General features: G+C 38.5%; 13 protein-coding genes, 4 long non-coding RNA genes and 1 other non-coding gene across 39 annotated transcripts; 10 read left to right on the forward strand and 8 right to left on the reverse strand.

Moving 5' to 3' along the window:
- Positions 1-3,921: 3,921 nt before the first annotated feature.
- LOC131772918 (protein dbl-1) lies at positions 3,922-6,976 on the forward strand. Its single transcript, XM_059088884.2, has 2 exons — positions 3,922-4,467; positions 4,615-6,976. The coding sequence occupies exons 1-2, from the start codon at positions 4,200-4,202 to the stop codon at positions 5,421-5,423; spliced, it is 1,077 nt and encodes a 358-aa protein (XP_058944867.2). The 5' UTR covers positions 3,922-4,199; the 3' UTR covers positions 5,424-6,976.
- A 161-nt stretch (positions 6,977-7,137) lies between these two features.
- On the reverse strand, positions 7,138-26,148 carry LOC131772931 (uncharacterized). The gene is made up of 19 exons (XM_059088900.2): positions 25,455-26,148; positions 22,403-22,941; positions 21,565-21,921; positions 20,897-21,341; positions 19,762-20,057; positions 18,469-19,188; positions 17,761-18,039; positions 17,506-17,587; positions 16,830-17,264; positions 16,139-16,379; positions 15,762-15,903; positions 15,147-15,266; positions 14,728-14,820; positions 13,767-13,949; positions 12,951-13,629; positions 12,379-12,581; positions 11,866-12,067; positions 11,158-11,312; positions 7,138-10,939 (listed from the first exon to the last, which is right to left on the reverse strand). The coding sequence occupies exons 1-19, from the start codon at positions 25,987-25,989 to the stop codon at positions 7,979-7,981; spliced, it is 8,667 nt and encodes a 2,888-aa protein (XP_058944883.2). The 5' UTR covers positions 25,990-26,148; the 3' UTR covers positions 7,138-7,978.
- Positions 26,149-26,399: 251 nt separating this feature from the next.
- On the forward strand, positions 26,400-30,191 carry LOC131772894 (uncharacterized). Its single transcript, XR_010717170.1, has 3 exons — positions 26,400-28,755; positions 29,369-29,455; positions 29,961-30,191. It is a non-coding gene; the product is annotated as an uncharacterized lncRNA (long non-coding RNA).
- Positions 30,192-30,260: 69 nt separating this feature from the next.
- LOC131772893 (uncharacterized) lies at positions 30,261-50,771 on the reverse strand. Its single transcript, XM_066165006.1, has 19 exons — positions 49,890-50,771; positions 45,883-46,418; positions 45,055-45,411; positions 44,388-44,832; positions 43,264-43,559; positions 41,985-42,701; positions 41,038-41,316; positions 40,752-40,833; positions 40,077-40,511; positions 39,260-39,500; positions 38,895-39,036; positions 38,276-38,395; positions 37,856-37,948; positions 36,892-37,074; positions 36,072-36,750; positions 35,500-35,702; positions 34,984-35,185; positions 34,266-34,420; positions 30,261-34,052 (listed from the first exon to the last, which is right to left on the reverse strand). The coding sequence occupies exons 1-19, from the start codon at positions 50,437-50,439 to the stop codon at positions 31,092-31,094; spliced, it is 8,676 nt and encodes a 2,891-aa protein (XP_066021103.1). The 5' UTR covers positions 50,440-50,771; the 3' UTR covers positions 30,261-31,091.
- A 110-nt stretch (positions 50,772-50,881) lies between these two features.
- On the forward strand, positions 50,882-53,726 carry LOC136280199 (uncharacterized). Its single transcript, XR_010717171.1, has 4 exons — positions 50,882-51,003; positions 51,955-52,075; positions 52,723-52,767; positions 53,175-53,726. It is a non-coding gene; the product is annotated as an uncharacterized lncRNA (long non-coding RNA).
- Positions 53,727-54,708: 982 nt separating this feature from the next.
- Positions 54,709-78,990, reverse strand: LOC131772932 (uncharacterized). Of its 6 annotated transcripts, none has more exons than XM_066165009.1 (23): positions 78,881-78,990; positions 74,286-74,831; positions 73,190-73,341; positions 70,886-71,746; positions 70,024-70,394; positions 69,305-69,652; positions 68,741-69,173; positions 67,258-67,553; positions 66,096-66,800; positions 65,205-65,486; positions 64,960-65,026; positions 64,719-64,808; positions 64,206-64,631; positions 63,803-64,043; positions 63,429-63,570; positions 62,542-62,661; positions 61,934-62,014; positions 61,273-61,455; positions 60,065-60,731; positions 59,445-59,647; positions 58,709-58,910; positions 58,338-58,492; positions 54,709-58,068 (listed from the first exon to the last, which is right to left on the reverse strand). In XM_066165009.1, exons 2-23 carry the CDS (start codon positions 74,765-74,767, stop codon positions 55,102-55,104), a joined length of 9,474 nt encoding a protein of 3,157 aa, XP_066021106.1. In that variant the 5' UTR covers positions 74,768-74,831; positions 78,881-78,990; the 3' UTR covers positions 54,709-55,101. The 6 variants fall into 6 exon arrangements, with proteins under 6 accessions (XP_066021106.1, XP_066021105.1, XP_066021109.1 ...); XM_066165008.1 differs by lacking the exon at positions 78,881-78,990 and adding an exon at positions 75,170-75,370; XM_066165012.1 differs by lacking the exons at positions 74,286-74,831; positions 78,881-78,990 and adding an exon at positions 74,194-74,271.
- On the reverse strand, positions 68,526-68,597 carry Trnac-gca (transfer RNA cysteine (anticodon GCA)). The gene has a single exon. It is a non-coding gene; the product is annotated as a tRNA-Cys (tRNA).
- LOC131772952 (nuclear pore complex protein Nup214) lies at positions 75,460-98,066 on the forward strand. Its single transcript, XM_066165013.1, has 33 exons — positions 75,460-75,642; positions 76,265-76,391; positions 76,843-76,914; positions 77,412-77,560; positions 77,666-77,714; positions 79,491-79,640; positions 79,736-79,806; positions 80,744-80,804; positions 81,186-81,283; positions 82,017-82,114; positions 82,938-83,004; positions 83,446-83,746; positions 83,990-85,083; positions 85,609-85,827; positions 86,235-86,297; positions 86,595-86,753; positions 87,343-87,413; positions 87,721-87,769; positions 88,259-88,338; positions 89,125-89,178; positions 89,483-89,555; positions 89,652-89,746; positions 90,167-90,243; positions 90,871-90,954; positions 91,487-92,031; positions 92,159-93,049; positions 93,481-94,642; positions 95,105-95,214; positions 95,460-95,503; positions 95,772-95,928; positions 96,418-96,632; positions 97,177-97,212; positions 97,892-98,066. Exons 1-33 carry the CDS (start codon positions 75,595-75,597, stop codon positions 97,929-97,931), a joined length of 6,609 nt encoding a protein of 2,202 aa, XP_066021110.1. The 5' UTR covers positions 75,460-75,594; the 3' UTR covers positions 97,932-98,066.
- Positions 98,067-100,015: 1,949 nt separating this feature from the next.
- On the reverse strand, positions 100,016-107,519 carry LOC131772921 (uncharacterized). 6 transcript variants are annotated; one of them, XM_066165902.1, is made up of 6 exons: positions 107,357-107,519; positions 106,716-106,787; positions 104,998-105,166; positions 103,805-103,873; positions 103,272-103,378; positions 100,016-102,458 (listed from the first exon to the last, which is right to left on the reverse strand). In XM_066165902.1, exons 5-6 carry the CDS (start codon positions 103,370-103,372, stop codon positions 100,349-100,351), a joined length of 2,211 nt encoding a protein of 736 aa, XP_066021999.1. In that variant the 5' UTR covers positions 103,373-103,378; positions 103,805-103,873; positions 104,998-105,166; positions 106,716-106,787; positions 107,357-107,519; the 3' UTR covers positions 100,016-100,348. The 6 variants fall into 6 exon arrangements, with proteins under 6 accessions (XP_066021999.1, XP_058944872.2, XP_066021998.1 ...); XM_059088889.2 differs by lacking the exon at positions 104,998-105,166; XM_066165901.1 differs by lacking the exon at positions 103,805-103,873.
- A 3,612-nt stretch (positions 107,520-111,131) lies between these two features.
- LOC131772948 (uncharacterized) lies at positions 111,132-121,049 on the forward strand. 5 transcript variants are annotated; one of them, XM_059088916.2, is made up of 4 exons: positions 116,273-116,383; positions 116,940-117,136; positions 117,702-117,808; positions 118,853-121,049. In XM_059088916.2, the coding sequence occupies exons 3-4, from the start codon at positions 117,705-117,707 to the stop codon at positions 119,865-119,867; spliced, it is 1,119 nt and encodes a 372-aa protein (XP_058944899.1). In that variant the 5' UTR covers positions 116,273-116,383; positions 116,940-117,136; positions 117,702-117,704; the 3' UTR covers positions 119,868-121,049. The 5 variants fall into 5 exon arrangements, with proteins under 5 accessions (XP_058944898.1, XP_058944896.1, XP_058944900.1 ...); XM_059088915.2 differs by lacking the exons at positions 116,273-116,383; positions 116,940-117,136 and adding an exon at positions 111,132-111,358; XM_059088913.2 differs by lacking the exons at positions 116,273-116,383; positions 116,940-117,136 and adding an exon at positions 113,243-113,392.
- A 1,289-nt stretch (positions 121,050-122,338) lies between these two features.
- Positions 122,339-125,527, forward strand: LOC131772915 (bone morphogenetic protein 6-like). Its single transcript, XM_059088879.2, has 2 exons — positions 122,339-122,860; positions 122,986-125,527. Exons 1-2 carry the CDS (start codon positions 122,608-122,610, stop codon positions 123,834-123,836), a joined length of 1,104 nt encoding a protein of 367 aa, XP_058944862.1. The 5' UTR covers positions 122,339-122,607; the 3' UTR covers positions 123,837-125,527.
- A 457-nt stretch (positions 125,528-125,984) lies between these two features.
- LOC131772913 (LIM domain transcription factor LMO4) lies at positions 125,985-157,700 on the forward strand. 5 transcript variants are annotated; one of them, XM_059088874.2, is made up of 5 exons: positions 125,985-126,225; positions 138,897-139,006; positions 153,802-154,000; positions 154,847-155,075; positions 157,017-157,700. In XM_059088874.2, the coding sequence occupies exons 2-5, from the start codon at positions 138,988-138,990 to the stop codon at positions 157,023-157,025; spliced, it is 456 nt and encodes a 151-aa protein (XP_058944857.1). In that variant the 5' UTR covers positions 125,985-126,225; positions 138,897-138,987; the 3' UTR covers positions 157,026-157,700. The 5 variants fall into 5 exon arrangements, with proteins under 5 accessions (XP_058944857.1, XP_066020796.1, XP_058944859.1 ...); XM_066164699.1 differs by lacking the exon at positions 125,985-126,225 and adding an exon at positions 131,570-131,588; XM_059088876.2 differs by lacking the exon at positions 125,985-126,225 and adding an exon at positions 138,657-138,810.
- Positions 157,701-165,705: 8,005 nt separating this feature from the next.
- LOC131772892 (uncharacterized) lies at positions 165,706-170,890 on the forward strand. Of its 4 annotated transcripts, none has more exons than XR_010717310.1 (4): positions 165,706-166,246; positions 166,558-167,520; positions 168,368-168,423; positions 168,772-170,890. It is a non-coding gene; the product is annotated as an uncharacterized lncRNA (long non-coding RNA). The 4 variants fall into 4 exon arrangements; XR_010717309.1 differs by having other exon boundaries at positions 166,558-166,674; positions 166,946-167,520; positions 168,368-170,890; XR_010717311.1 differs by having other exon boundaries at positions 166,558-166,674; positions 167,454-167,520; positions 168,368-170,890.
- Positions 170,891-171,250: 360 nt separating this feature from the next.
- LOC131772947 (uncharacterized) lies at positions 171,251-176,694 on the reverse strand. The gene is made up of 5 exons (XR_010717307.1): positions 176,479-176,694; positions 173,295-173,363; positions 172,258-172,317; positions 171,744-171,789; positions 171,251-171,630 (listed from the first exon to the last, which is right to left on the reverse strand). It is a non-coding gene; the product is annotated as an uncharacterized lncRNA (long non-coding RNA).
- An 846-nt stretch (positions 176,695-177,540) lies between these two features.
- LOC131772919 (uncharacterized) lies at positions 177,541-187,360 on the reverse strand. Its single transcript, XM_059088885.2, has 11 exons — positions 186,159-187,360; positions 183,246-185,309; positions 182,388-182,461; positions 182,210-182,284; positions 181,699-181,800; positions 180,992-181,090; positions 180,211-180,309; positions 179,443-179,541; positions 179,262-179,342; positions 179,088-179,165; positions 177,541-178,254 (listed from the first exon to the last, which is right to left on the reverse strand). Exons 1-11 carry the CDS (start codon positions 186,508-186,510, stop codon positions 178,174-178,176), a joined length of 3,204 nt encoding a protein of 1,067 aa, XP_058944868.2. The 5' UTR covers positions 186,511-187,360; the 3' UTR covers positions 177,541-178,173.
- A 117-nt stretch (positions 187,361-187,477) lies between these two features.
- Positions 187,478-192,952, forward strand: LOC131772916 (WD repeat-containing protein 38-like). The gene is made up of 10 exons (XM_059088880.2): positions 187,478-187,918; positions 188,368-188,488; positions 189,097-189,213; positions 189,481-189,578; positions 190,048-190,128; positions 190,289-190,414; positions 190,762-190,854; positions 191,091-191,147; positions 191,674-191,721; positions 192,038-192,952. Exons 1-10 carry the CDS (start codon positions 187,736-187,738, stop codon positions 192,134-192,136), a joined length of 1,023 nt encoding a protein of 340 aa, XP_058944863.1. The 5' UTR covers positions 187,478-187,735; the 3' UTR covers positions 192,137-192,952.
- Positions 192,953-207,061: 14,109 nt separating this feature from the next.
- LOC131772917 (uncharacterized) lies at positions 207,062-216,804 on the forward strand. The gene is given in 11 exon segments (XM_059088882.2): positions 207,062-207,790; positions 209,924-210,161; positions 211,650-211,782; positions 212,310-212,393; positions 213,057-213,129; positions 213,132-213,154; positions 213,514-213,601; positions 214,135-214,307; positions 214,527-214,635; positions 215,414-215,602; positions 215,824-216,804. Coding segments are annotated over 11 exon segments (1,464 nt in total). The 5' UTR covers positions 207,062-207,531; the 3' UTR covers positions 215,919-216,804.
- A 4,337-nt stretch (positions 216,805-221,141) lies between these two features.
- LOC131772946 (substance-P receptor-like) lies at positions 221,142-223,844 on the reverse strand. The gene is given in 6 exon segments (XM_059088912.2): positions 221,142-222,089; positions 222,091-222,207; positions 222,209-222,432; positions 222,435-222,518; positions 222,521-222,715; positions 223,784-223,844. Coding segments are annotated over 6 exon segments (990 nt in total). The 5' UTR covers positions 223,827-223,844; the 3' UTR covers positions 221,142-221,762.
- Between the last annotated feature and the right edge of the window lie 1,943 nt (positions 223,845-225,787).

The raw sequence follows: 225,787 nt of genomic DNA on the forward strand, positions 1-225,787 counted from the left end.
GGTACAGGAGTATCTGCCTCTTGACACAAACTCAACCAAAAGAAAAAATTTTTCATTTTAGTTAAGCTTAAGTGCAGCACTGTTGGATTTAAATAAGAAAGAAGATTATCAACGGCTCTCTGCTTTCTTGTCGTGTTTATAATTCCTGAACGATAGAATAGCCTTTAGACAAATGTATTTTGTTTCTTTGGGTAAAAAAGATTCAACTTTAATAGAATCACGCGTTTTCAACGACAAGAGGGGTCAAAACGAGACAATAGACCTCCAGCTGAAGAATTTGTCACCTTTGTTTAACCAAAATATGGGTTGTATTCCGTGAAACAAGGGCTGTATTAGGGATAACGATGTATTTTATTAAAAATAACGCCAAACATTCAAATAAAAACTTACGTGTGACAGGCATTTCATTTCACGAGGTAACAAACATTCTAAAACAGTAGATTTAATGCCCCCGGCGCGAAATATATCATAAGGTATGGTCTAAGCTTAATTTCAGGGCAACAGTAGTTGCAGTGAGTTGTGTGAATAAACAGAATTCCAACCTTCAAACCTTGAGGATTTGGATGCGAGGTAAACAGATGATTGGATTGATAAAATTCATTACTACGCAGAGGAGAGGGCACTCATTTAATTTGATAGTACATAAGATCACAAGCTGATTTGAGCATCATAATTTTGATAATTTGCGTTTTTTTCCATACCATCCTTGTTTGCTTAAGTGACTTGCGTTACTTTACATATCATCCTTGTTTGCATAAGGGACTTTCACTCTTTAACAGTACCTTAAACCTAAAAAATCGGAAGGCTTTAAGTAATTAAATGAATACAAGAGAATGATAACGTTTAGTGCTTTACAATTTTACGTTGCCTAAGAGTTTAGAGAAAGTAATTTCTTTGAAGTCCATTTTACGACGAAAAATCATTACCACTTATCTCAAGGCGAGCGAGACAAATTTCTTTCTCGTTAAAACCTTGGAAAATTGCACGTCAAAGGAATCTTGACTTATTACAATTAGTTCCTGAAACCAAAGCATTGAATCAGGAGTCATATTTTGACTGTCAATCGGTCTGTCGGGCGGAAAATACCAACAAACTATCATAAAAGTAAGTGCCCTTCGTTGGCCTCATTGTGATTCTCATGGTTGTGAATTAACAAAATAAAAAGAAAAGGACAGACATCTGAAACAATAACGCTACGCCTCTTCAGCTACCTTTTTCTAAAGGCGTTCGGCTATAAGAAAATAAACATCCCAAACATTGAAAACTCTGAAAGAAATACGAGACTTACTGCAAAGGCTGACGAGATTTCGAGACCGCACAAATATTCGCGAGACCCACAATCTCTCAAAGTTACGACCGGCTATTGCTGTGCCTTTCTTTCTTTGGAAATAATCCTGGGCTTAACGAATCTCTTGAATTTTACGTAAGTATTACAGGTCTGATGCAAAATACAGTTTATTCAAAGTTAATTTCCGGCGTTACTAAACATTTAAAAGCTCCGAGATCACCTTAGCTCACGATTAGCCAGAGATGTTTCATTGCTTGGTGCGATTTAGGGAGTATTAATTTAATATTATAGCTCACTATATTCTTGCTTGATCATCTCTGCTGCTCTCTTCTTGGGTTTCAGGCCATATCACTCCAAGATAAAGAGGAAGTTAGTCAGGGTTGATACTCTTCCCCCGGCTAATCGAACATGAAATTTTAGCAGGATAGAATAATAACTAAGAATACAATCTGCATAAGACTGGAGATTCTGCTCATGGCGTATTTCTAAGGCGGGTATTACTGTCTCAGAATTCCTACAAGTTCGATCATGACGTTGCAAGCAAACGTTTGACTATATTTGTTGCTGCAAATGAAAAATCGTGAAAAGAGCCCCATGTGAAACCATAAAGCGAACAACTGAGATGAAGGAACGAACTGGAAAGAATAAATGAGGAGGGAAAGAAACGAGTCAAGGGAAAAACTGTCGACCAAACGAACTGGAACGAATACACGAAGTAGGGAAAGAACCAACCAAGGAACAAACTGAAAACAAACCGATCGAAAGCTGTGATGAACCAAGGAACTGACTGACAACAAATCATCGAATGAACAACTAAAAATATAGATCCCTGCAGAAGTTGCAGAACAAATGCCATGAGAAAGTTAATCCAACCCCTTCTTCCTGATACTAATTGATATTACAACCAATGTGATCTCGATTAAATGAAAAAAATGATAAATTGAGCCGCAGATGATCTACAGCTGAAGAAGAAAACTAATGAACGAGCTAACTAATCAAGAACAGATTGATCTTCCTTGAAGCTTTCCAGCTGATTTCATTTCAATAAACGCCACACCAATTTTCGCACTTTGCATACTTATTATGGTTGAGTAGTCTGCAATCGGCTTAGTTACAGCCGTTAATTGATGTTTATTTTCTCCAGACATTGTGGAGTCAACTTTGATCTTTGCGGAAATTTTTAATCAACTGTACATTTTTGCAGGTTGTATATTCCCAAGGCTTCCTCTTTAATCGCAGTTTACTCTTTAAAATTGTCGACAATGTGTGACCTTAACCAGGGTAATCGCGTTACCCGCGTCCCCCCCTCTTCCCTACCCCTCTCAGCACCTGGCACAGGCACACCCAGAGTTTCAACTGGTTACTAGCGATCTGTCGGGAAAGTTCAACGAAATTCCGGGAGAGGGGGAGGAAGGAATAGGCCAGTATCCCGTCCGGAAGGCGAGGGAATTGATACTACCAGCCGCCTCAAGTTACAAAAACTGAGATAATCTAGGGCAGCCCTCGCGCCGGCCATTTTTCTTGATTTATTGCTTGCCGAAAATACAATCAATCGGATTAGATTTACACATAACTCATAAACATAAAAATATACACATAAAAATAACAACAGAAACGCGACAGCACTATGAAGAAATTAATTTGCCATGGTTAAGAGCATGTGTAACATTTGCGTAATGGAACTGTGCCACCCTTTTAAAAGCCCTTTTTCCGTGCCGTACGCAAAGCAGTTCTCTTCGTATCAGAATTAAACCCAATCGCGACTCGGTCATCGTGTTTTCCTTGCGTGCAGAGAATCAAATACATTCTCTTTGAGTTCTATTTGGCTTTATTTGATATTTTTCTTTGTTCTGATGACCACCGTTCCACTCTTTACGAAATCAACTGAAATGCATTACAAATTTGCTAGCATTTCTTCTTATCGTTTTCTTGTGATACGGGCTGCCTACAACCTCTAACATCTTATCATTACAAAATAATCAATGTGATAGATCTGTCTGATAGATCCAAAACTCGCATTCGAACTGTAGCCCTATCCAGATTGTTTTCAGTTCCAATCGGAGCTTATTTTCTGCGATTTCCGCTAGCAAGGTGTGGTTGCCGAAAACAGTTAGATGACAAAAATAAACACAATTTATTAGGAGGTCACAGATATTAACGGATTCCATCAAAGCATCCCAATTGTTCGGTGTTTCCTTTGACAAAGTTCCAATTTACAATAGTAAATAGAGTATCTCTTTATATTCTCCAAGTAAGGATTACACTTGTAACGCGAAACAATATCTATAGATCCAAATATTTGTATTTGTTTTTGTAAATGAGAACGATCCAAACAAAACCAACCCTTCTAGTTTCAATATTGCGTTTTTTTAAGTTAAAATGATTATTAAGTTTTGCATTTATTTCCCTTTATTATAATGACTCGCTTCCAACCAAGCACTCCCTGTTAGGAAAGTCAGGATAAGAAGATGAATTACAACACAAAATACGTGATGATTCGTTTATCTCACTATTCAGGAAGACTTGGAGGTTATCAGTTGCCGAAGGAATGAGATCCTCGCGACGATTTTCCCAAGATATTAACAAATATAGATCTTAGATTATCAGCGGTGGCCTTTGAATCTTTACAGCTTAGTTGAAAGGGAACAGCGTTCAATTTTCAACGCTCTTGGTCTTCACTCGAACTTTCGAGACTTCGCTCTCTCTGGTCATCGCGAATTAATGATGCTCTAAAGCCACACGCATGATTGACTTTTATTTAATTTAATAACTTTGACATGATAAGAAGTGAATTGCAATCTCATTTGATATTTTAAGCACCTTTAAAGGGCGCCGTGATTGTTTAACTTGGTGCCAGTAGTCGAGCATTTCGTTTCATGCTTCAGACCAGCACACAAATTTTCCAGTGAACATGTTCAAAGCGTGGTCTTCAGTTCTTGCCGCGTTATCTCTGGCGATGTTGGCTTTATCTGAAAGCTTAACGCTCCAAGCAGAGAAGGAATTCGCCTCTGGCTTCCTTCAAATGCTGGACATGGATCATGCTCCTAATATCTCGAGCGATCGCCATGACATTCCGCGCTACATCTTAAATCTGTACAAGGGCAAGCTTACATGGAAGCGATCTAGCGTCGGCAGAAGAATTCCAGATGGCTCTACCACACGGATTCTGTTCCCGCAAGGTAACGATGCCGGATGTATTAAGGCATTACAGCAGTAATTCGATTGTACATAAATCCATGCGAGGTGCCAACATGTCTCTTTCGTGATGAATATGTGCTAAGCAGGTTCTAATTTGTTTGTTTGCTTTCACGATCGATTTCAAACAGATCTTAATGAGGACACCGACAGCTCAATTCTCCAGTTCAACTTGTCTTCGGTTGACCTCGGCTCCGGTAAAATTCTACGAAAAGCTGAACTGCACGTCCAAGTTTTTTGTGGAGAGGGTGTGAATGTGAAAGTTAGCATCGTTTACAGCGATGGGTCACAAAATATTGCAGACGGCGATAAGGAGACAATATCAACTCGGGATTGTCACAAGACGATCAAAAGCAGATGGCTTGTGTTCAACCTGACTCAAGTTATACTTTCAAAGGTCAAAAGGCGCAGAGGAACTGTAACTCTGGCCATTTCAACTAATCCTGCATTCAAAATTACCACAAAAGGAAAACGAAAGCCTTTCCTTGTTGTTTTCAACGAGCCACTCGAAATTCCAAACCAAGGAGTACTCGGCGCTCCCCCAATGAAGAGGCGACAATTCGTGACAGGTAACGCGACAGAGAACAGCTATGGCAAACTTTCCCGAACGAAGCGTTCGGAGGATAAGATGTGTCGAAAACGAAGACTCGCAGTTCGATTCCGCGACTTAAAGTGGAGTGGATGGATTATTGCACCTACGCGATTTGGATTTCATTACTGTGAGGGTTCATGTCCTGGTACTCTCAGCCTGGACTCAAATCCGACAAATCACGCAATTCTGCAAAACATTATCCATCATCGGCTGGGCAAAAAAATACCGGCCGCCACTTGCGTAGCCACTGAGCTTCGCTCGATGAGTCTTCTCTATTACGACCATGACGATACAATTGTGCTGAGAGATGTTCCGGGTATGGTCGCGTCGGATTGTGGTTGTCGATAACTCTAAATCCTAGAGCATCAATTCAAGTTGAAGCTAGGAACAGGTTGACGAACCTTGCAGGAGTTCTATTCGCATAATCCGGTGTTAAGTGCTATGTTAATTGCGTGATAACAGTGTTTAAGAGTCCGTCTCTCATCATTTCTTTAGGTCAATAGTCCAGTTCAGATCACGAAACATGTCGATGTTATGAATGTATTTTCTCTTTTAATCTCGAAAGAGTAAAACGGTCGAAGTTTCGATGAAATCTGGTCAGGTATGTAAATTTTTTTAGTCAGAACCTCAACGCAATGACCCTAACGCTTTTTCAGACAATAAAGAAGTTCTGTCAAATTCAAACCGAACATGGCTCCTTTTGCGCTAATCTACATAATCGTCTAAGCTTTTATCCATTTGAAAGGAGCTGCGTTAAATTAGGTTATTCAAAGTAGTTTTGAGACGCAAGGAACCATATTCAAGTAACAGGAATTCTTGAAATTATAATTACGTACGACAGGGGCGTAGTAACCATATCCGCTCGTACATAGACAAGCATGGTTCAGGTGGATACGATTGTGGCCGATTCGAGTGACAAACTTTGAATAATCAATAGGCTAGCTCTATCAAAATGCATAAAGTGCATAAAAGTGCTTCTGGACGCAAACAAAGGGCGGCAAGACATGATAATAATCAGTCCATGATAGCACAAAAAAAAAATTTAACTATGGATTTGGGTTTTTTTTAATGGTCTTTAGTCTTTTACGTTTCAACCTGAAGGTATTGTAGGACTGTCTAGGATAAAGATAAATATGGAAGAGGACGATTATTTAAAAACTTTAAGAGATAATGAAGACTTTAAGAGATAAGACAAAAGAAATCCAAATAGTTGGGAATAGATATTGAGCAAAACGACGGAAAGAACACCAACCGACCATGTTGAATTGTGTAAGTAAATCAATCTTTTATAAAACTGACAGGATACGTTTAATTATTTTACGTATCGACAATTGAGGGAAATAGCAAGAACACACTTCCCTTTTCGGTCCTAGAGAGGAAAAATAAAAAGTTTATAGTTTGGCAATAGTCACGATTTCATGTGGAATAACCTGATAAGATATTTGTGTTGATTAATTATCGTCAGCGGCAATTAGTATTGGAATAATCATTTAAATCATCCGACTAGAATAATTCAATAACTGCAATTAAAGAAAAAACAAAGGAATAAAGAGGATGCCGCATGACTTTTGAATTTTGCTTACTGAAGCGTCAGTCGAGTAAACTTTCCAGTTACTAGCAGAAGATATCAACTTTTTTTAATAATCGCCATATACTCAGGTGTCTGCATCTGAGAACTTGTTGCAGTAGTGGATTGGAATTTAGCATCTCTCTTTCAATTTGATTTTTCACATCAATTCCAGTTTGTCTCATTCGGAGGTGTATTCATGCAGTTGGAAAGTTAAATAACGATCATTTCGAAAGAATTAGTGGTTTAAGACTTTGATACTTAAATAAAAAGAAAATTGGTATTTCAAAATGCTCATAATGACAACGCAGCAGTTCAAAGTTGTTTGATAACTTTAAGCACATCCTGCCGACTTAAGGGTTTTCTCCCAAATCCAGCCTCTGTTTATGTGGCTTTGGATAATTAAATTAAAGGAGCAATTGTTCCACTCCCTCTTAATCATTTAGATGGAATAATTTTCGTCCTTCACGTGTAAATAAGGAGATCCGTTAACAATTAAACTGTATTTTATTCTTCATTATCAAGACGACGAAACTATGCCATAAATTAATACATTTCAGCTGGTCTAAATAATTACAGTTGTTGATTCCTTTTTTATAAGGCTTGTTCCTTGTGGAGGAATAGGTACATTTGGAAACATATCGCATAAATTGCTTGAGGCTCATTAAAATATTTTACGCAAATAGTATGTACAGTCCGATCAAAATTTAGCTTACAGTGATAAAACATTGGAGTGACTTCAATTTACAATCAAATTTTTCGAGAAATAAGCAGCTTGGGAAATTGAACACCATATGTAGAACTGGTTTAAGGTCAGCTGATGTACCTCCGCTGTCTTTTTTGTTGTTTTCTCAGTACACTTTTATGTTTGATCGTTTTTTCCATCATTCTGTGCAACTCACAGGCTTTCATTTTTTGATTTCAAGTCTTTTGCAAGTTATTCAGAGTCAACATTGATTCAATTGTTTACAATAGTTTCCCTTTAAACCATGCAGTAATAGGAAAATGACAAAGCTAAACGATAATTAAAAACTTATAATACCAAATAAAACTATGATCCGACTTAAAAAGAAAATAAAACAGCCAATTTTAAAAAAATCGAAAATACATACTGATCGTAAAAACGTCAAGATTGCAAATCTGTAGCTGATTGTTCACTGCATTGTTTGAATTCTCATTATCTACTCAGGCCATTCAACAATGTTCCTTTTTCGCACAAGGATTTTGAAATATACCGCTAAAACTGCATCATCTTAACTTTCTAACAACTTAACAACTTTTAGACCACCCAAAAGTTTTCATTCAAAGTGAAGTATTGTTACTCCGCCCACAACCTTCAGATAACCATACACAGTTTTACGGTCTTCTTTTCTAAGTGGGTGGCAAGATTTTGCAAACGGCGAATTCGAACAATATCAGGTTTGCCTGCATTAAAAACGCGATAAAGGTGAAAGGCGACTTGGTGCTTCAAAGCGAATTGAAGTTCCGGAACGGACAGCTCAAAAGAGTCCTTTTGATCTGAGGAAGTGGTCTTCACTTCAACGAACGTTACCACAGTGCGTTTGTCACTCTCTTTAACACCTGAGATATGTTGTCGAATTTCAATGTCGTACGGCGTGGTTGTGTTCTCGTTTTCGTTCATCCAGACAATTTCACACGCACCAGGAGGGAAGCTTCGTGCTTGCTCCTGGAGAAACTCAAACACACACTGTTCTCCCCAACGACCAATGTCTTCTTTGTTAGGGTTATCCACCAGCGGGATCCGCTCCAAGATCCTTTGATCACCATTAAATTGAAGATCTTCGAAGTCAACTTCAGAAGGACTTCCATCAAACCGGACATAGGAGCGGCTGGGAGACGTTAGCCTCGCTTCATCGCCAGGAATGGTTACGAAAATGGGCACCTGGGGTGGAGGGGGTTCCACAAGCTTTGCATTTTGCTGACGGTTTTCATTGTCATTGGGACACAAATCGCTTGCTGTTTCACGAGAACTTATCTGCTCGTTGTTCACCAAAGTATCTTCAACGATTACCTCAGGTGGTTGCTCTGCATCGTTTTCAGTGCGCTGTTGTCTAAGGACGACCGCACCAGGATTATCTTGCACCGGTTTCCTATCCTCTCCCCTCAGGGGCTTTTCCGACATACCTTCTGGCGCTCTTGTGGTATTAATATCACGTTGTGTAGGTCTCTGAACCAAATAATCTTGATTCTCTTCTCTAAGGGGCTTATCTGTAGTTTCAGGAGGCTCCGGCAAGGGCCAAGTCTTTAGGATGGGTTCGCCACCGGGATCCCCTTCACGTTTAAAAGCCTTGTCATATTGAGCAGACGATTTTGGTGGCCAAGAATGAAGACCATCGTCGCCTGACCTGGACGGAGTAGTGGTTTCCTTATGAAAAGGAACTGCTTCATTCACTGCCTCTTCACCTTCATCCATTACAATTTCGGGTACCTCAGGAGGTAGAACGATCCACCGTTCTTCGTCTTGCGGTAATGGCTCCAAGTCCTGCTTATCCTCCAAGTAGCTGTCAAGATCATTCCCACTGTAATTTTTCACAGCAACCAAAAAGTTGTTGAGGTCTGAAGCACCCTGCTTTTTCCCTCCAAACAACAGCTTTATTATCTCGGCATTTAGGACTTCTAAATTATCCTGATGCTCTTGTGCGACATAAAGACAGTACATGTCTCCTGCTTCTTCTATGCCAGATTTCTCTTCCAGGTGAACATGAACGTCAGGGTGTGTGGACAATGAATAAACGGTTGCCAAACTTGGTACGGTGGCAAATTTCATCTGCGACAGTTTCTGCGCAAATCCTTGATTGCTCAATTCCTGGTATTCCGATTGATACCTAGAGTATAGGAAACGTTGCACACATGGAATGAGTTGATGGAAATGCTTCTGCACGGGAACGCACTGGTATTTCACTGAACCGCCAGGGGTAAACTCTTTCTTAATGCATTTACTCAACGTTGTTACCTCACAGGTCTTCAAGAACAAGGAAACATAGTGCTTCCTTAATTCATGCTCGTTTGGAGGCCCATGTTTGGGTGATCCACGCTTCTGAGGTTGAAAAAAATCCCTGAAGTCAAGAAAGTGGACACTTTTTTCCTTCTGGAAAATTTTCAAGAGACTTCTATCGTCGACTATAAGTGGCTTGTCAGTAAGTGCAACCCATTTATCTGCTGTGGGGAAAATGCATTTTTGGTCGTCTTGTAAGTGTTGTTTCAAAAAATTAGCCATAGCTTCGTCGATCTGTTGATCAAATCGCAGGCTGTCATTATGGTGGCGTCCGACACATTTATTTCCCAAAGTTGCAAAGATTTTCAACATATCGCTCAAGGAAGTCGGAGAGGGAAAACGAGAAACTTCAGCAACAGTTGAAGCCATTTCGATGTACTCACCCCCATTAGGTGTCGCGTCGACACGGATAAGATCGACAAAAAAGGTTGCGAGACTTTCTTGAGCACCTTGGCGTCCATAGAACATTTCCAATAAGGGCCTTGTGGTCTTCTTGTCTTGTTCTTTAAGAAGCTTCGAAGAGACATCTGTTGGATCTGTCCAGCAAACGTCTTTATTCAGATAAAAAAATCCAGCTGATTGACGTGTCGACTGCGGCTGACTTGGGGGGCGATGTGGAACAAATATCATCTCATTCTTTAAAAATGCCTCACATATTTTCCTCCTTTCTACCTCACTGTGATTCGTTTTCTCAAGAAGAAAGGAGTACACTCTGCTCATGTGCGCAACTGAAGTCGTAAATTCCTTTCGTTGATTTCCATCCATCCGTTGGCAGCCGCCACCTGACCACTTCTTCATCTCATTCATCAGCCAATCCACGTCTACATTTTCTCGAATTCGAAGAATTTCTTTGAAAGCCAAACTCTTTAAATCTGCGGCGACGTACTTTACACGGTTCTCAAGAAGCTGATAAACAATTTCACTCTGCACGAAGAGGTCTCTTGGAAGATGGAAGTCTTTCCCTCCAGTGGTAGAGGCCATCCACGGTTGGGTGATAAGATTCAGGTAGAAGGAAGATCGAGTTTCCTTGAGATTATGGCCGTTTGTATCTTCAACACGAACGGATTCTTCAGCATATTGTGCGTACTCGTCATCCCAACGTTCATCTATACACTGAGCCAAGAACTTTGACTCCTCGGGACTGATTTGTTGCTTTGTATCAGTGGTGTCAATCTTTTGAAGAAATTCTTCAAACTGCTCGCAGGCCCAGTCATTAATAATGTAAAAGCCATCAGGAGTTGTCTGCCAAATTTTTTCGTAGGACGCCCAAGGTGACTTAGCCTGAAGAAAACAAAAAAGGAGATATTTGGTTGAACGTCCTAACCATGCATAAACCTTTCATACTTTCTATTTATTTTTCTGACGGCATACTTCCAAGATGCACCTCCTGGGTTGAAACTGAGAGACTTAAGTGCTATGTTACTGTTATAAAATAAAAACAATTCGGTAAAAAAAAATTATAACCAGGTGGGTACTGAGATAAAGATTTAGGAGCGTACCATGGTGTCTCGATGTATCTTTACTTGTTTCTTTTTAATGGCCAAAAAGTGTTTGACACCGAGCTTGGTAAGAAATTCTTTCCAATCCGTTGAACGAGCTTTCAATCCTGCATACCGGTCCAAGTATGATTCGTCAATAAGAGTCCACGAAATACCTAAATGGAGAAGAAAAAATACACATTTAATTAATTTCTACCTTCCTTTTCAAGGGAACTGCAAATCAAGTGCAATGTACCACAGCAACACAGCAAACGGTTGAAACTCAAAAGTAACATTTGATCGTGAAGTCTGATTGTCTGGGTTAAAGGGGCTCTGAGCGGGACTGCTATTCATAGGAGTGGCTGACGTTTCGCTACTCCTAGCGGAAGTCATCATCACTCTGACGACTCTGGAAAGCTGCCCCATTACTTTAAACACTTAGACTCCTTTCAACAGCTGTCAACAGCTACCAGTACCACACCAAAGACTTAGTAACGAAATATACGCAACAAACCAACAAAAAGAACGACTTAACTCTTCTGATGGATCGGAATTGAACAACTTACGCTACTTGAGTCAGCCGATAACATCACACCAAATCAGTCACTCCCGCCGAAAATAGACTTTTCACGACTACTTTCACAGCAGCAAAATGGTGAAATTCATCCCAGATTTACACCTGCAAGAGCACGACTGTGGGACAACACAGGTAAATAAAAGGCCACTTACTGGGCAACCGGCCAGCGAGGTCAATTATGCTTCCATATTTGGGCGTGAAATGGATCGACGTTGTTGTTGGGTTCGAAACACCCTTGTCCGTTAAAATCTGTACGCAGGACTTTAATTCATCCATATCACACACAGAAGGGTCTTTCAAACGCTCTTCCAAGATGTACACTAAGTAACTTCTCAACACTTCATTAGATCTGGACTGTAAATCAGAAAAAGTACATCCGTGTTGGAATCATATTACACTGACAGCCCACATCAAGATTGCACTAAAGTTTCCTTGTTGTCTCTTGAAAAATTATCTGCGACACGATATCAGATATCGAGATGAACACAAGTTTTCAAAATTCTGAAGCCTCTACGATATCTACGAGTGATGAATTTCTATTCAAGAAACCAATTCTTTACATGCATTAGAAAACTAGAGCCAATAAAACAGCGTGAGACTGCCGTTAACCTCTAACTCTCGCCTGAACATTTATCATTGCCAAAAGTACAGTGCGAATTTAATACCTTCCACTTGTCTGACTTGAAAGTTGGGATTATGTGACTGTTAACGAGCTCCTTGGGGCTCCAAACTTTGACTCCTAAACTTCTCAACAGTTGTTCAACTTGAGAACGACCGATATCATCCAGCGAAGAGAACAAAGACGGGTGAACCGTGAAAAGGTCTTTCTCGAGCACCGAGAATGTCGTCTGCTCCTGAGATTTGGATCCTGGAGTTACATATCAGAAAAAATTTTACGACCAGAACGAAATCCTACATTACTTTCTGAAATTGAGAAAAAGCTTTATCAAATGCCAATTACTCCAGTTTACTGATCTGATAATGCAAATCAAGCCGCTTTCCAGGGCATGGATTTACTTTTGGTGTACTACTCATTCGAGTATTGGCATTCGGTCTCCCTAGTACATTGAATCTCCCAAGATAACTCGACAAGAGCCGTAATCTGCAGGGTTTTTGTGCCACCTTCTTCCAAAATAAAAAGCTAAATCATTTAAGACAAAAAGTGAAGAGTTTAGCAAATTTAAGGATTATACTTTCAATACCGTTTTTATGTGATGAAATCTGTATATGGACCTACCTTTCTTGGCCTTTGGAATAGCTTCCTCGGATATTTTCTGCAAAGACAGCGGTAGGAAAACGGACTCTTCCTTCAGGTTTACGAATGTGCCATCTGTTAACGGAATCACCCTGAGAGAACGAATTCGATCAAGCATTTCTTGACTACTATTTCGCTCTTGCTCGAGACATCTATACATGCACTGCAACCATCGAGCTACCCAAGCTATCCTCACAACATCCAGTTTGCAGTCCTTACTATGGGATGTGGGTTCATCTGATTCATTTGAAGCCTTTTTCACCTCCGCTCTGCCAATGTCCATCAAGTGCCTGCTGGACAAAGTCTCGATTCCGAGACGGGATCTAAGGGTGGGATTTAGGGCTGGAACGATTTCTGGGTGAAGGTAGCTCAACCCTAAGTGCTCCTTCAAAAGGGAAGGAGTTATAAGCTCCTGTATGACGCTGTCTTCGGAAAAAATAGCCTCAGTGGGGAGAACCCAGTTGTAGCTCTTTCCATTATCAGCTTCGGTCGGTTCCTCAGTTTTGTTTCTGGACACGATAACAGGTATACAACACTTGCTTTGAAGAAGTTTTAAAATATGGCGTGCAACAGGCGAGAAGAAGTCGAGGATTTCCTCTTCAAGCGGTACAAATTGGAGATACGAAACCACCGAGGAGAGGCCGGAAAAGGATGGGTGAACCTATAGAGAAAGAAATATTTCAATTACTTTGAAGTTTGAGTCCTAAAATTTTAAAATCTTAAGATTTGGTTCCTTAATTTGGAGGGTTTGAAGCTAGAAACAAAATGACTGATTGGAACAACTACACGTCTTCCTACCATGAACACCGAAAGAGCGTCAATAAACAGTTGTGGAATCTCTTCCCTTAGCCACTGGTTCCAGGATTTGTCACTGTCGACATCCTCTCTCGAGGAAGGAACCTCAAAGTCACCTTGAATGATGAATCGAAAACCATAACTTCTCAGGGGAAGATACGCAAACACATTCTGTGGCGGCAGGTTCTGTAGAAGATATAAAGTAAAATACATTCTAAGCCTGCCTTCCCCTGATAAAAGTAAAAGCTGCCTAAGGTATACACTCAAACCAAGTAACCCATCGCGCCCGAGCTTATACTGGTTCCCGTGACATGAGAAGTCTAAGGGTATCGTTACTATACCTGAATGAGATGCAGGTTCATCGCAAGGTTACCTCCAACGCGCTAACCGTTAGGTAACCGTGTCGCCGATAAAAGTAAATATTCACATAGTTACAGAGTATACTAGAGTGCCATTCGTTGTTTTCATTTTACTCTTAGAAGATCACGAAATTTGCCCAGGTTTACATGTTCTTGGGCATATTTTATATTCCTTTGTTGCAAGGGATATAGAGAGAACAGATGAGCCAGATCCATTGTGCTACTTTAAGCGCCCAAATTTGCCAGATTCTATTGCCCTTGTCTTTGTCCCTATGAAGACAAGACACTTCCCTCCCCCACCCCTCAGTCAATGTTGCATATGTTGCTTACGTGTTTTACAACTACAATTTTATAATTTTTCAAACATTTCAAGCAACATTAAATTGGGGAAGATAAGCTCTTCGAGAGGAAAATATTTTCGTAATTTTTGCAGTTGTATAATGTAGATTAATTTCAACAGGTTTTGTAAGAGATATACATTTCTTCTCATGTGATTTTATTCCAGGGGATTCCAGAAAACCCGTTTCGCTTGGCTCTCACTCCTTATCATTTTTAGGAAACATTAAAACAGGCCAAGAACTGAAGTGTGATATGGTAAATTTTACCTGATGCCTAATCCGTAGACTTGAAGTACTGCCTAAGCCATCAAACAAAGGGAAAGCTAGCGCCAGCTCAGTCATCTCTACATCCTCTTTCATCTGTATTGAATTTAAGTGACAAAAGCAATTAAAATAAGAAGTCCGGCTTTGGCAATATGCTTTTCACAAAACCCGATTAAAATCTTAAACGATCAAATCAGTGTAGAATGAGAGATGACGGCAATAAAACTAAACAAACTAAAAATTCGTACAAATGCCTTATAAATAAATATGAAGACGGTGTGATGCACAAGTACTTGCAATCGTCCCTGGCAACACTTACATATCAATGATTTTAATGATAACAAACTTTGATTGCCGGCCTTATCAGCAGTAAAACGACAATACATTTGTACTTTTAAGATAATCGTAAGCTTTCATCTTACATTTGAAGCATCAAGCTGTTTCTTGATAACAAGCCACCGATCTGTGCCTCTGGTGTGCTTGATTTCCATGATATTATCTCCCAGGTCCTTCCTTATCATTTCACTGCGACTGTTATGTACCTGGAGAAAAGTTGAAAGGTTAGGCGATTTTCGGCAATTTCAGCCAAGTAGTAAAAGCAGCAAATGTAGAGGGCATAAAGTTTTGATCTTGGCAACTTCGTGATCAGATTGAGAAATATGGAAATGGCTCAGATTTTAATCCGTTCAGAGAGCCAAAAATAAACTGACTGGTTCGAACAGGAAAACTGTTGCATTAAAAGGAAGAAGAATTAGCAGAGGTGAGTTTTACCTTTTACAATTTAGAATGTTATCTGACAATTGTGTGGTTCGATGTTTGATGGTGTTCATGGCACTTGCTGCTGCTATGAATAAGAATACCACCAACAACAACGATAAGGAGCAGAAGGACAACTGAAATTCACCAAAATTAATATTGCATCGTTGAGAGTCAATACTAATTACGAGTTTTTGTCTGGAGTCTTAATTGCCTATGTTTGTATAGAAACCTGCTGAAGAATGAGTACTTTAATTTGCTGACACAGAGTTGAAACCCACCTTGTCTTGAATAAAGATTCCTCGCAAACGATGCAAGAATAGCAAGAGTGAGGGACGAATATCGTGAAACCTGGGCACCAGAGAGGACTTCTCGTTCTGTCGATGTTCATCATTTAATGGCAGGACTATGCGAGTCGGCCAGCTACAGGGGAAAAAGGAGGAATAAGAAAGCATTTTGAATAAACAATGTAACAAGCAAACAAAATAATGAGTTTGCAAAGCGTTCGAGTGGCACCAAGACTTAAGTTGAAGGTCTTGTTTAAATCTCTCCTGAAACAATTCATTTTGAAAACATGCTCAGTTTAGACACTTGTTTTTGTGGGTGACAATTCACCAAGGATTCTCCTGTCGGAAGGAGTATAAAAGTCTCAACTCACCAGCTAAATTCATCCCCGGAGCTGCTTACTCCACCGCCATTATCTCCTTCCTCATCATCATTAGATTCGTCTCCCAAATTATCCATGGTTTTTTCCTCCGAACAACTGCCTCCAATCCACTCAGGAAGAATGTAACCAATCGGCCCGCTTTTAGCGTCAAATCGAATATGATATCCATTGGAATGGACTTCGGGGCAATCAGTAACCCGAAAGACTGACTTGAAACCAATGCCTTTTTGTCCTTAAATTGCGCGGAACAATGAACATCTATAGTAAATTTCTATCATTCCTTTTTGTAGATCATAATGCTGACCCAACAGAAAGGTGTTCTAAAAGTATATCGTGTGTAAGCACTGTGACTGTGCGTTACACATTTACACGTGAACGCTTTCCTTTAGGAAAACCTTGCGTTTAAATAGGCATAAATCCGTAACTAAATCTGTAGTTTTTTTTTGATTTTGTGACTTTGAAACATCAAGCTATTTTTTACGCAAAATCAAAAGAAAGGTTTGCAGGTGGAAACATTCCTCTAGGAAAACTTTAGCGTAGATAGGCGTTGATCCTTAATTTAATTAATCTGCAGTCATATCCCTGTAACTTTTTGTGTGCGCAAACTGGATGAGAATTAATTTTCATTGCTGAATTGGGTGAAATTAATTTTATAATGCAAGACTCATATGTACCCACTTACCAATGTAGCCATAACGATGTTTCCCTTTGGTACTTCTTCCGACATCACACAACGCACGGATATTCTTCTCCTCAAATCCAATCTCGTTGTTCAGTATCACGATCCTGTCCCGCTCGAGGACGAACAAAAGGGACGGAAATCCTGGGTCAGAGCACACCTCTGGGTAGGAATTATCGTCTGCATTCTGAACGAGCTCCAACACAAAGTGGGTGTCCCTAGAGTAGAGCTCACTGGACAGACGTGCTAAGCCACGACCTTCTCTTTCGTGCTGTCGCTGGACAAGTTTGGACTCCTCTTCTCCGAGCTCAATACCGTTTCCAAAGTCATCTCGGCGAATTTGATCGATTACTGCTTTGCACTCATCTTCTTGCTGAGTGGGAGGAGGACAAGGAGTGGGAGGTACTTCTGGAAATTCATCCTGAGTGCTCGATGTAACTGTTAAGATTGGAAAAAAAAGGCGACAAAATTTAGGATTATGGATCAAGGTCACATCATCATGATGTGAAGGGTTTGGCTACTGGGCCGGAAAGAGGAATAGAAGGTCCGAAAATAAAAGTACTCGGCAGAAATTATAGATTAAGTAGACAATGAGCGAGGAATAAAGAACGCAAAAGATAAAAGGAAAACTAGGAGGTATAAAGGAAGCAAAGAAGGAATAAAGGCCTACAAAAAATACCTTCGTCTCCAGCCTTCTCAGCAAAGTTTTCCTGATCTTGAGAAACTGCTATATCGCCCTCTGGTTCACTTTCTGTGGAAGTCTGAAAAAAAAATTAGCTGTTACCATAGTCATTACACCAGGAAAGGCCATTCTAAGATCATACAACATAAAAAAGATTATATAAGAGGTACCAAAAGGGGGCAATTCCAACAGCTATGTTTCACAATCTTCATACGCTTCAAAAAAGATCAAAGGAAATTTCAGTCTACACACCTCTGTCTGCAACGTTGACGAAATATGAGCCGCAACAGGCTTGACAACACCAATCGGTCTCTTTTGTTCGTCATCACTGTAACTACCGAAGACCAAGCCTTCGTCTTCCTCTCTTTTGCACGCAACTCTGCTGAGAAAGTCATCTCTCCACTCACCTATCCCCAGGACAAATCCCAGGAGGTGAAGACGGTCACGTTGAGACTGGGTAAAGCAGCTTCTAAGCAGCAAGGATGCTACCTCGGTTGAGCCAACTAACTTTTTGAGAGGCTCAAAGAAAACCTAGACAACAGAGACTGGTGGTTAGAATGAACTATGGGAAAAAAACGGTTATCGGTTTAGAGCGCCGGTTATCTTCGCACTTCAAAATGTTTTTTTTAATGGCAAAAACATCGTATCTTTCGCATAACAGTGATTATAATTAATGCTTGTTTCAAGCCTCCTGTACGCTGATGCTCCTCTTAGCGGTAGCCTAAAATCAAAAGGAAGCCCCATGCTTGACGCTTTCCGTCTACCTTACATTACTGAGTTGACAAAAGCATTCCTAACCAAGTCTGTTACGGCACTAAAGCAGCCATGTTTTGAAGCTAATAAGGGCAACATTTACGATGATCCGGAAGACTGGGAGAGGAAGAGCAGGACGCGCTCTTGACACTAGTCTGAGTTCATACAAAAGGTTAGCGGACGATCTACGTAAGTACTAATACACACCTTTGCTCCAACTGCCCGTGCTAATCTGAGTGGCATACGGGTCAAACATTTAAGAACAAAAGTAGATCGATGATCGCAGTCACTTCTGTCGTCAACTCCCATTGATGCTAATGACGATTGTACATGATTCGCTAAAAGAGCCACTGGGGTGTTAGAAACACCGCCATTCATCATTACCATGGAAACCAAATGCCCAGTCGCTCCTATCACATCTCGGTGACGCGTGCATTTTCTAAACATGTCCGGCGATGTGTCCATAGTGACTCGCAGAAGAACATCAGGAGATGTTTCCATGACAACCAGAGGGTTTCGACTTTTGGAAGATGTCTTTCTGGTACTCAAAAGAATCCCTTCATTTTCCAAAAATGACTTTAAGTCGCCAAGTTTAGAGACCTCTCCACCGAAAACCTCATCCCAGTGAGTCCAGAGGGAAACATCTTCGAGGAGGGGAGTGCTTTTTATAGCTTCTAAAGCTTCTTCTTTACTCTTAAAACCCAGAACACCACCGCTACGCGTGCTTAGGCTGGTGCCATCCGTATCTCCCACTCCAGAGCTGCGACGCAAAAGAGCAGCTTCGTAAACAATCGAAGGAATGTTCGCCCCTACAAAGTTCTTCTTTCGCTCTACAGCTTTTTTCACCAAATTCGCAGCGGATCCAAATCCGAGATCCGTCACTTTACTGACATTGTAGTAATCACACAAGTACTGTTCTATGGACTCCTAAACAAAAGGCAAAAGAAGTGAGCTTACTCAACAGGATAGCCTTACTTTCAAACTTGATAAAAAATCAACGTCCATCAAATTAAACCTTTTACCCCTTAGAATGACAAGCTGCTAATGTCGCCAAAAAATATCACTTCTTGATCTAATATTAAAGTCATGAGAAAAAAAAAACGATACTACTACGAACTATAGGTTAGTACAACTTGTCAGTATCATACAGTACATGTAAAAATCGTTTCAAAACAGTGCGGAGAATGTGCATACTGATGTTGGATTGTAAAGGGTAAATGTGACCAAAAGTCTCCGTAAACGTAACGTACATTGTGGAATTTTGATCTTAATATGTGGTTATGTGTTAAGTGAACGAATTAAGATCCCTTAAGCTGCTGGTTGGTACCGATGTAAGTTTACTTACAGCGAATAAAGTAAGCCCAAGATTTTTCCATACGATTTTCTGAGATCTGTTACCACAAGACACGAATTACAGTATTCCTCCGCTTTGAGGTTGCTTTTGTTCGTGTTATTTCATATTTAAACGCTAGAATTAATAAAATTGTAATTTTTACTTACCGGAGATGGTTCAGTTCCGCACTGAGATATAAAATCTAGCACACTATCAAGTGAAACTCGAAGTCCAAGCCCGGTTCCTCTTTTGCCAGACGAAGCAATTCCACCAACCTCAGCTATGGCTTCACGCAGCGCTTTGTGTTTCATCAAGAACTTCAGGAAGGAACCATAACCGAACGCTTCAAAACCATCAAATCCTGAATATCTGTTCATGACATTTTCCTCAATTCTGGCTAGCGTCGCTAGGTCAGTGTGCTCCGCCTTATTCAGCCACTCATTTACTTCTTTGACAATAATTCCTATCACACACATATAAAACGATGAAAAATTATTAAAATGAACTATCTATGAACTATCTATGAATACCATTAAAATAAGCGATTAGAACTTATACCGTTATTGTTCTTGTATAAATGGCGGGATGAATGCACCAGTTTTCGAGAACAGCATGTTCACCGATGACAAAAGCTATGAAATAAGCATTCACGCGTGTGTTTGCATTCAGAACGCGACAACTGGTTACAAAAGGGCGCCTTAGCTGATTCTACCGAATTACGATACACAGTGAATAAATTTATTTTGAACAAATTCCAAACCCTTGTGACGGATTTTTTTCTACGAAGTAAGAAATAGTTATTTTGATATAAGAATTCCGTTGGAATTTAAATATTCCAATTACGAAGTGGCATTAGTAACAGCATATCGGGAAGGTCGGTTCGAACGGTGATTGAAACGAACAAGTTTGCTTGTCGTTGGTAACCGTATAGTAGTTTAGTGCTATCACATCGTAGTTTATTCTTCAAAACGATAAACCGCCAGCTAGGAAAACAATAGGAAAACAATAGGAAAACAAAAAGACTACTTCAAACATACTAACGAGGCAGATGTATCAAGTTTATGCGCGCACGTGCGATTTTTTTATGCACACGATTTGTTTAAATTCGCAATTGCATGCGATTTTTGGCGCGTTTTATTCGCGTTATTTTGTTAACGTATACGCGAGTGGTACAGTAGTTTCCTCAATAGCGCGATAAGTTCCTTATACAGCGAGGAAGTACAGCACGCTCTTAGCTCGAAATCCAGCTTGGTGGTTTCAGAATGTTTTCCCCAAAATAAACTAAAACAAAAAATATCAAACCTTCGCTTGGTGGATCTGGCCCTGTTTCTGTCTCCGTGTGACTTGCCAGGCTGGCAGCTGCCTCGAGCTCTGTCTTCACTCTCTCATTAACCAGGTTTTCCAAGGCGTCTCCCAACAGACGCTTACAACTCATATAGAGTGCGAGCTGAAATAATTGCCTCCCGAGCGAATCCTCAATAACTGTGGTTAGGAACTGAGTGATCCTTTTTTCACGACTGCCATCAAACATCTCCAAGCAGCAATTGAACACCGCCTTCAGGGCGTCTGATGGGGATGTGTCGAGAAATTTCTTGACACAGCTCCTTGAGTCGCCATGATCTTGTCCAAGAAGATCTTTCTTGATTTTTTGCAAGCGTCTCTGGATTTCTTCGTCCATGTCAGCTGACACCTGTTCTCTGGTATCTTTCCACTTCTCGCTCTCGCAACGTTTGGCTTTTTTAATCACCTAACAAATTTGTTAAAACAAATAAACAGCCCATATTGATTAATCAAAATGAGGTCGCTGAAGGATATCAAGGGGGCTCGTTCACTGATGCTTTAATTCCCTTTGGGCCAACCCAGAGACGTATAATAATGATTTTGAAAGGTCAAATAACGCGCGCGCTTTGTTAGACTTGATCTTGAGCTTAAAATAAAGGAACGTAAAGCAAAATATTGAGTAACATCACCGAGATAGCCAGTCCAATGCTCTGTATCCGGACGCCAAGTTCAAAAGGAGTGCCACACTGATACTCTTCAGAGAGGTACTCCATGAATTTCTCTAAATCAACTTTCTTGCGCCACAGATCTTCCTCGTCCATGTAGTTCTCCAAGTGCTTCAAAATCTGAATAGTTGTTACGTGAGGTACCTGGGGAAGACCTTGAGGAGCCTTAAACATGTCATACACCACAGGCTGTTTCAAAAGAGGACCCAAATTGAGCTCCTCGAAGTCTGATTTTAAAAACAAATCAGAAAGGCTTTGGTTCAATTCGTACAAAGTGGAGATGCTGTTTGACATGACGTACGCATGGACGAATAAGTTGACCTTCGGGATTCACACAGATAAAATAGATCAGATAAATTCAATATGACTTTTTTGCTTCTACTAATCTATCTTTGTCGTGTCAATTAAACATTGTGTTAGAGGAAGGAACCAATAGGACGTGAGGTAACTGAACTAAAAGCAGCATTTTTACCATGATTAGTTTTTGGTTTTGTGGTCAAATAAATGCCTTTCCCTGATTTGAATCATGAGTGGATATAATGCAAGAATGTTATAGCCAAAATATTTTAGGTGGTCATAGTTTTCTCAATATGCCTCTTCTTGAAAATGTTGTGTCAACAGATTGCAATATAGAACAACAGAACCATACCAAGGTCAGGGACTTCAAAACTCTGAAAAATGGACAAGAACTGGTACTGAACATGCAATTAAGCAAACATTCTTTTAATCATGTCCTGCATAAAAAAACTGAAAAAGGATGGGATCTTCCAAACGTGACTACTTTACATAAAATTTAACTCACTTTAGCCTGCTTTTCAATTAGCTCCTTCAGGGCAGGAATATCTCTCTCTGTTCTGAAACCAAAAGCAGAAAGACTTGTTTTTCCAAATTCTTTGCACAGGGCAGCTTTTACCTTCTCCAGACCAACAAAGCGATCTTTTTCTGACAAGGAAGTGATGATCTCTTCTGCTGCCTTGTTAACTTCACGAAAAGTAGCATTTCTCACAGATTTTCCCTTGCTTGTTATGCTATTCATTTCATTATGGGCATGGCTGATTGACCTCTCAAAAGGACCTGGAGTGCCAACTTCTCGAATCCTTGTTTCATTGTACTTAGGAAGTAGAAAAAGATGCTCTCTTCCTGCTGGACTCGGCATGTTCACCTCTGGTAGTGGCCTTTCATGGCCAGCATGAGGAGAAGGGAGGCCTCCGATAGTAAACTGCATTTCTTCTTCAGCTTGTTGTTGCCTTATTTCAGCAAATGGCAATGATTGGGCCTGTGGACTTCCAGTAGAGAGTTTTGTGTTTTGTGATGGGGTCCTATGTCGTTGGGCTCTTGAAGCTACAGACACAAAAATTATGGAGTTTTGTGGTGAGTAGAAGGAAACAGTGCATTTAACAGTAGCAGTTACCATAGCTATCTCTGCACCAGTACACAACTATATAATTGTCATCAATCAATTTAGGTGGGTCAACAACACTTGCAGATCTTATTTCAGAATGGCCTCCGATTGTATTATTACCGGCCAGTTCAGTTCGTCAAGTATTAAAATGCAGCAGACTGGTAATGGAGGGTGGTGGGTTCAACAACAACCAGGTCCTTGAAATACAAGTACATGTACCTGGTACAGTCAGATCATTCTGACTATGTACTGGGAGCATTGCTTCATCTCAAATCATCATATTAAATTACTGTGCCATTAAGCTCCTGGCCTTTACAGCTAAATCATGGGTAAGGACTAAAAGTATTTTCTGTTTTCAGTGTTGGTGACTTTTCACTTGTGTTCTTCCAGTGAACCGAAAAAAAAATCAACGTCTAAATAAGTAATTTCTATTGATTTCTTTTCAAAAACTCTTTTTTGAAAAATATGAGGTGCCAAACTAGAATTACGGCGTTTCTGTGAGTGTGGCTGACATGTCCATGTTAGCAGTATTAAGTCTAATAAACTGACGAACCCATATCATCTTTTGTAAAGAATTGGCAGAAAAACCTTGTAAAATATGGTGAGGATTTGTGAAGAAAAGAAAAGGCAGTTGGGCTTGTAAGAATTTTACTTTCTTAAACACCACCATATATTGAAGTAGTTGACAGACATTCTGTCAACTACTTCAATATATGGTACTTCATATATTGAACGGAGAGATTGTTGGCAATCGCTCCACAAATTCTGCGATAAACACGAAATAAACTCGATTTTGTAATGTTAAATCGATCGGCCACTGATCGCAGGCATCAGGGTTCCCAAGTATCCGTATCGTAATCATTACTTGCTTCTGTAAGTCGAAGGTAGGTCTCCCGCCATTCCTTTGTCCATGAGGCAGACCTAGGCAAGTAGCTAACAAGCATTCCAAACAGCTGACTGTAGTTCTTGACATCCAAAAATGACTTAAAAAATCTGAAACACTGTAGAGTGGTTTAATATGTTCAAAATAATTCTCAATGCGGACATGGCTCTGCCTCTCACTTCTCGAAAGAAAGAATAGAAATTCTTCGTCTTCACAACTTCTCGCTTCTTGTAGTATTGATTCATGGGAGAGTTCCTCTCTTAACGAAACAACAGCTGATTTATCCGCGACAGCCATCTTGTTTTCCTTTTTAAATCTAGCGCACGATTCCGCTGACGCGCTCTACAATTTCGCACCTGCTGTCATGATAACTGATCTGATGAACTAACTCATGGGAAACACATGCATCATACACCAAAAAGCCCCCGTGTGTAGCAGAAGAGGCCGATTACTCGCAATTCTCGTAGTTTTGAATTTCCTTTTTGTTTTTCAGTACACGCATATGCTTGTATTTTTTTTACACGGATGCAATAGAAATTAATTAGAAAAGCATTTCTTGAAATGGGAAGTCGTCGTGTGTTTTGAGCGAAAAAGATCGTTAAAGGATCAGAACAACACCGGCCAGATTACGGTCACGTGGTCAGCAAAGACTTGTAGAAACCGATCATATTTTACTCTTACCATCAAAACAGTCACGTTTGCATAAAAAAAAACAACAACAACAAAACGAAAAGACCGAAATTGGCGTAACTGCCGAAACATCCGGAAAAAACCATGAAACGAAAGAAATAATGCTGTAAATTAACATTTTTTTAATATCATGGGTACATGTTTCCGTGGGAATTTCCATGTGAACAGCTTGCTCCATCACTCACAAACTCTGCGTGATTCTCGCTGCTACTCGTTATGTTAAGCGCATGGACGATTCGAAGACCCATTGGATTTGGTCCCTAAGTTGATCATAGCACTAAGTTGAAAAATTCGAAGTCCATTTCAATTTGCTGAATGTCGTAACAGCCGTGTAAAGACAATAAACATCGCAACCATCGATGCAATCACAATGGCGCCAGGACTTCGGACTTCTTCGGAAGGATAGATCTCGAGTTCGGAGCCGACAAACTACAACTAATTTCGAAGAGTCCACGCTAATTTGCATATCTCAATGTGCCCGTAACAACTCGTTTCTACGCTATCGCGTATCCATCAGTTAAAAATTATTCGCTTAAAAAAGGAAAAAGAATATTGCGCAATATCATTAGATTTTATGCAAATGTTTATTTCTCTTTCACTGTTGACCATAGATACATGTACTAGGTACAATGCGGGAAGATCGGTACAGGTTGCTGCGTGACTAGCCAAAAATGTCCCCATAATGACAACTTGGGCTACAAGGCAAGAACCAAAATATTCCCTACATATCAAAGCAACGAAATTGACCCAGCCACATGTATCAGCAGTACCTAACACACTCACCTATTTTCTTCTTTTTGCAACCCCCTGTTTCCTTTTATATCATGCACATTTAAAATAAAAGCTTTAAACAGAATAGGGAAATACTGATTCACATACCTTTGTTTTCAACACTTGAAGTTGGCTGTGATTGAGGTGAGACAGTCACGGGTGTAGCACTTTTTACCAGTGATGGATCTGTCATATCCCGTTTGCTTTCATCCTTAGTACCTGGTGAGACGGTAGCTGTACTTGCAACATTTAGAAGATCTTCAGCCGAAGAGAGTCTTTCTCTGCGTCGTGATTTTTCTAATTTAGCTTCATTGGAATCTGACCTTTCCTGCTGACAGTCAGCGCCTGAACCGGACGATTTAAGCTTGCATGGATTCGATTCTTTCCATTTCATTAGAATGCTGCTTCCGTTTTTTTGGAGTTCAACAATATCTAACTCCGCCATAAAAATGCTGAACTTTTTTCTTTTCAACAACGCACTATAGTGTTCCTCAAAAGTTCTCCCAAACTTTTGCTCATACTTACACTTGAATTTAGAAATATTCAAACAATAACCGTCACAAGAACGTAAAATTTCAACAACCTCTTTCTTGAGTTGATCCAGTGTTCCTGGCTTCTCGGTCGATTTCGAGCCACTCGCCATAGCTGCTAACAATACCGCGACAAAAGATGCTAAACAATGGCAAAGCTTGTCAATTGCATAATAGAAACGTGCAAAAACTGATCATTCGTTCTAATCGTTCCCCCAAACTTTTCGTGTCAAGAACTGGCAGGTTCGACGTCGGTATGTTCTAGCAAAACCTCGCCGTCAACTGTGGTAAGACCTTGCGTGACAATGCAAAAATTACCGTTACGTCAAAACCACAACAGGTTGGTTTAAATGCTCACCCTATTAAAAACACAGAAATTTATGGCATCATCTTTCCAAGAAACCGGTTCATGCCCTTCGAAAGGTTTCTGAGAATCATGATTTCGATCAGGCGTTACTTCTTGATTATTGTTCTCCATTTCCTCGTTCCTACTCTTTTGCAACCAATAGCCAGTGCAAGTCACGTAAGCAAAATGGCGGACAACACTCGGTAAACTGTTCCTACAACCTCAAGTGATACACTGAAATAGCTTAGTTCCTGTACATAAACAAATAATAAGAAACTGAGTGCCGTCATAATGGCGGATAGCGAAGACGAAGAAGTTCCCCCGCAGAGAGATGTGAAGGTATTATGTACTTTTAGCTTCATCACATGGACACATGACATGGACGAATTTCAGATTGGTTCAAATAGCGTACGATGAGACACCTTTTATGAAACTTTCGACAACTCCTGGAAAGTCCAAGATAGTTCGTGTTAAATTCTTATCAACATGGAGTTTAAGAGGACACAATTTCCACAGTTAAGGTTTAGAACTCCAAAAGAACTTGGTGCTGGCAAACTGTTGCAAAGAAATAGTTTGACCTGCAATTCAACTGGCTTCACTTCTTTAAACACCATTTATTTTTTTGTTATTTTAATGAAATGGTCTTTTAAAAGGTGGTTGGGCAATCAGTTTTTTTGTTGCTACATACGTGTTTGCGGTATGGCACCAGTCAACATGTGTATTCGGGAAGCTGTATCAAATAGCTCTCCAAATGTAATGTACAATTATGTTTAACTTTGTATCGGTAACAGAAACTGTAGACTTCCTGCATACAATGTACTAGCCGTAAATTGTATTGAGTTTTATGATAAAGTTCAGATATAACGCGTGCTGTCGTTGATTGTATGAGCGTGCTCTGTCAGAGTACAAAACATGGATAGAAAGGGTAAGTTTAATTTCTAAAGAAACTGTGGTGCTGCATTGGTGGGAGAACATAATGAGGTAATTTGGTATTCTCATTTGAGTTGGTAACATAAATTTGCCACCATTAAGAGTTTCAAAGCTGACATTTCGAGTGTTATCCCTACATTAGAGTCCTTCACTATAGCTCTGACAAAGGGCTAATGTTTGAAACATCAGCTTTGAAACTCTTAACAGTGGCCAATTTATGAAACCAACTCAAATGTTAATACCAAATTACCTTACAAAACATGGAACTGAGCTAAAGCTGTCATGCAATCTGCCAATTTGTACTATGTCCCACCACTATCCAGACTTCTCTGTAGCTTTTTTTTGTTAATTGAAAGTGAAATTTCAGAATAAGTGAGCAAACAAAGGTTGGTAAACATACCAAGTGCTGTAATTGACATTATTATAATGAGAGAAGAGACAAAAATCCTCAAAGAGAAAGCAAACAATCTGAGTTTTTAAGCTTACGGACATTAATAAAAATCAAGCACCACTAAAACTTGTATAGTATATATGGTTTTTGTCATAAAAAAAAAGAACAAAACATGAATGATGAAAATGTAACCAAATTGGCATAACTGTTAAAACTCATACAAATCATGATGGTGTCAGAGTGACTGTCATCATGGCTAGCTCATCATGGGGATCTCTGGTCATTGTGGTGAAGCAAGCCTCAGAAATTAAATCAGCAGCCCTTCGAGTGAGCAACTAAGAGCTTGCTCTGATATCCTTGTTGAGGTCACATCCGTTACAGAAGTGGAGTTTTATGGCACTGTCATCCCAAGCAATGTTCATGTTGCTTAGAATTCAGCAGTTGTTTAGTCATAAAACTCAGATCTTAAGCAGTTTGTTTCCTATTTGTAATGTGAAAAATCTTGTGTGTTTTTATAAGCCACAATTTGGCCCTATTGCATTCAAAATTTCACTTCCAGATCCTGTATTAAGACTGATAAAAAAAAATTCAGGCAAAAGTGTTATGTTCAACCTGCGAACTGTTTAAGTTTGTGAACTACTTCAGATAATTTGTGACCTTTGATGGTTTGACATTGTCAACAACTTTAGTCTTGTTCAACCAATCAGATTATCTGAGCCATTCTAGCAAGGATTCTGATTGGCTTAATGTAGCATATTTTATGAGAGTATCGAGCATGCTAATGATACTGTTGTTATAAACTAGAAGTGATGCATGGGGAATTTAACAGATTCTCTATTGTTAAACAAATGGAGAAGCCTTGACAGTGCTCTGTTTTGTTGTAAAGCAACTTAGTAAGTGGCTAGAGCACAAAAGAACTGAGGAGAAACACTGTTGACTATGTCTTGCGTTTCTCCCTACACTTCTTTTGTGCTCTAGCTGCTTCGTGGATGCTTTACAACAGGACAGAGCACAGTCAAGGCTTCTGTAGTTGTTAAATATTTTTTAACATTTGTGTTGAAATATTTTTAATAGTTTTTCAACAGGATTTTAGCTTCAAACAAATGAGGAAAATGAGAATGTTTGATTCACCAATAAATTTACCCACTGCTCGCTCAAGCTTGCTGGCTGTTTCCACCAAGTATGGGTTGACATTCATCGGCTGCCCCACAGGTATTTTGAAACCATTTTTGTTAATTTGTTGTTGATTTTTGTTTTGTTTTGGTTTTGGTGTTGAGAAAATGTAGTGGACAAGTTAAAAAAAAAAATGTGCACAATAACAGTACTTATACAAAAACCAAGGACAATTAACTGAATGAGAGCACATTTCAAATGAGTGTCCTTAAAACCAAACTTTAGTAATCAATAAAGTCAATGAGATGAAAAGAAAATATCATAACAAGTCAATGAAAATTTACAGCAAAAGTAAGTAGACTGCTCAAAGCAAGTTTTGAATCTGATTGTTTCAGAGGGTAGCACAAGTTTTCTCATGCAGGTGTAAATCTGGCATAAATTAAGCCTGAAAATCATCAGATTACAGCTGGATGTGTTTCCTTAAACTGAATTTTCTTTTCTGATTGCCTCTGGTGATAAGAATGATGTATGTACAAAATTTGATCAAAGTGTACATATTTACGTTTGTGTGGACCAAGGACAATATTAAATCACAAAAATTGCATCAATCGCATATACATGTAATTTCTTCATGGGATATTTAATGAATTACTTAATTGTGCTGCATATCATTGTTTTAAATTTTTAAATCAAGATTATTATTTAATGTCAGGAATTAATTGCCATGAATAAAAGTGAAAAAAAACTGAAACCATTGAAAGAATTAATGAATCTGATGAAGGAAGCATGCAGAATGTTGGTAAGTTGAAGCAGCTCCGTAGCATAACTATTCATCTCTTTACCATTTGTAGAATACTGATACCAGTTCTTTCCCTTAGAACACCTCCCTCCCCATCACATGTGCCACTCTAGGCCTGTTTATCATGACACCAGCATGGGTCACTCTGCTGTTCTTTCAGAACCCTGTTTGCTTTTAAGGGGGCTGAATTCTTTGATTGTTCCATGCCACAATATTTGTCCAGTTCTTTACCAAAAATTTTTCAAACAAATACCTTTATAGGCCAGTATAATCAGAGTTAGCTACTTATATCATTGCAAAATAAAGGTGGCTCTGAACTTATTTGTACTTTACAGAATATTAAAAACATGAATCTTTAAATGCAAATAATGATAAGCTAATAAAAAAGCAGGGATACATGCATATCAAACTTGCTATTGGTAATTTGTCACAAAACCAGTGGCACATGTGAATTACCTGAATGCAAGTAATCAACCACAACCGGTAATCTGATTGTATCTTTCAGTGGCCAATTGCCCTTCAGCCCTCAAAGAAATTAGTCATCCTGTACAATTTGTGGGTCTCAGCAGTGATGATGTGACTCTGCCTGTCTGCTATGTGGATGGAGATCAAACTGTCATATATTTTTACAATATTCCAACACTTGGAAGCTCTGTATGTTGTACTTTTGTAGACCTGTTTATCATGACACCAGCATCTGTTTCTGTGGGTTTGCATAATAAAATTAAAGAAGCAATTGTTCCTCTCTCTCTTAATCATTTAAATGGAATGACGTTCGCCCCTTATGTGTAAATAAGGAGATCCATTAACAGTTAGACTGCATTTTATTCTTCCTTATAAGGACGATGAAACTATGCTATAAATTAATGCATCAAGGCTGGTCTAAAAAATTAGGGTTGTTGATTCCTTTTTTATAAGGCTTGTCCCTTGTGGAAGAATGGGTGCATTTGGAAATGTATAGCATAAATTGTTTGAGGGTCATTAAAATATTAAATGCAAATAAAATGTACAGTCCGATCAAAATTTAGATTACAGTGGTACAACATTGGAGTGACTTCAATTTACAGTAAATTTTTTTGAGAAATAAACAACTTGGGAAATTGAACACCATATGTAGAACTGGTTTAAGGTCAGCTGATGTACCTCCGCTGTCTTTTTTCTTGTTTTCTCAGTACATTTTTCTGTTTGATGGTTTTTCCATTATTCTGTGCTACTCCTAGGCTTTCTTTTTTTGATCTCAAGTATTGTGCAAGCTATTCAGAGTCAACACCAATTCAATTGTTTCCAATAATTCCCCTTTAAACCATGCAGTACGAGGAAAATGACAAAATTAAACGATAGTTAAAAACTTAAAATACCAAATGAAACTATGATCCGACTTAAAGAGAAAATAAAATTTTAAAAAATCGAAAATAAATATTATTCGTAAAAACGTCAAGATTGCAAATCTGTAGCTGATTGTTCACTACATTGTTAAAATTCTCATTATCTTATCAGACCATTTCCCTTTTTCTTACAAGGATTTTGAAATATACCGCTAAAACTGCATCAACTTAACTTTCTAACAACCTAATAACTTTTAGATCACCCAAAAGTTTTCATTCATAGTGAAGTATTGTTACTCCGCCCATAATCTTCAGATAACCATACACAGTTTTACGGTCTTCTTCTCTAAATGGGTGGCAAGATTTTGCAAACGGCGAATTCGAACAATATCAGGTTTGCCTGCATTAAAAACACGATAAAGGTGAAAGGCGACTTGGTGCTTCAAAGCGAATTGAAGTTCCGGAACGGACAGCTCGAAAGCGTCCTTTTGATCTGAGGAAGTGGTCTTCACTTCAACGAACGTTACCACAGTGCGTTTGTCACTCTCCTTAACACCTGAGATATGTTGTCGAATCTCAATGTCGTACGGCGCAGTTGTGTTCCCGTTTTCGTTTATCCAGACAATTTCAACCAAGCCAGGAGAGTGGCCTCGTGCTTGCTCTTGGAGAAACTCGAACACACACTGTTCTCCCCAACGACCAATGTCTTCTTTGTTTGGGTTATCCAACAGCGGGATCCGCTCCAAGATCCTCTGATTATCATTAAATTGTAGATCTTCAAATTCAACTTCAGAAGGACCTCCATCAAACCAGAGATTGGAGCGGCTGGGAGACGTTTGCCTCGCTACATCGCCAGGAATGGTTACGAAAGTCATCTCCCCAGGTAGGGGCACTTGGGGTGGAGGGGGCTCCACGATCTTTGCATTGTGCTGACGGTTCTCAATTTCATTGGGACACAAATCACTTGCTGTTTCGCGAGAACTTATCTGCTGGTTGTTCACCAAAGCATCTTCAACGATTACCTCAGGTGGTTGCTGTGCATCGTTTTCAGTGCGCTGTTGCCTAGGGACGACTGCACCAGGATTATCCTGCGCCGGTTTCCTACCCTCTCCCTTCAGGGGATTTTCCGACATGGCCTCTGGCGCTCTTGTGGTATTAATATCACGTTGTGTAGGTCTCTGAACCAAATAGTCCTGATTCTCTTCTCTAAAGGGCTTCTCTACAGTTTCAGGAGGCTCCGGCAAGGGCCAAATCTTTAGAATGGGTTCACCACCGGGATCCCCTTCACGTTTACAAGCCTTGTCATATTGAGCAGACGATTTTGGTGGCCAGGAATGAAGACCATCGTCGCCTGACCTGGAAGGGGTGGCGGTTTCCTTATGAAAAGGAACTGCTTCATTCATAGCCTCTTCACCATCATCCATTACAATTTCGGGTACCTCAGGAGGTGGAACGATCCACCGTTCTTCGTCTTCCGGTAATGGCTCCAATTCCTGCTTATCCTCCAAGTAGCTGTCAAGATCATTCCCACTGTAATTTTTCACAGCAACCAAAAAGTTGTTGAGGTCTGAAGCACCCGGTTTTTTCCCTCCAAACAACAGCTTAATCATCTCGGCATTTAAGACTTCTAAATTATCCTGATACTCTTGTACGACATATAAACAGAACATGCCCCCAGCCTCTTGTATGCCGGACTTTTCTTCAAGGGGAACGTGAACGTCAGGGTGTGTGGACAATGAATACACAGTTTCCAAACTTGGTACGGAGGCAAATTGCATCTGCGGCAGTTTCTGTGCAAATCCTTGAGAGCTCAGTTCGTTGTACACCAATTGATACCTGGAGTATAGGAAACGTTGCACACATGGGATGAGTTGGTGGAAGTGCTTCTGCAAGGGAACACACTGGTATTGCACTGCGCCGCGTGGAGTAAACTCTTTCTTGACGCATTTACTCAATGTTGCTACTCCACAGCTATTCAAGAACGAGGAAACATAGTGCTTCATTAATTCATGGTCTTCTTGAGGCTTGTTTTTAGATGAGCGACGCTTTTGAGGTTGATAGAAATCTCCAAAGTCAAGAAAGTGGACACTTTTTTCCTTCTGGAAAATCTTCAAGAGACTTTTATCATCGGCTATTAGTGGCTTCTCAGAAAGTGCAACCCATTTATCCGTTGTAGGGAAAATGCGTATTTGGTCGTCTTGTAAGGACTGTTTCAAAAAGGCAGCCATATTTGCGTCGATCTGTTGATCAAGTCGCATGCTGTTTTTGTGGTCGCGTCCGACGCATTTACTTCCAAAGGTGGCAAAGATTTGCAACATATCGCTCAAAGATGAAGGAGAAGGAAAACGAGAAACTTCGGCAACAGTCGATGCCATTTCGATGTACTCACTCACATTAGGTGTCGCGTCGACACCGATATGGTCAACAAAAAAGGCTGAAAGACTTTCCTGGGTACTTCGGCTTCCATAGAACATTTCCAATAAGGGCCTTGTGGTCATCTTGTCTTGTTCTTCAAGAAGCTTCCGAGAGACTTCTGTCGGATCTGTCCAGCAAACGTCTTTCTTCAGGTAAAAAAATCCAGCCGATTGGAGACTTGGAGAACGATGTGGAACAAATATCATCTCATTCTTTAGAAACGCCTCGTGTATTTTCATTCTTTCTACCCCACTCTGATTCATTTTCTCAAGAAGAAAGAAATACACTCTGCTCATGTGCGCAACAGAAGTCGTAAATTCCTTTCGTTGATTTCCATCCATCCTTTCACAGCCGCCACCTGACCACTTCTTCATCTCATTTATCAGCCCATCCACGCCTACGTTTTCTCGAATTCGAAGGGTTTCTATGAAAGACGAGCTCTTTAAATCTGCTGCGACGTAGTTAACGTGATTCTCAAGTAGCTGATAAACAAGTTCACTCCGCACAAAGAGGTCTCTTGGAAGATGGAAGTCCTTCCCTCCAGCGGTAGAGGCCATCCACGGTTTGGAAACGAGATTCAGGTAGAAGGAAGATCGAGTTTCCTTGAGGCTATGCCCGTTTGTATCTTCGACAAGGACGAATTCTTCAGCATACTGTGCGTACTCGTCACCCCAACGTTCATCTATGCACTGAGCCAAGAACTTTGACTCCTCAGGACTGATTCGTTGCTTAGCGTCAGTGCTGTCAATCTTTCGAAGAAATTCTTCAAACTGCTCGCAGGCCCAGTCATTAATAATGTAAAAGCCATCAGGAGTTGTCTGCCAAATGTCTTCGTAGGACGCCCAAGGTGTTTTAGCCTAAAGAAATAGAAAAAGGAGATATTTAGTTGAACGTTCTAGCCATGCATAGATTTCTCATACTGTCTATTTACTTTTCTGAATGCATACTTCCAAAATGCACCTCTTAAGATGAAACTGAGAGACCTAGGTAATATGTTATGACATAAAAACAATCTGGTATAAACAAATATATAACCAGGTGGGTGCTGAAATAAAGATTTAAGAGCATACCATAGTGTCTCGATGTATCCTTACTGGTTTCCTTTTAATGGACAAAAAGTGTTTGACACCGAGCTTGGTAAGAAATTCTTTCCAATCCGTAGAACGAGCTTTCAATCCCGTATAACAGTCCAAGTACGATTCGTCAATAAGAGTCCATGAAATACCTTAACGGAGAAGAGAAAATATACATTTAATTTCTACCTTCCTATCCGAGGGAACTGCAAATATCAAAAACAATGTACAACAGAAACACAACAAACGGTTGGAAGTCAGGAGTAACATTTGATCGTGAAGTCTGATTGTCTGGTTTAAAGGAGATATGAGCGGGACTGCTATCCGTAGGAGTGACTGACGTTTCGATACTCTAAGCGGAAGTCATCATTACATTGACGACTCTGGAAAGCTGGTCCACTACTTAAACACTTAGACTCCTCTTACCAGCTATCAACAGTTACCAGTACCACACTAAAGGCTTAGTACTAAAGGCTTAACAAAATTTACACAACGAACCAAAAAACAAAACAACATAACTCTTCCGATGGATGGGAATTGACCCGGACTTACGCTACTTGAGTCAGCCGATAACATCACAGAAAAACAGTCAATCTTGCCGAAAATAGTCCGTCTCACGACCATTTTCACAGCAGCAAAATGGTGAAATTTATGCCAGATTTACACCTGCAAGAGCTCAACTTAGGGCAACACAGGTAAATATAAGGCGACTTACTGGGCAACCGGCCAGCAAGGTCAATTGTGCTTCCATATTTGGGCGTGAAATGGATCGACGTTGTTGCTGGGTTCAAAACACCCTTGTTCGTTAAAATCTGTACGCAGGACTTTAATTCATCCATATCACACACAGAAGGATCTTTCAAGCGCTCTTCCAGAATGTACACAAGGTAGCTTCTCAACACCTCATTAGACTTGGACTGTAAATCACAAAAAGTACATCCGTGTTGGAATAATATTACACTACCAGCTATCCCCAAGATTCATCTAAAGTTTCCTAGTTGTCTCTTTAAAAATTATCTGGGACACGATATCAGATATCGAGATGAACATAAGTTTCAAAATTCTAAAACCTCTACGAAATGATATCTACGAGCGATGAATTTCTATTTAAGAAACCAATTCTTTACATGCATGAGAAAACTAAAGCCAATAAAGAAGCGTGAGACCGCCTTGGCCTCTAACTCTCGCCTAAACATTCATCATTGCCAAAAGTACAATGCGAATTTAATACCTTCCACTTGTCTGACTTGAAAGTTGGGATTATGTGACTGTTGACGAGCTCCTTTGGGCTCCAAACTTTGACTCCTAAACTTCTCAACAGTTGCTCAACTTGAGAACGACCGATATCATCCAGCGAAGAGAACAAAGACGGGTGTACTGTGGAGAGGTCTTTCTCGAGCACCGAGAATGTCGTCTGCTCCTGAGATTTGGATCCTGGAGTTAGATATCAGAAAAATTTCATGACCAGAACGAAATCCTATATTATTTTCTGAAAATGAGAAAAAGCTTTATCAAATGCCAATTACTCCAGTATACTGATCTGATAATTTAAATCAAGCCGCTCTCCGGAGCATAGATTTACTTTTGGTGTACTACTCATTTGAGTATTGATATTTGGACTCCTTAATACGTTGAATCCCTCAAGATAACTCGACAAGAGCTATAATATGGAGGGTTTTTGTGACATCCTCTTCCAAAAGAAAAAAGGCTAAATCATTAACGACAAAAAGTGAAGAGTTTAGCAATTTAAGGATTATACTTTCAATACCGTTTTTATGTGATGAAATCTGTATATGGACCTACCTTTCTTAACCTTTGGAATAGCTCCCTCGGATATTTTCTGCAAAGACAACGGTAGGAAAACAGAGTCTTCCTTAAGGTTTACGAATGTGCCATCTGTTAACGGAATCACCTTGAGAGAACGAATTCGATCAAGCATTTCTTGACTGCTATTTCGCTCCTGCTCGAGACATCTATACATGCACTGCAACCAACGAGCTACCCAACCTATCTTCACAACATCCAGTTTGTAGTCCTTACTATGGGATGCGGCTTCATCTGATTCATTTGAAGCCTTTTTCACCTCCGCTCTGCCAATGTCCATCAAGTGCCTGCTGGACAAAGTCTCGATTCCAAGACGGGATCTAAGGGTGGGATTTAGCGCTGGAACAATTTCTGGGTGAAGGTAGCTCAACCCTAAGTGCTCCTTCAAAAGGGCAGGGGTTATGAGCTTCTGTATGATGCTGTCTTCGGAAAAAATAGCCTCAGTGGGGAGAACCCAATTGTAGTTCTTTCTATCATCAACTTCGGTCGGTTCCTCAGTTTCGTTGCTGGACACGATTACAGGTATACAACACTTGCTTTGAAGAAGTTTTAAAATATGGCGAGCAACAGGCGAAAAAAAGTCGAGGATTTCCTCTTCAAGCGGTACAAATTGGAAATATGAAACCACCGAGGAAAGGCCGGAAAAGGATGGATGAACCTTTTGAGAAAGAAACAAATATCTCAATTACTTTGAAGTTTAAGTCCCAAAATTTCAAAATCTCAAGATTTGGATCCTTAATTTAGAGGGTTTGAAGCTGGAAACAAAATGACTGATTGGAAAAACTACACGTCTTCCTACCATAAACACAGAAAGTGCGTCAATAAACAGTTGTGGAATCTCTTCCCTTAGCCACTGGTTCCAGGATTTGTCACTGTCGACATCCTCTCTAGACGAAGGAACCTCAAAGTCGCCTTGAATGATGAATCGAAAACCATAACTTCTCAGGGGAAGATACGCAAACACATTCTGTGGCGGCAGGTTCTGTAGATGATATACAGTAAAATACATTCTAAGCCCGCCTTCCCCTGATAAAAGTAAAAGTAGCCTAACGTATACACTCAAACCAAGTAACCCATCACGCTGGAGCTTATACTGGTTCTCGTGACATGAAACGCCTAGGGGTATCGTTACTATACTTGAATGAGGTAAGTGTTCATCGCAAGGTCACCTCCAGCGCGCTAACCGCTAGGTAACCGTGTCGCCCATAAAAGTCAATATTCATATAATTACAAAGTATGACCAAAACACTTGCTAGAGTGCCATTCGTTGTTTTCATTTTGCTCTAAGAAGATCATGAAATATGCCTAGGTTTACATGTACCTAGCTCTTGCGTCCCCTTTGTTGCAAGGGACATAGAGAGAACAGATGAGCTCCAGATCTCTTGTGCTACTTTAAGCGCGCAAATTTGCCAGATTCTATTGCCCTTGTCCTTGCCCCTATGACGACTAGACATTTCCCTTCCCCACAGCTCAGTCAATGTTGCATATTTTGCTTACGTGTTTTATAATTACAGTTTTATCATTTTTGAAATATTTCAAGCAACACCAATTTGGGGGAAGATAAGCTCTTCGAGAGGAAAATATTTTCGTATTTTTTCCAGGTGTATAATGTAGATTCATTTCAACAGAGACATACATTTCTTCACAAGTAATTTTATTTCAGGGGGTTCCAGAAAACCCTTTTCGCTTGGCTCTCACTCCATATCATTTTCAGGAAACACTAAAACAAGCCAAGAACTGAAGTGTAACATGGTGAACTTTACCTGATGCCTAATCCGTTGACTTGAAGTACTGCCTGAGTCATCAAACAAAGGGAAAGCTAGCGCCAGCTCAGTCATCTCTACATCCTCTTTCATCTGAATTGAATTAAAGTGACAAAAGCAATTAAAATAAGAAGTTCGGCTTTGGTAATATGCTTTTCACGAAACCCATTAAAATCTTAGATGATCGTACTCAGTGTAGAATGAGAGATTACGGCAATAAAACTAAAAAAAAGGAAAATTTCGTACAAATACCGAATAAATAAGTATGAAGACAGTGTGATGCACAAGTACTTGCAATCGTCCCTGGTACCACTTACATATCAATGATTTTAAAGATAACAAACTTTGATTGCCGGCCTTATCAGCAGCAAAACGACAATACATTTTTACTTTTAAGGTAATCGTAAGCTGTCTTCTTACATTTGAGGCATCGAGCTGTTTTTTGATAACAAGCCACCGATCAGTGCCTTTGGTGTGCTTGATTTCCATGATATTATTTCCCAGGTCCTTCCTTATCATTTCACTGTGACTATTATGTACCTGGAGAAAAATTGAAAGGTTAGGCGATTTTCGGCAATTTCAGCCAAGTAGTAAAAGCAACAAATGTAGAGGGCATAAAGTTTTGATCTTGCCAACTTCGAGATCAGATTTAGAAATATGGAAATGGCTCAAATTTCAATCCGTTCAGAGAACCAAAAATAAACTGACTGGTTCGACTAAGAAAACCGTTGTATTGAAAGGAAGAGGAATTAGCAGAGGTGAATTTTACCTTTTACAATTTAGAATGTTATTTGACAATTGCGTGGTTCGATATCTGATGATGTTCATGGCACTTGCTGCTGCTATGAATAAGAATACCACCGACAACAACGATAAGGAGCAAAAGGATAACTGAAATTCACCAATATTAATATTGCATGCGTTGAGAATTAATACTAATTACGAGTTCTTTCTGGAGTCTTAATTGCCTGTGTTTGTATAGAAACCTGCTAAGAGAAGAATGAGTATTTTAATTTGTTGACACAGAGTTCAAACCCACCTTGTCGTGAATAAAGATTCCTCGCAAACGATGCAAGAATAGCAAGAGTGAGGGACGGATATCGTGAAACCTGGGCGCCAGAGAGGACTTCTCGTTCTGTCGATGTTCATCATTTAATGGTAGAACTATGCGAGTCGGCCAGCTACGGGGAAAAAGAGGGAAAAGAAAGCATTTTTAATAAACAATGTAACAAGAAAACAAAATAACGAGTTCGCAGAGCGCTCAAGTGTCACCAAGGCTTTAGTTGAAGGTCTGGTTTAAATCTTTCTTTAAAACATGCTAAGTTTAGACACCTGTTTCACAGTGTGCGTGACAATTCACCAAGGATTCTCCTGTCCTCCTCTCCTATAAAAGTCTAAACTTACAAGCTAAATTCATCCCCGGAACTGCTTGCTCCACTGCCATTATCTCCTTTCTCATCATCAACAGATTCGTCTCCCAAATCCTCCATGGTTCGTTCCTCCGAACAATTGCCTCCAACCCACTCAGGAAGAATGTAACCAATTGGCCCGCTTTTAGCGTCAAATCGAATGTGATATCCATTGGAATGGACTTCGGGGCAATCAGTAACCCGGAAGACTGACTTAAAACCAATACCTTTTTGTCCTAAAATTGCGCAGAACAATGAATATCTATAATAAATTTCTATCACTCCATTTTGTAGGTCATAATACTGACTAAACAGAAAGGTGTTCTAAAAGTGGATCGTGTGTAAGTACTGAGACTCTGCGTTACACATTTCCACGTGAACCCATTCCTTTAGGAAACCTTGCGTTTAAATAGGCATAAATCTTTTACTAAATCTGTAGATAACCCCCTGTAGCTATTTGTGACTTTGAAACATCAAACTATTTTGTACGCAAAATCAAAAGAAAGGTTTTCATGTGGAAACAATTACTCAGGAAAACCTTAGCGTAGATAAGCGTTGATCCTTAATTTAATTGATCTGCAGTCATATCCTTGCAACTCTTTGTGACCTTGAAACATCAAATTTTTTTGTAGACAAGGGAAAACACCCATAACCTAAGCAATCGAAGAACCAAACTTACGAACCTCTTAAGACGGAAACTACGGATGCTGTGATCACACTGGAAGTGTGCGCAAACTAGGTGAGAATTAGTTTCCATTGCCGACATGGGCGAAATTAATCTTATAATGCTAGACTCACATGTACCCACTTACCAATGTAGCCATAGCGATGTTTCCCTTTGGTACTTCTTCCGACATCACACAACGCACGGATATTCTTCTCCTCAAATCCAATCTCGTTGTTCAGTATCACGATCCTGTCCCGCTCGAGGACGAACAAAAGGGACGGAAATCCTGGGTCAGAGCACACCTCGGGGTAGGAATTATCGTCTGCATTCTGAACGAGCTCCAACACAAAGTGGGTGTCCCTAGAGTAGAGCTCACTGGACAGACGCGCTAAGCCACGACCTTCTCTTTCGCGCTGTCGCTGGACAAGTTTGGACTCCTCTTCTCCGAGCTCAATACCGATTCCAAAGTCATCTCGGCGAATTTGGTCGATTACTGCTTTGCACTCATCTTCTTGCTGTCTGGGAGGAGCACAAGGAGTGGGAGGTACTTCTGGAAATTCATCCTGAGTGCTCGATGTAACTGTTAAGATTGTAAAAAAAATGCGACAAAATTTAGGCTTATGGATCAAGGCACATTATCATGATGCGAAGGGTTTGGCTACTGGGCCAGAAAGAGGAACAGAAGGTCCGAAAATTAAAGTACTCGGCAGAAATTATAGATTAAGTAGACAATGAGTGAGGAATGAAGAACGCAAAAGATAGAAGGGAAACCGGAAGGTATAAAGGAAGCAAAGAAGGAATAAGGGCCTGCAAAAAATACCTTCGTCTCCAGCCTTCTCAGCAAAGTTTTGTTGATCTTTAGAAACTGCTACATCGCTCTCTGATTCACTTTCCGTGGAAGTCTAGAAAAAAATAGCTGTTACCATAGTCATTACACCAGGAAAAGCCACTCTCAGATGATACAACGCAAAAAAAATTATATTAGAGGTACCAAAAGGGGGCAATTCCAACAACTATGTTTAACAATCTTCATACAATTCCAACAACTATGTTTAACAATCTTCATACGCTTCTAAAAAGATCAAGGGAAATTTCAGTCTACACACCTCTGTCTGCAGCGTTGACGAAATATGAGCCGCAACTGGCTTGACAACAGCAATCGGTCTCTTTTGTTCGTCATCACTGTAACCACCGGAGACCAAGCCTTCGTCCTCCTCTCTTTTGCACGCAACTCTGCTGAGAAAGTCATCTCTCCACTCACCTATCCCCAAGGCAAAGCCCAGGAGGTGAAGACGGCCGCGTTGAGACTGGGTAAAGCAGCTTCTAAGCAGCAAGGATGCTGCCTCGGTTGAGCCAACTAACTTTTTGAGAGGCTCAAAGAAAACCTAAACAACAGAGACAGGTGGTTAGAATGAACTATGGAAAAAAAACGCCAAATTTTCAGTCTAACAACGAAGAAATATTGCGAATCAAAGTGCTTTGGTAACCCATTCACAGACTACATGAGAGGCTTCGTGACAAGCCTTGGTGTAGCCCCATATTTCTGTATTGAAATCGCACATAAGTCACAGTTCTTGTGTTCGTTCTGACGAAAGGCTAACGTTCGCAACGTCAGCTTCATAAACTCTCTATGCTGGCCAATTTGTATTATCAACTCAGTTGCTAAGAACGAAAAAGCCTTTAGAGCGCTGGTTATCTTTGCACTTAAAAATGTGTTTTTTAATGGCAAAAACATCGTATCTTACACATAACAGTGATTATAATTAATGCTTGTTTCAAGCCTCCTGTACGCTGAAGCTCCTCTTAGCAGTAGCCTAAAACCAAAAGGGAGCCCTATGCTTGACGCTCTCAGTCTACCTAATATTACTGAGTTAACAAAAGCATTCCTAGCCAAGTTTGTTAAGGCTCTAAAGCAGCCATTTTTTGAAGAAAATAAAGGCAACATTAACGATGATCAGGAAGACTGGGAGTGGAAGAGCAGGACGCGCTCTTGACACTAGTCTGAGTTCATACAAAAGGTTAGCCGACGACTTACGTAAGTACTAATACACACCTTTGCTCCAACTGCCTGTGCTAATCTGAGTGGCATACGGGTCAAACATTTAAGAACAAAAGTAGATCGATGATCGCTATCACCTCTGTCGTCAACTCCCATTGATGCTAATGACGATTGTACATGATTGGCTAAAAGAGCCACTGGGGTGTTAGAAACACCACCATTTATCACTACCATGGAAACCAAATGCCCAGTCGCTCCTATCACATCTCGGTGACGCGTGCATTCTCTAAACATGTCCGGCGATGTGTCCATAGTGACTCGCAGAAGAACACCGGGAGATGTTTCCATGACAACCAGAGGGTTTTGAATTTGGGAAGATGTCTTTTTAGTACTCAAAAGAATCCCTTCATTTTCCAAAAATGACTTTAGGTTGCCAAGTTTAGAGACCTCTCCACCGAAAACCTCATCCCAGTGAGTCCAGAGGGAAACATCTTCGAGGAGGGGAGTGCTTTTTATAGCTTCTAAAGCTTCTTCTTTACTCTTAAAACCCAGAACGCCACCGCTACGCGTGCTTAGGCTGGTGCCATCCGTATCTCCCACTCCAGAGCTGTGACGAAAAAGAGCAGCTTCGTAAACAATCGAAGGAATGTTCACCCCCACTAAGTTCTTTCGCTCTGCAGCTTTTTTCACCAAATTCGCAGCGGAGCCAAATCCGAGATCCGTCACTTTACTGACATTGTAGTAATCACACAAGTACTGTTCTATGGACTCCTAAACAAAAGGCAAAAGAAGTGAGCTTGCTCAACAGGATAGGCTTACGTTCAAACTTGATAAAAATCACCGTCCATTAAACTAAACCTTTTACCCCTTAGAATGACAAGCTGCTAATGTCGCCAAAAAATATCACTTCTTGATCTAATATTAAAGTCATGAGAAAAAAAAACGATACTACTACGAACTATAGGTCAGTACAACTTGTCAGTATCATACAGTACATGTAAAAATCGTTTCAAAACAGTGCGGAGAATGTGCATACTGATGTTGGATTGTAAAGGGTAAATGTGACCAAAAGTCTCCGTAAACGTAACGTACATTGTGGAATTTTGATCTTAATATGTGGTTATGTGTTAAGTGAACGAATTAAGATCCCTTAAGCTGCTGGTTGGTACCGATGTAAGTTTACTTACAGCGAATAAAGTAAGCCCAAGATTTTTCCATACAATTTTCTAAGATCTGTTACCACAAGACACGAATTACAGAGGTTGAGGTTGCTTTTGTTCGTGTTATTTCATATTTAAACGCTAGAATTAATAAAATTGTAATTTTTACTTACCGGAGATGGTTCAGTTCCGCACTGAGATATAAAATCTAGCACACTATCAAGTGACACTCGAAGTCCAAGCCCGGTTCCTCTTTTGCCAGATGAAGCAATTCCACCAACCTCAGCTATGGCTTCACGCAGCGCTTTGTGTTTCATCAAGAACTTCAGGAAGGAACCATAACCGAACGCTTCAAAACCATCAAATTCTGAATATCTGTTCATGACATTTTCCTCAATTCTGGCTAGCGTCGCTAGGTCAGTGTGCTCCGCCTTATTCAGCCACTCATTTACTTCTTTGACAATAATTCCTAGCACACACATATAAAACGATGAAAAATTATTAAAATGAACTATCTATGAACTATCTATGAATACCATTAAAATAAGCGATTAGAACTTATACCGTTATTGTTCTTGTATAAATGGCGGGATGAATGCACCAGTTTTCGAGAACAGCATGTTCACCGATGACAAAAGCTATGAAATAAGCATTCACGCGTGTGTTTGCATTCAGAACGCGACAACTGGTTACAAAAGGGCGCCTTAGCTGATTCTACCGAATTACGATACACAGTGAATAAATTTATTTTGAACAAATTCCAAACCCTTGTGACGGATTTTTTTCTACGAAGTAAGAAATAGTTATTTTGATATAAGAATTCCGTTGGAATTTAAATATTCCAATTACGAAGTCGCATTAGTAACAGCATATCGGGAAGGTCGGTTCGAACGGTGATTGAAACGAACAAGTTTGCTTGTCGTTGGTAACCGTATAGTAGTTTAGTGCTATCACATTGTAGTTTATTCTTTAAAACGATAAACCGCCAGCTAGGAAAACAATAGGAAAACAAAAAGACTACTTCATACATACTAACGAGGCAGATGTATCAAGCTTATGCGCGCAAGTGCGATTTTTTGACGCACACGATTTGTTTAAATTCGCAATTGCATGCGATTTTTGGCGCGTTTTATTCCCGTTTTTTTGTTAACGTATACGCGAGTGGTACTGTAGTTTCCTCAATAGCGCGATAAGTTCCTTATACAGCGAGAAAGTACAGCACGCTCTTAGCTCGAAATCCAGCCTGGTGGTTTCAGAATGTTTTCCCCAAAATAAACCAAAACAAAAAATATCAAACCTTCGCTTGGTGGATCTGGCCCTGTTTCTGTCTCCGTGTGACTTGCCAGGCTGGCGGCTGCCTCGAGCTCTGTCTTCACTCTCTCATCAACCAGGTTTTCCAAGGTGTCTCCCAACAGACGCTTACAACTCATATAGAGTGCAAGCTGAAATAATCGCCTCCCGAGCGAATCCTCAATAACTGTGGTTAGGAACTGAGTGATCTTTTTTGCACGACTGCCATCAAACATCTCCAAGCAGCAATTGAACACCGCCTGCAGGGCGTCTGATGGGGATGTGTCGAGAAATTTCTTGACACAGCTCCTTGAATCGCCATGATCTTGTCCAAGAAGATCTTTCTTGATTTTGCGCAAGCGTCTCTGGATTTCTTCGTCCATGTCGGCTGACACCTGTTCTCTGATATCTTTCCACTTCTCGCTCTCGCAACGTTTGGCTTTTTTAATCACCTAACAAATTAATTAAAACAAATAAACAGCCCATATTAATTAATCAAAATGAGGTCGCTGAGGGATATAAAGGGGCTTGTTCACTAATGATGTACTTCCCTTTGGGCCAACCCAGAGACTTATAATAATGTTTTTGAAAGGTCAAATAACGCGCGCGCTTTGTTAGACTTGATCTTAAGCTTAAAATAAAGGAATGTAAAGAAAAAGATTGAGTAACATTACCGAGATAGCCAGTCCAATGCTCTGTATCCTGACGCCAAGGTCAAAAGGAGTGCCGCACTGATACTCTTCAGAGAGGTACTCCATGAATTTCTCTAAATCAACTTTCTTGCGCCACAGATCTTCCTTGTCCATGTAGTTCTCCAAGTGCTTCAAAATCTGAATAGTTGTCACGTGAGGTACCTGGGGAAGACCTTGAGGAGCTTTAAACATGTCATACACCACAGGCTGTTTCAATAGAGGACCCAAATTGAGCTCCTCGAAGTCTGATTTTGAACCCAAATCAGCAAGGCTTTGGTTCAACTCGTACAAAGTGGAGATGCTGTTTGACATGACGTACGCATGGACGAATAAGTTGACCTTTGGGATTAACACAGATAAAATAGATCAGATAATTTGAATGTGACTTTTTTGTTTCTCCTAATCTATTATTGTCATGTCAATAAAACATTGTGTTAGAGGAAGGAACTACTAGGTAACTGAAATGAAAGCGACACTTTCACCATGGTTAGTTTTTGGTTTTGTGGTCAAATAGATGCATTTCCCTGATCTCATTTGTGACTGGTTTTAATGCAAGAATATCATAGCTAAAATATTTTAGGTAGTTATAGTCTTCTCAACATGCTGGTTATGTAAAATATTATGTTGACAGATATAGAGCGACAGAACCATACCAAGGTCAAGGACTTCAAAACTTTGCAAAATGGATAAGAACCAATAGTATACATGCAATTAGGCACAAATTGTTAATCATGGCCTGTACACAAAAAAACCCTGAAAACAAGAATAAGAACTTCCAAAAATGACTACTTTACACAAAATTTAACTCACTTTAGCCTGCATTTCAATTAGCTCCTTAAGGGCAGGAATATCTCTCTCTTTTCTGAAACCCAATGCAGTAAGACTTGTTTTTCCAAACTCTTTGCACAGCTCAGCTTTTACCTCCTCCAGACCAACAAAGCAACCTTTTTCTGACAAGGAAGTGATGATCTCTTCTGCTACCTTGTTAACCTCACGAAAATCATTTCTCACAGATTTCCCCTTGCTTGTTATGCTATTCAATTTATCATGGGCATAGCCGATTGACCTCTCAAAAGGACCCGGAGTACCAACTTCTCGAATCCTTGTTTCATTGTATTCAGGGGGTGAAAAAAGAAGCTCTCTTCCTGCTGGATTGGGCATGTTCACCTCTTGCAGTAGCCTTCCATAGCCAGCATGAGGAGAAGGGAGGCCTACACCAGCAAGCTGTATTGCTTCTTCAGCTTGTTGTTGCATTATTTCAGCAAGTGGCAATGGTGTGGCCTGCGGACTTCCAGTAGAGTGTTTTATCTTTTGTGATGGGGTCCTATGTAATTGGGCACTTGAAGCTACAGACACAAGTGTGGTAAGTAGAAGAAAACATTATATCCAACAGTAACATTTACCATAGCCATTTCTACCCAAGTACAGAACTGCATAATTGTCATCAATGTTGTTGGCCCATATGAATAGGCCAACAACACTTGCAGATCTTTTTTCAAATGGCTTCCAATCCTATTATTGCCAGCTAGTTCAGTTCATCAATTATGTTACCCTTTAACTCCTAAGAGTGACTAGCATCTAATATCTCCGTACAATATCACCCCTGAATCACACATTAATGCCATGAGAATAAAGGAAATGATCACCAACTAAAGAAACCCTTGATTTTTAGACAAATTCTCCTTGTCAGCACCTTAGTAAATATAAAGAGAACAGTATGGAGAATATGAATTCTGATGTTCAGGTGTAAAGGGCTAAAATGCAGCAGACTGTTAAATGGAAGGTGGTGGGTTCAACAATAACCTGGCAGGTTCTTGAAATACAAGCACATGTACCTGGTACAGTCAGATCATTCTGACTATGTTCTGGGAGTATTGCTTCATCTTAAGTAATCACATGATATTAATGTGCCATCAAGCTCCTAGCCTTAACAGCTAAAATTATGGATAAAGATTAAAGCTATTTTCTGTTGTAAGTGTGATTGTCTTCTCACTTGTGTTCTTCCAGTAAACCAACCAAAATACAGAAACTTCTCAAGAATGCACTAAAGTAATTTCTATTGATTTCTTTTCAAAAACTTTTTTTCAAAAATATAAGGTGCCAAACTTGAAGTGCAGCATTTCTGTAAGTGTGGGTGATATGTCCACATTTCCAGTATTAAGTCTAATAAACTGAGGAACCCATATCATCTTTTGTAAAGAATTGGCTGATAATTTTAGCAATCAGGATTTTAGATATTTTTAGGATTTCAAGATATTACAATTGTATTTACATGAGATTTCAGTATTTGTTAAGAGCCTCAGCTATTTATTAAATTTCTCATTAATTTGATTAGATAACTACTGTATTTACCCGTGTATAATACGTGCCCATGTATAATACACACCCCAATTTTGACCAAATTTTTCATAAAAAAAAGTTTTCAAAGCAAAAAAAAAAGGTTAATTCTTCCTGTACAACTGACGTTTCACAGTGGTAAGTTTCTTTACTATTTCGAATTTCTTATTGCTTGTGATTACAGTAATACAGTATGATCGTAATGTTTATCTCGTCAGCTGTTTCTTAAATACTCTACTAAATTTATTTAAGGATCAAATTTGAAAATGTCTCATTGGTAGATTATTTAACTCAAGCCAATAAAGACCAATTACTACAAGGCTTTCTTTAATTTCTTTGTTGTGTTTGTGGATTGAAATTGAAAATGTTTCATCAGTAGATTATTTAACTCAAGCTAATAAAGACCAATTACTACTAGGCTTTTGTTACTTTAGAAACTGTGTATAATATGTGTCGCGATTTTGATGGTTATTTTTAAAGAAAAAAGTGTGTCTTATACACGGGTAAATATGGTAAACACATGACCCCATGAGCATTTAGCTTTTATCATTCATCACGTATAAATAAAGTTGATGTATGTATGTACATATGTATAAACTCTGTAAAAATATGGTGAGGATTTGTGAAAAAAAGAGAAGGCAGTAGGGCTTGCAGGAATTTTACTTTCTTGAACACCATCAGACATTCTGTCTATTGTAAAAGGAAAACTGTTTTTTCAATCAGAGCACAGGTTGCCACAATTATAATAATATGTTCCCTGCTAGATTTCATTAAATGTTACAACTGAGGAGCTAAATCATTATGGGGTTACCACAATAACTCTTATCAAAATCACCATTTGGCTCATAAAATAGTCAAAAGAAGAAAAATTATTTGCTTGGAAAAAAAAAAGAGTATTGAGGGTAGCAAATGGTTTTTGCATGACATGTGATGGCCCCAAAATTTGCAGGGCAACATGTGATTGAACCCAAATTGTCTGTATTACGTGGGACCAGACATCACAAGGTGAAGCATGATTTGCCATTTGAAAAGCGAGTGATGCATGATTTACGAGACTTACTAATTAGATTTCCATGATAAGCGAACACTCTTTGACCTAGAAGGATGCTGCCTGGTTGCAGTAGTGTGTAAGATTGTATCCAGAGAGACAAGAAAGTACCTGAATCCATCAAATGAAAGATCTGAAAGAATGTCTGCCCCAACAACCCAAATGGGCTGAAACAGTAAAAGACGTTAAAAGTTTGGTGTCATTTTATGCCACTTAAGAAGATGGTAATGTAAGCAATTAGCCAGTACACAAGGAAAAATTTTGTGTACTTGTTTGTAGTACACAACATTTTTCCAAGGTTGTCATAAAGACCTAAACAAATTCAAAAGCCACATTATATCCTTTACTGACATATAGACAGTACCATACAGAAGGGGATTGGGCAAAGCTTTGACATCAATATTGCCCAGGTATCAAAGGAAAGTAAAGGTGGCATAGACATCTACTCAATTTGTACATGAGACTCTTGGAGCCACGAGTGGTCGCAAATTGAAAGATAGCCAAATTAGCAAGGTTCATTCCAGTTCTTGCAAGATAACTAATGAGCCATATATTAGATCAAACTATGAAAAAATTGTCAAAACTACGACTACTCACTTCTTAAACAACAAACTATGATGACTGTGATGCCCAGACGAACACCTCAGATGTTGAATTGAAAAAATAAAAAATTTTCATGAAAAGAACTTCAAAGGTGAGGCAAACAACCAGCTATTGCATGGATGAAGAGGATACTCAACGAAGCCACTTGAATAGTAAATACGTAAGCTTAACTCTTGTGTTAAATATCCTGATTCTTTAATTTGTTTTTACTGTGTTTGATACTTGTAAAGTACGACTGATATTGCGATACAAAGCCCAAGTAAATGCTCTTGGAGCATCTAGTTTCAACAAGTAAGTCATCTTTATTTGTCTAACAAAAAGCAATATGACAAGTGAAACACAATTCATTCCAGGATAAAAAACATTGGATGCAATATAATTTTTAATAATACATCCGATAGGTTGAAATCTTACAGTATTAGCTTAGCATATTTACTCCTTTTTTTACGTGACACATGATTGGTTAAAGAAAATTCCCCATGATGGGTGGTTTAATAGAAAAATTCATTGTGCAATATCATAATAGATTTTATGCAAAATTAATTTTTATCTCTCTTTCACTGTTGACCATAAATACATGTACTTGGTACGTTAAAGGAAGATCGATCGGTACAGGTTGCTGCTTGACTACCCAACAAAGGTCCCCATAATAACCATTTGGGCTTTAAGGTAAGAACCAAAATATTCGCTTCATATCGAAGTAACAAAATTGACCCAGCCACTTGTATTAGCAGTACCTAATACACTCGCCAATTTTTCTTCCCTTTACAAACCCCTCTTTCTTAAACTAAAATCTTCAAATTGAATAGGGAAATACTGATTTACATACCTTTGTTCTTGACACTTGAAGTTGGCAGTGATAGAGGTGAGACAGTCACCGATGTAACAGATTTTACCAGCGACGGATCTGTCATATCCCGTTTGCTTTCATCCTTAGTACCTGGTGGGATGACAGCTGTATTTGCAACATTTGGAAGACCTCCAGCCGAAGAGAGTCTTTCTCTAAACGGTGATTTTTCTAATTTATCTAGTGCATCATTGGAATCTGAACTTTCTTGCTGAGAGCCAGCACCCGAAATGGACGATTTAAGCTTGCATGGATTTGGTTCTTTCAATTTCATGAGAATGATGCTTTGGTTTTCGTTAGATTTTTGTAGTTCAACAATATCTAACTCTGCCATGAAACTGCTGAACTTTTTTCCTTTCAAAAGTGCATTATAATCTTTCTCAAAAGTTCTCCTAAATCTTTGCTTGTACTCACTCTTGAATTTTGAAATATCCAAACAATGGCCATCATAAGAACGTAAAATTTCAACAACCTCGTTCTTCAGTTGATCCAGTTTTTTTAACTTATCGGTCGATTTCGAACCACTCGCCATAGCTGGTAACAATGCCGCGACAAGATATGCTAAACAATGGCAAAACTCGACAATTGCACAGTCAAAACGAGCAAAGATTGATTATTTGGTCAAGCGGTTCCCCAAAACTTTCCGCGTCAATGACTGGTAAGTTCGACGTCGATAATTCTGCCAAAACCTCGACGTAGACTAAGTAAGATCTTGCATAACGTTGCAAAACCTACCGGTGAATAAAAACCGCAACACATTTTTCTCAAAATGAAAGAAAGGTGTCACTTCCTTTTCCACCTTATTCACCCAATTAAAACGCAGAAATGATTGACAATACCTTTCCAAGAAACCTCTAGGCTGTACAGCCCAGTATAGGTTTCCGAGAAATACGAATTCTATCAGGCGTTCCTTCTTGACCATTGTTTTCCATTTCCTCGTTCCAAGTCTCTTATAACCGCAACAACTGTTTCCGGAAGAGACCAAAATGGCGGATTAACTGTAGTGGTACCATGGAATAGTTTAATTCCTGAACATAGGCAACTAAGGAGAAACTGAGCGCCATCATAGACGGATTGTGAAGAGAGAGATGTGAAGGTATTTACTTTTGGTTTCTCGGCATGTGCAAATTTTATATTTGCTCGAGTAGCGTACGGCCAAGGACTTTTTGTTAGACTTAAATCAACGACAGCTCTTTGACAGTGAAATATAGTTCAACTTAAACTCTCTTCGACATTGAACTTGAAGGGGAAAAAACTTCCATAGATATGTTTTAGAACTCCGAAGGAACCTAATGCGTGCGACTTTTCAAAATTATCGATTTTGTTGGTAAGAATGATGTATTTAACACGTTTGATACAAAATTAGCACATGAATTCTTGACAGGACCAAGGTTAGAATAAAATCACAACAATTGCATCGATTTTTTTTGGGCGACATACAACTAATTACTAATGAAAAATTTAAAAAATCGACAAAACTACTGAAATGAAAGAAAGGCAAGATGTCCTTTTTCCAGAATTATGAGTGATAATTGCTGCTTCATTAAACAAATTATATTTCATTTAATTCTTCATTCATGATGTTATGAGCCTCATGATATACCTCACTCCTACTCAAAAGGGGATCTGTTGTATTGTGCCATTTTTTACATCACACTGTACGATCTTTTTCTTCTTTTCCCCTTTGCTGTCATTATTATTAGAGAAAAAAAAACTTACTTCAGAAAATCACAGAAATTACTCCAAATTAATCCTAGCCTTAATTAATCATTGGCCATAATTTTATTGAGTTTAACACTTTGTGCTGTAAAACGTAAAACAAATGTCACTTCTTAAAGGCTAAAAAACAAATAACAGCAACGTATAAATATGGTTAATTTTCAAATTTCAAGTAGGAAATGTAGACTAACAAATATTTCTATTGCTGTCAAACAAGCACCAAGACCTTATCATTTCTTTCTTCATTCAATTGTATAAAATTCAATCTTTACAAGAATATTGCTTACACCAATTAGATTCATTAAGGTAAGCTGCTGGCTCTGATCAGATTTTTTCAGGTGTGTTAACACCAATTGGACTGCACATTACATGTAGATTCACAAGAGCATGATGCTTGCACCAATCAGATTCATAGGAGTATTTTGTTTCCACAGGAAAAATATTTAAAGGTATGTTACTCACACCAATTAGATTCCTTAGGTTATATTACAGATATTTGCACCTGAATCAGATTTAATAGCAAAGGGTTTCAGTTGCTCCCACCAGTTAGACTGTTGCAGTTAGGTCTGATGCATTTGTAACAAGTTCTAAAGAATTGCTGCCATGGCTGGAAGGCAGCCATATTTGTGCATTTTGTCAAGATGATAACCTGCAGTGGATGACAGCATTACCAAAGTGTCGGTGGTACTGCATGTTTGTCATGCACAGCAAATATTGGTTTATTTTGTCTTGTAGTTGCTCATTTGGCTAAAGTTGAGAAGATTTTTAATTTGTGCTTACTTTTTGCTTTGGATGCTTTTTACGTTACTTCCTTTCAGAAGCCATGGTTTACTTCGTGTGTTTAAAGAGTATTTATGTTACTGATCACCTTTGATTAGACTTTGCCTCATTTTGTGATTTTAGTGACCTTGAACTTTTTCTCATCACATGATAATTCTTTGCAAGCATCTTGCTTTTTATTGCTTATGTTCAATGCAAAGCAGGCAAAGTCTAGATGGGCAACAATTAGTCAAGGACCACTCACTGCTATGCCCAAAGTCAAAGCCTTTGAAATACAATCCTTTCCTCGTCATTCAAGACCTTTTTACTTTTTCAGAGAAAGCTGGGACTGCATAGTACCTCAGGTTAGGAATTAAAGGAGGTAAATTAATGTTTTTTGCTTTGCTCTCAGCCGTAAAATTACTTATGAATAAAGGGGTAAGTTTCTAAAGAAACTGTGGTGCTGCTTTGGTGGGAGAGTATTGCAGGTAATTTAGTGTTAACAACTGAGTTGAAAACGTAAATTAGCCACTGTAAAGGGTAAAAAAGCTGATGTTTTGAGAGTTAGCCCTTCGTCAGAGTGATTGCAATTGCTCTGATGAAGGGCTAACACTCAAAACGTCAGCTTTTTTACCCTTTATGGTAGCTAATTTACATTTTCAACTCAGTTGTTAACACGAAACTACCTAGTAAAATTACTTAGCCTAATATTTTTAAGACAAAGAACTGTTGCATTAAATGTCAGTAAGCAAGGCACGCATTCCGTTCTCTTTGCTTTTGTTTATCCAGAGAGGAGAGATGATGGACCAAGGAAAGTTTATAGTCAAGATAAATAAGACAGGTTTTTTGCTTTCCATTAAAGAAAATATTGTAATATAAAATCCAATAAATATAACTCTTACATGCAAAGCCTGTCTGTGTTGAGAATCCTAAATTGGATGTACTTGAAGTAAGATGAGCCAAGTAATGATTTGAATGGTTCGAAGAATCATTCCCACAAGATCAAAGATTGTGGTGACAATCTCTCTTTAGTTCTTCTAATTTAATGGTTGAAGCTCACTGATGGCAACTTGCCATGACTGTTTTCATTAGAGTACAAATGTCAGCAGCATAACTGCCAAAACTTAACCACACTTGCAACCCATTGAGGTTATAGGTTCTTTGAAAAACTACAGGAATGGATATTTTCTACCAGATATCACCAGCAAAGTTTAATGATGGTTTAGTAATCAGCAGATCATACATTTCAAGATTATGGAAAGCTATTTTTACTGTTTGTTGAAGTTTACTGAAATGATCACATCTATGTAAATCATTTACCTTACCAAGAAAAGCAAACCCAATTAAGAGTGTTTGAATTTCAAGTTCCCAGTCTCATTTGACCATTTCATTTACAAATGAAATCAGACAGAAAAGGACCATATATTAATAATCCAATGTCCTTACCGAGACTAGGGAAGTGTTTCTTTTTTTTTTCTTTTTTTCTTTTTGCCCTAGAAAAGCAATTTTTACCCAATGTTCAAGTCTTCTACCTTGTTCTCTCCTTTGGGTTATCTCCAGTGACTCTTAAATGTAGAATAATCTTCATCCAATTGAGAGTAAATGGACCAAAACTGTCTTATAATTCCATCATTTTAAAAGGAAAAAATTGAAAAAGAAGCCCTTGACTGTGCAAGGCTCTCTGGGCCAAGAAACTTGCAGAGAAACTTACCAAAAAGTTGGCGCGTGGTAAACGGAACAAAAGAAAACAATCTGCAGCCGTTTAACTGACAAATGTGATCGTCATTTGTCACTCACCAGTTCCATCTTTTTCCTTCGTTGACTGGGAGCCTTGAATGGCCTATGTTGGCCTTAGCAAATTTTATGAAGTAACAGCTATGAAAATTCATTTTATTACCTGAACCTATTGTCTCTCCTTGTTGATATGCTGATATTTGTTCTATGGTTTGCTCAGAAAATTTGTTACAATGTTGAAATTGTGGTTATAGATCACCAAAAATAGAGCATTTCGAAAACTTTCCTCCGATGCTCACCATGAAATCATAATTGAGCACGAAAAAGATGAATAAGCAGTTCTCATCAAAGGGGGCACTTTCACAGGACAACTGTGTTACATTTTTCTCGATGATGAAGACACCTATGCTACATCAACAACACAATGAAGGTGTTTACTAAGTCTTGAACCTTACAAGGTAAATTTTGGAAAAACTTATTCAATCTCCGAAGCATTGAAAAAGAAATCATGCTTAAAACTAACTCAACGTTACAACCAAGAATAATGCACATCTGACACAGGGAGTAAAACATTGAACAAGGTCAACCGTAAAGGTAAGCTGGTCAAAGCGATTTATAACTTTCCAACGTTTGAATATGAAGCATTATTTACATGTTGGTGCTGTTCTACCTTATTCTTGTTTTTAGTACAATACTCGGTAGCATTTGCCTCCAAGAAGCCTATCTTTTTTTGTTGGGTCTTTTCTAACAAACAGAACCACGCTTAACTTGTTTTTCTTAGGGTTGTCATAGATCAAAATGTTTGAAAATACGTCGAAGAAAATCTATCATTGCTCTTAAGACGTTCTTAAAGAAGCATCTAATTTCTGTGCTATCGATCCAAAAGACTTTTCGAACTAGTTTTATAACTACAAAAATCAACTGAACTTTAAGTTATCACTTGCTTAACTGTTAATATAAACGCGATTATAAAATTTAAAATTCAGATAACCAGACAAAGTTTTACAGCCTTACTTTCTAAGTGCTCAGCAAGGTTTTGAAGACGACGAATTCGCACGTTTTTAGGTTTGCCTGCGTTAAAAACACGATAAAGATGAAATGCGTCCTGGTGAGAACGCGCAAATTGAAGTTGCTGAACCGACAGTTCAAAGATATCCTTTTGGTCAGAGGACGTTGTCTTCACTTCAACATATGTTAATACTGGGCGGCGATCGTCGCCTCCTCTGACACCATTACGTCGAATCTCGATGTCGTAAGGTGCAGTTGTGTTTCCTTTTTCGTTAATCCAGACAATTTCCACTGAACCAGAAAGGTCACATCGCGCTTGCTCCTGAAGAAACTCAAAAACATATTCTTCCCCCCATCGGCCTATTTCTTCTCTATTAGGGTTCTCCATCAACGGAGGTACGTGCATGGTTCTCATTTTGTCATTGATGGGAAGATCTTCGTCGTCGAAGTCATATGGACCTTTATCAAACCAGAAACGCGCGCCTCTGGAAGAAGCGTGTCTGGTTAGATCTTCTGGGATGGTGACTGCAGACTTTTCTCCAGGTGAGGGCATTTGATGCGGAGAGGGGTGGATATGGATATGGCTCTTCTTGCCTCTGGGACAAAAATCGTCTCCTGCCTCAGTAATATTAAGCTGTGATTCATTTACCTCAGTACCCTCAACCATTGTCTCAGCTGGCCGGTGGTTATCGTTTGGAGTTTGGTGTTGGATTGGATTGACTTCAGCAGGATGTTCGTGCTCTGTCTTCGTTTCATCTCTCTCCCGTGGCTTTCTTGACACTTGTGAGCTCTTAATATGCGGTTGCCCAGGTGTTTTCTGAACCAAGTTAAATCGACCTGCGACTTTCGGAAGTTTATCTACAGATTCAGGGGGCGCTGGCACAGGCCAAATCTTGAACTTGGGGTCACTTCTGGTTTCTCCTCTACGTTTACACGACTTACCATAATGACGAGAAGATTTTGGTGGCCAGGAACGAAGACTACCGTCACCTGACCTAGATTGGGCTTGGGTTTTGTCAAGGGAAGGAACATCTTCATTTGTAGCACTTCTTTCGTTTTCATCCTTTTCGGGTTCCTTTGGGGGTGGAACACTCCATCGCTCTTCTCGTTCCGGTAGTGGTTCCAACCCTTGCACGTCTTCCAAAAACCCTTCGAAATTATCCCCGCTGTGAGTTTTCACTGCAACTAGAAAGTTTGTTAATTCTGAGGAGCCCTCCTTTTTTCCTCCTAACAACAGTTTAGCCATCTCAGCATTTAAAACATCTGCACGCTCTTGATGTTCTTGCACAACGAAAAAACAGGACGTGATTCCTAATTCCTGTATGCCCGATCTTACTTTAAGGGGCGTGGCTACGTTGGAATGCGTGGTTAACGAGTACAAAGTTTCCAGGCTCTGAACAGAAGCGAACTGCATGTGTAGCAGTTTCTCTGCGAAGCCTTCGTTTTTCAGTTTATCATATACAGATGGGTATTTTGAGTATAGGAAACGTTGCACGTATGGAATGTTTTGGTGAAAGAACTTCTGCACAGGAGTGCACTGGTACTTCACTGAACCAATGGGAACCAACTCTTTCTTTATGCACCCACTTAACGCTTTTACTTCACAGATCATCAAGAATAAAGAAACAAAGTGCTCCATCGTGTCTCTATCGAATTGAGGTTCAAATGCACTACTAGTCGAGCCACGTTTTTGCGGTTGAAAGAAGTCTCCGAGGTCCAGGAAGTAGACAGATTTTTCCTTATGAAAAATCTTCACCATAGCTTTATCGTCAGCTATCAGCGGTTGATCCGAAAGTGCCACCCATTTGTCAGATGTAGGAAAGATGCATTTCCGTTCACCTTGCAGATATTTTTTCACAAAAGCGGCCATATTTTCATCGATTTTCTCTTCAACTTGTGTGCTGTTTTTGAGGCTTAGCGAAACACACTTGCGTCCCAAAGTTGCAAAGATTTTTAACATATCGCTCAAAGACGAAGGAGTTGGAAAACCAGCAGCGTCAGCAACAGTCGTCGCCATTTCGATGTACTCGTCCACATTGGGGGTAAGGTCCACGTCCATTTGATCCACAAAAAAACCTTCAAGACTCTGATTGGGGCCACTACATGCATAGAAACACCCTAGTAGGCGTCTTGTGGGAACCTTGCCGTGCTTCTTAAACAGTTTCAGGGATATATCTGTCGGGTCACTCCAGCACACTTCTTTCTTCAAAAGAAATAATCCTGATACTTTGCTTTCTGGCCGGCTTGGGAGAAACTCTAAGTGGCGATCGCGATGAGGAACGAATATCAGCGCGTTCTGCAGAAAAGCCTCAGTTATTTTCTTCCTTTCTTCATCACTTTGCGACATTTTCTCAGAGAGGAAAGAGTAAACTCTGCTCATATGTGCAATAGAAGTTTTGAAGTCTTTTTGTCGATTTCTATCCATCTTTTTGTCGCAACCATCTGACCACCTCCTCAACTCATTGATCATTCCATCTACGCCTATCGATTTTCTGATGCATAAGGCGCTAACAAACGAGGGGCTCTTTAAATCTGCGCTAACGTAATTCACGTGATCCCCGAGTAGGTGATATACAGCGTCAGCCTTCACGAAGAGGTCGCTTGGAAGATACAGGTTCGTCCCTTCAACAGTACAGGGCATCCACGGTTTCGAGACAAGATTGAGGTAAAATGAAGATTTAGCCTCTCCGAGAACATGGCCATTTACATCTTTAACTTGTACATAGCCCTCAGCAAACTGTGCGTACGTGTGATCCCAACGTGCATCAATACACTGAGCTAAGAACTTTGACTCATTGCAGACGACTTGTTGTTTAGTGTCGGAGGAGTTAATCTTACTGAGAAATTCCTCAAATTCTTCACACGCCCAGTCGTCAATGATGAAAAGATCATCTGGGGTTATCTGCCATATTCGCTCATACGACTCCCACGGAGAGCAAGCCTAAAAACAAAAACAGAATTTAACCTTTCTACCCTTTTTAAGGTATTTAAACTGTGGTACAACAGCCTTTTCTTTATTGGACCAGCAAGCCGTTATCATGATAAGATTGGGATCAGATTGGTCATCAGATCTGCGGCCCCGATTTCAAAATTTGACATGGTGTCAAATACAAACAACAACACCAACAAATCGGCCGGTAGATGGAGCTAAAATTAGGAAACGTCCATCATTCATTTCCAAGTGATCTGATCTCAATTGTCTTGGCTCACCATGTTTTTTCGATGAAGCTTTACTTGTTTCTTTTCAATAGCAAGAAACTGTTTTAAGCCAAGGTCGTCTAAAAAAGTTTTCCAATCCATGGTGCGAACCCTCAATGAAGTATAATAGTCCAAGTAAGATTCGTCAATAATTGTCCACGAAATACCTAACCAAAAGAAGAGGAAATTACATGAAGTGAATTAGTAAATAATATCTGACTTTCTGCTGTGTGACTTTCATTAAGCTACTTAATTTATTCAAATTAGGCATACCCCATTAATGTTTATACAAGGGAATGAGGACGACATACAACACACATAAAAAAAAAGAGCGACTCGAAGCAAATATAAATGAACTATCAAAATGACTACAGGTGACTTACTGGGAAACTGCCGAGCGAGGTCAATTGGGCCCCCGTATTTGGGGGTAAAATGAATCGGCGTTGATTTTGGGTTCAGAGTACCCTTGTTCGTTAAAATCTGTACACAGGATCTCAATTCATCCATATCACACACGGAAGGGTCGTTCAGGCGCTCTTCCAAAACGTACACTAGGTAGCTTCTCAACACTTCATCAGACTTGCACTGTAAAGCACAAGAGAAATATCCGTGTTAGTAGTAATTCTTGACCCCAACTGCCTGAGAACTGTTCCCATAAACCTAACCAATCAGTTCCAGAAAGGAGAAGTGTTTGTTAGGGCTATGATGCGTGAAGCGCAAAAACGAAGGGTGAAGCCGCGAGAGGTTTTGAATAGTTTCTCAACTCTAAGCTACGATGTTCGTTTTTTCGGTTCAACCGTTTTTTTTAGTGAAAAACCTAAAAATTCAGCAGCTAAGCAGAACAGTTTGAAAAGGTGATTACAAAGACACACAATCGATGACGCGACACGAACGCACAAAAAAAATATAGGGATATCGCAACTTTACGAAGTAAAATAAAGACCAGCACGGAAGCCTTTGTGTCCAACGGTGTGCTTCATATCACCGCCATCGTATATGAAGAGGCACGCATGTCATAACACGCGTACAAGATGGCACGCTATCGTAGAACTAAACTTAAAACTACAGGCTCCCCTTGAATTTAAAAATAAGGAGAGAGTTAATCTACAACTATTGTACCTTCCACTGCTTTGATTTGAACACTGGGATAATGTGATTGTTAATGACTTCTTTTGGAGTCCACATTTTTACTCCTAGACGCTTTAAAAGCTGCTCGACTTGAGAACGACCAATATCATCAAGTGCAGATAACAGTGATGGATGCACTGTAGGTAGGTCTTTCTCCAGCACGGAGAAAATTGTTTTCTCCTGATGCATGGAACCTAGAATTACACATGTCCCAAAGTATATGCATTAACGGCAAGAAAGTCTAAATTATTTCCCAGCAATGAGTTATAGTACTGTTGTCAACGCCATCTCTATTCCTTGCGTGTCACATGTTTGTCAGGTTCATTTTGGGTCTTGTTAGCATGATACAACCATGTAGAAGTTTGCATGACCAGTTTCGGTCAAGTTGGGTTTTGAACGTCTGCTTTGGCATTGTGCCCTGGATATCTGGAGCACAGATCACGACCTCTGTATGGATTATAGCTAAACTACCACTTTGATTTAACACTAGATACCTAATAGCTTGAGATAGCTTGACATATTTATCAGAAAGCTCCACGTGACAGATGAATGATACTATGCATACAAAATACAGACCTCTTCCTTCACAACGAAAGGGATGTAGAACCCACCTTCGTTCTTCTTTGGCACAGCTCCCTCGGATGTTTTTTTCCTCGACAGCGGAAGGAAAATGGAATCCTCCTTCACGTTCACGAAAGATCCATCCGTTAGCGGAATCACGTTAAGAGAACCAATCAAATCTAGCATTTCTTGTCTGCTATTTCTTTCCTGCTCGAGACATCGGTACATGCACTGCAACCATCGAGCTACCCAGGCTATTCTCCCAACATCCGGTTTACGGTCATTGCCATGCGGTGCAACTGCTGAAGCTTTCTTTACTTCCGCTTTCCCAATCTCAATCAAGTGCTTTATAGACAAAGTCTCGATTCCAAGACGAGATCTCAAGGTCGGGTTTAGTACTGGAACCATTTCCGGATGAAGGTAATTCAATCCTAGGTGCTCCTCCAGAAGAATAGAGGGTATAAGCTCTTGTATGACGCTGTCTTCGCAGACAATGGCCTGACAAGGGAGAACCAAATCGCAGCTTTTTCCATTGTCACCTCCGTACGGCTGCTCAGTTTCATTGCTGGACTTCTTAACTGGGATACAAGGTTTCCCTTGAAGGAGTGTTAAGATATGGCGAGCAACAGGTGTAAAAAAGTCGAGAATTTCCTCCTCAAGAGGTACAAATTTAAAATACGACACCAATGAAGAAAGGCCACAAAAAGACGAGTGGTCCTTCAAAGAAAAGAAATAAACATCTTTTACTTTAGACGTTAATGATAATTGTACATCTTCGTGTAGAACATGGCAAATTGGAAGGTACTCTCTGAAAATAAATCCTCATAGCTAATAGCTGCAAAGCTCTAATATTTGAATTAGCACAAATTGCAGTTTCTCGGCTGAAAACACTTTGAATATTTGTCTTTACTCTACACGCTTAGTTACAAATTTACGTCTTTTCCAGTACAACGAACAAATGCAGCTAAGAAGACGACAGGCCATGGTTCATTAAGCGTGGATCACTGCCACGCATATGTATGTAAGATGAATGAAGATCTTCCGTGCTCGTAAATTGAATTTTGGTCGAGCTTAAATATGTAAGATCCATGGTTCTAAGCCGTTCAAATTTTGATTCGTCCCGAATGATGACGTGTTCCAGTTTCATTATGCACTTCTCTATGAATTGCATTTTCAAGTTACGCTAATGACAATCCCACACAATCAGAGTAAAGCAGAAGGAGAAAGATTTATTAAAAACTAAATAATTTGTGCCCACCATAAATACTGACATAGCGTCGATAAAAAGTTGTGGAATTTCCTCTCTCAGCCACTGATTCCAGGATTTGTCACTGTGCACATCTTCTCTAGACGAAGGAACCTCAAAGTCACCTTGAATGATGAATCGAAAACCATAACTTCTGAGTGGGAGATACGCAAAGACATTCTGTGGCGGCAATGCCTGTACGGAGTAAAATGTTCAATACGTAAGCTGGTCCAAGAAAAATGACACTACTGTACGAATCACTGATTGATTTATTGCATAAATAATAGGTCGATGAATAGAGATACAGATAGCTAGATACAAAGATATATTGATAGATCGATGATAGGTAGATGATAGATAGATTGATAGACAGACAGACAGACAGACAGACAGACAGATAGATAGATAGATAGATAGATAGATAGATAGATAGATAGACTCCAAGATTTTAATAGAGTCAAAAGGGAACGAATTCTTTAAGCTATTTGTGCTAGTCCGCTTCAGATTAGTGCCTCGTCTTGAAACAATAAAGTACTGTCTAGTGCATATATTAAGCAGATGTGTTTAAATACTCTGGTTCACAACTCTTCCCCCCCTTCTGTACTCATTTCTACTCTTAGAGAAGTGTAGAGAGCTCTCTTAAAGACTTAAGATGTTAAGGCGATAACTTTACCTGATGTCTTGATGTGCTGCCTGATTCACCAATCAATTGAAAAGCCAGTGCCAGCTCAGTAATCTCTACGTCTGCTTTCATCTTGAAATTGCAACGACAAACAAAAACAAAGGTAAGGCGATTTGCGTTGGTAATCACCTGTTACAGGAAACTATGGAAATTCATTGAAAAACAATCACTATTTTCTCTGAGGCAACAGCTACGCTGCAGAAGCAAAGAAATCGATAATTATAGCAACGGTAAAAACAAAGGAAAATAATATAAGCCATTGATTACACTCCACACGAAACAATTGAATCATTGATGGTGGGTGAATTTCCTGGTATCACTATTCGGAGGAAGAGAAGGAAAATAACCCAAACAACCTGGCTACTAACAAAGACAATGCTCCATCATTTTCCCCCTCCCCTCTTCGAATAAATGTGAATGATACCTCTGACCCGTTCTTGCTCGCAAAGACAAGTAGCAAGGTATGCTAAATCCATAAAGGGGGTAAGTTTCTAAAAAAACTGTTGTGCTGTGCCGGTAGAAGAGTGTAACTCGTTAATTTACGTTATTAACTCAGTCGATAATACCAAATTACTCTATGCTAAATGCATGTTTCTTACTCTAGCAGCCTCAAGCTTTTTCTTGACTACAAGCCAGCGCTCCGTGCCTGTGTTGTGGAGAACCTCCATGACATTATCTCCTAGGTCTCTTCTTAGCATTTTGACAAAACTCTTGTTTACCTAAAGAAATACGATTGGCAAGCTTACGTAAGCTTCTGGAACATCATATCTTTTCTCAAAAGTAATATAGAAGGGAAATTCAGGTGCTTAATCGTCCAGAAATGGTTTTTGGTCCAAGGAACGAAGTGATCGGATTGAAGAATAGTTGAGGGAACGGCTAAAGTATTAAACTCGTTTGTAGTGTCAAGGTTGTCGCATTAAGGGGAACGTCGCACGGCCGAAACTTTCAGGGCCGGTTATTTAAACAAGGTCTAACCCAAATCACGAGTTTACGCAATCAGTGGACCTCAGAATTTCGTTGATATAATTAACTAAATGTCCTTCCAATGGTAGCTTACCGCCCTCTTGAGACTTTTCACAAAAATCAATGTTCAAATAAAAGATGTAGCTAAATTGACGATTGGTTAGGACGTGGTTTTGTGGCTAAATTTTGTTTAAATAACCAGCCCTCATGTTTTCAAAATTTTCCCATAAAAAACAACTAGGATACACCGAGGAAAGCAATCGAGTGTGTCCTCAATAAAGTATCTTCTCAAAGGAAAATAAAGTGAAGTTGAGTTGACTGTATGAGCAACGACGTCCCTCGCATGTGACACTTTAACCAATCAGGAATGACCAGAGGAGGCGAATACCCTTAGCAGAAACATTTCCTCGGGCGTTCTTGCACTGGTCACAGCTTTTCCCTTGTATTCAGAGATCGGCCGTCGCCTCACCATGTCACTTTTGTCCGAGTATTTCAATTCTCTACTTCGGACTGTATGACTCACCTCGTCATATATAAAGATTCCCTTCAAACGATGTAAGAACAGCAATAAAGATGGGTGGACATCGTGAAATCCGGCAGCGAGTGAAGACCTCTCGTTCCCTTTATGTTCATCTTTTAATGGAAGAATGATACAGGTTGGCCAGCTACCAAAAAGAAAAGAATCACGCGCATGACGCTTAAGTAACAATCAATTATACATAATATTGATAAACGTGAACAGCAGAGGAAATAGAGAGAGAAAACAAGCCACGACCGATAAACAAGCTTCAACGCATCAATTTATGGTGTGGTGCTACCTACTAGCTTTTTTGGCAAAATAAGCTCATAATTTCATATAATTCACGAACAAATTCATCTCCCAGCACATGACTTCACCTGTTCATGCTTTCGCCAATGTTGCTCTCTTCACCATCTTTATCCATCTTTTCCATGACTTTCGTTCCTTCTTTGATATGCTCACCATTTGGTTTCACTGAAAAATTGTCTCCAATCCACTCAGGGAGAATATAACCAATAGGACCACTTTTGGCGTCAAAGCGAATATGATATCCATTGGAATGAACTTCTGGGCTATCACTAACTCGGAATACAGACTTGAACCCGATGCCTTTTTGTCCTGAAACAAAGCCATATCGAGAACATATTCGACTACTGGTGCAACGAGAGAAAAGCGCAAAGCAGGCGACCATTGGATATAGGTTCTATTAGGGCTTCTTGCCCAAATAGGAAAGTCAGAAAGATATTTACCATGCAACAAATACGTAAATACTGCACTAACCGATGTATCTATAGCGATGCGCCCCTTTGGTGCTTCTGCCAACATCACACAACGCGCGTATATTCTTCTCGACAAATCCAACTTCGTTGTTTAATATCACGATCCTGTCCCGCTCGAGGATGAATACAAGGGACGGGAATCCTGGGCCACGGCACACTTCAGGATAGGAATTATCGTCTGCATTCTGAACGAGCTCCAACACAAAGTGGGTGTCCCTGGTGTAAAGATCGGAGGACAGACGGTGTAGGCCACGACCCTCTCTCTCGCGATGTCGCTGAACAAGTTTGGCTTCCTCTTTTCCAAGCTCCAGACCGATTCCAAAATCCTCACGGCGAATTTGTTCAATTATTGCTCTGCATCCCTTGTTAGGTGTGCACGGTCCTGATGGTAATGCTGACAATCCATTCTTAGTGTCTGAAGTTGCTGCTGGAATTATGGAAAAAAGACCATAATCACGATCAGGGATCACGCTTTCATGACAAACTTAAAACCAAAAAATTAAAAGTAACTCACAAATAAATTCGATAATGATGAGATAACAGTCCGATGGCCACTTCCAAAGTAATTGTATGACTAGAAGGCGTGGTAAACATACTTTATAGACTGTAGATCAAAGGGGGAAAGTACATTGAAAATATAGGAGATGAAAACAAAGGAAGTGACAGGAGAACGGGAGGGGCAGCAAGCTGGGAGTAGATTTAGGAAGGAAGGAGGAAGGAAATATAACCAAATAAAAGTAGACAGCTATAAATACCTTCATCCCCATCCTTTTCATCCAAAGTGCATGCTCGTGGGAAGATTGTTTTAAGTTTAGCAGTGGTCTAAGAAAATCAAGTTGGAAAGAACGGTGATTTCGATTGTCTTTACTACGAAACAGTTCCTTTGTATACCATGATACGCTTTTACGACAAAATGAAACGCACATAATGCACTTAAGGCTACAATTTTGATTACTTTCTATAAATATCTAAACGTAAAACAGAGTGGTACTGTACACACTTCTGCTTGTTGCGACACCGATGAGACAGAAGATGCCACGGGTGTAACAGCGGTGATCAATCTCTTGCTTTCGTCATTGTAGTGCTCACTAAAGAGGAAAACCTCGCTGTCCCCTTTGTCATGAGAAACTCTCTTCTGGAAGTCCTCTGTCCACTGACTTATGCCAAAGGCAAATCCCAGCTGGTGAAGACGGTTACGTTGCGACTGAGTTGAACAGCTTGAAAGCAGCTGCGACGCCGCTCTTGTTGAGCCAACCAACTTTTTGAAAGGCTCAAGAAAAACCTGAGAAATGCAAGTGCAAACATGAAATGCGATTATGGTATCAATCAATTGCCAACGTAATACGCGTAATTGCTTAGAACGAGCTTATCCCGATTCACAAAGGAGTTTTAAATAGCGTTAGGAGCTGCAGCTTTACTTGAAGTATAAAAATATGTCTCCACATCCTTGCCGGAGGCGTGTTACTTAATAGTTCCGGTAACTGTAGGGCCCAAAACCATATTTCAAAAATCTAAATCTAGGAAATAGCAATGACGGTCTTGTCTAATACTTTAATTCATAGACTATTCCTGTCTTGGTCTCGAATTGAAACACGGCAAACAAAAAAAGGATAAACTTAACGAACGAGCAACAAAAGAACATATATAAATTTTCGGGACAGATAACTACCGAGACTTTCAAGAATGGGTTTCTGGACCGTTAAAGCTATTGTTTCGCTCCGTTTCCCAACCACTAAGACCCCTCTCCTCTGTAAAAGAAAGGCTTGCAAAATCTGATTTTGTTACCGACTCGAATAACTTTGATATGCCCAGGAAAAGAAGGGAAGGAGGGGCAGGGCAGAAAGGGGAGAAGGTGTCAGTGTTTCAGGCCTTTGGCCAGTGAGCTACAAACCTTTGTCCCAATTGCCCGAGCCAATCTGAGAGGCATACGATTCAGACATTCAAGAACAAATGTTGGACGTTGATCACAGTCCCCCTCATCGTCAGCACCCATCGATGCCAAAGAAGAATGCACGTAATTTGCTAAAAGGGTGACAGGAGTGTTAGCCACACCACCATTTACTATCACTATGGAAACCAAATGACCAGCTGCTCCAATCACATCCCCACGAAATACACATTTCCTGAATGTTTCTGTGGACGTGTGGGTAGTTACTCTAAGGAGTACACCAGGAGTAGTTTCCATGACGACTAAGGAATTGTGGCCCTTTGACAATGACTCTTTTGCACTCCACAAAATTCCTTCATTTTCCAAAAATGACTTCAAGTCGCCAAGTTTAGACACTTCGCCGCCAAATACATCATCCCAGTGAGTCCAGAGGGAAACATCCTCGAGGAGCGGAGTGCTTTGTATGGCATCTAAAGCTTCCTGTTTGCTCTTATAGCCTAGAGCACAGCCACTACGAGTACTAAAGCTGGTGGTATCTTCGTCTAAAGCGCCAGCGCCGTGAAACAGGAGAGCGACTTCGTAAACTGTCGTTAAAGTTTTCACTCTTGGCTTTGCAGCTTTTTTCAGTAAGCACGAACAAGAACCAAGTCCGAGATCCGTCACTTTGTTAACATCGTAGTACCCGCACAATTCACGTTCAATAGACTCCTACAAATAAAAAGTAACAACACCTTTTAATTGGATTATCCGCAATGAAACAGTATTGGCCCACATGAAGAGTTACGTCTTGTAGCGATTCCCGTGAGTTTTTGCTTTGGTATCGGATCCTGAGCATGTTAAGTTTACATTGTGATTTTTGCAAACTGGTAATCGGCTTCATCCTCGGCCATCTAGCCATCCGTGGTCCTTGCTCGTCTTTTTGTCACGTTTGTAAATTCTATCGTACTGAACTAGCATTCTCTCGTTTCCTTTACTTAGAAGGTAAATTTATCCGTTGGAAAAGAATGGCTGAACATACCAGGACTACCTAAGTGTTCCTACTTTTCCTGAGTTAAATACTCTGGAAAAGAATTGTGACTGTGGTGCACCCACACTGAAAGCAGACGTTTTACGCGTAGCACCTCATTCATGTACCTTATTAGTATCATTAGGAAGCAAAACTTACGGTAGAGGTTTGATTCCCACACTGAGATATAAAATCCAAGACACTATTGAGCGTCACTTGACAACCAATCCTTGCTCCTTCTCTTCCAGACTGGGCCATCCCGCCAACCTCTTCTGTGGCTTCCATTAGTTCCTTGTGTTTTGTTAAAAACTTTAGAAAAGAGCCATAACCAAATTCTTCAAAACCAGTAAATCCCGGGAATTTGTTCACGACATTCGCTTCAATTCTTGCCAGCGTCGGTAGGTCAGCACGTTCGGCACACTTAATCCACTCCTGCACTTCACAAACAACGGCGCCTATTTCACAGATACGTCCAAACGAAAACGAGCAAAAATCAAAAGAAATCATCACTTCGCGCATAATGCTGCTTGATACATGTCTTAATTCAGGACCTCTACATTCCGCAAAAAGCAAGGTAGAACAATTCCAGCGACAGAACTTTTGCAGCCCTTCCTTTGAATATATATATATATATTTTAAGCGAAGGAAGTCTCCCGTGGTTAGATAACCACAAAGGACGCAAGAACATGGAAACGGTTAAGATTTGAAGCGATCGACATGGATTGTAAGCTATGAATCTAAAATGCAAAATAGCCAACATTTTCCACATATGACGAAATGTTATACCGTAAACATTTTAGAGACATTATTTTCCAGTGAAATGGCGCCAAACAAACCCTTAAATCATTTCTTAAATACAGTAAATGTTTTGAACCCGGGGGTAACATGTAATAGTGTAGTTTGATCGTCCGGGTGAGTGTAGCCCTGAGAAGGACTGTTGTCGGTAGTGGTGACTGACGTTTCGACAACCTGAGCGGAAGTCATCATCAGAGTCAAGTGAAAGGTTGTTGTCAGTCGAATGTACTTAGTCCGGTTTGTGTACACTGATTGGTCGGTTTGGATCCGTTAGTGAAGACTTCACTAACGGATCCAAACCGACCAATCACGACTGACCTACGCCACTTGAGTCTTACAGCCAATAACATCACGGCAAAAGTGATCAATCAGTGTACACAAACCGAAGGTTGTCGAAAGGTCAGTCACCACTACCGACAACAGTCCTTCTCAGGACTACACTCACCTGGACGATCAAACTACACCATTACACATTTCTTAAATATCATTATAATTATATTATGAAACAGCATAACGATCCCAATAATAATGCAACGATATTAATATTAAATAATAATAATAACAATAATAATAATAATTAAGAAAGATGTTTTTTCGTCTTGTCACGGGCGTGGGACCAAGAAAAAATTCTGAGTCCCCATAAGGAATCGAACCTCAGACCTTCGGATTTGCGCTCCGATGCTCTACCACTGAGCCACAAAGACTCTTCGGTCGGCGAGGTCTATTACGATCTATTAATTCTTCACCGAGCTCAAAACTCTCCATTTATACTATTTCTATCAATAATAATTAATAGCGAAACAAAATACACAAAAAAAGCAACTGAAATAGAGAAAAAAATTTTAACCTTCACTAGGTGGGACAGGCCTTATCCTTGTTTCCTCGTGATTTGCTTTACGGTTGGCAACTTCCGTGTTGATCTTAATGTTAACCAGTGCTTCCACAGCTTCTCCCAATAAAGGTTTACAACTCACATAAAGTGCCAGCTGAAACAATCGCCTCCCAAGTGTATCCTTGGTAAGCATGGTCAGAAAGGTCTTTACCTTTCCCTGGCGATTTTTGTCAAACATTTCTAAACAACACTCGAATACCGCCTTTAATACGTCTGTCGCAGATTTGTCAAGAAATTTCATAACACAGCTCCTTAAATCACCAAGTTCTCGCCCGAGAAGGTCTCTCTTGATTTTACGCAAGTTTCTCTGAATTTCTTCGTCCATCTCGATCGACATTTCTTCTCTAATTCTTCTCTCGGTCTTGGATAGTTTCGCCTTTTTCATCACCTAACGAATTAAACAAAGAAAAAATCAACCATACGTAAAGATGAGAACCAACGTTTCAGTCACTCACTCACTACAGTATACTACATTCATGTGTTCACAGTTTTGAAAAGTGCTGTTTGAAATAACATTACCGCAATAGCCAGTCCAAGACTTTGTATTCTGACTCCCAGCTCGTAAGGAGTGTAACAATGATACTGCTCACAAAGATACTCCAGGAATTTCTCTAAATATAGCGTTCCTTTCATCTTTGACATGTACTTGTTCAAGTGCTTGATAATTTGAACTGTCGTCACTTGAGGTATAGCGGTAAGACTCTGGGGCGCTTTAAACATGTTATACACCACGGGTTGTTTTATTAGAGGGCCTAGTCGGAGCTCTTCGAAGTCTGATTTGGAACCCAAGTCGGCAAGGCTTTGGTTTAATTCGTACAAGGTTGCTATACTGTTGAATGTGACGTAAGCATGGACGAATAAGTTAACCTGTAGAACGCACGAAAACCATGGAATAGATGAATAATAATAATAACAAGGATGATGATTTATTGGTAACGTTTCTACAGAGTTGCTCTACATTTATCTATTAACTGTTATAATAAAAACAAAAGAGGAGAGGAAAAAATGAATTAAAAAATACAGTCAAACCTATATAAAGCGGCCACAAGGCTAATACACAAGGCTCAAAATAATATTGCGGTTTGCACTGGTCAAGTTGACCGGTCAAACTTATTTTTCTCGGACACAACTCATTTTTCACACGTCTCGACCCATACTTCCCTCACTTTTTTTTTCACTGCTCCGCAATTATCGCACTTCGTTCTACAAACTTGGTAATCAGATTTACATGAACTCACTTTTGCCTGCATTTCGATCAAGTTCTTCAGAGCGGGGATATCCTTGTCTGTTCTGAACCCCATTTCGATAAGACTTAATTTTCCAAAATCTTTACAGAGCCTGGCTTTTACTTCTTCGAGGCCAACAAAGCGACCTTCCTCCGACAAAGAAGAGATGATCTCTTCCGCGGCCTTGTTAATTTCATGTGAAGAAGCATTCCTTACAGCTGATTTTGCGCCGCCCGTTATGGTATTCATCACGTGATGGGCATTACAGATTGAATTCTCAAAAGGACCCGGCGTACCAGCTTCTCGAATTCGCGCTTTTTCAGAAGGAAGCAGTCTTGGTTTAACCTCTACATCTGTTGAAATTTTCACTTCAACTTCTTTGCCTGAGGAAAAAATAAGCAAAATATCTTTTGCACCAGCTAAAAGCACTTGCCAGTGTTCTTAATCAAATGGTGTTACTAGCTTGTAAAAAATGGTTACTGTTGAAGATCTCTTCATTGAATGTTCTAGTTCGATGACAAAAATGTCAGCCAATTGGAACACGATATTTCAGAGGGTGACTAAAAAATACAAGGGTAATTAAGTGTTACCAACTGAGTTGAAAACGTAAGTTGGCCACCGTAAAGAGTTTTAAGGCTGACGTTTCGAGCGCTAGCCCTTCGTCAGAGCGATAGACTTCACCTTTACCTCACCTTTGCCACAACTTTACTTCACCTCTACCACACCTTTACTAAGTGCATTTCCCACGCTTGAAGCGAGTTTCATGCATTTACTTTGAGTAGTAATGGCAGTTATGATTAATTTGTTTACGTTTCACGAATACAATTGAAACGCAGTTTAAAATGATTTCACTTTTAAATCTTAACATGCTCACCTGAAGAAGGAAGAGGGACAGTTATTATATTAGTGATACCGGCAGCCACACCGAATTTCTCTCCTTCTCGTTGGCTAGCCTCCGGGTTTATTCCAACAGGGACAGATAGTGGGTCTACCTTTCCGTCTGTGCTGGCTGCGGTATTTAGTAGCGGCAATGATGGTGATTTGTCGCTGAAATCCAAAGGAGATGGGACAAGTAGGACACGTGCAATATCTGGACTTGAGACAGTTGCCGAGGTTTTTCCCCCAGTGAGTGATGTATACGACTTTGACGGAACTTTGGAATCAAACACTTCCAGTTGATGACCAGCTTCATAAACGCAAGGACCAAGCTCACTTGAGGTTTTTAAACTCATTCTCATCATGAACTGGCTTGCATTTGGTTCTTTCAGCCTCATCATAAACTTGGTACGACCTTTCGGAGCCAGTATTAATTGCTCAAGGTCAATGATATCTAACCCTGCCAAAAGATCGCAAAGGACTTTTTTTCCTTTTGTCCATGGATAGCAGTCAAGGAATCTCTTCCCAAACCGATTGTAGTATGTTCCCTTGAGTCTGTCGAAATACAAGCAATTTCCCTCACAAGAACGTAAAATTTCGATAATATCTCGCTTCAGATTTGTTAACGTTTCTGAGTCCTCGTCAGCATTGAGACAAATGCCTTGGATTCGTGGACACTTTTGATCCAACGGAGTGTGAAAACTTTTATTTTCCTTTAAACTGGGAACGACTGGTATCGCTTGAGGAGGACCTCCAGTAGGGAGCATATGTTTGCTTTTCACTTCCAGATCCACTCGCTCGGTGTTGGAGGGTTCAGACTCTGCAGGAGCTGTATTGGCGGTTGTTGTTGGACCAGACCCTTGATGAAAGAATACAACTACAGTAAATCACACGATTATTACATAAAATATTGGGTGATGATTGCAGAAACTGTTGTGGGTAAGCATGATACAATATTTCTGAGTGAGGTTCTTTTGGACTTTTTTTTTTCAAAAAAGCCGTCTGTTTCAGCCAATCAGCATTCAGTAATTTTGCCCTCTATTTAATAGTTAAAGGATATTACACAATGGCGAGAAGATATATGACTTTTATGTTCAAGTTGAAAGAACAATAGTAATTATAGTAATTCTGACCATTATGCTAGAAATTGATGATTTTACATGGTGGATTTATGTTCAAATTCCAAGAGCAATATCCCACTCATTCCATCACCTCACTCATGAGATATTCTTCATGCCACAAGAGCTAACATGTATTTTCCTTTTATTTTAAGGACAATGATAGAGATGAATTATCTAGCTTTAACACAAGTACCGGGTTTGAATAGGAACAAAATACCCTGCCAATGCCCAAATTGTAAAAAAGGTTAACATACATGTATAACACCATCAGTTAGGCCAAAATATGTGTGAACTGTTTTTGTAACTTTTCCATGGTTGAAAAAATTTGATTTACTGACTCTGACTTGAATCATCAGATACCATTCACTTTCAGCCTCTTTTCGCTTTGAACCTTTGAATGTTGTTTAGCACACATATAAAAAAAAATAACCTTTCCAATCTATTTCTCTTGTTTAGTTGCAACTTTCAAGAAATTATTTGAAAATCTTGAGATCATACAGCATTTTCTTTTTGGTGTTTCTGCTCTCTTGTTGTTCAGAAAATCCATTTACATCTTTGTTACTTACACAAAAAATTTTCTAGCCATTATTCCAAACAAGAAGCAAACCAAGTTCATTCAATAAAGTTTGAAAAAGTAGGAATGGTGACATTCCTACTCAATATGACCACTTATGTTACATATGAAAAATATGCAACTCCGTCTCTGGATGTTGTGGTCGTTTTGATCATAGGAGTGTTTTAGTTCCCAATAAGACACTCTCTCCCACTTAGTAAATGTTAATATACAGATCCATTTAAAAAAATCTTTTACATTGCCAGCAATATTTCCCATGTTAGTAAGTACCTGTAGTACTTCAAAAATTTTGATTCATAGTACTGAAAATATCCAAAAAAATTTCGAAAGTTAATCAGGGCTGGAGACTGACATTGGTGTTTCAGAAACTACTGTCAGCTAATTGCTTTAATTTTAGGTTTTGCTGACAGCATGCTATGCAGAGTGAGGGAGTGTCTTTGCAATATTTCAATACCTATAATATGGCTTCCTTTTCTCATTATTTTCAAATGACCACACCTTCTGCTACTCTCAGAAACCTTAGTTACCTATCATAATCAATACTGTCAGAAATTCTAAGAAATGTACCCTGTTTCCTCATAATATAAATTCCATATCTTTCACATACCTTCAGGTATATTGAGTGTATGACTAGGACCTCGCATCAAAGATGTTGACAAAACCAAAGGAGAAGCCTGGAAGGTAGTTTCAAGGGCTGGAGATTGAACTCTTGAATCTGAAACATTTTGATCCAAAGGAGCTAGTGGGACAGTAGGTACTCTGGCGATAATAAGAGAGGCTGGTCTTAGTGATTTGGTTGGTTCTTTGGAATCAAATTCATCTTGCCGATACCCAAAATTAGAGGAGGAATCTAGCTCTTCTGCTGTGTTCAAATTTGTTCTCTGCATGAATAGGTTTGCATGTGGTTCTTTCAGCTTTAATAGATATTTCTTCTCACCTTTTTCACCTGTACGTTCTAATATGATGATATCTAATTCTGATAGGAATTGCACCGGACCATTTCCTTTGAACAGTACTCTGAAGGCACGACAAAATTTTCTCCTAAATGTTTGCCGATACTTATCAGGAAGTTCTGAGAGATACAAGCAATTTCCCTCACAAGACTTTAGCAAATTTACAATATCTTTCTTGAACATGGTCAACTTCTCAAGGAAATAACTAGAATCAATTCCAATGTTTTGGGACAACAGCCCTTTTCTATTCTCTACACTCTCAGGATCTTTTTTCTCCAATGAACTGGGTTTTTCTTCATTTTCAAAACCCATGTTCAGCATAAACTGGCTTGCATGTTGTTCTCTCAGCTTCATCAAATAGTTCTTAGCATCTTTTTCACCTGTATCTTCTACTTCAATGATGTCTAACTCTCCTAAGAATTTTGAGAGACATTTTCCTCTCAACAGCACTTTGTGGGTGGTAAAAAACCCTTTTTGAAATGTTTTCCCATACTCTTCTTGAAGCTGGGAGAGATACAAGCAGTTCCTCTCACAGGACCTCAACATATCCACAATGTCTTTCTTCAATCTTATTAACTTTTCAGAGAGATCAATGGCATCAAGGCTGGTGTTTTGGCTCTGGGACCTTGGTGCCACAGTCTCTCTTCTTTTCACAAACCTTGGTCTCCTGGTCTCTCGTGTCTCCACGTCAGTAGCACAACTATGCTCAGATCCAGCTACATTAAAACTCATATGCTGACTTTCACAAACCTTGGTCTCCTGGTCTCTCGTGTCTCCACGTCAGTAGCACAACTATGCTCAGATCCAGCCACATTAAAACTCATATGCTGACTTGCTTGTGGTTCTTTAAGTCTCATGAGAGGTCTTGAACCATTTTGGTCAAATTCAATGATATCTAACTCAGCCATGAGAATGCAGAATTCCTTTCTTCCACCTGACAGCCTATAACATTCATTGAATTTTTTTCCAAACCGCTTGTTGTACCTGCTTTTAAACTGGGAGAGTTCACATGAACTTAATATTTCAATGACCTCTCTCTTCAGTCTTGTTATGTGTTCAGTTTTAAGATGAGTAAATTTGGTAAATTTGGCATCAAGGTCTTGATTTCCATACTCATCATCACCAGGCACAGCTTGCAACTCAGACATGTACAACAGCTTGTCATAACCAACAAGCAAAGGAGGGCCTCCACTTGCCTCTGCCTTTTTCTTTTGTTCTTCAAATTCCATCATTGTATTTAGTCAGTCATCCTTGTTTTTACTCCTGCGGTAGGTACTGGTATTCCCAGACTGAAAGCTTAAGGAAGAAAATGAAAGAATTTCTTGAAATAATTTTACTACCAATGATCGAATTTTCAAAGCAGTACATTAAACATGTATTAACAGTGTATTACACTATAGTTCTGTCTAAAAACTATACAACCTTAAATCTTTCATCTTAAATTTAATTAAATGAGTTCATTCCCAGTTCTACACTACCTCTGTGTTCATAACTTACAACATGCTCTTCAGCTACATGTACATGCACGAGTTTTATCTCTCAATAAATAGTCATAGGAAATAACTATAAATATCCACTGCCTCGGCGAGGCGCCACGCAAAAATCAAGAAATCAGTGCAAAATTAATGGTGTACCTGATTCTAAAGAGAATTGAAAATAACACGTTTCTAAATCAAATGAAAGTCACTTGAATGAGAGTAGTATTTCTTTGTCCTCGGTGTCGTCCACCAAAAGAAAAAAAGGTAACATTACGTTTCCGAGATTCTCACGTGCGATTCACGAGAAAGAGGGCTTTCTATTGTTTCTTCGTTTTAGGGGAATATCATTAACCAATGATAACGATGATAACGATATTGGATTATTGATATCTCCTAGATCCTAGTCTTTTTCAACCGCAACCAGCCAAAGCCTGGAGCGACATCATTAAAACAAAATGGCTGCCTATGGCAGTTATCTGCGGAAGTAAAAATCTGCGGACGCAAGTGTTGAACTTTTGATAATTTAGGAAAGAAAAGTAAAACTCAGAAAAAAAAATAAGTATAAGCTGAGAACTCCCAAAATGGCAGATAGTGAAGATGAAGAAGCGCCTCCAGAGAGGGATGTTAAGGTATCTGTTTTACGACCGTACAACCTCCATGTGCAAAATTTAGCTGTAGTTTGAAAGTAAAACATAGGTGGCATTGAAAACTCTCTTTTACTTCTTGAAAGTGCAAGCAACCTAAATTTAACTCCTAAAGTTTAAACTGACACAATACCTAAAATTAACAGTGCTACAAAATGTGAGCTGAAAAAATGTACTGTAAAAGCCAGGCTGACAAATTAAGCTCTACATGAATCTTAATTAATAGTGATTTACTCCTAACTTTTACTTTTTTATTCTAAACATTAAATCGTATGTCGAAGCGCAATAGTAATAATATAAACACCAATCGTAATTTAGCTGTCTCTCACTTTTAGTGAAGTACAGGTTCATCTTTTCAGTCGTTATAAAAATGATCTGTTTAGCTGTAATTCTCGGTGAACCATGGGGAGATTTTGTGAGTGGTTGTAGCCAGTGAACTCTTGCTGCTTGAGTATTCCGTGTCAACCTGTTTTTTGGGATGGAACTGAGATTCATGGCAATTAGACTCTCCGAACGATATGATTTATTAGTGTGTGACAGTTGAGGCTTCTATGAACATGCTATCAACTTTATTTAACACGTGTGCCTAAATTCTTGTCTTAAATAGGATTTTAGCTTCAAACAAATGAGGAAAATAAGAATGTTTGAGTCACCAACAACTTTACCCACTGTTCGCTCAAGCTCACTGGCTGTTTCCACCAAGTATGGGTTGACATTTGTTGGCTGCCCTACAGGTATTTTAAAACTATTGTGCATCTTAGTGGATGAACATCTTTAAATTATGTGTTGTTTCTTTCTTGGAATGTGTACTTATTGAGTTTTAAACAAAATGAGCCTAGCAACTCCTTATCACCCACGAGTGACCAAGACAGAATTTCTCCTCACAATAGGGAGGGTGGAGGAGTTTTGACTTGTTGCCTGAAGATCTAAATATTACTTTTTTTCTTTCGGAACTCAATTTTCTCTCCTCTTTGCTTTTGGTTATAAGAGTAATGTATTTATCGAGATCGAGACAAAAAGTGCACCTTTACTTGTTTGTGTACCAAGGAGAGAATTCAATTAAAACAATTGTATCAACTTTATTTTTTAATTTCTTTCTGATTACTATTGTGCTCTACATTATTTCAATTTTAAACTCAAGATTATATATCATACGGGACATTGCATCAATATTTATTGTAACAGGAACAAGAGTGATAAAAACTGAAACCATTGAAAGAATTAATGAATCTGATGAAGGAAGCATGCAGAATGTTGGTAAGTTGTTGAAAGAACCCTTAGAACCACCACCACCCCCCCCCCCCACCCACCCTCTCAAAAAAAACAAACAAAACTGCATATGTGTTACCCTTAGCCTGTTTAAGATGAAACTCAAGGGGTCACTATGTAGTATTTTGGGGAAACCTACTTCCTTCAGTGGTGGCTTAATTCTTTGGTGCATCAGTACCTCAATAGTTGTCCAGTTCTTTTCTCAAAAATGAGTACATTCAGAGCTAAGTTACAGCCATATATCATTGCAAAATTGATGCAGCTTTGAATCAACAGGGATACTTTGAATGATCTTTTAAATTAAACTTGAATCTTGAAACTTAATATACAGAGGGCTATAAGCTGATGAGAAAAAAAAAAAAACAGGAAGTTACCAAACTTGCACATTAGGGGAATTTTTGACATGCTTGAGTGTTGTTATGATGTCATCCTGCAGGGATCCATTTGTCTAACAATGATAGGGTATTTTTTATTGTATCTTTCAGTGGCAACTTGCCCTTCAACCTTCAAAGAAATTGGTCATTCTGTACAGTTTGTGGGTCTTAGCAGTAATGATTTGACTCTGTCTGTCTGCTATGTGAATGGAAATCAAACTCTCTTGAATCTCTATGATGTTCCAACCCTTGGAAGTTCTGTATGTTGTAATTGTTTGTTTTGTTTTGTTTTACAATTATGATTTGTTTCATTCTACACTTCTCAATGTATCTGGCTCCCTTTGATAAACTTTTCGTCATTTCAGAACACATCAAATGCCAAGTTTGGTGACACAATTCTTACAAGTGATGCAGGTACACATTGTTTAGAACTAAGTTTCAAGTCTGCAAATAACAAGCTATCATCTTACAAATATTTGCCAACTTTTTGGTTGTAATGGTCAAATGTTTAAGGTGTCCAATACAATGTATTACAATAAAGGGTTTAACTTAGAGCATGGATCACTTTGCTTTTTGAATGAACAATACGATTACAGGTACAATTCCTGTAAAGCTCCGAGTGAAAACATGCTTTGTTGAACAATGCCATCTTCTTTCGAAAGCTTGCAAAATTACAACTTGTTGGTGTGAATTGGATTCTCAAATTTTGAGAGCCAACCAAGCAGCCTATTACAAGAAGTATATTATCCTGTGCTACTTCTTTCATATCTCAACTTATATGAAAAACTAGTATTGGTACAGGACGTACTGTAATTTTGAAAAAAATACATTCATTGCTTATGAGAGGTTAACAATTTTTTTTCATCTAAGCAGATTTGCTTCTTTTCTGGTAAAACTATTTAGTAGCACAGCAAAAGACCTGATGCTTATTATTTACAGGCTTGAAGTTAACGAAGTTATTTTAAAAATTATGATTACTTCAAAAATAATCTTCTGACAATCTACGTCTAATTGAGCATGATACAGATTATATTAAACATACCTACAATACCGCTCGCCTATATGTTAAATGTGCAGACGAATTTAATACGCCTAGACGCAGGATAGTCAGACGCGCATTTATACGACTTTTTTGCGGGCACGGTCGAAAAAATTCGCGACTCATGTGCCGTTGTTATTTGGTGCTGTAAGTTTCCTTTATAGTACATTGTTGTGTAAAACAAAGAACTTCTTGGTTTGAAAAATGCGACTAGTCGACAATGGGAAATTTACATAATGAAAAAAGCTATTATGTTACACTCACGCATGTCGCATTGCTTCGGGAATTTATCGACTAACGAGCAGTAGCAGTAGATTTGCTTGATTTGAGTTGTTGATGAATCAAGAGGGAAGGAAAATGTCTCTTACAGAAGACATCGAAACACTCGTACCATTAAGCGAGTAACGAAGCGAATACTCACTAATATGCTTCCCAATTTATTCATTGCAATCAGCGCCCCCTAGAATGTTTACGCATTGGGAATGTAAACAATTTGGTGTTCGCATTGCGCGTGCTTATTTCTTCGAAACTTCAAACTTACCTCGATCACTTTCGATGAGGAACAGAAGGTGAACATCGATCGATGATCTGACAAATTATGAAACAAGAAGCAAATTCGGTTTCGCATAAAAAATTTGCATACGAGTCCGAACAAGGCTTAGTCGTGACCAAACTGTAACACAACACCATTATCATAAGCACTTCTTAGTTTTTGTTTAAAAGGCGAGATGAATGAATCAGTTTTCGAGAACAGCATGTTCACCGATGATAAAAGCTATAAAATAAGCATTCATTCAGAACGCGACAACTAGTTACAAACGAGTGCTTTAGCTGATTCTACCGAAATACGATACACTGAGAATAAACAAATTGTATTAATTTATTGCATATTCTTTTTGTGAACAGAATAAATTTTTACATAACGTTATACATCATCATTAAAGTATATGTTGGTATGAATGATGTGCTTCATCGCTTAGTTTCTAAGTTATCACATGTACTCATTTTGCACGTGATTTGCTGGGATGTTTTTGTCACGTTATTTACAATGTAACATGATACTATATATATCAAGGGAGACCAGTTAATAACTTGCATGTTGTTAGTTGCAAAATAAAGTAATGTTTATTTGATAATTATTTCTTAAACAGGAGTAAGTGTTGCAAACCTTCTCTGGAACCCTGGTTTTCCTGGTATCTTTGCCATTTGTTTTAGTTCTGGAGCTGTGTCAATAATGGAGCTTACTGAAACTGAAATCAAAACACTGGCTTCTCTTCCAGGAAGTGTAAATGCCAATGCAAGTAGGTGTTATTAAGTCACTTAATTGCATTTTTTTTCTTTTATATGAATTAAAGTCAATTATGGACAAGAAATGATTTGAGAATATTTTTACTAGTTTGTTGGAGTCCAAAAGGAAAACAGCTTGTTGTTGGACACAGAGATGGCAGTTTAACACAGTATTCACAGGTACAATTCAAACTAACTTTAAATCTTCATGTTAGTGCTTGGGGCAACTATAACTTGTATTTCAAATTTAGAACAAGATATGGGCACTTTCAGGTAGTAATCAGAAAGAGTTTGCAGGTCAAGAAACAGGGCATATTTCATATTTCTTAACCAAAAATTTGGCTGGACCAATGATTGTTTTATGACATAGCATTTTTGAATTAACAACAATACGAACTTGTAGTAAAATGCAAAAGGTGGTCATGATTTTTAAATGGCATAATACCAGTAGTTTGTACTGGTCATTTTTTTTTTTGCAAACTTGGCCTTGTTTCTTATAAAACTGAAACCTGGATGGTATAAATACACAATAAAGCACAAGGAAATTCTTAGTGAAAAAGGTATTTTAGTGAGGGGGGGAGGGGGGGGGTGGAATCATCATATTAGTTATTGTTATAAAAGGTCATGCTGGCAATAAACACAACCAAAACATGTATTTCATTTCTTGTCCATAAAGGTGGGTGGAGGAGCTAGGGGGGTATTTTTTAAGTTTTGACCAGTAGGAACTGGATGCATGCTTTTTCACCAGGGACAATGATTTTGGGGTGGTACAACTTAGAGTATTTTTGGTATACTATGCTTGGGAAACTACATGTTTTTTAGCACTTTTGCTGATCTTCTCCTCAGATCTGTACCATTTTTAGCATTGATTGTGACATCCCTCACATCCTTTTTGTGATGTCCCTCACAACCTTTTGAATTTAAAATTCTAACCTTTAATTAAAAAATTGATTTATTCATGTTATTTGGTAAAGAGTAAAGTATGGTTTGTTTTCAAACCCTTGGGTGAAATTAAAATAATAGGTGAGAAGTGATATTACTCTTGAATATTGATTTCTAAGTTCACTGGGTTCAGTTTTGTAACATGTTCTTTATTATCTAAAATGATTCTCTTTAGGCTTTGGAAGTTAAAAAGGAAATAGAATGCCCTGAAATTTTTATTGACGATCCTCACTCAGGTATTGAAAATTGTAATCAGTGGCAATGTCTCCCTTCCTCCAAATAAGAATTGAAATGCAATAGCACATGTATATTGACACAACTTCAACTTTTTCTACCCTATTTTGATGTAAATTACCTTTGCTTCACAAATAATCTTTGCGAGCTGTTCATTGATTCAACTATTTCAATCCACTTTCTTTTGCTAAATAGTTAAATTGTGTACAGTACATACAGGTATAAACCAACATCCATTTATTGCAATACTTACACTGTAGTCTTGTAAATTAGTGAAGTCACTTATATACTGTATTTCTTGACTGACTGATTGATTGATTTATCATTTGATTCATTCTTCCAATATTTAACTTTGTTAACAAATTACTTCATGTGATATTTAGTGACGGATGTGCTGTGGATTACTGCAACATTGTTTGCTGTTGTTTACTCCAGCTTTGAGGAAGGGGATGCTCCACAGTTTCTGCTTATTTCCACTCCTGTAAGTTTAAATGTTATTTAGTATATGTTTTGGATCAAACATTTTCTTGGTTTAACTTTTCGAAAGCAGTTAGTACAGATCAGTTTGATTCTTATTTACTAATCTTGTATTTGTTATAATCATAATCTGAAACACAGGAAAATACAAATCAGGGTAATTTGAAAATTTTCACACCAAGAAAAATTCCAACCTTGACATATTCAAGGACAAACCATGTACCTTTGTATGTAGCTTGAAAATTTTGAGGGGTTTTTTATTTTAGCAAATTTTGTGTACAGTTATGAATCAAAAAAAAATATTGGTAAAGAAAAGGCCACATTTACTTACTATTTAGGACAAAATGAAAGTCTCTACATGCAAAGCAGTGTCAATTCATGTTCTTTTTATTTTGAGTGACATGGAATACCCATCAGGCTACAAATTTGTTGACTGCACACATGCACAGCTCCTGCTTATTAACTTGACTAGCTAAAATTTTTTAAAATAGGTGCTTTTCCTCTTTCTTTATGTTCTGTTACAAGAAACCACAAAAATAATTTCCCATCAGAAAACTTAACTCTTCTTGAACGGCAAAATTTGTTTCCCCTGACGTGGAAAACATGGCCTTTAGGCAAAATAAACTGAGCAAAATATTTGTGCTTTGCAGTCTAAAGATGGTTTGAGCAAAAAAGATATTTAGTACTATTGAACAGTGACAGAAGTTGAGCTCTATTTTTCCTCTTTTTGCTCTTAGAGAGATGAACCAAAGAAAATAATAAACTTTGATGATATCTACTATGTGATGAGCGAGGAACGGCAACCCATGTTTTACTTAAAACTCATCACTGAATGGTAAGAATAGTCTAAGAGAATTTTAGCAGAGCTCAGCATAGCCCCATAATGATACAAAATTGTAGTAACCCATCAAGCCAAAAAAATTTGGACTTGACACTGTATGGGCGTCCATACAAGGTGCTACTTTTAACATGTGTGGTCAACTGTACTGCGGGCACGCCAACGCCACAGCTTTGTCCAGTAGTCCAGTGGTCATTGCACTGGGCTCCGAGTCAGATGACCCAGGTTCTAGTCCTGGCTGGGGCAAGGCGTTGTGCCCCTGAGACATGTGGGAAAAAAAATGGGAACTCCACTTTTAGGCTTGGCTAAATCTATATATTATGAATTTCTGACTAATTTAAATGGACCATACAAAATTCATCTAGTGGCAATTAAAGAACTATTCAACTAAACACTATGTTGTTTTCTTAGTAATATTTATTGGGTTTTAATCACAAAATTGGACATTTCAAAGCAAAATCTTGACAAATTGCCATTAATACACCTTGTCAAAAATATTGGAGGACAGGTGCTATAAAGGTACCCATAGAAACATACTGTAGAAGGGCCCCTGGGCACACCACATAACATTGACAATTATCCTGTTACATGACTTTCTTTTCATAATGCTTAAATTGCATTTATAGCTGTAGCTTGTCATTGGTATTGAATAGTCCATTTAGTTACCCTTATGGTAGTGAGAGATTAATTTTAGTATAGTAACCTCGTTAGCAACACAGAGAGCACCATAGAAACCAAACCACTGCCTAAGCAACAAATACTGTCAGTTGTTTCACTTCAATAAAGTAACACTCTAACTGTGTAGATACTTCTGTTTTAGGAATATTTTGATTTCAGCATGTTCCAATGGGTTTGAAGCTGCTGTACTTGGGAAGTATGGAGGAGAGGTATGATGTTGTTTTATTGAATTCCTTGATGCATAACTTTCGTTTTGCATGTTGAATTTTCAAAATGGACTTGCATAGCTCAAAAATATGAATTGACGCAGTAGCTCCCTTGAAATTTATTTGTTTATGACATTTTTAATTAATTTCCATTGCTTGAGCCCGCTCTAAGATTTATGTGCTGCTACTGTAAAAATAAAGATATTCTTTTGGCCTTCCATTTTTCAGGTATATTTGTAAATATCAAAAATTAGTAAATAATGATATTCTCTGGTTAAAGAAGAGATAAAATGTGGAATTGATACTCTTGAAAATGACAATTCTGAAGGGCCATTGCATCACACAGTGATTTAGCATAGTCGTATGTTGTCCCTCAAAGAATATTTTTTAAGTATTGTGAGACTGCACTATTGATACTTCCTTGCTTTCCTTGTATTTGAACAGGCTTCTACTCCTTGGGAAAAGTGGAATGCTGAAGAAAATGGTCGTGCAGAAATGCCTTTGACTAACAACAATGATGAAACATTTCCTATGGGATTGGCATTTGACTTTAGATCAACCAAGCCCATTTTAGAAGGAGAAAAAAAGCTTCCCCCGGCCCCAATGATGATGCTTCTATCAACAGATGGTGTCCTGTGCCCATATTACATTGTTAATCAAACCCCTAATGTAGATCAAGGTATAATTAGAGTTCCAGAACCTTTACCACTTGGAGGACAAAGAAAGGCAATAGCATCAAAAGCAGGTGATGAATTGTACTTCGGAATTCCTTCCTATAAAGCATTTTAAAAATGTGTAGATTTTGCAACCCAAACCTTTCTTTTTTTTTCTGTGAATGTACTTTCAACTCAGTAATCTTTTGAACATTGTAAATAAGCAGGAGACTTCATTTCCAATGTTATTTCTACAAATTCCAACATTAATGACTGATTCAAATCAAGGGCCTTTGTCATTTACCACTCCAGGGATATTATTCTTTTCTCATCAGGTTCTGTTCCTAAAGGGAATGTTTTGCCAACCTTTGGTACTGCTAGAGACCTCCCTACTGGTGTTTTCTCACAGACCACAACATCTGGCTATTTCTCTCCAGGTGGTACCTCTTCATTTGCAAGCTCCAAGCAAACCACTCCTTTGGCATCTGGAACTCCCTTGTCAGACAAATCAGGGAACCTTCCAAGTGGTACCTTTTCATTTGCAGGCCCCAAAGAAAGCACTCCTTTGACATCTGGAAGTTCCTTGTCAAGCAAATCAGGAAACTTTCCAAGTGGTACCTTTTCATTTGTAGGCCCTAAAGAAACCACTTCTTTCACATCTGGAACTCCCTTGTCAGGCAAATCAGGGAACCTTCCAAGTGGTACCTTTCCATTTGCAAGCCCCAAAGAAAGCACTCCTTTGACATCTGGAAGTTCCTTGTCAAGCAAATCAGGAAACTTTCCAAGTGGTACCTTTTCATTTGCTGGCCCTAAAGAAACCACTTCTTTGACATCTGGAACTTCCTTGTCAGGCAAATCAGGGAACCTTCCAACTGGTACCTCTTCATTTGCAAGCTCCAAGCAAATCACTCCTTTGGCACCTGGAACACCCTTGTCAGGCAAATCAGTCGACCCTCCAAGTGGTACCTTTCCATTTGCAGGCCCTGAAGAAACCACTCCTTTGACATCTAGAACTCCCTTGTCAAGCAAATCAGGGAACCTTCCAACTGATACCTTTTCATTTGCAAGCCCTAAAGAAACCACTCCTTTGATATCTGGAACTTCAGGGAATCTTCAGTCTGGTACCTTTTCATTACCAGGCTCAATGCTAACTGTTCCTTCGACAGCTGGAACTTCTTCCTCAGGTACATCTGGGAACCCTACAGCCAGTGTATTTTCATTTTCAAGTGATAAGCAGTCAGGGCCAATACCCTTTAAACCTACTGCACAAGTGCAAGCCACAGAATCAGGGAAGCCCTCAAGAAGTAGGCCTCCTCTTGTGAAACCCACTCCTATCACTCAATTGCAGCCAGATAGTCAAGTAAAGACATCTTTTCAACCAGCACCAACTACTGCTGCAACCTCCATAAAGGCACCCTCTCAACCTCAGGTATTACACAATTTAACTTTACAATAGACGATGGGCATCAATAAAACTCATTAACTTACAGCCTTGTGCTATTTACGAGGCCCCTTAGCGCAGTGTTATGTCAATTTCAATTGAGTAAAAACTACTTAATCATTGAAAAATGAGTTCCTTAATTTTTTTTCATACCTTGCTTGATTCAGAAATGCAACCACAATATTTTCAGAGGTTGCTTTGCTTGGGAGATCACCAAATTTTTTTTTTAGGCCAATGGCACAAAGAGCTGAAATGAATGGTGCTCCTTACAGGATTTAGCCTTGCTATGCTGCTTTTAAAAACGATGATCAGAATTTGCGATAACTCAATATTTGTTCAAATTATTTTTTAGGAAACCAAAAAGAATTGTATTATAAATCTGTCAAGAGATTGGGCCACATCGAACTTTCAATACTGCGTATGTACACTGTTGATTCCTTTGATAAAGGAAGTCACACTGAAATATATAATTAAGGTTTAGAACAAAAGACAATCTGCTCTGTTCCCTCTCAGGTTGCAGGACTAAGCTTGCCATCAACACCGAAGCTAACATCTGCTAAACAACCAGCTGGGCATGTAACAAAGGAAGATCAGCCCAGTCCTTTTACTTCAAGACAAGTGCAGAGGATCGAGGGAAGCTTAAGTTTTACTGCAAATTCTCCTTCACAGAGCTTAAAATTACTTGGGCAATCAAATGCCAGAGAAAGTGCAAAACAGGAACGCACCAAAAAGGTAATTTATTTTTCTCAATTTTATTGTTTGGAAGAGATCTCTGTTTGTGTTAGAATCCCAACTCTGGCCAGTTCCAGATTTTCATATGGATTGTCTGAGTTACAGATATCTCATCTGTCAGCTAGGTCCTCCATATACAGCAAATGTGTTGGAGTCCTACACTTTTTGTCACAAAGGAACTTCATACTGCTATTATAAGCGCTGTTATGAGAATTTTGATTGGAGACTCACACGTCACACGTTAGTTGGTGGCTTTTGTAAGTCCGAAATGATTGAACGAATTGTTTTCAATTTGTTATAAACATTTTGCAAACAAGTTCCAATTGACTGGTCGGTTCTACGTAATACTATATGCAAAGTGTGATTCAATTTACCTCTAATTTGATGTAATCCTTACTTTTTCTTAGGTTGCTCCAGTTGCAAAAGAAAAAACAATGGAAGCATCTGTGTCAGAGACTATCCATGAAACAGTAATGTCTTGATTACTATGGCAGGAAACTTCAATTATCTTTGTAATTTAACCGCTATCGTTGAGAGAATATCGTGGGTATTTAGCTCTCGGATATGCCCCGAGACCGCAATGGAAGGAAAGCAAAAATGTTTTTACCTCCAAATATAATTAAATTAGTTTTTTTCCCGTTGTTGTATTTATCGACTGACTGTCTTTAAAAATACCCTGACTTTCCTTTAGGATAATTTTATAACTCTTACGTGACATGATAATACTTTCCTCTCATTTAATTTCTGTAATGATTAACATTTTATAGATTAGCCTCTTTAACGAAGAAATGGCAAAATTGGGAAGTAGTGTAAAGAGCATGCAAAGGAAGTGTCGTCTTACTGACGATGATAAGGAGCTGGCTTCATTCAGGAGGGCAACCGATGAAGTTGGTCGAAATCTCAAAGACATCAAATTGGCCACAAAGGTTTGTACTTTAGTTAACCCCATGATTCTGTAGAGTGATCAGCAGCTAAATTTTCTGTCTTTTTTTTATAATCTGTTGAGCAGACCTGAAGACAAACAGGTAGATACGGGTCAAACCACTTCTTTGTGTTAGTTCTTTTTTTTTTTGTAATTTGTTGTTGTTGTTTTTTTTAATTTCTTCTCAATTGCAGTACCCAAGTAAATCTGTGTCATCATCCTCATAGTAAAACAACCTGTATATTCGGAAAGGTTGTGGATAATATGGTAGTTAACTCTAGTATTGCTTGAATTGTTAACATTCGTGTTACGATGCTGTCACTTGTGATATAATCTACGTAGATAACGATGTTTCGACTGCATATTGCTTCTGTAATAGGCAGTGTGTTTGACTTCAACTATGTTTGCGTCAACTTGAAGCCAGGCTTGCTGCGCGAAATACGCCCGTTATGCTTTAGCCGAAAACTAACCAATCACAGGGGAGGATCAGGCCTCAAGGTTTACTCGTAGCCAATAAACTTTTTAGCCAGATTAAGACAGCAAAAATCGTGCCGTCGAAACCAGGCTCAGTCCTACCATTATTAACACTACAGGATCAACAAAATAACATTGACGAGGAGAAAAGAAAACTATTTGAAGCATTTGAAATGCTTGAAGATATCAGGTGCGTGCGTATCAGATGCAATTTTTGTTGGAGTTCATTAGATTTCAAAGCTAAAAAGTTCCCGTTCCCTTTTTGTTGCTGTTTTTCGGTGAGGGTGTCTGTTTGTTTATTATTTTTTTGCTTTTTTTCTAATTTCCTACTTTCTTTAATTGTATGATGTGGTTTCTTTTCTTAAAGAAATTAGATGACTAGAAGATCTAGTGATGTAATGATCGTTGTAAACATCAGCTTCGTTTTGTGGAGGCAGTTGATAACAGAATGTATCATCACAATTATAACTGCAACACGCACGTTTTTTATACATTAGGATTAGACAGGATAAGAAGAGCGATGCAAGGTATATTCAATTGCTTAAGGTATGAGTAGAACTGATCATTATATCGTACTTGTATGAGTAAATTCAAACGGAAAACATATTACATGATTGATTATGTATATTCGCTTTCACGCACTTGTTCTGAACGCAGCTTTTGACTTAAAAAAGCTCCCTCTAACAGGGCAATACTCTCTTTTACCGTCGTTCGAGGAGGAAGAATAGATATGCTCGTCAGTTAACCCGACCGAGAGATGGAATACTGAGATTTCAACCACCTTCCTTATGAACTTTTTTGGCGGCATGTCATTCAAACATTTGTAGTCTCGTATAGATGATAAACACAGTGGCCTTGATTTTGCTTGAAAACATCTTTATGTGTTTGTCCTTGGACATACGTCATATAATTATCTGTTCCTCGAAGCTTATCTGACGTTGTCGGAACAAGGGATGTCCGTTGACAAATACACCGTGTGAAAGAATATTTGTGCGCCATTAAGGGAATGTTATTTATTTTATTTTTGTTCGATAGTCAAGAGCTCTGGATCCTTTGAATACGAAGAAGATGAAAGAAATCAGAAAGCTTCATCTCTATCTTGATAAAACACTCAGGTGCGAGTTAATTCATGTTTTTTTTTTAATCAACACTTAAGTGTATTCTTTATTAGTGAATGTACTGCGACTATGCCACGGCCAAAGCGTAGTTACACACGTATTGAGGACAGTCAAACCTGTATTAAGCGGGACTGTGTTAAAAGGTCAACCTGGTTCAACGGCCTTTTTGTGTTCTTTTGCTACTGTATCGAATGGTCCTTTGAAGCGGAACCACTCAATTAAAACTAAGAGTAATCTTTCCCATAAAATTTAATCCACTTTCATCTCCCGAAATCAAGGTTAGTAGTATTTTTGAGCGAGTTTTAGTACATTAAGTGGTAAATTAGGACATAACATGAAGCTTTTTATCGTTTTTTTAAATACCCATTTCTGTGGAACCTGTATTAAGCGGTCACCCCGTGGGTGACCGCCTGATAGAGGTTTGACTATAGATGGCTTCTCGATTAAGTGTCGTAAAACTAAAACCAAAGTAATCATAATTCCAAATCAGAGATGGGTAAGGAAATTATCTCAGTGAGTCATGAGGACCCAAAGGGCGGGAAAACGCGAAAGAGCAAATGGTAATTGCTTTTACTTTTGTATCTGATTGGTCGAGAGGGGTGGCGCGAGTTTGCTAAACAAACCACAGAGCCAAGTAAAGAAGGATCGATGCAATCTCGGAATTTCTCTCGATAATCATTTGAAAATTGTCGTATTTCTCCATCCACTCCGTTCACGTATGTACTGATCAAGTATTGAGTTAGTACAAATACATGTATTTTATTTAACCTACTGTTTTCTTAGAGACGTTATCATGGTTCTTGACGAACAGTGGAACAAAGAGAATGAACAGAAAAGGTAAGCACGAGGAAGACAGCAGTGCATTACGGCTTAGTTGAAGTATCTTAGGCTCTTTAATTTTTGCCTAGTCTCCCTATTTAGTCCTTTTATCGCAACTTCTTAACAAGACAGCTCCCCTTTGCAGCAGAAGGCGGCGGACTGGAAAAGTTTTTTCATGGTCCATACCTCTTGCGTTGTTTATCGCGTCACCCCAACCCCCCCTCCCCCTTTCCAAACAATCCCATGAGCGATTGCGCGGCGACATTTGTTCTCAGGCTATCACTCTTTTCCAAAATGAGCTATTGTTTCGCTTCAATTGAAGGTCTATCCAACGTCCTGCGCTAGCCGAAGTTTACCAGACACTGAGGATGCACCAAAAGATAGCACAAGATCAGGTGAGTCTCAAAGATATTCATTCTCATTCATGTGGTATCTCGACGGTTCGTATCTGAACATAAAACCTTATTTCACTGTTTGATTCGATTTGTCAGGGGGTCAAGTTGGACAAAATTGTACAAGGAATGAAAAATCGCAACCTGGTGTCAACCTCTTGGCAAAGAAATCCGATGACTACAACACCTTTAAGGTATTAGATTAATTGTATTTTACAAATCGACTACAATTGTACATCAATGTCAGTATTCACAATCCACTCCTCAAATAGTTGTGTGTCGCAGACGAGTCTAAGCGAGTTTGAATTTGGCATTCGAAACAAAAAGCAAATCGTTTCATAATTGAAATCCGTGATGTACCTTTTGCTCAAAAAGATAAAGTACAACGCCCAGTTTCAGCTTGCTTACACAAGTCTTGACCTGTGAGCACGTGAGAGTTTGTACAGTTTGGTAAAATATTTTACAATTCAACTTCATCACTGCCTTTCTCTTTTAGCTGAAATTGATATCCACTGAAAATTACAATTAATTATTCCCCTTCCCTCGTTTTCTTCTGTTATTATTTTATTTATTATGCTCTATTGTTTAAATTTGAATTTTATTTTCCATTTCAGAGATGACGTTTCCTCTTTAAGTGACCCCTTTTCTGTTTCGAAACTGGGATTAAAATCACCTACAAAACCCGTCTCAGGTACATTTAAACCTATTCATATACAATGGTTTTGGTAGTGGAACACCTCAGCCATTTTAAACTCTGGTTACCCATTAATCATGCACTGTACCAATTGTTTACTACACTTTTGTTCTTTTTGTGAAGAGTTTGGCTTCCATTTTTCCTCGTACTCAATCAAGGTGTATTTATATCAAACATTTTCAAAATTGAAGAAGGATCAAAATGCCGTTTCTAGGGGACAACTACCAATGTAGCCCTATTTTATCAACTCAACTCGCCCTCCCATAGTGATTCATACTGAGTGAGCGATTATGGGGTACATTTCGATTGCGTGTCGGGGAACTGAAACCAGAGTAGGCACAGCCAATCAGAGCAGGCACAGCCAATCAGAGCAAAGGAAAATATCACATGGAGGTAATAAGAAACAGGCAAAGTGCCTGAAGTGCGGGAAAACGCGGATGACCAAATCGTGTTTGGTTTTAGTTGAATCTGATTGGTCGAGAATTGGTGCAAGTTTTTGGGATCAATCATAGAGCAAGTTAAAGCAAAACCAATGCAATCCAGGATCACTTTGTCACTCATTTGAACATTACTCTCTATTTTGGTGAAAATATTATTTTGGATATTTCTATGGTTATTTTACAGCTCCAATATCCCCTGAAAAACGAGCCAAGCTTAGAAACATGTTTCAGAAACGGAGAACTACCCCAGTGAGAAAAAGCATGCCTGGTAAGTCTTGTTATCGTTATCATTATTGTTATTACACACTGCAAACTTTGGTCAGCTTCAATGGTTCTAACGCCAACGGGGCTAGTCCAGTTTGGCCCGTTGTATTTGCCATTTTGTTTCGCCATACCAGACTCCCTTTTTCCTTAGCTGCTCGGAGCATCCATTGGCTTTATTTGTGAACAATATCTGATGGTAGCGGATGTTGCGATTTGATGTTCCTTTGTGGACGAGGCTAAAAAGATGGTTACGTTGCTGAAAAAAAAATCACACGAAAGTACAAGTGTGCAGTCAGACTTTGTTCCTGAAAAGGAACGTGGAGTTAATATTCCCTGTTCTTTTCTCCATTGATTTGAATTTTGTAATCTACAGGGGAAACTCTACAGTACATTAGTTTTACCTGACATTGTCTGAAATAAAAATATTTCCAAGTAATTATGACTAATTATGATTCTGCATACGGTTCCACTTTAGCAGTGCCAGGGTTCTTAACCTTTTCAAAATACTCTTTACTAACTCTTAATTTTTTTTCCAGTTCCTCTTACGGTTAACAAGACACCCTTAGTGAAGCCGGCTAAGCCTGAAGAGTCATTCTTTTCTTCGACTCCTGCTCTAGAGCGAGGAGAAATGGCAGAACGATCCAAAGGTAGCTTTGAGCCCCTTGATGAGGCTGAAAGGCAAAGTGAAGAAAGCCTTTCCGAGGAAGAGTCCCAGGATGACGACACCAGTGAGGAACAAGAGCTTAATCCGTGTAGCGAAGTCCAAGAAACCCGTTCACGTGCGCCTGATTCGCAACCTGTACAATCTACAGTTAAAGACACTTCAAAGAGCGGTTTCAGTTTGGGGAATTCACAAGGAACGGCTGAATTAAAGGAGCCAGCGACTCAAACAGCGAGAGGATCAGCTGATATCAACAATTTGCAACAAGTCAGGGACAGTCCGAAGGCTGTTGCAGGTGGAGCATTTTCTGCAGTTGATAAGTCCAGTGATGAAGGCATTAAGACGTCAGAATCACAGGCACCTCAAGCTGAATCAGTCCAACCAGCAACTGGTTTTAAACTTCCTCCAATGAAGGAAGAGGTAAAGTATTTTTTTTTTGTTTTCACTACCTTTTTGTTTTTTTTCTCACCATTATATCTTCCTCGCTATTGTTCCCAATCTCTTCCGACACATCATCTTCGCTTTCTTTCTGTCGTTTCGTTTATAGTCCTCGCCTGCACCAGTGGTTCAGCCGAAAGGTGACTTTAAGCCCAATGTTAAGGTTATAAGCACAGAAACACCTCCGCACGTTGCTGCAGCTATGGCTGCAATGAGTAGAGCCAGTGCAACCCAAGGAACAGTTCAGTCAAGTAGCAACCTTGATCCTTCAGCGAGCATCGAACCAGTAACTCTGGTGACTTACAAACCACAGTCCCAAGGAAGTGCACCAACTAAGGACTATGATGCAGGCAACACTGCTGCGAAAGCAATTGCCGACGCAGCATTGATGGCCGCTACAGCAGAGGCCCAGAAGTCTTCCACAAAGCCTCAGTATAGCACAGAATTTGTCTTCAAATCCCCTGACAGTAGCAAGCCTGGCCCTCCAGTTGTCACTTTTAAGCCACCTGCCTCTCCGCCAAAAATAAATGAGAGTGGTACCAAGTTTTCTGCTGCTCCCAATGTCACTGTGAATCCAAATAGTGTAGTTAAACCTACATTTGCACCGCCATTGCCGACATCGTCCACGACGTCCAGAACTAGTGGGCTGCGGCAGCCTTTGTCAGGAACTCAGGCTATAGGCGGGTTCAGCTTTGCTCCACCGGCTGGAAGTTTATTCAACTTGGGAACTTCGTCTGGGACTGCCGTTCCTGCATTCAGTGCATTTAGTTTCAGTAGTAAAGCGAAAGACACAGCAGATTCCAAAGCTTCTAGTCTTACCGCTGCGGCAAGCGTTGAGTCACCTAAACCAGCAACTACTTCCTCGACACCAGCCGTGGGTATCACTCCTAGCGCAGGAGTGAGTAGGAATTTATTTGCAGCAGGAAATGCAGGTGAGCAAGCAATACCAACGAGAGGCGAACAAGAATTGAAGCAAGAAACTAGAAAGGATGAAGCGAAGGTGAGTCTTTTAAACTGGGTATTTTGTGATGGCTAATAAAAAATGGAAACGTCGTAGACTTTGAGGCTTGTGATGAAGATATTAAAGACATCGACTTTATTTCAGGTCGCTAAACACAAAATTGCAAGGCCTTCTTAAGTACTAACGTGATAGCGACTCACACAAATACATTTCCACAGTGTCGAGTTGTTAGTTAAAGACTGTAAACGATGAAGAAACGTAGACGACTTCATGGAATGGACTGGGTAAATTTGAAGTCCGTTCCCCCGACACGTTAAGTTGACCTTTTATTCTAAAGGAGGGTTTAGAATTTGCCAATTTTCACCTCAATTAGTGTGAAGTTCCAAATTAGCATCTGGAATTTACTGCTAGTTAGTACAAAAAAAAAAACTATGAAAAGGAAACTAGTGTTTTTTTCCTGTTTTCGACAGACCACCACAGCTTCATCTGTCTTCACTTCCAGAGAATTCGTAACTACGGGCACAGCAGCAGGGTCCTCGAATTCCGCTACAGCCACATTTGGTGGAGGGTTTTCTTCATCTGGCAATGTAAGTGGTCTATTTGGTTCTGCTGGTACAGGCAGTGGTTCCACAAGCATCATGAGCAACTTGTTGCGAACGTCTGCCATAGGAGGTATTTCAGCATCTGGTGATGCAGCACCTACGGTCAGCTCACTTCCCGAGGAGGTCCCTCTGCCTTTTAAAGGGACTCCATCTGAGAACAAAGATACCAGTGCTGCAGCCATAACTACAACATCCACCAGTGCATTTGCAAGTCCATTTGCTCAGGCCCTTTCAGGAAGTATGAAGTCGAGTTCGCCGTCTTTCACAAGTATAGGGAGTACATCACTACTCACTGGAAGTGCTTTTGGAGCTTCAACTATGACCGCTACGGCTGCCACGTCTGCTACGCCTGCATCCGGAGGTGAATTTGGCTTTTCTCTTGGTGGCGCTAAAAGTGCCATAACAGCTGCGCCTTCTGTCACCTCAGCAGGGAGTAGTGCATTTAGTTTCACAGCTGGTTCTGCATCATCTGCCTTTTCTGTGACAAGTAGTACGAGTCCTTTCTTCCCCAGTATCACTTCAGCTTCCAAAAGCACCTCTTCACCATTAGTAAGTTCTTCATTAACCACTTTTACAACACCGAAGTCAACAGACGTGGTTGCAAGTTCATCTCCAGGTTCTTCAACCTCAATTGCTACTACAAGTGGTCTGTTTGGAAAAATCACAAGCACCACAAGTGCTTTCGGTGCAGTTCTATCGACAGGCAGTAACATTTCTGGCTCTCAAGGCGCTACTTCAACTAGCACTGCCTCTGGAAACGTCTTCGGAGGATTCACATCAACTTCCTTCTCTCCCACTCCAGTGTTTGGAGCTTCAAGAGGCCTCACCTTCGCAAGCACTCCTCCAGCTTTCGGCGTCCCTGTCAGCAGCCAAGGTTCCACATTTGGTTCCACACCAGGATTTGGATCGCAAAGCTCAGCGACCGGCACAGGGTCGGGGACAGGATTTGGGGTATCTTCCACTGGGCAGTCACCTTTTGCTTCTACCACAAGTAGTGGGTTTGGCACTGCCTCCAAGCCAAATGAAAATAGTAAGTAAAAACCTTTATGTAAACTGTTGGGTGGTAATTTTCCATAGCCACATGACTTGTCTCTGGGTTGTTTATGAGAAGGCTTTACGAAAAGCAGGTTTCTCCGCTTTTCTTCCCTTCACATTGACCAACTCTCAGAATTCCAAAGAGACTTGCCACGTTTGAATTCTATTTTCATATTATATTTATAAGAAGAAAACTTTTGGAGTGCAGTCCCGTTGTGATAACTTGCAGCCTTCCTGCCGGAACCTTTAGGCAAAAAGTGTCTACCATATGTTCATTCACATTTTCAAGCAAATCCTCTCCTGTAAACATTGAAAACGAACTCCGTTAGAGCTAATTTGTTTCGCTGTCTGATACTATAACCTTCTGAGAATTAATTCATGGTAATTATAAGAAGCTGTCTGTCATGGTACCTTGGATACTAGTAACTTACTATAGACTGCCTTTTTTCTCCTTAAGCTCTAGGATTTGGATTTGGTGGCTTTGGTTTAGGTGGACAAGCAAGCCCACAGACTAGCAAGACGAACCCTTTTGGCGTCACGCAAGGATTACAGGCTCCACGTCTACACGTAAACTATGACTTTTTATTTTTGTGGCTGACATTCCTGACTGTTGAGTAATGCTTACTTTGTTTCAGAGCGTGGAATTGATAACGTAATGGCTGATTCCTTGTTGAATCATTTTAATGGGGACAAGGTTTGCAGAGATGTTTAGAAAATTGTTAACGCTCACTGCGCATGGTGTCGATTGTAGTTCCATAGCAATAGAAGTATGGCTACTTATGTCTGAGAAGTTTTCTCGTTTTTAACTGTAGAGTCTTCATTGTTTGGTGGGAAGTCAGGAGCTGATATTTTTAAGGTTGGTAATGTTAAAAAATATTTTTCTTACAATGCGACCTTGTGAAGTGTCTTTTACATTCCATCATGCTGCATCCTCGGCCATATTTAGTTCCTAATCAATCTTTGTCGTTTGTCTATGGATATCGAACAGGTGCCATTAAAATCGTTACGGAAATGTAGGCTTCCGCATGCACACCGTTTTTCTATTCTCTCTCTCTCTCTCTTTCTTTCATGGAGGTGGAAGGGGGTTAATTTTTATATGATTATTTATTCATTTTTAACGTCAGGCGAGTGATACATCAAAGCCAACGTTCGGCAGTGGTCCATTTTCTTCATCTGTGTTTGGTTCCCAGTCCACTGGTGGTTTTTCAGGAGGGCTCCTTCAGTGCTCCAGGTACTGGAGTAGGTGCCGGTGGTTTGGCTTTGGTGCTGCATCGCCATCAGGTAAAAGTCTCTCTTTACTAAAACGCTTCTTACGAACCGTCGCCGCGCATACCTTCCCAAAGTTCACGCAGCGCCGAGATTTAGTATTTTTGACTAGCAGGACGAATTCTGGTGGGAAAGAGAAAAACGCTCGTGCTGTATTTAACAGGCAAATAAAAGTAGGTCTTAGAATTAACGGTTTAAAGAGTTCTAAATTTGTCGTTAATTTTACAGCCAGTAAGCGCGTTTGTCTACCCTCAATCACGAATTAGAAAACAACCCATTTATTCTCTCTTGTGCTCCTTGATGAGACGGTGACGAACTTTCAAGAGAAAAACATAGCAGCAAACACAAGAAAATGAAAATGCTATAAAATGCTAACAGTTATCTGTAGTCACTGTATGATGAGTTTTCATGCATGGAAAGAAAATGTCAATTGCAGCTTTTGTTAAGGGAAATGTAAATTGATTTGAAGGTTTTCATAATGGCTTCTCAAACTTCTTATTTCAGCTTCCTCAGGGTCGGTACACCCCAACCCCTTTGGCTCACCTGCTGCCAGTGGGTCTGTGTTTGGTGGTGCTCCTGCGTTTGGGGTGTGCTCCTGCGTTAGGAGGTGCTCCTGCGTTAGGAGGTGCTCCTGCGTTTGGTGGTACTCCTGCGTTAGGAGGTACTTCCGCGTTTGGTGGATCCCCTCAAGGAGGTGTGGGGGCTAGTCCTACGGGAGGGTAAGACTTGTTTGTGTATTGAATGTTTATATGTTGTTTGAATTGAATTAGTTTTTACTGGTTGTTTAAGCCAGAAATACTATACGCGAGAGAGAGAGCTTTCGAACACTATTGTAAGTTAATGATCAGGATTTCGACTACCTTTCAAATAGGCGATGTCGGTGGCGTGTTCATATTTGTTTTTTATTATTTCTTTAGGTTTTGGTAGTCAGGCGTTGTGCTTTATTAGTTCCGTTGTTGCATTCAGCTGATTGGATCTGTTTGAACTGTAGACTTGTTTAATATACAGCGAATCAGCATCGGCTGCTCAGTAGTAAAAAACGAGAACAGAAATCACCGAAGTGTTGCCACTATTTGTTTTGACCCACTCCTCTCCCGCCCCTTCACCGATAACGAACTGAAATAGAAAAAACGCTAAGAAAATTGACTTGCACAAGGTAGACTGAATGAAAGGAATAAATTGTCCTTATTTCGGAAAGGTAACTTGTAATAGCTGCGATTTGAAAAGGAGTCACTCTTCTCTTTTACTTTGTATATTCACAAGGATCTTTGGAAGTGTCAATTCTGGTGGATTTGGACAGTAAGTTATTACTGACTTTTCCTCAATGTAACGTTGCCGTTATGGTCAGTAATGGTGGTCGAAAATGAAAATTGATTTTCACTCCTTTCCCAATGTAGTCCTATAATGATTAGAGTACACTGTTCAGTGTGTCATCATGGTGATCCCGTAAAACCCCTCATTGTGTCGTTGAAGTTCTAGTCTAGTCTTGAGAAATGAGTATTTCTGTCCCTCTGAAGCAGCGTTTTCTTCGACATCCATCCAAAAGTCTTTTTTTTTGGCAGTGACAAATTAAAACTCCGTTAAATTACTCAAAAGGACCTGAACTCGCACAGGTCCTAGAAAACTGGAAAGTCCTGGAATATTATTTTGGCCTTTTTCCATGACTGGAAAGTCCTGGAAAAAGACCACAGGTCCTGGAAAGGTCCTGGAAATCTGCTTAACTCAAGCAAGAACGTTTTCAGAACCTACGTTGTAAGAAATGTATGTAGACCGTAAGGAGAATTTATTTTGAAATGTTTGAAAATATGAAATGGGAATGAAAGGAACGAAGTGAAATTTGGAGTCTTGGGAAAATCAGAGTCCTGGAAGAGTCCTGGAAAAGTTCTTGAAATTTGTTTTCTGAAAAAGGGTACGAACCTGAAGGATGCGTGGCCACGTTTTTAATTTCTCATGTTAGACGTTGTTTTCCACCCTATAGATCTCAAGGCAGCCCACCTTTGGGGCTTTGGCCGGGCTAGTCTAACGTTCCTTCATTTGGAGCTGTGGCTGGTATGCCTGCCACTCAAGGGTTTGGTGGTATGCAACAGCCGCAACAAACATCTCCTGCTTTTGGCTCGTTCGGTGGCGCTCACAGTAAGTAGAACAAATTCGCTTTGTTTTATCGAAAATTGTGAAAAAAAAAAGTTTCTTGTTGTGTTTCTTTTTTTCCGGTGTGTGGTTTGCAAGTTTTAAAGTTTTCCCTTAAACTATTTGAAGTCATGTCCAAGCTTGTTTGAAACTTTGAAGAGTTACACCCTTTTTTTTCGCAAAGTCGCACCTGAATTTGTTGTCGTATATTATGTTCTTATCGCTTAATGACTCGAACTCCCGATAACCTCCCTGTTTCTTCTTGTCAAGAGATGAATGAACATAGGTCTTAGTGAGGGATCACCAGGTGTTCCATTATCTAAAATAGCAGTTATTCAAGCATCCTTATATTAAGCTTTTTTACCTAACTATTCACACTGCTAAGTAAGTTCATAGATCAAAACTCACGGGATGCTCCTATATCTGTGACAATTGTAGTTTGTTTCCTGACCGTAGGTCCCGGCGGTGCGTCGTTCTCACAGTGGAGGTGACGCTTAGCTGTCCTTTAATGACAGTTTCCAGGGGATAGTTAAAACAATTCTAGTATTTGCAGCGTCGTTGCACAGCTGCTCAACATAAGGCAGGGTCTATTAAAAAAGTTGTTGGTTATGATGAACGACTACAATTTGTGGTACAAGCAGTGGCATTGTATCTCGTTTTACCAGAGGTGAAGCTGAGAGCACCTTTGCCCCAACCCTAAGAAAGCCAACCTAAACGGCGAGGCCACGCAATATTCGGTATTATCAAGATAGTATCAACTGATATTCTCTTGGTATAATACCGTTTTGACTCTTGAAACTTTATAAACGGGCACAAATCATTCGGAAGATAATTTTTTTCAAAAATGGAAACCACCAAACCCACCGATGAAGTGGATTCTAATGTGGTCTTATGCGCACACAGGGGTATGGTGGCCCCTAACCACATTGCGCTTCCCGCTTTCCCCACGCAAAAGAAGGGAGAAAGGAAAAGAAAAAACTTGAGAGGGTTCTTTTTATAACCGCGGTCCCCATTTGCATTATAATTATTCGAGTGGGTGGTGAGATTGCTGGGCGGTATAAATTCAAAGGGGAAAACTCAACGAATTAGTGTGTTGCGCTGGTGACGTTTTGTTAATAAGGTTCCCACTCCTTCCTCTGTAAGCCCAAGAGTCGTCGGACGTTAATAATTCCCGGGGGGCTTTCTGAAAGTGGTTTCGGCGGTATAACACAATTATATATCTGGAGCAACTTGAATCAGACGTATATTAAAAAACACTCTAATAGACGCTCTGTTGCAAGTTTGTCTTCGGCTTCATCACTAGGATAAGGTTTTTGCAGCGCGTTATGGATGCGTTGTGGGGAGCTTGCTTGAAGCCGCGCAGACCATAATAGCTAGACCTAAAACTCGGGAGCATGCTTCCTCGGACTGGTTTTGCACTCGCTGAAAGGGATATTAAAATCCGGCGTAGCCTATCCAGTACTGGGTTTTTTTTACCCCTTACTTTGGGGAAAAAAAAAAAAAAACAAAATGGGGATTTGGGGGGGGGGGGGGGGGGGCCTTCCTCGATGATCAATTTGTTTTGCTTTAAAACATAAATATTCATTTATATTGATATTATCACATTACTGATTGACTACGCCTGGAGAACTATTCAAATGATTCGGGGCCGTGTCAAATACAACAACGTTACTTCCAAAAAGATGTACCTGCGGATCAACTCTGTTTCACTACCAAGATCTCAATATCAATTCTCTTAATGTCTGTCATATAATAGTTAACTATAGCTCAAAGAATTTGGTATTCAGTAATCAGACCACTCCTTATTGATATTTTTCTTCCCTCTCATGATCATCGTGTCACCTTTTCACTCGACACTGTACAATATTTGCAATACCAAGTTGATATTGCAAATATTGACTACCAAAGGTCCACTCTTGGGAGTGAAGGCGTTAAAATTTACCTTTTTCCGAGAAGGAACGATACGCAAAGAGTATACGATAATGTATTATTTCTTTATTTAATAATAGAATTTAGAGGCTAGTCGAACCTCTTTCCATATCCGTACAATGTGTTGGCTTATACTCGTCGATAGTACGTCAATTACTTATATTTGACATAGAATATTTCATTGAGAATCTTCGGCCACTAAAAATTTCTAGAAATTCCGGCTGCGATTCTAACAACAATTAAAAACCTCGCCGGGCTAGCTTATAGTTAACCATTGACGAGGAAGCTCTATTTTATTGACCAGAAGAGCGTTTTTATGGAACAGTTTGTAAGGTCTTTCTTGAGTGGTTAACATTCTGGCATTATTCCATCCTTGAATTCATTTTGTAAGTGTTAATTGTTTAAGCCTGTTCTGCAGTTCAGGCATGCAAGACTGGTAAGCCAGTCCTGTGCCAAATACGTAGCTCTGGTTTTCATTTCTTGTCCGAGCGGCATGCAGCTGATCCACTATTTGTTCTCGCTTCCACACTTTCTTCTTTTCTTCTAAAGTAAGCTCGGTGTCTACCTCCTTTGCTGTTGTTGACGTTTTAGTTGGTGTTGGTGTTGTCGTTGTTAGCGGTAAGTTCACTGCATTGCCTTTCACAGATTTTTGTAACGCCCTTTGAAGTACCTCCGCCGAGGTCAGCTGAGGGACTGCGTTGCTATTTTTCTGATTATCTTTCGATAAAATAGTTATTTTGGTGGTGTCCTGCGTTTGGCTAGAAGCCCGTGGTTGTATTGAGTAGGGTACAGGCGTAGGCATCGGCGAGGTCTCAATTTTATGAATTTCATCGGTTTTCCCTGTTGAAAGTCCCCCATTTCCAATCAACATTGCATTAGATGATTGCCTTGTAACAATAGAGGAGGCTCTATCGATACTCTTTCGCGAATCCTGTGTTTTCTGGTAGTAAGGCACGTCGACATTTTTGACGATAGTCAATTTTCCAATCGATCTGACCTCAGATGGTTTGGTTGTGAAAGGAGGATGGCCATTAGGGATATTGTGGACTGTTGCCTCTACTGTTATCGCTTTGTTCGGCCGTGGCTTTTGATTAAAACCGGACAATGTTTTGACGTTATTGTTAATATCAGTTCCAAAAGATACATTCGTTTCATCTGCGTTATTACTTTCTGTTTTTGAAGTTTGGTCATGGTGAGTAACTGGCTGTTCACTGGTAATCGTAGCCTCCAATTTTTTAACTTGGTTTTTAGCAGATAATTCTCTTTTTATGCTACTTCCCATTAGAATCTTGGTTTCCTCCGTTTCTTTTGTGTTTGGGGTGTCATCATCCATAACTGTTGTTACTCTTCTGGCAACACCTGGGCACGGTGAGGAAACCGCAGTATCAACGATATCAATCATAGTGCAGAAGTCGTTTTGTTCTTCATGCGATTGCTCTTCATTAGGCACGTCTTGCGCTGCACCGATCATTTGGGCTTCGTTTCCTGCAGACAAGCTAACGTGTGAATCTGAATCATTTGGTTCGTTGCGAATCTCCACTATGCACACCTGATCTTCGCGATTAACTTTGTTTTTTTCTCGATTTGCTAAAACGATCTCTTCGATGGAAACCGATTGGTAGTCTGGCTCTGGAATCCATGTATACGATTTCGTTCGAGGTTTGATAATTGCCTCTGCATTTTTAACTGCCTTCTCTTTAGCTGTCATGGATGGTGCAGATCCTGATCTGCTGATTTTTATGCTTTTCTCAGCAGTCATAGATTTGACAGACATTCTCTTCCGTGTATCAGCGTCTGTGCTTTGATCCTTCTCAGGTTCTTGGGGGCTCTTCCCTTTCTTGTTTTCGCCACCGCGTTTTACAGAAAGAACTAGTTCGGTTGATGGAGGCATCTCCTCTGTGGATAGAATGGCTAGCTCGCGCTGTGTGTATCCTTTGAGGGATTTACTTCTTACAAATCGCCTTCCTTCTTCACCTCTTTTTAGTTTCAAGGAGCGAGTAGTCATGTTTTGTTTTCTTGGCTCCGAAACTTCCCAGTTAAATGACTGGCTTCGGTTTTTTCTCACATCGCTTGGTTGGCGTAACAATGTTTCCCATGTGTATTCAGACCTTTGGACCAGACAAGGACTGTTACTTGAGGGAGGTGCGGCCTTACTATTTTCATCAGAAGGTGACTTTTGTCCAGTGGATGCTTGCTTCTCGACAACCGTCGGCCGAGATCCGTTTTGTTTATTTGCAGAGTTAGCCTTCGGAGATGTAACGCTTTGCACGGATCGAAGAACTGCGTCTGAAGTCCCTGGAATCTCGCTAACAGAAGTGTTTGGTATAAGCACAGTGGAAGCTTTACGACGAATTTTGGTAGAACCTCTTTTAGTGTCCATACAGAGTCCGTCTTCTGTTCTCTCAGAAACCACGCTTGGATTGACGTGAGTTACCCAATCTTTACCATCAGTGAAGCGTTCAGGATCCCCCGCTTGGTTCATCTGAACCCTGTAACGATGCGGCCAAAAACGAAAAAGATTATGTAAGACTACTGTATGATATACAATCCCATAGTCAAGCACTAAATGAACCTGTTTTATGAAAAGCCAAGAAAGAATATTTTCTTAGCATTAATACTGACAGTGGAGGATATGCCTTTTTTTTTAAAAAGACAGTCATCTATTAAATACGAACAAAGTAAGCTTCGAGAAAAATTTGACGCTAACTATTGGTGATCCGCGCGTAAATAAGCTAACGTGGGTGTCTGTAGCCACAGAAAGCCATGGAGATTTGCCAGCGGCAATCTGTTTATCTATAAATTTTGACTTGATGAATTCCTTTTTGGCCGAGGGGCTTTTAGAATTAAACTAGGTTCAGCAGTAAGAATAACTTTCTCCATCACTAAAGAAAATGTATTTTTTTCACTATTTGTGACTTCCCGTGAAATTCTCTGTTTCATGCACACAAAAACAAACCATCAGCTCTCATCAAAGCTCGACTTTGGTCTGATGATCACAAGCGTGACTTGCAGGGCTGATTATTAAATGTTGTTTTAATCTAAAATGTACCATTGACGGCTGACTGCACGAATTGAATTGGTTATTCAGTTTTCCTCATATACTTAGCTCAGCGAAACTGGCGATAAAACATTACATATAGGAAAAGAAAAATTTCTGGTGCCTCATGAACGAGATTGGTACACATAAGACTCAAAGTTAATAATAAATTTACGAAAGTACTGAAGTCAACAACACCTAATTTCAAAAGTTAGCAATTTTGTGAACGACACTAGCAGCTGTAAAATTGAGTATACTTCCTCACCTTTTCTTGCGACGACATATTTTGTACATGACAACTGCCACATAAGCGACGAGAAGAAGGCCTCCTCCACAGCCAGCCAAAATAATCCACCAGAGCTCCATTTATCTCTATACGAAAGGATATATGTAAAAGAAACATTATAAAGTTATTGAGATAAGAAATAACAAAAGATCTAAAAATTACAAAGTAAATTGTGAGTTCCAAACTTTTTACGTTATATTTAGGGTATACGCAGGGTATACGCAGCAGAAGTTTGGAAGGACAACACTTTTCACTTGAACTGCCTTATGATTTGCATACTGATCGCCTTTATGGCCATCTGCCTTATAGTCAACTCGGTGCATTAACTTCCGCTGCGGGCCCTTTTAAGATAAAAACTATCACAAAAACATTCCTTACACCAAAGAAACAGGTAAACAAAAAAATTTTTCCATATGAATCGCCATATTGAGACGAGTAATTTTCTTTCATTTCATGTATACTTCGAACAACTCTGACAAATCTTTAACCAAGAGAAAATAATATCCCATTACTTTCTTTCGCTTTTTCTCGTCTTCACACTTTGAAAGTTGCCTTTCGTTGCGTGGGTCATCATCTCGATACTGTTTAAGATAAGGAAATGGTAATATTGAAATTAAGAAGGCAAAATCGGCTACTATCACGGGCTTGCACTAATTCGTGAGAAGTAAGTAGTGGTGATATTTTTTTCAACGTAGGTAAACTTACGAATTCGCACTTGAAATGGTAAATAGTGTGTGGATCATGGACAGTGTTCACAGCTAAAACGTTTATAATTTCTAATCTCACACCTTAATAAAACAGGTAAACGTTATGAATAATAGGATCCACGATTCAGTCGCGAAGTAATTTGCAGTAAAAATTTCTGATAATTTGCTGTGAAATTTTGGCGTGTTACAGTTTCACCTCGATGATGGAACCGGAGAAGAAGAATCGATTTAATGGTGCAATAAATTTGAGCGTGGTATCTTTTGATAAGACAGGTGTCTATTACTGACAAGTTCTTCTTTAATTTATGCTTAAGAAGGAGAGAACTAATTTAAACAAAAAACACGAGTCTTTCGTCAAGTTATGAACTAAGTATTCTAAATTAAAAATCTTGTGTCGGCATATATGTTCAAAATGTCAAAACGCAATATCTAGATCGTTCCCTACAGAAAGCTTTCCATTAAGTTAATAAAAAATTCGGAACTGCTTTCAGTTTTAGAGTAATATTTGCATTGCTCGGTTCATTTGCCAGTCTGGTTGCAGGGTATAAATAACTCGCTTATACAGCTAAATCGTGTTAAAACAAGTCTGTCAGTGGGTTTGCTAGAGAAACCTTCGCCAAATTTATGTTTTTCAAAGAGTGAGAAATAAAAAAAAATATTTTGTGCACATGAACTGAAAGTTCTGACTTGTGACATAATTAAGTGTTTCAAGAAAAATTCTACTTAGGCCTGTAGTGCCATGAAATATTAATAAGCCACAAACAGGCTGTAAATAAATGTTATTCTTTTGCAGAAGTTAAGATTTCGTTACAGCAGCGCAAGCTATATTTCGATTCTTTTTCTAGCAGTTTTATGTTTAATGTTCGAGATTCTTCTGTAATAAATATGATAAATGCAGACTTGACAAATCAACCAGGTCCTCGATTCATTTACAATGTACGCTTTTAGATCATGATTAAACCGACAATAGTGCTAAATTTTGCTAGGTTTCGACTCACTTTTGTCAACGACGTTGTCTGTGTGCCCAAACCTCCTCTAATAACTTCACGTTCGCCAATCCGGAATTTCTGATTTCTGTTTTTTCCCAAAGGCACTGACCGAAGCATTCGCACAGACTTCAAGGTGGAGAGTGACTTAATGCAATCAGCTTTTACAGGCCCCTTTATCCTAGCAGCGGTATTCAAAATATCTTAGCAACAAAGAATCGTGTCTCCTATTGTTCCAAAAAAGAGCGCTTTCTAGAAACAAAAGCTACAAGCTCAAACAAATCTCATCATTTGCTTTGTTTTTCCAAAAATTACCATATAACTAATTGTGGGGATGTTGTCATAGAAAAAAAAGAAAGGGAAAAGCCAAAAATAATTTATTGCTATATGTAGTCCCAACGCCACCGCACACGTTTCTGTCGGAAATTTGCCGCCGATCCATTCTGAGAGAATGAACAGAGTAAAATGATGATTAAAAATCGGCTTTTATGTTTAAATTCAGGGCGGCTTCAAGGAGCCTTTAAATCAAAGTTAAATGTTTTATGTATTACTAAGTCATTTCTATTTTCATTCCTCTCTTCTTTGACTTTCAGCGTAATTTTAAATTGGTGTGCCTAATCTGTGTCCTTCACTCCTGCTGTCCACACAAAATGTGTTTGGTTTCCCTTTGTAAGTTCAAAACAACACAGTCATCTTTTTTAGCCAAATTGATACTTTCCTACTCAGAAGTCAAAACTGAATGAGCTGAAGATTTTAGGAGGCTATAAATTCACAAGATATATTCTAAAGCGATGATGGCGGATGGAGATTGTTAGTGTGATACTGTTTTTGGGGTCACGGAAGAGGGCAAGGGTTACTAGAAGTTATGGAATAAATCATAGGGACTGCTTCAAATCAACTTGATAAATAAACTATGATGCTTGGATAGAATAAAAATCCTTCTTTCTATAGAGAAGACTGGAACCCTTTAATGCAGACAGATTGTTTCGGACTATAAATCTCTTTTCTACTGTTTCTTTGAATCCCTTCTCACTGTAATCGCTGTATTTTTTTCTGCATTTTATTTATTTTTTACCAATTATTTTCCAGACGAGCAATTAATTAACCTACAGCTTGTTTGTTAATTATGATTATCAAATACCTGGTGTTTTCTGTGGAGGATTGTGGACATCAAATGGACGAATGGGAAAATTGGGGAACACGAATCTTATCAGATGATAGTTAATGAAATGTTATTATTTATCACACGGATGAAAAAATTTATCATAATACGAGGAATTTTTATTATCTCATTAATCACGTTCGTGCAAAAGTGGAATATGACTGAACTTGGAATTGTCTAGCAATTTCTTTTTGGCGTTACTAAGGACGTTCATCTATAAATGAAAGTAAACAAAATTTGACTCGAACCTCTATCATTGTCTCGGGAGAACTTTAAAATTTTATACAACAATTTACTTTACGGTCATGGATGGAACATCGTGCTTTTCATAATTTTATGATATCATCAAACAGCTGAACTAGCACAAAGATGTTTACTTCATGCACTATACCTGAATCCTAAATAGAATTGGCGAGATTCCATCAATTACGATCAAAATGTGGCCCTCCATGACGTTTTGTGGTCCAAAACGGATGCAACTAAAATGTTGCTGGTTACAGAGAAATCAAAGAGATAGCCTCCAGTGATTTCCATCTGACGTCATCAAACTTTAGTTGTAGTTACCCACCTTAATCGCTTCCTGTTTCTTTCGAGTAGTTTAAAAATTACTGGATTGTTACTTAGCCCAGCTGGCTTCTTCCTGCAAAATGAACAGTATTTTCTAGAGCTTTCTATTTGGTTTAAATTTTGCAACTTGTCAGTGTCAATTTAACCAGGCTGGAAAAGAAAAAAAATTGTGTTTTTGTTTCGTACGCTGAAGCTACAGATCATATCCCTTAAATATAATGTACTTGTATCTTAATTGCGAAATGGAGCAAGATGGAAACTGAGTAACGTGATCCTTTGTAGTGGTTCACGGTTTGTTTTTGTTTACCTTACTAATAAATTGCTTAGAGATGAAAAAAGCGCTCATTATGTAACAGCTGCACGACTGCCTTTCCGTAGAGTCATACCTAAGTTTATTCAAAGCTGTAGACTAGTCAATTTTGGCAAGCAGTGATCGGGGACGAGTTCATAATTTTCAACCTTAAGTTTCCTAAATCTCGCTCGCCATTTAATTAAGCACAAAGTCCTTGAACACAGATAGTGAGACTTCGATGCAATGAGGCGTTGAATTCGTTTTCCGCGGTTTCGAAAGACGGCACCAAGAGATGAACACAATATATCTACAGAAGACGAATCATGATGTTTAGAAGCACCCAAGAATACCTCGTTTGTGAGTTTCACCGGTGATCGTAGGCAAAATTTATCCTGCTATCTTCTGCACAGGTTCTGGAGGGTTGTGGCTGCCAAAAGTGACCATCTCTCTTCAAGAAAAGCAGGTTTGTTGCCTTCAAATAGTTCTCACGCTATTCAACTTCGCTTGGCTGAATCTAATTAGTGTCTTTGGGGCAAATGCTGTTTTGGTGGCAGACTGGCCAATAATTTTAAAGCTCCCCTGCCAAGATCAAGTGCTCTTGTCAAGTTGAAACCAAGTCATCCGTTAAATGTAAACAATAAAGAATGTCATATTTTAATTCACTCGTTCTTTATAGCTCCTTCGAAGGAAACAGACATGAAAATCAATTTTTTCATGGTACTTTCGTTTCATTTATCCGAGTCAAGAATAACTCATAATTTATGCGCAGGTCCTAATCCAAAATATGAACTCAGCGCTATAATGTTCATATTCAGTTCCATCAAAATGAACAGGTGATCTCTAAATGGGTCCAACAAATATAGATACTTTAAAGTGTTAATCGGAAAAGCTGTTAGAAATAAAACTGGGAATGCTTTTTTTTAACAATTTTCCACGCATAAGCGTAACGTTCGACATGCTCTTGCTGTCAATCACAATCTGAGAAATATCGCAGAAAGTGCGTCCCTCTATAAGTTTCTAAAACTATTTTAACGCCTCCCCCTTGATACAAGGTGGTGATCGTTTAACCCTTTACACTCTAGCATCAGTATGCATATTCTCCCAACTCTTCTCTAGATATTTCCTAAGGTGCTGAAAAGGAGATTTTTTTGACAATCTAAGAGCTTCTTTGGTTGGTGATAATTTTCATTTTTCTTGTGACGTTTATGTGTGATTCGTGGTTGATATTGTAAGAAGAAATTAGACAATGTTAGGAGTCAAAAGGTTAAGAATCTTGTGTGCATTCGCTAAACATTACACAGGAGAAGAATGTACCGAAGCAATGGAGCGTTTGTGACGTAAGCGTCGTTACACAGCCTTCTTAAACCTGTGACGCACCTGGCGATTTATTAGCCGATCGCGGCGATTTTGATCGTCCCGATCGGCGTACAAAGTTGCAAATATCTGGTATTTCAGATATCGGCGATTTTATACGCCGATCGCGGTGATCAGGGAAAATTGCAATCGCCGCACCGGGCAAACCTGGCGATTTTCGCCGTTCGCCGCGATCGCGCGATCGGCGTTTAAAATCGCCAGGTGTATCGCTGGCTTTAGGTTTTATGGCGGCGCGTGGCGCCTTGAGGAAGTAGCTCCTCCCTAATTCACTATTACTACTCTGTATCATCTCATATGGGATGGTGTTATAGAACAAATTTCTAAGCCTTGCTCGACATGTTGATATAATCAATTACATTGGCTAAAGATAACTACAGGAATGGTATCTCATGTCCATTGTGTAAAAGCCCTTGCTTCTAATGCGAATAACTCGAAAAAGTAATTTTTTTCTTTAAGAGATACATCAGTTACAAACTTAAAAACTTACCCAGATATAACGTTTCGCAAATTTGATTATAAATGAGACGAAATGCATGCAAACATAAGATGTCTGAGATGGGAGAGCATTGTTAAGAGATACAACGCAACATCCTGAGGACAAAACGTTGATTTGGAAGTCTAAAAAGGGGAATGAAAAAATTAAAAAAGGCATTGGTATACCAGGAGATGATCACTGATTTTTCTCCCATTGACGCCTTTTGATATAATACATTGTCAGAATAACTATAACACTGATGAAGCAAAATTTTTTAACACTACCAGGGATTACTACATAGTCCAAAAAGACTGTGGGAAGGTCGTGGAGTGCTCGTGAACCCCTCCTTCTTTGGCATGAAAAATCAACGAACTGTTAACTATGAATCCTTCTGATACACTGTACGATTCCCATAAATCTTTTTGTAGGCGTTCCACTTCCCCCTCCCTCCCTCCACTTCCCTTTCTTTTCTGACGAAAAAACGGATTTACACCAAATTTGCGCAGTGCAAATGCGAGCAAATCTGGTCCAAAGCTGTGGCAAATGTGGTGCAAATGGGGTAAATGCCACATTTGCACCAGGATTTGCCACCCCCGTGCAAATCTAAAGCAAATGTGGCATTTACCTCATTTGCATCACATTTGCTACGGCTTTGGACCAGATTTGCTGACATTTACACTGCGCAAATATGGTGCAAATCCACTTTTTCGTCCAGTGCGCGCGCGCGCGCGAGCCCGCGCATGCATGCATGCATGATCTTTAACCCCTTACATCCTAACATCATGATCAGTATACACATTCTCCATATAGTTCTCAACATATTTTCTAAGGTGCTGATCAGAATTTGTCAAACTATCACGAAGAGCTTCTTTAGCTGGTGCTCAATTCCTTGATTTTCGTGACTTTCAATGTGAGATTCGGGGGGGGAGATATTGTAAGGAAATTTTAAATGCTAATCTCTCGTAGGGGTCAAAGTACTAAAAAATCCTTCCTCTCAAATTGAGTTGAAGCAGTGCATGGCTTTCGTTTCACTTCGCAGTAAGCTGTAAAACTGAGCCAAATATTTTCCAGTAAATTTAATTGGGATTTTGCAATCAGAGAGCTTACTCAGTTACGCTACGAATTTCGTCGTAGTTTCGTCATGAGAATCTTTAATGAGGGAATTATTCCCGGAAAGTCCTTGACAAGTATATAGCTTTAGTGTTCATTTGTATGCTAAGAAAAAATTTCACTGGGACGAAATAAAGATTTTGCTATCTAAAATAGAATTTTCCAACCGTAATTTGTTAGTTGGCCATCGTAAATTCTAGTAAACTTTGAGCATTACATTTTCACGCGTGTACCTGAAGGTTTATCAGTGATCCTTTTGAATTGAATGCAAAGTGCAATAATATATACACAAGTGAGTTGCCTATGACTTGAAAGGAAGACATCGTGCTTACATTGTCATTTCTGTTTTTTGAATTTCTCAAGAAAGTTAAAAACTCTTAATTTATTTAGACACACGAAGCATTTACCATTGCTGATCTTTGCAGTTTGTAAATAAGATCCCTCTCTCATGATGAATCTTGGACATGGGTCAGAGTTATCCGTAATTCGTTTGGCAGTTTCCAACCGCCGGAAATAGAACTGGCGGAGGTTATAATCCCCGCGGGGGACTCAGAAATTTTTCTTTATTCCTCGCTGAAGACATTAGTGGAACATTTGTCTTGTCGTTCTTTGTTACTCTCCGATAACAATCGCAGGCCATTTTATCAGATCAGATATTTGCATTCCTTTACATACCTTTGTAATGTACTGTAAGTTTTTAAATGCTGTTTAATTTTGAAAACGTGGCAATGGATAAATTCGAAAGATTATTTAACTCTACAGGTTCAGCGAATATCTTTTTTGGCTGGTTTGTTTTTACGGAATAACGAAAATGGTACATTTAAACTTTCGCTATGGCTTTGTTCATTTCTAAATTTTCTTTAAGGATTTTAGGTTTTCTTAGCAAAATGAATAATAGAGCTCCGCCTACGGTTATTGGCGTCATGTTTGTTTGGCTATCGTTCACACAAAGTGAGATCGAATGCTTGTATTAGCTCTTGAGAACTGCAGTACTTTATTCATAAAAATCAGCGCGGATATAAGTATTTTGGACTACACCTTCTTTAGCTCTGCAGCTACGGGTGATCTTTGCGCAAATCATGGGCAGAGGGTCCGATATAGCCTTAACAAATTGTGGACAAATATTGTGCTCTGGGAATAGCTGAGCTGATATGATTTGCTCATTTTTTCCACTGTGAGGGCTCGACGGAGCGATAGCACACAAGAAGTTTACGTAAGCCGTAACAGTTCCTCCCTCGGCGTATTTTAAAGAAGACATACTTAGCTGATTCCAGCAGAGTGGGTTAACAAATTGGACTCGTTTCAACTCTTCTGTATAACATCTTGGATTCGTTTGAACCAAGTATTGTCACGTCTGCGCGCTGCGACTACAATTACTTCGAGAGTATTTAAGGTAAGTCTTTTCAACGCAGTCGACATTTATATTAACAGAGGAATAGCGTCTTTCTTTATTAGCTCTAAGGCTTTAACTTAGTAAGCTCTACACTGAAACTATTTACCATAATCTTATTGTGCTTGTCAGAGCTAATTGCATTACCCATGCAGGACCGGATTATAAACGTCTTTGTCACCTAGTAAAAAACACATTGCTGCAAACAAAAACCTTTTAGAAGTCATTTTATTCGAGAAGGCACAAAATGTCACGACAAAATGACCTCTTTGTACTAACTGACCGATTACAATTTCATGTTTATAGAATTCAGCTGTCGTATCTCGGTCATTAGAGTTCTGGTTTGGGTTCTCAGCGGTAACTTAAGTTTAATATTCTTGAAGCATCGAAATTAGGTAATTTTCTATCAACTCACTATATGTTGCTAAACTTCAATAAACCTGCTAAATTAGCTGAAGTAAGAGTAGAAATTGGTCCAGTTGAATTAGAATAACAAATTTATAACGTTACGTTCCTTCGATCAAGTTTGATATTGTCTTGCTGCATCTTCTCTTGTGTCACATTCTGATGATTTTTACAATGTCCTAAGAATTATGGTCCTAAACAAATAACGTCAGCAGCGATTTGTGTTTTCCGTATTAGCAGGTTGCTGTTTAAGTTCTACGTATTTGCCTTTCCATGCAAATGGGTATTAAAGCGCTCAATGAGTGAAACAAAAACGGATTGTCTCAAATGAAGTTTTCTGTTTGTTTTTGATGACCGTGGTATTCACTATCCCGAATGTTCACAGGATGAGTGAAGGGACCAAAGCGGCGTTTGAAAGTTTAATAAATCGGTTTTGCATCGTTTTCGGTTGATCTGGCCCGACTAGAGAACGAGCAAAGGTGTTCTACCAGATGAGTCCCCATAAAATCGAAAACAAATATTAAAACACATATAGAAAATTCACTGAAAAGCAGTTTATTACTTTTTTAAATATATTGCTTTTATTCCTGTTTTGATCACGCACTGATGACGCCAGTAACGTTTTTGCAGTGAATATCACATTGTCATATTCTCACAAAAAAAATTAAAAAATTAGGATCATGCTAAAAATCGTCAAGAATTTTTCAGTCAAATTGAATTGTTCACAAGCTTCGGAGAAGTAAAAAAGAAAAGAATGAAGGAAAGGTTCTCAGTGCGGAAAATAAAGACCAACAAACTAATTTGGTTCAACTTTGTTAAGAATCCGGATCTTACTATTTCCGTGAGAAAATACGGGTTTCCTGCATGGCGTGAAAAACTGGAGAAGTCATCCGCGGCCGACGGAAAGACGGATAGAGTTAATCAAATCCTGTTACGTGGTGATAAACGATTTTATTTTAGGCTTTCAAGCTTGCGACTTAGCTATATTTATTTGCTAGGATTTGTACATATTTTTTCTTTTTCTCTTTTTTCAGTCATCAATGTGTTACTTGTGCTTTAAAAACTAGCTTTCCCTGATGGATGTTAACGTCACTTCATCGTGTATATGTTTGACGTTTACTTCAAAATTTCTTTTGATAATCCGTGCAGTTAAAGAACTACCGGCACATTCGTCAATATCTTCGATAGTTGCAGCTCATCTTGTGTGCCACTTAAAAGTATCAACTTATTTCTTTAAGTTTGATCATCAATGATCACATTTTTCTCGTTTACCCTCTTCGCGGCTGATTTTTGGCTGCTTACAAAATTAATCTGCACTTTGCACTTTTGCGCAAAGCAATTCAGCCTTCACTTGTGCCCAGTCTTCCCTCGTGTTCGTTTCTCGGAAGTTTGATCGGTCAACTGAATCAGTAAATCTTACGACAGCGGGTGATTTGTTTGACGTCACACGGCACCAATGATGCTTTGCTATCATGACACATCAGCATCACCGTCAATATTCATTACTTTGAAACCATGCGGTGATGATAAAAAAAAACACCCAAATGTGATGTTCAGAAACTTAACATGTGTCTCGCAAACTGAGCTCTGCTGAAAAATCTCTAAGCAAAGGGGCAGGAATTTTCACAGAAGGTATGATTTTTCAGCATTATCTAGAACGTCACAACGAATATCGATTGTAAAGATATCTTGTGTCGTTGTTATCGGACATCTTCATCACCATCTTCAGTTATGAGGCAAATCATTTTGTGCTGTATTGCTGTAAGAGTGGTTGGCAGGTTTTAATTTTTTGTTCATTTCGCTCTACGTTTTGAAACAAGCAAGAATTTTGTGCCAGCAATGTTAAACTTGCCCACTTTCTTCCCACGCTCGCATGTTTCAAAATTCAATGTGACAAAGTACAATATTCCGTTTAATTTACATCATAATGGTATTGATTAAGAATTCACGCGACGAAACCTATTCATAAAATATTCGGTATATTTTGCAACAAGAATGTTACTAGAGCATTCTGTGTTTGTTTGTTTGATCAATTGCCTGAAATAAGGATAAATATATTGATAAATGCGTAAGTAGCATGCTCAACGGCGAGATTTTGCGCCAACCACACGGTAAACAACAATTAATAGTAATAATCTTTTACTTCTAAAAAAAAATATAAGCTTAACAAAACAACACTAAATTAACCCCATTTGGGCCAGTTTTGTCTTACAGAAGCAGCACCGATATGCGGGAAATAATTTCTATATTGTCTTTCATCTGCATTTCCTAATTAAAGGAAGGAAAAAGCAGTGAAGGGTCACGCGATTATAAACGCCCGGGTTGAATTGGTAGACATTTCTTTTATGTATTAAACGATTTTTTTTTTCAAACGACAGTAGAGCACAATTTTCCAAATTAAACCATCATTATTTTTAAAACAAGTATCAGGATCTCTTTACCAGCAGACTTTTGGATTCAAATTTTTTGCTAGAATCCAACTTCTCGAAGCCCAATTCAAAACTGTTTTTGTAACAAGGACTATTTCAAACAGAGAAGTACCTCGTTCTATAGTAGTAGTACGGAATTTTCAAATGAAGAATCACATCTAATTACTCTTAATTACCTCGCGCTACGTCACAACAGCAGAAATTACTGCCCAAGTGGCTCTCAAAGGTATCATTTGAAGAACTTGTGTGAGGAACACGTTAACTCTGCGGTTATTGTCTGATCATTGGATCTGAGCAATCTCTTTAGGTCACCGCTCGAGTTAAGTACAAGGGCAGACTTTAAATTATACAAAAAGACTGCTGCATGAGAGTGGAGTTCTACGCAGTTTGTATCAGTTATTTCACTAACTAAAGGCAATAAATATACCATTGCTGGGGCTTTTTTACACCATTGTACACCATCAGTGCAAGTTTATCGACCTGCCAAATGGCGATTTATGAACAATGACGTTATAATTATCTGGACTTTCCATAAATTTGTTTAACAACATGAACTGATGCCTTTGACAGAAAAATTTATCACGAAACATATAATGAAAATATCGATATTGACTTTTTCCTCATCTTCCTGTGAAATATCGGTACTTTGCAAGATAGTTACAACTCAAAAAAGTGCGTTGAGAGCGTTCTGAAGGTTAAAAAACCTAAGAATATTTCTTCGCGGGCGAAAGCAATCCTTCTACTCTCCCGAAATCATACTCAAGGTGAGGTTTAAAAAAAATGTCCGAAGCAATGACAACTTTATGGCGAGCTCTCTAACTAGAAGAAGATTACTACATAAAACTGAACCGTCTCAAAGAAGTCGCATTCCAAGGGAATGACACACGTTTCTCGGAAAAATAGAATTGACAGTTTCTCTTTTTTCGAGAAACGTGTGTCATCCATTTGGAATGCGACTTCTTTGAGACGGTTCAGTTTCACGCAGTAATCTTGCTCTAATTAGAGAGCTCGCCATAAAGTTGTCATTACTTCGGACATTTCTTTTTTCTCACCTTGAGCACGATTTTAGGAGAGCAGAAGGACTGCTTTCGCCCGCGACGAAATTTTCTTAGATTTTTTCTCTTCCGGCTTTGTCGGATAGTTTTTAATATTTTCTGGAAGGTTCATCTCTTGTTGAAATACTACTATCTGACGGTCTCACTGAGACCGTAGAACAGTAAAAATTTTAGATTTCTTCACATCATATTGCGCTTAACACAAAACCCACAAAAACCACTGATTTGCTTACTTTGGTTAATTAATTAATAACAAAAGTTAATTTTTGAGCTCTTGTTAAGATCTTCAATATATTATGTGGGCTGATATCTTTATATTCATCAATGCTCTTATATTTGCGACCACCACATACTCTAACACATCGAAGGAGTGGGTGAATAGTGGCTGAAAACAGGTGGGCCTTTCTTAACTCTTGTCAAGTCAAGAGAACTATTATCAGTTTTATTGGTTCAACGTAAGGTCTCATGGTATAACTTCAGGTATAAGGAAAGAAAACAGATATGTTGGTGTCTTTTTGTAAACTATTTTCGTTGTAATCGATGTCGGTCACGTTTCTAGAGTTTCAAAATGCCGCAAAAATTTGAAATAGGTAATTGTTGTCTATTCACGCACGATTAGAGCTTATAAACAACCCGATGAAGCTTGTGCTGGTGAGAGTGAGTGAGGGTAACTGAAGAGCCAGCGGAAGAATTAGCGGGTGACTCACATCTCTAGCAGACATCTATGCAAGATTTTCTCTTCTCAACGACCAAGCTAACAATAAATACATCGACTTTCCTTAACAATCTACCGTTAGCATTTTCATTAGGACAAAGAAAGTTTAATTATCATTTGAGGGATATTTTAAAACAAAAAGGAACGGTGGAAAAAACGTGTGATCGTGACAAAGAGAAACCTCTTCAGACGATACAATAAGCAATCGGCACGTACAAGAGTCGAGGGATCGATAAAGAACTTAATTTTAGCAAGCACTTGAGAAAGAATGCGACGCATGCCTGACTCTATGCTTGCACGCAGGAAGAAAACATTGCTATTCTTTGTATTACATTAATGAGTGGGCCACTGAGCGATGAATCAAGGAAAGTAAAACAGCGTGCTTCAGTTTAACTCTTCAGACAAATCTTAAACGCCAGATGAAGTAAGTAGCGAGAAAGGCGAGCAAAGCATTCTCTTGAATAGGTATAAATCTACACGACATTTCAACTACACGTTTTGCGTGAAGGATGCAACATTTAGGGAAGTTCGCGAAGGAAGAAAGCATTGACAAACCTTAGCTGTAAAACGGGCACGTATCAGAAATCCTAAATTTTAACGTCAAAGTCAAACTCCTGAGAACTGCACAATCTCTCTGAATTGTTCTGCGTCTATCATTTAAAAGCTATGACTGGACATAAATATTTCAGCATACGAAAGAAATGATAATCTTTGAGGTGAAATGGCAGCGACAGATTAATTGATAATAGCAATCTCAAGAATAGAGGCTTGTCTTTCGAACGTGTTCTTCAATAGAATGAATTTCGAGCCGACTCATGAACGATAAAGATAATTTGAGGGAAATAATTTGTTTACTCGTTCTCGTGTTACCTTAAATAACTTGGATTTTCTATATTTATCGTTGTACTGGCATACGTATGTTTAGCGTGTATTAATAGCAAAGAACAGCTTCAAATTCCAATACTCTCATTTCATGTTAGGTGTTCGAAGAAGAAGTCCTGTAAAAATTTCGTTCACCGCCATAACTTTGAGTCCCTTGCACCGTTCAACAAGTTCTACTTCATTCACGTGGAAATATGCTAATTTTTACACCGATATGGTCGCTTTAAAGCACAGAAGAACTCGATCTTCATATTTGGTTGGAAGAGGGTCCTAAAATAACTTGCATTGTGTTCTGGTAGTCTAGTTATGTTCGGTTTTCAAATATTAATCCAATAATTTCATTTACGTTTTGTACCATCGTCAGAATTGCATAAGGTTTTAATGGATAGAGACTCCCGCACAGGAATGTTTGTAAAATTCTATCCCGTTGCTTCTAATTCCCAAAATAACAAACACATACATCTGGTCAGCTCTCTGCCTCTCTGCATAGGTTGCAAAGCAAAGCAAGTCTCTGACCTTGCATGACTTTCAAAGCAATCTTCATTCTCCTTGACAAGTAATAAAGTTTGTATCCTACGTTTGAAATTTCGTAATAATATGTAATCGAACAAGACAAGTGCTGCGCAGAAAAATCATTATTCATAAAACCTTCTGCTTTTTTTAGCGAAGTCGCGGCACAGAAGAGAGTCTTGTTCTTCAGCATACATTTGAGAGCACTAGCTTGCTTATAATTTCGAGCATCCCAAGTTTGCAATTTTACCTATTCTTGTAAATGCATAAGGAGAGATAAGATTTTTTTAATCCTACCACGCATTTGATGTCGACTCCAAATATGCTTGAAATAATTTCTTTTCTTTCAGAAAATGGTAGAAGCCGAACCTTGGGTGATAGGACTCGTGGCAGGATTGGCAGCGTTGATTTTGGTCCTGATTTGTATTCTCGGCATCTTTTGCGTTTTATGGGCCAGGTAATTATAGTATCAGATAATATCATTGTCGTCTCACTCATTGTTATTATTATTGTTGGCTTTTCGTTATCGTTATCACTTTCGTATTCGTTATGTTATCACTGTTTCTGCCGTTCTCGTTGTCATTATCATTTTCAACTCACACTCACTGTCATTGTCGTTGTTCTTGTTATCAGTAAATGTTACCATCATCATACTCTCCATTTCGGAAATACCTCAATTTTTTTAAGGATAAGTGGTTGTTGCTATGGTTCTCGTGATTAATTCAGTGATTGGTGGATTTGGCTGATTGGACTTAGTATGATTGGCTACTTCAGCAGTCCGATTACAGGTGTCCGATTACAGCCAACTGTACGATTACACTGTCCAATTACAGCTCTGCAGAATGATTAGTGAAAAATAAGGCAGCTAATGCACCAATCACTTTTCAGGAAATTGTAACAGTTATGATTAAGCCTGTAACTACTTATAAAGCTAGGGAATCGATTCGAAGTTACTATCATGAAGACTGTGCAATTTCGCTTGGGTTAATTCAGTATCAGAAAATTGTAAGAATAACAAGTAAAGAGAGAGTTGGTGATGATTTGTTTATCCACGAGAGCTCAGTCTAACTTTGATTAACGATTTGAGATTCCTTCAAAATCCTCTTCATCATTCACCGTCGTTGTTCCCTTCGGTTCATCTTTGGTGTTCGTCTACCCAACGAAACTATTATTCCAAGGTTCCATTTATTTTGAAATTTCGTTGACTATCACAAAAATTGTGACCAGGCCTCTTCAATATCACAAACATTGATAAGCATGACCATCACAGCAAACAGAAAAAGGAAAACTGAACTTCTCATCATCTGATTTCTGTGAACGCTACATTGAAATTTAGATATCATTACACTTTTTCAACAATACTGATTTAAAGATTTTTTGGAAAGTAAAAAAACTATGATACCTTATTTCCCCCATGTTCCTTTTATAAGCAAAGTGACCGCTCTGAATTATCTCGATGATCATCATTAATCGGGAATTTATTGTTTTCTGGCACAATTAGGAAAGACAGACAACGGAGACGTGATGAGCGTGAAGAGCAACGCCGGCAACGCTTAGCAGCTCTCGCCAGTAGAAATAGTGACTTCATGGGAATTGAGTCTAATTCTGCGTCTATGGCGTCCTCGAACAACAACGCCAACTGGGTTCTTAAAGAAAAACCGCACGACTTATTAAGCTCGCCGCCTACTTTAACTAGAGCAGCTGGGAATGAGCCTTTCATAGTCGGAAAATCAATGGTGAAATATTCTAACGAACTTGACAGATCAAACAGCCTTCGACCAGGAACGCCACAAAGATATGTCAGCCATAATGAAGCTGAGCAGAGAATGGTGCGGTTAGGGATGATTCCGCCAAGACGTGACGAATTCAACGGACATTTCCCAGCAGGTTATTACACCGAACCTGGAAGAGGCAAGTCACAGAAAGGAAAGGCGAAATCTCTAGATATGGATGGGAGCAGAAGATACAGTGCGGACCCGCCACAAGGGGTGGCAATGCCCAGATCCGTCGGCTACGTGAACGGAAACATCCCCCCTGGTTATCTCACCGTGCCTGGAAAGGCCAAGTCTCCTGGTAAAGCTAAAGGTGGAAAGAGGGGGTCAAGAGATCTTGAAAACCAGCGTTTTAGGCATAATAGTGAGGTGCTAGTACCTGTGAGTGAAGAGGTCCAGTTGTGGTCTATGGAACAGAGCCAACCCCCATTTACACTTCCTGAGGAAGATTACAACACAGCGGGAGCCACATGGTATCTTTCTCCATCAAATGATACGCAGGGAATATCCAGTGCAAGGTCAGAAAGTTCCCTGTATCGGCCTTCGCAACCCCAAAACTATCCAAGGCACGGTCCACAAACGTATAACACTCAGAACGTAAATGGGACGGCTGTGTCAGGGTCACTACCACCAGAAGGTCCGCCGCCCACTTCGCCAGGGCTGATGGAGCAATATTATGACGGTCAAGACACTACAAGACTCAAACGAGTAAAGCGTGTCGGTGTACCGACTCTGCCAAATTAGAAAGTCCCCCACAATGTCTTAAACATTTATTTGACATCACCTTTAAAAATTGCACTAGGAAATGATCGCTTCTCAGCTCAGCTTGACAATGCAGTGGTTATCGTTTGTGGTGGTGGCTGTATGGAACATGGAATACAATGTACAATGTTGGTTTCTGACAGCTCAGTCCCTTATGTTGAGGACTATATGTTTGTTCATGATGTTATACTGGTAACCTCTGGAAGTAAAAGCAAGGGACTGGAAGATGGATTTTAAACTTTAATCATTCAAATACGCACTTAGTCGGCTATCTTCCTTCATCTCCTTCCAAAATTTTGCATAATTTTGGCTTGTGTTGATTTATGATCATGAAAGCACTGTTCTTTACCTGGTGCATCAGAGAATAGAACAAAAGCAATTGTATACCACATGGTTATAAAGTATTCGTCAGGTCTAAAAATCGCATTTGAGGATGAAGCCATCCTTAATTAAAGTAAGACACATAAGGCTACGCATTTTGTGGCAATTGCAGTGGTAGAATGAGTAAAAATTCCAGCCAACGCACGTTAATCTTTAGTAAAAACCAGAGGAGGATTGAACATGTTAAGATTTTATTATAAAAGCGTTCCTCTCTAAATAAAGATATTTAGTGAATGCTCTCCCACGTGGCGATTTGCAAGAGGAATAATTGTTTAATCTCATCAAGCTTATTTTAAAGCGTATGGCTGCGTTCTTTGAAAACAAAATAGGAAGAGAAGTATCAAAACAATTTATCGACGTAATTAAAGTTGTTTATATGTAAAATATTTTAGAAGTAAAACAGAAAAAAATGTTTCTATTTCTAAAGAACATAAAGAACCTTTAATGGCAGTTTTTTTTGCAGTTATTATATAATGAAAATGTACCTTTTTACCTCGAACAGGCCTTCGTGGATAGATCATCTTTCACTAAATGCACTGATCGGTGTGCGTGCGGCAAGTTCGAAGACAGAGTACATGAATTTTGGAACAAATTTCTCACTTATGTGACCTGTAATGATATTGTCAAATAGGCCTGCAATTTTGGTGACAGGCACAAAGGTGGGGATAGTTTAATGAGAAAAAAGGGCCAGAAAAGGAGATCAGCGAAGGCCTGGTGGGTGATAAGTAATTATCATTTCCCATTAAGCGTGGGTGGCACTGCAAATAAATCTCATATATCAAACTGGTTCTCTTGCTTTCTTTTAAATTGATGTCGGAACAGATGCTATTTTTCGAAATCGGACAATTTAAGAACACCTTTCTTAGAGTGGGTCTAGGTTCAGATATTTCCGTCCACTCTTGGACGGTTCCGTCAGGTCTCATCTCCGTCTGATTCCGGAAGCCTCCGTCCTATTTCCGTTGTTTCTGTCCGAACAAGAGTTCGGCTAAAACCGAAATCATCCTGATCCTACTGGACGAAATGACCAGATTACATTTATAATGATCGACCAAACCTAATATCGCAAAATTGTGATTTATGAAACTTTCTTCTGAAACTCGAAGCATTTTGTTAATGTTATTTTTTCTTTTAGATTTTTCACATGAAGCTATTATCTTAGTTTTTAATTTGACACCGGGTTTCTTTTTTCCCGCTGATATGATAAACATCGAATTCAAAAGCGTTTCTGACACCGATAAGCCCATTATTATGGTTATAAAGGCCATTAATCAAGTTTAAAATGAATTCATCTATGTCAGTTTTATAAGCCCTTAAACAAAAGATATGGTTAAGAAATTTCTGTAATAACTCATTACGTTGGGAATGTACGTTATCGTGTACAGCAGTCTCACAACTTTTAGGTACTTTTCGCCATCCATTCAGTTTTGAGTTCGAATATATTTAAAAGAATCCTTACGAGTTACCTTTAATGGTGAAAGTATGTGAAAACTCAAATCTATCTGCAAATTAACGAAACCAGACAAGAACAATATCGAAAACAACAATAACTTTTTCATTAGGAAGGTTCATCCGTTTCCTTGTCGAAAACAAAGGAGCTTTCATCACTGTAGAAATGAGTTTCTCGGTGTAGCCTTCCTTGAATCGGTTTTTCCACGTCGGTAACGACAACAATGATCTGTTGTTCCCTTTGCAGTGAGAAATTGATTATTTGTTTGAAATTATTACCAATTCAAAACAATAGAAGGCTCTAAACATCTTCACAATGGCGTGTTATCGGTTTTTCAACATCCAATTTGAATAATTGGTTTTCCTAAATTTCGTCTGCAAAATTTGCATGTATGTAGACATCAAATCACTTTTAGAGATTTTCAGCAAGGGCTTGCTAACAAACTCCTTCGTTGAAAGTCAGAGGTTTACAATTTTATACTTAGTTTTTCAATACACTAAAAATAGCAACAGTGGTCCAAACAGGAGAAGAATGCGCATACGTAAGTTTCCGCCGCGCCTCTAACAGTCTAACAGATTTCCAAGCGAGTCTAAGTAATCTTTTGACGCATGTGGACTCAACCGTGAACGCTTGTCATATCATCTTCAGTCCTTATTGAAAAACACCCACATGAATATTCACCCTGCGATATGGGTCGAACTGTACTGTAAAGGAAGCCGCTCGTCTGTACTTGTATGCATAAAAGACGGGTTGGCTGATCGATTTTAGAAACGGCGTTCTGGTATCGACGTATATATAGAGTTTGCGGTGTTGGAGTAAGTCCTAGAACTTGCACTTTTGTCGACTCAATGACAACATTCTATCCAACGCAATCGAGTCAACAACGGCCACGAAATGTTCACAGCATTTCTTTTATTCTGTTTGTTAATTTGCCATACACACCAGACGAACGACAAAGCACTCAGTCAACCTTCCGAACTGCTTCGCGGGTTTAGCCTTAAAGAGGTTTCACAATTGAAACAATCATCAAAACAGAGAGATGACGTACCAAGATTTCTTCTCAACTTATACAGAAAGCGAGCGCTTTTACACCGCCGAGGAATAAACCAGCGGGACTCGGAGATAGTGAGGGTGTTTTTCCGAGAACGTAAGTGCTAGCTCCTTAGAATGCCTGACCGAGAATGGCATTTAGTTAGTTACGGTAACCATTCTATGAAGTAATCAGAACATAACACCAGGTAAAGCGTTATTTATTGGTTTTACTCTCTTTAGCCGCAGGGGAAAGCAAGAGAAAAGGACCACTGCATTACGGGTTTTATTTTAACATATCCACCATTGTAGTGGAAGAGAAAGTCAAGAAAGCTGAATTGAGAATCTTCAAGAAGACTCCGCTGGGACGGACTAGAGAAGCTGGTTACTTTAAAATAAGAATTCTGCGTTTGAAAAATCACCAGCACTGGACCAAAGGGGTCCCTATCGCTTCCCACTTGGTTAGTTACAAAGAAAACGTTGGTCGGTGGATAACGTTTGATGTTACATCTGCGGTTAAATTCTGGAAAGAGAAACCCGAGGAAAACTTTGGCTTGAGTGTTACAGTGGATGGCGTTGGTGCCTTCCCATCAGATTTTCGTATCGGGGGACATGGTAAAAGAGCACCTTTCTTGGTAACGTATACAAAGAGCCCACAAAAATTTCCAAGAACTCTGCATGTAAACTGCAGCAGCGACTCAGTTCCCGAAGAGAATGAAGAACACGTCTCTAAAAATATCTCAATGACGTCCACATCTCGTCAGAGGCGTTCCAGCAGACCGCCTAAAAGATGTCAACGTCGGTGGGTTTATGTGCATTTTAAAAAGTTAAAATGGAACTGGATTATTGCTCCAAATGGTTACAGCGCTAACTATTGCGATGGTGTCTGTCCGAGGGTTCTTGATATGCAACTGGAACCAACGAATCATGCTATCTTGCAGAACATTTTACACAAATTGGACAGTCGAATTCCGTCTCCCATGTGTGCTCCTACTAAATTACATGGCATCAGTGTGCTATATAAGACAAGCGACAGATCTATTGCGTTAACAGAGTATGGTGGAATGGTTGTGTCGTCTTGTGGATGTCTGTGATGAAAGTGAAATATCCGCAAAACCGTTTCTTAAAAAGATAAAAGCCGAAAATAAATTCTGGCTCCTCATAACACAGATTTATGTTCGAGGAATTATTGAATTATCGAAATTCTTTCCTACTTGGCTGACGTCGCCAGACATACACAAATTGCTTTGAACTGAAGAGGAAGGCCTGTAAAAAAAACATATATATTTGATTGAATTGTTGAGTACAGTCATGATTGTACTTAGGTGATATTTGACAGTCAGTTTGCGACAGTCGCTATATCCAGAGGAAGACTGCTTGGGCGCATGGAGAAGTAGGTGTAAAACCACTTATGAACCAGACAATCTAGTCGAGCAAAACTCCATAATTAAAAACATAGCTGCAATACTTTAGAGTCTCCAAGTCAAAACAAGATCCAGAAGAGGAGACAATTTTAAATTCAAATTTATGGTAGTGACGCAAAAAGTTTTGTATCTTTTTGCAAAAGAATTTGGCAGGCTGAAGAGCGTGAAAAGCTCCTTAAACCTTCACAGAATCTTTCAAAAGAAGTTTGGTATAAAAGTGTGTACTTTAGTTATATTTGCGGACGGCGCCAATTTTGGGCGAGAGAAAACAAGAACGTGTAGGAATTTCTACCCCCGCAAACGCAATTATCAAATGCCAGCTAATATTTTCTCGTTGATTGCGCCTTTTCGAATTAAATGAATAGCCTGCAGTGTCAGACAGACGCCCAAAAAATAATGAGACAGGGTAATGAAACATGATTAATCTTTTGAAAGTTACATTATAATAACATCAGTTCTTGGATCAAGTTTTTTATTACGTACGTTCGGTTGACTGCAAAGTTTTCCAAATAGGAGTAAAAACTCATAAGGGTTATTTAATAACAGAAAAAAATGGGATTGCTTATTTAGCACGCTTGAAACAAACAACTACTAGTACGTACTAATTAGAGTGAGAATTTTAATCGTCTATAAGCCGATAAAAGATTGTGGCCTAACCGACTGACTGACTGATTGATAAAGTGTATCAGCCAGAGTAATAGCAATATTAACGGTAAAGTCACGAAAATGATTGCATGTTTATTTAATTGTGTGAACAAAATAATGATATTAAAAAAATTAAAGGTATTTAATGTGTACCTCTCAAAGTTAGTAAGGACTTATGAAATGATTTTTTACCCTAATTATGTATGAGTTTCCACTGGAAAAAGTTTAAGTCAGAAGTCATATTTATATTTTTCTTCTGAAAATTAGATGAGAGATTAGCAAAGAGTATTTGAAATTCTTGTTGTCCATTGGTTAATTAACTGTGGGTTTAGGAAGGCTCTTAACAGCTCAAAGTATGTCATTATACTTCGATGGATCATTACTATTTGCTGATGTTGCTTGACAGTCATGAAAAATATTGTTGGATTACAATCTTAATTAGCCTGTATTTATAGATATTAATAACTCAAAAGTGAGCCTGGGAAAGGCTAATTTCAGCTCTTTTTTTAGTATTTTTTTAATTTAACGGAATTCAACCAATTACAACAAGTAACGAAGCACGTTTTGAGCTACAAGTATTGAAACAAAGAATTTCAGACTGTTTAAGACGCTACCATGGTAGACTGTTTGAAGTGAGTGAGCAGGATTGAAGCCCTACCATTACCACTTATTATTATAATAAATAAAAGCGAAAATGGAATAATTTATCATGATGACTAACCTCTGTTCGTTTCTCAACCCTGCCATTAAACTGGTAAAAAGTTGAATCACGACGAGCCTTAGGACTCCTCTACACAACAAAGTTAATTCTCAGGTTTAAGCAAAAGTTTAATTTGGATAGGTCGTCTGGCTTAGATATATCGTAATTGTAAACGCACCCGACAGCTTCCTTCTTGGTTCCAATCCATAATCTAAACCCGCCCCAGTGTTTCTTATTAGAAGAAACTCCTTAACTTACGAGCATATCTTCAAGCTAGTTTTTTTTTCCTTATAAATAACCCAGGTAGTACCAGTTTTCTACTATACACTATGCAATTTTTTTCCCGAAGAAATAGATGTAGGATTTATTTAAAGACGGTTGAACTTCGGCACCATTTTCAGGTGTCTCCGGTATATTTAACTTTCGCAGGCTTAGTGATTTCCCCGCTGACCAAAATGACTGTGTACTCTTACTCTCGATGAACGCCTTCAACCAACAATAACAATGAAGATCTGAGTCATTTGTAAGAGCGACGATGATCTTATTTTCCACCAATAGCGACCCTAAAAGCACCTCTTGCATGGAACATGCCTTTGTAACACAGTTTTTGTAGAATCATGATGGCTTACGAGCTTGCGAATCAAGAAAATTGCGGACAGTTCTTGCGGAGGAGTTCCAGAACCTGAAGTATCGTTGAATGAGCCTCTGTCAAAGGTAAGGTGGAAGAGTTTTTTCAAAACATTTTTGAGCATTACAACCAAATTTTTTTGGTTAACGGGGAAATAAGAGTATCTTCCGGTCAAATGAAAAAGCTAAATGAAATTGTTACAATGTTTACAATGTTTCACATTTCATGCACTGCACCAGTACGCATTGATTGTTGACTGTCCCAACGGTGGGGGATTACGGACCCTCCTTCTGGCCTAAACGATTTTGGACACCTCATGGCCTTTACTTGCATTTTTACCTAGCACAATCTCTGTCTGTCGAACAAATACACCTTACAAAGGTAGCATACAATTATTGGTTTCCTGGAAGTGATCCGAATAATTTTACAACATCCCAACTAGCTGGGGCAAACCAGCTGGGCTAAAATCCATAGCTGAATACCACTCGCCAACCATGCTCTTGCCCTGGTGTAGAATGTATTCAAAATTTAGAGGTATGAACTATCATACTGATCTTTCACTAATTAAGCTTTCACCAATTAATACAAAACAGTGGAATTACAGGAAGTGTCCCAGTATGTATCATACCTAATCTGAAGGGGAAAAAAAGGCAAAGTCATGGCCTAGTTTTGCAAAGGCCAATGTAGTGACCAAAAAAATCTAATTCATAAGATTCCAAGAGGTTTTACTCTAAGACACAGTTAACAAGGTGCTCAGGGCTATTTTACAGATCAATATTGAAGAATAACTAACCAAAGCTGACCATTTACACAAATCATTAATCTTGCAAGCAATTGACCACAAACCACAATCAATGATCAAAATCAAGATCAATCTCACAATCAGTCAATCAATTGTAAACTGAAAAAATAATACAAGGAAGTTCTATCAATCTAATGAAATGTTGCAAAATACATAATCAAAAATCATGTGTAAAAACTGGGCCTTAACACCAATAACAAGATTAAAATGACCAAGAACAATACAAAAGTTTCAGTACAAAAATTGCAAGAATTTTGGTGGCTGGTGAACAGCCCATGGTTCTTATCTAAATGGTGGGCGTTCACTTGCATCTGATACAATTTTGGCCTTTAAATCTTGAATCAATTGAAAATATGGTAATGCAACAAAATATCTGTTTGTATACTTTTGCCCAATGCTGGAAAACTAAACTTAGGAAAACAAAGTCACAAAGGTACTCACATATTGGTTCCACTTGTGCCAAAAGTTTAAGAAACATAAGGATGAAAGTTCACCAAGACTACTCAAAAACTTATGAAGAACTGATTACAGGGATGCTTAACTCACCTTTATATGCAGGTGGTGACGCTGAAGGGTCCAATCACAAAATCAGTAGAAATTTAGACAAACAGATAAACATTGTAACTATGTTCGTATCTAGAATCATTCTGAAATTATTAAACTAATCAATAATCAATTAAATAAAAAATGAGCCTTCCGGCTAGTGTCCTTAACAGCCAATTAGCACTAACCTAGAGTTAAATTTTAATTCAGCATTCTTTATTTCTTTATTCAAGAGCCTTTTTGGGAATAATTTTCCCTATTCTTTTTCAACCATCTAATCATCAAATTGTGGACAAAAAGAAAGAAAATGAATTTTCTTTCAAAGCTTTCAGATTTGAAATCAAATTTCACACAAACCCTGGGTTAATTTAACCCAGCTTTGAACAACCTGGCCCAGAAGATTGGAGTTTGACTCCAAATTAAGTACCACCTCATACATGTTACCATGAACAAAAACAACTATGTCCTCATTACCAAATCCCATCTTCATTATGTATGATAAAAAGCATTTGATATTTTCAAAATGATGTCATTCTTAACAAAAATAAAATACATTTTGTCATTATAAAATTGGCCTATCAAAAAACAAACAAACAAACAAAAAACTAGATTAAAAAAGCCAAAATACCCACTCAATGATCAATAGCAGCACCAGTTGGTATAAAACAAGTTATCCACTCAGAACAGCAAAATTTCAACAAAAATTAGCAGAAAATTTAACCAGAAAATTATCTCAATCCACTAAGGAAATAATCAATTGATCAATCAATCAATCAATCAGCCATTTACTTGTGCTCTAAGGATTGTGCAAATGACAAAAAAAATTACTTAAATGAAAACAATAACAAACACTTCTTACTTTACAAAAACTCATTTTTTGCTGCTGACATGTCAACTTTCAATCATCAAGTGGGCAATCTGTCTATCACTCGTTAAGTTTGCTAGTGAACCAAACACACTGAGGTGTGGATTAATCCATTGACGTATTTGCTGTCAGTTACTTGGTAAATTGAAAGTTCTCACTTGACTTTAAAGTAGTGAATCAGGTGGAATCTTTTTGCCCATCAATTCCCCAGTTAATTATCTGAATTTTTAAATCTAAAGACAAGTTTCTTACTTGAATGAAGTAAATTAATTGTTACCACTTTCCAGCAGAAAATCAGATGCAATTCAATACTTAAGATTCAAAAAATGCTTTTCTCAGAACAACATCAAGTGCAAAGAGAATTTGTATTAACCTTTTATTTGAGTAAATTTGAAATAATTTTCCAGACCCAGTTATACTAGGGTTTGATAACACTATCACAGTGGATAGTGCAGTATGTTTCGTTATGACTTTTGATATGTTTGCTTAAGGTGAGGCATGGGGTATTGTAAGTTTTACAGTTTCCCAGGTTTCCTCTTTGATATTTTTGTTTGCTCTCACTACCTGTATGTTGGAGATTTTTTGCTATTGTATGGAAATATTCCTCTCTATCCACTCATACACTGTACATGCAATTCATATGTGGCAGTTTTGATTGTGGCCAATTCCAGGTTGTTGCAATGTTGATTTGTAAAATCTAGGTCATGACTGTCCCATCCACAATAAAAATTCATAAGTCTGGGTCTGAGCAATTTCAAAATTTAGTTTTATAGCTTTGAAGAAAGTTTTCCTGCTGGTATTTTATTATGTTTTCTCTTGCCATACAACAAGGAAATACTTTGCAAGAGTTGAGAGACAAATCAAAACTAGGTTAAACTTGAATACTTGGAGTAGCACAACTTGCCTTTCAAGTTACTCAACCCTAAATCTTTGATAAATCAATGGCAAACCCTCTTCGTGCTTCACATCCTGGGGTAAACCTTTCTTTCAGTGTCTTAACTGTAATAGGAACAATTTTAAAGAGCACTTCACAAGTCAACTTACTGATTGTCTAGAACACGTGCACCACCACCTAATTAAAATTGAAATTTAGTTTTTTTCCAGTAAGTTTGTATAGCCCAATAATTTTTCTTTCACTCCCTCTTCCCCTGTAGAATGTCACGCTCAGTTTGCTGTGAATACATGGCAATGAATGTGCAAAGGGAGGGGGATATTGTAACAAACTGGGGTTCAAACAATCTCTGTTACAAGTTAGATGATATGTAACACTCACATGGCTGCTATTAACCCTTTACCTCCCATAAGCTGTTAAAATGTAACTTCTCCCTGTAATATCCATACATTGTCCAGCAAGTAGGTAGTGAGAATACACAAACCTATCAGGTAGAAGTTGTTATCTTGATCTTACTCCAAATTCTCGTAACCAATTAACAAGGAAACTTGTAGCGGCCAGAAGGGAGAATTAACAATCAGATCTTGGGAGTTAAAGAGTTAAGGATTTCATGCTGTTCATCTAATCACCGCCCCACTTAAAGGGAAGAATGGTTGTCGGTTTCAAGTCTTAACGTGATTTTACTATTTAGCGCATTTGGCTGGGTGTCTTCTTCATCTGCCAGTCTAAAACACGGTGAAAATAATTTTTCTAGAGCTAGTATCGAGTATTCTCTCAGAAAATACCAAACTTTCTTCACGAGTTTGAATGCCACAATCTACATCAAATCTTTTGTTCTGAAAAAGGAATGCGTTTTGTATCAAACTAGGGCTATGGACTTAGCGGCTCAACTCCAAACTACTGAGAATCGTTTAAGGTACTTGTTCCCTCATATGCACCGACCTTCAAAACTTTTGGACGGCCATATCGCCATCTCCCCCGCAGCCCTCAGAAGAAGCTTGCGTGACATGCGAAGGAGACCACTCTATCGCGTGACACCAAAACCATATGGCATTAATAATCAATGGAATATCTTCATGCCGCTGAGTTCGTTTGTCGGTTGGTTGCTCAAAACCCAAGGGAACGAGGATCTCATATGTCGAAAGGCAATCTCTCTCTACCCTTTAGTCAAAATAAATAAAAGTTGATATTTCAGTGGACTTTGTTCCCACTGATAAATGTTGAGATAAGCGATTATTGACATAATGAAGCGAAAACCTTACCTTACGTTTGCTGAATCGGGCAATACGAGAATAATTTGTTAGGCTTTGTTTTGAAATCATAACTCTGAAGTTGAAGTTGTATGTGCACCAGATGAATTCAATTTTGGATACCTTTTGATTCAGCTTTTAAACTAATTTTTCTGTTTCTCCATGCTAGCTCAAGGAAGTTTAAAATGAGCCTATTTCCAAGCCATCAATCAAAGCGAGGAAATGAAAATGATCGTTTCCCAGATTCAACTGTGTCACAAGGAAACGATCATTCAAGCTAGAAGCTTAAAGATAAATTCATTACTTCCTACTTCTCGATAAAAACGCCTGTCTGGCTTTAATTACGCCGACCTTTGCAATTCATCTATTAAGATCAAGTCAGCGGGGATTCGTGAAAGGAGAGAGAAAACAAAAATTGTAATTGGACGCAGATAGTAAAGCGATTCGAATTGACTCGCTTTAATTACGGTCGATCACAAAGTATTGTAGTTCAGGCACTTCCTCTCGTTTATTTTTGGGATCAATTTTTAAATACTTTGTTCGGAAATGCGTTTATCTAATTAGATACAGCTGGCCAAAAGTTAGTTTTCACAAAAGCTGTTGTTACGTTGCTTTAAGTGAGTAACTTTAAAAGAGGGAATGCAGTGTTGGCGAGGCTGTTAATCAATGAAGTTGACGAGATTTGCGTTTTCATGATGCGATCTTTCTACTGCCGAAGCGCCGTTCGTGACTACTGCATCTGTTTTTGAGCGTTCATTATCCCTATGTCTGGTTCCTAATTTATTGTTTTTCCATGATACCACAAAATACTCAATCTTCCAATTAATGACTGCCTCGCTGAAATTGTCTTTTTCCCCAATTACCTTTAAATTGGACTTGCAGCACTAGTTACGGGAACACTTACTCATTATTTTCAGTCTTTGGGGTCTATAAAATAAAGGAAAGTAACGAAAACACAATTGTCATTAATGCTTTGGAATGACAGAGAATTATTTCGTATATGTATAAATACAAAAAGTTCTTTTCGAATTACATATGTAGCCGAAGTCGCAGACATCAAACCGAGTCGGTAAACTACGTCGGTGGCCGGATAACAGGTCAGTTGAAGCTAAACTTTTTCTTCTGCGTTAATTTGCACGAAATCATTCCTTGCTTCGGACTTAGAATGTTAGTAAAAAAATTTTGTTTTTCAATATGATAGAAGAGCCTAACTTAAGCCAGGCGAACGCCTGTTCAGATATTTTCGCCAGTTTTAAAGAGACAACATCACGCTTCGATAAACAAAAAAGACATCTTGAAAAACGAAATTGAAGGTTTTCAAATTCGTAATGTGCAATCTGTTCTCAGTCCTCACTCATCCTTGCTACATTTGGGCTCTTTCAGACTCTTTAGACCGCTTTAAATAGTTTTTAACCCAGGTCAACTATCTTAGATGATCGGTTGAATTTTGTATTTGGTATAATTGAAAACGATAGCAAAAAATTCAAGACGTCATTCCTTGTAGCTTCTTTATGGTGTGCCTTGTTGACCATCAATGTCTGCTTTTTGTTCGGTAATTTCACTACATCGCAATTACCTTTCACAGTATTTTAAAGCCTTGATTTCGACTTAACTCGCTACTTTTGCCTTCTAAACTCTTAATGCAATGAAATTATTTTCATGGATCGCCCGAATCCTTTCTACATCATCTGTTGCATTCTGTTTGAATCATCTTGTTTTTAAATGCGATTGAAGTGAACTCAACGCGAAAAGACGATAGATTCCATATATGTATTTGGTCGAGATATGATAGAGACTTAATCCCCCCCTCTTCCTCTGCACGAGGCCTTCAGGCTACAGGTAATCCGTCTACAGCTGCTTCAAACTCTGGTTATCTGGTCTCGGGGTTTTGCAAATAGTGAATGACACCTTGCTTTTGCGGCAATGAATAAACACCATGTGACTATCTGTCCATGCAAGCAGAGTTCGTGACACGGGATTGGTCGTTTGTAGATCTTACCAGAATCTCCTTAAACGCGAGTGACCTAAAAATATCTTAGAGCGACTACCTATAAGTAAACCTTTCAGAACGTATTTAGATTGAATATCGTAAAACAAAACCAAAATAATCTCAACGACCAATCAGAATAAAGGTTTAAATCATCATAAGACATCAGGGGTTTCAATAAACTTACGCCATCTGTGTAGCCGGCGAGCAAGCTCTTTTGTCTGGGTTTCCCCTTACGGCCCCTTTGGCGGGAACTGCTGCCTATTACGCCATCGGTAGCCGCATACTGGAAAAGGTGTTGATACCCTTAAGACAATGAGAATTCAACTAATGTAAAAACAGCAAACTACTTGAAGCGCGGGAAAACACAAGTGACCAAGTCACGATTGATTTTGATTTTGCATCTGATTGGAGGATAGGGTGGCACGAGTTTTCTAGACCAATGACAGGGCAAGGTATTAAAACATCAATGCAATCCCGGATTGCTTTTCGACATTTGATCGAAAATTTCTTGGTCTGGGATTGAGGATGGACTCTATAATTTTCAAAGATAATGATCAGCAATGGTTCTATATGGTACTTTGTTGAATACAAATTAAGGTGTAGATGAGCATCAGATTAGCACCTTTTGCGCCTTACGGTTTTAATCAACTTGCATGAATGTGATAGGTGACTTTTAGAGATTCAGGTTAGGGCCATTGATAGCCTTTGAAAAAGACAAAAAGATCACGCCCTTGAAAAAGACCTGCTGTTCTTTGCCTCAGTGTTACCAAGTTCAAATCTGTTTATGGAACATTTATAGTGAGCTTATTTCTTTTTGTTCTATTCTTAAGATAATGGGTGTTACATGCATATCATGTTTCAGCTCAAGGATGTGTCATCAGCACACATTCTTGACGGTAGCTAAGGAGGGTCCTGATCCGTCAAATCTCTTCTCTCGTGTGCAAGTTTTCATTGAAATCTTGAGGTTTTCATGAAATGAAAGAAGAAATTCACAGGTCACGTATGCTTCAGGAGGCAAATCATACCTTTGGCTAGTTCATTAATTCGCGAATCACACTCCACTTTCTGTAAAATTCATGCGTCACATACTAATTTTTGCCTTAATTACGCATCACCTATAAACTCCTTTGCAACCCTCATTCGAATTTTCCCCACCTTCCCTCGTCAAGGATTTCTAGACGACGTCCTCCTTCCTAGTAACCCACTCGAAAGAAGTATGGTGAATTTGAGTTTGCGATTAATCATATCAACGAAGTCCTCTTTCAGTTCTTCAAACATTTCTCTGAGTTATAATCACTCATGTTGTCGACGAAAGATAAACCATCTCTAAGAATCATTTAAGCGGCATTTATAGGTTTGTATGTGCTGGCTGTAATGCCTGTTACTTCGGTGAAACGTGCTGGCATTTTTCCACACGTGTTAGAGAGCACTTAGTCAGTGACAAGCCTCTTACATTTTCAAGCATCTGCGAGATTCTGCACATTGTCGCGCATTGTGTTCAGCAGATAGCTCCCATGTTTTGGATCACGCCTCTACCGGTTTTCAACTCAAGACAAAAGAGGCTATTCATATTCAAAGAGAACAACCACCCTTGAATCAACAATTACACCATGTAAATCTAAAACTATCCTTTTAATTCTCACACTTTCATGCTTTACTTCTTTTCTTGATGTGTCACCATTTATCGTAATTAGCATTTTTCTACTTACTATATAATTCAACTTCCAACGCTTTGTACATTAATTAACTGAAGATGACAGAAGTTTCTGTCGAAACATGTATTACAGACTTAAAAGTTTTGTTGCTTTCTATAAATTCTTGACTTGCCTGCTAATATCAAGACCATTTAAATAATCCTTTTCTTGCCTAACCGAAGAAGGGAAAAAAGGTTAAAATCTGCCTAGAAAAAGCTTCGGATCTTCTTCCTTACTAGTGATCAACGAGGCTACGAAGAATAACCAGCAAGCGTAGACTTAGTTTGTTTCCGAACCACTGCTCTTTTTCAGGGTTCAGCATCCATTCATACAACACCACCGTTTTTAGGACGTAAGGGGAAATCAGTCTGCTGGTGTGTTGCAAAGAATTAGCCGCTAAATTGACGGCAAATTGCAAAAATCACTGTCGTGCGAGGTTCCTGTGAATTCAGGTGTACATTCGAGCCTGTGGCGGTCACCCATTGGGTAATCGCTAAATACACTGGGTCGTCCGCTTAATTCGGGTTCAACCGAATAGGGGTATTACAAAAACGATTAAAAAAAAAATCCATTTTATCCCATAACTGACCACTCAATATACAAAAAGTCACTCAAAAATGCTATTAACACTGATTTCGGGGAAAACACATGGATTAAATGCTGCTTGAAAGATTATTCCTAGTTTTCTTTGAGTGGTTCCACTCTACGTGACCGTTCAGCAGGTGGAGGACAATACAAAAAGGCCATCTTAGGACTCAGTAAGGGGGCCACGACCGCTTAATACAGGTGAAAATTACGAGTATTAATTGGAAATAAATTCGGAACTTTGACCGCTTAATACTGGGTGACTGCTTAATTCGGTGCCGCTTAATACAGGTTCTACTGTATCTGGACATTCGATGTCACGTAAATGCTTTCAGTAACCTGAGGGACTTTGCTTGACCGCCGTCACAGCCAAATGTGTGGTAAAATAATTTCTGTTCAAGGCACGACTGTGAGAAACGCAGACGTAAAAGTTCTAAAGTGGTGTTACAATCAGCAAATAAATTTTGCTGAACTTCTGTGAGTACATTCTCTAACGCACCGACAACATAGCAATAAGGTAATTTATCAAATGGAGATCGAACTACTCTTTCTGTTGGGGTTTCAAATTTGATATCAACCATTTTAGGTCAATTGTTTATCCGCACGACTAAAGCCAAATCAACGCTGATTCTTAGCCCTTTTTACCGTTCTCCGCCGTTCTGTTCGAGCAACAGATATATGCTGGACCTATTTTGATAGTAGTGGCGGCGCAGGTACAGTTTCATCAGCTTCACGAATCAGCACTTTTTTACGAGTCACGTATATTTCAGGAGGCAAATCGCGGCTCACACTGGTTCATGAGTACACACGCCTTTCTTTGAAATCACGTGTCACGTATAAACTCTTTGCTGCCCTCATTCTTGCAGTAGCCGAATTAGAGTTGCAGTCAAAGAATGGCACTGTCGGAGAGTATCTCGTCTCTGATGAAATGAAGTCTGTTGAACAAATGATGTCTCCGAGCTTTGTTTAATTTAAATTTTAAAATCCAACGTGTCGAGGTTTTTCTGTAGATGCAAGGCACAATTATCTTTATTGAAGCGATTTCTGAGTGGTAAGTTCGAAGTGGAAAGTTACTGGATAGGGTAATGGATGAATGTGCGAACGGACGGAGTAACGTTGCAAGCCGATGGAGCTTACTTGCATTTTAACACTTAGCTTTTAAGAGAAAATTAATTTAAAAAAAAAAAAAAAATCAGTCATTCTCACTTCATATCCTTTGACGGTGAAGACAGTTTAACAGATGCATCAATAAAACTGGGCAAATATTTTACAACCACTTTCGGTGCAATTAGACCTTAGGGGAGAAGTCCATTTGAAAAGGGAAAAAGGTAAATGTGAGCTTTTACTCGTTTTCTTCCTATGTAACGATTCCATGTAATCTTTTCAACGCATTTTTGTGGTGTTTCTGCTTCTTAAGTCTAGTAAACACAAACAGACGTACAAGATATACATTTTTCACCCAACAGATAAGGATAATGGTTTCGACTCAAGACTGAATTAAAATACTTCATTATCCCAGGAGACTTTTTTTTCAGCTTTAAGATGCGGATGGTTTCCTTCCGGATCTCAACTGATTTTTGCGCTGAAATAGAGACACGGAAAGTTGCTGGAGGTGCCATCTCAATTATCACTTAAAACGCTTTGATTGGAAAGGCTTCGGCCCTAATAATTAGTGATTCAATTACCTACAATCCAGAGAAAATCGTTTGTAAAGACCAAGGGAAAGTGATTCATTCGAGACATTATTATTTTTTTCTCCGAACCAAACAATTATATGGAATTCTTTGAAACGGCTTTGTGCAATAATGAAATATTAAACAATACACGATCCGCATTTTTCTATTGGAAAAAAATGCCATTTTTTCCTTTGGGTCTCTTGACTCTTCAACTTCATCCTACGCTCGAAATCAACTGATTCTAAATGTGTTTAATTCGAGAGCTAAATCGCATTTTATAATCGAAAGAATTACTTCAATTGTAGTATGTTCTCTTTTGTGATCTAGTAATAACGGAAAGTTATTTCCTTAAAAAGCATTTTAATGCAAAATAATTGTTTTACCTTTTTTTCCTAAATAGAGATAAAGTACATTCCATCTATTAAAATGATTTTATCTGTGAAAAGTTATTAAAGACAAAATTCCCTCGACAGGGCTCCGTATGCTTTTAGCAAAAATGATTTCACTTTACCCCCTGCCAAAATATTTTTTTCTCATTTGTGAAATGAATTTTTGACGACGCACTCAAAGAAATTAACAAGTTTAAGCGGTGCTGTGTCACTGGCAAACCATTTAATTGTCGAACCAATTGAGAAATGCCAAACTCAAATTGCATTTGTCGATCTGATGTTATCTTGTCATCAAAAGTGAAAATGAAGACAGCATCGAGCATGAAGTGATTGAAACATAGGTCAACAAATGAGCCTTTTTGACGGGAAGCAGGACTTTTTTCTTCTATGGATTAATTAATGACAGTTTAACACAAAATAATATTTTAATACAGACAGGCCGTTGCCATGGGACAAAGATGGTAAAATCATTTTTTTTCAGGCTGAAATAATCTTTTATTGTTGGAGGAAGTGAGGCATCACACTTACTGCATTTACTCTTCTATAATTCTTTCCTCATTGATGATTTGGTTCAGTGCGGTATTGTCCGCAGAAGATGTTAATTGTCAACGAATGCTTTCAGAAACGTTAAGTTTAACTGACAGAAAGGATGAAATAAAAGTGTAGTTCTTTTAATGAAATAAAAGCTTTTACAATATCACACTTAGGCTTTTCACCTTTCTAGTTATATTAGAAAATTCATTCGTCATTTCATCTGGCCAAATTAAAAATGCTCGCGGGAATTGTCTGCAACGGCTGGTAAGCATTTCGCAGGAGTGAAAAGGAAAGCCCACGAGAGACTTCATGTAAAACCTGAACCATGAAACGTACGCCCGCGTGTCTGTCTTCAATGAACGCCAAACTTCTTTTCGTTTTTATTTTTCAATTGAGATACAAATTGCTGGGTCTTCGTTAAGCACACGCTAAAGCAAATTGAGCTATAGCAAGCGGAAAACAAAACAAACAGGATCTTCATGAATCCGCGATCTGTAATTGAAAGCGCAGATTGATGAGTACACCACAGCAAGGTAGCAAAAAATTTTAATTTCCCTTTCTACTTCACTCGCGATAGTTTGGCCAGCCATCAGGTAATTAACAAGTGAGAACAGAAAATAGTAAATGGCTTATTTTCGTCAAGATTAATTAAACAGCACAAAATGGAACCAGCCCAAAGCGACGCGGTTTATCAGTTTGGCTCGATAATTTTTGTCTCCGTGTCCTTATCTGTGGAAAGGTCTCAAATGTCTGGCCAACTTTTATCGCTCATGTCAAGACGAACTTTAATGCTTCTATGCTAATGAAGGAACGTGTAAAGAAATACGATATTTACTCTTGCTTCTTAGGAGATTTAAGTGTTATTTATACATTTCAATTAAAGAATGGGGTGTAATTGAACGCTAGAGAACGAGCCGTCTCTGCTGTAGAGCTCGGAGTTCGCTCCAAAGGTTGCAATAATCCCTTAACTAACTTCGAATCAGCGCACCACATCTCAAAGAGAAATTAATCGACTGCGTTGCGATCATTGTTCGCTAGCGCGAAACTCTGTTTAATTTTATTCGAAAAGAAACGAAAAACAATTGTTTTTGGTATTCGTAATTAGCGACAGCTCCCGAGGCACTTTTCAATTTACATGGGTTTGTGGTCAGATCCGGTTAAATAATTAAAAGGCTATTTGAAAAGTAGGAACACGGCCTAATCAATAGTATACACTGCATTCAATTTAATAAAATTTCATTAGTGTTATGCTAATCTCCTTGTGGGGGCATCTTTGATAACATAAGAGTAGCTTTTACTTTTATCAAATTTCCCAACTTCTCCGCACGATTGTTTTGCAAGAGGGCTCAAATTCAAAATCGAAGCAAACACGACAGTACCAATTTGTCACGGTCCTCTCGCGGAGTACACGCACCATATCGCCAGTAGACGGAACACGGTGTTCAACCCGTGTAAGCCCGATTACACATTCGTTACGTTTATAACAATATCACAAAGCCTTAGCGCGTTAATGAAACTCCCTTTCTTTCCTTTGCAGGCTGCAATCGCATCCCATTATTGTTTCGGCGGTACTGAAACGAACGTATCACTTCTGGCGGTAAACGTCCTCGGTGGAAGTTCAACGAGCTATGTCTTCTGAAATAAACGGTAAGGCTTTGAATTTCAGCGAGAACGGTGGCAAATTCTAAATTTCTTTGCAATGTTAACCAGATATGTTTTGAGAACACTCCTATGCATGGTGATGCTCGCTTGTCGAGACCTAAGCGTTAAAGAAATAATTTTCTACACAGCTAAATGACCCGCGATGTCAGTGTAAGATTGATTTATCATTGGTTTTTGCGTTCGAAAGGAAAATTATTTTGATGTGATCTAGAGATTCGTCGCAAAATGCCTTCTTTGCGCGCGTCAACTTTGAACATGTTGTCACATTTTTTTGTGGTCTTAGCCGGAAAAACCACATCATAGCAAGCAACAAGATGGCGACACTCAGCCTTTTTGATTGAGCTGTGACCGTAGATCAATTAAACATGCATGGAGGTTTAATATTGTATACATTTTCAATAACAACTCACTCACTCACTGCTCATGTGTGGAATTTTTAGTAAGTAAATCCTTTTAAAAGTGCTTGCTCTTGCTTCGCAAATTGAAGAACCCACGTTTTTGCGCAGTCCTCAATCTACACATGTTTGCCTTCAAGTAATCTATGTCCCTGACACTTCGCAGCCTCATAGACGAGAATTTATTAAAAGAAAGAAATAACGCATCGAAAGACGTTTGCAATCATTTGAGCTATTCTAGTATGTCAGCAAGACATATTCTGGTCCTTTCTTCTCCTATCAGGATTGTGTGATTAATAATACCGCTTTTAACAGCACGAAATTGAAATTATCAACTGGCAGATATTAAAAATGTTAGATTAAGGCGGCGGGGCGCTTCGAGCAATTGTGTACTTAAATAACAATGTTACGTTGATTAAAAATGTGTCGCTGCGTAAAAGAGAAGGTAATATTATCTTCATTGCTAATGGAGGAACTAAGGAAAATATTTGCTATGTTTTCAGTGTGGTGAATCACTTGTATATCGAATACAAAAGAAACATCCAGAAATCAAACAAAACAAAGAAAATAGAGAGATAAAAACACGCCATGCAATAAAACCCGTGTCGACTTTTCATCAGACTGTAGAGACAACATTAACTGATCTGTGGAAGTTTGCGCTCATCAATTGAACTTTCTTCTAAGTTTATAAAAGCAATGCTTTTACGGCTTAAAAGGGACTTAAGTTTGTTTTCACAGTTGTCGAAAGTTAAGTGCGTATTTTAGATTAAAAACACGTTGTTTTCGGCCCTGGTATAACGTGGCCTTAATGTGCACTTAGCCTAAAAGCAGCGCTACTCAGATCGTTATCTCCCAATAGTGCTTTTCCAAGTGTACTTTCCAATCCCAAATTCAACGGTGATTTCCGTGGCCCTCTTTCGCAAGATCGGTTCGCACTTTTTCCCTGTAGGTAATGTTTCAATCTAAGACTGGCAGGTGACAATGTTATGAAACTATTACTGAAAAATAGTTTTTTTTTAACTGTAGTTTTTTTCCAGAAATGAATAAATGAAAAAGTATTTTCAGAACAAAATGATGAAGTTCTGGTCGTGGATTCACTTTCAATCGATGTAATTGCAATGCTTCGTTAAGCCGAGAATAATCTTTGCACAAAGTATCAAAGAAAAAAACAGAAATACCTCGATAAAAACAACGGATTCCGCTTGTTTCAAAGGTAATATGAAATCTAAATTGTTTTTCGGAGGTAAATAAGCGTAGATTAATCAGTGGAAAAGCTGTCAAAGTTCATACGTTTTCTCATCACAGGAAACTGTTTGTTAAAAAGGGTGACGGTCAAAGTCCGTCTGCTAACAGCAAGTGAAAGCCTCGGCGCATGCTGAGCTAAAAGGTTTTAAGACTGTTAAAACAAGTGAAAAACAACGTTTATTCATTAGTAGGTATATTATACTCTGACGTAAGAGCTTGAACACTCCTGAGTAAAGTTGTATTCAAAGCAACACGACGGACAGGTTTATAAACAATCGAGTTCAAAGTTTAGGTGTAGGAATTTTCTGAACCTTTGTTGCGATAAAACCGTTTTGTATTAAACTGTAACAACGTCATGGTAACGATGAAGTGTAGTAGGAGTAGCTATGTGCTAATGTGTCGGACAACACCTGCTATGCCTGGTACCAGAGAGAAAACGTTTATGTGCAAGCGTTACTAATATTTACTGAAATTTCTTGTCTATGGGTTCGACGCACCATTGAGATTTTTTTATGAAGAAGAGTTCGTCTGGAAGTATTAAAAGTCGTATACAGTTATAGCGGTTTAATTAACTTCATTAACATGAGAAACGACGGTAGTGTTTTTGATAAACTAACTAGGGGTCCCACGCAAAGTGTAACAAGCGCAGGATGTACTAGAACAATCTTGCACGCAATCGAGTAACGTAAATATTGGGTTAATAAATACGCTCTGTTTAACAACGAAAATAACGGAAACTAGTAGTAGAGTCACACCAACATACGTGAGTGAATAGTTTTTTTTGAGGAAAAAAAACAAACAAGTTAAATGGGTTGGAGGAACTAAATGTTGTGGTCAGGTAGATAACCATATTTCGAGGAAGCTGTTTGTCCTCTATCGACATGCAGCCATCCTGATAAAGACTTTTGTGGTTTAAGTACGTGTTCAGGCGAGCTCGCGAAACTGCTTTTTTAACCCTCTAGATAAGATAGTGAGAGGGCGATATTTTCGTTCCTTTCTGTATCTGTCGCGATAAGCTTTTATTTTCGCATTCAAATGAATCCGAACTGTAATTTGACATTGATAAGGGTGACGCTTCCTAGCCTCTCTGTGATAAATTGTTATTTTTCCATATGGATGGAGTTAGCGTTTATTGCTACAGTCCAGTCTAACCTTACACACCCATTATAAAAAGTTAATATCGATTCGTCTGGTCATTCAAATTAAAAGTCGGTGCTGTGTGATGGAGACGTATGTTTCAGCTTCTGTATCTCTTAATCTATATGTGGCACTGCCTCAACTTATTTCGCTAACACAACGCAGGCAGGACGCGTCAGTTATCAAGTGATCTGGAACCAACTCTTATCGGCAGAGGAATTGGATTTGTGTGTACAAACGCTTATTGGAAAGATGGAGATAACTTAAGACGTAGGACAGGACAGACTGTGATAAGAACTCTGCCTTTTTTCTTCTGCTATCTGTTATTCTTGATAAACAGCTGGTCCATGATACCTCGACATCGAGTTCTCAGTAGCCTTTGTGATAATCCTTATGTTTCGCCTTTTGCGAAGGAAAAGCGTTCGTGTTTGAGACTCTAAAGTCTTTATTAGCGATGTCTTAGAGAACCATCCGAAAATCTCAGCAAAAAGTAATTGTGACGGACGTTGACGTTAAGTTGATAAAATCGAATTTTAGCTGAGAAATGCGGTCCACTTTATCAGCAAGTCTTAAGTTCAATTACCCCTATACTGAGTTTTGGTTCGGGATTTTCTTAAATCGCCGTTGTTGGATTTCTAAATAAAGTTTTTGGTTAATGGAAAAATCTCGAGCAATCTGTAATTAATTTCACCCCTCAGTGAGTTAGTCATTTGCTTCACTTCATCGCTCTCAGTTGAGAGAATTCTTTCATTATCAGGATTTTTATTTTAAAACGACCTGGCCAGCAATCCTGCCCAGCAATATGATCTTTCTGCTACAGAGAAATCCAAAGCAGCTGGAAATGTGGTTTCCACGATGTAAGGTGTGAAACATAATTTCAGTCACTCCAAATAGTTACTTTTTATCTATTTAATTTTGTCAAGAATGTCCATTTTTCTAATGTATCGTGCAAGTTAACTAGTCAGCTGAATGCTAAGTAGCATCCTGCTTCATTCAATGACGTTATCTGTACAATTAAGGCAAATATTTATAACTATACTTAATAGTCGAAATATGGATGTCGGGAACTGTAGGCGCCACGGTAAAACGTTAAAAATAAAAATGAAGACGAATAGGATATAATCCAGCTAGATCGGTGTTCTCTCGTGTTCATAGTTTTCGGCTTTGCAATATTTTCTATCTGAATATCGATGAATTTTTAATTGGACGCTGTGTGTTGTGAGTCGCCAAAGCAGCACCTGGGCAACACGTTGTAAAGCTTTGTTCTAAGGCGCAATTCTTTCGTGTCTTTAACACCAGATTTTTTTTGTCTGAAGATAAAACGCATCGATTGCCTTGTATGTCATATAGAAAGCTTTTAAAGAAGTTATTTAATTTATTGTTCGGTTCTTTGTGTGTGTTTGCTTGTTTAGCAGCTTTACGCTCATTTCAGGAAATCATATCTAGTTTCGGCGTATCAAATGCTTAGTTCCTTTTGTTTCGTCGTGTGGTGTACTAAAGGCTTTAGAAGCACCCAGTTCAAGAGTAGTTTCATAATGGGACTCCTTGTTTCTGGTGACAAAATTCTTCCATTTTATTTTGAATCTTTATCGCTTACGGCCACGCAGTCGTTCACCTAACTTGGTGCTTAGATGGGGAACATTCACAACTCATTACTGGTGGGAAGGGAACTCAAGTTTGTCTGTTACACAAGATTCCGGACACTGATTCCATGTCCCTAACAGAAAAGCTTATTTTGACTTTTCTTCAGGCCTCCTGTTATCAATAAAAACAACTGTTTTAACGAAGTAAAACATACTTATTCTTCTAAGGCTCTTTAAACACATCACGACCTCTTCCCTGTAAAACCACGTGACCCACCCCCTTGTTCCCTATATCAACAAACTTAGAGAGGGCCTGTTTCAGTTAATGATTAGTTTTTGCCCAGAAAAAGTGTGTATTTAAAGTGCACATGAAACGAAATATTTTGTGTGAAGTTTTAGCTTATCACTTATACAAACTAATTTCGATGGGAGACAAAAACTTAAAACCCGGCTTTTCTGTTTTGTAAAGAGCTTTCATCATCTTCTTGAAAAGATTCCTTAGACTGGAAACGAGTTAGCAGCTGATGAAGTAGTAACCGAAGCGTGAAAGAGCGACACCACTACTTTCATACACTACATGATTAATGATACAGAATGTTGTGCGACAACGCAGACAACAGTTACAGCTGTGGCAGCCAAGTTATCGAGTCTGTTGACCTTAAACTGGAAAACTCTTGTTTCTGTATTTTATCGGACATCACTTATAAATGCTTTATTTTCAAAAACATAGCGTTCGAAAGCATGTGAGTATGAAGTTTAGAAAATATTTCACATGTAAATTTTCCACCAACGGAAAACTAGAACCGGAATTTTTTTTCTAGCTTCCGTTTTTGTCATCTTGAGTATTTTTACTCGTGAACCTGACTAATTCCTAAAAATATAGATTAACTGACATCATCTAACATTCACTTGTTTCACACGCAAAAGTAGCTCTTAAGTCAGGAAACTGTAAGTGAAAAAAGAGCAAAATAATTTCCAGTTTAATAGAAAACTTTTACGATAGCGAACGTGACTTTACGTTATTCTGACTCACTATTTGCATCGCTAGTTACTTTTTGAGATGTTAATTCTTCTTAACCTGAGGTTTCGTTTTGAAAAAAATTTTTACTTAAAGATGGTCAGGCGAACGTCTCTTTCTGTCTAGTTTTTTTCTAGGCTACTTACACAAAACTACAAATGTAAAACAAGAAGTGAACGCTTTCATTCAAGAGGCTGTATATGTAAGGAAATGCCATCGAGCTCGTCTGCACCTCTTTAGTTATTGTAGGGTTTGTTAAATGAAGAAAAAAAAGAACATGAAAATTTTCAGTCAATTTTACTTCCAGTTCGAGACAATATTTACCGAATTTTCAATTTTTCGTCAAGAACACTAAAGAACGTTCGAATAGTTTCATAGGTTCTTTAATTTTTTTCTTTTTCTTCATAACACTCCATATCGAATGCTTGCGATGATGCTTGATGCTTGAGTCAGTTGAGAAATACAGATGATTTTCATTTGAGCTTCGAAAGGAATTCGGGATCGCTTCGGATTGGTTTAGAATACTCACGCCAACCGCCCAACCAATCAGATGAGAGAAACTTAAACCAGTGGGCACTTGGCCATTCGCCTTTTTTTACCCCCTTCATCCGCCTTGTTTTACCCCCTTCGAACGGCTTGCATGTTACATCTTCGAGTTATCAATGATTCTTTGTGCGATATTCTCCTATATTTTGGTTGGCCGTTATGGTCACTCTCGTTATGGTTAAACGACTGTCAAGCGGAAAGAACTCGTTAACGTCTACTCAAAGATTCCCGTTTAGTGACGGTTTCTTCGGAGGTGAAAATGCTTAAAGAAATTCTTCTTCTTCTTGGTGGAATTTAACTTTGTTACGTGATTCTGTATAAAGATATCCACGCCAAAAAGCTTTTATTGAAAAGAAAAATCCCATGTTAAGTTTTCATTTTTGAATGATCAATTTTAAAAAGGAACGGAACACATATGTTTTCGAATGGCAAACACCTGAAGAACGATTCATTTTTGGCATGGTAAAATTGGATGACAATCAACGTCATTTCCTATTTTGGGTTACAGCTGGTTTTTAATGATCAGCCCACATGCTGAAAGTGCTTCGAAAGGGATCCTGAAACAGCCCCACGGGGCCAGGTGTAGAGTGTGTGTCAATCGAGAAACGTTATAAATACATCGTCTAAATTAAGCAAGTAGGCTAGGCAACATCAGATAAGGGAAGAGACGAAATTCTACGTAATTTAAGACAAGGAATTTATCGATTAAATGGACACGAAGGGCCTACTTTAGTCCATGACAAGTTTGGATCATAATAATTTTATATCAAATATATCGAACTAAACGTCAATCAAAAACAGAATACGTTTAAGTATCGCAAGTGTCGTATGATGGCAAAGCCATTGGCTGTGGCGGGAAAAATGATGCGCCGGGCCGCGTAGCAGCCTGAAAAGCGCCAACTTTGTGCGCGAAATGATCTGATACTTCATTATCGTGGCGCCTTAGCTATGCTGCAAACCCACGGACATGTGTTGAAAGCAGATGAAAACAGCTGAAAGAAAGCAGCACGTCTCCGGAGACAGACTCTCTGGTATCTACTGCCCGTGGGCATTGTTTGCTGTTTAATAACATTTGTGGCTATGTATAAATAAGAAGCAACATTACTGATTAAAAGTCGGCTGTGCCGAATTTGAGAGCGCGAACTTCTTCACTCGACTTTTTCGAAGCTAAGAAAGCTGATTTTCCCCAACCCATGGACGTTAAGGAAGGCACTGTTGAGCCTGGCCAGAAGGCTATAAGTTCGGTTCAGGATGTAACGGACAACAAGGATTTACAATGTACCCGGCGGAATATCAATCAAGGTAAGGCAGATCGCCTTAGCGTGCAGGCATGCACCATGTGGTGACCAAGAAGCCCGTTCAATTTGGCGTTTTCCAGTGGTCTGTTTGGACAAAATGACCGCGATTCCTTTACTCGAAATCGTAATAGATCCGTCAAAGCGCCTAACGAGAACTCAATGCTACAAGAGACTGCAAGAAACTATATGCATTCACTCATATTACTTTCCTATTACACACAGTCATCTTTATCATTGAAGACCAATCTTTCAGGTGTTTTCCGTGCATTTGGATTTAGTGGACGGAAAATGTCATCGTCAAATTCTTTACCTTTAATTAGCGAGAGTCAAAACATGGCGTTTTTCAAATATTTCAATTCAAATTTATCCACCAGACTTACTACTCCAAAGAGTCGGAAAAGTCAACGCCGTATATGTACTGGTTAGCAAAGTGTCTTGTTTAACGAACTGTAATAACCGGAAGGTAAATTATTACAGTATGATATGTGTCATACGAGATTAATAATGTTAGGCAAGCAATGGACATATTTCCTCGTTGATTTCTCATAATTAAAGCCAAGTCTAATATCAGTGTGTACATGTGAAATCTCTTATACTCTAAAACTTACTTTGTTTCTTGTAAGGGAATTTGGTATCAACAACAACATGATCTTATGTCGAAGTAGCAACGTTCTCTATTGGCCATGAACTGATTTTCTTAATAAGTTACCATAATTGATTACAAGTAATTCTGTCTCTGTTACTTGGGGAGGAATCGAGGTTAGGGTTATTTTCCTGCATTTGGTGTTTACTGACCTGGATTTAATTTCATAGGGAACACACCACTGGTTAGTAAATTCTAATACAAATACACGGATGCATTAAGACCCTTTTTTACAATTGGCTCTCGTTGTGTTTGTTTTTCCTTCCTTTCACCTCTTTTATTTTTCCTTTGACGTCTTATTCGGATCAAGCGCTCTCATCAATCGTCTGAAAACTTGTTTACTACGAATCAAAAATTTGCAAAGTAATACTTTACAACGTCCATTCAGCAGGGAGCAACTTGTCAGGAATTTGAACATTCTCATTTCTGTTTACATATTAATTCATAATTCGTTTCCTAAATGAGGGTCGCACCACTACATTTGAAGATTAGCTGAAAGAATAGTAGTGAAGGCAAGGTAGCATCCACAGTTGTTCTAGTTAAACCTTTACCTCTCTAGATCAGTTTGTTTTTCTTTTCTTTTTTTTTTTTCTTTCTTTATCTTTTTAAAGCGGGAGATAAAAGCGACTTATGCAGACAGTAAGATGGTTCTCTGGCACCACAACTTTGTAGAGTTATGAAAAATTCAACGCATTTCCGGAGCAAGAAGAACCCAGAAAAGGTTCATACTTAAAATACATCTTTGACACAACATTTATACTCCCAAGTTTGAATCAAACACCAGCAAAATCCATCATTTATTTACGCTTAAAAGGAGAAGGACAAAAATCATGCATACTTGGACAGACCTAATGCATTGAATTTCAGGGCAAAATGTAATTAAACTGTGCTTTCAGCAAGAGAACGTAAACTGCCTTTCGGCTATTTACAGTATTGACTTTCGGTTACGCTTATCTTAAATTTACTTCTAGACTTCGTTAATATAATCAGGCCGATACTTTAGTCATTTGCGTTTAACAATTCGAGTCGGTACTTTTGAGCTTGTATTAGTTAAGTTGTACATACTTCGAAAATATTACCCGAAATGATAATTAATGGACAAAAACCACGTGCACGAAAAAGGAATTTCATAAGCCTATCACATTTAAACCCCTCAGAACCTTTCTGTCGACGCTTGAACACTCCTTTGTTATCTAAATACGTTTTTTACGGTAAAAGTTTGGAAAAGTTTGGCACATTTTTAGTACAATTGAAACCAAACATTTTTCCATTTTATTTCCCAGGAGAGGTTAATTTTTAATCATTTTCATCGCCAAGAACAGCTGCAATGGTAACATTCATCGTTAAACACGCTTCTTTGTTCGATGTGGCTGGTTAAAATAACATTTGTTAGCAGCGCATTGAGATCAATTCACGTGGACGTATTGTTGATAAAATCCTATCTTATTATGTTCCACCTAGCGATACGGTGTTTTTAGGGACGAAACATTTATTTTCATTAGCTACCAAGCATATTCTTGTCGGATACAAAACAATAAAAAAATTCAAAAAAAAAAAAAAAAGGGAAAGAGAGAGAGAGAAATTAGAATTTGTTCAGTATTATGAAAATTGTACAGTCGGGATGGAACTCCATTCTTGGCTCGACCATTTCCAGTTACGGTTACTGAGCTTAAAAGCGTTGAAATTTTTAAAAGCTTTTAGATACTTAGTTCCCATGATATTTACAATGAATAAGATATATGGCCTTGAGGTTATCAGTTTATCCAAGAGATATATTATTTGAGTCTGGAAAAAAGGAAAGAAAAACACCGCAACAAGGCTTTACGTCGTAAAAACACCATTATCTCTTTTGTTATTTCTTCAGTTTAGTTTTGTAAAGCTTTTCAAACAAGCTCAAATAAGACATAAAAGCATTTGTGTCCATTTGCACTTAGGATCTGTTGTCGTTTTTAATGACGTTTTGTTAATTAGCGCTTGTGCAACGTTCCGGTTGAAATTACCAAGGGCAATGCGGAACTATGGCTAATGGCAAGTTAATTAAAAGTACGGAATATCCATTTTTGTGTTCGAACTCTCTTAAACTTTGTGGCAAAAACGATGAATTTTACAAGCCTATTTTGTAGAAGCGCGCGGTGTCTTTCCTCTACAACGTTTGTTACACCTTCGTGTTTTTAAGAGGGCAATGGAAATTTTATTTGCCGTAGCACGAACAAATAACATGGTCTTGTTCTCGTCCATTAATATATGCTGTCCGCAGCTGTGTTGTGCTTTTTACTAATTTGCATGCAAACGAATATCACGGACGAGTTGTTAATTAATAGGGGTTTTAAGTGCCATGTGTAGAGGGCCCAGTCGACATGTCATCAGACCAGTTTGCGAATGAAGTGTCGTAAAAACGCCTTTTAATAGCCAATGAATAAGAATAAGCCAGCTTGGATCCTTGGCGCCATTTTGATATCATCACGTTTGAGCGCGCATTGTGGCTCAACGTTCCCTGAAGTGACTCTTAATACGTTCCTCTCGCCCATGCTACAAGTTTAATAGGAAAATAACGAAAGTCAACTCGAAGAGACATAGAAGATATGCAGAAGCTCACCGAAGGTAGGTTTAGAACCTGATCCGAAAAAAACGCTAAACTAATCGAATCCTCGGTACAGAATTGATATCGTCAGGACTGCGACTCTAGTTCCAACCTTCTTAGCTAAATATTGACACAATTTGACAGAGCCGTTTATCGTTTTTATTTCTTTTATTTCACACTCGTTTGTTGAATCGATTTGTTACAAAGAAACAAAACACGAAATACGGCTGCCCTACAAGAATGATCTAGCATAGATTGCCATTAAATTTTCGTAATAATGATTTTCATAGCCTACATGGTATTAAAATCCTATTAAACAGTCATCGAACCGAGGAAGACTCCTTAAAATGCACTGAATCTTAAAACCGCGGGAATTTTTTCGCAGGTTTTTACAGCATGACTGGTGTTTTCACCCGATATTCATCATCAGCTGTCGACACATCGTAAGAAAGTAGTTAAGACTTTGGGATGGAATTTTCAATAAAAACATAAGCCTGCAAATGTAATACGCTGCTTTATTAGCCTCCTAGAGCAAATTAGAGACTCTCGAAAATCAACAAGATCGAAGACTCGAGAACAGTCCGCGTTGTTGCTAGCAACGCGATAAGAATTTCCGCGCCGGTGTAGGCGCACAGTTCACTACTAAAGAAGTTGCCACTTTTGATATAAGTATTGCGGTGACGACTGTAGTGAAAAGCTTTTCACATTAACCATGCCAACGCCACGGCTGAACACCATGGCGAAACTATAACTATATCGCCTTGTGCGCTCGCTAAGCCATTAACTCAAGATCCATTAAGGCGGTTGAATGTCGAGTTAATTGGAAAAACTTCAGCCTAAGGGGCACCACATTTATTTTCTTTGACGTATGAAGCAGTCATAATGGGTCTTTTAACAACCGGAGAGTAGACACTTCTAAGAAAATTGCTTTGGGAGATCTTTAAGGGCCCTTGGCCTCACTTTCTGACGTGTAAGTGTGATGTGTATCTCATCGTTACCTTCTCCCATTGGCTCGAGAACAAAAGGAACGTTAACACAACAAGCTTCATTAATGTGTTCCCACCAACGATACTCGCCACAGAGTGTTGTTATATTTTGAAAGGAAAATTCCGCCTTTGAGGAGTCACTTCATAGTCTTGAAAATACAAAAAACACACAAAAAAATTACAACAATTTTAATCGTGCAGTGTAACTTGGAAGTGCCTAGCCTAGTGCACGTAAATGGAAATGAGTGGCTTTGGTGCTGAGAGATGGTTAAACAAGCCCGTGTTTTTAAAAGACTGTGATCCTTTAAAACCCGAAAATATCATTCTCCGGCTGATTTCTCTTCCTGAATTTTACAAGAAAAATAAGCGGAAACATAATTAAGCAGTTAAGCACTAGCTAATGGATTTTCTTGGCGCATTTCACGAGCAGGTAATTTCTCACTGGCGCTCTAATTGCTTTGCCATTATTTCTTAAGCTATTTGTAGGTAAAAACTCCCAAGGATACAGTGTGCGATTAAATTTCTCTAATGGCTAAAGAAACAATAAGAGTCCATTATACCTCAGCCACACCACAGCCTTCATACTCAGAACACCTATTAACTAGTAATTACTGAAACTTCAAATTTGCACCAATCACAAGCGTTCAACGCACAATTAGTTTCCTCTGTGTTCTCGAGCAATAAAGACGGTATTTACACTTTCTAAAGACTTAATTATTTATGTAAATACTACTTCCAAAAGCTTGCACTTTGCGTTAGCAAGCCAAGATTGACGTGAGAGTTTGCCAGGGGGAAATTTTTGGGGAGCGAACTAGACTCGAAGCCAAATCGCCTCAAGATGTACTGTTAATGGCCGTTCGTGTACACAAACGCGCATGTTCCAATTGAGCCCTAGGATTAGCATCACCGGTGATGTCTTAGGCACGTGCCACGGATTTCATTGTTTATACAAGAATTCAATTAAAATTTCGACGCAGTGGGAACTTCACGACACCCGTTGTGTTAATTTAAAAACGAAAATTCGATCGATTATGCTTCTATCACAGCCTATAAGACCCCTTGTGAAAAACATTCATGGCCTGAGGTCGAGCTATGGACTTACGGCAATAGTAGCGAGAGGTGAAATCATTGGGACCGTGAAGAAACACCGAGTCATCAATTTACTAATGAACGGACGACCTTCGTCGTCTCATAGATAGAGGATTATCGATGAACATCCATTTGTTACTACCGGGTTGGACAAACTCACTCAGAGATGTAGAAAGGTTTTAGTTTTAAGCCCACAGGAATTTTAAGATTATGGAGTTTTTTGCCAATCGTGGACACCACGTAATGAAACCATGCTATGTTAATCTGGAATGTTTTTGTTTTTACAGTTGTCAAAAGGGGCTCGTTCATGTCTTAATTTGGCGAGGTCTTCTTTTATAGTCACGTTTTTTAATTAAGAAAGTGCTTAACTCTCAAAGATAATGAAGACCGGCTAAAAGGCAGTCGGTTGTATAGGCTAAGTGGCCCACACAACAAGGAAACTAGAGCTAAACTCTTTATTAACGAAGAGTATATTGTCTCTCCTCAGTCACATTCATTTCACATGATAAATTACGCACAAGAACTCGTGGGAACGTGCCGGAGCTAATTGTGTCGAAAATGAGAGAAGGAAGGAAGAAATAAATGAGATAACAGATCAGAAACACGAACGATAAGCTCGTGTTGGCGTGAAAGTCGAGAAATTTGACAGATAAATGACACCCGGCAAACCGGGTGGAACCAAAACGGAACTTTTAATAAACGTGGTTGGCCCATCCATTTGAAATAGGTACACATAAGAAAAAGGCTAGTAATAAAGACGGGCTAGAAACGTCTAGCTGTGTATACCAACGCGGCCCAAAAATTTAATAACTCGGATGGAACCCTGATGTTTTCGGCTTTCTATGAGAGATACATCTCCATTCTGTCCCCCACTGTGAGCGCGCTTTATTGCAATAAACCATCACAAGCCAATTTGCCATAATCTTATCGGCCACAAGAACATGTGGCAAGAGCCTGGTGTGGCGTACGAGCTTGAAGAAATCGATCTTGTCTGTGTTATTTCCCAGAGCAAGATTGCAGGGGTCTTCGCACGACAATCCTTAATCTAATTTCCTTTTAGTACCGTCAGACGCATGCGTAAGACACTTCTATTTAATTTACTACAAAAACGCAATAATGGGTTCTTCAGAGCGAGCAAACACTTCAATTGCTTTAATAATTAGGCAGCGCATCATATTAGTGGTAAATGAATAGCACCATGATTCCTTCGGGCTATATTGGTCAACGTCGCCACAATTCGTTGGAGTGCTTCGTATTTGCTTGTGATTGGCCGAGCCGAAGTTGTTTAATTTGCCTTTAGACAGATGTTCGGCAGGGTATTCCTTGTCAGTTTGTTAATTGCATTCCGTTTACATGCAATTGTATTCGTAACAAATGACCCTTTCAAGTGATTCGGGACTTAAATAAATTGCTTTCCTGGAGAAGAATGGAAAAATGTATTTGAGTATTGCTTTAGCGACATCCGATCTAGGCTGCTAATATGTTGCGCGAATGAAGCATGGTAATATCTACTCCTATTTTTTGACGGAATTTTGCCAGCAGGGAGCGCAACAAACAAGAGAAAAATTCATTACTTTCTCGCCACGTTCTGAATAACAAGTGCTTCCCCGCAAAAAAAACCACAAGAGCTATAATTACAACCAATCACGTGACTTAATTAAACTTCGAAAACTAAACCGTATCGTGTTGGTAATTACTGCAAGCGATACACGGGGTGTAGAAATGACTTAACTGCTGTCTTATTAAAGCCAGTGACCAATCAGGAGCGCTTGTGCCGTGCTCGTAATGGCAACATCTCTCAGATGATGACAACTAATTGTGTCTTGGTCATTTAGGGTTTGGAGCTGATTTGATGTTGAATTGATTAGGCTTAATTCCCTGTCAGATGATGAATGTTTTGAATAACGTACACTGTTACCCGAGTTGTTTTAACAAACAACGACCCCTGGCTAATTCGGACTCAGTGTCACAAAGGCTAACAACGCAACCACACTAAGGGACGGCTCTGCCGAAATTTCCGTCGCCGAGTAAAATGGACAACACGAACCCAAACAACAGTGAGTTCAAATATTTTATGCGCGGTTGAATTAGAACGTGTTCATTGCTCCGACAACGCGCAAGCGAGCTTTCGAAAACGCAAATTAAAATTGTATCCTCGTGTAGAGTACGACTAGAGTGCAGGAAAGCGAGTGTGAAATACGGCGCTGGTCAAAATTTTTCTTCGTGTCAATAACATCGTGTTTATATTCTTCGTTTCAGATCGTTGCCTTCAGGGTGGAATAAGAAGTTGTGGGGGATGCGGAGAAAAAATTTTGGATCGATTTCTTTTGCTCGCCTTGGATCAGTACTGGCATGTTAACTGCCTGAAATGTTCGTGCTGCAACGTGAGTTTGGGAGATGTGGGATCGTCTTGTTATGCCAAAGGCGGAATGATCTTGTGTAAAAACGACTACGTAAAGTAAGCGAATTATTTCTTTTATTCATTCTCGTTTCAAATAGATTTTGTAATGTTATTGCTTCAGCGACGCGGGTTAAGTTTGTTTAAGGGGTATTTTTTTATTTTGTGTGTGACAACCTCATCATGTAATGATCTATTTTGTTCCTTTAAATTTGCCGTGGAGAAGTTGTGTATGAAACGACTGCTTTGAAGCCCAGCAATATTTATGTCGCTGCTTTCCGCGTCGAAAGCCGCCGTCTATTTGTCTCAGTTTTTCATGCGCTATACACTTTCCCTCGTGTTTTGAAATTCTTTCTTAAGTGGCCTTTATCTTCTATTATATATATTTTTTTCTCTCCATTATTTCTTCCCTGTGTCACCGGTGGGATTTTGCATACATTTTAGCCAATGTAATATTTCGTCCATTATGAAAGTGCAATTAATAACGTAGATTATAAAGGCCAGAGAGAATACCCGGTATTAGTAGCTGCAGCTAACCCCAAAACTCATTAGCGTGGTAATATTTCACCTTCGAAAGGCGATTTATTGCGTTTGTTTCCCTAATTCGCAACGCCGTGGCAAATTTGCTGAGACCCTCCGAAATGGGCGCACAAAAGGCAGCCTATTTCATTTGACGTGTATTTTTTCATTTTAATAAACAAGATTTTTAATATACCATGCTCGGAAAGTTAACATGTCTACTGTATTAAAGGCGACAAACTGAATAGCCCCGTGAAGAACAATTTATCGCTATTCCAAATATTGGCTTTATACGCTTTTATCTCTAATTACTTAGAACATATTAAATCCTGAGTTATCAGATCCGCGCTGCGATCTCATTTGGCATTTGCCCTTATTGCTTTTCAGGTTGTATGGCTCAAGCGGAGCATGCGCCGTGTGCGCTAAGTTGATTCCCGCCACCGAGTTTGTAATGAAGGTTTTGGGAAAAGTTTACCACATCGACTGCTTTAATTGCACAACTTGTCATAACCCACTAGTGGCCGGTGACCGGTTTCACGTTGTCAACGGGAGGCTGTTCTGTGAGAATGACGACCCGAGACTACTAAAACAACAACTCCACGCACCAAAACAAACGGTGAGGTAACCTCTTTGAGCCCCCAAACGTCTGTCAAAATAAGACTTCAATAAATTTCATTCCTTGGATAACACTTATTTGGTTTTAATATCTGCGACCTTTTGCCTAAGCTAATATTAAGTCATCAATTTTTGACATTTCATTTGGCTATTTTCGTGAAAGGAAACACGTTTTTAATTTTCCACTGTATTGTCGTATTGCTTTTTACCGTGCTAATCAGCCCCGAGTACACGGATATTCGAGCAATATAAACATTACGCCGACCGCACTTGTGCGTGGAGATTTATTTTCTTCTCCGCTCATATATCGAGTTCCTTCCCCGACTGGGAAAAGGATACGGAGAAGACAATTTACTCGTCATTTTCGGAAGAGCAATTTGCATCCGTGAATACAGCGCTCAGATTATGATCTCTGTTTCACCCTGAGGCCGAGCGATAAGACAAAGGAGGACACTTTTTAATACGAATTAATTAAGACTTTAAATTGGTTCTGCTGCCTTGCCGATAAGATATGGCAAAATATTCAACAAAAAGCGTTGATTAATACAACTGTTAAAACATCGCGAACAATGGCCGGAATTGCGCGAAGAAAACTACATCGATTTCATTTCACATCTAAATGGGCTTAAGTAATTCTATGCCCCTGCTCTCAGAAAACCTTCCTTGCACTTTATGGCCACAGGAAATAATTAATGGACATTTTAAGATCCTTTTCGCGGGCTGCTTTTAACCGAAATTGGACTCCAACTCGCGTCATAAATAATTTTAAGAAAACTGATCACTCATGATTTTTCGCAGTTCAATCGACTGTCAAGCAAATCTTGACGTTTCAACTTTAAAAGCTTTGTTTTACATATGGTGGTGTGACTGGTATAACTGAGAGGGGATTTTTTTTTATTTCTATTAATGAAAAGAAGAATCCCAATTTGCTCTATCTTAGTTATGAAGCTTCATTTTAGCTTGACTGCATGTCGACAAAAGCGGCTTACAAAGTACGTGAATAGTGTTTTTATTCCTAATTGGAAAAAGCACAATTAATGATTCGAAACGGAACCATAGAGAAGAAAACAGTCAATGAAGCTGATTAAAAAAACTAAAATTTACTATAGTGTAATTGAGTAAAATGAAAGTGAAAGAAGTAAATTATCCTAGCTCATAAGAACGCCGCCCTGTTAGATGAAGTTTTTATCCTTATACCCAGCGCTTATCTCTTATTATAAAATGATGAAACCACAAAGTGAAAATTGAGTTCCTTATTTATGAAAAACTTCTTTCTTCTAAGATAACGCACCTTTTGGTTCCCAACACAAAATTAAATTAAAATTTTCTTTGTAAAATGAGCAAAGTATAATGATTTCCTGTTTATTGCGCGGACCTCTTTGTAGTAAATGTTTTAATTTAAAAATTTGTTGAATAAGTCGAATTTGGCTTTTGCGGTTCTGCGCAGAGGAAAAGGAAAAGTTTTTAAATTAATTCTTAGACTGAAGTCAATTATCGTACCTCTTTAGCCTTGTAGCCCTACAAAAAAAATATTTTCTCATTTCTCATTTAAATACAAGTTTGAGTCCGCCATTCTGGCGAATATTTAGTCTAAAAGTATCAAAATATTGAAAAAAAAATTTTTATACTCATGTGTATGGTCTTAGGCTTTAACAAAAAGGTTTCGAAGAAGTAACTCAAACAGTAGTCTTCGAATGGAAAGCATGACAACTTGTCGGGCAAAATTTCTGCTAAATCGTAACCTTCTATCAATGATACCCATTAAATCTGATCAGGAAATCTGAAACATTGGAGTAAGAAATGAATTCTTCTAGATTTCTCTTTTTTCTATTTTTAACTCGCTTTTTAATTGTAATAGTTGCTCTAAGCGATTTAATGGCTAGTGTTGATTGATGTAGTCGTAATTTCCTTACATTTATTTTTTTATACTATTCTTTCTCAGGTATGTTAATGGAAAGCGAGGGATTCGCATGTGATTAGCTTCAAAAAATGACAAAATTAGAAGGTTTTTGTCTGGGCCTGGACGAGGGATAGACGAGTCCTGTACCCGTGATAACTTTGAAGCCTCTAATGGAAAATTGAAAGTTCCCCCAGGCAGACACCCCAAAAGGGTCATTTGAACACTACAATATAAATGAATCCTCCACGGTGGCTAATTAGTGTAGTTTATTTAGCTTTGGATGTCGAAATGGAAGTAGCAAAGCCATTGCTGAACGAAAGGATTATTTCGTCTAAGTGGCCTTGGAATAACATGTGTTAAATTTTGAAAGAATGAAAATTCATTTGAAAATGTTTTAGTTTAGCTCGGAATCATACAGCTTTGCAAAGATAAACTGAAAGTAGATTTGCAACGCATCAGTTACGGAGACAAGGGTACGAACTAGAGGAGGAAAAAATGAAAAAAATTGCAATCGTTCTTGAGAATTTATATTTGGAAAGAAAAGAGGAATCATACCTAGATATTCTGATTTCTAATTTAAACAAATTTAGTATTGTACGTAGAATATATTACTAATGCTTGAACAAGAAAAATAATAAACATTGTGAAAATGCATGGCCACATACAAGTGTAGATAAATGGTAAAATGTGTAAAGTTCTTTAAATAAAATTGTAACTCTAAAACCATATTCGTTATGTTTTATTTATATAGGGACAAAGAATCTATGTTTTCGGATTAATAAAGCTGGGTTAAATGGTGAAAAACAATTTGCTCGTTTTTTAGGCAAAAGTAATATAAAATAAAGCTTCGTCGATTAATCCAGGACGTGAGTACACAAATTAAAAGTGTACAAAGTGTCGAGCTCGCATGGTAAAAACAAATAAAAGCAACTCAATACATCAGGCAGAATTCTTTTTTGATGGATGTAGCCGCTTGAAAGTTTAATTAATTTTGCCCAGGGACAAATGGCACACAAAAAAGAGTGTTGGTCTTGTTTTGTGTGGTCATTAACGCCGTGCTAATTAACTTTTGTAGTCGTGTTGACATAATGTAAAGCAGCATGCATTCTGGCTAATAATGTGTAATATCCCTCCCTGGTTGTGTCAATAAATATTCGTATCAACAGCCCAAAGCCTAATTAGATTTCACTTCACAATCTGTGGTTTTTAGCAACCTTTAATGAAACGGAACGAAGGTCTTGACGAAAAGCTAGCCAAAATATCTCGAAAACACGCTGGTCAGTGGTGATCAAAACTTGTCTTGGTCAGCAAGAACTAAATGCGACAACACTTCTAGAACGTGCCTGAGAATGTATCCGCTCGATAGTTTTCATAACTTCCATATGTAACAGTGGGGCTTCGCAGGGATGAAACAACCAATAAAGAATTTCATAAACTCGGCACAGAGAACAAAGGAGTGTCTTAAGGATATTACGTATCATAAGAAGTTCACAGGCAGCTGAGCTCACACAGCCGCAAATCTTTTCTCAGTTCTAATCTTTCATAACCTTTCCTCTGAACCCTGTTAACAATGGATTCATTAGGAACACTATGACTGCACAATAAATACTCTTAGCCGAAGTATAAAAAGCTGTCAGGTTCCATTCACACTTGATGCTGAAAAGACTCGACAGTTTTCTCTTTCATAAGCTCCAAAAAAACACACACCCTGGTAAATGCACTCATCCACTTCATTTTGCCATGGGAACTAACTCTTTTAAGTAATACTGAAAGTGAATGCCTCTTAGGCTTCCATTATCATTGTTATCAAGTATCGACTCCCTTTTCCACAAAGTTCCATTCCTCTTTACAGACTTAACAGGTCAGAAGAGCAATTTCAAATCATGCACACTGTCAGATTCGAAACCGTTCTCTCACATTTGTGTCAAAGAAGTTTACAGAGTATCTATAATTTGAAACAATTTGAAACACTTCTTACAAAAAGGCAAAGGCAGTTAAAATCATTTTTAAGCCCTCAACACAGAGACACTCAAGCTACAATGACGAAAATGTTCCTCGAGTAGCAGTGGTGGGTTTAAAGCCACTCTCCAAAATCTTTACACTGTGCATCTCAAAGGTCACTCAAACTTGTCACCCAATTACACAAGTGACAATAATTGAAGGCAACTCCTAACAAAAGAAACAGACCGTTTTACAAGCATCACGTCCGGTTTTACTGTCGCATAACATAACTTTCGACCAAGAAAGAATCTGAACAGATTTGCTCGAAAACAGCTTCCGCTTGCAAAGACACGCCACGTTGGAAACGTGACCCATTCCCTTCTTGTCCAATGTAACATAATATTGAGGTAACTTTATCGAAAGGAACAATCCGGTCAACGGGTATTCCACACGGTTTACAGTCATACCTCCCGATTCTTGACCTAAAAACTGAGTGCTTGAACAGATCTGGTCAAAAATGGCTTCCACTTGTATTTAAAGACATAGCATATTGGGTACGTGAGCCAAAGTTGCTTTTAATCCTACGTTTAATGTTTGTGGGTGCCAGACCACCGGCAGTGTTGTCATCCCTTTCACTCCTGACACTTTCAATTTCCATCGATTTTCTCTACACTGATTCGGGCATGAGATTTTGGACTTGATGGCACTTCCAGGCGGGGGCACGTCCTTTACGAGATTCATTAACCACTGTTATCTAAGAAAGGCATAGGTCTATTAAAAAAATGCTGTGACCTGAACGGTACTGGTAATTCACCATACTCGTCCGAAATTTTTCTTGCGGGAGAAGTATTCATATCTCAGTCTACAGCATACCAGAGGTAAAATTGGTGGAGATGACAATTTGTCTCTTAAGTTGTTTGTCACAAACTGATTGAAACCTCATGAGTATTGTTTGCTGAGGTAAAGAAAAAAAAAAGCGCTAAGTAGAACGAGGACAATTTGAAATGAGGAAGATTAACAGGGATTGTAAACCGCAGGCTTAAAAGTAATTTAGCAAAGTGTTTTAAAATAGACTAACCGTGAGGATAGTCTTTTAACACTTAAAACTAGTCACGATTCCTTTGTCCGTTTATTTTTTTTTAATTCAGCGCGGGACAGTCATGTGCCTTCTTATCGCGATTTTTATCTCAAAATGATCATTTCTGCAATGGATACCTTTGGCTTATAACTAATAAAAACCAAAGGTTTTATCGTGACAATTTTCGAACAGCTCTTCAACCGTTAAATACTATCTAATTCCTGGAAGCTTGTGAGTGTAAACTAATGTCGTGAAATTTTCTTCATAGGCTCTAAGAGATTGTTACAATCAATTTCTCACTTTTGACCCTGCTGATGGAGCTCTGTGATCATTCACCTATAAGCCGTTGATTCATATAAGTTTTAAAATGCCCTAAGGGGGAGAGCTCTTTGATTAATGGTTTAAAAAGGAGTTTTTTTTTCAGCAGGCATGAGATCTTACCTACGATCTTTTATTAGAAAAGCTGGCCGCGTTTAGAGCCATTGAGATAAAATATTACACAGTATGGTTGTGTTTTATTATAACCCGAGGCAGTTCGAATTCTAAAGTCTACTACAGTCGTCTTACTTCAAAGGGTAAGATTGCCTTTAGTCTATGAACGTGACTTATTGACGCTGATCGCTATACTGTTCATCTTAAAGGTATCCCATTACAAGAAAATGTAGACACACTAAAAAGCTTTTAAGCAAGCATTCGTTGCAACTGCAAAGTAGGAAATAGTTCCTCTTTTAAAACCTATCAGTTTTCCACCAATACTGTAAATTGAATGACCCATAAACCTGATAGCTGATACCCTGTGCAAATGTGAAAAGCATCCATCATCCTGTTACGATCAGCTTTGTCGTAAGTGTCTTGCGGAAATAATGTATAACCTGGCTCACGAACAAGTTTTCTGTTGGTTAGTGGTGCATGGAGCGTCGTACAGAGAAATCCGTAGGTCTGGGGTTCGAATCCTCGTGGGGCCCGCCTATGAATTTTCCTGCGTTCCGCGCTCGTGCCGTATGGGGAAATCTATAGACAACCGAACTCAAAATTTGCCTTTTTTTCAATTTATTGATTGCAGTAATTGACCGAAATATGGATAAGGGTTCCATAACCGGTTGGTTGATATCGCTGTAGATTAATTAATTTATTGCTCCGGAGTGAGCCAATCAGCACAAAAACTGAGGAAATCCTAATCATACTCGCGTGAAATTACTGTTGCCCACAAATGTTGCAAAATCTCATCTTTAGCCTTCTCAGGAAAAGCTTTCAATTGCGTAACTTCAAAGGATTTAAGCCACTCATTTGAGACATTCATTCACCCTATGAGAAAATAATCCTCATTCTCACTGCAAGGACGTTTGAGGTTCAATTTGGAGGCACGTACTGAAAATATCATGCAACTCACCATAACTAATGTTATTGGAGACATTAAAGACGGAGATAATGTACATTAAGAGCCGTTTACAAGAATCAGGATATAGCAAGAAACCCCAAACTATAACAATGTCCGCATTTTTTTTCAGAACTAAACTTACATTTTATCCGCTAAAACAACATATGGCTAAATGGAATTTCGAAGGATAATGGAATAAAAGGCGCTTGTTTGGGTTCTGGTGTAAATTTACTGGATAGTTTGCTGTTTAGTGGTTTTAATTTTCAGTCATCAATTTGCAGAAGAGTCTATTATCAGTATAGTCGGCGACGATAAGTTTTGCGCCAAGAACTCTCCGTCCATTTCGCCATTGAAATTTCCTTTTTAGTACTCTTTTAATTGATTAACATCCGGCCACAAGTGCTGAGGCAAATCTCCGTCTCAGCGAAGTTGCCATCTCGTCTAACCATCATGATTATTATCAAATCATGCAGATGCCCCCTAAAAATCCCTCATGACCCCAAACTGAAGAGGAAAAGAGTCTTAGGAAATAAAATATGCAAGAATGAATGAGTCACAGCAGGATATTTTCATCTGGGAGATATGAACATCACACTGAGGACGCAACCTAATTAAAAGAAACAGTAATTATTTCAAGAAATCTTTGGCTAATGTATCCATGAAGGAGTTGATAAAAGACAAGACATGGACACCATTCCGGAGCATATTCGGTTACAAATCCATAACTAGGTTTTTATACTTTAAAATCCCTCCTGCGTCAACGTTGAAATAGATATAATCTTCATAAGGACTCTCTGAATCTTTCTTGGCATCCACCGACCCATGAAAAACAAAAACATTGTAACTTTTCCGTTAATGGACTTAGAAGATAAATCTGATTAGGTGACTAATCTTTGGCGAGGATTGCCCCAATCGTGACCATGGCCACAAAATTTCACACGATATACATAGCCATAGACATCAGTAAATAAACATCTGGTTGAAATCAAAAGTTTGCAAAAACACCATTTGGTCGTAATTGCACAAGCTTCTATACTATCGCTCGAAACGTAGACATCTAATATTAACCGCGAAAACGTGTCTTCAACACTCCCCCATTTCGATAAAATAGCCTATGCACATCTTCTAAATGGTTTCGTTTTCTTTTTAAACGCCGATGTGTCAACAGTTGATACTGAAAAATGAAAAGAAAGCTGTTCTAAATGTTTTATCTTGTCTTTTCATTCTCTCTCCTAAAACCCTCCCCTCTCCCCCCCCCCCCACCTTCTCCCTTTTTCTTTACGTGTTAATTCACAGGTTGTTTTAGAGACTGTCAAGGCTTTTTATAGCATCAAATACCTTGTAAGAAAATTCGAAAATGAGGAGAAAACTGAGAAGATCAGATGGCATTACTTCCACACAGAAGTTTTTGGGTGCTTATTATCGACTGAGAAATCACTCAGACTTATTATTTTAAATTCTCTATGTTCTGAAAATAATTTTAGAGATAAGAAATTACTTGTGTCTATCGACTAACCTCCAAGCTTTTGTTAAGAAAAAAAGTATCAGAAGCGGTTTAAAATTAAAAATGGATTGAAAATGCAAAGTAGGATTTTAAATCACTGGTCTTCAAAATTGTTGTTAGTTTTGATCTACCTTCACGTTAAATTTAGACATTTGTAGCAAACAACCAATTAATTCATCCTGGAAAAAACGAACATTCAAAAAATAATTTGATTGATAGTACTTGGGAAAATAGTAATTATTACGTTACGAGGACATTATACATAGGTTAAAGAATTAAAGAGGACGCATCGATTCTCTGTGACTCTGAGTTTCGCGCCTGAGCGCTCGTCAGACAGAACTTTCTGCCTCATCTGAAGAAATACTCCTTAACAGAAATACATTTATTTTGCTCGATAGTATATAGATACATAGATTTGGTCTTAGTTCAGACACATGTACCAGGGAAACATTTTTTTTTTAAATCAAAGAAAGGATGTATAATTCATAGAGATAAATTTATTCATAATATTGGGTCAACAATGAACATGCTTATTTCAAACTCGTATGTAGTAGAGGAACAGTTTTCTACTTTTGGGGAAAGTTAATTTACAAAAATACCTTCATTAATAGCATTTGCAGAGGCGTTTGACTCAAAATGCCGCTGTGTTATACTGTTGCTGCTCCGAAGAATATTAATCAAAAGTTCATTTTCATTAAAGTCATTATTTGGCCACAATACTCACCAACAGAGACGGTCAATAAACCTGTAGAACATACACTGCAAACAATAACATGTCAAAAACGCAGGGTGACTGTTGTTAGTACAGTTGGGAAGAAGTCACAGGAAACATGACCGAATGAGACGACATGTTTAAAAAGGCTGAATGCGATAGAAACACCATTTCTCTCAGCTACAATCACACAAACCAGGTGTATTTGCACTGAACCAGCACTTCGCAAATAACTAAAGAACTCAAAATAAGTTATTTTTTATGTGATAATGATTTTCTGTAAATCTTCAATGAAAGGAATATCAGAAGAGAAAAGTAAATAAAAAAAAACGTTGAACCTCTTTGGGAGTGCAAAATTTTTGGGTGGAAACTGACTGGATTGTTCTTACACTTGGTACAAATTTCCTCGGGAGAATTTCATTGACATAGAATTTGCCTAATGGTCGAAAACGAACACTTCCATCCCGCTTAAAAAGCCTTCAGGTCATTCTGTTTTTTTTTTCGTTCTTTTGGCTCTTTCATTAAGTGGTATTTTCATGTTTTTGCAGTTTACACTTAATCTTTTTGTTTTTTGTATTTTTTCCAATGCATGTTGAATTATCACGATGCTTTCAGAGAATATGATCTTTGGGTTTCAGCATTTCATAGCAATATTTCAGTTCATCAGGGTTGCACGCGATACAATCTTTTTCAAATAAATCCATTCCCTTTGAGATATAAAAAGATGGAACAAAAGTTTTTTCTGGGCATAAACATCACAGTGCCACACAAGGGAGTCTTTCGAACAAATCGAAACTCAGGGTGTAGGGCTACAATTTTTACAGTATTTTAACGAATGTTGAATGAAGAAGATCTCTACGAATATATAATTTGGTTACAAGACCTTATTATATGAATTTTCTTTCATTAATGATAATAATTTTTTTGTTAATGATATCAGTGATGGAAGACATCCTTTCGATAACATTCATCTGAACAACAACAGCACCACACTTCATATCGTGCTCATGATCATTTTTCAAGAGGATTACAAGCATTAAAATTAGAAATGTTATTGATGAAAAGTCCAAGTTAACAGAACACGCTCTACATATAAAATTGACTTCTAAGTAAATGGAAGTTAAGATAGTTATTGTACTTTTAATCTGTAAATCACCTTCTACATGCTAATAGAAACGTAAAAAATACAATATAAATACAATAAAATGACATCAAAAAATCCTAGAATTTCACAATGAATATCATAACTAAATATTTACGTAAGTGGCGAGTCGAGGCAAGAAACGCGGCCGCACGTTTTCTAAAGAAACTGCTCTGAAAGGAACATCTGATATATGTTCAAACAAACAAGCTTGTGTTGGTTCAAGTGTGTTTAACAGTTTATTCAAGAAAAGAAGGTTTGCATGACCAGCCTTTGTAAAGAAGAAATTTTGAGACAGTGTTCGTTTTCTTGCAGACAACTGAAGTTTCTTTGGCATACCTACAATGTGCAAATAGTTTGCCCTGTTTGGGGTCAAAAGAATCCCTCTTGGCAACGAAATCTAGCAGTCGCTGAACGTGAACTTATTTCAGTTTATTTTTACAGCAATTTGCACATTATTGCCCCCCCAAAATTTCATTTTTAATTCAGTTACAATTTTGAAAAGACCCTTTTCGTTAAGTGGATTGCAAAGATTCTAAAGGCACTTGTGAATAAGAGAAAAGAATATAAAAACTTAAACAAGAAGGTGACCTTTTCTCAAATAACGCATTACTTGGGATAATCTTCGCATTTTTTGAATGCCCATGGCTATACTTTAATGCTCTTTGATTTCCGGATAGTTTTGAACTTTGCAAACTGAAACAAAACAGTAAAAAAATGTTATGCGTTGTTTACAGGAAGTTTTACAATTGCACAGTCTAATTTTAACGAAGAAAGGCAATGATTCAAAAATATTTTAAAACTACACTCTGTAGAGCAGAAAAAAATCAACCTATCCCCAAATCATTCGGCAAAATGAAGCCAAAATGCCCCTACCTCCCCCCCCCCCCTAAAAAAAAAAATCATAGAATGACTGATCGTTTGATTTGTAAAATGGTCGGTACCTTGACAGACCAATGAATCTAAGAACTAATAAATCCTAAATAGAGTACACAAGATGAAAATCAATTTTGATAGCTTGATGAATTAATTTTTATGAAGGTCAGTAATCACGGGCTCTTAAGGGGGATGGGAACTGCTGTTGCACCAAGTCAGAATTGCCTCGGCATTTTTTCATTGGAAGAGGATACTTGAGTGTAGGAGTCCCACCTACATCCGGATTACTTCTAAACCCCTTTTATCCTGATCTCAAGATTTTTCTCTTTCCTCTCTCCTTCAAAGCAGTTCTTCCGGTGGTCCCTGACGTCAACGTAATCTCGTTCCCAGAAAACTCGGTTTTTGAAATGGCGGCTTTTTATGAAAAACCTCAAGGTTTAACTGCACGTGGAGGATAAGTTGTCTGCAAAATCAGGACTATTCCTCGTTTTACAAAGACCTGTGCGATGTTTAGAGCGTTTAAACGAGTTTTGGGCTCTTTTATGAATTTTTGGCGACTAAATGCACGTTTTTGAAGACCGAAGCCCTTATGAACAGCAAAAGTGGATCGGAAAGATTTGCTTACTTCTGCAATGAAACTTGGTAAGACTTAAACACTCAGATATCATGATGAAATAAAGCTCAAAAGCGAGCTATACACGGTAAATTAAGGTTATGAGGGGTTCCTCCACATTCGAGGATGCATATGAGCTGCAATATTTTACCTTGTCGGGAAATGTTATTAGAAGAATTCAAAGATGTAGACAGTAAACCATGTCGACTTTATACATGTATATAGAGTAGGAAACTCTGCAACTAAACTAAAACTTATGAGCAAGCAAAAGAGAAAAACCTTTGCACTTCTTAGTCAGAACATATGGTAAAAATACAAACTGTTTGTGTTGCTCTCTAAGGTTCTAATGACAGGAGCTCAAATTTTCTTCCAAAAATGTGGATCACTGTGGTGCACTGGTTGTGGCAGGGAAATTGTGAAAATGGAACCAATTTCCCCCGCAGTTCCTCAGCCTAGGGTAAGTATCTTAATGTGTCTGTCACCTGACAGGATGTCAGTTGTAGTTGATTTTACCCAAGTGAATTGTTATCTCCCATTTGCTGCATTTTACACCTGTAACAATACAATTACCTGACACAATACAAGTTTGACTGACTGACTGAATTATCTACTGACTGACTAGTTGGCTGACCCACTTATAACTTAGCTAATGGCTGATCGACAGACAAGTACACTCTGTGATGAGTTTCATGTTGTTGTTATTGTTTTATTTTGTTATTTGCTCACAGGTTTTTTTTCTGCATAACATTTTTAACGTGAAACAAAAAGCAGAAACAAAAACAAAATAACACAAAACAAGGAATGCGATACGTAAATTTACAAAAAAATAAGGTACGTTTATGATTAATTGGTAACAGGACTTGGTGTAGTCCAATTCTGTCTGTAATCATACTTGTGATTGACAAGCAGTTGTCCAATCTTTTTAATCACTTGTATGATTACAGTCCAAATTGGACTCCTCTTGGTCCAATTACTATTATTAATGGCTTTTTATATTGCTGGCACTGGAGTTCTCAATATTGTTACCCCTTTAACTCCCATGAGTGACCAAGACAGAATTTCTCCTTATAACATGAGATTATTATTACTGCTGTAGTTGATCCAATACCAAATTATCTGAACTAACATAATAAGAATTGCATAGCAGACAGTAGCAAGGATTACTAATGAGATCCCGGGAGTGAAAGGGTGAGGACCTGCTGGAATTACATGTAAATCTTTAATTTTTTTTTTTAGTGGGAAAAAGATACAAAGTGGATTGATCCGTTGACAATGTTTCAGAAGATGGCACTGAGTTATACAGGTAAGCATCTTAATTCAGTGAATTGGTTGACAATAGCTGAAAATGATTGAAATAACACATAAAACTTTGCCTTTCAAATTAATGGATATGGAGGTCTAAAAATCTAAAGTAAGTATATACATTTTGTTATTAAATAGCTGGCAGCACCCATTGGCAACATGGGGCGAATCCAGTGTTCTGATTGGCTTCCCGAGTGGGCAGGATTGGCCCATCTTTCCTGCATAGGCTTACCCACTTTGATCCTGAGTACGAAAAAAAGTGCATAGAGCGGACTCACAAGGTTCATAACTTTCAGCCAATGTTGGTAATGAAGCCCCAAAAGGGGCAGAGGACAGTTAAAATAGAGAAAACATCAACATTTGTGGGTTTATTGTGCTACAAACAGTTGGCTTTCTCTCCTGGCTCATGATATAAAGAAGTCATTCTTGATTCTTATTAAAGGGAAATCTTTTTGCTATATATGGAAACCTTTGTTGACCAGACTTTTTAGAATTTAATTAATCAGAAGTACATGTATATGAAAAAGTTTTGGGTGGGGGAAAAACTTAGCAGTATTTGGTGACTGACAAATGGTGACTGACAAATGAATATCCACTTAGAAAACCAATTTTCTCTTTTTTGTAACACAGTTATCATTCTTTTAAAGAAACTCCTGTAAGTGTCAAATTTTGTTTGACAAAACTGCATTTTTGTACTCATTTAGTAAATTACTGATCAAATAAGCAGAAGTCTTAGTGCTGTATGGTAAGCTCTACAGCTGTGTTACATTACTGCATTAAAGTGCATTAGTATAGAAATAGAAATACAACATTGCTGAAATGTCCATTAATAATTTTCTTCTGCATAGGATAAGGAAGAAGAAGATTTTTTGTCATGGTGGAGAAAGCCACTGTAAATATGCAAGTGAGTATGAATGTATTTAAAAAAGAAGAAAAGGAAAAGCTTTTTAGGCCATGGGACAGTCTGCATGGGTCAGTAATAGCTGACCCACAAAAGAATTGGTTTCACCAAAAAAAATTCTTCTTTTTTTTGTCCGGTTTTGTGATGCAAAGACTTAGTCCATCAAAAAAGGGAAAAGATGTTTAGGCCACAGTACTGTCTGCATTCCCTGATTGGATCGTGGACTTTGTACAAGAGAAAAGGAAGAAATACCTAATCCCCAGTGGATTCAACTTCACCCATTTAGTCTCTTCCTTAAACTTGAACTGGTATGATAAGACTTGGTCCACTAAAATACAAAAACTTTTTCAGAAACTGGACTGCCTGTATGCACTGAAAGGATCTTGAGCTGTGTACAAGTGACAGGTGACTAATAGCTGAGCCTCAGTGGAGCCAGCTTCACCTGTTAAGTCTCTTCCCCAAACTTGATCTAAAATGGTAAGACTCGGTCCACCAAAAAACAAAGAGAAGATGGTGAAAACTATTTTGGGAACTGGACTATATTGCTGCATAGAATGGATCTGGAACTGTGTACAAGAGATGGGTGACTAATAGCTGACCTCGAATGGCGTCAGCTTCACCCAGAAAATCTCTTCCTCAGTCTTGATCTGGGATGCTATCAGAATTGGTCCACCAAAAAACAAAGAGAAGTGTGTGAAAACTGTTTTGGAAACTGGACAGTCTTGCTGTACTAAACAGATCTTGAACTGCGTGTAAGACATGGGTGACTAATGGCTTACCTTGAATGAAGTCGGTGTCACCCAGAAAATGTCTTCCTCATTCTTGATCTGTGATGCTAAGACTTGGTCCACCAAAAAAAAAGAGAAGTGTGTGAAAACTATTTTGGAAACTGGACTGTGTTGCTTTGCTGAACGGATCTTGAGCTGTGTACAAGAGAAGGGTGACTAATAGCTGACCTCGAATGGAGTTGGCTTCACCCAGGAAATCTCTTCCTCAGTCTTGATCTGGGATGCTACCAGACTTGGTCCACCAAAAAACAAGGAGAAGAGTGTGAAAACTGTTTCGGAAACGGGACTGTCTTGCTGTACTAAACAGATCTTGAACTGTGTGCAAGAGATGGGTGACTAATAGCTGACCTCGAATGGAGTCGGCTTCACCCAGAAAATGTCTTCCTCATTCTTGATCTGGAATGCTATCAGACTTGGTCCACCAAAAAACAAGGAGAAGAGTGTGAAAACTGTTTTGGAAACGGGACTGTCTTGCTGTACTAAGCAGATCTTGAACTGTGTGTAAGAGATGAGTGACTAATAGCTGACCTCGAATGGATTCGGCTTCACCCAGAAAATCTCTTCCTCATTCTTGACCTGCGATGCTAAGACTTGGTCCACCAAAAAACAAGAGAAGTGTGTGAAAACTGTTTTGGAAACTGGACTGTCTTGCTTTGCCGAACGGATCTGGAACTGTGTACAAGAGAAGGGTGACTAATAGCTGACCTCGAATGGAGTTGGCTTCACCCAGAAAATCTCTTCCTCAGTCTTGATCTGGGATGCTACCAGACTTGGTTCACTAAAAAACAAAGAGAAAGGATATCCTTTTTTCCCTTTCCTTATCTTAGGAGTGAAGAATTTATTTTTTTTCATCATCAACCGATTTTTAAGCTTTAAGAGGATCTTAATGGGGTTAACCCATACACTTGAAACGGCAAAAAGGTTAAGCCGTAAGGCATAGAAATTGACAAATCTTAACCGGTAGTCGTAAAAAATATTTAACCTTAACAATTTTTCTTTTAAACGTAACGTAAATGTAAAGAAATATACCCTAGCCGTAAAATGATAAAAATAGCCATCACCCCACTTATGCCCTATTTTATGGGTCGTTGGTCGTTGGACCCATAGTGTTGGCTTTCTCTAAGAAGAGAAAACGATGTGGAGAGACGGTAAGTTTTTTCTGTCCATCTTATTTCCCTAGCACTATGCCGCCAACTCGGCACCCAGGCTTGTGTGATCGTTTTTTTTTTTCTTCAGAGTTGTTTTCATAGATCGCGCGGTTTAGGCGTTTAATGAAGGAGAAAAGAATTATGTCAAGATTTAGTCAATCTATTGTGGGCATGAAGTAAAAGAAACCAAATGAGTCTATATCTAAAACGAACAACCATCTTGAAAAAAGAAGTAACTCGGCCACCTCAAATAATGTGGGGGCTATATTGTGTGCCTCCCCCATCTGTTCATCAGCATTAGACACTTGTTTTATACTTAAGCACAAAGTTGAACTGTTTCTCAGTACAAGTTGGAGGAATGACCATCTCAAGCAAGACACCAGGTAAAAAAATCAATCCTGGAAGGAAAGCAAAAATTGGGGTCTAGCGGGTAATCACCATCCAGCAGATAAATCGCTATTATAATTCGTTTATTCATCCTCTTTACTTCCCAGTTATCTCTGAGGGTCTCTTTATCTTACTTTACAGATGTCAAGCAAGTGACCGAGGAAATTTGTCAACCTCGGATGGGACAAAAAAATCAGGGGTCGATCCGCCACCGTCCCCCACCACACCCGCCTCTTATAGACAGTTATTTTGTAGTATTAAGACAAGTTTATCCTTGTGGTAAACTACGTCTTTTAAAACACATGCGTGTGTTAAGACACATGATTATTACGATATGTCGTACCACAATGTTAAACTTGTATTAAAACTACAAAAGAACTGTCTATAAGAGGTGGGTGCGGTGGGGGACGGTGGCGGATCGACCCCCGATTTTTTGTCTCATCCAAGGTTGACATTTTTCCTCGGTCTCTTGCTTGAGATGTTAACTTTTCCATGACATCCGCAAGGTAAGATACAAGTAGGGGATGGTGGACCGGTCTGCGTCGTTTTTTGTGCATTTCTTAATTCTGCAAATACTGTAAAATTGAAGTCACAATAAATACAACCTGTCTGATTGTACTTTGTGAGTGTATGTAAATGAGCAAGTCTCACATGCGAGAATTTGGAGCGTTGAATTTCTCCTTCCTTTCAACGCTAACACTTTTCGTTTCTTCTTTTCCCTCTTTTAATCAAAACGCACCTCAAAATTACATTTTCAAAATGGAAACGAAGTAGAAATCCTAAATGCTGACACTAAATTGAGATTTTCACTTTATGACGGATATTTTTCCTTTAGTGTTTTTTAGTCTTCCTTGCCGTTCCTATCAAACTTGTAATCTTTGTGGTATCTACAAGAGGAAAAATGAGCGAGCAATTTACAAAAACAATCCACAACTTCTGATTTTCTGCTGAACGAGACTAAATGAACTGACGCAGCACCACAGTTTCTTTAGAAACTTACCCCCTTTATTCATTGATCTTCTCTTTGGACATATTCTTTGCGGTACCTGGAAGAGTAAAAGTAAGCGAGAAATGTATACATCTTATTCGATGGTTTAACATGTATTACAAGCGGATATTTTGCAAGTTGTGTAGTATTTTTTCCAAGCCCCGAAGGGGCGAGGAGAAATACAAGTACTAAGCAAAATATCTGCTCGCATTACAAGTTAAACCATCGAATAAGGGATTTACTATTCCACAATCATTTCACAAAAACAAAACAAACAAATTTTAGATCGTTCAAAGCAGCCATTTTGTTGCTCCGTAGTTTTGCCTTGCTCTCCGGTGAAATACATGGCATATTTTGCGCATTGTTATGACTGCATTTGGTAAAATGACATGGTGGAAAAATAATGCATAATTCAGCATCTCTGGTTCAAGTTAATCACACTCAACTACTACTAAATATATCTGCGGATGCAAAAGTGTTCATTTCTACAGTTACCCAGATTTCAAATGAAAAAAATTTAACTCACCAACAAATAGTTTTTTTCGTCTCTCTTGATATTCTTCTAGAGCTGAAATCCTCGCTGTATCTGAAAGAGTTAAAGAACACGAGAATCGTAATTTAATGTTCAACGACACTGATCACATTTAGACATGCACACTTATTGACAACTATGTAAAAAAAATAGCACAGAAAGAATATCGTCTTCCCTGACTTTTTTAAATTGGTAATCTTTAGGGCATCTTTGAGGAAGAATGCGAGCATGCGCAGGAAAAAAAGAACTATAAAAACTTCACTTATATCTACGATAATTACTTATCATCAACTTTCATCTTCCTACCAAGGTTGAAATTTTCTTCAGCCCAAAGTGAAATTTACTCTTGGTATCGAATTTGGATTCTACAAGTGTCGTTATGCACTTGAATTTCTGTTCGCGTTAATCACGAAATGCAGCGTGAACATAAAATTCAAACATTTTCTCAAAGCTAACCCATGCGGTTTTTTTTGGGTTCTTTATCTTAAATTAGTCTTAACAGTCAACAGACGAACAAAGTAAGATGACTATGTTCAAATTTTGCTCGTTCCGTTTTCACACTGAGAAGACTTGTCCATCCAAACGATTTTTGCGTCTTTGTTGTAAAACCGGCTATTGATTAAAATCACAGCTTGTTTCTAACGTAATTTATAGCTAGGATCACGACCTCACAAGCGGGATTAAAATCCGAACTGTTTTTCCAGTTGCACAATCTGGCCAAGAGGTTTATTCTTGAAGCAGATACTCGGCGAAGACGATGCATGAGTACTTGTGAATTTGAAGATTTGGTTTCTGTTTGGGATATCTAGGATGCAAAGCTCTTCTCTTGCTAGCGTGCGAGAAGGCTCTCATTTTTAGTGCAGCAGGACGCGCATTCCTCCGGCCATCCACGGGGAGATTTGAGACAAGTTGGGGAGAGTTTTGTTACTAGACCCGTCTCATTCCTATGACTGACTCGTGTTGCTCAAGGTCTAAAACTTCCTCACGGACCAAGAAAAGCTTAGGCCATGAGAGCCTGCATCATATTGTACCTTTCCAACCACGCTGACATCCCACATAATTCCTTGCTGACTGCAACCCTCAATAAATCACTGTTCTTTCTGCAAAAATTTATTGAGAGCTAAGTGGATTTCAAAATTGGGCAGATTACAGCAGTTGATATATCATAACAATGTTTCATAAAATCTACAACAAGAAAGTAAAGGAAAAATAAAGAGGTAGAGCCAAAGGGAACAGAGCTTTCTGTCTGTTGTTATATTTCTCCTTAACTGTCCTACCTGTAATTCATAACTCCACCAATGAAAATGTCCCTACCCCTCCCAGCTTGAAGAAAGACTTACATCCTTACTAAAATTCCAACCTTGGAATTGATGAAGTAACTCTATTATGATGTTTCTTATCAACTTGGATTTTTGCGCGCCAAAACCGAACCTCTCTGTCATGATCAGTGCGCAAGAACAAGCTCCTCCTATCTTGGATTTTCAAAAAGCCAAGGGTGTGGAATACTTAATGACATTACATCTTCATGCCTTTGCAATACATACTGCCCTTAAAAGAAAATAGGTTGTGCAAAGACTGTCCTGCTGTTTCACGCAATGTTCAGAAATTACATGTAGGTATTCTACGCGCAGATGTCATCAGAATACAATATCTTCGTAAACAGTTAAACGAACAGCAGACCTTTTTTGAGTAGTACGTTGTTACCAAGTAGCCCAGAAGAATTCAACACCTTGGAGTGGACACGAGATTAGCAAATTCACTAGTTCAACGGATCTTAATTTTCTAACTAACAGATCTTAGATAGACAAATATTGAAAACTTATCATGTCAATAAAAATTTAGCCACTTTAAAGTTCTCCCTTACAATCCTTGGCTGTGAACGGTCAATGCTCTCAGGCAGAGTCAGAAAAATCGAATGACCAGCCAATAAATTGTTCAGCAACCTAGTCACTCATACAGTAATTTATCCCATTAACAAACAGTCAGTGAGTCAGACAGACAGACAAGTGATTAGTCCACCAGTAGGTAATTTAGCAAATCAGTTGGATGCTCATTCAGTCAATCAATCACAAATTCAGCCAGTCAGCCATCTGGCCTTAGGGTCAGTTGGGCAGTCACTGAATCAGTCAGTCACTGAATCAGTCAGCAAGTCAGTCCACCAGTTGATTTTGTCAAAAGGTCACTTGCTCAGTCAGTCAATTAATCACACACGTCATCAGTCAACCATCTGGCCATAAGGTCAGATAAACAATCACTGAGTCAGACAATCACTCTTTCAGTCAGCCAGTTACTCCACTTGTTAGTCCATTTGCCAGACAGTCATTCAGCCATCAAATCAGTGTGTCTATCACTCACTCAGTCAGCTACAGTATAGTCAATCATGTAATCACCCAGTCAGGCCACTAGTTCTTCAACTGGTTAGTTATTCACACAGTCTATCAGTTGGTCCACTTAACTGTCAATCCATACATCAGTCAGTTAGTCACCAGCTATTCAGGCAGTCAGTCACTTATTTAACTTGTGAAAGTCAGTTCAACAGTCTTACTGATTGACTGACTGACTAAATGACTGACAGACTGACCTGTTGACTGATTGAGAGACTGCATGTGTGATGGAAAAATAATTTCAGTATTACTGACTTGATCAGTCAGTAACTTAAGCCATAGCTTACATACACATAATGTATTTCATCATTGGTCAGCCCCTGATTTAGTCTGCTAGTGATCTGCACAAGTCACACAGTCAGGTGGGTCACTTAGTCTGACAGTCAGTTACTCACCACCATGTCAGTTGGCTACCCAATTCACTATTCTGTCAATTGGTGAAATTCTTTTTCCATCACACATTCAGTCCCTCAATCAGTCAACAGGTCAGTCTGTCAGTCATTTAGTCCCTCAGTCAATCAGTGAGCAAGTTAGTTACACATCCAGTCGCTCAGCTGACTAGTCAGATAGTAAGCATTTTAGGCAGTGAGTGCATCAGTCAATCAGTCAGTCTACCAGGAATTCAAGAAACCTAGTTAACCAGTCAATGAGCTTCCAAACCTTGAAAATCTGGAGCTTGGGCCAACATTTACAGGTAATCATATGTAATTTATGAACTGCAGCATTTGAAAATTTTAGAAATCTTCAAATTTTCAAAAGATTTCTCTTACAGCAAATCTACATTTTGTTTATCCCTGAACCTACACATAACTGGATCAACATTTTCCCCTTAAATTTATCACTAACTCTGACAAGTATTTTATAACAGTTTTCTTGCCTGAATTATTTTGTACTATCTTCCAATACCTGTGAGAATGAATTTCATTCCCTTGGTACAATGCATTCTTTATTCCACCAACAGAAGAAGGAAAGAGAAATTTTACTTTGTTGAAATAACTGCCATTGCCATCGAGGATGCAGAGTCACATTATCTATCATATCACCCAGATGGCTCCATGTGCATGTTCACTAGAAAACATTATAAGAAATCTCTGCATATGGGATGCACATAATTGCACAAGTCCACCTATGAGTCAGTCCACTAGATATCAAAAGGTCAGTCAATCTGTCACTTACTCAGGCTGTCACTCAATTTGCCAGACATTCAGTTGGACATTCAGCGATTGAATCATTTCATCAGTCATTTGATTTTTGGCAGTCAGTTGGTGAGTCTGATGGTCCATTTCGAAATTTGTCAGGCAGTAATTCATTCAGCCACATAATTCACTTTTCATTCCATTGGTCATTCATTCAATTAGTCAGTCGGTTGGGCAGTAAGTATATCAGACTGTTAGGCAGGTAGTCTACGATCACTAGGTCATGCACAAAGTCACATAGTCAGTTAGTTGATCAGCTAGTTGTGTAAAAGCATTTCAGTAATTCAGTCAATTCATCGGTCAGAGTCCATCAAGCAGTCAAACATAGATAGCCAGTCAGTGTGAGCTAGCCACTTGGGAGAATTCTCAGAGGTTTGCATAATTTTCTTGAATTCTTTCTACTCCCCGTGTACATAGATGAGGCTATGCGAACATGGAAAAAGTCCTTAATAGCTTGTTAAATAATTTGCAGAGTTGTTTGGATAAAACCAAGAATTCAGAAACAAGGCACTTCAAAAAGGCGAAATAATGATTTTAACAGGTTAAAAGTTACTCTTTCAATAATTCCAGAAGAGCAGACATAGTAAAAGTATAAAGCTGTCTTCATAACAAGAAGTTTCAGAGTTTTCCCTTACCTTTGGTATGAATGCTGTCTGTACACTGACTGCTGAGACATTGAAACGTGGTCTGGTTTTTGTGATGATTTTCGTCCATTGTAGCATTCAAATATCAAAAGAGGAGGGTCAGCATCTTATAAAATAATAATGAGATCCCCGTTTCCGTCCTGAGGTTGGTAACAAGCCAAACGAGAAAACTCTATCAAACCACACACTTCATCCGCCATCTTGGGATAGTTTTCGTTCCCAATTTCCCCCCGGTCAACACGCGAATTTTTGTTACGCGCGATGAAAACGCGGAAACTTTGCAGAAACACGCGGTCAACTCAGTGTTAGATTTCTCGCCACCCGCAAACCTTCTTATTTCATGCGTCAAAGTAATTCTTCAGCGATCGAGCCGGAAATGACGTCCTTTGGCGCCAATGGTGGGAAGATGGGGGTGCGGCCACGTGCAGGAAGACATTTTAATCAAGCGGAAAAAAGACGTTGTTTTGGTTCAAGCAGTCATTTAAGGGTCAATTCGTGGGATACACGATGGCCCACTAATTGGCGGACTTCTGGTCTGCAGGTTCGGAGTCGAGCCCTAGCCATTTCATTGTGTGTGTTCTTGGACAAGACAACCTTCCTCTAACAGTGCCTCTAACCACCCACCCAAGAGTATGAATGGGTACCCGTGACCCGTCAGGGAAACAAAATGCTGGCGGAGAGGGGGGGGGGGGGGGGAAATGGAATGGGGTAGCCTTCGGTGGACTATTATCCTATCCAGGGAGAGTAGCAATACCTCAATTCGCTTAACGCAACGGAACTTACAATTTATGCTCTGGCTGTGTGGGTGTCTAAGCACGAACAGATCTCATTTATTCACAAGAAGCCCAAGCTCCAGCTGTGAGATGGTTATCTTCGGTAATAGAGTCGTAAACCTGTCTGTGATTTATTCAACCAAATAAAGAAACAGAGGGAAAAAGTTCCAACGGGAAACGATATAGCTCAATCGAGAATTACTCTCGCTGCAATCAACTGAGCACAAAATAATACTAATACTAATAATAGCAGTAATAACATCACCAATAATAATCTGTATCAATTTTAAAATCACTTTAATTACCGTTTTCCCCATTTTCTAGTACAAAATATTTGTGAAAACGTCACACAATTACAAACCTACATAAAATCGTCATGCAGTTTTTACGTATTTGTGGCCAACAACTAAAAATCCCAAAGAATTTTAAATCTATCCGATACAAAAGTGTGAATTTTAGCACACCAGTTATGAAAGTAACAGATAACTACAACTATCTTACAAATTGGTATTAAGTCTATAAAAATACGTCTAACAAACTCCAACAACATTAAAAATTCCTTAAAAAGCGCCACCAGCTTCTTAAAAAATTGCATACAAATATTTGCTACGCTGAATTGACAGCAAATATCCCTTTGATGCAATTCGCATCTTTGTTCGATATGTAAGGACCCACACCTTTACAAATATATATAACCAATGGTACGATGAAAATTAAACGAAGAATGTATATATTATATATATATTTATCATATAAATAGACCCAATTGACTCCAAAACTTTTGAAATTGAGAACATTTCTCCCAGATCTGGAAGCGAAAAAGTTGAAATTAAACTTAAAAACGTAACATACGAAGGAGTTTTGATTCCGACTACATGTGTCCAGCCATGCGGTGAACGGCTCTTACGCGAATTTACTGGATGGGACAAACTGATTTCTTTTTGCGCAGGTCTGGACGGCTCCTGGCTCGGGAGAGCTCTTTCATCGATGACGCCTAAAAAATAACGTAGAACACGGTACAAGAGTGTCTAGTTAGTAGTGCATCGAATAAGAAACGAACCTCAGAAAACTTTAGGCTGTCCGAAGGGGAAAAGATAAGGAAGCTGACTCGCAGTAAAGAAATGCGATATAGTAAAAATTTCCGAGTATTTATCAGTGACAAATACTCAGAAAAACTTATAAAACTAAGAACCACTCAGGATCGAGCCATGTATACCGAAAATAATTATGGTGGCCCCATCTGTTTATTGCATTTTTCCCATGTCCCTCACGTGGCACTATCGACTGTGCCATGTTTGAATCTGAATCACTCGTCTCTCTTCTATTTTATGTCAAAGTGTAAGGTATTCAAGGCACTGTCAAACGTGGCAGATGTTCGTGTGCCATGTCCTTAAATTTTGTTACTACTGCAGACTTCAATATGTTTGCTGCCCTCAAGGGATGGGAGACGTAACACAACAAGCAAGTTTTCACCGCTTGTCTTGCAACGACATCCACTGGTGTACATGCATGAAACATCTCGGTGGAAGTTTTAACGAAGAGCGACGCTGGAAGGCGCGATAGAGACAAGACTAAGTGATACAATAACTTATACCCTATTGACACCTAAACTTAAACATATTTGTTTATGTTCGTGTTTCGGTTTAATTTTTTTTTCTTCATAGAAGCTACTTAAACCATTGTTTGTCAACTTCAGATACAACCTATTGAAAATACAAGTCAGCAATTACTTGAATCCTATGAAAAATTCAGTTTTTCAGTTCTGTTTCTGATTTTCATTCAGTTAAACACGGTTTACCTAAACATGCTTTGCCGGCTTAGACTGACCTTGGACAAGTTTGGTAAAGATGCTGCGGAACGGATCTTCTGCTTTCGTATCAGACTGTCCATTTCTCTACGGGTTCTCTGCAACGCCATTGAAAGGAACCATATCAGTCCCAAGAACATTATTAGATTTTACCTAAGTTATGAAAAATTCCGTCAACAGTGCAAAAGACTTACTTTATCGCCAGTAGACTGCAACAAAGTTACAATATCGTCATGACGGTACCAATAGGCAAGTTCAATCGCAGATTCTCCTTCCTGGACAAGTCAAACCAGTAACCAAAAGAGAATGAGTTATTTACCTGAATAGATACTTAAAACTATTCTCGAGCTAAGTTTAAAAACCGCAAACTTTTACCTTCGTAAGAAGCGAAACATTCGCACCAAAGAGCAGGAGAACCTCTACTATTCTTCTTTTTCCTCTCATGGCGGCATAATGAAGAGGGGTTCTTTTTTCCTGAGGGAAGCACAAAGCGAGTCACCAAAGAGAATACGGAAAGATGTAGAACACTTGTTCTATGTGTGGGACGGAAAAAAAAATGTAATTCCTCTCCACTGGATGCAAACCCAAGATTTCATTGTTCTATACCTAACTTCTTTTGTACCGTTGGCAGGGGTGGAAGTACATGTACCTTACGAGTTGGACAGGGGTTCGGATGCCGTGGGAAAGAAATCAATTTCAACTCCGAATTTCCGTCGGGATTATGTCTACGACCTTTCGAGCCCTTTATACGACTCTCGCATTCAAGTCATATCTTGTAGCGCAACACTGTTAGAAAAGAGCAGTGAAGGGTAAAGTCCAGCCGTACACAAAAATGAGGGAAGTTTCATGCCGGGGAAATCCTCAGTGCCGCAAACGGTTTCCACTCGATATAAATGTTCCTTTAGTCAAGGTGATAGACACAAAGGTTGTCGTCAAAGTCCACGTCCAAATAATTCTTGAATAAAGGTTCCCAAAGAGAAAATCTCCACCGTTGCAATACAAAAAGCCCCGGAACGTAGGCTTGTTCGTTGAAAGTCTGCTAAAGTGCACAGGCATGCAACAAGGAAAGGAGGAATTCAAAGCAACAGAAACGTGTAAAAAAGGGAAATTTTACCATGCGTAATTTTGAAATAAGTCACGCACCTCATCAGCCAGATTGACGTTAGCTCCACCAGGGATGAGACGATGAACAATAGCATGTTGACCACTGATGGCAGCCTCGTGCAGAGCGGTCTTGCCAAACTATGAAGAAACGGGAATGGTATTGCCTTTTGAACACCACTTTCTTCCAATTCATTTTAACTTTGTCATTAAAGAATAAACAGATACACAATCAAACAAACCAAGCCAAAAACAAAGAGAAAAAAAAGAAAAAAAAAAAAACTCCTCGATCGAGCGCGTTTTTTCACAATCCTCGCAGACACTTACCCTGGCGCCCTGTTAGATCCGTCGATCTTACATGTAAATACAATTTGTAAGTACACACAACCGATTGCTCTACGTTACAAAACATTGCGATAAGGCACACTGACACGAAGAATAACAAATTGAAAGCAGAACAATTAAATAAGGAAGGTGGGAACTTATTAAAGTAAGATATCGGTGCAGGACTCTTAGCCTGTAGTGCAAGGGTAGTTTTGGCGAAAATGCGCTGACTATTTCCTTGAGAAAAGTTTGGCCGCCATCTTTGATTTTAAAAGCGGAGGAGAGTGAGGTAAATAAGGGCATACGTAATCGGGGAGTGGACTTAAACTTAACAAACTCACCACAAGTTAACGTTCTCTAATAGTACTCTTGTTGATCACTGAATTACTTCAAAAAATATTTAAAATTTTGCAGTAAAGCCATTGGGCAGGGCCCTATAGTGTGTATTTATCTGAGAAGAAAAAATTGTAAGTTCAGAACTTGCGACGTAGAAACTTACTCCGTCCTGTAAATTAGGATCAGCGTCATCACTAAGCAAGGCCTCTACAATTCCAAGATGTCCTTCCCAGCTGGCAACCATCATTGCAGACTGACCAAACTTCAAACAGAGAAAGATTGTTAACAGTTAAGTTTCATAGCAAGAATCCTTAAGCAGCCTTGCGTTTAGCCACTATGAAACAAAGGTCTCGCCTTATTCAAGAACGACTACATCTATAATTTGGCAGAAGAAATAACATGTTAGTTAAATGAGGAGATAACTCAATCATTGATAGTTATTATTGAAAACATTACATATAATTGAAACTGATGACATCAACTTATTTTCATGCCCCTAATTTAGCGAATGTGTGTACTGTGAAGGTTTGATTAGTATCTCTTCATTTACCCTCATTTGTAAATTTATGTGTAGACGGACAACAGCTTTCTAATATTTTCTGCAGGTAATTGTTCTGCAGTAAACTTATGCCTCTCAGTTTCGAGGGTATTGGGAAAAGTGACTACTAGCGCATTGGTCAAAAAAAATTCGCGCCAAGGCTTTCAAACGATCGGGATGCAAAACTGCAACTTTGAGTTTAAGTTTTTTTCCTCTGTTCTGAATAGTCATAGTCGTGTTACACACGGAAGGAAAGCGTTTTATTTACTGAACTAATTCATGCAAAAAAGTAATAAACACAAGCTATAAAGCTACATGGACATAAACTGCACCTCATTTTGATAATTCACATCAACTCCTTCATCAATTGTTCTCTTCACCTCATCTTCATCCCCTGCTTTAGCAGCAACCATGAGATCTTTACAAAGTTCTATCTACAATAAAAACCAAATCCCAGCAGGTAACCAACTCCTGGCCTTAAAAAGTCATAAGAACCTGTGTATCACTATAGCCTTTGTTAATTTTATAGAAATTTGCAGGAGAGGGGTAGGGGGTAGGGGGTAGGGGGTAGGGGGTAAATAGTATCAATGCAACTTCGCCTTTAACCCTTTAACTCCCATGAGTGACCAAGACATAATTTCTCCTTACAGTAACAATAGAACATCAGCCAGATAAGTGAAGAGAATGAAGAAAAAATTAATATTAATTTGGGGATAATTAGCTGATCCAATACTAAATTCTCTGAACCAACACTATAAGAATTGTATGGTTGACAGTAAGGAGAATGAAAATTTGATCTGGGAGTTAAAGGGTAAAAGCAAAAAATGAAATTTTGATATTAACCTGTTTTTCTATTTCTTTGTCCTCAGCCCCTTTTATACTCATCTGTAATTCTTCTCTGCTGAGAAACATTTCTTTCTGCAAATAAAACCACATTAAATTAATAACTAGTATGCTTCAGCAAAAACATGCATTATCCATGATTGATACAATTCAGCTCTTACTGGAAAAACACACTCACCTCTTTGTATATTGAACTTACACTTGCAGCTGACAGGAGAGGACTCTTATGAACACGATCTGAACTATATGTGTCTAAAAAACAAATGAAATATTTTTAAGGTTATAACTAAACAAAACTTTAAGATTTCATTCCACTATGTATAAGTATTTACATTAGTCTCCACATCTCTTAGAATTGTCTCCTGAAGCATTGAATGTACATTGTACAATATAGATATAAATGTACTTTGTTTCTATGCACAACATAATAAATTGAACTGTTAACTCTTTCACTCCCAGATAAAATTTGCAATTCTCTTTACTGTCAACCATACAATTCTAACAATGTCCTAGTTCAGAGAATTTAGTATTGGATCAACAAATTATTCCCAAATTGATATTTATCTTTATTCTCATCACTTATCTGGTTAATATTGTATTGATACTGTAAGGAGAAATTCTGTCTTGGTCAGTCATGGGAGTTAAAGGGTTAACTGTTCAACTTGTAACCATACATGTACCTTTAAACAAAGTAATAAAAAATAAAATCATACTGCAACATGCAGATTATATACATTGTGTAATGGAATCAATGTCAGTATCTGAGCAAATGTACACCCACCCCTCCCCTAACCCAAAATTAACCCTAGCTTTTTGTCAATTGACTGTTATTGGGTAAGGGTAGGGGAGGGGTAGGTGTGTAGTTGCCCAGATACTGACATTGATTCATGTTACAGTAAGTGTCAGGGATACAAATTGATCACAGCAAAACAGTACAAGAATGATACAGGTATATATTGTATCATTAGAGTCATCTTTTGCAAACCACAATCTACCATACTGTATATCTATATTAAAACATAATGAATGAAATTACCTATGCTGGTAGAATCATCATTTGATTTTCCATCCAACTTTCTTAAAGTCTTTTTGTATTCTGGTGGAGGAACATATGGAGGGGGCACCACTGCAAATCTTCCACTTGCGTCGTCTCTGTATTCATGATCAGTAAAGACACTGTCATCATAATCTGACAACACTTCACTCTCTGCCTTCAGGGTTGAAAACTGTTGTGATTGTCCATTTGAGTTTTTAGGACTATAATCATTATATTGATTATATTCTTGGGGGCTATGATCTGTAGGCCTGTAGAAACCAGCACTGGTCATTCCAGTTGTTTTGGGAAACTCCCTTAAATTGTTTGAGTCTCTTGGGAAGTCTTCCCTGTCATGATGGACCATGACTACAGATAGCTTCTGCCTTGGTTGATCAACAAGTGCAGTTTTCACCATCACCAGCTTGCCACTTACAGGGGTGGCATCCCTGAAACTTTCTGGAGGGGAGTATATTGGAGTGTGAGCTCTTCCATTTGTTGTCCTCGCAGAGTAAATTCTTGGAGTCACAGCCGCTTGCTGGGGTTTCATATTATCAAGATAGTAATCTTCAATAGGATGAAACTGCTGTGTGTCTTCAGGTTCTGGTTCAGGTACCATTTCTCTGTATAAGGAGTCCTCCAAAGCTGTATCCTCATACCAAGAGGAACCAGGCTCTGGTTGCCTTGGAATCCCCTGATTATCCTTTGTCATCACTCTCTTATCATCAAAATCTGATTGGCTCATATTTAAGGATGGCAGGGCTTCTGTCTTATATATTTCACCATTCAGAGAACTCATATGTTTCTGATGAGAATTGGCATTTCTATTCCTCCTACTGATTTGGAATGTTGCTGTTGAAGTGAATGTTCTGGTGTTTCCTGATTTGGAAGTTGTTATTTCTGATGGAATCAACTTTGATTTTGTTGATACAGGGCCATTTTCCACAACTGCTGTTCCAATGTGTGATTTTTTGGGTGGACTTTGAGAGTACCAGCCTCTCTCCCCATCAACACAACTGTCTTCAAATGAAAAGTCTAAAACAGATGTTCTCTTTTTATTGCTCTCAACTCTTTCATTGTCTGACCACTTCTGGCCAGTTTTATTTTCCAAGGAAGTGTTATGTGACCAACCTCTGTGACTGTCACCAGTGGTGTTGCCTTGACTTGTGTGGTAAAGCTCATCAGGAATGCTCCAGGACTGCAGCTCTTTGCTCTGCTTGACCTCTGGTACAATCAAACTTTCAATTGCTGGAACCCATTCTCTATCTTCTTGCCACTGATGCTGACCCCTGTGACCTGGAGATGACTTTGGGGGCATCGATTCTGTCATTTCTGAGGTTTCTTTGACAATAATCTGATCCTGTTCTTTACCAGATACAGCTTTGCTTCTCATTGGTGAATCTTCCACATCCATGGCAGCCTGGACATTGTGGTCAATATACATTATCTTTGGCCGCACAACCCTGATCGGCAAGTCTGTTTTGTCTTCAGGAGAGGCAGTATCAATGTAACCCATGTTTGTTTGTACAACTTTTGCATTTCCTCTTTCTGGTGACACAACTGATTGTGAAAAATCTTGGTTACTCAAGTTACTCTGATTTTGTTCCTGTCTACCATTATAACATCCATTCTTTGTTTCACTTGTAGCTTTATAGTGATGCAAAACCTCCCGACCTTCACCATCTTGAACAAAGTCACTTTGCAAAGACTCATTCATGGATGTAAAGCTGGTAAGGGAAAGGTCATCACCAAAACCATTTCTCTTCGTCTTCCTTCCAAAGTAAATCCCAATTATACTTAATTGCTGCATAGTGAGACAGACATCATTTCTTCCAAGAGAGGAACGGACATGTTTACGTGCACACTCAGGCACTAACATGTAAACCAGAAGGTCTGATGCACCAAAGGAAACTCCCATGTATATAATTGTTTCCCAATCAGGGTCACCTTGGGCAATCTCAGGGATGTGGAAAAGTCTTTTGATCTTCTGCAATATTGTCTTCTTGTTCTCAGAGAACCATGTAAAATGGTTTCTGATCCTTATCCATAATGGAAAGTAGCCACACTCTGGAAAAAAATATAAGAGAAAAAAGAGAAGAAGATAATAATAAATTCCTAATAATTTTTCAAATATCACTTTAAGTGATTCTTACAATAATTACAATAAAAGTAACAATAATATTTATCCTCCTCAAAATATGCAAATTACATTCATAACCATTACAAGAATATTCAAACTTAGAATATACCAGCAAAACATTAATACTATTAGCATTTAACATTAACAACAGTATCTAAATTTTAAAAAATTATCCCGAATTTTTTAACTACAATTTTCTTTCTTCTTGAATTTTTCAAAGGTGTTTTCTCCATTGCAAGCAAAGAACTTAGGCTGAAGATTTAATTTATACCAGCAAAACATTAATATTATTAGCATTTAACATTAACAACAGTATCTAAATTTTAAAAAAATTATCCCGCATTTTAGAACTAAAATTTCCTTTCTTCCTGAATTTTTAAGAGGCGTTTTCCCTATTGCAAGCAAAGAACTTAGGCTGAAGAATTTAATTAAACTTCAAGAACTCCATCGTGAGGGAATTTAATTTATTTATATACTGTCATCACTACGAGCATTAGGTGTACGTGGAAATGCAAATAATGTAAACATCTTCTCACATTCTCGTGTTTATTTACGCCGGTCTTAATGGTTTTCTCAATGATCGTAGTATTTGAATAATTTGTCATGTCATCCTCAAGGAATCCAAGAAAAAATTCTACAAGAGAGAATCAGTGACTCTAAGCTTTTTTAGTACACAATAAGAGCAAGATAAAACCATTTGCATAATGCTGGACGAATATCCTGATAACGCGTGGGTCAAACTATAAACAAGAGATGAAAAATGGACGATGACGTACCTTGAAAAACTCGTGGATGCACCGGGTTGTTGCGACTTTCCCACTCACTGACTACTTGGAGGAGATCGTGACAATTTATCTTCTTCAAGAGGCGCTGCACAACTCGCAAATTATCTTTTCCGTAATACAGATTAAGAACCGCGATTAGAGCTTCGCCGTCCGTGAGAGTTCTCAGCGTGTCACTTCGAATAGCATTGCGGAGAAGTAAGACGATGTGATCTACTTCGTCCAACCTTAAGTTTCGGGCCACAAAATCTTTAATTTCTTGAAGAGGTTGGAAAACTAATGCTGAAAGTCGCTGCCTGTCATACTGAAGCTCTTTGATATTGATTCTTAGGTCCTCCGTAGCCATATCAACGCTATGAAAACTTGAAGCAAGCTATGAGGTTGAGCCCACTCCGAGAGCTGAGCCACTTTCAGTTGTAGCTTCTAAACAGAAACATAGTTTGATCCATTAAAAGAATACCAAATCTGTAGCTTAACAGATTCGTAATCTCCTTCGTGGGTACTCAACCTACAATATACCAAAAGTTATGTCCTCCAAGGGTCGTAAAATCTTCCAGATCGCGATGCGCTTAGCCAGTTAACCCCGTTTAGCTTTGGATCAGGTAGTCTTTTTTTACCACTGGAATTCACGCCGTTCTTGAGGCTTGCCACAGCCGCCAATGTATCAACCAGATGGTATTGATAACTCACTGTCTATATTGATAACGCACTGTCTGATTGGTTTTTAAAAACTTTCCTTTGATCGATGTCAACAGAAGGTTTCCGTTCGCGCAAAACGGTTTCCTGGGTCATGCAATCCTGATGATTTGCCGACTGGTCTTTGTTGCTGTGCGGCGACGCGTAACCAGCGGAATAATCGGTAGAATAATTGAATAAATTTTCAAAGCGTGAAAAGCACAATTAGCCAAACAAATAAGCTCTGGTAACTAAAACAACAAAACAGCCAGTGAGAATTCGCGATAAAGAGCTTTCCTGACCTCGCTTTTCTCTTGAAGTTGACACAGTTTGACACTGTTGAAAGGCAAGACAATCCAACAGGAAGCCAGCCAAATCCCACCAAAAGCGTATTTCTTCGGATTAAATAGCCAGTCTTCTTTCGCAGATTTAAGAAAACAGAATTAGGATTTCTTCGTGGCGATTAAATCGCACAAAAGCGCTGAAAAATAAAGGAAAGTTATTCGTATTTCTTGCCTCATGATTCGCCTCATGTGACAAAATATTTAAAGCGCCTAACGGTGGAGAGACATTGGACACTAGACCTTAGTCCCCATTATATCGCTCTGGTGCTCTCTATTAACGCCTGGCAGATTCTGCATAACAGCGTCAGAAATGCAACTGCGTGAAATCAGAATGGAGTAGTTTTCGTTCTTCTACCTTGAAAACGTCGCATGTGGATATCTTAACTCTACAGTGTGCCTTTGAACACGACAGATATGGCTGCTAAGAACAATTTTTGGGTTCTGATCAGTGATACGTAGCTGATCTCAGTGTAGTGTTTTGGCAAGCCTTCTCTGAGCACATAAGTTTTTTGTTGATGCCCAAAATGAGGAACTGATACATCTAAAGAAATAATGATGGCAAACTTAAGAGGATCATTCGAAACAGAGAGGAGAGATGAGAAAGATTTGCTCACTGTTGTTGATCTGGATAACCCAGAGGACGAAGATGATGCAGATCACAATGAGAGTGGTTTTGTATCACCAGCAGAGCTAACAAAAATTAATTTCCGGTCATTGATCGGCCATAAAGACGAGGTATGAGAGATGATTACCCTTCTTTACTTTAAGAAAGTAATTGATCTGTGATTACAACAATTGCAACAAGGTTCTTGTATATCAAATTAATAAACAACTGCCAATTATTATCAGCAGTTTTAGAAAACTTGCAGGTATGAACCTGGTTCAAAGTTAAGCACAGGCAAAACTTGTCCCAAATCTTCCTCAAAAATAGAATAATGAGCATGAAAAAGTTTAAAAAGAAAAGAGCACAATTTGCATTAATTGATTTGAAATTTTAAGGAAGATGAAAGAATTGAACAAAGAACAAAGGAAAAAGTTGTGAATTTTTTGCAGTCTATGTCACCACCATGTTCATAATGAAAAATTATTTTTTCAGTAAGAGGTTATGTAGGAAATTATGTATCACCTCAAGGAGACCTTAAACATATATTAATAGTAGTAACCTTCTGAATATCTGTTAATAGGTGAATACATGTGCATTTTCTTCTGACTGGTCCAAAATTGTAACAGGTGGGGATGATATGCTGGTCAAACTGTGGGATACAAAGACAGGCAAAGTTTTATTTACTTTGGACAGTCATGAAGGTAAAAAATGTTACCATGCAATGATCTCTGTAGCGATGTGGAGCATGTGTGTATCTCTGATAAGAAATGCTTGATACACATAATGATAACCATACTGAACAATTTTCTCTCTCTCAATGTTATAATAAGTGTATGTTAGAGAGACAAAAATTTTCATTGAGTAGATCCTTTTTTGAAATTGAAAAATTTGTCTCATCAGATTTTGTATAAAATAAGATTTAAAATACACAAGAGCTTTAAAAGTTCTTTGTATTCCTTGAAACCTTGAAAAATAGGAAGAAGGTTAATGAAATATCATGGAACAACACCAATTGATGATCAATATGTTCTTACTAATGGTTATGGGTGTAAAACTCTATCTCAGAAGGGGTGTTGTACATAATTGTTAAGAGCAATTCAGTGTTATTGTTCTTAAATATGGGAGTTTGTCCTCTATTAGAATTAGAATTTTTTTCTAAAACCATTTGCTTTCAATTACAGGGCCAAGGAGTGATATTTATTTGTAAATCTTGTGTGTTTGTTTGCAAAATCACCAAATCTTTTATTTTTATAAGTATGGGAATGCTAATTTCTTGCAATTTTCTTATTGAAGATCTCTTTGGCTATAGGTGCAATAAAATGTGTGTGTTTTTCATCTGATGGAAAGCTGTTTGCCTCTGCTTCCTATGACCATACTGTTCAAGTTGTGAATTGTACCACAGGGAAACAGGTATTTAGCCTGGAAGGTAAGTTATCTAAACTGTTTCACTTTTGAGATCTAACTGTTCATTCTCTTGTTTAATGACCACACTTTTTTTGTTACAAAGAGAATATGATGTTTTATCACTATCCATGGAGTGACTGACTTGATAATGTTCTTAAATGATTGTGAAAAGAATTTGCATTTGGATCAGTTGAGAAGGTTTTTATCAAGTTAATTTACAGGAATCACTGACTGAAAATATAATCTTGTAGAAATCACAGTGAATTTAAACAAATTGCCTTTTTTATAGGACACACCCACAGTGTTGAAACGTGTTGTTTCTCACCTGATTCCAATTATTTGTGCTCTGGATCTTGGGACACATCAGCAATTGTTTGGAACTTGAAGGTTTCCATAATGATCATATTGCTATTGGTTTGAATTCCTCAATGCACCGGTATATGTTGTGGTTCAAATAGTATCTTCTAAGTTGGTTTTAACTTGTTCAAACAAGTTTGATTTTTAATTTCCTTCACCTGTACTCGTGGTCTTTAACTGATAAGAAAGACAGTCAAAACCAGAACAGTTTGAAACATTTTGAACCTAGGAAAAATTTAAATTACAACATTTGCATGGGTCATCCTCCACTTATTTTTCACCTAATAGTTGCACCACATACAGACATAATCATATGAATCATCTTAGTAATTTGGATTATATTATTTATGAACCAACTGTTTTAGCCTAGCTCAGACTAATTTCTTAATAACTGTCCAGTATAATAACCAATTTTCAGCTTGCTAGCAAACAAAAGAGACTTCCATTAGTGGATCCTTACTGTAACTGTATCAGTCTGTGAATCTGTTATTTCCCTCAGACAGGTACAGCTGCATTTGTTTTGGATGGTCATCGCAATGTTGTGCAGGCCTGTGCATTCTCTATCGATAGTTCCACAGTGGTAAATAAATTTTAAGAATCCGTAATCTGGTCATCTATGTAATTATGTGAAATAATTTCTGTTTCTTTTGATAGCTTTCCTGACAATTTTTCAATTACAACATATGAATAAAAAAAATACCTTTAAAATGTGTATTTTTTTTGTATCAAATGATATGTAGGCAACAGGTTCTTGGGATTGTACAGTTCGTTTGTGGTCACTTGGGGGTGGGAAAATGGATGTCAAGTGTCTGAAGGGACACAAGAGTAATATTCATGCAGTGGAATTTTCGTGTGACAAATTACTGGTTAGTGCACGACTATTTTGACATTTCTTGTTCTCCCTTACTCCATCCTGAGTTTCACACTTTCCCCCTTTCAAATGCCACTTTTGGGCAAATTTGTATTCCTTTCATGTACATGTACTTTCATGGAAAAGGCATCCTTAAAACGCCACACTCCTAAAACTTCTCATAGTTAATTAGCTAGGGAAATAGAAGAAGCGTTTTGCTTCAGGCCTTTACAACCTTTCCTTGCTTTTTTTTTTTTTTTTGTATCAAACAGGATCTTTAGGAATATATCAGCTTCATTTTTCCAGAAATTCCACTCTTGGATACTCCTCTAGTAAATCTTTTATTCTGCATTCTTCTCTCAGGCCTCAGCATCCTGGGACAGTACTGTACGACTTTGGGACAGTCAGTCAGGGGACTTAGTACATGTACTGGAAGGACACACTGGTTGGGTTCAGGTGAACCATTTGCAAACCATAACCTCTGGGGCTGAGGCAGAGGCTCTTAGCTTTTTTAAAACTCCTTTTGTAAACTCCTAGGCATTTGACAGGAAAAACATGCAAATTTTTTACTTGTCTAGAGCTTTGAGTACCAGTGGTTGAAGAAATTTATCTTTGCAAGTTGAAATACCTGCCATCAAAAATCTCTTTAAGGGTCAACAAGCCATGCGCAACTTCTCACTCTTTTATTTCAGGCGTGTTCATTTTCGGAAGATGGTAAACTTTTGGCTTCCGCTTCCGATGACCAAACGGTAAATAAATTCTTCAATTTTGTTGCAAGCATTTGGAAATCCATAGTGAGGTTTTGGTATTATTTTACTAAGTTTTTCCTTAACTTCTTTTGTATGCTGTATATGATAAAAGATAATTTGTAATCCCCTCTTTTTCGCGAGATATTTTGTTTAAATTAACGTGGCTCTGGGTGTTCGAAGACTGGATAACGTCATCCAAGGAACAAATCGCTATTCCGCCCATGTGTTGGGAAAAATTTTTACGCGAGAGCAGGTTTCATTTTAGTGTCGAGAACAATTTTTACCGCTTTCGAAAAAGGACAAATATCACAAAGAGAATTCAACATTAGAACAAACAACCTGCCAAAAGCGCTGGAAATCACGAGTGACTCAACATTCCCCTTAAATTTTTCGGCTCTCGTCTGGTTAGTAAAGGGTGCTCCGAGTTTTATAAACTAATCACAAACCGAAAAAAGTAATTTATACGGTATAAGATAACATTATTCATTCCTTGAGAATCACTTTTTCGATCCTCTTTTCACCTTAGGTTCGCGTTTGGGACGTAGAAACTGCCTTATGTTTAAAGGAACTTGAGGTAAGTGAAAAGTTCCTAGGGAATTTGGAGATATATTCCTGGCCATTGGGTTCTGCATCGGTTCCGGATTTATATCAAGGAAATTGCCTTTTGTTCCATACCTTTTTATATTTATTCCAATATGATTACTCTCTTTTAATTCCACATAGAATGTTTCCGACCGTTATTAGCATTTCATAGCTGTGAAATGTCATCACCGAAACATCTTGTTTTGATTAGTATTACTCAGTTTAATTCTTAAAAGCTGCACGAAATCTACCATAGCTTGAATCGAACTATTTTATCACATGTACTTTTTTTCTCCCTTTTGCTTTAGTGTGACACAGACGAGATTCATACATGCTGTTTCACTCCTAATGGTTCAGTATTCGCATCGGGCCCAGCAGAAGCTGAAACAACTATTTGTATTTATTAAGCATTGCGTACTGAAGAAAGTAGTAAGCCTATCATAACTGAGATAATTCACTGCAAAGTCGACAGATATAGAAAAATTAATTTTTTTCCCGGCTTCATTCGGCGGGTTTATTATCCTCTTCGGCCTTTCCCCCTTCCCCTTTTCAAAGTTTAGGAGGAACAAAGCAAGCCTTGACGTTAAAAGGCATAAGGGGATGGATTTGACTGGTTGACAGGTACTATTTACCTGTACAACAGTCTTAATAATGTCTCTCTTGTTGGCCGCTTACTGTAGCTTACTGGGAAGTGACTGACTGTAAGATTTTTCTCTACTGAGGGGAAATTATCATTATTTAGCTATTTTCGAGCTATTTTCGTATCATTATGTGAAAAAAAATTTTGTGATTGATTGTGAAAAAATTGGTTTTAAAGTTGACAATACGTTCATGTTCATACTTTTCATTGTTACATTATTGCAATACTTTAGTTTTTAGTTTTTCTCCAAGCATCATAAAGATTGTGAAAACAGACAAAGCAGTAATGTAGCATACACAAAAATAGCCTACAAACAGCAGAATTTTTATTCGATCGTGCAAAAGTGCATGCAGTGATAAACGATTCAATATCTACAATTATAAAATATCAAGATAGGCCGTCGTTATAAAACACTCTTACAAAGATAGAAGATATTCCCGAAGAAATACACCAACACCATCAATAAATTAAGAAACAGGTGCTTGTCAAAAGCTTTTGTGCTTGCTTTTGTGTCACGACTCCCCTAGCGTACATGAGAATTCATTGCCTTTTCTAGGCCATAAATTTGACCAATGGAGAAAAGTGAAATAGCTGGCGAAAGAAACTTAGCGGTTGTCAGAAGAAACAGTGACACCTGCTTATTCTTTATATATTATATTATAAGACTGGCACAGGCAATATGATTCTTGATGTCTCAGGAACTGAAATGGAGATCATGAGATCCCTTCTTCTTACCTCAAGAGCGGCCCGGTGCGTAATAACGATTTCATTCGTTAGTATTTCCTGCAATGCTTTCCTGTTGTCATCATTGGAATTACAACAGTATCGCCTATTTCTATTAAACTGAAATGATTGGAGTGTCACCTTGTCAACCAAGTTTGGAAAAGCAAATTTTTCTCAAACTTAAACGTTCCATGTTCACCAAACCGAATGGTACTGGTTTAAGTCCCTTTGTTTTAAATTTGTCAACTGAACTTAGCCGAAATGTATCACCCCAGCCTTTGACTTCAATTTCGACATTTGTAATTTTATCCATATTGGTTTGTTTTAAGTTTTTTTTTTGTCTGGTTTTGCTTTTTTCTTCCTTTCTTCTTTTGTCGGTCCACGGTCTGCTGTGAACTCAATGACTGTCCTATTTTACAACCAAGTAACATGGCTAGGTGCTTTAACCCTCTAACTGCCATGAGTGACTGAGACAAAATTTGTCCTTACAATATCATTACAATATCAACCAGATAAGTGATAAGAACAAAGAAAAACATCAATTTGGGGATAATTAGTTGATCCAATACTAAATTCACTGATCTAACATTAAAATTGTATGGTTGGCAGTAAGGAGAATTGCAAATTTGGTCTGGGAGTTAAAGGGTTAAACAATTCTATCAAAAAAGTACGCTTAAAGACACGTCAGCAATCATTACAGCTTTGCCTGAGAAAAGCAGGGTCATAGAGGAAATCTAATCACTGCATGGTAAAAGAAAATCTGAAGCACTTGTTTAAGGCAGCGATTACTTTTCAACCTTAGACCCACCAGTAGACAACAAAGAGCATGATACTAGCTTTCAACTTTCTTTCGGTTTCCCCCAAAATTTTCTTATCTCACGGACGCGTTGCACTACTCAAGGTATTGGTCACCACAGGATCAAAAGAGAAAGCTAGAGAGGACGAGGGATAGGCACTACTGCTGGGTGTGCTAGTATCTGGGAAGACAAAGTAGCGTTCATCAATTGGCGTGTTTATATTAGAGAGTCCACTCTCCGAGTCAGCGTAGTAGCTATGAGTGGGGCTTAGCTGAGTGCAGGCTGGAGGTTGATGCATCAGGGTGCGCAGCTCTTCCTCGCATAGCTCCAGAAGTTCGTGTACTGGTGGAAAGCTAGGTGAATGGAAAGCGAAAGAGAATCTTGCACCAGAAGTTACAGAAGGTGACACAGGGGCACTCGCCACTCTTCGCATGGCTAAGGAAGACATTGGGTCCATTATGACTGACTGGTTGACGGCTTCTGTTTGCTGGGCAGCACTACAGCTAGAAAACGCTGACAAGAAATATATATTTCGTTTTGATAGAATGTTCGTGAACAATCTTACATTAAACTGTAATCATTCCCTTTAGATTAGGCCATCAAACACGTCACCTGATGATGAGCATGTTATATTTCACCGCCAACCTCAAACAAACAACTTTAGCTCGAAAACTATTTTTGAAGTCTTAAAAAATTCCTATTTTCGGTAGATCATGTTGGGAGATGACGGGGTTGGTTCGGAAAATGATCAGCTCATCCTTTCTCGCCATGCAGTGTATCATTAATGCTTCTAAGAAACAAGCGTCAAAAAGCTTCAGCCCTCGTGAATGCAGCAAGAAACATAAAATCCGAAAGTAATGTGTCAACGTAACTAGGGTTATTTTCATCGAAACCTTGTGAGAGCTAATAAATCTTAGATAATTTTTTACGCTTCTGGTTAGTCCGGAACAAGGGAGTGAAGTTGTGTTTCATTCGAGGGAAAGACTCTGACTACTTAACCGGACAGAGGCGACAGAAAAGCTATCGTTTGATCTCAATCAACCGTTCGACAAACTCTTTCAGAGAGGTTAACCCTCGTTTTCTACTTGCCTATGCAAAGAGGCCCAATTTACGAATCATACTTCAGAATGTATCTTACCAGAAACCTGGCCTTCCGGATAGGATGTAGCACCGATTGTGGAAGACAAATCCAGGGAAAGAGATCTCCTCTTGGCAATTTTATTGAAATGGTTTATCCAGGGGTTCTTATCTCTGTGGTTCTGTCTCCTCTCTTTCGCACGACGATTTTGGAACCATACTTGCACAACTCGCATATCAAGCCCAGTCACTTCGGAAATCCTGTGGCGTTCGGCCAAATCAGGGCGAGGGGTACTCAGGTAAACTGATTTCAGTACTTTCAGCTGTTGAGCTGTAATAAACGTGCGTACCCGCTTGCCCTTGATGGATGGCGATTCGCAGGGTGATGATTGGTTGGAGTCTCCTGAAACTGTATTTATAACAATGACTACTGACATTTCATATAAACAAAACGCAGTTTTGTTTTATACTATAAATTTCAAGTATCAACAGCATCACTGAGTTTGTAGACTCGAATACCATCCACTGAGACATTATTTATATACAGAAGCTCCGTCAGGATAAATTGAAACATCTTCAAGTTAAATAGCTAATCTGAAACTTTAATTTCCCTGTGCAGACGTAAAATTTCTAAGCGTGAAATGATTTAAAGAGAATAAATGTGACTTAGGGTACAAAGATTCTGGTGAAGTAATTAATACATCGAAGCTTTCAGGTGGCTCCTAATTACTTTCCCCTTATCTTTCTTTCTAGACATCATTACATTCTACTTAGCACTTCCTAGAGTTATTTGAAGAATAATGAGATGTTTTGTTTGAATCTATCGTGGAGGTCCCCAAGTGCAATTTTATGCTATTTCTTTAAATCGCTTTTGAGCAATACAAGGTCTAATTTCCGTAAGATTTTAAAATCAAACGGTAAAACCTTTAGGATGTCACTTCTTCATTCAATGAGAACAAAATAGCTTGAAATGATATCCTGGACGCTAACCCATTTATTTTTGGACTTAAAAGAGAAAAAATAAGAAATAGTAAAACTAAACAAAAATCAGAAAAATCAGGACGTATTTACGACCAATTTCCGCATAACAGTGTTACCAGAGAATTTCCTGTTCCTTTTCAACATTGTGATTTGGGTGATTGTAATGTTGAATGGCAACATGGGTGTATTGAAACATAACCGTAACCAGAAAAAAATTAAAATTTAGCTTATTCAATCGCTTTCTCATCTGATAAAGGTGTTTAAAAGTTCTTTTTAATCAAGTCAGTTATTCTTCGTAGTTATCTGAAACATTTTTTTCACTTGATTGGTTGGAATTACCTCAAAATCATTCTAAGCTCAGTTTTGAGCATATTTATAAGTATTGTATGCCACATTAGCCCACCTGAATATTTGCTTTCATCAAGGTCCTGTTTGCAGATTACCCTGCCGTCTTCTAGCATGTAGAACAGGTCACCAGTTGAAAGCTGTCTCTTACAGGAAACGCAAGAAAAGCAGGTGATGTGGTAAACTTTGTCCTTGACTTTTCGCACACTCTGCTGAGGGGAGATGCCTTCGTGGCAAATCGAACAAGCTTTCCCGTACCGGCTGCAAACAATATCATGAAGAAGTAATTTTTAGTTTTAAATGGTCTATTTTATATGGTGAATTGAACTGAAGCCAACAACTGATCGAAACGCTTTCATCTGTAAAACTGAGAAATCGAAACTCTAGAAAGAGATATTTTCAAAAGGGTATGACTGCTCAGAAAGTAACTTAAACTCCAAATAGAAAAATTTAAAAATCACTGTCCAACAACTTCCCCTCCCTCCCCCAGACATACACTCAGTGGTGACTAGCTTTCTGTCAGATAGTTTTAAAAGTTGACGAAAAAGATTTACTTATTGTAGTTCAAAGTAAAGACAGTGACGTTTGAGAAATCCAAAATGACCCTTATCTTGACGATGAAACTCCTCATTTTGAACTGCAACAAAATGAACGTTCTCCCCTAAAAGAAGCTAGGTTAAAACCTGTAAACTTAAACTTTCGTGCTGAAACGTGTTTGCATAAGGGTGAGACAGCCTTCGCGCACGCGGAACGACATTGTACAACGAAAAAAGCATACATCTGCCTTTGCCAGGTGAAAAGATTGTTTTAACAATAAGGAACACTTCATGAATTGATGAAGTAACCCAAAAGTTTGTATTTTACGCTAATGAGGATAATTTGCACATCAAAATTAGAACTGCTGTTCTAATTCGGAATCTGTAATTAATATGATTTTTAAATTATGATAGCGGCAAACGAAAAAACGATTGAAAATATTAATGGTCGCATGTGAAAAAGGAGCTACACATATGCACAAAAACTTTTTATATGGTACTAATGTCAATCAGACATACATGATACTCTAAGGCAATTATTGCTTACCGGAAAAAATCTATTTGGCAGAGAATGTCTCCATCACGGAAGAAACACGTTCCTTCATCGAGCGTTTCCCTACAGTCACAACAACGCAAGCAGTAGACATGCCACAGTTTGCCCAATGCTTGAAGAAGATATTTGTCTCGAATGTCCTCATTGCAACCACCACACTTTGAATAAAAACGATTTTCTGTACCTGTGAGGATAAAAATTAGAGAACGAGGGGGTTCGATTCAGTTTAGGTGTGCTGATCGCCTTCAAGTACATTTTAACCAGCCTGTTTGTGTTCATTCTTCTTAATCGAATATCGTGTTTTCGCCAGCAGAAATAGAACTGCTTTGTAATCAGATCTAACTCATACATTATCTAAATGATTATAAAAACGAAAATGTAAATGATAAATCAAAATTACAGATTTGCGCTCGGTCAATTGCTTTGACATACTCCTACATAAAGTCACAAAAATTGATTACTTTGCTGGATATAAAGCAAGGTTTTTCAATAATTATGATACTGCAGAAGCTACGAGTATTGTGAATATGACATACAATTCGCGCTATCTGCTATCAAAAACGCATCCTTAATCCACATAATTAAAAGAATATTCTGCAAAAGATGCGTGTGGCATTCAGATCACCAATCTGTTACTCCCACAGTGAGGAACAAACATTACAATTGGAGACTCTTTTAAAATAACCAAACAAGGTCACATAGGACGTTCACATTGAACGGCCAACGCCAAAAAATTACAATCCGAGTTATCATTACTTAAAGAGTGACTCTTTGCAGTTCATGCAAAAAAAGAAAAAAAAAGATGAGTCCAAATCGATTGAACAGGTATTCTGTTCGACATGGGCTTTGTTGCGAACAAACATAACCTAGAGGCTCCATTCAGATGCTCGTGCGATTCAGATCTGGGACAGAAGGTCAGATCGAAGAAATATTTCATGTTATTTTGCGTACATCTGAGGAAGTGAAAAGGTTTTAAGGCCTCTACTTGTGTCGCAGTTTGCTTGTATAGCTGGTAGATGATTGTTCGAAACCAACAGGTTTAAATTAATGAAGGCTAAAAGCAAATTGAACATCAACTCAATCATAGCGAACAAAAACATTGAAATCGGAGTGCACATTAAAAGAATATCCTGAGAAAATCCATACTACATACTTGCATTGTTCTCGGCCATCATCAGGCGTCTAATCTTTGCAAAACGCACAGTTGATGTTTGTGCGATCTTATTTATGTCTAAAGAGATTGTGTGCACGAGCACAGAATTTGAATAACAGAATAACTATTTCAACTTCACATCCTGATGACCACGTGACTACATACATTAACGAAAACAACTTCACTGTCTGTACTGAAATAATAGCAAACACTGCCTTAAAATAATAAGGTAGAAAGGTTAAATAACGATTCAAGAGTGAGTGCCCAATCAGAAGATCAAAACTCCTTTTTGTTTTTCATTTTTCATTTTATGCATTTTGTTGTTCTAGAAAGCTGAGTCCGTCAGCAGCAAAAAATCCCTCAAACCCTGCCCATTTTAAAGGTTTCATGACCTATGTTTGTGACGTACATGAATGCTTATTACGTTGGAAAATGTTTGAGAATATCAACAGTACTGAAACAAACAGATAAGCTGAAGAAAAACTGAAAATTTGCTCTTCATAAAAGTCTGGGCTCCTAAAGTGCCTATATCACGGAATTTTTTTTTTACATTTTCTGGTTGATAGCTGTATTTAAAATTAGAAATAATCGACCTTAGCACCTAGCGAGTTCTCCTCGACCATTTTTTTTGTGCATTGAAAGTACGATTTGACGGCCGAAAGGTGTCCTCTTTAAGCGCGCGGCCAAAACGATCATGTTACATGGCTGTGACGTAGAAAACTGTGAAGATTGTGGTGGAGAAAGATGAAATACGAATGTATTGCGTGGCCGGAGCGCCTAATGATGTTAGCTACAAGAATAATACACATATACCGGGTATTTCTATCCAAAGGATGTAGCTGTATAGCCAAAATGGACGAGTCTCGATCGTCGACATCGAGGAGATTTTACTCTTCAATGTCGTCGGCCTTATGCTCCGTACCAGCTTCAAAGACGCCTGTTACGAGCACCTACCAATAATCAAATCAGGGGAAGATAACCAAAGAATTCAGCTAAAAATAATGCTGATTAAGGGGGCCTATTCCTACACCGAACACGATTGTTCAACATTCTTTTCGGCTGACATTTCGCAAGCGAAAAATGGTGAACTTCCCATTGTTGTTTAATTCACGCGGCTGAGATGTACTTATACTCACTTGCCACATGGCTACATCAGCGCTTTTCCTATTGTTTGAAAAACTACTAATTGCAGTTTCCATCGTATTTTAATAGCAGAAATGCATCATAGTAAAGAAGTTCAAGCCCTTTCCATAGCCTTCCTGATCGATATCCTGTTGCGTGAACAGTGCAAAGCCTCTGGGGGATACTGGCATAAACTCAAGCTCGAAGGGACTGACATCGGCAAAATCAAAAAACACGTCTTGAAAAAAATCGTCATGTTAAACGCATGGTATTCCTAACCTTTTAAACATGTTCTTACTGACTTACTTAAGTACCAGAAGCAAGATTTCCCACAATCAAAAAGTATAGCAAAGAATGTGACCGTGTGTGGCAGCAGACTGCTCAGCAAGTAAAACTGGTAGGAGCGAAGTGCGCCAATCATAACAATTGAAAACCCAACCAATCACGGCGGAGCCTTTAAAGCATTTAAATGCTTCATTAGGTAAAGCGTAACGAGTCGACCTCATTACTTGATGAAGTCCAGGGGTTCAAGGAGTATGCAGCCAAGTCTTCGCGAGCTATGACAAAAGTGATGACATCTTAAGACAATTTCTTTTAACATTATACTCGATTTAGTAGAAGTATTGTACTTCACCATGCTAAATAGCTGTAGTATTTTTCAGGAACAGGCACACAGCAGCGCGTGTTGCCCAGTTTCCGGCCCAAAATAGCTTACGCGTATTATTTCCTCCGGTCGTTTTCAGTTATTTCCGTATGACAAAGTATTAAGAAAAGAAAATCCGAGACTTAAGCTATCGATCGGTAGTTTTGGTAGGCTTTTTAGTCACGAAAATGAAGAGAACCAAGGAGTTATATTGAAGTGGGTAAGGTTTCGCTGCTGATAACTAATTCACTCTACACCAGCTAAAACCATGTCATTTAAACAATTAGCTCATTTAGTGCGGAAATTTTTCGAGGCGAAATATGATTAAAGATGAAAATGATTAGTGCTGAATCTGTTATCAATAGTTAGAATTTTACTGCTCTTTAATTTCAGATACAAAAACCAAAAACCTAAGATCTGATGTCACCTTGCAATGCCTAGTTTCCTTTAAATAAAAGATAAATTTCTTAAAGCTCTATTTTTGAAGATTTTAAAGAACTAAACTAGTTGCCTTGAAATAATCTTTTTTAACTAATTTGTTGTCGATTTCTGATCCAGTTATAATGAAAAACAATGCGCTAACACCTATTGACCTAAGTGTCTCCTTTTAGGAGCCTCGCGCGGTTGTTATCACCCATTACCTCACGATTCGACTTTGCTTTGAACACTCGAAGTACCGTCGCTCAAAGAAGCGACTTTGTGTTTACTAAACTGAAGAGATAATTGCAAATGCCTCTATGGGCTGGCTTATCGCTTTTTCTTCGAAAGGCAAGAAAAAAAATTTCTTTCATGTCTTGATAGCCGCAAACTTGACTAGTTGTTTGGAAAGTGGACCTCAACTAAAACGTTCGCCAAAAGCAGTAAAGCACAAAGACGCAGCCGAGTTCCTACGGCAACCCAACTCAAAGTGAAAATTTATAAATTTTCCAAATTCCAGTGACTGCAACGTAAAATGTCTGGAAACTGGGCAACGCACTATTAGCTCCCCCCTTTCCACTGCATGTAGTGGTACACGCTCAGCGCGACACGTCACGGAATTCTACGATATTTGCTATAATTGGATAACCAGATAATCACTTAGCAGTGAGACAATGTCAAAAGTTTAGAAATCTATTTCATAAGTATCAAATGTCCTCCTGCAAGCAGTTTTCTGCAGTGATAATATTGCTTGCTCAAAGTCTGCCACATTCAACAGTCCACAAGGGGCAATAAGCAATGTATATCGTGGACTTCTTGGAGTGCGGTAGGTAGTGTGGAGTAGGAACATATTTTGAATGGCTAAACTCCGTTAAATATGATTAATCAGTGGGTGGCAAGGAATAGGTGTCAGTCTTGTAGGAAGAGTTCGGCAAATTTAGAAGAATGTTTGAACATTGAAACAACCTGGAAGCGCGTTACCTTATGAAGAGTTGTTTAACACGAAGTAGTAATGAAAATCCCTCTTAAAGATCACAAAAGAAGAATTATATGAACCTCAGTAGGACTGCAGCGAGACACGGAAATTCGTTGAGAGTTGAGACGATGCAGTCTGGCTTAATCCATCTTTATTCTTACTTAAAATTCCTAGTCTCCTCACACCACAGCATGTTTTTGCGAAAAAAAAGCGCATTTTGTCCACTACTACACAGGAAGTCATGCATCATGTGGACGGATGAGACCGTTGACTTTTGCACAAAATGAGAGTTTTCAGCTTAGTTATTGTGAGCCCCGAGCCTATCAATCCAGACAAGGGGATAAGTAACGCTACCCTACAATCAGGCTTACCTCGACGAACTTGATTAACAAAATGGATTTGATTTTTTGATGTTAGCCTAATTGTTTACTGATTTCGTTTTCTTACCTGATTTACGCGGGGAGAGTTGACCTACCAAAGAACGCTTTACATGTATGATAGAGCGTACCCGAAGCGACTCAGGAATTGAACGACGACAAAGTGATCTGTAATTTTATATTCAAGTTCCTATTGACAGTTTCTCTACTAGTTCATCGGGGGAGAGGGAAGGGGCACTTCCCAGGTCATAAATTATTGATTGTAGGAGGATTCTCTGCCCAAAAGGGGCCCCCTAATCAGGCTAGAGTTGTTTGAAAGGGTACGAATTTTGTCGACCGGAGGACTAAGATAGAGATATGAACTTTGCCGTAAGATTTTTAATTTGGTCTAATAATTCGGGAGTACGACGAGAAAGTTACATTCATTCACTCATTTACTTATTATCACTTCTAATGAAGGCTTCCAAGCCAAGATTGACCAAACCTCCATAGAAACTGTTAGTTTCAGGTGGATCGGAGCATTTTATTGACGACTTTTCAATTTAACAGGTGAGAGAGATATTCGACGACAAACGGAAACAGATTGAGTTATAGACCAAACAACAATGGATTTCAATCTATTTCTGAAAAATTGATTCCCTAGTCTAATCTTGAAATTTTTCCAGTCATATTAACTGCGCTAATCTCGTTATTTTCGACAAGAACCGAGAGTCAATGGATACGAAAAGAACGTTGACCTTTTGAGTTTCTAAATGCTTTTCCTTTGAACAGCTCGGATGGACTTTTCTTTGAGGAACCCTTAAAAGAATATGGTTGACTTTTACGTTTCACAATTTTAAAAGCATTAATTAACTCTTTTACCTGCTTTAACAGCATGCTACATTAAGGCTAAAATAGTTTGACCTCTTCCAAGTTATCAGACATAGAAAGTTTGCTTTTAATCTTATCCAACCTCAGAGCACTATGAAATATCATTTTTTGAACTGCCTAAAGTAGCTGGAATATCAACATAACTGTTCCCTCCAGCTAACTTCCTCTCTTCTAAGCGATTATTGTACAAACATCGCTATTTGCCTTGTGCAGACTAGGTCAAATGATATGTGGATTTCGTGCTGTAAGATGTACATCAAGTGACATTGTTGTGGATTTATATTGAGAAATAGACTTAAACAAAAGATAACATATCAGCAATGAGAAAAGAATTTGTGGTATCAAGCATCGATGGATTTTTGATGGCTTGCGGTTTTAAGGGAAACAATTCTTCGATATTGTGAAAAGTTGATTACAAATGTTTTTGTAGCCTTTGATTAATTCTTTTTATTGAAAAAGTTGAGTTTTCCTGCGCTCCCCGTCGAGATCCAATAAAATAGATAACGGTCCGCCACCCCTGAATATGTTTTTGCCATTTCAGTATTGTTTGGAGACTTATTAACACGGCTCAAACAGAGAGCTTGAAAAATACCTGTTTGTCCTCGAGCCAAGAACTCATATTTATAGAGATATTCGCTACCGTTGTTTACCTCCTTTGATTTTGGAACATAAATTTAGATTCTTTATTGGGCCTGCTACTTTTCCGTTTCCTCTTTACGCCGTAGTTTAATGTGATTTTTTTTGCAATTACGAGAATGCCTTGACCCGAGGGCATAGAAGCCCGCCAACCAATGAAATATGAATAGGGCTCCAAGATTCATATGAAGTGTGTTTACTCTATTTGCATTTGAATGTTTTCCTTGAGCGACCGATAAAGTCAGAGTGGCATTCAACGTCGTTTTCAGTTTGTCTTTGTGTGAAGGAGAGGTGAGTTTATTAATCGTGAAATAGCGTTATGTTCTATCGCCTAAACGTGTTGAAAACAAGTCCCTTTTCAACAGTGACAGCGACTGAAGTGGTTTTATTGCATTGTAGAGTCACGCAGTTGGTTCGTGAACTTAAGGTAAGTGTTTCAAGACCTTTCAAGTGCGGTAGTCAAATAAGATAGAAACGAAACACATCTGATTACAGGCACTCGAAAGGCCAGCCACGATCACCTCGTTGAAGACAAAGAGGGGTCTGAATTTGTAATGCAAAGAAGACACTTGAACAAATTTATTTAAATTCGCTCGACCTTCACGCCAAAATACAATTAAATATTGCGATCAGTAAGTATTTATACAACCGTGCTAAATTTAGGACTAACTGCGCGCTTCGGTTGACGCTTAAATAATGTCCATGAAACAAACTGACCTCTGAAGAACTTCTATCCGAACTTCGTATGTTCAAGTCTGTACCGACTGGATGACACCCACTCGAGACTAATTGTCGTCGAAAATCACTTCATTCGAGCAGTCTTCGTGTACCTTAATGACCTGTTAGATTTTTTGCCAACATCTAAACAGTTGTGGTATTTGAACCTTATAGTCATACTCTGTATATCCTAACATCTTTTTGTTAATTAAAGCGCAATCAGTGAAACTTTGGAGGGGCATCATGAAATAAGGAGATTGTTGAAATTTGGAATACAAGTCGCCCATGCAAGCCGAGATAGAGTGCGTCTTAGATGCTAATTACAATCCACTTGATTATTCATTTGATGAATTTACCTCTGCTCATAGTTTTACATTTTATCAAAGGTCTAGTCATTTTTATTTGTTTACTTTTTCGAAGGGCGACGAATGCAAAGTCTCGTTGATTTAGAAGCAAATTAGATTAAGACCTAGAAGTAAAACTAGATTACAGGATCATGAAATATCGAGAGTCTTCTGAATGAAAATTTTAGAGGTTGTTCTTCGCTGACATTGAGATCGTCAAAACAGGAAAATATTAGGTTTTTACACAGGAAAAACAAATCAAACACAGAAAGGCAATAAGGATGACAGAGCTTGAAACGACAGAAAGTCATTAAGCCTTCAATTGCATTTGTCAAGTGAAAAGGAAACGTACGGTAAACTGACTTATTTATTGCCACAACAAAAGACCTGTGACGTTTGAAATTTGCCACAAAGTTTGACAAATGGTTTCAAGATGTAATCAGTTTTTCTCGACTACGCTTAAGAGCTTCATTAATCTTTTAGGTCTAAAATAACATCTCGAGACACATGGAATTCATCGACGAGGTGCACGTAAAAATATAATTATTTCCTTGCGGGCGTGATCTCAGAAAACGCATGAAATTCTTCAACTTTATGACTGATACAGGGTGGATGGGGTAAACACCATTGAGGACTCAGCCGGAGCGTTCCTTTGCAATCGAAGGACTCGGGGTGATGTCTCTGTTAAAAGAGGTTGGTTCTAATACATACGGACTCCGTGGCCAATAAGAAAGTTCCTGATATGGCAAACATTTGTTTAAGCACTTGTCGAGCCCTTGGCGCCGCCTGTCTCTGATAATCGAACGAGAGACACGGACTACGATTCGAAGTTTTGAGGGGTGAAATTTGAGCTGTCTAAAATAGTGATATGGAAATTTCACCAACACTGTTTTTTGGTCGTTCTGTGGCCAGCTATGGTAGTATATCATCCGCACTGAAACAGCGAGATTAGCTTTGGATGAAAAATACCACTTTATGGGAGATAGAGATCTACAAAGGTGAGAAATGGATCTCCTACATGCGCCTGCAATTACCGCACAGCTAGAGGTATTTGAGACAAAAGATTTATGTGGGTTGAAGCCCTTGCCTCTCAGTAGGGGCCATAGTTGGGAATTCATCTTCATGACAATTTTTGTTAACATAGAGTTCTTCTGTTTCAAGACGACGGCCATCAACCATATTTATTCAGCTGCAGTTTTAGAACCCTTACCATGGGTTTACACCAGAGTGTGCTGAAGGGAACTCTTAGCAAATTTAGTGGAATGCAAATACATGAAACTTTGTCAAGATGCTTACAAAATTAGATGCAATTTGACTGCAATAGTATCGGTATCAATTAAAATACTTAAAACTGTACCGGTGTTTCCCAGTGCCAAAGTCCGACTGATATTATTGTCAAAGGCCAAAACAAATGACAGAGTAGCCTCATAAACTGAAGTAATACCCAGGCCGATGAGCTGTGTCCAACACATGATGGTTGGCATATAATTTTCGAATTGGATACGTAGGGACCACTACGGCAAGTCACTCTACTTTACATAGACCTCTTTACAAAACTGAATTTACCTTTCCACTAAATCACCCTTCTTTAATGGTATCCTCCTTAGTGCGATGATATTCTGATAGTTTTCGAGAGAGAAATTGAAGTATCCCATCGAAAACTGCATGCACTGTTTATGCTATCTATGAGCTCATTCTAAGTGTCAAGCTTCGTGGCGAAATTAGTTATTGGCGGAGAATTGTCAGTGTCTCTCTTACTCTCTCTCTCTCTCTCTTTTTTTTCGATTCTTTTTAAAGACTTTTCTTTCTCGATATCCATAAGGTCTCGAAAAGACATTCATTTCACTAAATCGCCGGTGTGCAACCGTGATGCTACTGTCTACACTCTTACAATAGATATCACTCAAAAACCAACCAACAGGTGAGGGAAAACAAAAAAAAAACCTCAAGGGGAAACCTTTTGGAGAACACAACAAAATCCGAAAAATTACTTTCGTGCTAACTGAAAAGCTGAAACAAAACGATAAACAAAACTGAACAAACATAAATATTTCGTCTTCATCTATTTATCCGTCAAGTGGCAATTGATGAGATATCTCGAAGAGGTAATAAAATTCCGTACATCTTCACTAATATCTTCTTTATTTTTGTTGTACTCGATGTCAGATTTGCCCTTCTTGAATTTTTTACCCTTTCTCGAATTTATCCTGCATGAATTCTATGTTCCAAACTTCTTTAACGAGCTACTTCCTGGCAAGTATATTAAGTCATTATATGAACCGACAAATTTACGCTACAAGTATTGTAACCCTCTCAGGTGTTGTTTGGCGATGTGTCGTGTCCTTTCATTGGCAATTATCTATCATTATCGACAATGGATAATAATTAGCAATTAAATGAACCCGGCTGACGTCACGCTTTGAAGAGCCTTCGTTCTTGTGTTTACAGTTATAAGAAACATGTGTAATCAGTTATGAAGACAGTGCAAGGCTTAGATTTCACCTCTACCCTTAGATCGAACTCGCAAACATGTCAAAAGGTGTTTTAACTTCGTGACACGATATGCTGTCTATCTGGCGCGTACAAAGCAATCAAAAACGATGCGAATCACCGTCTTGAGCTAAATGAAGTACACATGTGGCCGTGGAAAGCAAACCCGCTTATTGTCTCAAATATTATGCAGACTTAAAGCACTCTTAAAATCGATTTGGTGTTCTAAATCTCTTAACCTTGCTGTTAAACCTCTTCAAAACCACAGAAATCCTTCCGTGGAGACATTGCGAATCGGCGATTAGCAACGAGCAAGTGACCAGAACTTCTTAGAGCCTGCGGGAAGGTTTGCCCAGCGCAGAGCGAAAGGACCGAGATTTCGCCTCGGAAAACACGAATACAGCGATGTGGTGCCAAAGGCTGGTGCTTACTCTTTGGTTGATGATCGCATGCTTCGTCGGTGGATTGCAGGATTTCGGATTTGTAAGCAGTCTACAGCCGCACGGGAGACCCTTCAAACTCAATAGCTTGAGAGACAGTTTACCAAATATTCAGCCACGAGCGCGACGGGAGTCAAGTCGTCGACGGGTGAGGAGAAAGCACACATACAATTTGAAACGGACGCCTATTCGAGATGCGAAGAACAGAAATGCTTTATGCTTAGGTAAGACCGTTAAATGAGTTATTTCATTGTGGTGGATTTAGGCTTCTTAGAACTGAATTACGCAGCTGATTTCAGTATGTGCGCTTTTACTGATCTTTCACCTCGGGCTCGGATTTCAACTTGTGCAGCGACGATCTCTTTGATAGTAATTTTAATCCAATGGTTTTAAGCGTTTTTCGTCGATACTTTGCAGTTTGACTCGTTGTTATACAACTGAAAGAGCGTTTGTAACCAAGGATGCCCTTAGGGGCCACTCTGTGTTATTTTGCGGCGGAGCAATAATGGGTAAAGTAAACTGTTTTCATCTTGAAAGAAAAGTGCTTCGGCAAGGCCGTATCCGCGGTTTTGATATTTGCGTTAATTCGAAAAATATATCAGATGTATTGCGCTCTTGGTGTGAGAACAAGCGCGCAATCTTTGGTATTTCTATTTTGTAGGTTTAACGCTTCACTGCCGTCTAAAGTGTCATCCGCTTGGATTTACAGCTGATCTATTTGTTATTTTCCTACTTATGTATGCATGCGCGGTGAAACTTTGAAGATGAAAAACATCCGCATGTTTTGCCGATGTTTTGACTCGTTGTCGCTGGATGTTTTTTTGCCTTCCTGAATTGGACGAAACAGTCAAGGCCCAAATTGCCGTCAAAGTATAACCAACAGTTAACCTTTCTGATAGACTTCAGGAACTCCCTCACTTGCGCTTCTGTTTATATCTGTCTCGTCTGCCGCGAAAGTTGCAAATTGTCGGAATTCGTTCTTTGATGGTTTTTAAGTACTTTTAAGTTGTGTTGTCAATTTGCGGCTGTTAGGATAATGGATTTTTTACGAAATCACCGGGTAAACAAACTTTTAAATACATACAAGTCCTACATACTATTCAATTCAAAACATTAGCGTGAAGATCAATGCACTGGTGGAAATTAACATTTTTTCGGCGTTTTTTTGTCTATAGCCAATGGCATAAAAAGTTTATTGTGGTCAATCAATCGTATTAAAAAACAGCTTGAAAAGTCATGTATATATCCTTGGCTGTTATCAGATGTGGCTCGTATATTCAAATCTGGAAATCCAATCAATTTCCCATATTGACTCCAGACTCTCTGACTGCTGACCAAGAATTCACAAATTGCTGATTCGCTCAACATGCTATGCATTTTCTATATTAACCTTTTTGAACCAAACTTTGTTCAGAGTTTGAAAGGATTTGTCTGATTTTCTTAACCAGGCAATCACTTTAAATGATATTCATCAGATGAATATTTAGTGGTTTTTTAGCCAAGTTTTATTACTACAAATTATTGCTTTGTTTGAATTATCTTTTTTTTTAATCTCTCTTTTTTTTCTCATTGCCATCTGTTGGCTAGGTGATAAGGTAATCTTTTAATCAAAATTTAATTTTTTGTGCTTAAGACTCACAGCTATTATCATAAGGCACTAGTTTTATTCACAGGCAATGTGTTGTGATTATTCCCATTTTTACAGTGTATGCCTCAATTATTTCCTCCATTGTTTCAATGAAACAATTTTTGAATTGACATAATAAAAGTGTGATTTTGTGTAATATGTTGCACATGGGAAGGAAGGCTAGGAAGTTGTACAAAAAGCAAAACGTGATTTTCAAATGAGATTCTGTAATATATCAGTTTGTTACTGGTTGTGCTCTACAGCTTTTGTTATAGAAGACTGCAACATTATCTCAACCATTGAAATATTAAACTGAAAAAAATGTCAACTCAGTTATTTTTGCTTTCTCTATAGCTCATGAACATTTGGTTACTCTGAGCAGTTACTAGATCCTCATGATATCAATCTTAGATTGACTGTTGTGATTATGGTGGTTTTGGTTACATGTAGAAGGAGATTTAAAACTTATTTCAACTTATGCTCACATTGGCCTTGATAACAGCCAAGCCTGTCTTGAAAACAGTTGCCCTTTTGTCTGTGTTCACCATGAGAAGGTATCCATGAAAAAGTTAAATGCAGGGTTTTTATGTGGCTTAACAGTGACTTTAAGTCTCATTACATAGTGTCCACCCAAAGTAATGGATCATGCTTATGCCAAGATGCGAACTGTCTGGTAACTTAAGTTATTTATTTAGAAAACCTTTTGTTAACTGATTGTTATTCATTTTAGATGGTTCTGAAGCAGTCTTTTACCTGAGTCGTAATTCAGATTCAAAGTACTGGGTTGTACAGTTGCAAGAAGGAGGCTCTTGTGGGACATACGAATCATGTTTGCATAGATCCAGAGGCCCTCTGGGCTCATCAAGAAACTACAGTGATTATTTGACGGGGACTTTTGTTGCTTCTGATGACCCACAGGAAAATCCTATGTTTTCATCGTGGAATAAAGTATTTGTGCCATATTGCAGGTAATACCCACCCCTTTTTCAACTTAGTACAATACACAAAAAATAAAAAGCAAAGAGGAAAAAGGTCAACTATATGGTGTTGCAAGCTGTGACAATTTTAAAAATTTTAAATTGCCTCTTTATTATGGTGAAGTTTTTTGGTAACTGGACATTTCGCACAAATGACTTTTCACACAAGTCTTCTGGCACAAGTTTTGGACTGTTTGCACAATTCTTGGGGGTCATTTTGCACAATAATTATAAGGGAGAAACATCAATATAAAAGGTATACTGATTGATACCAATAAGACATTTCACCTTCACAAGATCCAATGGCAAGAACGTAGACATTTATTTACATAATAACTTCAACTAGATTGAAATGCTCGTGAACACGATCACTATTCTTACTTGAAAAATGGAAAGGTACAAATCTCTCTCTCTATGAAAATGTAAAGAACTCCCTATTCGAACAACTACTTCAATAACTTTTCCTTTGTAAAATGAAAAACCTTTCAGTTTTGAGTTTTTCAGTTTTTTCAGTACATCATCCACTACAAACTTGAATGTGTCAGTGTAGTTAGAAACTAGTGATCTTGTAGAAAGACAAGTTCGATCTGTAATTCTTTTTAAAGATTGTAAAGTTTAATACATCTATCAAGTAGTAACCTTTCAAATTATTCTGATAACAATTACCTAAGTGATGGAGAGTTCAGTATCGATTGATAAGCATCATAGCGACCGTGATATAAACAAATGATTTCACGAAAGTTTCAAGAATTCAAAACAATTCAAAAATTATATGCTAGCCATTCGATAAGTAATCACACATAAGCCTAACATCAAAACAAATAAAGAAATCTAGATTAGTATACCTTTTATATTGATGTTTCTCACTTATAATTATTGTGCAAAATGACCACTAATAATTGTGCGAACAGTCCAAAACTTGTGTTAAAAGACTTGTGCAAAAAGTTTTTGGGGGAAATGTCCTGTATTCAGTTTTTCACACATCTAACTTGTTTTTGTCAACCAAATTTACTTCTGACCAAAGTTAGCTCATATGTTAGGTGGGTTGTCACTATATATTTGTATGTGGCTGGAGTATTGTGATGGTAAATAGCAATTATCATAACCAATCATCTTACCCTTGAGTATACAAGGCTTCTGCACAGCAATGCTTTTACATTGATTTTAACCTTTTTGAAATTTTAATATATATGCAGTGTGTAGTGTCATTTTTAAAGAAGGGTATACCTGAAAGGTAGTATTGTTTGTGACAGTGGCTGGCATTTTGACATCCTGAGTGGAAGTGATCATCCATGTAAGGTGATAACATGATCTGGGTTACAAAGTTGTCTGTCAGTTATGCATACAGTAGTCACTTTCTTGACTAAACTTGCTTAAATGTAGATGATCCCACTATCCATTAAATGAACTTGTGGTATTAGAAAAGCCTTCTTTTTAATCTTGGTGTGTTGAAGAATGTTTTTTCTCTTTTGTTTCTAGTGGTGATGTATTTGTTGGTAGAAGAAGAAAAGACCAGAATGATTATGACATGGATATGTGTGGACATTTCATAGTTAAAGCCATATTTTTTCAGCTAATTGAAGATTACCGGATTAACAAACCAGGAACAGAGGTATGGTTTGTTTTAAGTTCATGGTACTACACATCTGAGTTTAATACATTACAATTGAGGATTAAAGTGAGAATAGTGATTGCTCTAACTTCCTTCATGGCATGACATGATTATAGTTGTACACACTTTAAAAACCTTTTCAACAGGTTAAATCTCACTGTCTGTTGTGATTGTTTAACAATAGCTTTGTTTTTCCAGTGTGGCAGAACAAGACACCAAAATAAATTATGCAGTAACTAACATAACTTACAACCCAATACTGTATTCACAATTGTTGCCAAGTGCTTGACCTTTTGACCTCCAAGAGTGCATCTAATTTCTCCTGACAATATCAACCCCAAATCACATAATAAACAAAATAATGACCAACTAAAGGAGCTAGCTCTTGATTATGAAACAAATTCTCTTATCGGCATATCAATGTTACGGTGTTAAAGGTTGAAGGGTTGATGCTGACATATTAAGATTAACATACAGCACATACCACTTTGCTTACCACTGATATACAAAGTGATGGTTTTTCACAGATTTTGTTTGGTGGTGCTTCTTCTGGTGGGCTTGGAATGTTTGCAAATATTGACTATATTGAGGGGCTTGTAAAACCTGCTGAGGTATGGAAGGAAAATCTTTGATAAGTTCATTGCTTTAGTTGTACTTCTGGCTTGTCTGTCTGCCTTCAAAGTGTTAATTGGGCACAGACCTTACTGCAAAGTGGTGAAAATTTTCATATACTTTTATCATAACTGGCATTCTATTCCTTAAGCTCATCCTCTGAATGCAAAAATGTATTTAGCTTGGAATGAGGTTAAGAGAACCAAGAGAGAACCAAAATGAACCATGAGAATAAAGAACAACTTATTTTCCTCCATTTTGAAGTAAGGTGTGTTGGAGATTGGGGAATTGTCAGACTGAAATTGGATTGCCTAATCCAATATTTAATTTTGTATTTATGATTTTTAAGACATGAACTTTATTCTTTACCCTATTCCCCTGTGTTGTTGTTTGTCAGTTATAATCTAACATTTTAATAAAATTACATAATTCCAAATATTGGTTGCAAAATAGGGTCCTATTGAAAACCACCTTAATGAGTTAGGTTCCATCATTAAATAATATTAATTAATTATTATTTTAAATTAAATGGTCTTAAGCCATCTTGGACCTAGAAGTGAATGAGGCCAGGTGAGACCATGGATTTGACTTTTGGCAAAAAAGGTTACCCAGTGTCCAGAAACAAGGTTTTGTCAACTTTTATTATTTCATTTCCTTTTCAGATTAGAGGATATAATGATGGTGGCTGGTTTACTCTGTATCCTAACTTTGGTGAAACAGCAAATGCAGGGCCACCTTTTTCTTTCAAGTCTTAAGCTATGTATGTACAGTGTATATAGTATTATACTTTAACTGAATTTTCTTCAAAATGTGTGACCAATTGAAACTTCAGAAGTGACTGATGCTGCACCAATACAAAATCCAGTAAGAGATCAAAGATATAAAGCTAGAATTTTATATAACACCAAATTTTAAAAATTGCTAACAAGAAAATGTATATTAGCTAGAAGGGAGAATTCTTCCTCAGATCTTTGAGTTGAGGTTAGAATGTGAATCATAAATATTACATGGAAGAAGTTTGTTCCTTTCTTTGTCAGGTACCGTTGGTTTCTATCTCTCATTCGTTGCACCCCAGTGTTAATATAAATTCAGTGTGACATTATTTGCGTTTTTCTGTAGATGTTTCACAATTTGTGGGATGGCTTTGTCGACGAGACTTGTAGAGCTAATATGCCCAAGGCAGAAGCTTGTCTCTATGGAGAATTAGGTAAGAAAGCTTCTTGTTTTGAAACAATTGAGTCGAAGCTGTATCAGACAAGGTTGTTACATCATGCACAGAAAATGTCTTTTTTACCTTTTTGTTAAATAAGAAAACAAATAAACGAACAAAAATATAAATTAAAAAGAGGCAATACTCTCAGCGACTTAGTGGAATCTAAATCTTGTCATTCAGGTGGCCCCTCTATGTGAGAGCTTACCTGTGAATTCCAGATAGGAAAAGCTTCATCTGAGAATTCGTCATTTACAGGTTCAACAAAAATTTCCTTTTTGATTTCTTCCCGCTTGGCAGATTTTTCTTTCCACAAAGAGCGAAAGTAAAATGGGCAAAGAACAAACATGTCCACTCATGTGATCCGGTTAGAATCGTGAGCGGGAAAAGCAACGCGCCCGCCACGAAAATCGAGAGAGCCTAAGTACGAACGTCAAAAACTCACGTGAGTGGACATGTGAGATGTCGGAGATGATGGGATAAGCAAAAATGAATAATTTCTTTGATTTTTTTCATTTACTTCATTTTAGTTTTCAAGCATTTATCAGCCCCAGTGTACGTGTTTGTGGCTCAGTGGGACTCCTACCAATTGCAAGAACTTGTTCATTCCAAGTTTCCTACTATGAGACTTCCACCGGAGCTACCAAGCGAAGCAGAATACCTTGGAAAGTTCGGGAAAAACACGCACAGATCTCTTAGACGGGTGGGCAGTTTTAATTGGCAGCAATGCTTTTGCAATGACGCAACAGTTTGTATAATAGTTTTTAAGCTTCATTGTTTACTAACCAGTGATGTTCGCTTGAAATTATCCAGCAGGATTTGACAACCACTTGTGTGACATGCCTTGGTGCAATTTAAAACAAAGGGTGATCACCGTGAGACTTGCAGTTTTACGTTGAATTTCTTCTCTCTCCTATTATAGGTTATCAACAGCCAGAAGGATGGCGTTTTTTCCCCAGCTTGTTTTATGCATTCGTTTTCTGGCGATAATTTAACTAGTACAAAGCAGACATTGGCTTGTGAAATAGATGGTAAGTTTCAGTGAAATAAATAATGACTTTCTGCTCTCTAAACGTAATCTATTTCACGGTCGTTAAAGTCTGCACCCGAGCCAAGTGGTCCATCCAGCTTATCCTGGTTTCCTTAGCGTGTCAATTCCCCCACCCCTATGGGATACTAGTCCATGGCAAGTAAACTCTCCCTCCCCTGGCATTTCTTTAGGCTTCCCTGACAATTCGCTGGTACCCATTTATACTCCTGGGTAGAGAGAGCCACCGTGAGAGGGAAGTGTAAGCTCGACCATAACCAGGTTCATTAGTGACATGTGTCCCCCAGAATGCTAGGGTCATGAATTAACTAAATGTTGAAAGCGTCAATACGCGTACGTACATATATCTCTCCATTTCATTATCGAGCTCAAAGTGGGCTGGGCCAATTGAATTCTGTTTTTATAATATTCGTTTCTTAAAAAAAAAAACAAAAAAAAAAAAAAGGAAACACCAGCAAACCTTGCGGGAAAAAAAAAAAAGCCAAACGAAAATATGGGGTCTAGCACATGTACAATGATAACGTCACTGGACAGGCTTGTTTGGCCGATTTGGCTTCTCTTTTCGGCAGTGTGTAATCGAGACTCTGTGCAGTCCTCCCTTTCAGCGAAGTCCAAAAGTCGGGGGGGGGGGGGAATTGTAGTCAGTGCGCCGCATGGAACTCTGGGAATGAGACCGCTAAATGTCACTTAGAAGAAACAGAACCTCGAAGGAATCATTGCCCTTCATTAAGTCTTTTGTCATTTATCACATTTTTTTAAAGGGAAGACACCATATAAAGCCTTTTCTGAATGGTTTATTAGCAATGGTACCCGAGGGACATATGTGGAGGAACCGTTGGACATACCAGAATGTAACCCGTCTTGCTGCTCAAAGCTCTGTATAAAGTGTCGTAAACCGAGACCGTCTGTCGTATACGATGAACCCACTCCCCAAACAATCAGTGGAAATGGTGAGCGATTCTCTCGTTTGGCTTTGTAATATTTTCCAGTGTTTATTTTCCAGCCGCGCATCCCAGCTCAATTCTTTCAATTTGAAGTAAATTCTGTAAGCCTCAAAATTCCGTAGCATTTAGTCCCTTTATTTAAATATTTCAATGTGGTTTCATTCCAAGTTCCTATATAAGCCTGGAAATAGTATGCTTGCAATGAATGTTCTTTATTTTGTTTTCAGGTGGGTCTCGGTTGCAGCAATCAGTTGTTACAATATGGATTTGTGCAGTTTTGATTTATTCTTTTGTGTTTTGGAGGGACGTAGTGCTTTTGTAGGACCCATGGAAATTACAAATAACTTTGGATGCTACTACAGCGCTATGACAGGTGATGGTGGGCTGGGCGTTCCAGTGACAAGGTGAACGCTCACGGCATAGTTGTCATGAGAACTATTGCTACATTTCTTGGGATAAACTGATGTCCAATTTTAGTCTGTTTTCACTGTGAAAGTGAGAGAATTGCAGACAGTGGTTATCCTGGAAAACACAACTGCCCGCATAAAATTTACCAGTGAAATCTTGACGTGAACGCTCTTTAACACGATGCGATCAATTTGCAAAAATTTCCTGACTTAAAAATCGTAAAGTAATTGCTGCATATGCTGCAGAAATCTCTTTTACGAACCGAAATTTAATATTTCTGCTTATAAAAGTAATTCAAACTGTAATGTTCTCTATTATTATTATTATTATTATTATTATTATTATTATAATATACTACTGCTATTATTTCCAAGGATTTTGGTTTCTGCAACGCCGTGTGTGATATGTACTTTGTAGATTTATGTTTAATAACTAAGAGTCGATGCTTAAAACGTATCGACTTATTACACTAACCGCTGGACGTTGAAATGAAAATGGGTTACTCCCGGTGATCTGGCGTCCTACTTTTGACTTGTTCTTTGAAATTTAACCAAGATATTTGGGGCTGCAAAAAGCAAATTCCAGTAGAAACGATTCTGATATTTCTAAGGCTATGTAATTGCCCCAGAAAACCTGGAAAACTACGTATTAAATATTGTTAATTGTAGATTTACGTCATATTGACGCCTATTAGGACGAGGTTAATTCACTGTGAAATATGACATTTACATTACACATGTAGAAGCAAATGTTATGGTAAATCGTTTATTATGATGGGAAATAAAACTAACATTAATGACTTTTAAGAGAACCTATTTTGACTGGAACGCTACCCTCTCTGCATTCGGGAGCTAAAGTCAAATATATCAATTTTTACAAAGTGCCACACCTTTTGAGGAAAACCTCCGTAAGTTGAATTTCTCTTACCGTTTTCACTTTAAGGACCGAAGGAATTTCTCCTTGCAATATGAATGCATTTTCAAACAAAAAGGGGATGTTAAAAAAGAATATATCAACGAGGGGCAAGCAAACCGTAGCGAATTCACGAATGCAGGTTGTGTCGCATTAAAACATACACAGCACATTTACCATAGACTGGCGGTACATAACTTCAAATGTGTTCTGTGTTTTTCTTGGGTGCCCACTACAGGATGACCTTCCCCTAAACGAAAAAGAGTTAAATACATAAATAACAAAATAACAAAAGAAAAAGGGATTCAACAAATGGCTTACTTTCCACGAATCATGAAAACTAAAAAAAAAATCTCAAAATATCAGAATGTTATCTTAACATCTGAATTTCGTACGGCATTTTTCCATGATAATTTTAAGTTAATTTCGAAACTTCTCATCAAACAACAGGTAAATGAAGGGGTTAATTGCACTGTAGGCATTTGCCAACCACACAATAAACTTAAATGCAGCGTACTGCAATACAATCTTATGTACACTGTTCAAACCGACAAAGACAAAGAAAGGACACCAACACAAAGTAAACAAAACAACAACAATGATCATCAAGGTAATCTTTTTTGCTGTCTTTACGGCTTCCGCGTGCCTCGCATTCTGACCAGCTTCACCTCAAGGCACTTCTCGAGACAACAAACGTGAGCACACGATTGAATGCAAAACCGTCATGGCCAAAACGGGCACGGAGAAATTGAACACCAAAACACAGAAGCCTGATATGTTGCTTGCGGACAACTGGGAAAAGTCAATAACGTAAAACGTAGCCAGTTCCTTCCACGAAAACTTGTTTTGCCATGGAAATCATGCCAGCTACAGAAAAGATAGACCACTACCAAATCACAGTAACGACAAACGTAATATGGAGCAATACGGAAGACAAATGTAACGGACGGGCCCCTGCAAAATAGCGGTCAAAGGCAATGGCAACGAGGCTCCAAATGGAACAGTATTCCGCTGGGAAATTTAGCCACACCAGCGGCCTACACAAATGTAGTCCCCAGTCTCCACCAAACCATTTCTTGAAGAATAGGTCATCCCCCAACATGCCCAACATTATGGTAAACGTGATGATCAAGTCTGCATATGCTTGATTGAGGATGAGGTAGTTGGTGACGGATTTTAAGAAGTGTCTTGTACGGATTATGAGGATGATCATGGAGTTGCAAAATATGGAAGCGAATATAGTAACAAAGAAGACTGATGTCAAACTGGTCATTATCACTGAATTGTTGGCAGAGAGCGGAGGGCTTGTCGTGTTTCCTATGCGAACAAGAGAATAAATTAAGTCAGTGACAAACAAGAACCAAAAACAACAAAGGCGAAACCAATCAGAGAGATAAACTAATCAGCAAATAAGCGAACTGAAAAAGACGCTCGGTTTTAGCCACATCACTCTGAAGCACTAGCTTAAGAATATCGATAATCTAGCAATTTCTCACAAGTTACGAAAATTGCAAGTATGTCAGCTTGCTTTAAAATTTCAAAACCTCTGCTTAAGTGTATCAGTGTATCAGTGTATCTCGTACCATTAACCTATGGTTATCTCAGCCACACACTTATTTCAACCATATTTCCTTTCCTCGAAAAGAGATAGCATTTGTATAAAAAGACGTCAGCTTTCAAACGATTGCATCTGAAGAGGCGTTAAATACGTTGTTTGGCAGATGCAGGCCATTTTTTTTGTTGACTCTTAAATTGTAGCCGAGTTTCTAAATTCAACGTTGTAAATTAGGATCCACTTGCGGAATAAAGCTATTTCTACAAGCTTGCAGTGTGCGTAAGGCTTCGTGGGGATATCGTTTTAATTTGTGTGTTTTATAGCCTCAGTAACAGATTCTTTGGAGCTCTAATTAGTCGCTGATATTCATTGCATCAAATTTTCTGACTATAAGAAAATTGAAAGTCCAGCTGAAAAAAATGTACATTTCACTCGTTGACTTCTACACATGCCTAAGATTTAATAATTATCACTTGTCTCTGACTGTGAAAATCGTACGTGCTGTTTATCACATTTTAACAAGGTGGATTCAATTTGGCAAAAACGTCGTACCAGGTGTGAAAGTCTTGCTTACTTGCTTTAAAAAGTCTAATTATCCATACACTCTTTCTTACTTCCACCGCTATTTTTCTTAGGCACAATAGATGGAGTTTCCATGATCAATGAAACCTCGGCTCGGAAAATGAAATGATACAAAGCAAATAATACCCAACAATACTCAATATGAAATTCTGAAACATCAATTCAATGTCATGTTTTGCATACTCAGAAAGTAGACTTACACAATAAGTAAAAATAGATATACCGTTGATCAAAGGTCCGATTTTCTGTTGTTCAAAACTGCACTGGAGAGACCTTCAAATCTTTTTCTTTCTTTTCTTAATTTTAGCTAACTATAAATTCATTTCTTCATAGTACTGTATAAACTTACATTTTTATCTTTTGAGGGTTAAGCTCTGTTTTTCTTTGTTCTAATTTTTGAAACGAAAAACCTTAACAGACTTATTCCTTGAGGCTTCGAGTGACCAGGGACGATAAAAAGAGATGTCTCTTAGGCAGAAGAATGCGATAGTGGCAGGTAGTAGACCACAGATCGACGAAGAACACACAACTGTGACAAAGTCTATCGTACAGTGTTTACCACATGTTCGTTATTGACATCGTGGGAATTGGCATGCATAATAAGCAACCACAGGAAATGTACTGGACTTGTAACTTTATATCTATATGACAATTCCCGAAAACGCCATGCTCTAAGTATTTACTAATTAGGGTTTTTGTTAGAAATTTGCCAAAAATGCTATTAGTGGACGCCTACCCCTCAGGCAGAGAGGAATATAACGTTTCAGTTCAATCTCAAAAAAACTAATTCTTCGTGAGTGTAACAAAACAGAGGTGGAATGTCTTTATCTTAAAGATAACTGAGCATGATTCCTTACAACAAAAAGTCCAAAGTCAGATTAACATGTTTTTAATTAATGAATTTCAATCAAGCAATACTTGTTAGATCCAGTTGAAGCGCGTTGTCTTTTACTACATACTACATGAATTCTGACTGTTTTTTTTCTTCTTTTTCTATTTTGGCAATCGGACTTAAACAGAGTTCAGACTTCACCAAGATAGTTACCATTATCGAGTAAAACTCGCTTCATTTTATCCATGAGTGAATGACTTATTAAACAGTATCATAAACATATTTCAAAAACGTTGAGATCTGGTTATAAATCAAGATACAGCCGAAATTGAAAAAGCAGAAACACCCAGTCCGGCAGTAAAATCTTTTTGAAAACATTTCGTTCTTACCAGCTGGAGAAGAGCGATCTGTAGTTGCACCTGTCGTGACATATCAATGAGTATCTGCTTTGCCTTGCTACTCAAACCATGGTTTTATTTATATGTAAAAGTTGCAGAACATATTCATTTGCCAGCATAGCGAATGGAAGTAGTATTTCTTTAATAAGTGATAATTACCATAGCTACACTTGCTACGCGACGCAACCATGAGATCGTCTGACGGCTGAAGTGTTTTGACGTAACAGTAATTTTTTTCGTTCAATAGTTACATGACACTAGCAGACTCTTGAAAAAACCTTTTGTCAAAAGATGGATGTTTTAATTTCATAGAAAATCAATAATTCGCGATACGTTAGTTCGTCGGTACTCATTGTGATTCTGGGTGGACAGAGCCAGTGTGTAACAGATCGAAGCAAACGCTCGATTTCTTCATGGTGATAGGGAAAGAAAATGTATCGCTAAACTTTTGTGGTTTCCTTATCCACCATAAAAAAGTCGGTTGTCAGTTAAATTGTAGCTATTATAATCTACACACCATGTGAGTGGATATTTTATCTATTGCTCGCATTTTCCATGTTCCTACAGGGCTCGGAAAAAAATATTACGGAATTCGCAATATATCTGCGTGTATTATATGTTAAACAAACGAAATAAGGTGTATTTAAAATTAGTGTTAGTACTTCTGTTCATATATTAGCTTTTCGTAGCATATTTGTACTCCAACACCCACAGTGTACGTTCTCTGACATAAATTTGGGGATAGCGGAATAGGAAGGCATAAGGTTGATGCACTTTAAATATATCTTAAAACTAAACCTTGAATTTTTTTATTTACAAAATATTACAGTGGTATTGAAATTGCATATTTGGCTCGATCAAACTATAAGTTTGTTATCTATGCGTCATCACTGAGATTATATAAAGAAAATCATAATTTTAACTATCATATTTTCATCATGTCATCATATATTCACAGTTGTTTATTCATCACTTCACAGGTTTATTTGGAACTAACATAATGACCAGCTCCTAGTTGATTGGTTGGCTCAGTAAGTAGAGCGCTGTACCGGTATTGCAGAGGTCATGGGTTTAAATCCCGTATAGGCCTGAATTTTCAATTCAGGCCTTCTTTTCACTACTGCTCAAGTGGTGTTCACTGCGAAGATCGCTTTCATATTCCCATTTTTATCATTGCTATTATTATTATTATCATTATCAAGATTATCATTACTGTTTTAACATAATAATCGTTATCGTTATGAAAACAGCTAAAGAAATTGTTGCACTGAGATAAAAACTCGATCTACGCCTCTGTGGTGATATAAGGTACCTTAAGTAGTACATTCGCTATACATGAGTCAAAGTTTTCAATTTCTTTGATTTTTGTACGCTTCCAAGCACAAACCCAAAGTCATAGATAAGAAAGAAGCAAAAAGTGACGATACCAGCCATGCCATTTTATTGGTGCAGGACAGTAGCTAGCAAGATAAAAGATTCTTACCCACAGCTAAAACTGCTCCGACATTTGTTCAGAATAATCATAAATTCCTTTCGAAATTTATCGCTTAATGACAAGTAGATGTAAGGATTAATTGCACTATAAGCGTTTGCCAACCACACCACAAATTTGAGTGCTGCATATGGAATTTCAATCTTATGCAAACTGTCCAAACCAACAAATATGAAAAAAGGAAACCAACATAGAGTAAATGAAACAACAACGATGATCATCATTCGGTTAACTTTCTTTGCTGTCTTCATGGCTTCTGCGTGCCTTGCACTGTGACCAGCTTCATCGCCAGGCACTTCTCGAGACAACAAACGAGAACACAACGATTGAATAGAATACAGCCATGGCCAAAAGAGGAACGACAAAGTTAAACAGCAACACGCAGATGCTTACAACGTTCGCTGCGGACAGCTCAACATGAGAATAATCCACGGACACAAAAGTGGCCAGTTCCCTCCACGAAGATAAGTTTGGCCATAGAAATCGTTCCAGCTGCTGAAGACAGAGACCACACCCAAATCAAGGAAACTACCAGCCTTGTATGGTGAGATAAAGGGGAAAACTGCAAAGGGCGAGCCACTGCATAATAGCGGTCAACGGCTATGGCAACGAGGCTCCAGATCGAACAGTACTCCGCTGGAAAATGAAACCACACAGTAGCCTGCACATAGGTAATCCCCAGTCTCCGCCGAACCACCTTCTTTGAAATAGGTTATCACCTAGCATGCTAAGCATTACAGTGACGTAATGATCAAGTCTGCGCATGCTTGATTGAGGATAAGGTAATTGGTGGTGGTTTTCAAAGAGTGACCTGTACGGATGATGTGGATGATCACGGAGTTGCCAAATATGGAAGCAAATACGATTATGAAATAGACTGATGCCAAACTGGCGAGCACCACTGATTGGCTGGTTGAAAGCGGAGGGCTTGTAGTGTTTCCTATTGAAAGAAAGGGAAAAAGTATCTCACCATTATGGTTTGATATTATAATACAAAAAAAACAATCGTAGAACGCTAAAAGAAACGTTGAAAATTGGCAAGCCTTCAGTATTTGATCAACCAAGTCGCACTGAAAGGACTTTTGGAGGAAATCTAATTCAAACAGACGGTACTCAGAACGTCTCACTCGTAAGATCGGCGATCATCTTTCAGTGCTGAGACAAAATAAAGTGTTAGGCATAAAAAAAATCTCAACTCCCACGCTATTAAATTGTGAAAAAAAGATAAACAGCAGATGTGAAATGTGCCATTTGTCATAATCCCAGTAAGGAGGTTGGCACACTAAACGATGCAAGCTACGGTTGCAAACGAATCGCAGACGTTTTACCAAAGACCAACGCAAAAGATTCTTAATATGGAAATTCCAACAAGTGAAGAATTACTCAAATTGTGCATTTCGTGAAAAGTGTCATTTGAAATCCTGATAATGAAATGTCTTGACTTTTCTGTGACGCAAGGTAACATGCAGCTGCTGTTGCCTTCACCCCCTTCTCCTCTTCTCCTATACCCACTTAACCCTTTCACTCTCAAGATCTCATTCGTAATTCTCCTTACTGTCCTGCCATACAGTTCTTGTGATTTTAGTTTTGAGAATTTGGTATAGGATCAACTAATAATCTTCTAACTAATATTTTTCTTTATTCTCATCAATTGTCTGCTTTATATTGTATTGATATTGTAGGGAGAAATTCTGTCTTGGTCACTTATAGGAGTTAAAGGGTTAAAGTAAATTCCAGAACTAATCAAGAATTAAAAGTTATACCTGTATAAACTCCATACAAGAGTAACGCTCTGAAATTTGAATCTTGGTAAGAGGAAAAAGTAAAGAAACCAAACTATAACTACGATAAAAATATTTCGTCAGAGCTCTAAAACTAGGGGGAAAATTTACACCCAAACCCTCTGTCACCTGAGTCTTCTTTTAAAAAAACCCATCCTAGCTGTGCTTCGTCATACACAGTGGTCTACAATAGGTAATGCTCCTCCCTATCTATTTGCATTTTTTACCTTGATTATTTGTCTTCCAATGAACCATATCCGAGGTTTCCATACTCGATCAATCCAAGCTGACAAAATGACATTAAATACAAACATTACTGCAACATTTTTATTCAAATTCTGAACACCCCTTCACCAACATTTTGAATTTTGAAACATACTTCATTAACTACTACCTCGGCCGATCGAGAACCAGAAATTACTTTTGTAAGAGTAAATTGAGCCACAGAATATATTTGAGTATCAATTGGAAAAAAATTGCCATTTTTTATAATTATTTTTTACAATTCTTAGCTACCTCCTTGCCTTCTAACCTTGATGCTCACAATTTAGTCATTTAACAGAAGTACATGATCACAACTGTCGTTCGGTGCCATTCAATATTTTGTTTACCTTTAGTTTTCCAATCCGCTTCATCAAGCAGACAAAAAGTGTACAAAGTGTTCGCAATTTTAGCGACAGTTGGAAATCCTAACACTTGCATTACTTGGAAAAATTAGCCATATTTTGTGGCTTTCTACGATTTTGACTTAACAGATTCAAAAACATGAAATTCCTAACTACGAAACAGGGAACATGCATGCAGCCCAATGATGCTAGCGCTAAAATAAGCTCATTGTTTCCAGATTTTCATTATCAATGCTACGTAAAAAAACTTGGCATCGTTAAGTAACGCTAGCACAAGAACCTACGGGAGTAATGGGCGTAAATAATCCATGCTCACAGCGTTTATCATGGCTTATAGCCTTTTACTCAAATTTCCATCAAGTACGCTGGACCCACAAGAAAGAGAAGTAAAATATCCCCTTCCATATAATGGGGCTGACGGAACGTTTTCCAGAATGTGGACGAAATTATAAAACCTGCGTCGAATTTGTGAGACTATAAATCTTTACGTCGAGCCTCAGGGGAAAAAGGGATTTAGGAAGTGATTTATGAGCAAATAATAATTTGCGTTTTGTGGCCGAGAACGAAATGTCTTCCAATTTTTTTTGCGGGTTGTTAGTCGTAGAACAGCCATAGCAAAATCCTATATTCCACCATTGCATGTTTTCTTCGGAGGACATCACCATAAAAATATCTTTCCGACGCAATTCTCCCTAAGTTATTCGTTTGGAAAAGTACCTTTTTCGATGTTTATGCTAATTCAATAGTATTGTGGTTACAAAATCAAAGACAGGAAAATGTAGCGCAGAAATATAAAAGAAAATTGAAGCTTTAAAGAAAAGGTATTTGAAAACTTTTCTTAACTTTCTGGGAGAAGTTTTACCTATGCAGCGTATGTATGTTACAACTTTTGTTTTCAAGTGTCAAATGGATGGTCCCGTAATTCCTACCAATAAATTGTGGTACGATGTCTTACGCTATCTACTACCTCACTTGGCCACGTTTCAAAAGAGGAAATTGTGTTATGTTGTTTATAAAGGGAACCATAATCGAAAAAGCATCGGCGGATCTGGAGGTTGCCGTGGTTGCTTAAGGGAAAATGTGCCAAAATGGTTGGTAACATTAGATATTATTGTTGCGAAGTGAGAAAAAGAAGGAAGCTTTTATGCTCTTGATTACCTCCCATAAGGGTTGATCGCACCAAAAGGTATTCTCTCTACTAGATATTGATACACTATTCCATTGATTAAAACGGCCTATAGAAATTTATCAGAAAATCGATTAAATATAAACAATATATGTAATTTTGAAAAAAATAAGATTGATATACAGCGAAAGGTTAATTAATATTTTTTCGAAAATATGAAATTTGAAATTGGAAATTTTAAAATTCCATTTTCGGAGAGCTATGGGTGGCGAGAGCTCAATTTCTCCAAGGTAAGGCTTAGAGAAAAAACGACATAGGCTAAAAAAAGCTTAATGATCAAATCAATCGCAATGCTATCAGACGTGAACATGCATGCAGGACCATAAAGACTCAGCAATGGAGGAAATAAAGGCACAGTAACATTAAAGTCCCATCATAAATTAGCATATAGGTTAAATTTTGAACAATTTCAGCCACAA

The sequence above is a fragment of the Pocillopora verrucosa genome, chromosome 4, assembly GCF_036669915.1.
Source record: "Pocillopora verrucosa isolate sample1 chromosome 4, ASM3666991v2, whole genome shotgun sequence".
NCBI lineage: Eukaryota > Metazoa > Cnidaria > Anthozoa > Scleractinia > Pocilloporidae > Pocillopora > Pocillopora verrucosa.

Bases quoted from the DNA above. Each gene is read 5' to 3' on its own strand.
- LOC131772919 (XM_059088885.2), bottom strand. From the start codon at position 186,510: ATGGCTACGGAGGACCTAAGAATCAATATCAAAGAGCTTCAGTATGAC. The intron at 181,801-182,209 runs GTTAATATCAAA...TTTTTATTGTAG, and splicing joins ACAAAGAAATAGAAAAACAG to ATAGAACTTTGTAAAGATCT. The intron at 181,091-181,698 runs GTGCAGTTTATG...CTCTGTTTGAAG, and splicing joins ATGTGAATTATCAAAATGAG to TTTGGTCAGTCTGCAATGAT.
- LOC131772916 (XM_059088880.2), top strand. From the start codon at position 187,736: ATGATGGCAAACTTAAGAGGATCATTCGAAACAGAGAGGAGAGATGAG. The intron at 187,919-188,367 runs GTATGAGAGATG...ATCTGTTAATAG, and splicing joins TGATCGGCCATAAAGACGAG to GTGAATACATGTGCATTTTC. The intron at 191,722-192,037 runs GTAAGTGAAAAG...CTTTTGCTTTAG, and splicing joins TATGTTTAAAGGAACTTGAG to TGTGACACAGACGAGATTCA.
- LOC131772913 (XM_059088873.2), top strand. From the start codon at position 153,575: ATGGACAACACGAACCCAAACAACA. The intron at 153,600-153,801 runs GTGAGTTCAAAT...TCTTCGTTTCAG, and splicing joins CAACACGAACCCAAACAACA to ATCGTTGCCTTCAGGGTGGA. The intron at 154,001-154,846 runs GTAAGCGAATTA...ATTGCTTTTCAG, and splicing joins TGTAAAAACGACTACGTAAA to GTTGTATGGCTCAAGCGGAG.
- LOC131772921 (XM_059088887.2), bottom strand. From the start codon at position 103,372: ATGGAGCTCTGGTGGATTATTTTGGCTGGCTGTGGAGGAGGCCTTCTT. The intron at 102,459-103,271 runs GTGAGGAAGTAT...GCATCGTTACAG, and splicing joins ATATGTCGTCGCAAGAAAAG to GGTTCAGATGAACCAAGCGG.
- LOC131772915 (XM_059088879.2), top strand. From the start codon at position 122,608: ATGTTCACAGCATTTCTTTTATTCTGTTTGTTAATTTGCCATACACAC. The intron at 122,861-122,985 runs GTAAGTGCTAGC...TACTCTCTTTAG, and splicing joins GAGGGTGTTTTTCCGAGAAC to CCGCAGGGGAAAGCAAGAGA.
- LOC131772931 (XM_059088900.2), bottom strand. From the start codon at position 25,989: ATGGCGAGTGGCTCGAAATCGACCGAGAAGCCAGGAACACTGGATCAA. The intron at 17,265-17,505 runs GTATTTTTTGTA...CAATCTTAACAG, and splicing joins TGAGAAGGCTGGAGACGAAG to TTACATCGAGCACTCAGGAT. The intron at 13,950-14,727 runs GTAAAATTTACC...TATCTTCTACAG, and splicing joins GTCTACGGATTAGGCATCAG to AACCTGCCGCCACAGAATGT.
- LOC131772893 (XM_066165006.1), bottom strand. From the start codon at position 50,439: ATGGCGAGTGGTTCGAAATCGACCGATAAGTTAAAAAAACTGGATCAA. The intron at 40,834-41,037 runs GTGTGTAGACTG...ATTTTTTTCTAG, and splicing joins CGTCAACGCTGCAGACAGAG to ACTTCCACGGAAAGTGAATC. The intron at 39,501-40,076 runs GTAAGTGGGTAC...GCGCAATTTTAG, and splicing joins ACATCGCTATGGCTACATTG to GACAAAAAGGTATTGGTTTT.
- LOC131772918 (XM_059088884.2), top strand. From the start codon at position 4,200: ATGTTCAAAGCGTGGTCTTCAGTTCTTGCCGCGTTATCTCTGGCGATG. The intron at 4,468-4,614 runs GTAACGATGCCG...GATTTCAAACAG, and splicing joins ACGGATTCTGTTCCCGCAAG to ATCTTAATGAGGACACCGAC.
- LOC131772952 (XM_066165013.1), top strand. From the start codon at position 75,595: ATGGCAGATAGTGAAGATGAAGAAGCGCCTCCAGAGAGGGATGTTAAG. The intron at 82,115-82,937 runs GTAAGAATAGTC...CTTCTGTTTTAG, and splicing joins TTAAAACTCATCACTGAATG to GAATATTTTGATTTCAGCAT. The intron at 88,339-89,124 runs GTGCGAGTTAAT...CTGTTTTCTTAG, and splicing joins TATCTTGATAAAACACTCAG to AGACGTTATCATGGTTCTTG.
- LOC131772932 (XM_066165007.1), bottom strand. From the start codon at position 73,847: ATGGGTTTTGAAAATGAAGAAAAACCCAGTTCATTGGAGAAAAAAGAT. The intron at 64,809-64,959 runs GTATTTATAGCT...TTTGATCTACAG, and splicing joins TGAAAAGGATGGGGATGAAG to TCTATAAAGTATGTTTACCA. The intron at 58,911-59,444 runs GTACAATAGTTG...TGTGCTTTACAG, and splicing joins TCAAATCAAAGCAGTGGAAG to TGCAAGTCTGATGAAGTGTT.
- LOC131772948 (XM_059088915.2), top strand. From the start codon at position 117,705: ATGGTAGAAGCCGAACCTTGGGTGATAGGACTCGTGGCAGGATTGGCA. The intron at 117,809-118,852 runs GTAATTATAGTA...TGGCACAATTAG, and splicing joins TTTTGCGTTTTATGGGCCAG to GAAAGACAGACAACGGAGAC.